The sequence below is a fragment of the Thamnophis sirtalis genome, unplaced genomic scaffold, assembly GCF_051295495.1.
Source record: "Thamnophis sirtalis isolate CommonGarterSnake01/CBP01778 unplaced genomic scaffold, rThaSir2_p1.2 scaffold_3, whole genome shotgun sequence".
Classification (NCBI taxonomy): Eukaryota; Metazoa; Chordata; class Lepidosauria; order Squamata; family Natricidae; genus Thamnophis; species Thamnophis sirtalis.
Window position 1 is genome coordinate 167,418,199 of NW_028261383.1, and position 286,889 is coordinate 167,705,087.

Consider the following 286,889-nt stretch of genomic DNA (forward strand, 5'->3'; position numbering starts at 1 on the left):
TAAATCCATCCCCCAAAATCCAGAGATTGCTGAGATCAGAGTGGGCACCTCAGGGAAAGGCCAGCCTTATCAGCCTCAGGCAGTAAATTTGGAAGTGAGTACAATTAGTTATTTAGCATATTGGGGAGACCTTCTGCCTCCAGCGCTAAAATAATTCGGCAGCTTTAGAGGAATCAGATCATTCACCCTAAACTGGACGGAACTGTATTTGAAATCTGTTGGTAGAAAGCAAATTAATATTGCTTCTAATATCATAGCTCACATGGTGTTTCATTTACTTCTGGCAATTAGGTGCCGATTAGAATAGAAACCTGCCAGTCTTTTTTTATACAGTACAGCTAAGCCCAGCTTCATTATATTTCCATTCAGTTTGGTTGTATAAATTAGCCCTTGAAGATGGATGACTCTGCTTAACTGTTTAAAAAAAGCTTCTACAGGAGGAGGCAGGAGAACAATGTGCCTCATCTAGTCTGGTGTTTTATGATCACTCGAGCAGAGTTAAGCAAGGGTTAAAAGCCGAAAAATTCCTGAAGTAGATGAGGCACGTCGTTCTCCTGCCTCCTCCTGTAGAACGTGTACATAAAAAAGATCAGCATTCTTTGGCTGTTTTAGCAAGTAAAGAGTGATAAGGAGGGTCCTTGAATCCTTATAGAGCACGGGTATCAAATTCAAGGGGGGGTCCTTAGATCTGGCCTGTGGGGCTGGCTTGGAAACAGCAAAGGACCAGCCTGCAGTGCCCCTGCTAGTGAAAATGGAGCTCCTGAGCTCCGTTTTTAGCTGGCAGAGGGTTGCAGGAGGCCGTCCAGGCTGAAAATGGGGCACGGGGTGGGGGTGGGGAGCTCCATTTTCGCTGGCAAAACAAAATAAAAACAAAACAAAAGGAGAAATGTTTCCCCTTTTGCATTTGAGCATCCAAGGAGGGACAGGAAAGGGAAAAGGGGAAGAGGAAAGACAAAGAAAAAGAAAGAAGGTTGGGAAGAGAGCAATGAAGGAAGAACAAGGAAAGAGGGGAAGGAAGAATAAATTGAAATGAAGAGGGAATGAAAAAGAAGAAAAGGAAAGGAAGGAAGGAAGGAAGGAAGGAAGATTATAATGAGAGTGAGGGTCTCAGTGGAGTCCTGCCTTAGCACTTGGCCACCACAGGTGCCCCTGACATGAGTCCTGTGTCACACCCATTGCCACGCTTCCCCAGCCACGCCCCATGCCCTCCCTGGCCCTCTAAGGTCAAGCACAACTCTGATGTGGCCTTCAAAAAATCAAATTTGACCCTCCTGTTATAGAGGGTATAGCATAGCAGGACATGAGCTGCACTGTCAGTAGTCCCTTATACACAAAGGCAATCACAACTCAATAGGAGGCATTTTTGGGGAGCTCTTCAGAATTTGGAAACAGTTATGTGCAAATCAGAGGATCAGGATGGTCCCAGAAAGAAACGGGCTTTTGATGTAAGCTACTCTGAAGTTCTCTGTATCTCATTAACTGATATGGTTTGTAATGCATAAATCAATCACTGAGTTCACACATTGTGCTACACGATGCTATGGCTTCCCCAGATATTAATGCTTTTACAAACTATCACAACACACTTAATATAATAGCATGTCTTAAAAGCACCGAGTCTGGCTAAGAGAGGTTACCGGGGCAAGCATGGAATGGAAACCCGAGACTTTTTTACTAAGCATAAAACCAGAAAACATGAGTAAATCTATATGGCATTTGAGCCTACATATAATTGTGGCTGCAAGAATAACCTATGCGCAATTTTGGAAATCTACTACCATACCATCGGAAGATGTCATAATTAAAAAGATTTATGAATGTGCAGAAATGGACAGAATGACGGGTTGTCTGAGGGACAAAGGAGAAATGGAACATTATCTTAGCTGGAACCTATGGTATACGTGGGCGACAAGGAGAACAGCAGGGACTTAAAACGGGGAAAGTTAAATAGCAGTTGTTAACAATGGGAACTAAAAGTGAACATGGGTATTGTAATAGATCCCTGAACTTTGTAACGAGAAAATGCTGGTTAGAGACTAAACAATGAGGAAGGGAAAAAAAGTTGGGCTGTGAATGACTGTCACCGTGGGAGGGTGGGTGTTGTATGTTTAAAGTTGTATTTGTATGTCTTTTTTTAAAAAAAAAATGTATAACCAATAAAGATTATTTTTTTTAAAAAAGCACAGAGTCTGGAATTTTGTATTGCTATTTCTGGACTCTGTTCTGCTTCTATTTATTTTTTCATCTGTCCTTTCCACTTTTCGGGAGTGTGATTCTTAGCAACGCACTCAAAGGGAGACTGCAACTCTCAGGCCATAAAATGCTGCCCCCCCCCCCCATTGCATGGCTTGGCACTACATTACAGATGAAGAACATGATTGAATCAGATCTCAGCTGACCACAATCCTCCAACACTTGTCAGAACTCACTTGCCTTTCACTACTGCGGGCAATGGGTGGGAGGGGGGAGGGTTTGAAAATCAGGATGTGGTGTGTGCAGTGAGGGAAATCCCCTCAGCCCCTTCCCTGACACCTCCTGGTCAGCTTGTGCAGTTTCTCTGCCTATCTGCCAGAATATGACCAGACAGGGATCCTAACCAGTGTGATGAATAAGAAGTTAAGGTCCTCTTGACTGAGGGGATTAAGGAATAAATAACCTTAATTTCCCTCCTGTGGGACAGCTCTGAAGGAAGAGTCTTCCCAAACCTTCTGGTTCATGGAACTACAACTCTGAGAAGTTTCAGCCAACAATGGGGGTGGGGTAGGGTGTCCAGCACAATGACCTTTGGAAAAGACATCCTAAAAAGCGTGACCCGTCAAAAGCGCAGATGGCAAAAGCGCGATCGACAAAATCGCGCCTTTGACGTCATCACAGCGCGACGAAAAAGATCGAAAAATTCAAATAAAAATTAATAAAAATTAAATTAAAGCAAGCCGATTCACATAAAGGTAAGGGTTAGGTTTAGGGTTAGGGTTAGGGTTAGGGTTAGGGTTAGGTTAAGGGTTAGGGTTAGCTTTAGAGCGTTAGCGTTAGCGTTAGGGTTAGGTTAAGGGTTAGCGTTAGGTTTTTCGTTACTTTAAAGGTTAGGTTTAGGGTTAGGTTTAGGGTTAGGTTAAGAGTTAGGTTTAGGGTTAGGTTTAGGGTTAGGTTTGGGGGGCTTAGGGTAAGGTTTTCGCTTTATTTTTACATTTTTTGAACTTTTTCGTCGCGCTGTGATGACGTCACAGCGCGCTTTTGTCGAGCGCGATTTTGTCCTACGCGCTTTTGTGGTGGAACCCCTAAAAAGCACAGTGTGCCTTTTCTCCCACATTATAAATTCTTCCATTCTTGCACAGATGTCCTCTTGGGCAGTTTTTTCAACCAGCTCTTATATCCATATATCTATGACCATCAGTAAGTGTTGTACCTTATGATTCTTGATGAATGTATGTTTTCATGTCTTTTTATGTACACCGAGAACATATGCACAAAAGACAAATCCCTTGTGTGTCCATTCACACTTGGCCAAATAAAAAATTCTATTCTATTCTATCCATACTTTTAATGCAGACAGGGTATGTATTATTCCTATGCCAAGATCTTACTCCCCTAGAAACATGCATATGCATATCACTTCACAAATTATTGTGGCTGGCGTATTCATTTTCTCTTTGTGTAGGTAGGACAACCATATTAGGCTATCAGTTTTGGGACATCGCTAGAGGGCAGAAAGGAAATACAGAAAACTTGATTCTTTGCTGCCATCTTGTGATCATCCAAATGTTTGTTAGCCCAAATCTGGTACTGTACAATAGTCCAAGACAGGCTCAAAATCAAACAAAATTCCAGATAAATTCTCTCTTTGATGAGGGAGAGAAGCTGGCATATATCTTACAGACAAGCAGGTTCCCAAGGACGAGAAAACCCTTATTTTTATTTCAGAGAATGTGCTTCAGAATTTAAAAATCTGCTTCAATTGCCATCTCTCTCTCTGTTCCTGCTCATCTGATTATTCCTAAAAACAGCTACCGGTATAATACCCAGAGATTAAGCATCTGGAGGTTTTGCTGGAACAAGGATACAATTGTATGGAAAAGTCTGCCTGTATAATGTTAAGTGTCACAGGAGGCTTTTAAAAGCACATTAGAAAAGAGAGGCCATCAGTTGCCAAGAAACAGATGGATAATAAGGCAAGGCGAAGCTTGACAAAACCCACATCAAAAGACTACATCAGTCTTTCCCAATAGACGAATTCCACTGGGACTTCTATAATCTCTTGACTGTCAGTGGTTTTTTTAAATAAAAATAACAATAATTACAAACTGACAAACTAGTGTTTGTTTTGCCTCTGCCACAGACAATTAGTCAAACTGGCTGCAGTCTAAAGCTGAAATCAAATCATCTTTAAAAGACACTTAATTGTGTTGGGTAGCTGTTGTGGCTTTGCTGGAGCCTTTGGAGCTGCTATCAGACTCTTGACAGCGAGGGGTCCTATGAATCAGGCTTGGAGGAGGCGGAGGGCCCTGGACAGGGTTCTGACTCCGAGCAGGGCTCAGAGAGACTAGTTGGTCCCCAGGTAATGACTGAGCCTTGGATCAGTGGGGAGGAGACAAGAGAGGCTGACAAAGAACCCTCCTGTGAGTTGTTTCGGGATGCACGCAGGAGAAGGGCTGACCGGGTAAGGAACAATTGAGGACTCATAGGAGGTGATAACGAGCACCTGTTGCTCATTAGGGTCTCCTCCTGCGGATAAAAATGACTGATGATGCCACGCCCTGGTTGCAGAAGTCAATGTTCTCCGTTCGTGTGCAACCATTGAGAAAAGCATTTGGATAAGTGACTTGATTTATGCAATCCTGTTTTGTATTAGTTTGAGTGAGGACTTTTGCCAGAGCATTTTATCTGTGTTTATTTTGGGCTCGCAGCCAGCAAGAGCCGGGACTGATAAAAACATTCCTTTGCAAGCTTTGTTTGGCTTTAGTTTCTGAACAAACAAGGTGGGGGTCAGAACAGGTAGCAATCCTTCTTCCTAGCTACAATTTGAGGAGCAAAGACTGAACAGAGGCAAGACTCCGAGTTGGGGCTTTCCTGGACCCTAGGATTGAATGGAGAAGCTTTATTCAATGCAGTGAAATCTCTTCCAATGAAACTTGCACAGCCTTCGCAAATGAATGATGCTAAAATCTTCTTTCAGAAGCTTCAGAAAGTTAAGACAGGCAATTGTCAAACCTCTCCACCCTATTTGATTAGATTGGATGTTAAATACCACCAGATAGAAGCCTTGATCAAGACCTGTTATCTATATTAAACAACAAGAAGTTGACACCTAGAAAAATATATCCTCCCATCATCAAATAACATCAATATCTGCCAACAGACAGTTGCCAAAGGTACAGTTACGAAAGCTTATTATAATATTGACAATATAGCATGCTACAAGAAATCTACATGTGATCATATTACAAGAAACCTACATATGATCATGTTACATGCACTGTGCTTTCCTAAACTTTTGAGTGATGTCAATATATGCAGCCTATAGAATATTGGTAATTTCTCAAATAATGTTTACGTTAAAAAAAAAATTCAGATGGTTGATTCTAAAAAAAAACTTGCTGTGATAGGGCAAAGGAAACAGACCAGGGAGAATGTCATTGCAAGCAAGCAGAAGAAAGGAAGGGTGTGGGTGGAGGAAGAACTGTTAAGAGATGAGCCCCAAGATAGAAGTTGCTACTGATCTCTCTCTTATCGGGTAGCTTCTGAGCATTGGGGATTTGGACCTTTGAGCATTAATAACAATTTTCACAGCTTTCAGCCAAACGTAGTGTAGTGAGGTTTCTAAGATGGAGAATGTAGAATTGACAGCCAGAGGCAAAAGAAGCTTCACTTTTGTGGAGATGCTTTAAGTGAGGGATGTCCAAGCTTGGCAACTTTAAGATTCCTGGACTTCAACTCCCAGAATTCCACAGACAGCCTGGTTGGTTGGGGAATTCTGGTAGTTGAAATCCACAAATCTTACAGTTGCCAATGTTGGTCACTCCCGCTTTTAATAGAGTTGTCCCTCTTCCCAATCCATCGGACACAGGGGAAATCTTCAAGTAATCAAATTCTGACACCTCCGTCCCAAACACGACTATCCTTTTCTTTATCTACTTGCACTGAATCACTTTTGCTTCTTGCATTTCCCATGGTGCACATGCTGCAGCCTGCTGGATGTTGTTGAAGCAAAAACCCCATCAGCCACAGCCAGCATAGCCAATTACATCTGGAAAATGTAATTTATCAATATCCTAAAGAACACACAATGTGGAGGGAAGAAGGCGGGGCTTAGCAGTGAGAAGACGGATTTTTCAGGCTATTCCTGAAATTCCTCTATTCCGAAGGAAATTGGACGGTCCATTTCGGACCCAAGCTGTCCCGGAGAGACAGTGAAAGGTAGGAGGAGATCCAGTGACCCCAGAGATGTTTGCAAAGTCACTGGGGGCTTGGAATTTAACCTCCTTTGCCAGTGACTTCTGGATTAGCTGTAAGCTAACCGAAACTGCAGGTTGCCCCTAAGAATGGTGTGAGTGTTTCCAGCTGGTAAGATGATTTTATTACTCAGAGAGACACGGTCCGCATAAAAATTTAAGCTAATTGAAACCAAAGAACAGAAGAATCTAGCGGCGAATTGGATCCTTTTATGGGTTTATGGACGGTGGTTACTCTATTTTTTAAATGTTTTAAATGCTACTTACATGGACAAAGGAAAGATTACTTCAACATCTCCTCTGACCCTCTGCAAGTGGGCTGTAAACTAATTTACTATAATTTGGCTCCCTACAACTTGACACTTTTATTGCTTGGCTGGGTTGGTTTAAGATCAGATAAGATTGTACAGCTCCCAGCTTATTTTTACTTGCAAATACCTTAAAGCCTCTAAAGGGGAAATACTAACTGCGTATGAAGATGGCGTCTATTCAAATTTCAAATGATTCATTTCAAATGATTTTTTCTGCTCTGCAAAAGCTATCTGACACGTATGATAGATTTGAAAGAAAGCTGGATTATTTACTGCTTTTAACATCAAAATATGAAGAAAAAAGTGAGAATGCTGAATGTTTGAATGTTCCTGAAATACAAACGAAAGATGTCAGAGATGAAGATTCTCAATTTGCTGACATTTCGGGCATTTGGTTTACTTTTATTTGTAATAGACATAGTTGAATAATAATTGATAATGATAGTAATGTATATAATGTGGAGTTGATATGATAAATAATAATTGGATATGAGAAGGGAAGGTTAGAAATATTTTTGGACCATATACAAAGGTTATTAATCACAATAATTATCACTATTAAAAAATAAAATAAAACTATATACAGTTAAATGTTAACTAATATGGGGAAAATGTTATGATATACGATATAATTACATAAAGAAAGGAGAATGATAATAAACTATATACATGGAGGATGGAATTTTTGGTATTAAATATTATGGATGTTTAGCTAAAACAGGATGTGAGGATTTGATGTTAATGGAGGATTTTATAAACAAGTAAATGAAATGTTAGCATGTGGTTATGGATTAAATTTTTGGCATAGTTAAGGATGAAGGAAGTTTAAACAACTGTAGTCAACTAAAAGTGGAGGTATGATTATGTCAATATGGTAAACATTTGAATTAAGATATTTGAATTAATATGAATTAATGGAAGAGGTGCACAAAAACATGTTGTAACCAGCTGATATACTTTTTTATAATATATATCTGTGTTTTTTTTTCTTTTTCGTTTTTTTCTTTTGTTTTTTTTCCCTGCCTTGTCTTTTGTTTTTTGTCTTCTTTGTGTTTTGACTTCCCCCCCCCCCACTGGTGTGGGCGTGTGTTGTTTATGTAACAAAATAAAAAATTTAATAATAATAATCAAAAAAAGAACACACAATGTGGAACTATTTTAAATCGTGTTATGTAAATATCCCATATTATCCATTCCTTACATGTAGATTTCCCAAATGTATGTTATTTCTCTTTTAAGAAACAAACTCAGTATTATCATCAGTAGCTTACATTATTTAACTTCTTGGGAGCAGCTGACAGTTCAGACTTTCCCTAACAACATTGTATTGGAATGCAGGAAAAATTTTCACAAATGCGGATTGACATTTTGTGCCAACAAATTAACTTGGTTACTGTCTGCCAACTATGGTAGGTGGGAATAATAACAATTAGTCCAAGATCATTCAGGGAGTATCAGCAAAACACGATTTCTGACCATAATTTTCCTTCCAGGACCATAGCTCGAAGTAACATTTGCTTTCTTGTCATTGTCCTCCCTCCCAATTTCTTCTCAACTTTTGAACACAGGTGGCCGCCTCTAACTAATCTTGACTGATCTCAGAAAATAAAGCAAAGCCAGATGTGGATTTTATTGGGATGGGCGGCCACCAAATAATTCCAGGGCTAGGATGGGTTAGACTAAGCTGCAGAGTACAAAAGAAAAACACATACAAAGGCAACAGTAAATCATTTCCATTTCGCTGCTAGTAAATGAAGTTATCCAGAATTAAGAGGCTCATGTCAAAGGACCTTTTATCTTGTTACCTTGTATTGGCCATTGTTTGAAACAGGAATAAACATGAAATTAGTTAGATAAGCAGAGGAAACTGCCAAGGGCAGAAGGACCAGTTAACATTATGAGGCTTTAAGCTATGAGAAGTTGTAGAGGCTTCATTTGGCAAGAGCCTGTAGAGAATTCTGTTTGCTGGACTTGGCAAGAAGGCCACCAAAAATGCATTATAAACCAGTGATAGGATGGAGAAGGGCTCAGTTTGAATAGAAGTGTGAATGCACACAGAAGCAAAGCTTATCTTAATTAATCGAAAAGGACTGAGTAAGCCACACCTAAAGGCTTCATTTAGGGAGACTTGTATAAATAAAAGCATAAAACTGTAGCAGATGAGAAAGAAAAATCAGAAATTCAAAACACTCTTTCAGTCTGAGTCCTTCAGCTGTAGCTTGTTTAGTTAATGACTAAATCCAACCCTGTCAATAGCTAAGGTTAAAAAAAAAATGACTAATTTTCTCTCTGGGATTCCTCTCCCACACCCCAGCAGTGATCCTAGGAAGATTCAGAAGTGCCTTATAAGGTCTGTTTTCCCAACATAATAACTCATAGTTTCTTATTTGACTAAGCCACTGTATGACACAGGTCCAAGACATGATTCAAAACAGCATCCCAAGCCACAAATACACTGTGCAAATATAAAACCAATTTCACCACTAGTGATTAGCAGCAACTTCCAGAGCACATTTTCTTGGCAATGCCTGGTATTAAATACCTAGTATTAAAACTGAAAACACAGACAGTGCCACCAATCACTTATCTTTCATATACAGGAGGATCTCCAAAATTAACTCCAACAAGTTAACAAGCTTTGGTCAGTGGCATGGTGAAGTTTGAATGTGTGGAATTCAAACTAGGTGGAAAGCAGTGTAGTTTTATGTTAGCAGAATATCTGTCTTACTGTCTTCCAAAAACTTGATAGAAATCAGAATGCTTCACAGGACTGCTGTCAAGACACATCCCAATTTATTCACAGAATTTACAGAAAGCAAAAGAAAAGATGGTGGAACAAAGGAAAGAGAGAGTCTCTTGTAGGAAGGACAGACATCAATGGCCAGAAGGGTGACAAGTAGAGAGATTAGCTGGTCAGGGGAAGGCTGGAGAGATCTTCTGCGCGACCCTTACACATCTTTCTGCGAGACCCTTAAACCGGGCAGCATCTGTGGAATTTCAGCTTGCCATTTGTGAAAATATTCCTGCATTCCAATACAATGTTGTTAGGGAAAGTCTGAACTGTCAGCTGCTCCCAAGAAGTTAAATAGTGTAAGCTACTGATGATAATACTGTGTTTGTTTCTTAAAAGAGAAATAACATACATTTGGTAAATCTACATGTAAGGAATGGATAATATGGGATATTTACATAACACGATTTAAAGTAGATCCACATTGTGTGTTCTTTCGGATATTGATAAATTGCATTTTCCAGATCTCACTTTTGGCCATGCTGGCTGGGGCTGATGGAGTTTTTGCTTCAAGCAGGCTGCAGCATGTGCACCATGGGAAATGTAAGAAGCAAAATGGATTCAGTGCAAGTAGATAAAGAAAAGGATAGTCATGTTTGGGACGGAGGTGTCAGAATTTGATTACTTGAAGATTTCCCCAGTGTCCCATGGATTGGGAAGCGTGCCATTCCCTATTAAATGCATAGATGTCCTGCCTGGAGGGGGGGAAAAAGTTAGCCACATAATTCGTACCTGGTTAGAGAACACTCTCCCTTTTCTAAGGTTAAAAGCTGAGTAAATACACAGTATTCCTCCTCCCTTAGATGCGTCATCCCCACCTGCAGTTAACTGCGCCTGGGGTGGGAAGAAAATCGGGGATGGGAAGCGATCTTCAAGGAAGTAAATGCACCTACAAAACTTGGGATTTCGCAGCCAGAAGCACTCCCAAGCTCCTAGGGCAGTGGTGGGATTCAGCCAGTTCGCACCCCTTTGGGAGTACCGGTTGTTAACTTCCTGAGCAGTTGGTTGGGAGAAATCTTTAGGGCAGAGAACCGGTTGATAAACTTTTTGAATCCCATCACTGTCCCAGGGGGATTCAGAGGAGGCAGCAGAAACCGCCTTCCCCCCCCCCCCCCCGAATCGCGCTCCTTCCAGCAACTACGCCCCCCCCGCCGCCTCTTCCGTGTCTCGGTCTGCTTTTCCAGTGCATTCCCGTCTCCGGCTGTCCTTAAAGGAACAGAGGCTGTTTAAAAATAAAAAAAAAACCCAGCCCGAGCCGTGCCCAGCAGCCACACCTCGCCCACAGGCTTCCCCGCCCTCGCCCAGCTCAACGAACCCGCGCACGACTGGTTCGCAAGAGGAGTCGCGAAAAGAGGGAGAGAGAAAAAGAGAGAGAAGGGGAACTCGACGCTTGACCCCCCCCGTCGTTAAGAGGGGCATCCCGCCGTTGCCATGGAGTCGTCCGGGTCCTCCAAGGGGTGCATGGAGCAGTTTACCAGCTTCATCCGCTCCCAAAGGGGGATGTTACTCTTCGCAGAAATAGTAAGAGAGGGGAAGGGAGAAGGGTGGGCGAGCGAGCCGTGAGGGGCAAGAAGGACGGGGGGGGCAAAGGCGACGGCGGGGCGCCCCTGAGATGGGGGGGGGAACCGAGCGGGTTTGCGGTTGGTGGCATTTCTGTGCGCTTAGCACGTGAAAGTAGCACTTATATGCCGCTTTGCAGCCTTCTCTAAGCGGTTTAGAGTCGGCATATTGACATCCCCCCCACCCCACCCGCAAACAATCTAGGTCCTAAAACCTTCGGTCTTACTTATGTGTGTATGGGGGGATCCACCCCACTTCCACTCCCAGCCCCTTGTGAGGTAACCGAGGAGGAAGCGGTGAAAAGCAAAGCGGCATAAAAGAAGAGGAAGGGAAATCTGCCGTTCGCTCTTCCCTCATAGAACCACCACCCCGAAGAACGCGAGGCCCGAGCTGCCTCGTCAGAGCAGCTGCGTGGCCCCTTCGGCTTCGCCCGCAATGTGGGAGGGCGGGAAGTTTCTTCCAGAGAATCCGGAGAGAATCTCCTTTAAAATGCCCTCAGCGCTCTCCGGGAGCTTTTGCGTTTCGCTTCCTTCTCCCTCAACCCTCCAAAGAACGGGTTTCCATTAAGGGGGAGAAACGAAGCCACAGCAGCTGCGCCGGGCGGGGCCTTTTTAAATTTCTTCTTCTTCTTTTGGGTCAGGAGCCGCTCTTGGCGGCAGGAGAACTGAAGGGGTGTGTGTGGGGGGGAGAAAGCGGTTGCTTTTCGGGCTGTTCTTCCACCCGAAGCCTCCAAGCTCTGCCAAATTTTGTTTACCGCCAGAGCTAAGTTGGGCCTTTGAAAACTCCGGAGCCGAGCGGGAAACGCCCTAGGCGCGAGAGAAGGCGACTTTTTACGAGGGTAGAGTTAAAGAGGGCGGTGCTGGAGGAGGACGGACTTAGGTTATCCGGTTCGGCCTGCGGAGTCCGGGAAAAGGGGGGTGGGGGGATATGTAACTAGTTCAGTGTTTCTCAACCTTGACGACTTTTAAGTCCTGTGGACTTCAACTCCCAGAAGCCCCCAGATGGTTGGGGAATTCTGGGAGTTGAAGTCCACAGGACTTAAAAGTCGCCAAGTTTGAGACACACTGAACTAGAGGGAAGGAGGGGGGCGCAACTGGCCGGAGTGGAGCAAAAAAAAAACCACAGGAACGGGCGTGGAGAGCGATTCCTCTCCCCACCCACCGTAACGCCGCGCCTGGAGAATTCCCTGCATTTCGAGCCCTGCCTTCCCTCTCTCTCTCTCCCCCCCCCACACACACCCCGGTCGTCCGATTTCAATTTGACAAATGTGCAGGGCGTCTCGGGGAATGTGCCTTCCATGCGATTTTTACCAGCAATCCGCACGGAGCAGGCCCGCTTCCTTTCGAGCTGCGTCGGATTAGGCCTCTTCACCACCACCCCTCTTGCAAGTTGCAACCCACCACGTGTCCAAAAGCGTCCGGTTGGGGAAAAGGAGGTGGTGGGGGGGGGGGAGAGATTGCGTTCGCGCGACCGTCCTTCCTAGATGCGCGACGAGTTTTCGGAAAGGGAAATTTTTGCACGAGGAGGGGAGAGAGTTTGCGCAGCGGGCAGTTGAAAGACATCATGGGAAGCCGACCCTCCGGCCGGCCGGTTTTGTGTTTCCCCTGCCCGGCTCTGCTCAGGGCTTTTGGGCGCGGCCGACTCCATCCCCGATCCCCTCGCCTAGTAATGTTGCGCCATGTGCGCGCTCGGCTGAACGAGCCTGACGTTGAGTCACTGTGTCCTGCCCTGCCTTGGGCACAGACAGGCGGAGCCCTGTTGCGCTAAATTGGGCGGGAGAGGCAGCCGTTCGTCGGTTTGGCTTTGCTGCGGGTGCCGGCCTGCCGCCCGGCCCTTGAAGGAAAAACTAAATTCCTGACTGAAGGCTTCATAGATCGCAACCCGCGATTGGTGCCTCTGATTGTAGGCAGTTCTTCGAAGATGTTGCCCTGCCACTTGACACGCTGGCAGAGCCGCCTGTGCGTCCGCGTGTGTTTCCCTAAGCCCAGAACGGATCCACCCACCCAAAACTGTGTCTCCTTAGAAGTGTTACTAAATTTCTGCTTTTTATACAGGTGCTTAAAAGCGCTTACTGGAAGAAGCTGGCGGTAGCGCCGAAAGTAACGTGGTCTTCCTCTCTATAGTTCTTCCAGTGATCTGCTTACTTTTTGTTGCCTGGTTTAGGTTCCAGATGGACTTTGTGCCTGCTTTGAATCTGTTCCTAATGGGAATGGATGCGGCTTATTTTTTATTTACCTAAAGCCATTACATCTGGGTGAAACTGAATTAACCAATTACGTATTGCCTTTTTTTATCCATTGCCTGGCGAATTGCAGCTGAGAATTCCCCAGCGTCCCCTGTTACCATCTGCTCAAGTGGACTCATCTGGAATAATGTTTTTCAAAATCCATAATATGGTCTATGTCGTGTTTATGTATGACAGGAGAGGAACTTGTATGTGTATAAGCTCATGAAAACCCCAGCTACAGAGATAAAAATGTAAGATTTATGGACGTGGTTCACACAACCCATTGACTCAGTAAAGTGATTTGTTCAAAGTTTGACACAAATGCATATTGCCATCATGATTTGCAGCGGCTAAATGTGTACAACATTACTATGAGCCATTGTGGTACATGGCTTAGAATGGTGTGTGAACCTATTTTGGATGATGTGAAAACCCGTCCATTTTTTGCTTGCAGTTACAGGAAGGTAGGGTATCAAATTGGCGGGTGGGTCTACACTGTTATTATTACCATATATGTAGCCCATCCACCTATCCAAGAACTCTGCAGAACAAAGAAACAAAACAATTATATAAAAACAAAGATAGAACCAAAAACTACTAGGCAGACCACACACCCATGGTAGAGGCCCAAACTAACCCTTCCCCCACTGCCTGGGGGAATTTAGGCAACTGTATGATTTCACAGTATAAGATGTGATCCTGTATCTTTGGTAGATGATGTGATTTGAAAGGAATGAGAAGGAATGTTTTCCTCCAGAGAATGTTAAATTGATTATTCTTTACCCAAAGAAGGATGTGGAGAAAAATGGTATTTCAATTCGGCTGACTCAGTGAAAACAGGGCATTTGTGGTTCATTTTCTTTTACTGTATAGAATGGGGGGGAAAAGCTAACTGCTCTTTTTGGCAAGGGAGCCAACCTATAAGAAGATGCATACATATTATAAATGATATCTGGAATTTCAGTTTTTTTTCCAGAAAAGAAATGGTAATATGAATGTGTGAAATGGTGCAGGTATTAACGTTCATTTGTTTGTGTCTTCAATCTCTTGAATATGTTTGTGCATGGTCTCTTATAGGCCTGGTTCATGTATTGCACTGAGCAAATCCATCATTGTTTGACCATGCTAAACCATAACTGTAGTTCACAAATTTCAGTGTCTCTGTTCATATAACATACTAAATCAAAGTCCAATCAACCAAATAATTTGTGAACCAGGCCATATTTCCTTAAGTGAAGTTTGGTCGTAATTGGAAAATTGTATGTACTATTGTTGTACTTGCAATATCTTGCAACTTCAAATCTTACTGAGTTGCGAGGTATAAATTAAGACCAGACTGAAATTTTGAGGGTAACAAAATATGATTCTGCATGTTTATCGATAAATGACTGACTAAAATTTCAACATAGAAATATTATTTGCATCCATGCTCAAGAGTATGAATCATTATGCAATAGAAAAGAACCAACATGAGGAAAGGAATTGACAGGTTGGGGTGGGGACAAAATTGTGCACTCGGGGCAGAGAAAAAGGTGACAAATCAAAAGAGGGTTGCTTGGAACATTCCAAAGTGTAACATTTTATTGCCCAATCCTACTTGGTAAATTATCGTAATTATTATATAGATGAGAGAGGATTCTGAAGTCTTCAAGATGTTGCTGAATTCTAATTTCCAGTGATATATACAGCCAGCTCAATGGTGTGATGTGCTTAGAATTGGCTCCTCAACTTCTGGTGGTGCTTCCTCACCCCTCCAGATACTCAGTGTGCAAGGGTGTGTGCTCCATACTTGTGTGCTGCATCCCTGTCCTTGCCTTAAAGGACATGTGCACACCCAGCTGAATGGGAAAGAATCCTTCCTTTGCCTCTCATAATAGGACCAGACAAGGTGCCTCTTTCCACGGTGGACTTAGCATTTGCTCTGCCTCATCTGTCAGAACAGTTGGGTTGGGTTTTCTTCCAGCCTTGTAGCCTTCATTACATTCATTCATTAATAATTAACTGAAGCAATGATTTCCGGATGAGAAATCAAGCAGGAATCTGGGTCTTAATCCAATTAATTTGTTTTTGACCAAAGCCATCAATTTATAACTATTGAAAAATTAAGCTTCCTGAGAACTACTGAAAAGTGTGCATTTCTCTTTATTCCAAGGGTTCAGAGCACCTATTGAGTGTGTGTGCACCTCAGCTTCCCTCCAATGCTTAAGGCAGAATCCACTGGCTGGGTTCCTACTTTATGCGTTATGTTTACTTTTGGCTTAGCTTAATGTAGCAAGCCAAGCACTCTAGTTTATAAACCAGGCTTTATGGCTTAAAAGATAATGTTTCTTTTCAGTCAAATTTGGCTCTTGGTGACACAACTGACACATATGTGCAGTTTTTCTTGGCAATGTTATATATAAATCAAGCATTATTAAAGCAAACGAAGGCCTAGCATGATTTATAAAAGAAGCTGTAGCTAGAATGCTTGTGCTTACAACAAGTTTATGAAGTCGGTTAGGCTGAGAGATCGAGACTACTAAAGCTTTTTGCTTGATGCAGATACAGACCTGCAAATCTTCTGCAAGTCTGCCCAGTTTACAGTGGTTATCTGTTTGAGAAAGCTAGCGAAGAAATGCACAAATATCACCTGACCAATAAACCAAATTTTATTCTTAAGGAATGGGGTGTCTCTCTATGCCTGCAAGGCTGGGTGTTTTTGCTGTTTGGGAATGACTGATGGGTTTTTGTTTTTTTCCTGGAGCTGGGAATAGCAGGTTTTGACAAGACCTAGAAAAGAAAAAGGGGAAGGGTTTTTTTTCTCCTTGCCTGTACCACACCCTATTATTCCATGAGCTCTTGTACTGTGCAGTTCAAGATGTACAAATCAAGATAATCGAGTTTTTTTTTCAGTCATTTTGTTCATGTGGGATGAGCAAAGCAGCAGCTTTCAGTTCCTAAATGATTCTGTAAGATCATTCTCACCCCCCCCCCAAATACACAAATAAATTCATAAGCATTTATTTGCAATTCAAATCTGAAATAAAAATAGTTTACACACACACACACACCACACGTAGTATAGAAGTATATTGAAATAAGGGAAGGTTAGAAAAATTCCAAATAAGAACAGGGTGATTAAAAGAGGCTGTACCTAAACCACAGAAATTCATTTACTGGTAAGTTGGTGGGGGAGGTTTGCAAAGAATGGAAAAAATGAAATAAAAATTTTCCTATCACATTCACTTTTTATGCATTATCTAATAGCGATATTCTTGGGGGTGGTGTAAAACTCAAATACCAGCAATGCTCAGGTTTTAATCAGACGTTGGGGCTGACTAAAAAACAAAACTCATCAGCATTTTCACATTTTTTTTTTAGGTTTTTTTTTGGAGGGGTGCTATGTGTGTTGAGGTTAATTATGGTGTTTTTTTAAAGAAAAAAAAGCATATTAAAATGTGAAAGGAACAGAAAAAACTGCTACTTTGACAAACCAGTTACCACAGAATATTTTAAAATCCAGACAGATTTAAAATGTCTATGGCTAAACCTTTTAAATACTTTAAAAAAAAACCTCCAACTTGCTGGCTGTAAACTCTTCCTTTTCGTTTATACATATTTAAAGATCCTTTATTTGGCACAGTGGTAGTCAACCTGGTTTCATGGTGGGCGGTAGGGGTTTTGTCCGATACTGAAGCACTTTCCTTTTTTTAATTTAATTGACTTCCCTACTTTATAAATCACCATTACTGTGGAACTGGTGGGCGGTTAGAAAATTTTACTACTAACAGAGATACAAAAGTGGGCGGTAGGTATAAAAAGGTTGACTACCCCTGATCTAGCAATTAGTGAATGATCCTAGTTACATAGAGTTACATATTTTGCAAACATAGATAACATAGTTACAGTTTGCAAACATGTAACTATGTTATCTACAGCTGTTTCTTCTGCTACATTTGACTCAGTTTTCAAGACTCTAAGCTCTTGATTAGGTGGGCAGCTATAATGGGTGGAAGTACATAAAATGATGGTGCCTATCGTATCTTTTCCCAGTGATATATTTCATTCATTCATTCAGAAGATTTACTAGCCACCCATTTTACCACAGACCACTGGGTGCTCACAGACATAAAAACTATATACCTTAAAACATAAATGCATTAAGACCAACCATTAAAATCTCCATTAAAATCTTAAAACGAGGTGGTACTGTAAATTATTGTAATTGCACAGGAAGAGAGGAAATGACACTTGTCGTCATTTTCTGATCTCTCTATCTTTTTGGAATCCAGAAATGAGTCACTGGCCTCCTCCCTATCACCACACCTTGCAAAGTTCAGTTGCAAGGAAATAACTGGGAAAGCCCAGTCTCCTGATTCTTCAAGACAGCGGGAGGGAGGGGAAGGGTTTTACAAATTTCATAGCAGGCAACGAAGCAGCTCTGGCGGAAAATTAACCCAAAATAGAAGCTCACTTTGTTAGCCTTTCAATCGTAGTTTTTCAGATATGCCTCTTTATTTATAATGTGCATCTGGTTTAGGTTTGGCAGTGGGTAAAGTAATGTGGCTTGCTCTTCATTTTCCGTGAGGTAGCCTGGATTCTTGTTTGTTTTTTTTAAGTAACCAATTTGACTTCAAAGACAGTTTGATGAACAAGCAACAGTGCTGAACGTTTCATCGACTGATTTCTACAGCGTACACTGCTGTCAAATATGCCTGTTCCAGATAGTTGGCAAACTAGTTTTCAATCCAGGACAAACATGAATTAAATTATTCAATTAAATTATGCATTCGGTATTTGGGTGGCTTGTTTGTCTTTGACAATGATGTCATAAGATGTAGAATAGAGATATTTATCTAACAGGTAATATTTTTTAGCAATTATGCTGCCCCAAACTATCCGCTGCATCTCATCGCCAATTTTTTTTCTATTTTATTTTTGTGCTTCTAAGGTTACTTTTGCCAACTGTATCCCTACCCTTTTCCACCTCCACAAATTGCCTGAAATGAGTTCTTGTTTCTTTAAAATTTTATTCTTGGCCTGGCATACGTGTGGTAGCACATTCCTGGTTTGTTTAGCAGTTGCCCCAGTGATGACAGGACCCCTGCATGCTTCTGCCTAGCCTCTGGCCAGCATGCTAGGAAATGGATTGAGCTTTTGTCTTCAAGGCTCCCACTTGGCAGATTTAGACACCAAACATGGTTCTCAATTGCTGCAGCTGGCACAGCACTGCAATTGCAGTCCCAATTTGCTTTGGAGCATTTTGGAAGGAGTCCTGTGTAGTATATACATAAACAGAAACATGAATTAATTCAGCCTAAGGGATGCTTATTTTTCTCCCTCATGAGTAGATACAAATAAAACTAGAGAGGACTGTTTTTTTAAAAAAATTAAAAGCAGATTCATATCAAATGATAGTAAGACAAAATAGTATCTCTCTTGGACTGTGTGTGTGTGTGTGTGTGTGTGTGTGTAGGTACCCGCCCTTGATTCCTGGTGACTACCTGGACAAATCCCTGCATTCTTCTTGGCAAGATTTCAGAAGTGATTTCCCCTTGCCAGGGCTAAGAGAGAGGGACATGCCCAAGGTTACCCAGCTGGCTTCATGCCTAAGGTGGAACTCAACCGTCTCCCAATTTTTAGCCAGGTGCTTTAACCACTATGCAGAACTGGCCCATCCTGGAAACTCTAGGCATCCCTGAAATAGGAATAGGTAACTTATAGCCCAGTAGATATACCAGTAATTTAACTTCAACTCCAAGTTACGTATGTGGGTTGGAACTGCTGGGAATTGGTTAGGCAGTATCTGGTGGATCAATGCTACCTATTACTGCATTGCTCACTATATTAAGGAGTGCAGAAATTCTTGCTCCAGGAGTGCAGACAAACTTTGGGCATGCTTCCAAATATGTTGCTGCTAAATTCCAGCTGTCATTGTAAGGATACTACCTACCCTGCCGTTTGTCTAGAGAGAGCCAATTAGCATCTCTTCTCAGTGGGCAGCATTAGCCTGCAATACTGTATTCTAACCACTGTTAGTATTATGTCATAAATGACCACACTCATTCCTGGCCTTTGAAAAGGCACCCGAATATTTTTCAATAGGCTAATTCAGTGATGACTGGATGGCTTCCTAATATTTTGTTTTGAAGTTATTTTAGCTAAAGGTGGAAGCAATGCTTTGGGGAATATTAACAATTAACAATGGTATGACTGTTGTGTGTTTTTAAATTATGTATTGTTATGTTTTGTCTTTTATTTTCTGTCTGTACCCCCCTTCCCTGATTTGAATTGTGAGCCGCCCTGAGTCCCCTTCGGGGGGAAAGGGCGGCATATAAATATAATAAAATCAAATCAATTGATTTTAAGGTACATAAGTATGTACTACAATAGGTTGCATGCATCTATTCATTAAACTTTAGGCAGCTTACAATCTTAGGAGCATCCCAACTCTGTTATATCATAAAACCAAAAGAGGTTACCCATAGTGTGTGTTAATTAAATTGCTATATTTAAATTGCTTTATATTTAATAAAGGACACACAACTGCTGTCCTTTATTAAATATCTTCCTTTCCAGAAGTCCTATTAAAAATGACGCTGGTTTCAATATTATTCTAAGAAGTAAGAGGGCAATAATTAATCCAACCTCATAATATAAACTATTCTATAGTGAAGGGGTTGCTACTGAAAAATACATCTTCTGGACAAATAAATAAAATCACAGTACTGTATTACAAAGAAGTAGGTTACTGTGTGCATGGGAAGTAACCATATTAAATGTCTTAGTTAACAACAGTATAATTTGAATGAAACCAAATATAAAAAATTCCTTGCTCCCCTCTTTATTCTGACTTCATTTATGTTTTGGAGCACAGCCTTTTGCCATGACGCTCCAAGGCCTGTTTGATCTTTGTACACTTCCTTCTGTATTTGCATGAGCAAAGAAGTGCATTAAATTGCAGCCCCCTACTAGGCTGTATCAAAAGAAAAGGTATCAGAAGTGGGTTCCTTCCGGTTGAGACTAGTTTAGCCGAACCAGTAGTGGTTTGCCCGTCTGGGTCGCCAGAACCAGCAGTGACCCGGGCCTGCCACGCCTCCAAATTGGTTTCCAGTTGATGTGGCATGTTTCCCCCCATTTTTTAATGTTCTGCGCATGCGCAGACCTATTTATGGGCAACTGCACACGCAAGCGGAGCATGCCGAGAGCCGAGGTGGCGCAGTGGTTAAATGCAACACTGCAGGCTACTGCAGCTGACTGCAGTTCTGCAGTTCAGCGGTTCAAATCTCACCGGCTCAGGGTTGACTCAGCCTTCCATCCTTCCGAGGTGGGTAAAATGAGGACCCAGACTGTGGGGGCGATATGCTGACTCTGTAAACCGCTTAGAGGGGGATGAAAGACCTATGAAGCGGTATATAAGTCTAACTGCTATTGCTATGCATCTGGCACATGAGTGAAGCAAGAGCGCATGCACAAAATTGCGTGCACACCAAACTGACAGTAATGCTGGCAGCAACCCACCCCTGAAAGGTATGCTTTAGCTATAAGAGGGGGAAACAGGACTGTATTTTACTGATCTAGTAAACTTTATTTCGTGCTACACATTTAGTATCATTTTAGGAAATGTTTTTGGTCACTCTTCCCCTTGCCAAATATATACATCTTGTATATATGTATATATTGCCGTTAAATGAATCCGGTAAAAGAAAAAAGACAGCAATACAATAACCAATTCTTACTTTGAGATTCAGAGGTTTATTTCATGAGCAATTTGGAAGATGAGCAGCCATCATAACATAACATTACTTACATCAATAACCCATTGCAATGAGGTCCAGAGACAATAGCTAGGTCCAGCAAGGAATAGCTACGGCCAGTGGCCATGAGCTGAGACCCAGCTCCTTCTTTTATACCTTCTTCAGATGGCCCCTTAGTGAAATGGAATTTTGACAAAGTTTGTTGCAGAAATCAAACCCAGAAACCACACACAGATAACTGATTCAGCAGGATTAATTAACTTCTCATTATATACATATAACACATGAGATATGTATATAATACCAAGAGTGGTTCTTCCAACGTGGTAGAGAGGAGAAATTGGTTTCCAGTTTAGTTTCAGAGCTCAGCAGATGACTAGTTCAGCAGAGACTCAGAGCTATAGTACAGAAGTTAACCTACACCACGCCCAGACTCATAGCTGTCTCCAGCAAATACTATTTCAGTTTCCAAACAGTCCCCAAACAGTTTCTTAATACTTCATTCCAAAATAGCTTCTGAAACTACCGGGATCTTACTTAGCAAATATAAGTTATAAAATTGCACTAGTATGGCAGATTACAATATTGCTTTATTCTTAGGCAATCATTCTAGCTGACACTTCAAGATAGCTATTCTTTTGAAGCCTACTATGATTGTGAGGCCTATACAGTCTTGGATAAATCACGCCTGGTTGTCCTTTTCCCACAATATGTGTGTACACACACACAAACACATATATGCAGTACTGTGCAAAAGTCTTAGGTGGCTGTTAGATTTGTTATTTTAGCAATTATTTTTCGGTATTGAATGTCATATCTTGAATATCTACTGCAGTTGGTTGATTCCCCTTTCAGAGTGGCGGTGGCTGATGCAAAAGTGTGACTTTATGCCTGTCAAAGTCTGTGGTCTTTGGCATTTTGACTGGCACGATATGATTGAAAGTTGGTCTTATTAGCAAACTTCCAAGAAATCACATTCATACAACATGTAAAATGCTCAAGTACGTCTTGCACAAACCTGGTGTAATAGATCTTTTTGCACTGCAGTCATTCTTTTTGCAGCTAAGAGCCGAGATGGCGCAGTGGTTAAATGCAGCACTGCAGGCTACTTCAGCTGACTGCAGTTCTGCAGTTCGGCTGTTCAAATCTCACCGGCTCAGGGTTGACTCAGCCTTCCATCCTTCCGAGGTGGGTAAAATGAGGACCCGGATTGTTGTTGGGGGCGATATGCTGACTCTGTAAACCGCTTAGACAGGGCTGAAAGCCCTATGAAGCGGTATATAAGTCTAACTACTATTGCTATTGCTATTCTGGCATGAACTACCAGTAGTAGGACACAGAGATGTCAGCAATGGCTGTTCTTAGGGTTCCATTCCATTTACAGTAGGTTTACAGGAGTCAGGTGTCTGCTACTATTAAGTGTAGGGGGAGGGCATACTAAATACTTGCCACTTTGGCCTATGGAAGCTGCTTTTTCTAATTTTTATTGTTTTTGAATGCTGCACACTTATTTCCTGTATTTTTGGTTGTATTCTAATAAGGAGAATGAGACAGCCCACAATTATTGTATATGGTCATTATACCATTGCTACAATGGTATAATAATATACAACAACAAAACTAATGGTGGCCTAAGATTTCTGCACAAGTCTTCTCTCTCTCCCTCCCTCTCCTTCTCCCTGTCTCTCCCCCCTCCAGTGTGTGTTGCCTTTTGAGGCTAAGCATCCATTGAATTGTTAATGTTTTTTCCTAACATTTCTCTGTTAAAGGTAGAGATTTTTGTATGTGTCTAGTTGTAGCTAAGTAAAATCTTCAAGTCAAGTTCAACTCTTCAGAGCTTTATTTTTCATTTATACATGTAATTATTTTGCCAACAATATCTAAAATAGTGGGATATTGCAACCTTCTAGGATGCTTTTCAACTTTCCAGCCCTGAAAATACTGGTAGGATCAAATAATTTAACAACTGGTTCTCTGCCGTCATCTTTGCCCTTCAAACAACCAGTTCACCAAACTGCTCAGAAAGTTAACAACTGGTTCTCCCGAAGTGCGAACTGCTGAATCCCACCACTGCCTGAAACCTTCTGGTGGACTCTCATTCATGGAGAGCCCTTGCTTAGCTTTTTAAAGATCAGCCACGTTTACTGCATTATTTTCTTTCAGTGTTTCTCCTCCCCCCCTTCTGCTCTTTGATAAGTATTTCTCCTCTCCTAGATTGCATGTATCGTCATCATTATCTGCTATGGGGCATCCTCGTCATTTGGCTACACGGGTTTGGCGGTCTTCATACTGATTTACTGCGTTGTCCTGTTTATCATCTTCATGTTAGGATTACACCTCCAATTGGCTTTCATCCACTGGGGATGGACGGTAAGTTTTGGTTCTGTGGTAAGCCCTGGGGTGAGGTGAGGGATTCTTATAAGTATGTATCTCTCTCAATATTATTTATTTAACAATATGTCTAGCACCCATCCCTTGATCCATACAGACTCCGTGCAACATTATTAAAATAATAACACTCAACCATGATGGTCTCCCAAAGCAAGCTATGGAGCAACATCTTTAAAAAGCAGGAAGGAAGGTGCCAAATGTCCTGCTGGAGCAAGGTGATCCATAACTTGGGTCTACCCTCAGGAAGGTCCATATCCCGTGAATCTTGAGGGCAAAGGACCCTCCATAGGTCCCTCCCTGGATATCTCAACTACATGGGCAGATTACATTTTGCAAGACATTATATGATACAACTGATTGCTCAGACTGTGTGAATGCCAGTAAGAATGACCACCTGCGAAGACAGTCGTAACCTGGCATTTGTGTAAAGTGGTCATAGGGAAGCATTTTTGCATTAATTTGCTTGTTGTTTTTATTTTTTTGCATAATGATTCTGTTATGCTGCTGGGGGATTCTGGGAATTGAAGTCCACAAGTCTTAAAGTTGCCAAGTTTGGACACCCCAGGTGTATATGAAGATGAGAATCTGAAGGCACTTATATTGAAGTTTTGGTACAGCATTGTATCAGATCCAGTTGAGGATGTAAGATTACAATCTTACATTTACCTCTCTGCTCAAGGGGTTGTGCTACTATTTAAAAAGGCATCACCCCAAGAACTTTTAATTAGTTTAAGTAGTTGATATATACTATATCGTTTTATAAATTACCAACCACTATTAATATATTATTAATTAGAGCCGAGGTGGCGCAGTGGTTAGGGTGCAGTACTGCAGGCCACTTCAGCTGACTGTTATCTGCAGTTCAGCGATTCAAATCTCACCGGTTCAAATCTCACCGGTTCAAGGTTGACTCAGCCTTCCATCCTTCCGAGGTGGGTGAAATGAGTACCCAGACTGTGGGGGCGATATGCTGACTCTGTAAACCACTTAGAAAGGGCTGAAAGCCCTATGAAGCGGTATATAAGTCTAACTGCTATTGCTATTGCTAATATCCAAATAATATTTCAATATCAACAGCAATCATCAGCCCAATATAAATCGTAAAATAAGAATTGCATTAATTTCCACCTGAGTAATGAAAGACCTTATGTTAAGAGGAATCCATGTTTCAGATGTGGTGCATTCAAACATGATTTCCAAGCGGGATTTAATTCTGAGTAGGCACATATAGTGGTTGGTTTTGTGTTCTGGCTAGATCCGTTTAAAGCCTAACTCAGACTCCACCAAGATTAATCTTTTTCTTGCTTCTCCAAAGACTTTTGTTCGGGCTATCATTGGAGCAGTGGCTTTTCTCATCACAGCCATCATTGTCTTCTTTAGCCACCCAGATGGAGGAGCCATTGCTGGGGCGGTAAGTATCATATCTGCCGGTGGGGCAAATTTGTGGAGGGAGTGGAGAAAGGAAGCTAGAATGGTGACTCGGCAGGAATTTTGAAGATCCAAGAACATGCATTAAACAAGGCGAGGCTTGCTTATTCCGGGATCACATTAGCTGGAGAATGCTGTAGTAGCAAGAGTGGGAGTACCTTTGGGGTACTCCTCCCAAAACTACATTTCCCAGAATCAGCTGCCACTAACCGTGCTGGCTGAGACTGCTGGGAATTGCAGTTCAGCATTTTATGGGGCTCACATATTTTTCACTGCTTCTTTAAAAAAAAAATAGGGCAATTAAAAAAGAACAGAATCTGGCAAGACATAGGAATCAGTTCACATCTTGCATTAAGACCAAACAATGAACACAAAGGTTTATGCCAGTGTTACCAGTGAAGCAGGCTATTATAGCTTCTTTTTTTAGTATATTTTTTTATTCGTGGCACGACATAACTGTGAACGTCAAAAGCGCGCCGACAACACCGCGGCGCTAAAACCGCGATGTCAAAAGCGCGCCCACAACGCGCGCCCACAACAGCGCATCGACAGAAGCGCGATTTAACTTAAGGTAAGGTTTAGGGTTAGGTTTAGGGTTAGGTTTAGGGTAGGTTTAGGGTTAGGTTTAGGGTAGGTTTAGCGTTAGGTTTAGGGTTAGGTTTAGGGTTATTTTTAGGGTTATGTTACAGCGCGCTTCTGTCGGCGCGCTGTTGTCGGCGCGCTGTTGTCGCACGGTTTTCACGGTGCGGTTTTGTCACCGCGCTTTAGTCACACGCGCTTTAGTCTACCGCGGTTTTGTGGTGGAACCTTTTTATTATTGTGGTCATACCATAATACAGCACATTGTTTAAACCCTATCATGTGAGAAGGCCATATTTTGGCAAAATTAAAAGAGTAGTTACTTTAAGGGTGGGGAGGTGGGACTACCTGTACTCAAAGCATTGGAATAAAATGAGACTACAGGTTGTCCGCAATTTACAACCGCACCTGAGCCCAAAGTTTCCATTGCTAGGAAGGTCAACTTGCTTAGCAGTTAAGTGAGTTGTTCCCCATTTCACAACCTTTTTGCACAGCTGTTAAGCAAATTGCTGCAGTTATTAAGATTGTTAAGAGCCGAGGTGGCGCTGTGGTTAGGGTGCAGTACTGCAGGCCACTTCAGCTGACTGCTATCTGCAGTTCGGCGGTTCAAATCTCACCGGCTCAAGGTTGACTCAGCCTTCCATCCTTCCGAGGTGGGTGAAATGAGGACCCAGAGTGTGGGGGCGATATGCTGACTCTGTAAACCGCTTAGAGAGGGCTGAAAGCCCTATGAAGTAGTATATAAGTCTAACTGCTATTGCTATAATCTGGCTTCCTCCATTGATTTTGCTTGTTGGAAGCCAGCTGGGAAGATTAGAAACTGTGATCAGACGAGCCAGAGATGATGTAGCTGTCATACATACATGCCAGTTGCCAACTGCCCAAATTTTGATCATGAGACCATGGGAATGTGGCAATGGTTGCAAGGGTTAAAAATGGTCAGAAGTTACTTAAGTGCCATTGTAACTTTGAACTGTCACTTAACAATGGGTTTTAAATTGAGGACTACCTGTATATTACAAAAAGCAGCTGCTACAATAATACCTACTACAAATACTACAAATTGTCAGCGTTCCAAGTATTTGTATTTATATTTATTATACTTGTATGCTGCCCTATTCCCGGGGGGACTCAGGGGGCAATACAAAAACAAATGAGACAAACAGGATACAAAGACAAATTAAAAACTACACAACAATCAGCAATTCGAGTGGGGCTGGGAACTCATCAGCCCCAGGCCTGCCGGAACAGCCAGGTCTTGACGGCTTTGCGGAAAGCCTGAAGGGTGGTGAGGGTCCGAATCTCCACAGGGAGATCGTTCCAGAGGGCCGGAGCAGCCACAGAAAAGGCCCTCCCCTGGGGGATCGACAGTCGACATTGACTAGCTGATGGTATCCGGAGGAGGCCTAATCTGTGGGATCTGATTGGTCGAAGGGAGGTAATTGGCAGGAGGCGGTCGCTCAAGTATCATGTAGAATTAAATCAGAGTCCAAGGCAAAACAATCCTTAAAGTTCCAATTTAATAAATCAGACATCTTAGCACATCTGTGTAAATCCCAATTCTGGAAATTACATCAGAAATTACATCAGAAGTTTTAACTGGGTTAAAGTTTTAACCCAGTTAAAACTTTATGATCTTGTCCCCACACCCACAAATCCATCACATGGTCCAATCGTCTTCTTCCAAGCTAGCACCTCCACCCAGCTGCTTCTGGTCCAGTGGAAAGGTGTGGAGACAAAAGATGACCTTGGCTTTCTAGAAAAGAATGAAAACAATACATTCCACCATCCTACTCCTTTCTATTCCCCCCTCCCATCGACTATACTAATGAAACAGCATAATGAAATAAGAGAAAGTGTGGCAGGCCAAAATTCTAAAAGGAATATAATTGCAGGTCTGACACAAATACTACTACAAATACCTACTACAAATAATACCTTCTATCTGCAGGTTGTTTCTGGCTCAAGATTTTATCATGCCTCACAATTTTATAGGAAGAAGAATAGAATAGGATAGAATAGAATAGAATAGAATAGAATAAGCTAGAGGTGACCTTGGAGGTCTTCTAGTCCAGCCCCCTGCTCAGGAAGGAAACCCTAAACTATTTCAGACAAATGGTTGTCCAATCTCTTCTTAAAAATGTCCAGTTTTGGAGCACTCACAACTTCTGGAGGCAAGTAGTTCCATTGGTTAATTGTTCTAACTGTCAGGAAATTTCTCCTTAGTTCTAGGTTGCTTCTCTCCTTGATTAGTTCCCATTCATTCCTTCTTGTCCTGCCCTCAGGTGTTTTGGAGAATAGCTTGACTCCCTCGTTTTTGTGGCAACCCCTGAAATATTTGAATACTGCTATCATGTTAGGTCCAGATAACTTCATTTGTTACATATAATTCTCAATTGTTTTCTCATTGCTTAATTAACTCCCAAATGTATTTATTTGGTAGCACGAGTTGTGCATCTAGAAAAACTTTCAACCTACCGGTATTATTGGGGGGCGGGGGGGGCAGAGTCCTGAGTCCCCAAACTAAACTTGCATTGTTTTTCAATAGGTGGCTTCAATTCTGACTGGAATCCTCTTTGCCTACGATGCATATACCATCTTGCCTACTCTCAGGAAATCCCATACAGCAGCTCCTTCCGGTAGGTCTTCTGGGGTGAAGGCATTGGGAAGGTGAACATTTCTAGGTGGCTTCTAGATGTCTTTTCTTTCTTGCATGAATCAGATCCTCAAAAGTTTGCTTTTGGAGACTGTCCCGGTATACCAATTTCCACTGTAGATTTCTGTATTCAGAACTAGGTATACCACTTGTTGCTAAATCCAGTAGTGGAAATGAGATCCTCCCAAAGGGATTGTTTTCTCTTGCTGTTCTTTTTCTTAAACTTGGCTCTAGAACATCTGCGTGATTTAGGATGACTCTGTTGCATTCCAGTGCCCTTTGAGCAATGTGGGTGATTGAGGAGTTCTGCTTCAAGTCCAGTGGTTTTAAGAATACGGAATGGTAGCATTCAGGTAGTCCTTGACTTACAACCATTCAATTAATGATCACTCAAACTTACAACGTTGCAGCATCCCCATTGTCCCCCGATCAAAACCTGGGTGTTTGGCAGCAGGCATGTAATTGTAATGGTTGCAGCATCCTGGGTTCCTATCTATCTATCTATCTATCTATCTATCTATCTATCTATCTATCTATCTATCTATCTATCTATTTATTTATTTGACTTATATACCGCTTCATAGGGCTTTCAGCCCTCTCTAAGTGGTTTACAAATTTTTTAGCAAATTGAGTCAGCAACTTGCCCCCACGGTCCGGGTCCTCATTTCACCCACCTCGGAAGGATGGAAGGCTGAGTCGACCTTGAGCCGGTGAGATTTGAACCGCTGAACTGCAGATCACGGTCAGCTAAAGTGGCCTGCAGTACTGCACCCTAACCACTGCGCCACCTCGGCTCTATGATTGCCATTTGCAACCTTCCCAACTATTTTCCAACAAGCAGCCAATGGGGAAAGCTGGATTCGCTTAATGACCACATCGTTTACTTAACAGCAACAGCGATTCACTTAAGAAGCCTGGCAAAAGAGGTCATAAAATCAGACACAACTCACTTAACAACTGCCTTGCTTAGCAGTGGAAATTCTCATCACAGTTGAAGCCTGTAATTTCCGCAGATGCAGACCTCCAGTGTTATTATTTTGTTAAGAGAATTCAACGGAAGCAATGGAATTCATCATGCATTCAGTATACAATCTTAGGATAGCTATCATGTCTATATGCTAATTATTTATGCCACTTGCATCACTTCTAATTTCAAGTCCCTTTTAATAATAACTTCATTATTAAAGTTAGAAACAGATAATGTAATGAAGAAAAATAAATCAAAAGATAAATCATAACCAATTATTGAGGTTCATTCTCATCCCAACATGTGTGGTGCCATCTCCTTAGGGTTAACATCTCATATAATCCCTGTTGGTCCTCTGGAAGGCCCAACTCTTCAATGCCAGGACATTAATAGGGATGGGTCTGATCTTCTTTTTGGAAGTAGGCTCTTCCCACATGGATGGAGCTACCACAAGGATCCCCTTTGGGATCCCAGATCATAACACCTCCTCAAACCAGGATCCATTCAAACCCTGCCTCCTGGATCTTACCCTATAGTCCAGAGGTGGTATTCAGCAGTTTCTGACCAATCCTGGAGAACCGGTAGCGGAAATTTTGAGTAGTTCAGAAAACCTGTAAATGCCACCTCTGACTGGTCCCGCCCCCATCTATTCTGTGCCTCCCAAGTCCCAGCTGATCAGGAAGGAATGGGGATTTTGCAGTAACCTTCCCCTGCCAAACCCACCATGCCACACCCATCAAGCCATGCCCACAGAACCGGTAGTAAATATTTTTTTTAATCCCACCACTGCTATAGCCCATGCAATTGGTGGCCTTGAGCATAGGTTGAATATAAGAATATGTCCTAAGCCATGAAGAGTTTTGGATTTGGATTTGGATTTTATTGCATTTATATGCCGCCCTATTCCCGGAGGGACTCAGGGCAGCTCACAAATCAAAGGGAGGGAATACAGACAAGGGGAAAAACAACAAACAAGCAACTACAAAAGAATTTAAAAACAATCAACAACCACACAGTTCGAGCGGGGACGGGAACTCGTCAACCCCAGGCCTGTCAGAACAGCCAGGTTTTAAGGGCTTTGCGGAAGGCCTGAAGGATGGTGAGGGTCCGAATCTCCACGGGGAGCTCGTTCCAGAGGGCCGGAGCAGCCACAGAGAAGGCCCTCCTCCGGGTGGTAGCCAATCGGCATTGGCCGGTAGATGGAATTCGGAGGAGGCCTAATCTGTGGGATCTAATAGGTCTTGAACATAAACAATCAGCTCCTTGAATTATACTTGGAACCCGACTGGTGTCTTCCCATAGAAGTAGCAAGTGAACAATGTTGTGCCTTTTATTCCCAGGCTGCTGCATACTGGACCAATTGCAATTCCAAATGGTCTTCAAAAGCAGCCTCATGTAGACCAAACTGTAATAATCCAAATGGGAAGTGATGGGTGTGACTGTCAGCAAAATGCCTTGCGCCCAAAAAGCCTGCAATTGATATGCAAGATGCACAAAGGCTCTCCTAGACATGACTTCCATCCGCTCTTTGAGCAGGAACCATGAGTCCAAGGCAGTGGTGGGTTTCAAAAATTGTTCGAACCTACTCTGTGGGTGTGGCCTCCTTTGTGGGAGTGGCTTGCTGCCCATGTGACTGTATGGGAGTGGCTTGCTGCCCATGTGACCGGATGGGAGTGGCTTGCTGCCCATGTGACCGGATATGAAGATGCTGACGACACTTGTCAGAACCACCTTAAATTACCTCACACAGCACTGGCCTGCATAAGAATATGATGTAAACTTGTTTTTTAAAAGGCAACTTTGGTTTGCGTTAAAACAACTTCAACACACGCAATGTTCTGATTGCACCACAATAGCAATAGCAGTAGACTTATATACCGCTTCATAGGCCTTTCAGGCCTCTCTAAGCGGTTTACAGAGAGTCAGCATATTGCCCCCAACAATCTGGGTCCTCATTTTACCCACCTCGGAAGGATGGAAGGCTGAGTCAACCCTGAGCCGGTGAGATTTGAACCGCTGACCTGCTGATCTAGCAGTAGCCTGCAGTGCTGCATTTAACCACTGCGCCACCTTGGCTCTAGTGGCTCTACCACAAACGCAGTAGTCATCCTTACCTTTCACAGAGGCACTGAGTTTTATAAATATGAGCATGATAGTGTAGAATAATCATATCCAAGGACCAGTGGTGGGTTTCAAAAATTTTTGGAACCTCTTCTGTAGGTGTGGCCTGCTTTCCGGGTCCACTGGTGGAACCTCTTCTAACCGGTTCGGTAGATTTGACGAACCGATTCTACCGAATAGGTGCGAACTGGTAGGAATCAGGGGACTCACAGGTTGCAAACTGGTTGTACGTGGGGCAGTGCAGCCCTATTCAGAGCTAACGATGGACTCCTGCTGAAACCTCCTGCTTCTGAATCAACAGCCATTCCATTTTTGCTAGAGTTAGGTCTAAATCTGGTTCTCCCTTGGTGGAAGCAGAAGAGAACCCCAAATATATATATACTGTTTAGCACAGGAAGGATGTACACATGTGGCTATCATTAATCTATCGATGATGCTTCCACTCAATGAAGTGGGTGGCCTCCGCCAGCAATTTCATGTAGTAAATACTATGGGGGAGAGGATTAAGCACTGCAGCGCTCTACAAAACAAGGCCCATACGTTTGACCTCTCCCTCTGCACCACCGAATGAAATCGCCCGTTCAGGAAGGGAGAAAACAGGACTTGGCCAATCCAGAAAGACATCATAAGTTAGGATATTAAAGGCAGCGGGGAGATCCAGCAGAGCCAAGAAAGTTACTTTCCCACTACGCCAGCCCTGCCACAGATCACCAACCAATGCCAGTGTTCTCCAGCCCAAATCCCAAATGAGAAGAATCTGGGGAATCCATTTCATTTTAAATTACCGGCATTGCATTTTATTTTTAATAGATCTTTTAATGCTAGTGCCTTTTTAATGCAAGGTATTCTTAATATATATTCATTTTAAAAATTATTCCCTGATAGTCAAAGGCAATTCAATTTATATCTTAACAACTGAAGAATATGAATGTGGTAATTATTTTTTTTAAAAAAATATAATACATTGATTTTGTTTTTTTATTTTATTTTCTGTATTTTAAGTTACCTAGACTCTAGGACCAAGGTTATAAATGATAGGAAAGAAATATCTGCATTCATACTGATATTTTTAGTGTCAGCCTGTCTGACAGCGTTTCTATTTTTGCCTCCCTTGATTTTTTTTTTGATGAGACAATGTAATTGTATTGCCATTATCTTTTTAATTTGTAGAATTACAAAACAAAAACAGAACATGTGGAAACTTATAAAACATTTAAAAACTCAGATAAAACAAACCAGCAGCAATAAAGATCAAAAGCTAAATCAAAATGAAATCAAATACAGCAATCAGGTACAATACTAAGTACATCAATGGAAAAATTACTACTGCTCAATTTTTACACGATGAACAAAACCTGAATTGCATAGAATCCCATTGTCCAGTCTTCCGGTTAAAGAGAGAGCCCATTCAAAGGCTGAAATGAGTCATTTCATCAATCCAGCCTTTGGCATCTGTGTCAAAGTGTCTTTCCAGGAGCATATAATAATCTTCATGGCCTCATCTCTGGGCCTTTCAGTGGCACATATTATTCATATTGTATTTATTTGTAAAACGTATACCCTGTTCTTTCACTGTTTTCCTGACAATTGCAAAGCAGGGAGCAATGTTACAGCTTCTTATTTATTCCTAGGGATGGGATGGTGATGAATAGCAATTAATAGCTTCTAGCTAGAATTAGAATCGACGGACAGCAGTTCTCGTCTTCCCTAGCAAGAACAAGTAAATTACAAGAATAACTTTGCTTAATATCTGTCTGTCCTTTATCTGCTTCTTACAGAGCCTACAGAAGGGATTTGAAGAAAACCATCCCTCTTTCACCTCAAGACAAAACACCACACTGGACCCATCTCCTATTGCCTTCTATGGGATCTGTCCCCAAGAGACCACCTCCCCGTATCAATTTGGCAACACCACAATCTTGTTTTCCTTGGGTGCTCCGTAGGACAGATTGTCGCCTGAATTGGCAGGTCCTTTCCTCTCGTCTCCATTTTATGAAACTGTTCCAGCAACGGAAGAGAAGGGCGACTCTGCAATCCTCCAGGAAAATTGAAAAGCCCCAATAAAATGGATTTCATAGGTTTGTGACTATTGGCTGCATCTGATAGAGAGTAATTCCATTTACTCTCTGGTTGAGATGCAAAGAAAATTAAGCCTTTACATTTTTAGTCCTATTAGTAGACAATGACAGCAAAAGTACAAAGGGACCTTCTCTTTTGGGGCCTCTGTTTGCCCTGCAGACTTCAGCTGCTTGCATCCAGATTTTCTAGATAAGAAGCCACTGTTTTGAAATCTATCAAGTAATACTTTTTCAAATTTCGTAACTTTTGAAGAGCTTGCGTTCCACCCAGGGGTAGTATTCACTTACTTTCCCTACCGATTCGCAAATGTGAGCGCACGGCAGGCCTTCGCTTCTGTGGGCCACGTCCACACATGCGTTCAGCCTTCTGCGCATGTGTTCAGCCTTTGCATGCATGCGCACAGCTTGAAAACGTGCCTAAATAGGACAGTATAGAGCCGGGGCGCGTGGACAGATTCACCCACAATTTCCACTACCGGTTCGGGTGAATATCACCTCTGCTTCTGCTCCATGAAAAGCTGTTTGAAATTTCACTAAGCCATCTTAAATTCCCATTTCTGATAAATGGATTTTTTTTTAATAAAGCAAGCACTTAAAAGGCATCCTACCTTAGTAACTTTTTCTACGCCATTTATTTTTCCCCCTAATCTTCTCTCTCTTAGGGAACCCCAGTCTTTAAAAAAAAGGCACTAGGTTACGGAGAAGGGTTATGTGTATGTTCGGTCATTGTGATCAAGTGGAAAAAGTTACGGTTGTTTGGTGATGAGCTACTGAAACTTTCCAGATTAAGGAAAACTTTTCTGAATTACACTTCCAGGGCTTAAGACTCTGGTGCCAGGCAGAGTTCATTACCCTGCCCTATTTTGTAGATATATATTTTATATATAAAGAGGAAGCATAGCAAACTTCTATATAAAATATTCAAATTCATATACTTGATGATGAGGTCATCCATTCAGTCGTGTCCAACTCATGGCATTTCTGTGGGCCAGGTCTCTCCACATTTTCTGACCTTGCACTATTTCTTTTGAGTTTTTCCCTATGCTTTGGCTGGTTGTCAGCTTTGATGGTGTCCAGCCACCATGTTCTTCTGTGGCCTGGTTCCTTTCACCACTAATTCTTCCAAGCATAATTGCTTTCGCCAGCGAATTCCCCCCAACCCCCAATGAGGTGGCCAAAATAAGTGACAGAGTTTTGTGATTTTGCCTTCCAGTGACGCGTCTGAGTTATGCACTCATATACTTATTAAAAGGCCAATTTTTTTCCCAAAGAAGAAAACTTGGCTCACCTTGGTGCTGATTTCTGGGTATTTTTTTATGTAATTATTTTGGTGTAGTACAAAATACAGCCTTGGCTAGGGCCCCAGTGATCTATAAGGAGACACATAAGTGGCCTGATTTTCTTCTGTGGAATGTATATCATTGCCTTAAGCTTAGAACACTTTGTCTGCATTGGTAGGAAAGATAGAAGAGAAAGGAGCATGCCATCTCTTGTCCAGTTTTCTCCTGTTGGATCTTGGGCAGCTTGGCTTTATTTTGTGCTTGCTGGAGAAATAAAATAGTTTTAAGATGCAAATAAACTATATCTGAATTGGTATGAAGTCTGTTTACTTGATGTCCACTGTCATAATTCTTTCGTGCAACCTTGGCTGTAGAGAATGGTTGGTATAATTAAAGGTATCTGTGAAACTTCTCCACCTAGGAAAAGGAGTCTGGCTTAATAAAAATGCTCATCCGTATAAGGTCTAAATTATGTTTTTCTCTACTTCCTCTCGTCTCACATTTAAATAGAAGTGATTCGGCTGTCAATATACACAAAGCAAGTGCTGCATCCACAAAACCACCAAGTACAAAACAAATAGACCAATGAACACTAGAAATACACCGAAGCGAGGTGTAGAGGGAAAGAAGAGGGGGGAATTAAGAGGGAGTGAGAAGGGAATGTAAGGAGGGTGAGATGGTGGGAAGGGGAGAAAGGAATGGCTGAGGGGGAGGGGAAGTAGAAGAGGGGATTGTTGGAAGGGAGAAATGAAAGTTGGAGGGGTAGAAGGAAGGGTGTATGTAGGACAGAAGTGTTATGAGTTGTTTATTGCTTCTTTTTTTTTAACTGCACAGTATTTAAGTGATTGTATAAAGGAAAATGAAAATGTAATAAAAGAATCTTTGTTTAAAACCACCAAGGATTTGATCAGATAAAGACCTTCAGTCAGCAACTAAATAGTTCAAACATATCATCTAAAAGAAGTTCTCTGCATCTTTAGTGTAGTGTAATCGCTATATTTCCAGGTTTTGGGAGTTCTACCAAATAAGCGGCATCTCACAAGTCACAACTTTCATTTATTTAAAATAAAGTTTGTTACCTTCTACCCTGCTGAGTTCAAATGTGTGCAGATTCTGCTACCCAATCTTCCCAAAACCAGCTTCTGTTTTTCACCAAGGGTATCTTTGGCAGACTTGGTAGAAGAGTCAAATCCAAAACATTTTACTTCTGAGTTTTTTTTAGGAAGAGGATAGCTCACAGCATTCTATTTCAGTGATGGATTAGATGGATTGACTAAGTTACAATGAAATAATATATCCTGTTCCCAATTTGTCTAAGGTAGGGCAAGAAGATGAACATAATACTGCGTTGTGTTTCTGCGTGTGCAACGGTCTCCAAATTCTCTTTTAGGCTGACCTCCCCAAGCCCAATCTGATCATGACAGCTGAAAATAAGTTTATTTTTTCTGTTGTGTTGACATCTAGCAGTTAGCAATAGCAGTTAGACTTATATACCACTTCATAGGACTTTCAGCCCTCTCTAAGCGGTTTATAGAGTCAGCATATCGACCCCACAGTCTGGGTCCTCATTTCACCCACCTCGGAAGAATGGAAGGCTGAGTCAACCTTGAGCCGGTGAGATTTGAACCGCCGAACTGCAGATAGCAGTCAGCTGAAGTGGCCTGCAATACTGCACTCTAACCACTGCGCCACCTTGGCGCCACATCTGAAACAAATGAAACCTATGGTGTATGCCCTAAATTTTGCCAGTCCCTAATATGTAAGCCAAGGATAACCAACTAGGTGCCCTATTGATTTCCAGATGATAGGTTCCATAATCCTTATCTACTGATCTGCTTTTGTCCATTTCCACTAAAGGCTGCTGTGATGAGAAAATCACTCCCCTTTGCCCACTGCATTGTAACACCCATATGTTCCTTATGTTATCTTTTCTACTTTGCATATTAATATCAACACACTGTGATGATCCAGTGCAATGCAAAAAAGAAATTTTTTTCCATGAAGTTTATTTCAATTTCATTTAAATTAAAAATCTTAATTAGAAAAAAAAATCATTTTTTTTTAAAAACTGCAAACTTTAGAAATGCACACAGTGCAGAGAGACTAGACATTGGTGGGTGAGGAGGAGGAGAAATCGTAGGTCCAGTTTGATTAGGAAGATACATTGAGGGGCGTACCCCATAGAAGACATCTTCTGCCCACGTTCCCACCTCTAGTGTGGAAAGCTGGGGAACAGTTCAGCCTCACTCAGTGTACACACACACACACACAATCACACACACACACCATCACCACCAAACACCTTGCTACCAAAGGAAGAGAATCCCAAAGCTTGAAACTGCTACCTTGCTAGAGACTTAATATTAGTAATAGCAACTCGAAGGATCAAGGGCCAAAAGGACCACCCAGGAATGGTGCAAATATTCAAAGGTCACAGTTAAAAGGTCAAAACAGAAGTGCAAGAGTTCCCGGGGAAATTGCTGCTGCTCGAAGCTCCCTCTTGGGGGACGGGTGGGGAGTGGGGTGGGGAACGCGGGAAGAGGTTTATACAGGACTTGAACTTTCCAGAGGACAAAGTTAAAGCTGTGTTCAGGAGGTCACAGTTGAGAGGTCAAAAGGCCACCATGGAAAATAAACTACCACAGTTCAAAGAGCACCACAGAGAGACAGAGACAGAGAGAGAGACAGACACACACTTCCAGATTCTTCACACAAGGGTCACGTCTAAAGATCAGAGGTCAGCGTGGGAGGGGGGGGAAAAACAACAACTCAAATCTCCCTGAGGAAAGGTTTCAACAGAAACAGCGGTCATGATGACAGAGGTCACTTTCCGAGGAGAATCCTTGGTTAATAGGCACGGGTCAAGGAGGAAGAAACAACGGCCTACGGCTGCAGAGGCCCCCAGAGAGAGAAAGATCAACATTTCACCATTCAGACAAGCCCCGAAGCCTGACGACTACGGCTGGACGGCAATAGCAAAGCCGGGACAGCTCAGGCCACCACACAGTTCTTGTCCCGGACGACCCGCAGTCTTCGGCGCTGCCGTTTGCGAGCCGATTCACTGGGCGGCGTGACCTCTGGGGAACTGGCTCCAGCACGCAAATGAGGCGGCAGCGGTATAGGCTCCCCTAGGAAGTAGCCTTCTTCCTCCGAGGACGAATCGGAAGACTCAGAAGAGCTGAAGTCCCATCCCCGGGGTGGGTAGCGCCGGTGCCAGGCAGGAAAAGCGCTCTCTGAAGCTGAATAGGAGAGGTTGGCTCCCCTCCGTTCCCCCCTACCCTTCCTCGGCCTCCAGTCTTGGCTCCCCAGGTTGAGCGAGTTATCGGAAGTGGAGCGAGGGTGTCCCCGGATGGCTCCCCCCTTCTGCACCATCGGGGTCTCCAAGGAGGCTTGCTCAGGGGTGCTGGGCTCTCCCGAGATTAAAGGTTCCCGGAAGCTAACCCGGGGTATTCCTCCCCGAGCAAAAGTCCCGGGCTCCCTGCCCTCGCTGAGCCGTGGCCGGGCAGCGGCTTGAATTTTGGAAGTGGAATTGCTGCTCCAGTCGGAGGTTTTGGAAGAGGGCATCCCCAGCTCCGGCATCGAGTGGCGCAAGGGGGAGGTGCGCTGGAAACGTGGCTGGATCTCGGTCCCTGAGGAGAAACAAGATGATTGGGGTGGGTGGGTGTTGAGAGGGCTAGATCTCAAAGCCTCCCCCAACTAACCCTGCGCATCCGCAGCATTCTTGTTCCACTTAGCTCTACCTCACCTGTTCCTGGTTCCTCCTCGTCAGTGGCTGGAGGCAGGCAAGTGGACGTTCCCCGGGAAGCCCGTTCCACTGGCTCCTCACAGCTCTGGCTGTAGCCGGAACCATTGCTGTCTGGATCAGAGAGCTCTTCCATTTCTGTGGGCACCTCCTCGTCCTCATCCCCAGGCGCCCCGCTCCAGCTCCTTCGGATCCTTGGGGCGGAGTCTGACGGTACCGTCTGCCCCGCAAAGGAAACGGAGCGGGTGATGGAGGAGGGTGACGTGCCCTGGGACTGAACTCGGCGCTGCTGCCAGCTGGTCCTCCGAACATCCTGAGGACGGGTGCTTTGCAAGGCAGAGTCACAGGAATCCGAGCCGTTGGGGTCTTCGCCGAGGCTGCAGGCCCGGGAGCAGAAGATCTGGCCCTGTTTGGGCAGGAAAGGCTTCCCCAGCAGGGGTTGCTGGCAGCGGGAGCAGCTGAAACAGGCATCGGTGGCGTGCCAGTGCTGGCCTTCGTAGGTCATCTGACCCTGGTCAATACCTGCAAGGGAGGAACAAGGCCAAAACATTGTTTAAGCACTTTCTTTCAAAACCCACAAAAGCTGGAGGGGCATCTGCTCTTGCCAACGAAGGTGATCTATCCCATCTACAAGATGCTTTGGGGACATATCCTCCCGTATCTAGATTTTGCAAAGGGGATGAAGCAGCTGCTCTTTTGAAATGGTAAAATGCATTCTCTAGTCAAAAGGCTGGAGGCCCAGCACTGAAGCCCTGTGTTCTGGAAAAAGCTTTCTCTTGCCTCACTAAAAGCACTGCCAAAGCTACAGAGGTGGGTTCCTACCAGTTCGCACCAGTTCGGTAGAACCGGTTCGTCAAATCTACCGAAACGATTAGAAAAGGTTCCACCAGTGGACCCGGAAAGCAGGCCACACCTACAGAAGAGGCTCCAAGAATTTTTGAAACCCACCACTGGCACACACACACACACACACACAGACTCACACAGAGAAAGAAAGAGAAAGAGAAAGGAAGAAAGAAAGAAAGAAAAAAGAAAAAAAGAAAGAAAAAGTGAGAGAGAGATGAAAGAAAAAAAGGAAAAAGAGACAGAGAGACAAAAGGAAGGGAGAGAGAGAGAGAGAGAGAGAGAGAGAGAGAGAGAACACATGGCTGGCAAGCCACTCCCACCAGGTCACATGGCTGGCAAGCCACTCCCACAAAGGAGGCCACACCCACAGAGTAGGTTCAAAAAATTTTTTGAAACCCACCACTGCAAAGCTAATACTGGGAACTTAGATTCATTTAGGAAACAGCAGTCAGATATCTTTGCACCCTTGTTAGAAAACCAATGATGGAAGAATGTCTCCCCTCCATGCCCTCCTACTTGGATCCAGTCCTATTATTCGACATAGGCTGCTAATAATTTTGAGTTTGCCAATCGCCAAGAGAGTCTTGGGGACCCCCCCCCCCCCAGGGGCCCTAGGACCAAGAAATGCAGGTAGAATCCAGCCCTCCCATTCTCCAGGCACCAAGTTGGTGCTTACCAATGTGCTCCCCGCAAGCATCGCAATATTCTGCATAGAGGCTTTCGTAACAACGGCAGCAATAGGGGCGACGTTGACGCATGATGTATCGTTGCCCACCTAGGGCCTCCTCACACTCAAAGCAGCAGAAATGGCGCATGTGCCAGTGACGGCCTTCAGCTTCTGTGCACTCATCTGCAAAGATGATCTGTTCAGGGGAAGCAGGCAGATGGGTCCAAGGAGGAGACCATAGGAAAAACAATAATAATAATAAGGGTTAGGAGAAAAATCCTGCAGCAGCAAAATTTGTTCCCATCTTTCAACACACAACGAAAATGTGACAACCTTTCACCAAGTACCCTTGGAACCATAATTTGTTATTTTTATTGTAAGCTGCCTAGAGTCAGATGAGATGGATGAAGGGGTGAGCTGCTACTGGCGCACCTGGTTTCGGGAGAACTTGTAGCGAATGTTATGGCCGGTTCCGAGAACCTCCAAATCCCACCCCTGGCTGGCCCCAACCACCCCTCCCCACCCCTCCCAGGAGTCTCCACGCGGCCATTTTGGATGCGAGGTAAGCGCAGGGCCCGCGTGGAGGCTTGGGGAGGGGGAAAAACGGGTCTCCTGGAAAGCCTCTGGAGCCCACGGGAGGCAGTTTTTGCCCTCCCGGAGGATCCAAAAAAGCATCAGGAGCCTGGGGAAGGTGAAAACACACACACACAGTGCTGTAGTGCAGGAGGCACTAGGCCACGCCCACCATGGCCACACCCATCCAGCAACTGGGCAGAGAACCTATTGCTAAAATTTTTACCCCTGGATGGATGGCTGTATGAATGTGTTAAATAGATGACACACACAGAGAGAGAATTCTAAAAATTATCCTCATCTCATTGATTTGCTTTTCACAAACTGTCCGGCAAATTTGGAAGTGGGGATAAAAGGATAGAGGAATAGAAGTTCAAGAGGCAGAAGGTATCAAGGACTTCCAAATTTTTAAAATTAAATGGCCAAAATCTTGCTTGTGTGCAAGACTGAATGTTCTCACAAGTTTTTAGGCAACATTTCTAGGTCTTTGGAGGTTAGGTCACACAAAATGTTGGAATGAGTTCACCTGAAATGTTTGCCTCTCCCTCCTAGGAAAGCACAGACTAAGAAACGCAGAGAGCTGCTTTCTGGTAGAAGTACTGCATAAGTTTGTGTGATTGCCCTGTTTACGTATGATCTGGGAGAGAAGAGGTTTATATTTAGCATTTTGGTTCCTGCCAAGATCTCTCATGCTTTGTGATTTTCTCCTAGACTAGCTCAGTTGTTTTAATATCAGAACTAGGTTTGAAGAGCCTGAGCATGATAAAGTGGATGGCTCTAAAATCAGAAAGGATTCAATTCCCTACCCCCACTTAACCTACATACGAGAAGGGCAGACTTCTGAATCAATGGTGCCTACATTCCATTAGCGCCTCACAAAAACACATCATGTCTAACATCCCTAAATGAAAATCAAAGTAACTTACAAAAACACTCTGGTAATTCATGAATAATATGTCCTATACAATAAACTAGTTTTGGACCTGTTGTTTCTTCCGTTCATGATAGCAAGTTATATTAAAGGAGAAAATTAATGGTCCATCCTTCATCAAGTAGTCCAAATTTGCTTCTTAAAACAAAGCTATTTCTTGGTTTAGAGGTTGAATCCATATATTTTAAAGCCAAGATGTGCTTTAACCATGGTTTATTGCTGACTATCAAAATAACCATAGCTTATATAGCTCACACTACTCTGCCAACTTACTCAGATACTATTCTTCTGCTCTAAAGGCATTTATTCTAAAAGGCATTTCTAAAGGTGTTTTGTGCCTGTTTATTTGATTAGCCATTCTTCACCCATGAGTCAGTGGGGAAACCTGTCATTTTATGGAATCTTTTTGTGGGTATAGTCTTTGAGTGTATGTTTCTAGGCTTTTCTGTGCATTTGTTAGCATTTTGTGATAAATTACTTTGAACTGGGTGAGGTATATTTTCTCTGTGGTTTTTAGAGGGATTGGTTAGGTTTAGGTTAGGTTTATTAAGATTTATATGCCGCCCTTCTCCCAAGAACTCAGGGCGGCGTAGAACATTAAAAGAAACACATAATACAAAAAAAATTAAATAGAATATCCCAAACCCAATTAAAATTGACAATAACATTTTTAAAAAAAAATTAAAATTAACAGTGATCAATAATTTATTTTGTTTTGTTCAGGCCAGGCTGGCTTGCTGGAAAAGCCAACTTTTTAGGGCGCGTCGGAAGGACCGGAGGTCGGGGATTATACGAAGCTTCGGGGGCAGCTCATTCCAGAGGGAAGGCGCTCCCACAGAGAAGGCTCTCCCCCTGGGGGTCGCTAGCCGACACTGTCTGGCCGATGGCACCCTGAGGAGGCCAACTCTGTGGGATCGCACTGGATGATGGGAGGCTACCGGTAGCAGTAGGTGGTCTCGCAGGTACCCTGGGCCTATTGATGACGATAGCTGTACATTTTTGTGCTGGGAGTGTGTTTTGATTTTGTGAGGTGGATAATTTGCTATGTTCTAATGGGACAAATATATGGTTTGCCTTATGAAAGTTAGATCTTCACCTTTGCCATTTGTTCCAGAAGAAAGGGACACTAAAAGAATGATTGCCAGAAAATTGCAGGGAGTTGGGGGGGGGGTGAGGAAGGGTAAATTATCCAGAGTGATGTTCTTTTTAGTCTCCAAGAGAGACTTCTTAATTTTTCTTACATGATACTTCTATAGATTGGCATGAAATTTGGGTAGATGGTAAACAATAAAGCAGGACAATAGGCAGTCATGGTTAAAATAAGTGAAGAACCAACTTCAAGTCATGGTTTTAAATTATGGCTAATTGTAAAACACTAACACTGTGTATTACTTTAGGTGAATTTGCACACAGACAGACTAAAAGGAGAGCCTTCTCTGTGGCCGCTCCAACCCTCTGGAACGAACTCCCCGTGGAGATTCGAACCCTCACCACCCTCCAGGCCTTCCGCACAGCCCTTAAAACCTGGCTATTCCAACAGGCCTGGGGCTAAAAAGCTTCTACCCCCTTCTCGAATGGTATGACTGTTGTGTTTTTAAATTATGTATTGTTGCGTGTTGTTTTAAATTTTTTGTCTGTATCCCCCTCCCTTAGTTGAGTTGTGAGCCGCCCTGAGTCCCCTTCGGGGGAAAAGGGCGGCATATAAATAAAATAAACTTAACTTAACTTTTAAAAAAAGTACTGTTCTAGGGAAACCAAGCCAAAGTAACATTCGGACAGTTCAATTTAAAGCAGTGTTTTTCAATCTCAGCAACTTTAAGCCACGTGGAAAGTTTCTGAGAGTTTATGCCCGCATATCTGAAAATCACTAGGAACAACAAACATGGCTTTAAAGCACGCATGTATATATTCCCTACCCAACAGAAATGATCCCAGCTGCCCAACTTCCATATTTTCCATTCTGGGAAGACTTCCACAGGCTCACAGCCGCCCTATGCAGAATCTGGCTGAACCTTCTCACCTCATCACAAGCTTCACATCGTGGCTTAAGGCGCTCAGCATGGTGGCGCCCACAGTAGATTTTGCCCTCCTGGTAGAAGTAGATCAGGTCAACGAGAAGCTCCCGACACGTGGTACAGACAAAGCACTGGGGGTGCCAGCAGGCACCATGCCCAGCTCGGCTGGCAAAGACAGCAATGTCCCCTCCACAAATCTGTTTTCCACACTGCCAAGAAAAGAAGAACAAGTCAAAAAAAATTTTTTAACAAGAAACCAAGCAAAATGGATTCAGTTCCTGCATTCCTTTAGGTGAGGTTCCTGCATTCCTTTACACTTTCCAGTTTATAAATATGGAAGGCATTTCAGTTTTTGCTTTTTCCCACAGTGAGACTGTATTTCTGGCGCACATATTTTTTTCAGGCATCCAGGCTCTCCCTGCCCTTAAGTCCGCTGCTCTCCGTGGATGATGTATTTTCCAAGCACTCTAACCACATTAGCATACCAAGGAGAAGAAATTAATCTGGTTGAAGGGAATTCCAAAGATGCTGGTGGTCTCTGACATTTCATTCTATTTGAAAAGGTTCAAGGTTCATTTATTTATATGCCGCCCTATTCCCGGAGGGACTCAGGGCGGGCGCACAAACCCAAGGAGGGGAAGGGAAACACAAGAACTACAACAAAAAATACAGGGAATTTAAAACAACCAACAGCCACACAATTCGAGAGGGGAAGGGAACTCATCGACCCCAGGCCTGCCGACACAGCCAGGTTTTAACGGCTTTTCGGAAAGCCTGAAGGGAGGTGAGGGTCCGAATCTCTGCGGGGAGCACGTTCCAAAGGGCCAGAGCCGCCACAGAGAAGGACCTCCCCCGGGTAGTAGCCAGATGACATTGGCTAGTAGACGGAACCCGGAGGAGGCCTAATCTGTGTGATCTAATGGGTCTTTGGGAGGTAATTGGCAGCAGGCGGTCTCTCAAGTACCCAGGTCCAATACCATGAAGGGCTTTATAAGTGACGACTAGCACCTTGAAGCGTATCCGGAGACCAATCGGTAACCAGTGCAGCTCGCGGAGGGTAGGTGTAACGTGGGTGTACCGAGGTGCACCCACAATCGCTCGCGCGGCTGCATTCTGGACGAGCTGGAGTCTCCGAATGCTCTTCAAGGGCTGCCCCATGTAGAGCGCATTGCAGTAAGCGTGTTGTCACAGGAGGAGCTCTCCTTAACTCACTGAAAGCTTTTGAGATTTCATAAGCAAAAGAGAAAATGAAGAATAAGACTGGAAAATGTCATTTCCCAAATTTGACAGTCCTAATTTTAACAAGACAAGTAAGTATATTCCGAACTGACTTGTTCTGGCTGCTCTGATGTATAATTTGAATTCAGTTTAAAATATACATATATTTCTGGACTTGGATGAATTTAAGGAAAGGTAAATAGAATCATTTAGAAACAATAGATGGGCAGCGCCTTCCTTTTAATTGGAGATATATGCTAATGGAGCCAATGAAACACTAGAGGGCAGTCTTGGTCCACCAGTATATTTCTTTTTCTGGCTACCATCAGTGTTTTTCAACCTTAACAACTTTAAGATGTGTGGCCTTCAAGAATTCTCTAGCCAACCACACCCTGCCTTGGCAGTCCATGCTCAGATCCTGACCTGATACTTGAAATAACCCTATTCTTTAAAAAAAGAAATCTGTGAAAGAGACAAGGCAGAGCCAACCTGGAGACAAAAACATATGAAGAATGATTTCAGGAATTGGGTATGGCCAGTCTAAAGAAAACAAGGACTAGGGGGTGATATAATTGTAGTATTCCAGTGTTTGAGGGGTGCCACAAAGAAGAGAGGGGGGGGAATCAACTTATTTTCCAGAGCACCAAAGGCAAGAAACAATGGATGGAAACTAATCAAGGAGAGAACAACTTGGAATTAAGGAGAAACTTCCCAACAGTGATAACAATTAACCAGTTTGAACCAGCTTGCCTTCAGAAGTTGTGGGTGTTTTGTCACTGGAGGAGACTGAACAGGAACTGGTCTGAAATAGTATGTTCTCCTGCTTGATCAGGGAGTTGGACTAGAACAGTGGTCTCCAACCTTGGCAACTTTAAGACCTGTGGACTTCAACTCCCAGAGTTCCTCAGCCAGCTTTGCCTCTTTTATTATCAACTCTGAAGTAGCATGAAAAAGAATTGTGCTTATTAAAGGGAAAGATGTACTATACAATCCTTCTCTGTAAATTACAGTCTTTGAACCCTGGAGGCCTGTTCCTTTATTTCAGAAGTATCTATCTAGCAAAAGGCCTCCTGGACCGGATTACTCTGCTTTGCTTATTTGGGGATTCCAGAAATGTTGCCTGACTTTGTGGGGCTAAAGTCTTGGTGATCCCAGGCTTCAGTTAATTGCTGGAATTTGGGGGGTTTAGACCAGGGGTCTCCAACCTTGGCAACTTTATGACTTGTGGACTTCAACTGCCAGAATGCTGGCTGAGGAACTCTGGGAGTTGAAGTCCACAAGTCTTAAAGTTGCCAAGGTTGGAGAGACCACTGGACTAGAATACTTCCAAGGTCCCTTCCAGCTCTATTCTCATTGATTGAATCTAGAGTAGTTGACAGACTGAAACCTGGCCTAGCTTCATGCTTTTAGACTTTTCCAAACACTGCTTTCAGTCTGAAATCAGGCCCTAAAAATTAATCCAGAGTGCATCTCTTTACACTGGTATTTATTTTTTGTAGGTTTTTATTTTTCTAAAACCATTCATTCAGTAAAACACTACTGACAACTTAAAGCAGGGCAAGTTCAAGGGTTTTTCTTAGATTTTTTTGCCAACCTGTAGTGCCCTATGCTTAATCTGCAAGCAGGTAGATATGCTAAATCTTAAACTTGGGCTTAATAAACTAACTATGCTGAGATAACATGCTAGGGTTAAAACAAATTGTTTATGCCTCAGCATTGACAGTGGTGGTGTTCTTTTACTACAATAAAGCCATGGCTGGATTTCTACACCCACTGAATCAAAGCTATCCATCCCATGCCACTGCCTACGATTTGCATGTTTATAACAACAGGAATAACTTAAGTGTTTGCCTGCACTAAGAACAGTGGTGGATTCCTACCAGTTCGGACCGGTTCGGCCAAAATGGTAGTGGTTTGGTGGCTTGGGTCACTGGAACTGGCAGCGACCCAGGCCTGCCACTCCCCCAAACTGGTTCTCCTTGTTTTTTGGTTTTGCACATGCACAGAACAATTTTAATCACACTACACACACGAGCAAATCGGCAATAGTGCCTGCCGGAACCCATCCCTGACTAAGAAGTATTCTGTTCTGAAGACCACTCATATCATATCATATCATATCATATGTCGTGTTGTGTTACATTATATTCCTTTTCCAAATGTGTAAGTAGCTGTCTTAAAGTGAGTCACAGCTGTAAATTGATTTCCTGTTGGAAATCACCCCATGGCAGCTGCCATTTGCAGTCAGAGGGGCTGCTTGCTGAAAAGACTCAGGAAGAAGAGTGGACTTTCAGCACAGAATTTGTTCCAGGTTAATGTCCTGTGGCTGCCTTTTTCTTCCAAATAAAAGGGAGCTCTTGTTCTCTTTTTGCCCACCACTAATGATAAAATCTCACGTCCAAACAATTTTTGCCCAACAGCAGATACATTTGCACAGGCAAATTTTTTGAACTTCTATTAATCATTTATTCAGTTTCATAAATATTAACTCAGTTATGTGAATATTGCAAAGACAAAGCCAGCTGTTGTTGTTAGTTGCGAAGTCGTGTCCAACCCATCGCGACCCCATGGGCAACATTCCTCCAGGCCTTCCTGTCCTCTACCATCCCCCAGAGTCCATTCAAGCTCACGCCGACTGCTTCAGTGACTCCATCCAGCCACCTCATTCTCTGTCGTCCCCTTCTTCTTTTGTTCTCAATCGTTCCCAGCATTAGGTTCTTCTCCAGGGAGTCCTTCCTTCTCATTAGGTGGACAAAGTATTTGAGTTTCATCTTCAGGATCTGGCCTTCTAAAGAGCAGTCAGGGTTGATCTCCTCTAGGACTGACCAGTTTGATCACCTTGCAGTCCAAGGGACTCGCAGGAATCTTCTCCAGCACCATAATTTAAAGTCCTCAATTCTTTGGTGCTCAGCCTTTCTTGTGGTCCAACCTTCACAGCCGTACATTGCAACTGGAAAAAACATAGCCTTGACTATACACACTTTTGTTGGCAGGGTGACGTCTCTGCTTTTTAGTATACTGTCTAGATTTGCCATAGCTTTCCTCCCCAGGAGCAAGCGTCTTTTAATTTCTTGGCTGCAGTCCCCATCTGTGGTGATCTTGGAGCCCAGGAAAATAAAATTGGTCACTACCTCCATTTCTTCCCCATCTATTTGCCAGGAATTGAGGGGGGCGGATGCCATGATCTTAGTCTTCTTAATATTGAGTTTCAAGCCAACTTTTGCACTCTCCTTCTTCACCAGCATCAAGAGGCTTTTTAGTTCCTCTCCACTTTCTGCCATTAGAGTGGAATCATCTGCATATCTGAGGTTGTTGATATTTCTCCCGGCAATCTTAATTCCAACTTTTGATTCATCTAGCCCCGCTTTTCTCATGATGTGCTCTCTATATAAGTTAAATAGGCAGGGAGACAGTATACAACCTTGCTGGACTCCTTTCCCAATTTTGAACCAATCAGTGGTTCTGTTTCCAGTTCTCACTGTTGCTTCTAGACCCGCATATGGATTTCTCAAGAGACAAATAAGATGGTCTGGTGTTCTGTCCCCCGCTTCTTCGCTCGTTCACAGACGACAGGCAGACAGACTTAAAAGGAAAGAACTTTATCAGTCCTGGCTTCCACTGGCTGGAAGCCCAAAATTAAACATAAATAAAGTCTCGGGCAAGAAGATAACAGAATGCAAAAACAAAGATCTCTTACAAAGCAAATCACTTCTCCAAGTGTCTCTTTGAATCAGGGTTACAGAAAGCAAATCACTTAACCAAGTGTCTCTCACAAACAAACCACGACCGATGAACGATAAACCACGAACAAACGACGAACGATGAACGTTGACTTCTGCAACCAGGGCGTGGCACCATCAGTCCTTTTATCTCCAGAAGACCACATTAACGAGCTCCAGCTGCATTGTTATTCCTGCATCCCGACTCAACTCACAGCAAACTTCTGCTGAGTCACAACAGTCTGGTACTCCCATCTCTTTAAGAACTTGCCACAATTTTTCTCAATGACGCAGAAGTAGATGTTTTTCTGGAACTCCCTAGCTTTCTCCATGATCCACCGTATGTTGGCAATTTGATCTCTAGTTCCTATGCCTCTTCGAAATCCTGCCTGTACTTCTGGCAGTTCTCGATCCACATACTGCTGGAGCCTAGCTTGTAGGATTTTGAGCATAACTTTACTAGCATGTGGAATGAGTGCAATGGTGCGGTAGTTTGAACATTCTTTGGCATTGGCCTTCTTTGGAATTAGAATGTAAACTGACCTTTTCCAATCCTGAGGCCACTGCTGAGTTTTCCAACTTACAGCCTCTCTACATAGCCTGTAGAGAGACATTGAGGTGTATTGATTGAGGTATCAAGTGAGAAACTGGGAGATTATGAGTTCTAGTCCTGCTTTAGGCGCAAAGCCTTCTGGGTGACTTTGGGCCACTCACTTTCTATCCAGCCTAGGAAGCAGACAAGGGCAAAACATTTATTATTTTTATTGTATTATTTGCTAAATTTATATGCTGCTCATCTCATGGTTTGAGGCGACACTTCCAAAATCTTGCCAAGGAAACTGCAGGGATTTGTCCAACAATCACCAGGAGTCAACACTGACTCAAAGGCACCGAATAGAAAGCATGGAGAAGGCATTCAAAGATGTTGTGATTACAGAATTCACAGAGAGGCAAAAACCTTTTGGTAGGCAAAAAAGAAACAAGAACAAAAATGTCCAGTTTATGCCTATAGTGTGGGTTTGTATGTCACACTAAGCCAAAATCAGACCAAACTGTGGCTCAATGTAATGTGCACACTTCAAACGAGCAGAAACTGTTGCTCATCTAAGGGAGTATTGATCTTAGCCAGAGGCTTCTCCCAGCCCTGCTCTCCCTATTAACCTTTCATCCGGACTTACAAAAACTGGAATCTTTTATACACAAACCATGGTTTAAAATACCCCAAATCTATCCCAACGGCAGAAACTACATCAAATATCTCAACTTATACTTGTGGTAAGATGGGCGGCCAATAAATTTTATAAATAAATAAAATAGAAATGAATTATCAATACAATTATCTCATTGTGAATTAACAACATCTAGAACTAAATCACATCTGGTTAAGCACATGATCTGAAAAACGGCTACAACATCTGGGCTGCAAAGATCCTTAGGGCCTGCTAGCCCTAGAACAAGAATCTAGATAAAATCTGATACTCAAAAGGCTTAGGTACGTGATTGGGAAATCTGCCTTTTTAAGGTTGGTTCTCCATTAGTGACTTAGAGCATCTTCTAGAGCAGGGCTCTCAAACTTGCAGCCCATTGGCTGAAAGCGTCACGCACTGGCCACGCCCACGCCCGTTTGGCAAAGGGAAAAAAAAAGTCCTGATATGTCATGTGACACTGCCATGACGATTTGAGTTTGACACGCCTGTTCTAGCGCATGGTTGTCAAACTCGATCATGTCACGTGACATATTGTGACATATTTTTGCCTTTGCGGAGCTGGGGTGGGCATGGTCTGCGCAGTGACACATCTGGCCCACAGGCCACCAGTTTCACAGGCCTGTTCTAGAGTTATCCAACTACAGTATTCGTCTGCAAAAACAATAATGGTGTTTGCCCCATTTCAACAGCTGGATAATACTGTGAGGATGCTATTGATGTCTACTGAGGAAATTTGGTCTAAACCAGAGGTCTCCGACCTTGGCAACTTTATGACTTGTGGACTTCAACTGCCAGAATTCCTCAGCCAGCATAAAGTTGCCAAGGTTGGAGACCCCTGGTCTAAACACCCCAAATTCCAGCAATTAACTGAAGCCTGGGATCACCAAGACTTTAGCCCCACAAAGCCAGGCAACATTTCTGGAATCCCCAAATAAGCAAAGCAGAGTAATCAGGTCCAGGAGGCCTTTTGCTAGATAGATACTTCTGAAATACAGGAACAGGCCTCCAGGGTTCAAAGACTGTAATTTACAGAGAAGGATTGTATTGTACATCTTTCCCTTTAATAAGCACAATTCTTTTTCATGCTACTTCAGAGTTGATAATAAAAGAGGCTGGTTTATACTTTATTACTTTATAATAAAAGAGGCCGAAGCAGCTTCCTTGACTCACTACTTGTATTATGGGGATTAGTGATACTGCCTCAAGATATACAGGAGTCTCTGAATGAAACTCTGTGAAGCATCAAAAACCTTCAAGGCAACCGAAGCAGCTAGTGGTTCCAACAGCTGCTACAGACACCTGCACTGTGTCCTCTTTCCTCTGGTCACCTTTCTTACAGCAATAGGCGGTTTCTTTGACTTAGAATTCCATTGAGGAGCCATAAAGATGGTGCCACTTCCTTTTCTCCCTCGACTGGACGAAACAGGAGCAAACTGGCAAATGGCAACACACTACAGAGGGGACTAGGATGCTCTTCAGACATTCTTTTAGCCGCTGACCTAAATGCCAACTCGTGCAGCCATTGTAAAGATTTGCACGGCATGTCAATTTTGTTCACAAAATCCCGTATGATTGAAACCAAAACAATAGCAGCAGTGGGCAAGGAACAGAAATCCTTCCAATGCAGACTGCTCTGAGAACCACCAGGAATGGGAAGCCCGTGAGAGGTCTGGAACCTGCCAGGAAGTTCGGTTTCTGATTTAATCAGCCACTCTGAGGTTAATGCCACTTTCAACATAAAAGACTCAAGGAGCCACGATCAGTCAATAGGGGTTTTTACTATGGTTTTAATCTGAACTTTATCACATTAAATGTTGGGAGGATGGTCTGTGTTTTGGACACATCTAAATACCTGAAAGTGAAGGAGGAGGCTAAAATTTGGAAGGGAAATTGACTTCTTTTCCTCTAGAGCTTAGCATATTGGGAAATGTGGTGGAAGCAGAGGTGGGTTCCTACCAGTTCGCACCTATTCGGTAGAACCGGTTCGTCAAATCTACCGAACTGGTTAGAAGAGGTTCCACCAGTGGACCCGGAAAGCAGGCCTCACCTACAGAAGAGGTTCCAAAAATTTTTGAAACCCACCACTCACACACACACACACACACACACACACACACACACACAGAGAGAGAGACAGACAGACAGACAGACACAGAGAGAGAAAAAGAGAAAGGAAGAAATAAATAAATAAATAAAGGAAAAAGAAAGAAAAAGAGTGAGAGAGAGATGAAAGAAAAAGAAAAAAGGGACAGAGAGACAAAAGGAAGGAGAGAGAGAGAGAGAGAGAGAGAGAGAAAGAAAGAAAGAAAGAAAGAAAGAAAGAAAGAAAGAAAGAAAGAAAACACATGGCCGGCAAGCCACTCCCACCAGGTCACATGGCTGGCAAGCCACTCCCACAAAGGAGGCCACACCCACAGAGTAGGTTCCAAAATTTTTTGAAACCCACCACTGGGTGGAAGCAACCAGGTATTGGAGAGAAGTGCTAGGCTCTTTTTCCCCCCATTTCTTATTTTCTCTCTGGCCTCATCCCCCAATCATTTGCTATTTTTCAGATGCTGGGCCTAAAACAGTGTTTCAAGACTCTACTGCCAAAAGTCCAGTTTGAGTCCAATTATTTCTCCCAAGAACTTAAAAAAAACAACAACCATTCTTCTCAAACGGTTTTACATTGATAAGGGTACAAAACGATACCTGTTCACAGATGGCTCCGGTTATGGTGACAGGAAAGAGTCGGACCGTTCCTCGGCCAAGGTTCTCTCGCTTACGCTGCTGTGAGAATAATTTCAGCTCCTTGGCCTCCTCCTCTTCCAGGGAGCTGCAGTACTGAGCCTGGGTGAAGATTTGAAAAGGAAGGCAGGTGTCATAGGCTGCTTCACTCAGTAACCAAGAAAGAAACCATTCAACTCCATTTTGCAGAATTAAGAGTATTTTTACTGGTCATGAGTAGATACTAGCTAAGCCAGTGTTTCTCAACCTTGGCAACTTGAAGACGTCCGGACTTCAACTCCCAGAATTCCCCAGCCAGCGAATGCTGGCTGGGGAATTCTGGGAGTTGAAGTCCGGACGTCTTCAAGTTGCCAAGGTTGAGAAACACTGAGCTAAGTAAAGCAAGGGCGTAATCATAGATATCAATATGTGACCCAACCCGCTCCCCCTGGTAACCTTAATCCATAGTCCAATCAGTACAGGTGTCATGTGGGAGACATCTTCAAAAAACATCATCAGGCTGGTATGCCGGACAGTTGGTCTGGGCGGCAAATCCTTTATCTGCGCATGCGCAGTAGATGGTGAAAACACCTCCCTTTATTCAGTCTCACCAGTGCTGACACTTCCCCACCCACAAACAATGCTCCCTCCTCCCCGTTTCAATGGCAGCCGAAAGCAAGCAGCAAAACAGAGGCTGACAGCAAGATGGTTAAGAAAAGTCAAGATTTTATTTTTTCCTGCTGATGACTCTGGGACAGGGTTTCCATTCCAGGAAGACTCAGCATATGATTTAGATTAGATTAGATTTATTTTATTTGTATGCCGCTCTTCTCCGGGAGGGACTCAGGGCGGCGAACTCAAAGCGGGGAAGGGAAACATAGAACACAATACAAGTAATTAAAATAACCAAGAATCACACACCACACAGGTTGAGAGGGGAGGGGAAGTCATCAACCCCAGGCCTGCCGGCAAAGCCAGGTTTTGACGGCTTTTCGGAAGGCCTGGAGAGAGGTGAGGGTCCGAATCTCTGCGGGGAGTTCGTTCCAGAGGGCCGGAGCTGCCACAGAGAAGGCCCTCCCCCGGGTCGTAGCCAGATGGCATTGGCTGGTAGACGGGACCCGGAGGAGGCCGACCCTGTGCGATCTAATGGGTCTTTGGGAGGTAATTGGCAGCAAGCGGTCTCTCAAGTACCCGGGTCCAATACCATGAAGGGCTTTATAAGTTACGACTAGCACTTTGAAGCGTATCCGGAGACTGATCGGAAGCCAGTGCAGCTCGCGGAGGATAGGTGTAACGTGGGTGTACCGAGGTGCACCCACAATCGCCCTGCTCTCAAAATGAAAAATCTGGAATAAAATTACAAAGGGAGGATAGGTGGGCTGGCTGATGAATACTTAGTGTAATCTCAGCATTCCTCTTGCTGGTGAACGCCAATTCTCCTTATGTCCAGCCAACACAGTCAATCAGTTCTGAAGCAGGATGGCAACTTGCAGTCCATCCACATCTGGAGAGCTGTAGGTTGGCTAACTAGCCCCCCCCCAGCTGAAACAGAGAACCATCCATTTACTGGGCCAAGTCAGACAACACCAGCCTTCAGATTGGAGCAAGAAAGACAATAGATTTAGCCTAATGTTATACAGATCATTGGTTAAAGACATCTGCAGCAAAGAAAAGAGAAAAGAGAGAGATGGGAGAAAGAGAGGAGGATAAAAAGGAGATGGCCCAAGAAACAGAAAAAAAAAATCTGGGTGACCTCTTCAACTCATTGCAAGCATTCAGCCCCGAACATCCTCCTTCTAAGAGAATGAAGATCTCAGCAGGGGGGGAAAAAAAGATTTTACAGCCTTTGATCTGTACAATGCAGACACCAAGGGAACAGATTCACTGCTGGCAAATGAACAATTCTAGCAAGCGAAACCAGCCCAGGTCAGGGTAGCAACTAACTAGCCATAAATCATAGGAACAGACAGCACCAGGCTGCCCGATCAGGCCCCAAGGGAATCTGGTAGCCCAGAAGATAAAAGAAATCAATTAAATCTTACCCAGGGAAAAAATGTATATTTCACATCAGTCTATAACTGAGAAATGGTGGCTGCCCACAAGTATGGGGAAACCATTAGCTTACTGGCCTTGTGTAAGCAAATCAATTCCTACCCCCTAGGAGGCAAGGAATGTCCAGGGAGAACTCACACAGACTTGGGACTCTGGAGGTTGATCAGAAGGCTACATCAAAGAGGGCCCCTTCTCAAGGAAGCTCTGAGCCTAATGATTAATCTACCTCCTTGAAAGTTTAAAGAGGGTGGAGAAAGGAGGTTTAGCACAGAAATCCTTCATCTGTTTACAGTTTGAAACTGGCAACCCTCTACCAGGGTTTTTTTTTTCCTTCAAAATCCTGAGATGCCTGAGGACAGAAGTTTATTTGAACAATCCGTACTCCCACACCCTTTCTTCACGGCATTCTACGTGAGCATATTTTTCTCCACTGTCTTTTGTCCACTTGTCAACAGTCCAATAGCTGGAAGGAGACCTGAAATAGATCTTGGCATGATATTTTTAACTAATTCGTTTTGGTTTAAAAAATGGTGACCTACCCAAGAACAAGAGATACCAAGTTATATTTCAGGAGTCCTTCTGTGTAAAGGACCCAAGGCAATTAATCACCCAAGCTCTTCTTTTAAAAGATAGAGACTATTTCATTTCTCACAGTTAAAGTCATTATTGGGAACAATGCTTGGCCCTTTCAATCTGGAACCCTTTCAAAGTGCAGAAAACGTAGGAAAAAAGGTTCCACCACAAAACCGCGGTAGACTAAAGCGCGCTCGACGAAAGCGCGTACGTGATGTCATCACAGCGTGACGAAAACAGCACGCTGTGAGCTGTAAACTTAAAATTAACGCGTAAATCTAAACCTAACCCCCCCAAACCTAACCCTAAACCTAACCCTAAGCCTAACCCTTAACCTAACCCTAAACCTAACCCTAAACCTAACCTTTAACCTAACGCTAAACCTAACGCTAACCCTTAACCTAACCCTAAACCTAACCCTAATGCTTAACGTAACCCTAAACCTAACCCTAACCCTTAACCTAACCCTAACCCTAACCCTAACCCTTACCTTTATGTGAATCGGCTTGCTTTAATTTTATTTTAATTTTATTTTAATTTATTTTTAATTTAATTTGTCGCGCTGCTGATGACGTCACGTACGCGCTTTAATCAGGCGCGCTTTAGTGGACCGCGGTTTTGTCGTGCCACGGGAAAAAAATGCAGCATTTTAATGTTTTTAATTTCAAAAACATCACGTTTCTAATTCTTATTGAAATCATTGATCAAAACATAGTGAAAACTGCAGAATTTGTTGTTGTTGGCGGTGTTTCAATGGAACTTCCCCATTCCTTTACATACTGCAAAAGCAGAATAACAATGACAAATAACAATACCAACCTCATTCAAGTAATCATAATATTACATCAGTACAGTATCTCCTGGTGAGACATTTTGAAAAGGCACATATAGTAGATAGTTATGGACTGCTATCCTAATGGGCATCACAAATTACAAGAATAATTATGAATTCTTTTGGGGGGGGTGATTATTGGTCTCTGCCACCTGTGGTAGTTTAAGCCCAATTATTTAGACTGCAAACAGAGATCAGGACTGTGTAAACTATCCTCAGAGCAGATAACCAGTGACTGACAACCCAGCAGGTGAGAAGGCAAAGAAACTAATCTAGCAAAATACACAAGATTGATCTTGAGGAAATTCCTTTCTGAGTCAGAGGGTGGCAATCATTTTAACCCTTTAGGCTTCCCATTGTGTCCACACATCAAGAACAACCAGGAACTCTGAAAACACACTCCTTTTCTAAACTGATGATTGGAGATTGGGGAAGGTGAATTGGGAACTAAAGGTGGTAGAAAACAATTTCCAGAGGACATAATAGTGTTCTGAAGAAAATAGCAGAAGACTGCAATGGAATGAAGAGCCAGTGAGTAGACTAGGTCTTCAATAATTCCTCTCTGGAACAAGAAGATTTGAAATTGCCCACAAGTGTTCCAAGCAGCTGCTTCTTGTGATGTGGATTTCTGGAAGATTTAGAGTTCTGGGAGATGAGGGAAGAGCCATCTTTTTTCAAACTGAAGCCAGCATCTTTGACAGGACACGGAGTTTTTTTGCAAAAACTATAAATGTCGGGAATCCCATTTCTAAACATTGAAAGATGCAGGAATACTGTCCTTTTTGTTGCTAGTGTGCTGGTTAAGCAGAATGGGACAACTCACCACAACTAACTCACCATAGCTAACTTGTCACAGAATAACTCGCCAACAAGATCATTCTTGTTGAAGTTCTTGCTTCCTCACAATTAATGGAACAGTCTTGAACTTTTGCATCTGGCTACACATATCAAGTATAGAACTCTTAAGAAAACAGCTTTCTATAGGAAATAATCTCTTAACGCCGTCATCCCCACATCTCCATTTCTTCCTTCCTATTTAATAATAATAATAATAATAATAATAATAATAATAATAATAACAGCAACAATTCTGTTGTTGCGAATAATAATAATCGTCTGATGATGCCAAATGCAGACTTTGCAAAGAAGCTGATGAAACTGTTGATCACATACTCAGCTGCTGAAAAAAATATCACGCAGACTGATTATAAATTGCGGCACAATTCAGTAGCACAAATGATCCATTGGAATTTGTGCAAAAATTATAATATTAAAACAGCAACAAACTGGTGGGAACATCAGCCTGAAAAAGTCACCGAAAATCAGATGGTCAAGATCTTGTGGGATTTCTGTATACAAACGGACAAAATACTGGCACATAATACACCAGACATCACACTGGTTGAGAAAAATAAGGTCACAATCATAGACATCGCAATACCAGGTGATAGCAGGGTCGCCGAGAAGGAACATGAAAAAATCGCAAGATACCAGGACTTAAAAATCGAAATTCAATGACTATGGCACAAACCAGCAGTGATAATTCCAGTGGTAATTGGCACACTGGGTGCTATACCAAAAGCACTGGAATTATATTTAAAACAGTTAAAAATTGACAAAATCACCATCAGTCAAATGCAAATAGCCGCACTGCTTGGATCTGCATGCATATTACGAAAATACGTTACGACGTCCTAGGCCCCTGGGTGGGGCCCGACTAGTAACCAATGCCAAATCCGGCAAAACAACTGGCCGCTGTGATACAATTGAATAATAACCCCTCCTCACCTCACTGTCATGAGGTGGAAGCTGGTGCAGGAGCTGACGAATGCGGTACCGTTCTCCAGGGCTGTTGACATAAGGGACTTTGTCTTCTGGGAGGCAGCTGAAGAACTGATAGACCTGGGGGTAGAAAGCACCATTTGTGAATTTTGAAGGAGGAAATTAGAGAAGAGAGCCAAGAACAGAGCTCACAGTGGTTGCGTCTAGGACTCAGTGGTTCTTGCAAAAAAATTCTCCATCTTCTCTAGAGATCTCCCAGGAAGCATACACAAAACTTAATCCCTCAAACAAGTTAGGTCATCCCGGTTAGGCCTCAAAATGCTGACAGTATGCTCTGGGTATATGCAGTAATTTTCTGGAAGCAAAAGTGTCCCTTGCAAGTATATTATTATAAACATCAGATGCCTTTTTGAAGAAAGGGCTCCATAGTTATACAAATTATTCTACCCGTAAGAATAGGATACAGGATCAAGGCCATTAACTTAGGGGCAGGTGGCATGTTTGGTTTATAGAAAGTTCCAAATTCAAATGTCTAGATTTACCAGATATAAGAGGCTCAAGTAGCAGTGCTGAAGAAAAAAAATGGACATCACAAACACCCTTAGATGATGGGCAAACTGTGATTGAATGGGGCCTGATTCCCACTACCCTTTTTCTTTGATAGTTCCCAGAACTTTTCCAACTATGACTGCCCCAAGTCAGTACTTTTCCTGGTCTTCTGAGATATATTTGACCTTAAAACAGGTTTCTGTTAACCCAAGTGTTCTTAGCTCATCCCACGTTTTATGGCCCAAACTCAGAAAGCATCATCGTCTTACCCAGTGCAGCCCTTTGTGCCCTCTGGAACAGGAAATTGAGTCCCCCACCAATCAAAATATTTTATCCCTGAGGAACAGCAAGCAATAAAACCTTTCCCTTTGCTACAAGATCAAGCTGTTTTCCTATTATATCATTTAAAGATAAAGATACCCCAATCTGATCTACTGAATTCAACAAGGAACTTCCCCCTCCGATTTCCTTTACCCATAATAATAAACCAGTGATACAAACATTCACACACACAACACAAAATTTCCATTTTGCGATTTAAATTCAGTTCTGTCCAGCATGTTGGGAAGAAGGCAGAAGATTTTTATTTTAATAAGTGCAATCCAAACGAATCTTTAAGACAACAGTGATATCCATTCAGCTGCACTGGAGTGAAATAGTTCTTCATAACATTGCTACTATAGATTCATCAAACAAATAAATATTATTCCCAGACTCAACTCTCAGCTCGGTGGATTTTTCCAGAAAAACCCTTTCTTGTGGTCTAATAAACTGGCCTTACAGGGTTCTCTGGATATTTTACAGGCTAAAAAGGATAAATACTTTCTGTAATGAAAAGTCTGATAAGAAACAGCAGAAAGTACTATAAATGATTCTCTTCAATCAGTTTAAAACAAGACTTTACTAATCAGATTACAAGCAGCCTGGCTTTACTGGAACGATGAGGTGACATAATACACACACATACACCCAAAAAGGTAGCTCCTGCTTTGTAATTAAACTAATTCTATCCCATTTAAACTTCCTGCCTGCCTTCTTTAGAAAAACACCCATTTTATCAAGGTCAGCATCAATACAGCCACATACCTTTAAAAAAAAATCATGATATGTACCCCTGCATGAAGATTTCAGTGAGATTCAATACCCAGAAATTAGGTCAGTTAATCCAATAAGATACTAAAATCTTGCTGAGATTTCCTTCCCCCTTTTAGAAGAATGTAATCATAGGGTTAGAAGGTCTTTAATCCAACCACCTGCTCAAGCAGGAGACTCTATACCATTCTGGACAAGTGGCTGCCCAATCACTTCTTGAAAACCTCCAGTTTTATACCAAGAAAAGTTAATAACACTCCAACACTAAGAGAGCAATAGGTCACATAGCCCTTTAAAAGTGATTATTATCAACTGAAAAAAGTGGAGGAAGAAAGACAGTAAATAACTGGGGATTTGAGCAAGGAGCAAGAATGAGAAGTTAGAAATGGTACGTTGGGGGGGTGGGGAGCATACTATTGAATCTTTCATGCCCAAAGGTGTAGTAAGTAAGGCCTGGAAGGATTCAGTAGTAAAGCCTCCCCAAAAAACATTTTCTTCCTTCCATTATTTGCTGTCTTTCAAAGAAAGTAAACCAAGATGTTCAAAAATACGAATCTATACCGTGTTTTCCCGAAAATACGACATGTCCTGAAACTAAGGCCATGCCAGATTTTCACGGTGAAGGCCAGGATGCAAGGAGGACTTGGGTCCTTGTGGCCGCAGGCAAGCAGGTGGTGGGACGGAGAGGGTGGGGCTGGTGGGCTTCCTGCTTCCTGCACCTGAAAAATAATAAGCCCTCCCCCTCTAATAAGCCCAAGGCCATATTTCGTGGGTCAAAAAAAATATAAGACCCTGTCTTATTTTCGGGGAAACACGGTACTATTGACTGCAGTATTGTGGAACGGTCATGCCTTCTGCCACAGAACACTGGGAGATGTAGTTCAAGGCAAAATTAACAAAGCAGGATATGTGTAACAAATGTTCCGAACAACTCCCAGAAATCTTTGGAAAAAGCTAGGACAACTGAACTGGCACTAAACATGGGGGGCTAACCAAATGACACCAGGGAGAGGGGGGAGCTAGAAACAGATTGCACCAAAAATACATGTAACCTTCTCCTGATTTGCTGCAGGTTGCATAGAGTCTCAAAAAGATAGAACCCATAGCATCACCTGTTCAGGCTTGAGCCCTGGAGGTATCCAGGCGTATTCCTCGGAAGCACAGCCAGAATCATCATCTGAGATGGAGTGACGCTGGAAGTCAGAAATGAGGCGGCACATCATCCTTTCCAAGTCGACAGGGGCCATGCGTACCGCATGCTCTTCCCGGGGACACTTGCAGTGCTGGCAGATCTTCCTACACGGGAAGGAAAATGCTTATAGTGACCTAAGTCTTGGAAGAGCCGAGAGAAGCTGCAAGAAACAAAAGATCTCACAGAATTCTGTTACCTGCCAAAGATTCTTTTAAAAAAATAAGCACAGTTCCTCAAGACTTTCCCTATAAATACTCTGATTGGACCCTGACCAATATTAAATGGGTCCCATCAACCTCTATTTAGATATATTCATTCTTAATTACAGACCCAGAAATCTAGAATGAATGATTAACTTAATAACTAGCTGGCAAACCACAAGGTCACATTCAACCAGTTTTAAGGTAGAAAACAAGATAGTGTGAGTAATCTAAAAATGAAATGAACCCAAAATATAGTAATAAACATATAGCTGATTTTATTAAAAAACTAAACTTTTATAAACCAATAGCTTATATTTTATTATTCTTGCTTGCTACCCCATCCCTTAAACTAAATTCTGAAATTTCTACAACTGAATAGCAATGTAATCTATAAAACTAAATTGATTTTTGTACATATTGTGCTTATTTGCACTCTGACTACAAATAAGGATCAGTCCAGTTCCCTAAACTTTATAACAAGGACAAGAAGAAGAATGCAACAGACTGTGTTCAACCTTCACAATGGGGTTATCACCAGTTCAAAAGAGATTGTAGTATAGTTGGTGATTGGTGAAGCAATTCTCAAGCTTCCCTTCCCAGAGACTGGCTGGCAGAAGCCAGGGGAAAAGGCAACCAGTGGTGAAGCAAGATAATTGAGGTGAATGGTGAAATGCAGAGGGACAATTCAGGCTATAACCTGGAGACGTTGTATAGTGAAGAAGAAGGAGATGTATAGTGAATAATGGATAGAATAAAAATATTCTTCGATTGCACTATTTTTCTGCTTCCATGCAGATTTTTATTCAGAAAAGATAATGGTCAGTATTTTTTGGGGGGGTGGGGGAGTGGTGGGTTTCAAAATTTTTTTGAACCTACTCTGTGGGTGTGGCCTCCTTTGTGGGAGTGGCTTGCTGGCCATGTGACCTGGTGGGAGTGGCTTGCCGGCCATGTGTTTTCTCTCTCTCTCTCTGTCTCTCTCTTTCCTTCCTTTTGTCTCTCTGTCCCCTTTTCCTTTTTTTCTTTCATCTCTCTCTCACTTTTTCTTTCTTTTTTCTTTTTTCTTTATTTCTTTCTTCCTTTCTTTCTCTTTCTCTGTGTGAGTCTGTGTGTGTCTGTCTGTCTGTCTGTCTGTGTGGTGGGTTTCAAAAAATTTTGGAACCTCTTCTGTAGGTGTGGCCTGCTTTCTGGTGGAACCTCTTCTAACCGGTTTGGTAGATTTGACGAACTGGTAGGAACCCACCTGGGGGGGGGGGGGAATTGAATCCAGAAAAGTTATGTTCAAAAGAGAAAAATGAGATGAATGTGAAAAGAGCAATGAGAAACAAATGAAAATTATACACGAATGCTGGGGAAAAAAGCATGGCACTATAATAACTAGAGAACAAAAGATGCAGGGCTGAGACAATGTTTTAATTCATTTATCTGAAATTCTACTTGGATAGCATCACAGCAACATCTGCAGGACCCCATGGCTTTTATCAGTCTAATCCCTCTCCCCACACCCAAACACAAAACACTTAAAAAGAAAAAAAACAATAGGATGAGTGAAAATAGTACAAGCCGAAAAGGCAGATGTCAGAATGAATTAAAGGGGGTGAGGAGCATCTCAGGCAGCCCTAAGCATGTTTATTCAGAAGTCAGCTTCTGACTGCATGTGCACAATTGTGTATTCTTTAACAATTCTTCCAAAACCCGGTCTCTTCTAGATATATTAGACTAGAAGTCTTATGAATAAGATATATAGGAGGATGAAGGCAATAGTCTAACCTTGCAAGGGTTCCCAGTTACAGAAAGGTGTAGTGTGTATTGTTTGTGCAAATTAAATATGGGTTTTCATATTTGGCTCCCCATCGGTCTCCGAACACACTTCAAGATGCTGGTCATCACCTTTAAAGCTCTACATGGCCTAGGGCCTGGATATCTGCGAGACCGCCTCCTGCCACATACCTCCCAACGGCCAATAAGATCTCACAGGCTGGGCCTCCTCCGGGTGCTGTCGACCGGACAATGCCGGCTGACGACCCCTTGGGGGAGGGCCTTCTCTGTAGCTGCTCCGACCCTGTGGAACGATCTACCCGCAGAGATCCAGACCTTTCCCACTCTCTCGGAATTCCGAAAAGCCACTAAAACCTGGCTATTCCGGCAGGCCTGGGGCTGTTGATCTCAGGAATGAGGTCCAGCCCCACTTAGGCTGAATGTATGGTGTGTTGCTTTTTAAATCTGTTCCTCTTTCCCTATTTTTTAAAAACTTTTTACCTCTTAATCTTGTACTTTGTAAGCCGCCCAGAGTCCTTCGGGATTGGGCAGCATATAAATTTATTAAATTTACAATTTTTATTTCAAAACGAGAGAAAAAGGTTTTTCTAAAGCAGCTAAAACCAGATTTTTTCAACTTGGTGCCTATAATTGAGCCGAGGTGGCACAGTGGTTAGAGTGCAGTACTGCAGGCTACTTCAGCTGACTGCTAGTACGGCAGTTCGGCTGTTCAAATCTCACCGGCTCAGGGTTGACTCAGCCTTCCATCCTTCCGAGGTGGGTAAAATGAGGACCCGGATTGTTGTTGGGGGCAATATGCTGACTCTGTAAACCGCTTAGAGAGGGCTGAAAGCCCTATGAAGCGGTATATAAGTCTAACTGCTATTGCTATTGCTAATTGACCTTGCCACCTGAGAATACTGAAAACTGTTGGATGCCAGATTTAGGAAGACTGAGTGAGAAAACCACAGTGAACCTAAACAATGAATGCAAACAACGTATGGCAGCCCAGTAAACCAGGGAGGGCCGGGATGGAGAAACCACATGGAGCATGGAGGAGGGGGACTAGGTAGAGCAAAGGAGGGACAATACATTCTCCTACCTCCATCCATGCACTAGGAAGCCTGGGCACTGCTCCCCACACGCCTGACACGGTTGGCCCCGGTCAGGGTCCTCCAGTTCAGGCAGCTGATATAAGACAGAAAGGCAAGAAATCAACCACCAAAACTGCAACGGCATCCATGTCACAATTCCCAACGTTCCCACCCTACAGTTCCTATTTCACTGCAAAGCCCGCTTCCACCTGCCAGCGTGATCACTATACATTCTATCACTATACATTAGGGAGCCGAGGTGGCGCAGTGGTTAAATGCAGCACTGCTGGCCACTTCAGCTGACTGCAGTTCTGCAGTTCGGCTGTTCAAATCTCACCGGCTCAGGGTTGACTCAGCCTTCCATCCTTCCGAGGTGGGTGAAATGAGGACCCGGATTGTTGTTGGGGGCAATATGCTGACTCTGTAAACCGCTTAGAGAGGGCTAAAAGCCCTATGAAGCGGCATATAAGTCTAACTGCTATTGCTATTGCTATTCACTAGCAGGAATCTTCCGCAAGGCCCACTTTTCAGTATCTATCTAACCGGGGGGGGGGGGGGGGTACCCATTGATACTCTCCGACCCCAACCATTCCAGTTGTCTCTACCCACCGATGGGGATGCATCAGTACTGTCAATCCAAATGCTTGTACAACTAGTCCCAGCAGGTTCCCAATAACATTGTTCACCAATTTTGCATTTGAAATGAACTGCCTATATTTTTAGGTTGGCTTTTACTACAGAACATGTACAGGTAGTCCTTACAACCATTCATTTAGAACAGTGTTTCTCAACCTTGGCAACTTGAAGACGTCCGGACTTCAACTCCCAGAATTCCCCAGCCAGCGTTCGCTGGCTGGGGAATTCTGGGAGTTGAAGTCCGGACATCTTCAAGTTGCCAAGGTTGAGAAACACTGATTTAGAAGATATAGCGGCACTGAAAAAAATGACTTATGACTGTTAACAACCGGTGTAACATCCCCGTGATCACATGATCACAATTCGGACGCTTGGCAACTGGCATGTATTTATGACCAGTTGCAGTGTCCCGGGGTCATGGGATCATGAACTTCTGACAAGAAAAGTCAATGTGGAAGCCAGATTTACTTTGCAACCACAATTTAGCAACTGCAGTGGCTCACTTAACTGTAGCAAGAAAGGTTGTAAAATGAGGCAACATTCCCTTAACAACTGTCTTGCTTAGCAAAGGGGGTCAATTGTGGTCGCAAGTCAAGGATCACCTATGCTGTACCTGGGAGGCAGAACTGAATTTGGGTAGAGGAATAAGAGAATTCTGTTTCCAAAACTCACTTCCCAGAAAAAGGAACAGGGGTGGCCTGAAGCCAGCTTTCAAAACCTCTGTCTGAAGCAGAGGGGATATGTTTTTTTAATAAGGGCTCTTGAGACCTTGGACCAGCCCCGCTCTCTGAGCCGTAGGAAGCTGGCAAAGGCAAACCGTTTCCAAAAAGCCTGGCCAAGGAAACTGCAAGGGCTTCTTCAGACAGTCAGCAGAAGTAGTGTGTGTGTGTGTGTGTGTGTGTGTGTGTGACTCTCTTTCACCATGCCAGCTGTGGGAAGCCAGTGAAGTCATGTGTGTGTGTGTGTGTGAGAGAGAGAGAGAGAGAGAGAGAGAGAGAGAGAGAGTCAGTCTCTTCCTCCATGCCAGCTGTGGGAAGCCAGTGAAGTCAAGTGTGTGTGTGTGTGTGTGTGTGTGTGTGTGAGAGAGAGAGAGAGAGAGAGTCAGTCTCTTCCTCCATGCCAGCTGTGGGAAGCCAGTGAAGTCAAGAGTGTGTGTGTGTGTGTGTGTGTGTGTGTGTGTCTTCCTCCATGCCAGCTGTGGGAAGCCAGTGAAGTCAAGAGTGAGTGAGTGAATGTGTGTGTGTGTGTCAGTCTCTTCTTCCATGCCAGCTGTGGGAAGCCAGTGAAGTTGTGTGTGTGTGTGTGTGTGTGTGTGTGTGTGTGTGTGAGAGAGAGAGAGAGAGAGAGAGAGAGAGAGAGAGAGAGAGAGAGAGAGAGAGGGTCTCTTCCACCATGCCAGCTGTGGGAAGCCACTGAAGTGTCTCTGTCTCCCTCCCTCCCTCCCTCTCTCTCTATTCCTCCATGCCAGCTGTGGGAAGCCAGTGAAACTGCTAAGCAAGGAGCTTTTGCGGGTGAAACTCTGCCTCCTGCACAGCCCTAGAGAGAAGGGAACGTTAAGGAAGCCGTAAGGGACGAGCAGGGAATTGTGGGGAAAAGGCAACCCACACAGGCCGCGACCTGCTCCGTGTAATTCAGCGAGGCAGGGAAAGGCCAGACGTTGGCTTCCTGCCACTACAGGTGACTGACAAAAGTCGGCAGCCGAAGCGAGAGGCGCCTTGGGAAGCTTTGGCGCGGGACGGAGAAGAGCGGAGGAGCGCAGAGGCCACGCGAGCGCGACGAGGAGGAGAGTTTAATCGGCTGCGAAATTAGTTTTCCCGGACGTTTTTTTTCCTTTTTGGGGGGTTGCTTTCCGTCCATCTTGGCTCCTTCGTTTACGGATTTCATCAGGCCAACGCGCGATGAAGGAAGGGGGAGCGAGCGGGAAGCGATGCCTTCGGAAGGGAGAGGGAGAAGGTGCCGGGAACCGCTCCCACTTCCCCCTCCAGGCAAACTCCACTGAAGCCCCGCCTGAACCGGGCATGAAAAAAATAGGTTTCGAGTATTTTATTCCCGGCTTTATTCCACCCTTAGGCCAAGAGAATGCCAGAAATAGTGAAATCAAGGGGAAAGGGGTTTAAAAAAAGGTGATCTCTAGACCGTCCGTCATCCACTTTTCCCTTTGAAAGCCTCAAATTACCAGCTTTAACTCACTACTGGCGCTTCATCTTATTTTCTTACTTTTCTGTAGAATGGCAGTGTATATCTTACCAGTTTTAAAAATAATTGAAAAGAGAATCTGTAGGCTAGGCTCTCTGCCTGGCTAACAGTTCATCCTCCCAGTTGCCCAAATTGAAGGGGAGAAAGTGACTTGTTAATTTTTTTAAAAAAAAATTCTGACATAAGGATTTAGAAGGGGAAAAAAACCCTATATATTTCCTGTTCCTGATAGGATATACCCCTCACGATTGCATTCTGCACGCGTCCCAAAGCCCCTTATTATAGTTGTTATTAATTCCATCCGACGACCTTAGAATTCTTAAAAATAAATCTTGTTTGAGAAGTGCATTCTGCAAATGCTCAAATATTTGCATTTTCTATCAAGAAAAGCAGACAACCAACATCAGACACCATTTCTCAACAGAACCAGGCAACCATTGTGTTAAGAGTGCTCACAATCCCTAAGCAACATAATTCCTTTCCTCTCACATCTGTTAACTGATATCTACCCAGCCGTTTGCAGCTTAGGAAGGATTTCAAGGGGGAAGGATATAGTTCATCAGATGATGCTTTGATAAATCTGCCAGGGCAGACATAATATGAAACCTTTATCTCCCTTCCCCCTCCAGACTGGGGATTCACCATTATGTGACTCCTTTTTATTCCACTAATGTAACTATTTGTGTTTCTATATTCTTCTCCATAATAGCCCAACACAACCCAAAAAGCTTTCTGTTAGAAGAAAAGGTAAAATACCACTGATCCCCAATTACAGCTTTTCAGAAAATTGGCTCAGAGTCCTACAAAAATATTTTTCACTCATGCCCTTTCTTTCTTAGCAATAGCAATAGCAATAGTTAGACTTATATACCGCTTCATAGGGCTTTCAGCCCTCTCTAAGCGGTTTACAGAGTCAGCATATTGCCCCCAACAACAATCCGGGTCCTCATGTTACCCACCTCTGAAGGATGGAAGGCTGAGTCAACCCTGAGCCGGTGAGATTTGAACAGCCGAACTGCAGAACTGCAGTCAGCTGAAGTAGCCTGCAGTGCTGCATTTAACCACTGCGCCATCTCGGCTTACTTACACAATTTGGATCCCCATTACACCTTAATATTTGGTCTTACCCGCTTCCAAGGCACTGCTCCAAAACTCACACTGAAACTTCATTTAAAGATTTTTTTAAAAACCAGATAACGCAAGAGAGAGAAATGACGGAGAGAAAACTCTGTCTACATTACTTCAAAGATGCTCACCATTTTTGTTCAGCTGCCCCCAGCACCTACTGTGTCCAACAAGAAATATGGACTTAACTTGGATTGCCCTTAAAGAGGAAACCCAGGGCAGAGAGAGAATTAACCGTTTTATCTCTAAAAGAAGCAAAAGTGGCAAAGTCCAGAAATATCTGTCTACACCCCCCCGCCCTCACATCAGCCCATACATCAAATGAAGGACTCTCTCCGGTCAAGTGTCTACAGTGAGCTCAAACAAGAGTGTCCAATTATAGGATTCTCCACTGAAGCATCCTACCAGCATCCCACTGGAGCAAGATAACCACCCAAGGAAAGCATGCAAGAGAGGAGGAATGAAAGCAAGATGCTGGAAGAGAAGTTGTGAGCCGCCAAAGTTTGCATCACACACCAGAAGTTAGCCTACAAAGCCCATTGCCCTTCACCATCCAGCACAAACTCCTGAATGTTAGCTTGAAAGCTCTCTCCAGCAAAGATCTCCATACCATCAACTAACTACTCTAAGCTACCAAAAAGTTACCTGTTCTCTTATTCAGGTCGGACCATGCTCATTTGCCTCTCCTTATGCCTGGAAGTGCCTCCGTGAACACCTGTTACTACCTCTCCCTCTTTCAAACCCCACCTCTTTTATGAAGCCTTTGGCTTAACTCCTAGGTTCTCATTGAGCGGAAGCTAAAATATCTCTAATAACAATTTAGACATGTTATTACACTGTTAAGTTGCCTCTCCCTATCCTTTTATTGTGCCTCCTACGAATACTAAAATTAATGGTATATGCTCCTCCAGCAAAGGACCTAGATGCAGAAATTTTTTGCTTGTGATTCATGTATTAAGTTCCCATCCCACATTTCCTTCGGGAGCTTAAGTTGGTGCACATTATGCTCCTTCCACCCATTTTTCCTCACCGTTCTGTAGACAAGTTGGACTGAGAGAGAATGACTATCGCAAATCACCAAGGAGTTTCTATAGTTGAGAGTGGGGTTCAATTTCGAACTCCAGTGCCAGTCCAACCACTGGCTCTGGAACATCACTACCCTTTATGACACGTTATCAAAACCTTCCACCTTCAAGAGGAAAAGTGTCACTGAAAGACTCCATAGGCTCTTATTAATGAACTTAGCACATGGATGTTATGGGCAACTGGACATTGGGTATTGCTCACAGGGGTAAAGGATAGGGATATGCAAGGACCATTTACATGGAAAGAATGTATAACAACCTTCATGTGAGCAAACTTCATGCTTGTATCATTCACCTTTTTCTTAAGAATTTCTACACTTCATGATTGTATCATTCACCTTTTTCTTAAAGATTTATACACTTCATGCTTGTATCATTCACCTTTTTCTTAAGAATTTATACACTTCATGCTTGTATCATTCACCTTTTTCTTAAAGATTTATACACTTCATGCTTGTATCATTCACCTTTTTCTTAAAGATTTATACACTTCATGCTTGTATCATTCACCTTTTTCTTAAGAATTTCTACACTTCATGCTTGTATCATTCACCTTTTTCTTAAGAATTTCTACACTTCATGCTTGTATCATTCACCTTTTTCTTAAACATTTATACACCATGCTTGTATCATTCACCTTTTTCTTAAGAATTTCTACACTTCATGCTTGTATCATTCACCTTTTTCTTAAGAATTTATACACTTCATGCTTGTATCATTCACCTTTTTCTTAAGAATTTATACACTTCATGCTTGTATCATTCACCTTTTTCTTAAACATTTCTACAGTCTTTTCTACTTGTTTTTAATTTATTAAGAAAGTCCAGTTCAGGATCTCAAAGCAAGAGCTAAGGAATGCTATGGCTTCCACATATTGAATGGTGGCCTTCCCACAATTCCTCCTCCTCCTCTCACTCCTTCAACCCCCCCCCCCTCATTATTTCTTCTGAAATAAAGCAAGTTTAATTAACAGGGTTGGATTTAAGAGCATAAGGAAGATTTTACAAGTCACCAACCTAATCCAGATGTTTTGGGTTATGACTTCCATGATAGGTTTTGTGTGGATTCAAGTTGTGTGTTGACAAAACCCCTGAGAACAGACGACTACGCTGTGTTTTGCAAAAACTCTATGATCCAACAGGCATCCCAAACCATCCTTTTCATGCCACCTACCTCGGATTTACAAAAACACCCTGCAAAGACAATGGGACTCCAAAGCACAGCCGCAGCTAATGGCAACTGCCTTTGGAAAAACTAGCATTGTGTTCCCTTTGGGTGGCCCTCCAGTGGATATCGTGTCTCACTGTGTCTTTCCTGCTTTAATGCTTAATTGGCATCACCCACTTTAGAGCTTGCACGGGGCACCTTTCTAGGCATCTCCTCTTATTAGGATGCAGTGGGGGTAGCTGAAATTCTCTTGCCCTTCCTTCCAAGGGTCTGGGGTATTTCTGGTGAAATAACAGACGTCTAGCGCCCACCTTCCTCCTAAGAGCTGCTGAGGAGGTATTCGTCCCCACCCGCTGCCTGTCGCCAGCCCTGAGGCCGAGCCACCTGCCCTCTTTTGCCCTGTAATCCGAGCACCTTCACCCTCTTGGGGGGATGTGGGGGGGAATCCCTTTTATCCGGAGGATTCCGTGGAAACCTTGGCGTGAGAAAAATCCCTTCGGTCTCTTTACAACGCAGCCCTGCTCTCCCCCACCCGCCCGCCCCATGACGTCTCCTTTGGGGAGAGAGAGAATTAAATTAATTGCACCCCGCTGGGACCAACCCCCGCCGCCTCCTCTTCTCCCCGCCCATCCATGAGCAGCGCCTCGCGCCGTTTCTGATCCCGTCCTCCGACCTGCCTCCCTCCCTCCCTTCCCTCCCTTCCCTCCCCCAACCCCGAACTCCGAATGGGCCGCGGCTGCCTCCGCGGAGGCTGGCTGGAGATGGCTTTGGGGATTGATGGGGGGGGGGGTGTCCCATGATTCCCAACCCATCCCTTCTCCCATTGACGGGGACTCACGGCTCGGGTGGATCGTCGGCGCCGCGATCCGCGGTTGAACATGGCCCGTCTTCAGCGCCCGGGCGCAAGGGGGGAAACCTGGAGATAGGTGAGCCGCCCGGGCGCTGCTCCGGCTGTGGCCGCGTTTCCCTTCCCCAAGGGAGGAGCCGCCGTCTCCGGATCCCTCCCCGCCTCCAGCCACCCAATCCCGCCCCTTCGCCTTCTCTTACGCGAGCTTCCTTTCCATCCTCCTCCTCCTCCTCCTCTCTGGATCATTCCCTCCCTGCGCGCTCCCGGCTCTTGTGCTCCTACCGGCTTCCCCGCTACGTTTGTCCTGGGCCCTAACAACCGCAAGGGTCGAGGCTCGTCGAGGTGGCTTACTTGCATTGAGGGACCGTATGTGCGTACGAGCCACTAAGGGTGCTTAGAAGGATCAGGTCCCCGGGATGCAAGCGCGGACCCTCGGCTGACCGCACAAGCAGGTGGCTTCCTTCGCCCTGCGCCCCGGAGCGCTTCTTTGTCAAGCAAACGAGCTGGCTGCTTCCCTTCCCCACTCGCCTGGCCTTCCCGCTGTCACTTCCCATCCATTTAAGCTCTTGCCAGTCTTTTCTCCGTGCCTGCTGTCACTTTTTATTATCTAGCTAACCCCGCTTTTTTTCCTTCCCCTGGCATCCCTGCCACTTTCTTTTTTTCTTATCATGCTCCGGGTCCTTGGAGGCAATTTCCCTCTTTCTCAATTGTTGTCATTTCCCCCTCTTCTCACTTCCACAGCTCTACTCTTCAGGATAGACAAATGAAAGAAAAAAAGAAGGAAGGAAGGAAGGAAGGAAAAAGAAAGAAAGAAAGAATGAATGAAAGAAAGAAAGAATAGCAGTTAGCAATAGCAGTTAGGCTTATATACCGCTTCATAGGGCTTTCAGCCCTCTCTAAGCGGTTTACAAAGTCAGCATATTGCCCCCAACAACAATCTGGGTCCTCATTTTACCCACCTCGGAAGGATGGAAGGCTGAGTCAACCCTGAGCCGGTGAGATTTGAACAGCCGAACTGCAGAACTGCAGTCAGCTGAAGAAGCCTACAGTGCTGCATTTAACCACTGCGCCACCTCGGCTCTACCTTAGTTACATGAGAGTTCCCAGAAGACTTTGTCTACAGATTCTACACAGTAGCCCAAAAGACTGACTCACTCACTCACTCACTCTCTCACTCACTCTCTCTCTCTCTCTCTCTCTCTCTCTCTCTCTCTCTCTCTCTCTCTCTCTCTCTCTCCCTCCCTCCCTCCCTCCCTCCCTCCCTCCCTCTCTTTCTCTTTCTCTCTCTCTCTCTCCCTCTCTCTCTCTCTCTCTCTCTCTACCTGCCCAGTTCAGTCCTGACACAATTCGACTGCTATAAGCTTTCGCAAACTAGAGGATAATAAAGTCAGCCCGAGAGGCTTAACATTACAGTACCTGAGCCATTGCTCTTCACTATACAAGGAAGATAATTTTCCAATCTCCTTGATGTTTACTTAGTTGTCTACTAAGTAGTGAGAAAGATCTCCAGGCAACTGTGATCACACCGAGAGACATAAAAACCTCCTGTAGCCTGCCCTTCCTTATCAAAAGTAGCATCAGCTGGAAAGTTATCACTGTAAATTGTCTCCTGAAGAAGAAGAAAAATAAGTATATGCTTCTACCCCATATTTTAAAGAAAATTAAAACAGGAAACACACCTAGATTTGCTAAGCAATCTATATATTGTTATATTTAAAAAAAACACACCAGGAATTTAATGTTCCATTACAATTTAGAGACTTGCTGAAATGCCCACTTATTTCTGCAAGGTAGATGGATAGGTAATAATCTGATATCGTTCTTAATTTCAAAAAATATTCTTACTAACCACAGATTTGGAGAGGGCAGACTTGAGTCCAAATCCTAGCAGGTGTTTCTCCGAGGTTGATGTGCCTCAAAGGGTTGTTATAAGGTTACTATTTACGCCATCTGAATTCCTTGGAGGAGGATCAAGGAAATAATTCTATAATAAAGGAGAGAAGCTGTGCCACAGCCCAATACAGAATTGAAAACAGACTTTAAAAACCACTTAAACCCCGTCAATTGGAGTAACTCCCAAATAAAGCCATAAGCATTTGCAGCTTAATTTCGTAACCAAGTGGCCTGAAAGCGGAACACAAGATTTGCAGGCTGATTTGATTAGAGCCATCCAATTTAAACCGAGGTGGACGATCTTTTGATGGGCAGAACCCGTACAAAAATCTTTGGTGGGGGTGAGGGTTGCAGGAAAATAATAATGCAACATGGTGAGTTTGTTGCACCCACTTAGAGACAGCTGAGTTTTGAAGGGTTTTCCTGAGAATGGGCTCTCGATTTTTAATATTATGTTAATCTTCTCATCTGCTTCAAAATGACCCCTCCGGTGTTTGATCCTTGTAATCTGAAAAGGGTCCAGGATTAGAAAAGAAAGGGTTATACTGGATGGTTCCACCACAAAACCGCGGTAGACTAAAGCGCGCTCGACGAAAGCGCGTACCTGACGTCATCACAGCGTGACGAAAACATCACGCTGTGAGCGGTAAAGTTAAAATTAACGCGAAAACCTTACCCTAACCCCCCCAAACCTAACCCTAACCCTAACCCTAAACCTAACCCTTAACCTAACCCTAAACCTAACCCTAAACCTAACCCTTAACCTAACGCTAAACCTAACGCTAACCCTTAACCTAACCCTAAACCTAACCCTAACGCTTAACGTAACCCTAAACCTAACCCTAACCCTAAACCTAAACCTAACCCTTACCTTTACGTGAATCAGCTTGCTTTAAAAGCGCTTTTTAAAGCGCCCTTTTTTCTCCGCGGTCGTATTTGTCGCGCTGCTGATGACGTCAGGTACGCGCTTTAATCGGGCGCGCTCTAGTGGACCGCGGTTTTGTCGTGCCACGATACTGGATGGGTTATACTTGGAGCCACAAGATCACCCTCCCCTTATTTATTTCTTCCCTTTAGAGACGACTTTAATCATTCTGTCTGTCAGCAATTTCTTCTTTTCCAGCCCACTATAAGTTAACCTCCCCCATTAACACTGCAGGGCAAGGAAGCAGAACCACAGGAAAACATTTCCTCTTAACATTTTTGGCCAAGAGAATGCAGAGTGATTGCATGTCTAGTCTTTGAGGTTTGTTTATGTTCATTTTACATTGCTATAAGAAAAGGAAGTTTGGGGGAAACATGATTTCCCCCCCCCCCACTCCTCCAAATTTTGCATAAAGGCCAATTCTCTCCAACAAAACTTCAAATGAGTTTGGTATAAGATAAGTGGATGCAAAATTTTGATCAAGTTGGAGATGGAAAGTACCCTGGGAAAAACTCTACAAGTCAAAGATGGACTCTTTCTTAAGCATGATGCTTTCATTCTGCAACGTTATTATTAGCTGAATATATACATATACTATAGAAACAATCATATATGAAAGATTTATCCTTATTTACCCATTCCAGTATAAAAGATTTCCATACAGATGCCTACTAGGGTTATAGCAAATCTATCTCTAAGATGAGACAGTTAAGGTAGAACCAAATTTTGTTAAAGATGTACAGGTAACTATAGCCCAGGATAAGAGGATAGGTGAATATAGGTTTTGAGTTGACTTGAGTTTCTTCCTAGCTAAATTAGAATAAACCTGAAAGTTTTATAAGACTGCCTTTAAAAAAAAGATAATAAGCATATAAAGAAAGGTTTTAAACATCTTCTAACAGGCTGTGGAGAGAAGTTCTTTTCCTAAAAAAAAAAAAAACTAGGAAAATTTTAGAAGCAAACTGGAGGACCAGAGAAAAATTGACCAAAATTATCTGGCCTGCTAATTCTTCATCACAAACTCTTTTCTGAAATATTCCTCTGTCCCTGCCCCACCCTGTCTCCAACTACCTCTCTTTTAGCTATGGAATGAGTAAGGTGAAAATAAAGGCACCCTCTAAACCAGCACAGTTTCTGCTGAGTGCACAAATTCCTCTCTCTAATTCTCTTGGCAACAGTATGGAAGCAGTTTGTACCCAGCCTTCTTCTAAAATATCATTTCTATTTTTCAGTTTATTCAAGAGGTCTAAAAATGTCCTGGTCATCTGTCATCCAATTACTAACCAGGTACACACCAGCTTTAGATCTATTCCAAATAAATGATTACAAACGGCATTCACAGAAGAAAATTTTGTCAGTTAGAAAAAGGTCAAACAACCAACTTCTCGTGATTATGTTTCCCTGATTTCAAAACCTCATGGGAATTCTTGCCCACATTTCATATACAAAAACTAAGAACATCATATTCAGATGCAGGCTTAAGGACCTAAGGTTGAGGTTTAGAGTCATGGGATAAACCTACGGATTGGTTCTATAACCATAAGGGCATAAGAGGTCATTAGACTGGGTTTTCAAAGGGGAAAAATATTCCGTTTATACCTGCCCTTTTCACCAAACAAGACTGCTACTGAAAGGAATTTAAGGGTTCAGCGACAAAAGGGCGACCGACAAAACCACGCCCGACTAAACCATGGTGACAAAACCGTGAGTTCTAAACCGCGCCGACGAATGAGCGCTGAATCGCGCCGACAACAGCGCGGCGACAGAAGAGCGCTGTGAACCTAAACCTAACCCTAACACTAACGCTAACCCTAACTCTAAACCTAACGCTAACCCTAACGCTAATCCTAATGCTAACCCTAACCCTAAACGTAATGCTAACCCTAACCCTAAACCTAACGCTAACCCTAACCCTAAACGTAACGCTAATCCTAACCCTAAACCTAACCCTAAACGTAACCCTAAACCTAACCCTAAACCTGACCCTAATCCTGACCCTAAACCTAACCCTAAAACTAACCCTAAACCTAACCCTAAACTTAACCCTAAACCTAACCCTTAACCTAATCCTTACCTTAACTTAAATCGCCCTTAAATTGCCCTTCTGTCGACGCACTGTTGTCGGCGCATTGATGACGTTGCGGTTTTAGCAACGCGGTTTTGTCAGCGCGGTTTTGTCATGCGCGCTTTTGTCAGGTCACGGAATTTAAGTCGTTAATAAAAGGGCCTTTAAAACTTTTAAAACAGAATCCATATTCATGTCATGAAAGCAGAGCTGGAAAAACCTTTTATGACACTGAAGACATTTGGAAAAATGGAAACAAACAGCTGTGATGCAAAGGACTTGCTATCCACAAAATTTTCCATAGAGGTCATGACCAAACCCGATAGACCATTTTCCAGCTAGCCTCCTGCCATGCCCTCTAATCCTCTAGAACAGGGGTGTCAAATTCATGTCGTCACGGCGGCATCACGTGTCATATTGTGACTTTTCTCCCCTTTGCTAACCCGGGCATGGGCGTGGCCAGCGCATGACCCATCTGGACCGCGAGTTTGACAGCCTTGCTTCAGATTGTATTCTACCATTCCTCCCTTCCTTTTTTTGATCAAAACGCATTGGGCCTGTAGCCACCCATTTTTATTTCCTAGGAATACCTGTGGAACGTAAATGGACCCCAGAAGCATTCTTGCAATAATGTTGCTTAGAGATTTGTGTTCTCCTATTTGAAATGTTAATTTCTAATATAATAAAGGAACTTTAAAAAACAGATATTCCAGACAACCTGGAAAACAGGAACATGCTGGCCATTCTGTTGTTAAAGTTTTAAAGGCCCTTTTATTAATATGGATTGGGGTTTTTTAAATTATCCAGTCTTCGATGTTTAGAGATGGGGGTGGGGAAGGATGTGAGTAGATATATCTACTAGAGTGCCTGCATTCAGCCCTTCAGTGAGTTTAAAAACAGCAGATACTACTATATCAACCAAGGTGGCGCAGTGGTTAAATGTAGCACTGCAGGCTACTGCTAGATCAGCAGGTCAGCGGTTCAAATCTCACCGGCTCAGGGTTGACTCAGCCTTCCATCCTTCCGAGGTGGGTAAAATGAGGACCCAGATTGTTGGGGGCAATATGCTGACTCTCTGTAAAACCGCTTAGAGAGGCCTGAAAGGCCTATGAAGCGGTATATAAGTCTACTGCTATTGCTATTGCTATATCAGTTATAGTAGCAGAGGTGGGTTGCTCCCGGTTCATTCGAACCGGTAGTGGAATTCAGGCCTGGGTCGCAGAATCGGCGGTGACCCAGGCCTGCCACACCCCCGAACCGGTTGCCTCTCAACCGCTGGGCCGCTACCATTTTGGTTTTTAGTGACTGCGCATGCACAGTTCACTGTAAATTGTTCTGTGCATGCACGAAAAACAATTTACAACCGGTAGTAAAACCAGCAGCAGCCCACCCCTGTATAGTGGCATTTCCGAAACGTGGCAGCTTGAAGATGTGTGGACTTCAACAACAGGTTGCTATGGTTGAGAAACACTGGGTTGGTTTACAAAGGGCTTGTACAAGCATCAACTTTAGATAGACAGCTTTAGATAGACATGTGGGGCACTAATTAGTATCAGCCCAGTATATAAGCCTGAGGAGATCCCAGGATGTCATTTGATGAAGTTGAGAGGGAAGGAGAAAAGTAGTTAAGAGGCTAGACATGCACTTATTCTTGATATTAAAAAGGAAAACTGCAGGCACATATTACAAGAGTCCCACCAGAGTCTGATTCACATTAGTAGTCATCACTTGTTGACGATAGCAAGCCAGGATTGACATGTATAATTAAGGTAGGCTTCATCACCTGTGAATCACCACAGAACATGTCATGGCATCAAGAGTGAATTCTAAACATTGTGACCTTCAGGTTATTGAATATAGGAAGGATTCCTAGTAAGAAAAGTCCCCTATGATTTGCTCCCTCTTTCCAAAAGTTTTACTCAAAAGGCCATATCGGACCTCAGACAGAGGAGCAGACAAGGACAGGAAGAGTTAGCTAGCTCCCACAATGGCACCACCGCAGGTTCCTGGATAAGAGTTATTGTGAAGCTGGAGACTAAGCCAACCACGGAAAAACCTACACCATTTCTTTGGCTTCATATAGTTGCGTTTACCTGATACAAACATACCCACTTCATCCCAGATGCTGGTTGGTGCTTATGGGAAGCTGAATTTCACTCCATCGGGAAAGCTTGAGAAAAGCTGGCTTAGAAGAATGACTAGAAAGAGGGCCCACTAGCGTTATCTAAAATTATCCACACTAAAATATCAGCATATCTCACGGATCACTCAGACGAGAAATATAAACTGGAGTGGAGAAGATGGATCGATTATATTCAAAATAAATATGGGATTAAGAAATTCCAGATAGCCTATGACTGAAGAAGCAAGGAATGATATAATTTGTTTAGAGTTAGCTTAACAAAAGAGGAGTTAAAGTACAAATGAAGGATGATGCTAAAGTTTTTTTTAAGTTTACTTTAGAATATGATTGTTAAAGATTTATACCCTGTATTTGCTCTGGGAAGTCGGGGGCGGGGGGGGGGGAGATGGGTTCAGGTGGGGAGGGTGGGGGAGGGGAGGTAAATACTTGTAAAAGCTTTTTAAAATTTTCAATAAATAAAATTATCCACACTGCAAAGAAAGCAGAGGAGTTTCCATCTCTTTTCAAAAACTAGAATATGGAATCCCCCAACAGAATATGAGCAGGAGGGGACTACTGCACTCATGGTCCGCTTTCCTTATCTCTGCCTTCAGCTGCTGGGTGGGGAAAGGCAGCTCCCAAGCCAAGTGGGCTTGGAGCACAAAATAACATTCAGAAGTTGTTCGACTTCAGTGCAGGTCAACAGGTAGGAAAAAGGTTAATTGTACGGGTTTGGGGAAATTGGGGTTACTTTCTAAGGATTCCTGAATAGTGAGGCAGAAAAAATGGGAGGGATGACAGCTATTAAGTTCTTCTCTAGCTCATTCCATCTTGTCCTCTTTTTCTAAGTGAAGTTCATCTTCTTTCCCCCCCCCCCCCCTCATTTCCTCTTCTCCATTCCAACATCATGGAAAGATCATTCAGGGGAATTTCTCTCTATTCACTTCCTCTAATTTCTAGTCCGTGGCTGAAGGAACATGCCAGTGGCTTGGCTGGGCATGTGGGATTGATCTTAAGGCTGCCAACTAGCTTAAATACAAGCAGCTGATCTGTTCCTGAGATCTGATTTCCAGAAAGTAATAGAAGAAACTTGGTGCTGTTGTGGGATAGATATCAACTAGTAGGTTGTTGATATCACAGGTCTTGAACTTTTTCAGGCAAAACAAAACAAAACACCCTTGTATTGGAAAAACTAATTGACAGTGACATTATTGACCAACCTATTTTAATTCAGTTTTTACTACCAAAGAAGTTACGCAGCATCTTCTCCCTTTATGAACAAGCTGAGTATTATGAAACAGGAGCAGGTTGTAATAAATCAACGTCTTCTCTTCTTGTCTTTGCTAATGAAAAACAAACTAAGGAGCCATTCAGAAAAATAGTGATCAGCGTTAGTATCTCTTTTCCAGCCATTTTCACGCCTGCTTTCCAGTTTCCTTTTTCCCTGACATAAGAAAAGACGGGCATATTCATTTATGTAAACAGAAAAGAAGAAGGGAAAGGAAAATTATGAGAATTATGGGAACAGTTACTCAATTCCTTTGGACTGCAAGTTTCCTTGTCAGTTGGGATCTCAGGAAAGGGTTCTGTATATCTTTTGTGTAATTGCTTGATATTTGGGGTTAGAATTCAAGGAACCTTCTTCTTCTGCCCGCCAGTAAAACTTATTAACTGATGCTAAAACAATTTATTTTAACATAATGCCTCTGTAAGTTCACACGGTATTTTGTGCAAAAAATATGATTTGCTTCTTCGTGGTTTAATTTATTTTATGAACTCAGCTAGTATGATTTATAAACCATCGTTCATAGTTCAACCCAACCCTACTTTATTCAATAAGAAAAAAAAATTAAGCAAATTGCTGCTCAACATACATCAATCCGTTTGGATTTTTAAAGCTATTTGTCAAGTCTCCCCTGAACACTATCATTTGGGAGATTTGCAGAAGGGAGAGTTTAAAAAAAATATTTATTTCATTATTAAAATATGGTTTGGATCAGTCAAGTTCCATTTCTAATCTGAGTCAGGAATGATATATTCATTGTGAGTTTATTTTTAGTTGGCACAGCTCACTTGGCTGTGGTGTCTTACCAGCAACTGTAATTGGTTGCATTCTATCAATTCAGAATGCAAGTCAAGGTATCATATTTGCATTGGGTTGCCCAATGCGTAAGAGATTGCGAGACAGAGACAGGGAGATTATCTTGATGTGCTCTTCAGTGGGCAAAAATTAAATGCATGTAAAGATTTTTCTCATTGTGAAGCGTAACTATTGACATCTGCACACTCAATGGCTGCAAATGGCACGGCTACCATAACCCGTTGAAAAAAAAATTGCATATCTCTCTTAAACGTACATAAAAATTAAGACATGCAAAGCGATGTTTTAACTGAAGAGGGAAATGTTTGAAAAAGAAATGTTTACTCCTTCTCCCCTCCATGCAGGTGGTATTTTGCTGGGAATGTAGAAATCTGAGCTTTTTTAGCGACGTTGTTTAACCCAAACAGATGTTCTTTATTAAAAGGAAAAAGCATTTCAGTAATTTGCTTCGGTTATGTTTTTTTTTCCTCTGCTCCCACCAAGTATTACAGGTTTCTTTAATCTGAAGCGGCACCAGATCCTGGGGTTCCTTAGAGGGATGCAATTTCTGATCTGGCTCCAGATCAAGGAGGGAACGAGCAGATGATGGGTGCTGCTCTTCTTAAAAGCCCAGCATCCAGCTCTTCTTGCTGCGTCCTTTATTTCTAATCATCACAACTGGGCTGGGGTGTGTCTTCTTTAAGCCAGATAAAATGAAAGGAGCTTATCACTGCCCAACATATTCATGTGCCCTTCTTGTGAAAGAACATGTAAAAGCAGAGGTGGCCTATCACTGTGGCAAGCTAGGCGATTAAAATTAAAATGAGCTTTAATTTATTTAATGTAGTTGTTGGTTTAAATTTGGTTAGGTGTCAGGGTTTGAGACTGTTTAAAAAAATATAGCGATAGTCTAATCACATGCATGTTTCAATTAGGTTAGTAACTGCAGGGAAATAGTTGAAGTCTACAAAAAATTCCACTGCAATGTAAGAAAATCCAGTAGCCTCAATACCAGTTTAGTATTCGATGGATGGAAATGTACTATCAATTCATATTATCTTTGCAATTATTTATTTACTCCCCTAGGAAGCCTATCTTCTAACTTATTTTAGAAAGAAACTCCCCATTCCAACTCTTTTTTCCCCTTCACAAACAACAGACATGATGTCATGAGCTCAGTGGCCATTCCTCAACTAACTTACAGTGTCTTCTCAAGTGAGTCAACCACCATTGTGCTAAAATAACAGTATTGAGGAGGCTTTATGTCACTTCAACAATGGTTGGATGACGTGATGAAGACACTGTAAGTCACTAGTGAGGAGATGTTGAGGACCACCAAGACTCAAATTCCATTTCTCACTCTGCTATGGAGCTTTACGCCAATTTTTCTCTCTTAGTCCAACCTCCACAGATCATTATGGAGCTAAAAAGGAAGAACGCTTGAATATTCAGAGAATAGTTGGAATATACCTACAAATTTTATCTCTTCGCACGCCCCTATATTTTTCTTAGAAATGTTACTGTGTTTCCTTGAAAATAAGACAGGGTCGAGCATGGTCACCTTATGGCTGCTGCTGTGTTGCAATATTTTTGGGGAGGGCTTATTATCAGGGGAGGTCTTATTTTGGGGAAAACAGGGTAGAACTCTTAAGAACATTCTGTGGAGTCCCTGAGTCATATCCAGAATCACTTAAGGAAAAAAGCTGGAATTATAGAAATGCAGTCCACCATGTGATATTTTCTTCTCAAAGGACCTCTGATGCCAACATCGGATAACTAGTAAAAAAGAAATTCACTTGACAAAAAGATAAATAGGTTACAAAAGTTGTGCGCGTCACACAGGGTAGTTCATGATCAGTGTTTCCACATATTATTTACTAATATATATTCCTTTTCAGGATCCTTTTATGCATGTTTGTTCTCTGCCTCAAAATTATATTCTTAGCATCATTTCCACCGGGATCAAAAATATTATTCGTATAAAAATACAAACGTTTGCTCTATCTCCTACTATTGTTTGTCATCCAAGTCCATGTTTGTTTATATGAAAAGTCACAGTTCCATGGGGTTGCTTGCTAGGTTTTCGCTACTTAAAAAAAAAGTCAGAAATTCTATAAGATATACAGACATATCAGTCTGTTGCACAGAACAGATCAAAGTCTTCCGCTGGAAAATTGGTCCCTCCACACCCTCTCTTACCTTGATGTGCTTCTTTTTGTCCCGAGGGCTAAGCAGACTTTCAGTTCTACAGTGATCCCTGCCGTTTAGGTGTGTTTCCAGGAAGATTAAAGAGAGTGTTTGGTTGTTCTACATGGCAAAATGTGGAAACAGCCATTGTTCCTCTTCCTAACTCTAAACTGGCTTCCAGTCAGTTGTGTAGCTGGCCAGAGGACCATCAAAGGACATGACTTTAAGAGAATATTTTTCTTTTAATAGCAGTTAGACTTATATACCGCTTCATAGGGCTTTCAGCCCTCTCTAAGCGGTTTACAGAGTCGGCTATTGCCCCCACAATCTGGGTCCTCATTTTACCCACCTCGGAAGGATGGAAGGCTGAGTCAACCCTGAGCCGGTGGGATTTGAACCGCCGAACTGCAGAACTAGCAGTCAGCTGAAGTAGCCCGCAGTACTGCACCCTAACCACTGCGCCACCTCGACTCTTAAGTACTTTTTCTTTTAAGTACTTACTCCAAAGTACAACTAGGTTACCATAACTGCACTGCCACATCTATTGGCTCAGTAGATGACAGCAAAGAGTTGGAAGACTCTGCCTCTTTGCTGCCACCTAGTGATCATCCATGACTTTTCAGCACATAATAAGGTGAAACCTGCTGGGGCATAGTGTAGTTAGTACAATACCCCAAAAGGAAGTTAACTTTGAATTCAAAATGCTTCAAAATGCCCTGAAATAAAGCCATCCCCTTTGTATTTTCTATTTCTTTACTATATTTGGCAACCTGCTGTATATAAATACATACCATATTATAGTAAACATAAGGATTAAATATTGGAAAATCATCCTTTCAGGTAAATTTCACAAACTGAGTATTGTATTGTATTGTATTTATTTGTCTTGTATGCCGCCCACTCCCGAAGGACTCTGGGCGGCTCACAATAGACAAGGGAAGGGGGAAGACTAGATAAAGACAACACTTTAAAAACAAAAACAAAACCACAACATTCACAATTTCCGTGGGGCTGGATGTTTCAGAGGCCCCCCGGCCTGCTGGAGCAACCAGGACTTGGTGGCTTTGCGGAAAGCCGGGAGGGTCGTAAGGGTCCGGATCTCGACAGGGAGATCATTCCAGAGGGCTGGAGCTGCAACAGAGAAGGCTCTCCCCCGGGGGGTCCCCAGCCGACATTGGCTGGCGGATGGGATCCGGAGGAGACCTAACCTGTGAGATCTGATCGGTCTATGGGAGGTAATCGGCAGGAGGCGGTCTCTCAGGTACCCAGGTCCGATGCCATGTAGGGAGTATGTTCATCAGCTGAGGAGCAGACCTCCTCTGCCAGCAGGTTAAATTGACTTTCTCTGCTGGTAGGAAGATAAGTGCGACTATTGATCAATGCATCCGGACCAAACCAATTCCATTGAACTAAACTATCAGTGAGAAAAGTTTTTCAATTGATTAGCAAATTATTTATTGTAAACTTGCACATGTGCCCGGCTACCTAGTTGTGAATGGTCTGCTATAATTGGCACCTGTGATTCTGTGACCTTAAGATAGTTTTCACACACACACACACACACACACACACACATGTACACACACACTCCAAAGATATGCCTCCTATCAAGCCCTACACAAAAAACGACAGCTCTATTGGACAGTCTCATTAAACTCGTTTTTGTGATCATCTCTCCTTTTCCTCAGTTTAGAAATGCAGGTTGTCCTCAACGTATGATCAAACCGAACCCAACCTTTTGGCTGCTAAGCAAAACAGTTCTTAAGTGAGTTTGCCCCATTTTATGACCTTTCTTGCCATCCTTGTTAAGTGAATCCCTGAAATTGTTACGTTAGTAATAAGTGAATCTGACTTCCCCATTGTCTTCGCTTGCCAGAAGGTCGCAAAAGGTGATTCCCCCAGGGACCCTGCAACCATCATATAAATATGAGCCAATTGCCAAACGACTGGATTTTGATCACATGACCCCCATGGACACTGCAGTGGTCATAAGTGTGAAAAATGGTCATCAGTGACTTTTTTCCAGTGCTGTTGTAACTTTGAAGAGTTACTAAATGAGCTGTTGTAAGTTGGGGTCTACTTGTGTGAGCAATAACATTGTCTTTGAAGTCCAGTCCATAATTCACATTGTGTAATGTTACTCAGTTTGACCCTCTTTTCTGATAAGGCTTTCTGTTCTTTTTCTTTTTTTCCTGATCATAGCAATAGCAGTTAGACTTATATACCCTCAGCCCTCTCTAAGCGGTTTACAGAGTCAGCATATCGCCCCCAACAACAATCCGGGTCCTCATTTCACCCACCTTGGAAGGATGGAAGGCTGAGTCAACCCTGAGCCGGTGAGATTTGAACCGCTGAACGGCTGAACTAGCAGTCAGCTGAAATGGCCTGCAGTACTGCACTCTACCCACTGCGCCACCTCGGCTCTTACTACCCCTTGGGAAGTTGGAAGATTATTCTCTTTGAAAGAGGGAAACTTTCTTCCATACCTGCTTAGCCGCTTGTCTTGTTTTATACATTTGTCCAAAGGGGAAAATATACTGCACCTGCTGCACTATTACCAAAGGGACACGAAACCTGTCCTGGAACACAACAGTTGATCTCGCTACCTCTCCTTTTCTAGAATTATATGTCTTAAGGATTATTATTATTTTTTGAGTAGGACAAAATAATTATCCCTGGCATTCATTTCTGAGTAAACCTGGATGGTGTAAATTTCTACAGACTTTTTAAGGGTTTTTTTTGGATCCTAATGTTTTTCCTTTCCCTGAATTCTGATGGGTATTTTCCAGATGCCAGCCTAATTTTAAATAGGTTTTCTTAGAACTGGTACAAGATCCGAGGTGGCACAGTGGTTAGGGTGCAGTACTGCAGGCCACTTCAGCTGACTGCTATCTGCAATTCAGCGGTTCTAATCTCACCGGCTCAAGGTTGACTCAGCCTTCCATCCTTCTGAGGTTGGTAAAATGACCCAGATTGTAAGGGGCAATAGGCTGACTCTATAAACTGCTTAGAGAGGGCTGTGAAGCGGTATATAAATCTAAGTATTAGTGTTATTGCTATTGATTGATTGATTCATTGGTTGATTGACTGACTGATTGATTGATTCATTGATTAATTGACTGATTGAGTCATAAGAGCCGAGGTGGCGCAGTGGTTAGAGTGCAGTACTGCAGGCCACTTCAGCTGACTGCTATCTGCAGTTCAGCGGTTCAAATCTCATCGGTTCAAGGTTGACTCAGCCTTCCATCCTTCCGAGGTGGGTGAAATGAGGACCCAGACTGTGGGGGCAATATGCTGACTCTGTAAATCGCTTAGAGAGGGCTGAAAGCCCTATGAAGCTGTATATAAGTCTAACTGCTATTGCTATTGCTATCCGGCTTCCAACAGGAGTCGGGGTGGCTCAACAACAGCCATGACTATGAAACCAAAATAATTATTTGATTCTTTTGATGCCTTCCTCTCTCAAATTTCCTTGGGTCTTAATTAAAAATTAATTTCTTTTGGATGAAGAAAGCAAGAAAAAAAACATTTCAATATTACTTCCAAGACAAAGCAGTGTCCCTCTAGGTTAATTCAATCTGTAACTCACTCACCTATTTGTTGTGTGGATATTTTGAATTACTGTTTCCAACATTCATGATTTATGGATCATGCTTGCTGGAACCAATGCGAGCTATTGTCTACAACAGGGGTGTCAAACTCCCAGCCCGCAGGCTGGATGTGTCACACATTGGCCAGATGTGTCATGCAAAGGGGGGGGGGAGTCATGATATGTCACATGATGACGCCTTGACAACACAAATTTGAAAATCCTGGTCTACAATATCCAGAGAACATAGGTTGCCTACTTCTAAGTAGATCAACGACTCTCTTATCTAGCATTTTACATTAAATTCTTTCTTTCCTCCCATCCTTTAAAAAAAATATCTTACTTCTGGATTTGGGGTGGGAGCAGAAAAAGCTTGATGTAAAATGTAAGCTAAGCAAGTCATTTCTCTACTTAGAAGTAGGCAAGCCAATGTTCTCTGGTTATTGTAGATAACAGCTCCCATTGGTTCCAGCAATCATGATTCATGGCCTTCTCGTAAAAAAATGAACCAATCCCACTTGCCTGAAATTAACTTATTTCTATAGTGGGACATTTTGTTCCCTTCCTTCTTAAGTTTAGACTTTATCCTATTGTTAAAAAGAGTACGGTAGGAATAGAGGAAAGGTTATGTAAAGACATGCGCAGAAAAATGTCATGATCTCAGTAACTGGTTACCTCTTAACCTATGAGTTCACCTGATTAGCAGAACCAAATGTAGGAACAGAGGAAAGGTTACGTACAGATATGCGCAGCAAAATGCCATGATCTCAGTGACCGATTACCTCATCTGTTTATGAGAACCAGGTAGTACCAGGGACCATCTGGATATGTGAAGCCTCTACTCTGGCTGGGATGGACTTAGATATTGACAAGTAAAATGTACCAATAAGATGCTGTTGCTACCTCTGCTTTTGCTTTGCTTGTTAAAACTGTATAAAAGCCAAATAAACTCTGCGTAAGGCAGACAGACATTTTGGACACCACCTGCTATGATGGATTTCTGAGACCAAAACCCTGGTGCCAAAACCCGGGACAAATCTGGTGCCGAAACCGGGGACAAAGGCACCCTATGAGGGAGCAGCTGCCAACATATTTACCTCCCGTCTGGAACAGACCCCCAAGATGCACCAATTGTCCTACGGGACCCCTCAGAGGTCAGTATGGGTTGCAGGCTGTCTCTACACCAGCAACAATACGTGACAGAACTTAGATTCTTGTTACAGAAGTCAGGTGTTACAGCACCTGAGGCATGCATAAGGGAGCTGGTGGAAAAGATAGGGACACATTGTCTTTGGTATCCCAAACGTGGGATGCTTCGTTTACGTGACTGGGGAAAAATAGGGCAAACTTTACATCTTGAACCCAGGGCTCCAGTAAAGATATTACAGCTATGGTTTCAGTGCCGTCAAGCAGTGGAAAACTTTGGCTCTAAAGGTTTGGCAGGACAACAGTTGACCACAAAACCTCCACCTAAATATGATCAAATAAAAATTATTCCCCCAAAACCATCTTTAATTGGACTTTGAGCTCCTCGTGGAGAGGTTAATACTTCTGCTTCTCCACGGTCAGAGGAACAATTAGCAAAAGAGGGGGAGGATATAAAAGATATGTTTTCTATCTGTTCACCTAATTTGATTTCACAAGATCATGAAGTAATTGGCTTAAATCCCCCTCGGCTCCCCTGATCAGGAAGAGTTTGGTTTTTCTGTGCCTTTTTCTGGCAAGCCTCAGCAAGCCTTCTCTAATATCAGGCAGAAGGTTACTGAGCTGTATCCTGATTTTATTAACAATTTGCAGGATGCTTTAAGACAACAGATAAGACAATTCTGAGGCATCAGATGGAGTTGTTGATGAAATTAGCACTTTACTTCCAAATGCCGAAGGGCAATTATTGGTCTTGGGAACAATCCTGAGTTGGCAGATATGATTAAAGCATGTCAAGATATAGGAACAGCCTCTTGTCAAACTAATAAATTGGCGGCTGCTTTATTGCAAGGCAGCAAGCCTCAAGGAAAGTTTTACAACTATGGTCATTTCAAAAAGGAATGTCAAAATCCAGGAGGGGGGGTTATGTCTGCAGCCTCCTGCAGCCCTTTCCATCAAGGGTCAAAACCAAAAGCAAAATGTCCAAAGTTATTTCGTTGGTTGATTTACACATTTACTTAGTCCTTCTTTGTGTCAGATTTATATTGCGGAATGGAATCCTTTCCGTAAACGTTATCCATCGGCTTTGTTAAATCATTATATGGATGATATTTTAATCGGAGCACCCAAAGATACAACCTAATTGGCTTTCAGAAATACAACTTCATGAAATGTTGCAATCTTTTCTTGCTCCGGTTTTTCATTGTTTAACTGTACACGAAGATATTTTGCTAATTAATTTATGGCAGTTGTTAGAGACCCTTACTTGGGTTTGTCCATATTTTTCTTTGCTGGCACATTTATTTAGTTCTGTATTTGGTTTATTGACCAAAGGAAAACAGTCCTCAACGATCTCATTGTGATTTTTTTTTTTTGCAGCCCTTGTTGCCCACAGTTGAAAAGATTAATGAGATTTTGAGCATTTAGTTTGTGGATCGTGTAAATTGTTAGTTAACTTTTTTGATGTTTTTTACTAGTAAACTGCCTATAGGAATGTTATCTGTATTGGAAGACAAAAAGACCCCATTTCAAAATGTTTTGCCATTTTTTTCTAGGCAGTTGTTGAATTAATAACCTTGGGTTTGTCACAGAAATTGGACTGATTTGATTAATATTATTTTTCCTATTCCAAAATCTGATTTCTAATTTTATTTTCAGAATAATTTATCTCTTCAGAGTGCTTTAACTGACTATGGTTTGGTTTGGTTTATTAGATTTATATGCTGCCCTTCTCCCAAGGACTCAGTACAACATTAAAAGAAACACATAATACAAAAGTTAAAAAAAATTAAATAGAATATCCCAAACAAACCCAATTAGAATTAACAATAAGATTTTTTTTTTAAAAATCAAATTAAAATTAACAGTGATCAATAAGTTATTTTCTTTTGTTCAGGCCAGGCTGGCTTGCTGGAAAAGCCAACTTTTTAGGGTGCGTCGGAAGGACCGGAGGTCGGAGATTATACGAAGCTCTGGGGGCAGCTCATTCCAGAGGGAAGGGGCTCCCACTATGTGGGCTGTATTTCATATCATTTGCCTAAAGATCCTCGGCTTGCTTTTTTAATGACTTTTTCTTTTCCTGTTTGTCCATTGCTTTCGTTTCCTTCGCTTTTGCAAGCTTTTTTCAGGTGGAGGGTGAATGGGAGGAGCGGTTGCTTATAAGGACAGTCCTCTCCGCAACATTTAGAATTAGCTGCTGCTATTTTAGCTTTCCAAATCTTTTCTTAACAAGCTTTTAAACTAAATTTCTGTGTGTCAACTTATTTTTGATTTTCCAGGTGCTTACATCACACCCAGGATTGACTTAATGTCATGGCTTTCTTTTTCACTTTGTAGCAACCATTATAAGACTGAAAGCATTTATATTTTGTTTCTCATATACGTAGTCATTTGTCTTTTTCCGAACCTCTCTCTGAAGGTTCCATTTAATAGCAATAGCAATAGCAATAGCAGTAGACTTATATACCGCTTCATAGGGCTTTCAGCCCTCTCTAAGCGGTTTACAGAGTCAGCATATTGCCCCCAACAACAATCCGGGTCCTCATTTTACCCACCTCGGAAGGATGGAAGGCTGAGTCAACCCTGAGCCGGTGAGATTTGAACTGCTGAACTGCTGATCTAGCAGTCAGCTGAAGTAGCCTGCAGTGCTGCATTTAACCACCGCGCCACCTCGGCTCTGTTGTTGTTGTTCATGTTTTATCTACTCTCTTTTCAGATCCATTTTTAATCACTCTTTTTTTTCATCAGAATGCCAGAGGGCTGGCACGAACTTGCCATATTCCACTCGACCAAGCCAAACAGATTGTTTCATCTTCCCCCAATATTCTGGGGCATCCCCCTCAGGGGGGACACGGACGTTAATCCCCATGGTTTGGCTAATCAACTATGGCAAATGGATGTCACCTATGTTCCCTCTCTGGCTCCCTGGAAATATATTCATGTTTCTATTGTTACCTATTCAGGAGTGTTTTGGGCCATACCTCAACGAGGAGAAAGAGTTAATCATGTTATTTCTTATTCTTTTTTCAGCCATTACTGCCTTGGGTAAACCTTTCTCTTTAAGAACTGACAATGGCCCGGCCTATTTTTTATTGGCCTTTTTGCAATTTTGTACAACTTGGAACATTGTTCTAATTCATGGACTTCCTTACAATTCCACAGGTCAAGCCATGGTGGAACGTGGTAATTGGTCCTTTAAGCACTGTCTTCCCAAACAAATAAAAAAGGAGGGCTCTCAGGTACCCAATTTGGCGTACCCCAATTTGGCACGGGTAACACAACAGGTTTAAAAAAAAGGTTTTGCCTCCCCCTCTAGGGGGACAATGATATGCTGGGCTTGCTTCTACAGGATCTTTGTGGATTCTAGCACATAGTGTTCATCCAGATAAGGATATCATGGTACCAGTCCCCAAATCCAGTTCTAGAGACTTTAAGATGTGAGGACTTCAGCTCCCAGAATCCCCCAGCCAGGCTGGCTGAGGAATTCTGGGAATGGAGGTGGGCCCACGCATCTAAAAGTTGCCAAGATTGAGAAACACTGCTCTAGATGCACCAGTCCAATGCCTCTGGCAGGCAACAGATTGAGAAAAGGTGCCATTGCTCTACCATGCTACGTTAGAATGATGTTCTTTATTACCAGTCCTTATATATTCCATCTTTTCCTTTTTCTTTCTTTCTCTTGTGTAGCACAAAGCTGGTTGGCAACATGGCCTCAATTCTGCAGTGCTGTCCTTTCCTGACCCGGGATCCATCTCTCTTCCTACGGAAACTGGGCCCACTGCTGGTCAGCAGTGCTCAACGCTGCCCTGTGATGGTGGCCCGCACTTTCTATAGTTCTGTCCCTGACCTGCAGGGTGAAAAAGACACCTGTGGAAACGCTGGTGAGATGATGGGGTGGAGCTCAGAGAAAAGATACTGAAAAGGAAAGAGAAACTGATGTCATATCAGATCCATAAGAGTTCAAACGAAACCACACATTTCATGCTAGGAGCTCCCAAGTGGGCTCTTGTAGAGGTGTTCTAGATTTTTTAGATCAAGCCAGTCTCTTGGTAACAAACCTATAATTTTGTGGGTATAAAGTGTTTGTACTCCCTGCATTATTTGATTACATGTAAAAGGGTTGAAATCTCTGTGTGAAAGCACCTAGAACCCTTTAGAGTGGCTCCTTTTTGAAATTGTTCTTTTGTACTTCAAGACATGATGTCATCATTTCACAGTCACTAATTAGCTCAGAGGCAACTTGTAATTCTTCTAATTTTTACTTCCTGGCTGAATATTACTTGGATACATTTAGAAATTTAATGTGTATTTCAGTCTGTAGAAAAGGAAGTGGAAACTGCATCTTTTCTTCCCTGGGCATAAAAAAGGTTTGCCTTGACAAAGCGATCATATTAAAATGAGAGCATAACCTGCCAGAAATATAAGCTAGAATCCTGTTCCTGCTGCTTGGTTTTCCTATATTCAGATGGAAAAAATTCTTTCCCAGGTTTGTATGGATGGAAGAATCTCTGATTATGTGATGGACGGGTCATAGATTTAGTCCTAACTTTGCCCATGACCATTAAAAAGATTAGGTGTTGAAAGTGGGTTCAAACAACCAACCAAGTCAATTGAGGGATCTGAAATCAGGCATGCTGGTTATATTTTCATGACCGATAGAGGGTATTTGCATGAAACACACCTCACATGTAACATTCCTCATCTCCCATTGTAAAAATTGTTAACAGATGATGAGAAAAACCTTTCTCTGACTGAACCCCTGGAGACTCAATTCCAGAACCCAGCCTTCCTTACCCCGGCTTGTGCCCTCTAGACATCCTGGGATAGAACTTCTCAAATTTACGGACAATGCGACCAATACCAAGAATTTTGGAAATTGGCTTCTCATTTTGGAAGACATCAGTTTAGCGAAACAGGAGACCTAGTGGACTGAATGGACAAAGAATTAAGTCCAAAAGTCCTTGGAAAAAGTTGAAGTGGTGGAGAATCTGGAAGCTACTAAATGTCAAGTGCAAAGAACCAGGAGCATCTGCTGAGTTCAAGTTGTTTATTATTATTATTATTATTCGCAACAACAGAATTGTATCACAGCGGCCAGTTGTTTTGCCCATTTTGGCATTGATTACTAGTTGGGCCCCACCCAGGGGCCTAGGACGACATAATGTATTTTCATAATATGCGTGCAGATCCAAGCAGTGCGGCTTTTTGCATTTGACTGATGGTGATTTTGTCAATTTTTAACTGTTTTAAATGTAATTCCAGTGCTTTTGGAATAGCACCCAGTGTGCCGATTACCACTGGAATTACATTATCACTGCTGGTTTGTGCCATAGTCGTTGAATTTTGATTTTTAAGTCCTGGTATTTCACGATTTTTTCATATTCCTTCTCATCGATCCTGCTATCACCTAGTATTGCAATGTCTATGATTGTAACCTTGTTTTTCTCAACCAGTGTGATGTCTGGTGTATTATGCGCCAGTATTTTGTCCGTTTGTATGCGAAAATCCCACAAGATCTTGACCATCTGATTTTCGGTGACATTTTCAGGCTGATGTTCCCACCAGTTTGTTGCTGTTTTAATATTTTAATTTTTGCACAAATTCCAATGGATCATTTGTGCTACTGAATTGATTATTATTATTATCATCATCATCATCATCATCATCATCATCATCATCATCAAATGATCAAAGCTAAATTGGCACTAGATAAGTGTCAACCAAATTCATGGTGGGAGGGACTGCACATGGGTCTCTTGTGGATGTGCAATGATTCCAAACAGATGATACATTTAACCCTGCCTTCCAGTTCAGCCTTCTCATCTCCTACGCTAAATTCGCTAAAAGCCATGCCTATGGGGAATCCCATTCAAGAATATCTCTATCAGCCTCTCTCTCTGGAGGCTCAAAATCACGATGGATTTTCTTTTGTGCACCCTCTAGTTTCGATTCCCCGCTCAGCGCCCCAGCCTCTCCCTGCCACCCAGTGCCCCTTCATGGAATCCGAGCGCCAGAGTGGCCAAAGCTCTTTTGTGCAAGAAGCAAAACCTGAACTCCAGGAAGATGTCAGGCCTTTCAAATCAGGTAAGGAAAGAGTCCAACCTCCTTGGGATCAACGGTGGCGGGAAAGATGAGACACCCTCCCCTCCCGTTCTTCCTCTGACCTGTCTGCATCCCCCTCCCTCTAGGAGTGCTGACGTCCTTGATCCGAGAAGTGCACTCCAGCCTCAAAAAGAAGTTGCTGGACTCTAACAAAGTGTCTCACCTCATCCAGGACAACATGCCAGGTTGGGGAATTGGATCCTGACAACTTCTCCCATCGGGTGGTGGGGTGGGTGGGAGTTGCTCAGAGGGTCTGTGATATCTTCCAGCTTCCCTTGGGTATTAGGGTCAGCCGTGCAGATTAACTGATTCCGTCTGAAGACTTAATTGTGTCAAGCTTAACTGTCTGAGGTCTGCTTCCTCCTCTCTCCCAAGTGAAAACTGGAGGTATAAATGACATTGACTGTTTATTTATATCATCTGTTAACTGTGCCACTTTTTAGGATGACAAAGTGGGGACGCTTTTAGGGCTATTCCCAAGCACTTCTCTGGGTACTTTATCCAGAGGATCGTCTCGCAACCAGGCTGTCATCCCAGCCCATCACCACACCAGTCTCTGATTTTCAATTTCTCTTCTCTATAAAGCCCCTAAAGAGGAAAGACTTGGGATTTGTTGATCCAATTTTTTTTAAAGGAAAAACACTTAACTCACCTTTTTTCATTACCTTTCTACAGTTAGTCTGCCAGTGGCTTACACAGCTTCAGCAGAATGAGACACTTTACCCAGGCAAAAACCAAATAAACAGCTGCCTCTGAGAGCAAAGATGTTTTCCCTGTCTCTATATTGGGGTTGATTTCACATTTCGGTTACAATCCATGCCCAGTGCAGAATAATTGCTTGGATCCTTGGCCTTCTGAGGTCTGACGGAAAGATGGCACGCTGAGGATTGAACTCCAGAGAGACGCATTAGGCACCTTCTCTGTTGAGCTCCTTGAGTGCATAGGAACCCTTAATTATTCAGTAATTATAAGTAGCCTTCATTTAGCAATTACAACTGGGACTGGCAACCTGATCGTTAAATAAAGCAGTCGCTGAATAAAACTGCAACTGCACATGGATCTTCCTTCAGCTTTCTTTTGCTATGCAAGGTCGAAACTCAAGGACTGGTGGCAGAATTACCTTTTCATTATTGTCATAACTATGAACTGTCACTAAATGATATGATCACTAAATGTGGGCTACCTGTATATTAAAATAAGGCTTTTATTACTGAAAGCTTACTAAAACGATTGCAACTTTGCAAATGAGCAGCCTGCACACTCTTTTCTCCATACTCTGAGCTGGGCAGGCTATAAGAAACATGAAATAAACAATATAACAAGTACCAGTATATTTTCTTAAACTAGATTTGGGGTTTCAAACCAACCCCCTTCCTCCACGTAATTGCTTCTTTGCTTTTTTGTTTGTTTCTTAGTTATTGCTTTTTCATTCTATTTGAACTGTTGTTCTCAGCGTGATGTTTTTGGCAATGATTGTTCTACCATCAAAAAGCTCGGTGGAAGCTATCCAAATGCCCTGCATGAATAAGCTTTATGTGGCTTTACATAGCAAGTCTAAATATTTGGCATTATTTATTCTCCCGGAGCTGGTTTCCAGAGTTTCAGGCACGGTTTGCTGGTTGGTTGGTTTTTATATTACCAGTTCTATGTTCAGGTTGAAATGGTAGGGATTAAGACTTTGACCTTCTGGATGCACATGGCATGCTCGTTGTATCTGGGCTGCAAAAAATCTTGCCTGAATTTTCTGTATCTCTTTGCTGCCATCTGGTGAGTATCTGTATTCACTCTGTTGGAAGAAAGGTCCATCTGGGATTAGTTCCAAGTGGGGAGAAAGACACTGGAAACATAGATAGATAGATAGATAGATAGATATTTTATTTGTATGCCGCCCTTTTCCCTGGGGGGACTCAGGGCGGCTCACAGTTCAGGGGGAGGGAGGACAAACCATGTTAAACACATAAAACAATACATCGTTAAAAGCACAACATTCATACAATTCGGGTGGGGTCAATATCTTTAACCCCAGGCCTGTCGGGACAGCCAGGTTTTAAGGGCTGTGCGGAAGGTCTGGAGGGTGGTGAGGGTACGAATCTCCACGGGGAGTTCGTTCCATAGGGTCGGAGCTGCCACCGAGAAGGCTCTCCTCCGCGTGGTTGCCAGTCGACATTGACCGGCTGATGGAAGTCGGAGGAGGCCTAATCTATGTGATCTAATTGGTCGAGTGGAGGTAATTGGCAGTAGGCGGTCTCTCAAGTACCCAGATCCAATACCATGCAGGGCTTTGTAGGTGATAAGTAGCACCTTGAAGCGTACCCGGAGATCGACAGGTAGCCAGTGCAGCTCGCAGAGGATAGGTGTTGTGTGGGTGAAACGAGGTGCACCCACGATCGCTCGCGCGGCCGCATTCTGGACTAGCTAACATGAAGTCTTCTTGGAAAGATGGTTTATTGGTGGGCGATACCACATGGTTTGAGGTCCTGGGCAAAACAAAAGGGAGGAGATGCTGAGAGTGCGTGGATTTTATGCTCTCTCTGGGCTTTTGAATTTGAGCTTGTACTCTGATTGGTTGTCAGGCTCCCATGGGGCCATGCAGGGGTAACTTTGTAGGTTTGAGTCCCAGGCTTGGTTGAGCCTTGCTGGGTGATGGTGTAATGAAGGGCAATTAAATGGCTCTGCCTGAAGGAGGTAGAATAGACTGGCCCAAGCCTTAATGGCCCATTAACGAAGGTGTGTGTGTGTGAATTTCTGCCTCCCTTTTAGGGGAAATATTCTGCCCTTTTAATATTTCCTAAAATATTTCATTTTCCTAGGAGAGAGTGCTAACTTCCTACAACGCCATTGATATTCTGGATTTTGCTGGGCCCACTGTAAAGTTCCATTATAGGAAGTAGCAGAAGACCTCTGCATGTGTTTGCAGAGAACAGAATTTCTGCTAACTTTGGTCTCCTGCTTCATCTCTCCCCTCTCTCATGTGCTCAAATGGCATCTCCCATCTTATTGAATTTGCATGGTTGGGAATTCCAGTTGGAGGGCACCACGCAGGAAAAGATTGTTAAAGCGTCCCAACCTGCCTCTCCTCTATTAAATGTTAGGTGCTGCCCTGATACCTATTGGCCTTAATCATTGAACTGCAAAATGTTAATTATTCAGGTTTCACCCCACCATAATAGAAGGTTAACCCAGGCTGAACGGAACAGGGAGAGCCAGTTTGGTGTAGCGGTTAAGGTGCCGTCCTAGGAACCAGGAGACTGAGTTCTAGTCCCACTTTAGCCACGAAAGGCCGGCTGGGTGACTTTGGATCAATCTCTCAGCCCAGCCCAGCCCAGCCCAGCCCAGAGTTGTTGGTGTGGGTAAAATAGGAGGAGGAAGGAATACTAGATATATTCACTGCAGAGGTGGGTTCCTACCAGTTGCACCTATTCAGTAGAACCGGTTCGACAAATCTATCGAACCGGTTAGAAGAGGTTCCACCAGTGGACCCGGAAAGCAGGCCACACCTACAGAAGAGGTTCCAAATATTTTTTGAAACCCACCACTGCCACACACACACACACACACACAGACAGACACACAGACAGACAGACAGACAGACACACACACAGAGAGAAAGAGAAACAAACAAAGAAAGAAAGAAAGAAAGAAAGAAAGAAAGAAAGAAAGAAAGAAGAAAGAAAAAGAGTGAGAGAGAGATGAAAGAAAAAAGAAAAAAGGGACAGAGACAAAAGGAAGGAAAGAGAGAGAGAGAGAGAGAGAGAGAGAGAGAGAGAGAACACATGGCCTGCAAGCCACTCCCACCAGGTCACATGGCCAGCAAGCCACTCCCACAAAGGAGGCCACACCCACAGAGTAGGTTCCAAAAAAAATTGAAACCCACCACTGATTCACTGCCTTGAGTTACTTATAAAAGTAATAAAGGCAGGCACATTTATTTATTTATTATTAAAATTTATATGCCGCCCAATCCCGAAGGACTCCGGGCGGCTTACAAAAGAAGAAAAAGAGAAAGAAAAAATAAATAAAAAGAAGACAGTTTAAAAACACAAAGCCACATGCATTCATTCTAACCGGGGCTGGACCTCAACAGTGAGGTCAACAGCCCCAGGCCTGCCGGAACAGCCAAGTTTTAACAGCTTTCCTGAAGGCCATGAGAGTGGGTATGGTCCGGATCTCTGGGGGTAGCTGATTCCAAAGAGTCGGAGCAGCCACAGAGAAGGCTCTCCTCCGGGGGGCCTGCCAGCCGACACTGTCTGGCTGACGGCATCTGAAGGAGGCCCAATCTGTGGGATCTTACTGGCAAATAAACAAACAAACAGCCCCTTCCTGCATGCTGTTTTTTAACTGTAAAGTCACCATTGAGAGACAATGAGTGAAGGTTAGGCAGAAATTAACGCCTATTGTTTCCTAACAGACAGCCCTGTGTTTCGCTACGATGCGTTCTTTGAAGAAAAGATCCAAGCGAAGAAACAAGATCATACCTATCGGATCTTCAAGACTGTGAATCGCCGGGCAGATGCCTATCCGTTCGCTGAGGACTTCTCTACCTCTGAGGTTGAAGCGCGAGAGGTATCCGTCTGGTGCAGCAATGACTACCTCGGAATGAGTCGCCACCCTCGGGTGCTGCAAGCCATACGGTGAGTGGCAGGCAATATTCCCTGCACTGCCGTTTTCCACGCCTCCCAAACAATTCTAATTTCCCCCCTTGTATGTCCAGCTTTTCTCCACTGGAGGAATTCTACTTCCCACCATTCCCAGCCAACATGCATAATGGGGATGATGGGGAAACTGAGGAGGGCCTGAGGCTTTTCTTGATATTTATGAGCAACTCTACAGTGGAGGGGGGACTCCTGGCTTTGCCACTCTATAGAGAGCAACTCTATAGTGGGGGGACGACCCTTGCTTTGCCACTCTGTATAAAGCAACTCTATAGTGGAAGGTGGGCCCTCACTTGGCCACTCTATGGAGAGCAACTCTATAGTGGGGGGAATACCCTCGCTTTGCCACTCTATATAAAGCAACTCTATAGTGGAGGGGGGGAACCCCTCACTTTGCCACTCTATAGAGAGCAACTCTACAGTGGGGGGGGGACCCTCGCTTTGCCACTCTATATAGAGCAACTCTATAGTGGAAGGTGGATCCTTCTGCAGTGGAGGGGAGGACCCCTCACTTTGCCACTCTATAGAGAGCAACTCTATAGTGGAAGGTGGGCCCTCACTTGGCCACTCTATGGAGAGCAACTCTATAGTGGGGGGGGGGACCCCTGCTTTGCCACTCCATATAGAGCAACTCTATAGTGGAAGGTGGATCCTCACTTTGCCACTCTATAGACAGCAACTCTATAGTGGAAGGTGGATCCTCACTTTGCCACTCTATGGAGAGCAACTCTATAGTGGAGGGGAGGACCCTCGCTTTGCCACTGACAATAAGATTTAAGTTTTTAAGTCTTTAAGAAGATGTTGGATAGCCATTTGTCTGAAACGGTATCGGGTTTCCTGCCTAGGCAGGCGGTTGGACTAGAAGACCTCCAAGGTCCCTTCCAACTCTGCTATTGTATTGTATTATTTGGGGTGGGGTGGTAGATTTCTCAATTTATGTTAGCGTTATTCTGTCAAAGACCTCCCTGGTCTAAAGGAAAAAAGAAATATGGGCATGTCATGAAGCTTTTCTGGAACTACCTGAATCATACTTTGCTCCAGCTTTAGCTTAGATAAGATCAGCAGAGCCATCAGCCATTGATGGGAAGATTCAGGTAGTTCTAGAAAGTCAATGGTTGGGAGCCAGATCCCCTTAATCACGGCGTGATTCATTTAACAACTGCAGTGATTCTCTTAACAATCTTGGCAAAGAAGATTGTAAAGCTAGGTGTGACTTACCCAATGTTAGCTACCTTGCTTACCAACAGAAATTCTGGTCCCAACTGTGGTCACAAGTCAAGGACTACCTACATCCAGAACCCAGCAAGGCTGCCTCTAGCAAAAGCTTTCCTCTCGGAAACCTGAAAGCCGGGTGTTAGAACTGGCGGTAGATGATCTCTGTCATTTTCTGAGCAAAGTCCCAATTTCCTCTTCTAACCCACAGCGATACTCTGCAGCGTTATGGAGCAGGAGCAGGAGGTACCAGGAACATTTCCGGCACTAGCCGATTCCACGTGGCTCTGGAGGAGGAATTGGCCAGCTTGCACAACAAAGATGCCGCTCTGCTATTTACCTCCTGTTTTGTGGCCAATGACTCTACCCTCTTCACGCTTGCCCGCATGATGCCAGGTAACCAGGCAGTACAGGAGACCCAGGATCAGCCTGAAGTGAAGACCTCCGTCCTCCCTAAATTGTGGGAAGAGGAGAGAATGGGGAGTTACTCTTGGCTTGGTTTCTCTCCCGTAGGGTGTGAAATCTACTCCGATGCTGGGAATCATGCATCCATGATCCTGGGCATCCGAAACAGCGGCGTTCCAAAGTATGTGTTTCGGCATAATGATCCAGACCATTTGGAGGAGCTTCTTCGCAAGGCCAAACCCAGCACCCCAAAGATTGTTGCCTTTGAAACTGTGCATTCGATGGACGGTAATTGCCCCCCTTTAGGTTTCGCTACATGGTGTCCCTAATAACGTCATAAAACACCATCATACATCAGAAAGGCGTTTCTAGGTGTAAGCTGACCAAAAGTGTTTCCTTCTTCCTGGGCCAGCCCAGATTCCTTGGCCAGTTGAAGAAGGGACAACTAACAGCATTTTCAGGGAAAAACGGCTAAGATTATAACGGGTCACTACGGAAATGACTAGATGAACAATAAACAACAATAAACAGGGACCCCAGTCAAAAGACTTGCAGGACAAGAGGTGAGCTAACAAATTCTGGAAGCATAGGCACCCACTAGGCTAATACTGCAAAATGGACTGCACAAAGGGCAGTCCGGGAGTTGCACACACACAAAAAAAGTGGGTTGGAAGCTCTCGCCATTCAGGTAATCCAGTGTCTTCAATAATCCTTTGTCCGCAGGTGCCATCTGCCCCCTGGAAGAGATGTGCGATGTGGCCCACCGCTATGGGGCCATCACTTTTGTGGATGAGGTCCATGCTGTGGGACTCTATGGGGCCCAGGGAGCCGGCATTGGGGAACGTGACGGAGTGATGGGCAAAATAGACATCGTGTCTGGCACTCTGGGTGAGTTGGGAAAGCAAAGACCCGGAGAGGAACCAGAAAGAAAGGGGGTCATAAATACTCTAAGGCAGTGGCCCCCAATCTTTTGGGCACCAGGGACCGATTCCGTGGGGGAAAGGTTTTTCCGCGAACCGGAGGGGGAGCGGTTTTGCATGCTGCCTGCATACTGTGGATGGGGCTTTGCTTGTTTGCGTGGTTGCTGACATGCCACGGACTGGTGCCGGTAGATAGACTGGGGGGGTTGGGGACTCCTGCTCTCAAGGAACCCTACTGACCATTAAAAAGCTGACCATCCCAAGAACCAAAGGTGGTGAGTTCTGCTGGCTGCTGCAAGATTTCAGCCTCTGATTTTTTTCTCCTTATCGTTCATAAGAAGGAAAAAATGCAAGACATACAGTATGTTCAGCTTGCACACTGTATACAAGTTTCAGATCCAGCTTCCCAGAAGTCATGGTCCTATTTTTTAATTGCATTAGCTCAGTCATGCTTCTTAACGCTAAATACACTTAATAGCATAAGACACGCTTGTCATTAAAGATACATCTTTCTTTTCCCTCCCTTTCTCCTTCAGGAAAGGCCTTCGGCTGCGTGGGTGGCTATGTTGCAAGCACCACGTCCCTCATTGACACGGTGCGCTCCTATGCAGCCGGATTCATTTTCACCACTTCGCTGCCCCCCATGGTGTTGGCTGGGGCCCTGGAATCTGTTCGGATCCTGAAGAGTCCCGAGGGGCAGGTGCTGCGCCGTGCCCACCAGCGCAACGTCAAGCACATGCGCCAGTTGCTCATGGATGCCGGGCTGCCTGTGGTCAGCTGCCCAAGTCACATCATACCCATACGGGTAGGGACGCCCCGGGATGGTGGAAGGGAGAAGCTAGGGCTGTAGTAGCAAAACAGACACAGGAGTACAGTCCTCAAGGCTTAAATTCTACTGACGCCACTTTGCCATGTCCTTAATATACACAGCCCTTTATAGAATACTTAAGAAAATGGAATGAATGAACAGGACTGAGTGGCTGCAGAATCGTGTCCATCATAGGAGGGGACCCCTGGATACCCTAAATTTTCTATGGCCAACTTTCCAGAGGGATGAAACAGCCGGATACCCTTCCTCAGTGTGTCTGATTCATTCTTCTTCCTCAGGTTGGAGATGCAGCCGTGAATACCCAGCTTTGTGATCTGCTCCTCTCAGAGTACAACATCTACGTCCAGGCCATCAATTATCCTACTGTGCCCCGGGGGGAGGAACTGCTGCGGCTGGCCCCCTCGCCTCACCACACCCCACCCATGATGGACTACTTTGTGGGTGAGTCTCCAGTGCCATGAGCACTAAGGCTCCAGCTTTATCTTACCCAAATCATCTCATTCTATAAATCAAATACTAGTAAAAGGCAGGATTAGAACTCTCAGAATCTCTGTGGAAACAAGGCACTTAAGTGAAAATCAAGTTATGATTCTATTCATTACACACCCAGTGCAGTGACCACTGAAGATGTCATAAACAGAACTGAACCCTAACCCCGGGACGTATTTTTACAAACTGAATCTGGTCTGCATAAACAATAGCTAGAATTAACTGCAATTTCATCATGTATTGTATATAATGAAAATTGATGCAAATTATTCCGATCTCCCAGTTAGAATTTTAGCACCAGGCTTGTGACAAAGTATCACTTCACAGCAAACAAAATTCAAATTGGATTTGGATTTGGATTTATTACATTTATATGCCACCCTTTTCCCCGAAGGGGACTCAGGGCGGCTCACAATTCAAGTCAGGGAAGGAGGTACAGACAGGGGATAAAAAAGACGAACATAACAATATACAATTTAAAAGCACACAACAGCCATACCATTCGAGGAGGGGGGGAAAAGCTCTTTAGCCCCAGGCCTGTCGGAACAGCCAGGTTTTAAGGGCTATGCGGAAGGCCTGGAGGGTGGTGAGGGTTCGAATCTCCACGGGGAGCTCGTTCCAGAGAGTCGGAGCAGCCACAGAGAAGGCTCTCCTCCGGGTAGTCGCCAGTCGGCATTGGCCGGCGGATGGAATTCGGAGGAGGCCTAATCTGTGGGATCTAATCGGTCTAGTGGAGGTAATTCAAATCTAGTACCATAGCAGAAATACAGTAGGAAAACCTACAGTATATATTATGTAAATGTTGCACCTAGTTCTGATTTATAGTTCTAAGCAGATGCATGTGTTCTGACCCCCTCCTCCGTCCAGTAACGAAAGCCGAGACATGCTTAATGAGAATGTCCTTTAATAACAAGACCAGAATCTCAGTGGCTGAAAGCCAAGTAAACAAACAGATAAGGACCTTGGCAGCAAGGCCGACAAACCTTGGCAGCAATTCAGACAAACTCTGGCAGCAATCCAGCCTGCCAAGTTAGTTTCTCTTTAGTCAAAGCGTTGACTTCTGCAAGAAGGGTGTGGCACCAGCAGTCTTTTTTATAGTCTGGAGAGGAGCTTAATGACCATCAGCTGAGCGTAATTACCTCCTGTAATTACGTAGTTGTTCTTGACACGAGTGGCTCTTCGATGGCGTGCATCCTGGAACAACTCACTGCTGGTTTCTGGATCACTCTCCCTTGTCTCCTCCTCACTGATCCAAGGTTCAGGCGCCACCTGGTGGCCAGCCAGTCTCTCTGCGCCCTGCTCAGAGTCGGAACCCTGTCCAGGGTCCTCTACATCCTCCAGAGTCGACTCATAGGGCCCCTCGCTGTCGGAGTCTGGTGGCAGCTCCAATGGCTCCTGCTGGGCCACAACATGCATGTATATCCTTTTGAGGATGCTTCATTTGGTGTGCCTAGTGTGTGACCTGCTTTTTCCACCCATTAATTTTTTCCACCCATTAATTTTTTCCACCCATTAACCACCAAATGCAGAAAAGGGCTTGTAAAAATTGTACTTCTGAAAGTCCAAAACTGGTCTTGTTGTTATCTCTAGTCCAGTCTTATAAAAGGCTGACAGTGAATAGGATCCTGGCCTTCTGATCACCAGAATCCTCTTTATTTCCCCTTGGGAAGATTTTACTTTATAGATATGCAGGTTGGCCAATAGTTATACACCTAAGGTGAGTAAGTACTGACACCAAGTGGCCAGTGGAGAATTTTTTATTTTTTATTTTTATTGAAAATTTTGAAAAAAAAAACTTTTACAAATGTTTACCTCCCTCCCCCTACCCTCCCCACCCAACCCCCCCAGTCTCCCCCCCCCCCCCGCGGCTTCCCAGAACCAATACAGGGTATAAATCTTTAACAAAGATATTCTAAGATAAACTTTTTAAAAAGTTAGTATCATCTTTCATTTGAGCTTTAACTCCTCTTTGCTAGGCTAGCTCTAAACAGATTACATCATTCCTTGTTTCTTCAGTCATAAACTATCTGGAATTTCTTAGTCCCATATTTATTTTGAGTATAGTCAATCCATCTTCTCCACTCCAGTTTATATCTCTCATTTGAATGGTCCTTGAGATATGCTGATATTTTAGCCATCTCAGCTAGGTTTGTTACTTTCAATGTCCATTCTTGAATAGTAGGCAAATCTTCCTTCTTCCAGTATTGCGCCACCAACAGTCTTGCTGCGGCTATTAAATGCAAAATCAGGTTCATCTCTACAACTGTACAATCAGTAATTATACCTAACAAAAATAACTGAGGGGTAAACTTTATCCTTTTTTGTTTTTAACTCCACACAATCCTACTGTAAATATGGTAGCTGATAGTATTTATGGGGAGTGTTGAAAAGTTCCTTGGAGACTGAAAGATCTCTGTAAATATTAACTCGTGTTTTATAAAATAAAATTGCCTGGATTTTTCAACGTTTTTAATCATTAGAAGCAAATTCAAAAGCAGGATGAAATAAGAGCCGAGACTTACTCTCTTCTGATGCAGGCAATGGCAAAGCCACAGTTCTGTCTATAAACAGAACGTAAGCAGAAGCTTTCAATTCAGAGATTTGACTCTTTTCTCACACGATGGACTTTAAAAAGGACAGGGATTTCCTCTCATTTTTTGGTAATACCAGAAAACCGCGGACGACAAAATCGTGGTCGACAAAAGCGCGTATGTGACGTCATAACAGCGCGACAAAAAAGATCGAAAAATGTAAAAAATAAAGCGAAAACCTTACCCTAACCCTCCCAAACCTAACCCTAAACCTAACCCTAACCGTTAACGTAACGAAAAACGTAACGCTAACCCTTAACCTAACGCTAAACGTAACGCTAATGCTCTAAAGCTAACCCTAACCCTTAACCTAACCCTAACCCTAACCCTAACCCTTACCTTTGTGTGAATCGACTTGCTGTAATTTAATTTTTATTAATTTTTATTTCAATTTTTCGATCTTTTTCATCGCGCTGTGATGACGTCAAATGCGCGATTTTGTCGATCGCGCTTTTGTGGTCCGCGGTTTTGACGGGTCACGCATTTTTTAGCTTCCACTTCAGAGCCTTGGCCCTTCATTTTCTTACTACTAGCTCCAGAGACCACCCTATAGCTCCTGTTGGAAGAAATGTCCATCTGGGTACAGTTCCAATTGGGAAGAAAGACACTGGAAACATGGAGACTGCTTGGAAAGATGGTTTAATGGTGGACAGGACCACATGGGTAGCTGACCACATGGAGTGGAGAGTGAGATATATTTATACCCTCTCTCAAGATTTTGAACTTTAACTTCCTCTTCCTGTGGCAAGGAATGTATCCCGGTTGCCAGACTCCCATGGGGCCATGCAGGGGTAACTTTGTAGGTTGTCTTTAGTTCCAGGCTTGGTTGAATCTTGCTGGGTGATATAATCTTCTCAGGTGTCACGTGGTGAGATGGGTAAAGGGCTAATCCTATTATGTCCTGAGCAGTGGTGGGATTCAAATAATTTACCAACCAGTTCTCGGCCCTAATGACCAGCTGGGTAGGCGGGGCTCAGTGGTCATGTGATCATGTGGGCGTGGCCAAGTCACTGTCACTCAGCTCGATGGGCGCTTCACGTTAATTGTTACAATGGTAATAAGGGTTAACCGGAGAGGCAGTTTCTGTAAGCAGGCCAATAAAGATTAGGCTAGAAACAACACCAGAATGTTTCCTTCCTACCTTCCTTACAGGATTAGCCCTGTAAAGTGGGAAAAAAACAAAAGATTTCTTCCAACAACTGGTTCTCCGAACTGCTTAGAAAGTTACCAACCGGTTCTCCCAAGTAGGTGCAAACCGGCTGAATCCCACCACTCCTCCTGAGGGTGAAAGTCTTTTGTGTTGTAGATAAGCTGGCCCAGCGTCTCTGGGGCTATTAACAAAGATGGGGGGCTGCTTTCCAAGAGCATATTTTTCCTTTTTTCATCCAGGGAGGTATAATATTCTGCCTTTTTAATATTTTCTAGAATATTTCATTCTTCTAGGAGAGGGGTGGGTGCATTCAATAGCAATGCAAGAATAGTCTGTTATTTTAACCTGCTTTCTTCTCTTCCAGAAAAACTGCTGGCTGCGTGGCAGGAGGTGGGCCTACCCCTGCAGGTCTCAACCTCTCCCGAGTGCCACTTCTGCCACCGCCCACTTCATTTTGCCCTCATGAGTGAGTGGGAGCGGGATTACTTCGGAAACATGGGCCCCCGCTACGTCACCCTTTGTGCCTAAGGAGTGCCTCTCGGGCCACAGAGCTTGCTGCCCGGGGATGGGAAGAGCGAGGGCCGTGCTTCGTACCAAGGCTGCCCAGCAGAAAAGAGATTGCCTGAATACAATAAAGCTCTGAAACGGCCTTTTCTGCAGATTTCATAGAGTGTTGAGAATTTGGGATGAAGAAATCCCTCTAGCTGGCAGCCTTTTGCATCCCAAGGAGTCTCAGTGGCACTGACTTCACACCAAGCCCTGGTAGAATGTAAGTCATAGCTGGCTGAGTACAACACACTAAGTTGTAACTCAGTTTTCCAAGGAACAAAGTGAAAGGCTCACACAGATTACACTCTTATTTGCCACATCAGTGGTTCTCAACCTGTGGGTCGGGACCCCTTTGGGGGTCGAATGACCCTTTCACAGGGGTCGCCTAAGACCATCGGAAAACACATATTTTCAATAGTCTTTAGGAACCGAGCACCAATTTGATGGTAGAGCCGAGGTGGCGCAGTGGTTAAATGCAGCACTGCAGGCTACTTCAGCTGACTGCAGTTCTGCAGTTCCGCTGTTCAAATCTCACCGGCTCAGGGTTGACTCAGCCTTCCATCCTTCCGAGGTGGGTAAAATGAGGACCCGGATTGTTGTTGGGGGCAATATGCTGACTCTGTAAACCGCTTAGAGAGGGCTGAAAGTCCTATGAAGCGGTATATAAGTCTAACTATTGCTATTGCTATGGTTGGGGGGGTCACCACAACATGAGGAACTGTATTAAAGGGTCGCGGCCTTGGGAAGGTTGAGAACCACTGTTCCACATGATTGTTTACCAATTATGCCAATTAATAGGAACATCCAAAAATGAAAAGCCTACATAGGATCAGCAGATAACGAATTCTGGAGAAAATAGAGCAGAAAGAAAGGGGAATTCTAGTGGAATTATTTCAATCATCTGCGAAAGTAGGCAGAATTGAATTGATTGCATTTATATGACGCCCTTTTCCCCGAAGGGGACTCAGGGCGGCTCACAATCCAAGTCAGGGAAGGGGATACAGATAAGGGATAAAAAAGACGAACAAAACAATACACAATTTAAAAGCACACAACAACCATACCATTCGAGAGGGGGGGCAAAAGCTCTTTAGCCCCAGTCCTGTTGGAACAGCCAGGTTTTAAGGGCTTTGCGGAAGGCCTGGAGGGTGGTGAGGGTTCGAATCACCATGGGGAGCTCATTCCAGAGGGTCGGAGCAGCCACAGAGAAGGCTCTCCTCCGGGTAGTCGCCAGCCGGCATTGGCCGGCGGATGGAATTCGGAGGAGGCCTAGTCTGTGGGATCTAATCGGTCTATTGGAGGTAATTGGCAGCAGGCGGTCTCTCAAGTACCCAGAACTTTGTTTTCAAAACTAAAATCGACCCTCCTGAGTTTTGACCATGATTTACTTGGCCCTTCTACTTGAAATTCTCCAACCACATTAAAAGAGCGATTTAGAAGCATTCACACAAGCTCCAACTACAGCTGTGAGGTTTCCTAGCCTCACCTCCTCTCTTTTCAGAGAAGAACGCCCCCGATTTACAGAGAAAACACAGAAGGGTGTTTGGGTCTTTGTTTTGACCAAAGATCTTTATTTTAACAAATGTTTTTTTTTATAAAAAATTGGGTTTTCTACAAAGGAGAGTCATTTCTCAGCAATGACAAAGATTCAAATTTTTAATGGGACAACAGCGAAAAGAGGACTGAGATCAAAGGTTGCCTGGATCCTTTTAGAAATCCCTGTGATATAAAAGAGACGTGTTGAGCAGGACAAAATCTGCGTTGTTGACCTCGTGCAGCCACTTGGAAGTTACTCATCCCAAGTCAGAGTGGCCTGCCCAGGCAGTTCAAATGGAGTACATAGCACCCAAAACACAAATCAGATTCGGCCTCTACTCAGGAAGTGCCTTAGCTGGCCCACAGGAAGTAGTCACACCGTGCACGGGGATCCGAGGGTTTCCCCAGAGGCCGGGCACAGACGAAGAAGCGCCGTCCACAATTTGGTCCTTGTTTCTTCACTGTCCGCAACACACAGGGCTCCTTGTGGCCCTTGCAGTAAGGTGGCTGTGCAGGGCCAGGTAGCAGCGACTTCCACAACAGAGACTGGTTTTGCGTAGAGGGAGGTGTGTTTTTCTCACAATTCATAGCTGCCTTGCTGGTCACACCCTTGGAGGGTGCTTTCTTTGGACTCTTGACAGGCGTCTGGGTTACCCCCGAGACTTTCTCTACCCCACATTTATCAGCTATCCTTTCAATGCTCTCCATAGGAGGCTGTTTCCCAGAATCTTCTGCTTCCGCCCTCTGGACCACATTCAAAACTGACTGGCCCCTTCCATCATCTACAGACTCAGCACCCAAGTTCCCGGCTTTGAAGAAGCTACGCAAATCCCCTTGCCCTTCCTGTGCTGGGCCGGTCCGCCTTTTCTTCAAATCCCCCATGGCGGTTCTCTCTGCTTTGCTCCGTTTCTGCGCCTTCCCAGGCAGTTGGGTCTGTTCCACTTTGACCAGAAACCGGCTGAGCTTCTGTTGGGTGCCAGCAAACTCAGGCAGGAAGCGGGTACAGAGCGGGGGACACCGTGGGGCAGCTAAGCAGGTACTTTTCAGCACAGCCTGGACAGGACAGTGGTCAGAGCCCAACACCTCTGGCATAATCTGGGCATCGGTCAGTTCCAACAATGCCAGAGCACGATCAGCCAGGATGTAGTCAATGCGGGTACCGTAGTTCACATGCCGGGATCCTGTTACGTTACACCAGCAAGTGTAGGCTTCATCCTGATTCGGGTTCAGAAAGCGGAAAGTATCAACAAAGAGATTCTCCTTCTCAGAATCTCTGCCAGGCTCCCAGAGGAAGCCGTCCAGCCAGCGACGCCCAGGATGCTCCTGGAAGGATTCCTGCAGTCAGAAGAGAAGCATTAGGGATACGTTATAAGGCCATCAGGCTAGTTTAATGAGAGTAAAGTGCTTTCCGTGTAGCATCAAACGGGTGCAAGATTTTGGACCAGCCCAGCACAGAAGACCTGGACTTCAAAATGGGTAGAATCCTGATCCAAATAGGGGTAGGCCCTATTTGGATTGGGAGGCACTTCAAATAGTCACTCACGCCCTCGTCACCTCAAGACTAGACTACTGTAATGCGCTCTTCATGGGGCTGCCCCTGAAAAGCGTTCGGAGACTACAATTAGTCCAGAACGCAGCCGCGCGAGCGATATTGGGTGTACCAAGATACACCCACGTTACACCTATCCTCCACGAGCTGCACTGGCTTCCTGTTGGTCTCCGAATGCAATTCAAGGTGCTGGTTATTACCTTTAAAGCCCTACATGGCTTAGGACCTGGATACCTAGCAATAGCAATAGCAGTAGACTTATATACCGCTTCATAGGCCTTTCAGGCCTCTCTAAGCGGTTTACAGAGAGTCAGCATATTGCCCCCAACAATCTGGGTCCTCATTTTACCCACCTCGGAAGGATGGAAGGCTGAGTCAACCCTGAGCCGGTGAGATTTGAACCGCTGACCTGCTGATCTAGCAGTAGCCTGCAGTGCTGCATTTAACCACTGCGCCATCTTGGCTCTGTGAGACCGCCTACTGCCGCATACCTCCCAACGGCCGGTAAGATCGCACAGGGCGGGCCTCCTTCAGGTGCCGTCAGCCAGGCAATGTCGGCTGGCGTCTCCTCAGAGGAGGGCCTTCTCTGTAGCTGCTCCGACCCTATGGAATGAACTACCCCCAGAGATCCGGACCTCACCCACTCTCATGGCCTTCCGAAAGGCTGTTAAAACCTGGCTATTCCAGCAGGCCTGGGGCTGTTGACCTCATTACTGAGGTCCAGCCCCGATCGGATTGGGTGCATGGTGATTTTTTAAACTGTTTTCTTTGTCTTTTTTAATTCTTTATTTTTTTGATAATTTACTTCTTTTCTGTAAGCCGCCCGGAGTCCTCCAGGATTGGGCTGCCTATAAATCCATTAAATACAATACAATACAATGGTTCCACCACAAAACCGCGGTAGACTAAAGCGCGCTCGACGAAACCGCGTACGTGACGTCATCACAGCGCGACGAAAACATCACGCTGTGAGCGGGAAACTTAAAATTAACCCGTAAATCTAAACCTAACCCCCCCAAACCTAACCCTAAACCTAACCCTAAGCCTAACCCTTAACCTAACCCTAAACCTAACCCTTAACCTAACGCTAAACCTAACGCTAACCCTTAACCTAACCCTAAACCTAACCCTAACGCTTAACGTAACCCAAACCTAACCCTAACCCTTACCTTTATGTGAATCGGCTTGCTTTAAAAGCGCTTTTTAAAGCGCCCTTTTTTCTCTGCGGTTGTATTTGTCGCGCTGCTGATGACGTCACGTACGCGCTTTAATCGGGCGCGCTTTAGTGGACCGCGGTTTTGACAGGTCACGCAATACAATAGAATCATATCTCACATATGGTGGCTCTGGTTGCAAATCTGGCCATATTTTAAGGTTCACAAGACCAGAGCTTCCATCTCCTCCCCAACCCAGGAAACTGAGCTGCTGGGTTTCAGTAATCATGGACTACTGGAGTCTCAGGGACTGCAAAAAAGGGCCTGGAAAGCCATATGCAAGCCTGGGGCTACATTGCCCTCCCCTGCTTTGTAACAACCTTGTACTATAGATCAGCATTACTTTATTTACTGTACATCCCGATTTTATTACTTCCTTTGAATAACTCAAGGTGGTAAACATTTTCCCCACAACCACCACCCTTTTCAGGTGAGTTGGGCTGAGAAAGTTACTGGTGCAAAGTCACCCAGCTGTTTTCGTGCCTAAGGTGGGACTGGAACTCACGGCCTGTTGTGGTCCGTCAGCGGCCAGCAGAGCTGGCAGCAGATTCGGACAGTGAGGAAGTTGGGGAGGAACATGGGTCAGTCCTGGAGTCTGGGGAAGGCTCTGATGAGGGCTCTGCGTCAGAGGCAGAGAGGGGGACAGGGCCGTCTGACAGTTATCAGCTGCCTTCAGAGTCACACATCTGTGAAGCAGATGAACAGCTGGAGCCTGTTCCCAGTGTGTGCATGCGCAGAGTTGCCAGATGAAGGGAACAAGGGTCCCTTGGGAGTAAAGCCACAGGTGGACGGTGAATGCTCCTATCATAGGGAATAAAAGAGGAGCGAAAGGGGAGGGGTGTTTGCAGGAGACAATTAGTTCGTTCCTACATTCTTGCCAAGTATTGCGGCGTCTGAAAGATATCAGCCTGGCCACTCTCCAAGCCTGATAAAGGTCAGTAATTGTGGAACTATCTTGAAAGACTGTGGGCCGGGACTTTTCTGGAAAGGAATTCACTGTAAATTAAATAAAAGGGGTTTATCGGGAAGAGGACTCGGCTTCGTGGTGCTGGGGAACCCTAAGTCAGAACCCGGCCTTCACTTACCAAGTCTCCTGGATCACAGTGATCGATGGGCCTGTGTGCAGTATTGATGTCTCCCAGGATGATCACATGGCTAGAGGAAGAGAGGGAACGTGTAAAATCTTCAAGTTCAAAAACTGCAGCTCCCTTTTAGAGACTGTTACAGAGGTGGGTTCCTACCAGTTCGCACCTATTCGGTAGAACCGGTTCGTCAAATCTACCGAACCGGTTAGAAGAGGTTCCACCAGTGGACCCGGAAAGCAGGCCACACCTACAGAAGAGGTTCCAAACTTTTTTGAAACCCACCACTGGTCCTTGGATATGATTATTCTACACTATCATGCTCCTATTTATAAAACTCAGTGCCTCTGTGAAAGGTAAGGATGACTACTGCGTTTGTGGTGCAATCAGAACATTGCGTGTGTTGAAGTTGTTTTAACGCAAACCAAAGACGCCTTTTAAAAAACAAGTTTACATCATATTCTTACGCATGCCAGTGCTGTGTGTGAGGTAATTTAAGGTGGTTCTGACAAGTGTCGTCGGCATCTTCATATCCGGTCGCATGGGCGGCAAGCCACTCCCATCCGGTCACATGGGCGGCAAGCCACTCCCACAAAGGAGCCAAACCCACAGAGTAGGTTTGAACAATTTTTGAAACCCACCACTGGACTGTTAGTACACATATAAAGCACAGCCGCTGATGTCTCAGAAGCAGGCAGCTGCAGCATTGGGAAATATCAGCAAGGAGAAATTTGGTTCCGAGTAGAAGTTTGGAATAAATCTTTGGAGTAAAACATTGAACATCCACTTAAACCAAGTGGCCTCTTCGGTCTGTGTCGTAAAGGGTCAGATTAGCGATTGGCTTTCCTAGGCTTCAAATACATCTGTTTTCTACAATTTTTCACCCAGCATTACTGTTGCTGAAGATAAAACACTAAACATGGAACTTCCCATTTACAAAGCAGGCCATGACCTCCACTCCCTCACCTTGAATACATTTACACAGACCAAAAACATATCCGGCCAAACAAGCAAACAAATATATCCGAAAAGAGCTCCGACATGTTTCCCAAGTTCTTAACAAAACACTCCAAGCAAACCTCCCCAGAATTGTGTTCCACCTAGCCACCAACTTTCCTTCTCTCTCTCTCTCTCTCTCTCTCTCTCTCTCTCTCTCTCTCTCTCTCTCTCTTTCTCTCTCTCTCTCTCTCACACACACACACACACACACACACACACACACACACGATAGTGCTCAGTGCATAACACACACAGTTTTTGCTCCAGAATTTCCTTAAAACGTAGGCGATTTGCTCACACCACTAAGATCTCAGGATTTACAAATCTGAATAGCAATAGCAATAGCAGTTAGACTTATATACCGCTTCATAGGGCTTTCAGCCCTCTCTAAGCGGTTTACAGAGTCAGCATATCGCCCCCAACAATCCGGGTCCTCATTTTACCCACCTCGGAAGGATGGAAGGCTGAGTCAACCTTGAGCTGTTGAGATTAGAACCGCTGAACTGCAGATAACAGTCAGCTGAAGTGGCCTGCAGTACTGCACCCTAACCACTGCGCCACCTCGGCTCTGAACAATCTGTAATGCACGAATCCCACTAAGCAAGTTGCATAAAATTCAGAACAGATCTGGGATGAAATAGGCTTTGTCTCGAATGTCAAACTCATATAATATGTCTCTTGCTCAACTTATTCAGTCAAAATAAAAAAAGCAGCTTGAATACTACTTTAAAAAAGAAAGAAGTCAAAGGGATATTTACAGGACTTACTAATAGGAACAAATATTTATTAGATTCTTAGATTTAGCAAACTTTACAGGTTTCCCTGCAAGATAGTTCAAGAGGTTTCCTCTCACTGCAGGAAGTCGAAAGGATGTTGCTTAGCCTAGCTGAACGCAATAATCATAACAGCTGAATCAAGGATTTCACAGCATACCTACCCTCCAGCTCTAAGAAGAGCTTCAGCCCGGGCTTGCAAGAGGCGGTAGAATTGCAACTTGAAGTCTCCACGTTCTGGCTTTTCAGGGTCAGCGCGAGGGCAATACACATTGATGACAGTCAGCAGAGTTTCCCGCTGTTCTGAAGTGCTACCGATACAGAGAAAGTGTAGTTAGTCCTGCCCATCTCCCCTCCGGTTCCACCACAAATCCGCGAAGCCCTTATCCGCGGAGCCATAAGCGCGAAGACTAATTTGCGCCGTTCGAAGCGCTAAGGAAAAACGCGACCCTACCGCGATGACATAATCGCGGAGGGCAAATCTGCGCATTCCCAAGCACTCAGTACCCTAAACCTAACCCTAACCCTAACCCTAAAACAAACCCCTAAACCTAATCCTAACCCTTACCTTAATTGAAATCAGCTTTCTGCCGCGGCACCGTTTTAAAGCGCCCTTCTGTTGCCGCGCTGTTGTCGCGGCGGTGATGACGTCGCGGCTTTAGCGACGCGATTTTATCACCGCTATTTTGACGAGCGCGGTTTTGTCCTGCCACGCTCCCCTCCATGACCTCCAATAATGCTCAGCCAACCGCACCTATTATGAAGAATCTAACCATTTTCAGCGCATATTCCAACCCCGTTTTCTGCTACTGGGGGAATATATCAAAAGGACTAATACTTAGCATTTATACACCTCCTTTATGCAGCTTCACATCTATTTTTTTTAATTGAAAATTTTAGAAAAGAAAATCTTTTACAAATATTTACCTCCCTCCTCCTCCCCTCCCCTCCCAAATCCCCCCCCCAACCTCCCCCCACCTGCCGCCGACTTCCCAGAACCAATACAGGGTATAAATCTTTAACAAAGATATTCTAAGATAAACTTAAGAAAAAAGTTAGTATCATCTTTCATTTGAGCTTTAACTCCTCTTTGCTAGGCTAGCTCTAAACAGATTATGTCATTCCTTGTTTCTTCAGTCATAAACTATCTGGAATTTCTTAGTCCCATATTTATTTTGAGTATAGTCAATCCATCTTCTCCACTCCAGTTTCTGTCTCTCATTTGAGTGGTCCTTGAGATATGCTGATATTTTAGCCATCTCTGCTAGGTTTGTTACTTTTAATGTCCATGTGACATTAAAAGTATGCAGCTTCACATCTTAAATACAAGCATCCTGCCGATCCAATCCCCAACACATTTTGTCTATCATTCTATTTTCAAAGGGTCAACTGGGAAATCCTCAGAAAAGATGTTCCCAACAGGTTCCACCACAAAACCGCGAAGCCCTTATCCGCACCAACGTAAGTGCGGAGGGCAAATCCGCGCCGTCCGAAGCACTAAGTAAAAACGCAACCCTACCGCAATGACATAACCGCGGAGGGCAAATCCGCGCCTTCCGAAGCACTCAGCACCCTAAACCTAACCCTAAACCTAACCCTAAAGCAAACCCCTAAACCTAATCCTAACCCTTACCTTAATTTAAATCGGCTTTCTGCCGCCGCGCTGTTTTAAAGCGCCCTTCTGCCGCCGCGCTGTTGTTGCGGCGGTGATGACGTCGCGGTGATGACGTCGCGGCTTTAGCAACGCGGTTTAATCACCGCTATGTTGATGAGCGTGGTTTTGTTGTGCCACGGTTCCCAACACACTGCAATGACTGTATGGGCCCTCTTCTCCTTTTGTTTTAAGCCACTATTTACTAATGTAATAGTGGCTATTACATAAACAGGAGTAATTCTGATTAGGTGATCCTGTCAATTGAATAATTACGATGATAATGTGAGATATGTTTCAGCCAGTTCAGTCTAGTAGTTAAGGCACCAGGAGACTGTGACTTCCAGTCCTGCCTTAAACATGAAACCCAGCTGGGTGACTTTGGGCCAGTCATGCTCTCTCAGCCCAACTCACCACACAGGGTTGTTATTGGAAAGAAAACAGGGGAGGGAAGGAATATTGTGTGTGTTTACCCCCTGAGCTGTTTATAAAAATAATAAAGGCGGGACGTCAACAAAATATTTGTCATATGTCATACAGAGGTTGATGTACTTGTCTGGGTTTGTTATTTATTTCCCGTAATGTATTTCTATGTATTTTGTTAAATTTATATATATTTTTGTGAGTTGCCCAGTCAGCCTGAAGTCAAGTGGCAGCAAAGTTGAAGGAAGGAAGTAAATAAATATCATCACTATTATTATGAATGATGTCATTGCAACAACTTCTCTCCACTGGCACTCCTCAGCAAAAAGTATTGCAAATTCAACTTGCCTTTGAAACTGAAGGTAAAATGTTATTATACAGTAATTGCAGTAGCTAGAACAGCCTTAATCTCCACGAATACATCTCTAATTCTTCTACCATGAGCAACATATAGGCTCATTCCAGTGAGTTAATTATAGCTTTAGCAAGGCAGATTTGCTTGTCTGTGCCTTCGATGACCATCTAAAAGAATTCCGCACTATTAACCAAATCATATCTGGAGAGATGGGAGCCGTTTACTTTGCACGCGTATTGTTGAGTTTAGACTGGGGTCGAGAGTTTCTGAGTTCCTTAACAACGGCAGCAAGATTGTTGGTGGCGCAGTACTGGAAGAAGGAAGAATTGCCTACTATTCAAGAATGGACATTAAAAGCAACGAACTTAGCAGAGATGGCTAAAATATCAGCATACCTTAAGGACCATTCAGATTAGGAATACAAGTTGGAATGGAGAAGATGGACGGATTATATTCAACAATAATATGGGACTAAGAAATTTCAGCTTATGAATGAATGAACAAAGAATGTTAAAATTTATCTAAAGTTAGTTTTACAAAAGGGGAGTTAAAAAATAAGCGAAGGTACAATGCTAAAGTTAGTTAGTGTATGATTGTTAAATGTTTATACCCTGTATTTGCTCTGTGGGATTGGGGGGGAGGGAGGGAAGGGGAAAGGTATGTAATTGTAAAACTTATTAAAACTTTTTAATAAAAAAAAAAAAGTTTCTGAGTTCCTGTTCACATTTCGTGGAGCTGCCGTATTTATCTGTAAATCCTGTGAAATACTGGGATTAACCAGACATACTACACCCAGGTTGCATACCAACTGACTCTCTGCTACCATCTAGCGGCTATCTGAATTTGTGCAGGCTGTTTTCTGGCCTAGAGGTAACTCCCAAATGCCTGGTTTACAAATCAAATTGAGAAAATGATTCAGAATATGCATGAGCCTACTTATCATGCCTGTCAGCACTTCCTTAAATCAAACACATCAATTGGGGGGGGGGGGGATTCCCAAAAAGTCTTGCTGCGTGAGCCCAGAAAAAGTTAGCCTCTTAAAGCAGTCACCAATAGATGCCACAGGAACACACGCCCCAAACATTATCTTCCCCCTTTGAATAGCAGTTGGCAATAGCAGTTAGACTTATATACTGCTTCATAGGGCTTTCAGCCCTCTCTAAGCGGTTTACAGAGTCAGCATATCGCCCCCACAGTCTGGGTCCTCATTTCACCCACCTTGGAAGGATGGAAGGCTGAGTTGACCTTGAGCCGGTGAGATTTGAACCGCCGAACTGCAGATAGCAGTCAGCTGAAGTAGCCTGCAGTACTGCACTCTACCCACTGCGCCACCTCGGCTCCAGAACAAAACACTTATTAATTACTTCTCTGTTCATCTCCATATTAGATGAGTTGTCAGCTTCTAGGAACTTTGCTAACTCAACCTCAACAACAGGTATTCCTTCCCCCGCCTTTGTGATTGCTATCTTTACCATATGCGGTGACGGGTTATGACCGCCCGGCCTTCACTGTCCAGGGCCTTGAGCTCATCAACTGTGAAGTCCTCTGTGCTTCCATAACAACCGACTGCTCCACTGTGCTTGGTGAACAGCCCAGACAAGCCCTCTTCAGCTGCTTCTGGGGTGGCACTAGCTTTACAGAAGGTTGCAACGCCTAGAAACGCAGGAGATTTAAAAGGTCATCTTGCATCGGAAAGGGCTAAAAGGCTATCGACTTAATTACAGGCCCAACGTTTTCACTAACTGCAGAAATCCTGAATAGCAACCTATATGTTCAAAGCTATAATACAACCTTCCCCGATTTTAGAGTGGCCTCTGATTTGGTTTGGTTTAGTTGGTTTATTGGATTTATATGCCGCCCTTCTCCCAAGGACTCAGGGCGGCGTACAACATTAAAAAAAACAACACATATTACAAAAGTTAAAAAAAATTAAATAGAATGTCCAAAACAAACCCAATTAAGATTAACAATAACATTTTTTAAAAACAAATTTGATTAAAATGAACAATAATCAATAATTTGTTTTGTTTTGTTCAGGCCAGGCTGGCTTGCTGGAAAAGCCAACTTTTTAGGGCGCGTCGGAAGGACTGGAGGTCGGGGATTACACGAAGCTCCGGGGGCAGCTCATTCCAGAGGGAAGGCGCTCCCACACAGAAGGCTCTCCCCCTGGGGGTCGCTAGCCGACACTGTCTGGCCGAGGGCACCCTGAGGAGGCCAACTCGGTGGGATCGCACTGGACGGTGGGAGGCTACCGGTGGCAGTAGGTGGTCTCGCAGGTATCCTGGGCCTAAGCCATGGAGCGCTTTAAAGGTCATAATTAGTACCTTGAATCGCACCCGGAAGACAACCGGCAACCAGTGCAGGCCGCCTAAAAGGGGTGTAACATGGGAGCACCTAGGTGCCCCCATGATAACCCGCGCAGCCGCATTCTGGAACAGTTGAAGCCTCTGGGTGCTCTTCAAGGGCAGCCCCATGTAGAGAGCGTTACAGTAGTCCAGGCTAGAAAGGACGAGGGCATGAGTGACTGTGCACAGAGCATCCCGATCCAGGAATTTCCCAGCGTAATGTTTGGCATAAGCTTCAAACTTCTTTATTAAAAAACAGCCTCTTGTGTTTATCTCATATGATAAGGACAAGGTGCAGCCCTCAGGGACATTTAAACCAAGGAGATTCCTGCTAAGAGAAGAGCTCAGCATGGATTTATTCTGGCACCATCATTATTTAGTTATTACATCAATCCTTTAATTGTCATGCTGAGCAACTCCTATCAACCCACCAAAATGGAAAACAAGCATAAAACAATCCTATTACATCCTGACACAGTAAATTGGAAGCAGAATGAAAACAAGACCTCCAAAAGTTCTCTAAGCTTAGTTTTCCATCATAAATTGGTATGCTAAAGGATGTCAATGAACAAACGGTAGCTAAAAGATGAAAGAAAGAATATACAAAAATATTGTATAGTAGAGATGTCAACATCCTAGATAACTTAGCTTAGATACACTCTATTTACAAGAACTGATAGTACTAGAAGTTGAAGCTAGTTCAGTGCTCCAATCCTTATCAAGTTGGAAAACTACAAGAACTGATGGAATACCCGTTAAAATATAGCAAGCAACAGAAGTTTATTAAATTATGCCAACAAATCTGGAGAATAATACAGTGGCCACAGATTAGAAGAGATCAATCTACGTTTCAATGCCAAAAAGGGCATTTTATGTTCTGACCTAGGCTTCCCCAGCAGCATAAAGCCGGATAAACCCCTTTTATTTAATTTACAGTGAATTCCTTTCCAGAAAAGTCCCGGCCCACAGTCTTTCAAGATAGTTCACAATTACCAACCTTTATCAGGCTTGGAGAGTGGCCAGGCCGATATCTTTGAGACACCACAATACTTGACAAGAATGCAGGAATGAACTAATTGTCTCCTGCAAACACCCCTCCGCTCCTTTTATTCCATATGAGAGGGGCCATTCACCATCCACCTGTGGCTTTACTCCCAAGTCAACCCTTGTTCCTTAGCTGTTCCCTTTGTCTGGCAGCTCTGCGCATGCGCACACCGGGAACAGGCTCCAGCTGTTCGTCTGCCTCACTGATGTCTGACTCTGAAGGCAGCTGATAACTGTCAGACGGCCCTGGCCCCATCTCTACTTCTGATGCAGAGCACTCGTCAGAACCTTCCCCAGACTCCAGGACTGGCCCATGTTCTTCCCCCACCTCCTCACTGTTCAAATTTGCTGCCAGCTCCTCTGGCCGCTGGCCGGCAGCAACAGTGAATGCAAGAAAGTGTGCAAACCATAATACAATTTTACATACCAACAAAATAACACAGAACACTACATTAGAATACTACACTGAAAAAATATGCCACGTGTTCAGTCTGGCTTTAGAAACATGAGATATTTTCAATCATGCCTTTGAATCATACTTATTTCTTTACTATTACAGAGAACGACACTGTTTAAGACACAGCAACAGGAATCGAGAAATTAATCCAGGAATCAACTGGACTTGTACGGACCCATCAGTACCTGAATATCCACTGCGAGTGCGACTGAAACTGAAGTAGGAGTTATAGCCCTCCACTATAGCCAATGGTTCCTCCAACAGGTCACCTGAGAACAAAGCGGAATTTTAGTGAGGAAAAAGATCAGTCTGGAGCAGCTTTTATTTATTTATTTATTAGACTTATATACCGCTTTATAGGGCTTTCAGCCCTCTCTAAGCGGTTTACAATTTTTTTTAGTAAATTGAGTCAGCAACTTGCCCCCACATCCGGGTCCTCATTTCACCCATCTCGGAAGGATGGAAGGCTGAGTCAACCTTGAGCTGGTGAGATTAGAACCGCTGAACTGCAGAACGTCAGCTGAAGTAGCCTGCAGTGCTGCACTCTAACCACTGCGCCACCTCAGCTCTTTTTGCTAGCGATCCTCTTTTTAATTTTCTTTTCATCCTCCCCAACATTATATATCCAGAAATATTGACATTTTAAACAATTCATTATATTACTCTCGTAATCAGATTAAGATATCCTAATGAGGAAAGTATATGTTTATTTTTTGATAACTACACAAGGCACTTTCAACATGTTCTTCCCTTTGAGTGGAAGAAAAGCAGGAGGAGGCAAGTTTATCTAGGCTTGCAACATTATCAATTATTATTACAGCAATAAATTACTACCGTACACACCATGGACAGGGAGCTACAATCTTATATTTCCTTAAAGACACAGCCTCATTCATTGTTTACATTAAGTTCCCATTTCATTTTTTAAAATTGTCTGCATGTTTAAAAAGTACCCACTGAAGATTCATTTCATTCATTCATTTATTGAATTTCTATGCCGCCCAATCCTGGAGGACTCCGGGCGGCTTACAGAATGAAAAAAGAATTTAAAAGAATTATTAAAACAATGGGACACAACAAGTTAAAAAGGAACACAACAGACACCCAATCAGACGGGGCTGGACCACCATCAAGGGGTCATACTGAGAGGTCTCTGCACACTTGCTCTTTTTGGTTTTTTCCAAATGTATGCGTTGACTAGAACAGTGTTTCTCAACCTTGGCAACTTGAAGACGTCTGGACTTCAACTCCCAGAATTCCCCAGCCAGCGAATGCTGGCTGGGGAATTCTGGGAGTTGAAGTCCAGACGTCTTCAAGTTGCCAAGGTTGAGAAACACTGGACTAGAAGAAGGGAGAATGGAGGATGTATTAGCCAAATTCATTTTTAAAAATCTATTTTTATTAATGTGCAAACAGTAAACACAAATCGCATAGAAAAGTAGCTGCTGATATACAAAAAGAGGAAAAACAACAAATTTTAGGCAACTACTACATTGCAAGTTATATTTTCCCCTCCCATTCAGTGGTGGGTTCCGGATCCCACTGCAACTGGTACAGCCCGGCGTCCTCCACATGCATGCGCGCAGCACGCATGGATAGCGTGCGCATGCATCCTTACCTCCACGACGCCTCCGTGACACTCCAGCTGCTCGGCAGAGCGTCACGTAGGTGTCGTACGCTCCATGTGTGGAAGAGCTCAAATACAGGTAAGGAACTCAGGTGGGCAGGTGGGCCCTCCAGAGCACCATACCGAAATGGTACTCGGTGCTCCCAGCAGGCACCATCACTGCTCCCATTGTACCCGAAATGATAGTTTCAATCAATATATTTATAAGTGTTAGGAATTATTCCTGAATTCTATTAAATTTCTGGTTCCTAATTGCCAAATCTGTGGTTTTGATCCAGCAACACTCTCATGGCCTTCAGAAAAGCCGTTAAAACATGGCTATTCCGGCAGGCCTGGGGCTGTTGACCGCATTGTTGAGGTCCAGCCCCGATCAAAACTAATATACGTGTGTTGATTTTAACCTGTTTTTATTTTTATTTTTACTCTTTTTATTATTTCTTTTTTTCTTCTTTGTAAGCCTCCGGGATTGGGCAGCCTATAAATCGTATGGATATATATTTATTCAGATATTTATTTATTTATTTATATTTATTTATGTGTGTGTGTGTATATGTGTGTATATATATATATATGTTTGTGTGTGTGTGTGTGTGTATACACACACACACACACACACACTTATATAAATATAAATAAATAAATATCTGAATTAGCCAAATAAGTAAATAAATAAATAAACAAATAAACAAAAATAAAAATCTGAATTAGCCAAACAAATCTCAGGTTTGGGGACGGGAGCTGGAAAGTTAGATACTTTGTCTGCCATCTCCAATTCCCAACTACAGTTAGTCCTTGAGTTACGACCACCATTGAGCCCAACATGTATGTTGCTAAGTGAGAAATTTGTTCAGTGAACTTTGCTCCATTTTACTATTCTTGCCACAGTTGTTATTAAATGAATCACTGCAGTTGTTAAAGTTAGTAACACCCTCAATCTGGCTCTCCCCGCCCGCATTGGCTTTGCTTGTTAGAAGGTTGCAAAAGAGGATCACACAGGGACACTGCAACATGAGTCACTTGTCAAGCATCCGAATATAAATCATATGACCATGGGGATGCTGCACAGGTCATAAGCCTGAAAAATGATCTTGTCACTTTTTTCAATGCCGTTGTAACCTTCAAACGAACTGTTGTAAACCGAGGACTACCTGTACTGACCATGGTGTCTGAAGCTGACCCATTTGGGGCAGTCTCTCCTTCTCCTCCCGATTCTTATATGCTTCGATTTTAGACAGGAGGTTGAGAGCCCCGTCCGGCCAGAGAGCAAGTGGTCAAAGCTGCAAATAAAAAAAACCTATACAAAAATACGGGGAAAACACACACACACACACATACACACACACACAACCTGCCAGCTTCAACCCCGGTTTTGCATTTTAGCACTTGTCAATCTCTGCCTTGCACGGATGCACGTGGGGATGCTGGGACTCACGGGTTATCTTAGTCTCCTGCAAGCAAATAAGATCCGCTCCCAAAGAATCCAGGAGCTTCCTCAACCCTGCCGACCCCGCTCCTGCACGGAGCCCATTCACGTTCCAAGTCACCAGCCTCATCCCAGCCAAGCGGGGCGGCTCGAACCCAGGCAGGGAAGGCAAACCCTCCGCCGAACGTCACTTCCTGCCGCCAAGCTAGAGAGTTTTATTTTTTAAAAATAAAATGGGGCGTTCACTTCCGGTTCTATTTAGACTTCGTGATCTGCGGGGCGGAAGTGGGGGGGATGAATTCGAATGCTATTTCGAACAGGATAGATAGATAGATAGATAGATAGATAGATAGATAGATAGATAGATAGATAGATAGATAGATAGATAGATAGATAGATAGATAGATAGATAGATAGATAGATAGATAGATGATAGATAGATAGATAGATAGATAGATAGATAGATAGATAGATGATAGATAGATAGATAGATAGATGATAGATAGATAGATAGATAGATAGATAGATAGATAGATGATAGATAGATAGATAGATGATTGATAGATAGATAGATAGATAGATAGATAGATGATAGATAGATAGATAGATAGATAGATAGATAGATAGATAGATGATAGATAGATAGATAGATAGATGATAGATAGATAGATAGATAGATAGATGATAGATAGATAGATAGATAGATAGATAGATAGATGATAGATAGATAGATAGATAGATGATAGATAGATAGATAGATAGATAGATAGATAGATAGATAGATAGATATGTTTCATTTGTGCTGATAAATAAATCAGGCTAGCTGATGAGAGCTAAATAGCTTGAAATAGATCTATACTAGTCTCCCTTTATTTATTTATCAGCATAAATGGAACACAAATGTAACAAAGGCAACAGTAAAAATAATGGCTTTCTGTCTGGATGGTCTCTTGTGATGATACATATGTTGCATTTGTGCTGATAAATATATACACACACACAGACAGACACATATATCTACAAGAGAGGATTCAAGATTTAGGATACACTTTACAAACATATGACATTATTGACTAATCAATTATAGCTGCTAAAAATGATTGGCCATCAGAATTTTGTTCTTTGTAATTGACTTGCATTTTTAACCTGTTCGTGGACGTTTGGAGACTTAAGGTCTGCTGCCTTTGAGAGAAAATTTAATCTCCTTTCACAGCTAATTGTTTCTTAATTTGGCTTGCAAACACAAAATCCGATACAGTAAAATTAATTTTGCAAAATCTGAAGCAAATGGGAGCTGGGAAGGGAAGGGTAGGATGCCAAGTGATACCCCCATGAAAGACAGGTGATTTTTTTTAAAATCGAATTTTGCAAAAAAGCCAGAGAGTTTTTGGAAGGGAAAGTTCAAGATCTTTATACTTCCACTTTACAAGCTTCATAATAACTTTATAGTCTTGAAGGTCATGCAGACAAACTATGGGTTATATAATCGACCAAACTAAAGCAGGAAGAATTGTCTTGCAAATGGAAAGTGAGTGAATTTGGCATTTGGAATCAATTCTTGTCTAAATGGCTAAATTGGCAGATCTAGCAATTTGTCAAAAAAATGACAGCAGTTTTATTAGTTTTATTCATGGTGGAGAGTCACACAAGTACTTGAGATATGCAAGGTTATACATAATCCCTATGGTTATTATTAATTTTACTGTGGAATCCGTTTATTAATTATGCATATTTAATTTTTATCCCATTTTTCCTTCTAAAATTTTATACCCAAAACCCCAACTCTTTAAACTTGTAAAGTATGCGGGGCTGGAGAAGAGCGTCTGACCAAAAACTCACCCAGGAACTTTCGGCTCTGATAATTATCCAAATCCACAAATGTTACACTGCTTATTATTATTGTGTCCTACACTTGCCTAAAAATTGTAATGATTTTAATGGGATTTGGATGCAAAGATCGTCTTCTGTGCTCCTACCCATCTGGGTTAGACAACAATTTTACCCTATGATCTGGTGCTGCTGTCTCCTTCCATCTTTAAGGCTAATATTAGTACTGACCTTTTCTGCAAAGCGTTTTTTTTTTTTTTTGAAAGACTGCCTCCAGCTCGGCAACAATTATTAATGACACCATGACTGGAAACCTGACCCCTAAAGAAAGTTCTTGATCTAGTGACAAGGCAATCCTTCCAATGCCATGGCTTCTAGAAAACAAACAGGGTTGATCAGCTATGGAGGGAAAACCGGTCAAAATCCCAGGTAGGAGTTTTTTTATTGATACAGTTGGTGACTAGAAAATTAGGGGGGCAATAGAAGTTGTACTTTAAGGAGTGTTGCAGAAAATGACAGGCTTCAGACTTCTCAGGATACAGGAAAAGTTTATTTGGCAGCCAGGTTCAGAAAGCTAGCCCATGGCTTAGCATTGCAAGTTCTGAACAACCTTCATTATCGAAGCAGGCATTCTTGTACATTCTCAAAAGCATTGCAACACGGAAATACTTAACACATTTCTTAGTGGTTACCTTGAGGAGAAAGCCTTATAAGGAGATGGGGCCTTACTTCTCCTTTTGTTTATGGAGTGCGTGTCATTAACGAACTTTAATTGAACCTTGGACTTTTGACATAGAGACATCTTGTGGTTAGGCACTGGCTTCCTGTTTCTTTTGCAAGCTCCAACTCTGTCTATGTGGCTTTTAATATAGAGGTAAAGGGGCTCTAAGAGGCTGTCCAGCCTGACCCAGTAGGTTTCACACTTAATGTCTAAATCTCACTTTACGTCTGCTTTAAAAGGACAGGCAGAATGTCGTCTTAGAATCCAATACTCAACGACCCCATTTGTGGCTTCTTGTTGTCGGGCATAGGTTTATGATTTAGACTGGGAAGTACCCAAGATTGGGCTGCACAGAATAGTACCCTTCTCTCCCCCCCCCCCCCCCCCCGTCCATCAGCTCAGCCTAATCAAAGACTTCCCAGCTTGTATTATACTTCCTGGCCTAGAATGTTGGCAGGTAGAAGGTGGAGGCATTGATGCCCAGGATTTTCTCTGCGATATACAGCTTGGATTGAAGTTGTTGGTGAAAGGGCTGTCTATGTTAAATGGGAGTAGACATATTGAGCAACTTGCTGCAAAGCTAATCTACTTGCATAAGAAGGCATACAAATGTAGCCAAACAGTTTTGATAAATTGAGTTTTATTCATTTTTATCTTTAAAAGGATCTTTACCTAATTTATTCCACGTCGCTTAACTTACCTAATTTTGGTCTCTACCTCCCTGTAGTAAAAGTCCACTTTAATTTGGCATGTTTCCCCTTGTTATAATCATCAGGTTTATTGTAGATGCCAGATTTCTTCCAGGGCTTCACAGTGGTGTATACAGAATCCCTCTTCCTTCTTTCCCACAACAGCCCTACAGGGCAGTTTGGGCTGAAAGAAAGTGATAGAGCCAAAGTCACCCAGTGGCTGTGGATAGATATGAATGTGGCTTTCTGATCCCAGTCCTACAACTTAAAACACTATCCCTGTGATTACGTGTGCCAGAGGTGCCCTCTCTGTGGGCACACACCCCATCACTAGCTACTCTTCTGGTTTCTGGTGTATACTGGCCAGCTGGTCTTTAGAGATGCCAGAATGCCCGAAAATGGCCAAAAACCAGGCCGTTTTTGAGCCATTTTGGGGGTCATTTTCAGGCCAGTTTTCAGGTTGTTTTTCTGACTGTTTTCAGGCTGTTTCTTGGGCTGTTTTTGGTCCCCCCAAACAGCCAGAAAACAGCCTCAAAACAGCCAAAACAATGGCCAAAGAACAGGCATGCACACCGGCTAGTTGGTCTTTGAGTTTCTGACACTTTAGTGCGTGTATATGCACAGGTGTTCTAATTTGGGCACTTGGTGGTGAAAAGGTTCACCATCACTGGATTATCCCATTGTGGGTCATCTAACATAGTCACTGATCTTCTAATATAATTATTTTTTTGAAAGGTCTGCAGCATGATGTTAGTTTTCCTTCTTATAAAATGGGTATGGTAGTTATTATTGAATTATAACTTCTGATTTTGTATTATAGTCAGTGGATTATTTCATTATCTCCTATCTTTCATCAGTCCCAGGGCAGTCACGGAGCATTAATATAAATATATCAACAGATAAAAATCTTGATTTAAAAAAATGCATTGGATTCTGCTTACTCCAGCATGTCACTCTTCTGATGTATATTCAAACAATTTATTAAAGATGTCTATATGTAAAAAATATCCTAATAGAAGAAAGTGGTTTTCATCTGATAGTGATCAACCGGTGCTAACTACTGCCTCGTGCTGAAAGAAAGGACATATAAGCATCCGGATTACACCAAGATTTTAAATGCTAAATTTCCTGATTCATTTGATGATGGCAAAGACGTTTGCAAGCTAATCACAGGCAGAAAAAAAACTCAGAGAAATGGTGAATTGGTTCTTTAGGTAATCAGGTCTTTATCTGTTCAGAATCCGAACCAGGAATTTGAATTATCAACCAGGCTCAAGATATCATCCTCCTAGAAAGTCTTATGCACTAATTCCAGTCTTTTGAATCAGATTTATAAAGAATCAGTTTTCATCGAACCATTTTCTTTGTTTTGAGAAATATTATTTTGTGACTCGTTGGCCCAAGCACCTTCTCAGTTTATGATGAAGGAAAAGTTGACTTTTAATCCAGGAACATTTTAAAACTTGGCTCATTTCATATCCCATTCTTAAAGTGAAAAAGAATAACATCATTGCACTTTTGTTGGTTTGGGGGAATTTTATTATTTGGGGGTGGGTGGTTTCTCCCCCCCCCCAAAAAAAAACCCTACTGTTTAAGTACTGTTAAATATTAATGAGTATCTTGGAGGATGAGTGGATTTGATCTCCCTTCTCAGCTCTTGCTTATCTTATTCAGTATTGCCCGGGGAATGCCAGCAAACCAACATACATCCTCATAGTGGTAGTTTAAACTGTATGTGCTAGACCAGTGATGGCAAACCTTTCATACACTATTTTAGTTTTAGTTTTTTTAGTTTTAAAGTTTATTTATAGGGCGCCCTTTTCCCTGGGGGGACTCAGGGCGGCTTACAACTCATAGGGAAGGGAATACAAACAGTGACACATAAGAACAATACATAATTATAATAGAACACAACATTCATACCATTCGGGTGGGGGTGAGTTACAACTTTAACCCCAGGCCTGACGGGATAGCCAGATCTTGAGGGCTGTGCGGAAGGTCTGGAGGGTGGTGAGGGTACGAATCTCCACGGGGAGATCGTTCCAAAGGGTCGGAGCTATTACCGAGAAGACTCTCCTCCGCGTAGTTGCCAGTCTGCACTGACTGGCAGATGGAACTCGGAGGAGGCCTAATCTATGTGATCTAATTGGTCGCGAGGAGGTAATTGGCAGAAGGCGGTCTCTCAAGTATCCAGATCCACTACCATGGAGGGCTTTATGGGTGGTAAGCAGCACCTTGAAGCGCACCCGGAGATCGACAGGTAGCCAGCGCAGCTCGCGGAGGATAGGTGTTATGTGGGTGAACCGAGGTGCACCCACAATCGCTCGCGCGGCCGCATTCTGAACTAGCTGAAGTCGCCGGATGCTCTTCAAGGGCAGCCCCATGTAGAGCACGTTGCAGTATTGCCCAAACTGCAAACAGGAAGGTGCATGCATGGACATGCGCAGCAGAGACCCGAAGACCAGATGGCTGGTGGGAGGTGGGGATCCCAAAACCCACAGCGCAGCAAGAGGTAAGATCTTTTTCTTTCATGAGCTTCTGTTTCGTCATTTGCAGGGAAACAGAAGGTCACGAAAGAAACGCTATGGAGATCTGACCTGGGGCAATGGCACATGTGCCAGCAGAGAGGGCTCTGCGCGCCACCTCTGGCACACATGCCATTGCTTTGCCATCCCGGTGCTAGACCTACTGAAGGTAATCTGAAAGTTATAGTAATCCCATAAAACACAAGTTTTGAATATCACTGTTTAGAATTCTTAGGTCCACTGCTAGCCTGAAGCTCTCTTTTCTTCAGGAATTCTAGTTTGTGGGCTAATTTCTTAGTATGGATCAAAGCCATACCCAGGGCAGATTGGGCCCTTGGCACCAGTTTCAGTAGTAGTCCAGGATCGTTTCTTCCAGCCATAATCTCTGGCAAGCTCTGCACTAGGTCTTGAAGCCAGAGAACGAACAAATGGTGATCTGAAAGTAAAGTGAGCTAATGATTTGCACTGAAAACAAAATAATGGGGCTTTGGAACTCTCCATGGTTATAACCATGTTACAGAGAGCTCAAAGGTGCAATAGCAATAGCAATAGCAGTAGACTTATATACCGCTTCATAGGCCTTTCAGGCCTCTCTAAGCGATTTACAGAGAGTCAGCATATTGCCCCCAACAATCTGGGTCCTCATTTTACCCACCTCGGAAGGATGGAAGGCTGAGTCAACCCTGAGCCGATGAGATTTGAACCGCTGAACTGCTGATCTAGCAGTAGCCTGCAGTGCTGCATTTAACCACTGCGCCACCTTGGCTCTTAAAGTGCAAATTCTTGTATTTCTCTGCTTTCATTTATTAGAAATCCTTAAGTTTTAGTTCGGGTGGCTGTAAAGACAAAAGATAAAAAAGCAATCAAGAAAGATGACAAATGTATTGAAAACTGAGAAGATTTCACTTTATAGGTGGGAAGAATTAGAATTCTTCATTTAAGATTAAGCATCATCCAAGCCTTTTGCCTCTGACCCTTTTTTTGATTCTTATTCACTTAACTTCTTACTTAAAATATAGGGGTATCACATGGATACAGCATGCCAAATAAATAAATATAATAACGGTGCATACTGACACGGGATCGCAACTAAATCCAGTTGCAGGATTTAATTTAGAGAAGCTGAACGTTCTAGAGAACTGGAAGTAAGAAATAAGACCGGGGGTCTCTGAGGTTGAAAGAAAGACCCTCATGATCAGGGGTGGGATTCTACTGGTTCAGACCACTTCAGGCGAACTGGTAGCTCTGATGATCAGCTGGGAGCGAACCAGTTCACTCTGACGATCAGGTCTGCCCATCTGCCTGCCCCTGTGCTTAACTGACCTATATTTCAATTCAATTTCAATTCAATTTATTGGCATTTCTATGCCGCCCACTCCCATTGGGAGTCTGGGTGGCTTACAGGCAAAACAAACATATTTAAAAATTTAAGAAAAAAATACAAGTGTTAAAAATATCAACAACATGCATACAGTTGTAGTGGGGCTGGATACTAATCAACAGCCCCAGGCCTGCTGGAACAGCCAGGTCTTCGTGGCTTTATGGAAGGCCGGAAGAGTGGTGAGGGTCCGGATCTCTATGGGGAGATTGTTCCATAGAGCCGGAGCAGCAACAGAGAAGGCCCTTCCCCGGGGACCCGCCAACCGACATTGACTGGCCGACGGCACCCGGAGGAGGCCCAACCTGTGCGATCTTGTTGGTCGTTGGGAGGTAAGTGGCAGGAGGCGGTCTCTCAGGTAGCCAGGTCCTAAACCATGAAGGGCTTTAAAAGTAACGACTAGCACCTTGAAACGTGTCTGGAGACCAATGGGGAGCCAGTGCAGCTCACGGAGGATAGGTGTAACATGGGTGTATCTAGGTACACCCAATATCGCTCGCGCGGCTGCGTTCTGGACCAATATCTTCTCAGCTGATTTGCGTGGCAGAGTGGATTGCTGCACCTCAGCTGTGTTACTCCCCAGCAGTAATGTGGAAGGTAAGTTTTCTTAAAACGGTGCACACACATGAAGCGCACGATCATCGAACTAGTTGTTGAACCGGCAGGTTGTTAAACCGCCACTGCCCTTAATGTCAGATGAAAAAAACAAAAAATCTGGATTACAAAGGCTAAGAAATGAAACAGGGAATCTCTCTCAATGCCTGTGTGTCATCACTTTCTTCAGTGGTGATTCAAAATGATATCAGGACCTTTCTCTCCCGAATAGAGCAAAGTATATTTGTCCAGAAGTGAGCTGCCAGTTATCTGTAGTGTATACAAAGGTGGGAGTTCAACGACCTCGCCGTCCCACACCGAACCTATCTTTCATGCATATGCAAACACAGGATCCTCAGCCAGAGCTGAGCCTTCAGGAAGAGCCAGACAGTCCAGTTCTGCAAGCTAGGAAGACGGTTGTCAGGATGTCTGGAGAGTTTGGGGAGCTCACACAGACTCCCCTCCAGAAAGTATGGATTCCCCGCACCAGCAGGCGCCTGCAGCAACGCAGGGGATGTGAGTTGGGATGAAAAAGCGGGTCAGCTCTTTCCCCTGAGGAAAAGCTAGCGCTCTTCACGGGCGGCAGGAGGTTAGAGAAGGGAAGGGCAAGGCAGGGCAGAACAAAACCTTTGGAAGTCATGTTTTTGCAGGGATAGTAAATGGGAGCTATATGAAGATGAGGGCTAAAGCAATCAGTGGCTAGTGCTAAGGACAGAAGTGTTTACTGTGTTTACTGTTTATTAAATTTATAGGCCGCCCAATCCCGGAGGACTCTGGGCGGCTTACAGAAACAAAAATTAAGAAAGATTAAAAACAGATAAAACAGGACAAATTTAAAAAAGACACAACATGCACCCAGTCTAAGCGGGGCTGGACCTCAATCCAGAGGTCAACAGCCCCAGGCCTGCCGGAATAGCCAGGTTTTAATAGCTTTTCGGAAGGCCATGAGAGTGGGTAGGGTCCGGATCTCTGGGGGTAGCTCATTCCATAGGGCCGGAGTGGCAACAGAGAAGGCCCTACTCCGAGGCGTCGCCAGCCGGCATTGTCCAGCTGATGGCACCTGGAGAAGGCCCATCCTGTGCGATCTTATCGGTCTTAGGGAGGTGTGCGGCAGAAGACGGTCTCGTAGATATCTGGGTCCTAGGCCATGTAGGGGGCCATAGTGGGAAGGACACCACTCTGTCTGTGACACCCCCTTTTTTATTTCTCTTTCTAATACGCCTTCCCCCTCTCTCTCACTCTCAAGCAGGAAGCATGATCTCTTGTAGAGGAGTTTTGATATTAGCTAGAGAGCTGTGTGCAACTTTAAGGAGTCATAAATACTCTCTTAAGGCCCCCCTTGCTCAGGGCAATAATCCTTTACGATGAGGGAATATCTTGAACATCTTCAAGTCTGGTCTCTGAGCTCAATCTTCCTGAGAGGGAGAAACACTAATCTTTCCAATCATTTGTTCCCCAGCTTATAGGTCCATGTATGGACTTCCAACTTCCAGAATTCACAATAATGATCATGCTGGCCAGAAAATCCTGCAAATTAATAACTATGAATCCAGAGATCACCAAGATGGAAAAGATCTGGGTTAACTGTTACCTGTCCCACCATAGTCGGATGTGCTATACAGGTTTTACTGAAAGACTCTTATTGGTTGCTTTAGGATTCAGAGTTTTAATGCTAAACCAGAAAAGGTTTGGGTGTATTAGAACAGTGTTTCTCAACCTTAGCAACTTGAAGATGTCTGGACTTCAACTCTCAGAATTCCCCAGCCAGCATTCGCTGGCTGGGGAATTCTGGGAGTTGAAGTCCAGACATCTTCAAGTTGCCAAGGTTGAGAAACACTGTATTAGAACACTATTTCTCTCTGCTTTGTGGGTTCCTGAATCTCATCACAAAATTAGGCTCAATCTCTTACTCCTTTTTCCATTTTTCTTCAGCCTCAGTGCCACAGTTCACCAATTCACCAACTATGGTGATCATGGTAGGATTGCCAGCACGGGGAAAAACTTACATCTCTAAAAAGCTCACTCGGTACCTGAACTGGATTGGGATCCCCACTAAAGGTATGGAAGGGAATAAATGATTCATTCGAGGTGAATGGAATCAAAGGGGAGAGGGAGAGCCTCTCAAGCCAACACAGAAGGACTTACTTAAAAATACCGAGCCATCTTAGTCTCCATCTCCCTAGTGTTCAATGTTGGACAGTATCGCCGTGAAGCCGTCCAGACATACAAGAATTATGAGTTCTTCCGCCCAGACAATGAGGAAGCTATGCAGATCCGGAGGTGAGGAGCTTATTCAGATCTGATTGGTACAGTGGAGAAGTCGGGGAAGGTTGTTTCCTACCGCAATGCCCACCATAGTCTGCCAGGATGCCTTCCCATGTCCTAGTTCGGCTTAACTTGGGGAGAGGGGCAGCAAGGAGCCAAGGTGGCACAGTGGTTAAATGCAGCACTGCAGGCTACTTCAGCTGACTGCAGTTCAGCAGTTCGGCTGTTCAAATCCCACCAGGCTCAAGGTTGACTCAGCCTTCCATCCTTCCGAGGTGGGTGAAATGAGGACCCAGATTGTTGTTGGGGGCAATATGCTGACTCTGTAAACCGCTTAGAGAGGGCTGAAAGCCCTATGAAGTGGTATATAAGTCTAACTATTGCTACTATTGCAAATAAGAAACTTTCAAATACAACCCTTAATTTTTGTTTTCTGAAAGATGTTTCTGTGGCCTACATGGGATCCAAGAGCATTCTTGGAAATAGCATTTCATTTTCCAATATTCTACCTTCCCATTTAATGTTCTTGTAAAAAAAAAAAATAGAACCTTTAAAACAATGGGACATAGAGTCTGGTGCCCAATTGAATTGAGCCAAGGTGGCGCAGTGGTTAAATGCAGCACTGCAGGCTACTGCTAGATCAGCAGTTCAGCGGTTCAAATCTCACCGGCTCAGGGTTGACTCAGCCTTCCATCCTTCCGAGGTGGGTAAAATGAGGACCCAGATTGTTGGGGGCAATATGCTGACTCTCTGTAAACCGCTTAGAGAGGGCTGAAAGCCCTATGAAGCGGTATATAAGTCTACTGCTATTGCTATTGCTATTGAATTGTCTCCTCACATTGGCTCCCTGCACGACATTTGGGGACCAGGAGATATTGGTCTCGGCAAGACCACATTTTTGTAAACATGACTGAAATAATAGCAATAGCACTACTGTGTATACCACTTCAGTGCTTTACATCCCACTTGAAGCGGTTTACAGAGTCCGCATATTGTCCCCAACAATCTGGGTCCTCATTTTACCGACCTTGGAAGGATAGAAGGCTGAGTCAACCTTGAGCCTGATGAGATTCAAACTGCCAAATTGCAGTCAGGTAGCAGTTAGCAGAAATAGCCTGCAGTACTGCATTCTGTCCACTGCGCCACCACAGCTCTAATAATGCCCAGGAAACCTTCCATACATCTTAATGTGCTACTGAAAAAACTAATCGTTGATATTACATTACAAAGATGCTGAAAAGGGGAGGGCTCTAGAGCAGTGTTTCTCAACCTTGGTGACTTGAGATCCTGTGGACTTCAACTCCCAGAATCCCCCAGCTGGCTGGGGAATTCTGGGAGTTGAAGTCCACAGGACTTCAAGTCACTAAGGTTGAGAAACACTGCTCTAGAGGATGAGCCTCACTACCTCTTGAATTTAATAAAAAAAAACATGGCTGCTAATACAAAGATAATGTTTCAAAGATTCAACATGTGAAACATAATTTGATTGATTGATGATGTGCTATCTTGGGCACATAGATTGGTTTCCTCCGTGACCATCTGACCGTAACCTCAGGTCTTCCAACTGTGTAACTGAAGCCATCCACCTTGATTATGGCCATTCGTTCCATCTCTTTCCTTCTACCTTTTCCTTCACATAACATTTACAGTAGGATCATTTGAGCCTGGCCATTGTGCCTTGAGTGAGAACTTTATTTGATGGCCCATTTGTTTGTTCCCTTGGCTGTCCACAGTATTTTCAGCAGTCTTCTCCAATACCACCAATTCTCTTTCTAGCCTATCTCCTCAAACTTCAAGGAGGTAGCTTGGTTATCTAGAGAGGCAAAGTCTAGATAACCAAGCTACCTCCTTGAACAAACAAATGGGCCATCAAATAAAGTTCTCACTCAAGGCACAAATGGCCAGGCTCAAATGATCCTACCGTAAATGTTATATGTATATCCTTATATTTGGTTTTGGTTTTTGGTTTTTGTTATTGTGGGGATGGGTTGATTGTTATTTACCATATTTGTTTTGGTGCTGCCACAGCAATGGATCATCGTGTGTGATCTCTTCCTTGCTATCTCTTTTTAGGCAGTGTGCGTTAGCAGCTCTTCGGGATGTCCAAATCTACCTGAGTATGGAAGAGGGACAAGTGGCGGTAAGATGGCAAAAGCCCATGTAGATCTAATCCTACGGTCACCTCTTTCAGGCTACGTGCCAATTCAGTTGCCTTGTTCTTCTCCATTACCTAGGTTTTCGATGCCACTAACACCACACAGGAACGCCGTTCCCTTATCTTGCAGTTTGCCAAGGAGAATGGCTACAAAGTAAGCCGGGGGGGGGGGGAATAAAGAGCCCATAAGAACAATGAGGGTGTGTGTGTGTGACCTAGCGCTGCGTGCACATTTGCAAAGCCTTGGGTGCCAAACCATTAGGGATCCTCAAAGTTGTAATTTTAAAAAACGATAGAAGGAAGGAATTAAGTATATGACTGCGGTTCCACCACAAAACCGCGTTCGACTAAAGCGCGCTCGACGAAACCACGTAGCTGACGTCATCAACAGGGCGACAACAGCGCGGAGACAGAAGCACACTGTAAACGCTAAACCTAAAATTAACCCCTAAACCTATACCTAACCCCCCTAAACCTAATCCTAAACCTAACCCTAAACCTAACCCTTAACCTAACCCTAAACCTAACCCTTAACCTAACCCTAAACCTAATCCTAACCCTTAACCTAACCCTAAACCTAACCCTAACCCTAACCCTTAACCTAATCCTAAACCTAACCCTAACCCTAAACCTAACCCTTACCTTAAGTTGAATCAGCTTGCTTTCAAAGCGCTATTTAAAGCGCCCTTCTTTCTCCGCGCTCGCTGTTGTCGCCCTGTTGATGACGTCAGCGACGCAGTTTAATCGGGCGCGGCTTAGTCGAGCGTGGTTTTGTCGTGCCACGTATGACTGCAAAGTGATCAAATTAATGTTTAATCAAATCAATGTTAGTTCTTGTCCTGATCTCACCTTGTAGTTTAGAAGTCTGGACTTTGTGATCCCGTTAGCTGCGCTCTTTGCCACAAGGCAAATTCAGATTTGAAAATACAGACCGAATTAAGCAAACTGGGTTTTTGTTTTTTTTCTTTTATTTACTTAACGTTGTTTAATGTTTAGTGGAGCAGTAGAGAATATCTTAACGGCTTTACAAGCCATTAATATATTTCAAAACAAGGAACATCAGTAATGTTTTTATTCTAGAATACCTACTAAGACAATGCAGTTCAGTTCTTAAAGCAAATTAATCAGTCCTAATTGTCAGTTAGGTGAGACTTGAGTCACAGTTTTGGCTGTGATTAGGTGAAGATGATATTTTAAAAATAATTTTATTCAGAATTGTTTTTAAAGAAAGAAGGCAATGCAAATTAAATTCAGAAAGGGAAAGAAAAATAAAGAAAGAATAAAAAGTGCAAGAAAAAAGAAAAAGGAAAGAGGAAAAAATAAGAATAAGAAAGGAAAGGAAATATTTCAAGAAGTGACTTCTGATCTTCATTACAATAAGTACAAACACCATTTATTCTTCATCCCTATAAGATTACATGTATCTCTTCTTCCCATGGTCTATCCTCTCTCTAGACACAAATCCATAAATCATTAACATTTCAGTCCTGGTCTCAGCCAAAGTCCATAAAAGGTTTCAAGAATTGTATAAAAACATGTCTTTCTGCTCCTTCCATTTGTTTCTAGGAATATTGATCTTTAATTCATTCAGATGTTATCAGAGGATTCATACTCTCTTCAGTTTTTCTTTTTCCCCATCTCGAAAGCTACTGTCATCTCTGTTTTATAATCCATATATTTTTCATTTTCCGGTATTTCAATAACTTCTTTATAGTGTAATATTGCTGCCTCAGATGACACTTGTTTTAGCTCTTTGTCCTATAGATCTTCCAAGATATTCTCTTTCATAACTATCATTTCCTTTTAAATATCTTTTTGGACATAATCTAGCCATAGAAGCAGACATCACTGCTGACACTGTTGCTCTCAGTTTCTGTCCCGATTCTTCAAACATCTCCTGGAGTATTTCAAATGGTGTACTATGATCTGTCATTTTGTCTCAACGCTGATGAAAGACAAGTCTGCCACTTCGTTTTCCTTGTATGCCTAGAATATTTAGCCCCTTCTAGTATCCAATTTCTGAAAACATAAAGCCTCAGATTTTTATTATGATTTAAGGTAAGCTAAATCATTTAGTTCCCATGAAGGCGCTCTTTATTTATATAATTATTTTCAAAACCTTATAACAAAACCCCTAGCATTTCAAAGTTGCCTGTTCCCTTAATTCATTTATAACTTTTGCTGAATTAAATTGAATTGAATTTTGAATTAAAGTCTTCTTTAGCGTTGGCCGTTAATTTCAAATCCTTTACATTCTTAAGCTTATAGGTTTTTTTTAAAATTCCAAAATAAATGTAAGCTCATCAGGTTTGCTCCCCATTTTTAGTTAGGGAAGAAAAGACAAAAAAACATCCTTCCCCCCAATATGGGACAGATACTTCGGTTTGCCTCCAGCCCTAGTAACTTGGAATTCACAAAAATAAAGTGACCTTTTAAATCACGGATTATGTTAAAATGTCAATATGAGATGTCACATCTGGAAGGTACTGTGGTAAGTTATCATCCAGCCCTCTCCCAGAAAAATGAAATATCCTAGGATATATAGAAAAGGCAGAATATTTCTCTGGATGTGAAAAGAAAGAAATATGCTTTAAAAGACAGAATAGTTGCCTGTAGCATCCTGCCCATCCACACTTTGTCAATAGGCCATTGAGAAGGCCAGGCTAGCCCACTTTACATAATAAAGACTTCTCCACTGCAGCTGTAGGGGGAAGGGATATTACTCAACTCTCCACATGGCATCTGAGAACTCATCTATGGATTCAAAACAGCCTAGAGAGTAGCCCCCTGCATGGCACCATGGGAGTCTGACAACCAATCAGAATACATTTCTTACACAGGAACAGGAAACAGAGAGGTGGGACGAAACAGGGTATAAAAACCCTAGCAAGCCCCTTCCTCAGCCTTTCTCTTCTTCTCCACCAACATTGAAGCATGTGATCACCTTTTCTTTTCAGGGCTCAGGCCATGTGGCCCTCTCTACCAATAAACCATCTTTCCAAGCAGCCTCCATGTCTCCAGTGTCTTTTCCCCCACTTGGAGCTGAACCCAGAAGGACATTTCTTTCAACAGTACCCAGCATGGCTGTTGTTTTTTCTTAACTAGATTTGCAGGTTGCTAGTAGATTAGGCATCTAATCGCCATGTACATTCACTTGCTTTTCTCCCCAATACCACCATGTCTCACACTTCCAGTAGATTCTGAAGGCTTATAAAAAATACAACTGCAAAATGTGTATAAACAAAGAAAATGCTTCTGTTAAGAGCAACTATGGCAATTTCATATCCTTTCCACTGTTAAATTAATTGTTTTCATCAGTTGTAATAGCTGATTGGTGGCTGACTGTATAATCTTCTTTTTCTCTTCCATGACCCCTCCATCTGCCACTGGAGGTTTTCTTCATTGAATCCATCTGTGATGATCCGGATATCATTCAGGAAAATATCAAGGTAAAACTCCTTTCTGTGCCTTCTGTCCATTGGTGGGATTCAAATAATTTAACAACTGGTTCTCTGACCTAATGACCAGCTAGGTAGGCGGGGATCAGTGTCATGTGACCATGTGACCATAGCCAACGCAACGTCACTCAGGCCGATGGGCGCTTCGCCTTAGCTGTTACAATGTAATAGGAGTTAATGGGAGAGGCAGTTTCTATAAGCAGGGCAATAAGGATTAGGCTCGAAACAACATCAGAATGTTTCTTTCCTGCCTTCTTTACAGGATTAGCCTTGGAAAGTGGAAAAAAACAAAATGAGATTTCTTCCAACAATCGGTTCTCCGAACTGTTTAGAAAGTTAACAACCGGTTCTCCCGAATAGGTGCGAACCGGCTGAATCCCACCACTGCTTCTGTCAGATATTTTGGTAATGTTTAAAGTCTGGAAGAACGCTAAAGCCAGATATAAAATTTATATCTGTCTATGTTCAGGGGCTTTCATTTGCATAGTTCAAAGGGATGGGACTTGGCCATCTTAAAATCCATTCAGGTTTGGTACAAGGGTGTTGTGTGGTATTCAAAAGTAAAGTGACAACCAGCTATTAACGACTGATAATGGGACTCCTTTGGGGAGGGGTTTAGTGCTACTGGAATAGTGCTACTGTGAAATAGCAGTACTGTACTCCAGAAAAGTGTTAAATTGTTGGTAAAAAGCAGCTTCAAACAACAGCTGATAAGTGCATGAAGAAGAGAGTTGACTCAAGGACCACTCAAATGAGAGATATAAACTGGAGTGGAGAAGATGGATTGACTATATTCAAAATAAATACGGAACTAAGAAATTCCAGATAGTTTATGACTGAAGAAGCAAGGAATGATATAATCTGTTTAGAGTTAGCCTAACAAAAGAGGAATTTAAGCTCAAATGAAAGATGATACTAACTTTCTTTAAGTTTATTTTACAACATCTTTGTTAAAGATTTATACCCTGTATTTGTTCTGGGAAGTCGGGGGGGGGGAGGGGAAGATTGGGGGGAGTTGGGTTCGGGTGGGGAGGGTGGGGGAGGGGAGGTAAATATTTTTAAAAGCCTTTTTTTTCAAAAACTTTCAATAAAAAAGAGAGTTGTGAAGCACCACGAGAGAAAGCTAGATAGTGAATAACTGCATGCATGCATTCATTCTAGCTGCCCACTCCAACAGATTCTGAGTGGCTGACAAAAACCAAGTACAAGATAAAACAATTGAAAACATAAACAACACAACAGCCTTGGAAAACTGTACAGTAGCCACATCCTCCTTCCCCCAAATATTAAGTCCTGGACTAAGACCTAAGCCAGGTTTTAAGTGCACTTAGAAACACCCATTGAGCAGCATCCATATCTCTGGGGGAATGCTGTTCCAGAGGGTGTGACTGTGAGGGAAAAGGCACACTTCCTAGGCCCCATAGGTTGGCAGCATTTAATATAAGGGACGTGAAGTGCATCCACTCTATCCAAATGTATTGGAAAGGCAGAAACAGTGAGAGGGAGCATGGCACGACAAAACCGCGGTCCACTAAAGCGCGCCCGATTAAAGCGCGTACCTGACGTCATCAGCAGCGCGACAAATACCACCACGGAGAAAAAAAGGGTGCTTTAAAAAGCGCTTTTAAAGCAAGCCGATTCACGAAAAGGTAAGGGTTAGGGTTAGGGTTAGGTTAAGGGTTAGGGTTAGGTTTAGGGTTACGTTAAGCGTTAGGGTTAGGGTTAGGGTTAGGTTAAGGGTTAGCGTTAGGTTTAGCGTTAGGTTAAGGGTTAGGTTTAGGGTTAGGTTTAGGGTTAGGTTAAGGGTTAGGTTTAGGGTTAGGTTTAGGTTTAGGGTTAGGTTTGGGGGGGTTAGGGTAAGGTTTTTGCGTTAATTTTAACTTTACCGCTCACAGCGTGATGTTTTCGTCATGCTGTGATGACGTCAGGTACGCGCTTTCGTCGAGCGCGCTTTAGTCTACCGCGGTTTTGTGGTGGAACCGAGAGGGAGGTGGTCCCTCAGGTAACCAAGCCATGAAGGTAAAAACCAGCACCTTGAATTGCACCCAGAAACCAACTGGCAGCCAATGCAGTGGTGACATGTGGCCACAATGAGAGGTTACTGCTCATGCTGCTGCATTTTGAAGCAGCTGTTGCTTCCGAAGGGTCTTCAAGGGCAGCCCTATAGAACACATTGAAGCAGTCCAGTTTGCAGGGCCCCCTGGTTGAAGAAAGCAATATATACGATATACCTGTGGAAAGGCCTTCTTGGCCAAAGCTGCCATCTGCTCTTTGAGCAGTAGCTGTGAATCCAGGACTCCCTCAAGTTGTACACAAGTCTTGATGGGAAAATCAGGTTCCATCCAAGATAAGGATGTGAATGTTCCCAACCGAGGAGGACTCAATAGCCACATCCACTTCGTCTTGTAAGCGTTGAGTCAAAGTCTCAGTGTCCCTCCCATCCAGATCCAAACAGTTTCCCAAAAGCGGATCAGTACCTTGACAGATTTCCTTGTACAGTCTGGGGTAGAGATGTAAAACTGAGGACACCACCTTCCTCCCTGGCTTTCTAGACTCATACTAATCTGGATAATAACAAAGATTGTGACCCGACAAATGCGTGCACGACAAAACCGCAGCGAGAAAACAGTGAGGTCAAAATCGCGCCCAGAACAGCGCACCCACAACAGCGCGCCGACAAAAGCGCGATTAGGGTTAAGGTAAGGGTTAGGGTTAGGGTTGAGGTTAGGGTTATTACCTTGTTTTCGCGTTGTTTGTTGATGGCGCGCTTTTGTGGGCGCGCTGTTGGCGCGATTTCAACCTCGCTGTTTTCTCACCGCGGTTTTGTTGGCGCGCTTTTGTCGTGTGCACATTTGTCGGTGAACCAACAAAGACCACCAGGCTGATTGGGTGTCTCTCTCTCTCTCTCTCTCTCGATCATGTTTTCTATCCCCGTCCTTCTTGCCTGGTGTACCAACCACCCACAGCAAGTGAAGCTAACCAGTCCTGATTATAAGGACTGTAACCGGGATGAAGTGGTGGAGGATTTCCTCAAGAGGATTGATTGTTACCAGAAAACCTACCAGCCATTAGGTGATGAGTTGGACAGGTAAGGAGGGAATGTCTCTGCTACTGTGTGATGGGGGTGGGGCATTTGTACACCCAAGGCCGTCTGCGTTGCAGGGCATTTGAATTTTCAGTGGCTGGCAAAACATGGCATCAAAAAGATATCAAGCCTCAAGTCCCCCCCCACCTCTCCCCCCCCCCAAAAAAAATTGCACTGCTCTTGATAGTATAAAAAGGTTTTGGGAAAAACTTTGTGCCTTCCACTAAAGTAAAAGAAGTGGACTGCCAGGAATTGTGTTGCTGGTTCAATTTTGAGTATCTATAATTTCAACAAGACACTCCTGGATATCCACATGAAGTTGTTTAGGGGTTAGTAGAGTGGAGAAATGATAGGTGGGGAAGGAAAGCATCTGCTGCTGCTTCTTATACAATATGCATACACCATTCCAAATATGACAATGCATTTGAATGTAATGAACATAGATTAAATATATTCTGTAACTGGCACCAGATTTTAATGGTCGGTTTTATCTTTCATACTTGTGGAAATGGGTAAAATGTATATATTAGGTACTGATAGTAGGAACTTCCACATTGCCAGCCTCATTTCAACCTCCAGATCTGTCTCAAAACAGATCACAATCAGAAACCGTCCACAATCACTTTCACCTCTGCCTCTCGTGATACACAGGGAACACCAGGAGCCACTCTGAGTACAGTATATTCTCTTTTCTTCCAGATAGCAAATTATGTTACCTAATCCATGTCATATTATCAGAAGAATCCGAGCGAGGGAAGGCACCTAAATAATTACACTTGTGTGCCATCATGTTGTAAGCTACACCCCTTTTGTAAGCATGTTGTGGCATCTCTCTCTCTCTCTCTCTCCCTCCCTCCCTCCCTCTCTCTCTCTCTCTCAGTCTCTGTCTCTCTCTGTCTCTCCTCTCTCTCTCTCTCTCTCTCAGTCTCTGTCTCTCTCTGTCTCTCTCTGTCTCTCTCTCTCTCTCTCTCTCTCTCACACACACACACACACACACACACACACACACACACAACCGCCTATGGTCAGGGCGGCTCCGCGGGCCAGATCTAAGAGCCCCGTGGGCCGTATCTGGCCCCCGGACCTTGAGTTTGACACCCCTGCTGTAATGCTTCTGCTCTGAACTACCATCACTTGTACAGTTAGAGATGTTCCTTCTCCTCCCAGCCTATAAAAGGGAAAGTACTTTCCAGTATTTTGCCCTTCCTATTTGTCCATAAATATGTAAACAAATACCCTGAGATCCTCTCAAGGTTATCTAGCCACCATTCCTCTGTCATAATTAAAAGTCGCTGTTGGTTAGGAAGCTGAAACAATAGCATGTTGACATTTTTACAGGTAAGCACTTTTTCCAAAAAAGGTTTTGGGAAAAACTTTGTGCCTTCCACTAAAGTAAAAGAAGTGTGCTGCCAAGAATTGTGTTGCCGGTTTAATTTTGAGTATATAATTTCAACAAGAGACTCCTGGATATCCACATGAAGTTGTTTAGGGGTTAGTAGAGTGGAGAAATGATAGGTGGGGAAGGAAAGCATCTGCTTCTTCTTCTTATACAATATGCATACACAATTCCAAATATGACAATGCATTTGAATGTAATGAACATAGATTAAATATATTCTGTAACTGGCACCAGATTTTAATGGTCGGTTTTATCTTTCACTTTTTCCAAAACAGCTGTGAGTGTGTTTTGCGTGTTGAAACAGCAACTGAGTTAGCAGGAAGAGAATAATTAGGTTCTAAACAATGCAGACGGGGAAAAGGCAGGATTTGGAACAGATTGGGAATTTTCTATGAAGGGTGGGGATAAGAAAATAATAATGGGGAAAGGGTGGGGAAGAGAAAGTATGGAGAATAAAGAGCTGGGAGGCAAGTTGAGGCATGAGTTTCTACCTGGAACTAAATTAAACTTTTAGAAAAATTGTGGTTATTCAGTTACAAGCATTGCAACAGTTAACAATAAATTGGACCACATCAGAAATAAATTATGCAGTTTCCCAACCAGAGTTGACGTGTGATCACTAGAGGCAGAGGTGAATCTTAAAATACCATTCTTTTTTTTTAAACTAAAGAATACAAAACAAGTACTTTATTTTTATATTTAACCCACCCATCTTCAAGTGACTTTTCCGGTAAAACAATATCCACGTTTCCAATTGTTAATCTGTTAGCAAAGGTTAGGAAGTTTTTAAGAAGCCTGACATTCTCACAGCACTTTCTAGCTATCTAATCGTTGCATCTCTATAATTCTATTTTATTCATATATCTAGTACTGGTATGTACGAGAGATACAGTCTACTGTATATAGTATTCCGAAATTAATTTTTGCTTGTTTAATTTTGTGATGAATATTCTACCTCCATTCTTCTTAATCAAAAGATGGCATTTGTTTGAGACTATGCTATACGGGACATCCTTAAAAAAACCCACTTAATTCTATGATAAATTGAACCCATCTTGTATTTTACAGGTAATTCTCAACTTACCACCACAATTGAGCCCAAAATTTATGTTGCTAAGTGAGAAATTTGTTAAGTGAGTTTTGCCCCATTTTTTGACTTTTCTTGCCACAGTTGTTAAATGAATCACTGCCATTGTTAAGTTAGTAACACCTTTGTTAAGTGAATCTGGCTCCCCACCCCCACCCCCTTGGCTTTCCTTGTCTGAAGACAGTTGTCATAAATATGGAGCAATTGTCAAGCATGTAAATCATATGACTGCGGGGATGCTGCAACAGTCGTAAGTGTGGAAAACAATCATGTCACTTTTTCAGTGCCATTGTAACTTCAAACGTTCAGTAACCGAACAGTTGTAAGTCAAGGAGTACCTGTGTTCTGGTAATACAGCCTTTTCCAATCTAATGCCATGTGACTATGTTTCCCAAAATTCTAAGCCCAACACATTTGGAGATAGGGTTAGGGAAAGTTGGTATAATTTTGGCAAAGATTTAATACCAGTACTGAAAATTGGTAGTAAAATATTGGACGTTAGAAACTAATCAGAAGCAAATTACACTGGCTAAAAATGCCACGTTTTTAAAAAACTAATATTTAAAGAAAAGCAGAAACGTTGAGTGCTTAATCCATGAGAGTGGTGAATTGGTTACCCCACAAAGCTGTTGAGCTAAACTCCCAGAAAGCCCGTGATAGATGATAAAGATCAGGGGTAAAATCCAGCAGGTCCTGACAGCTTCTGGAGAACCGGTAGCGGAAATTTTGAGTAGTTCGGAGAACAGGGAAATGCCACCTCTGGCTGGCCCCAGAGTGGGGTGGGAATGGAGATTTTGTAACATCCTTCACAGTGGTGGGTTTCAAAAAATTTTCGAACCTACTCTGTGGGTGTGGCCTCCTTTGTGGGAGTGGCTTGCCGGCCATGTGACCTGGTGGGAGTGGCTTGCCGGCCATGTGTTCTCTCTCTCTCTCTCTCTCTTTCCTTCCTTTTGTCTCTCTGTCCCTTTTTCCTTTTCTTCTTTCATCTCTCTCTCACTTTTTCTTTCTTTTTTCTTTCTTTCTTTCTTCTTTCTTTCTTTCTTTCTCTTTCTTTTTCTCTATGTGAGTCTGTCTGTCTGTCTGTGTGTGTGTGTGTGTGTGTGTGTGTGTGTGTGTGTGTGTCAGTGGTGGGTTTCAAAAATTTTTGGAACCTCTTCTGTAGGTGTGGCCTGCTTTCCGGGTCCACTAGTGGAACGTCTTCCGGTTTGGTAGATTTGATGAACCGGTTCTATCGAACTGGTGCGAACTGGTAGGAACCCACCTCTGATCCTTCCCCTGGAGTGAGATGAGAATTGAGATTTTGCAGTATCTTTCCCCGGCCACGCCCACCAAACCACACCCACCAAGCCACGCCACCCCCACCAAGCCACACCCACAGAACCGGTAGTAAAACAATTTGAATGTCACCACTGATGAAGATGATGGAGAGTCATAATTCAAACATCTGGGAAAGCCAGAGTTTTTTCAGTCCTGATTATAACTAACGAGTGGATTAGCTTCTACAGATCCATCCAAAAGAATGGCTCCTCAAATGTGACTTGGTTATTCTTCTTATTATAGTTCCCTGTCCTACATTAAGATCTTCAATGTTGGCAGTCGGTATCTAGTGAACAGGGTTCAGGACCACATACAGAGTCGCACTGTTTATTACTTGATGAATATCCACGTGACACCCCGCTCCATCTACCTCAGTCGGCACGGGGAGAGCGAGCTTAACCTCCGGGGGTGCATTGGGGGCGACTCTGGGCTATCTGAGCGTGGCAAACAGGTATACTTATCACATTGTTATATCTTGGTATGTTGTTGCATTTAAACTGTTTCAAGTCAGGCCAAGCAGCATAAAAAGTATTAGCAGTGGATGAATTCAGCAGTTCGATATAGTGATCAAAGCGCCAGGCTAGCACTCCCAGAAATAGCCTTGTGAGTTCCATTTCTTTCTTAGGCATATAAAGCCATCTGGGTGACTTTGGGTCAATCTCTCTCTCCCCCAGTCCTAGGAAAATGGCAAAAGCAAAAAACTTCTGAAAGTCTTCCTAGGAAAACTGTAAGGCCTAGTCCAGGCAGTTGTCTGGAGTCAAATCAAATCAAATCAAGTTTATTACAGTCAAAGACCAGAGCCCAGAACAGATAAAAACACTCAATGAATATCCAGTTAAAAATTCTAGAACAAAAGTAATAAATAACAGATGAAATCTATATTAAAATCACCATTTGGCATCCAATCTGTCAGATACACATGGCCTAATTATACTATAATTAACAATACATAAACTGTGAGGCCTGTAGTCATTAAATACTAAAACGCAAAGAAATAATAATGCAAAAGGGTTTGCCACATTAGTTGTGTAAAAATAACTAAAGTTGGATTGATCACATTTCCAAGAATCCCCAGTGCTGCTGCACAAAATCTACCCACCTGTGCTCTAGTTAAAATCTGTTTATCCTTAAGCAGCCACTGGAGATAAGCAGTATCGGAAGGGCCAGGATACTGACCAACTATTGGGAGGATATGGTGTTTTTTTTTACTATCTCTATAAAAGGAGCATCAAAGGAGTATGTGTCCAATGGTCTCCACCTCTTCTGAGCCACAGGAGCAAGGCACATACAATTCAGCAGAATAAAATGGGCTAAAGCTAATTTTGTTTGTTAAATCCCTCTGAAAATATTTAGGGAGCAGCTACATAAGAATCTTTGGAATAAATATATCCCCAAAATTCAAGCATTGGATCTTTCATGGGGGTTTGCATAAATTATGAACCATTAAAATCAACCTGGTTGTAAACCACCATTAACAATTATAAACTGGAGGCTTTCATCTCAAAGCACTCGATTCCTCACAAATCTAAAATCCTCTACATCCTTTTATCTGTTTTCCATGGAGTTTCTAGAAGCTTTTTAAAGAGAATTATGAACTCACACCCATGAAGGAGACTGGATGTTCTGTATGTTGGCAGCTGTTCATTTGATGACAGCTGTGATATTTAAAGAAAGTTAATCCTGGTAAGGTTTTTCCACCCAGGTGTCCATTAGAAATGCTTAGATCCAGGAGCTCCATATTAAGCTCATAGTCTTCAGAATGAACATTGGGCTGGTGTTCCTACTTTAAAATACCAAGTAGTGTGGATTCTTAGAAAAGAAAGGCAGAAGCTGAGAGTCCTGTTTTTGGCTTAGGGCAAATGTGCCGAGTTCCTTGGGTGATTCATATCTATGTTTTTTTCCACTCTCCCTTTCTTTGTCAGTATGCCTGTGCCTTGGCCAACTTCATCCGTTCCCAGTATATCAATGACCTCAAAGTCTGGACAAGCCACATGAAACGCACAATCCAAACAGCAGAAGCATTGGATGTGCCCTATGAACAGTGGAAAGCATTGAACGAGATTGATGCGGTGAGAAGCTATCCTTAACACATCCTGGCTCTTAAACTGGGGGGGGGGGTAGCCCTGAGGGTTCCACATTTCTCTCACTCTCATTTACCGCAAATTGCCTTCTATGACCAAGAGAGGCCCAACTCTCAAGACCAGAGAGTTCCTTCTTTAGCCTCCTCCTGAGGAAAGCACGGGAGGGAAACCTGATCCCTTGCTTCTTCATAAACTTTCTCGAAGCTGACTTTTCTTCTCAGTGTCCAAAGCTCAGGGATTCCAAATCCTGCATTTGTTTCAGGGTGTCTGTGAGGAGATGACTTATGAAGAAATCCAGACCAGTTATCCACTAGAATTTGCCCTGCGAGACCAGGACAAATACCGCTACCGCTATCCTAAAGGAGAAGTAAGAACTGTGCAATCTGGGTGCAACATGGGTGGATTTAGGTAGCATGTTACAAAAGGAGGAAATGGGCAAATCTAACATGCTCCCAGGGACAGAGGAGGATGGGAAAATAATGATCACTAATCAAAGGAAAACGGCTAAATTTGGAGTCACCCTTAAGCAGGACAGAAATTCGAATTTAAATCAGGACCAACAGAGAGGCCTCTCCAAATTTCTTCCTTCAGTCTTATGAAGATTTGGTGCAACGCCTGGAGCCGGTCATCATGGAGCTGGAACGGCAAGAGAATGTGCTGGTGATTTGCCACCAAGCTGTCATGCGCTGCCTCCTTGCCTACTTCCTGGACAAAAGTGCAGGTACCACGTCCATTTTTCCACATTGCAAGACTTTCCTCTCCCCCTTCCTGAGTTGCAGTTTTTTTTGCAGTTAGACTTATATACCGCTTTATAGGGCTTTCAGCCCTCTCTAAGCGGTTTACAGAGTCGGCATATTGCCCCCACAATCTGGGTCCTCATTTTACCCACCTCGGAAGGATGGAAGGCTGAGTCAACCTTGAGCCGGTGAGATTTGAACCGCTGAACTGCTGATCTAGCAGTCAGCTGAAATGGCTGCAGTACTGCACCCTAACCACTGCGCCACCTCGGCTCCATTTAGTCTTCTCAGCTGAGAGCCTGGGAGGCAGATTGTGGCAAAACCCTGTGTGTATGATCCTTCCTGTATATATGGCATTTTCTCTTCCCCGTAACACTTGCCAGTGGAGAAAAAAAGTTAAGTCTTCTCTTTTACATTGCAAGAGGAAGTTGCATTTGCAAATTGGATGGATTATTCTTATGCACCAGTTCTTCCTCTTCTTAGACTCTCTGTGTAGTTCTGGAGATGACTTTTGTTTCATTTGCCATCCTTCTTTTTCAGAGGAATTGCCATACCTCAAGTGCCCATTGCACACCGTTCTGAAGCTCACGCCTGTGGCATATGGTAAGTCCCTTCCTCTTCGGCAAAGATCCATTGGGACAGCAAAAAAACAGAAGTCTGTTTCAGGGGAGGATGCAGAGCGAGCTAATGATTAGACACTGAAGATGAATTGATTGCAAAACAAAATATAATATACTCATATTGCTACCTACTGTACGTAAGCTGATCCAATGGTGTTTGGAAGTAAATTGTTCTCTAATGCTAATAAGCTTCCTCCCATTTTGTGGCTATGTACAGTCACTGATACGTTCCTTTTCCTAATTGTATGAATATTGCGGGGTTCCACCACAAAGCCCTTATCCGCGGAGACATAAGTGCGAAGACTAATTCGCGCCGTTCGAAGCGCTAAGGAAAAACGCGACCCTACCGCGATGACATAATCGCCTAGGGCAAATCCGCGCATTCCCAAGCACTCAGTACCCTAAACCTAACCCTAACCCTAACCCTAACCCTAAAACTAACCCTAAACCTAACCCTAAACCTAACCCTAAAACAAACCCCTAAACCTAATCCTAACCCTTACCTTAATTGAAATCGGCTTTCTGCCGCGGCACCGTTTTAAAGCGCCCTTCTGTTGCCGCGCTGTTGTCGCGGCAGTGATGACGCGCGGTGATGACGTCGCGGCTTTAGCAACGCGCTTATGTCTCCGCGGATAAGGGCTTCACGGTTTTGTCGTGCCACGTACTGCGGAACATGCAGGAAGAAAAAGCAAGAATTGCTGGCCTGCACAATCTTTTCCAATTTATTGACTCTGATATGCTTTGTCATTGCTACTTCCTTGATCTCGTTGACTTCTCTGTTCTAAGCTACAGTCCGAGTATTTTGGCTGTCCTACTAGACAAATCCAATCCTGCTTAGCTTCTCTAAGATCAGCTAAGGCAGGGGTGCCAAACTGGATTTCTTCTATCAGCATTGCAACTCTCCTCCGTGGGCTGGTAGAGGGGATGTGGGGGGAGGAGCAGGGGGGAGCCAGGATGGACGCCTCCTGCTGGCCAAAACGGGATGCAGGGACCCCATGTGACCCCTTTTCTGCCCCTTTTCTGCCTGAATGGCCTCCTGTAGCACTTTACCAGCCAAAACGGAGCACAGGGGGGCACGGCCCCCACGCACCTCATTTTTGCCCTCTATGACCTCCTGCAGCCCTCTGCCGGCCAAAAAACGGGCCACATGGAGGCTCCATGAGGCCCCCGCGTGGTCCATTTTCAGCCTCCCCAACCTCCAGCAGCAATCTGCTGGCCAAAAATGGGCTGCACGGGGGGGCTCTAAACATGTCCTTGAACAAAGCTACTCATCTCCCTCTCATCTATATTTATCTCTGTATGCTGCACAACATTGCGCTTCTGTGAACAATCAGTAGCCTATTGACAACAAATGCCATACTGGAGTTCCAGCCTTTTTAATTCTGCTCAATTAAAAGGAAAAAAAACAAAAAACAGGCGGTTCCAAATCAGTTATTCATGCCAACCGAGGCAAGTTGTGACTCTTTTCAGAGAAGGGAGTTTGTGCAGGCCTAGCATGTCATCCTGAAGCCGATAACGCCACTGGCAGTGAATGAGTGTTTGGAACTCCCACCTACCGTCAGTAATTGGGGGTTCATTTTTTGGGGGGGGGACAGGCTGCGAGGTGGAATCCATTTTTCTCAATATCGAGGCTGTGAATACACACCGGGAACGCCCCACGGTAAGGACGACTCCTGTCACATGGGAGATTTTACGTGAAAACCTCTAGAAAGAGGGTTGTGAAGGAAGCTGTGATTGGCAAAGGGCTTGTGTGATCTGAAGCTTTTCCCCCATCGTGTGTTCCTGGTTATTGACTTGACAGGTGCTCCTGTTCAAGATCATTGTGTTCAGAGTTGCATCTCTGTGTGTGTGTGTGTGTGTGTGTAATATTTTCCTCTTATCTTCACTCCCCGCCCCCAAAACACCCTTAGCACTTTTCCTACAAAGCTAGCCAGGCCCCCTTGTATCGGCACTACCGCGCTGTGCCAATGGCTAGCCCTGAGCCCACCAAACAACCCTGCTGGAAAGATCTGGGGCGCTCTCCTCCCTCTTGCCTGTTTGACCCTCAGGTAAAAGAATCCTCTCTTCGCCTGACTCCCTAACCTAATTCTGCCACATCGCACTTTAATCACTGTGCTTTGCCATGCTATCTCAATGCTTTTCCTAACCTGCCCTTGAGAAATTCCTTTTTGAAGCCCAAAGACACGATTTCACGGTGCCAAATTATTCCCCAAGAAAATCATATGTAGATGACAAGAACTAGTCCAATTTTCGAGCCAAGGTGGCGCAGTGGTTAAATGCAGCACTGCAGGCTACTGCTAGATCAGCAGGTCAGCGGTTCAAATCTCACCGGCTCAGGGTTGACTCAGCCTTCCATCCTTCCGAGGTGGGTAAAATGAGGACCCAGATTGTTGGGGGCAATATGCTGACTCTCTGTAAACCGCTTAGAGAGGCCTGAAAGGCCTATGAAGCGGTATATAAGTCTACTGCTATTGCTATTGCTATTTCTGCCATGGGTCTATACTGAAAGAAGTGGTAGAATTACTCTTCTCTGCCCAAGGGCAGAGGTGAGAAACGGAGCCAAAATACACTGGCTATAATTCTAACACTCAGGATAGTTGACATTACTGATATAAATGGATGTAGATAGATTTCAATTCTTCACATTATTTCCTTTTTAGGTCATAGTGGTGCTTTAAAGTTTTTCTTCCCTTTGTCTTCTTGCAGAATGTTGATGTGTCACGAGATCCTACCGAAGCCCTAGACACCGTGCCGGACCATTATTAAACTTAAAAGACTAAAAAGAAAAATAAACTTACTTTATTGACGAGATTCTATTACTAATATAGATACACAGTGCCATCTAGAGAAACATGAACTGGAATGCAAGTTCTGAACTACTTGATATCATTTTATACACGTAGACATATCTCGTCCAAAATGTCTTTGGAGATTCTCAAGTCATGATTGTCCCAAAGTCTGCAATTTTTCTGGAAATCCGTTCATATTCCCGCACAATTCGAAGGATGTTCATCCCAAAGTCATCCAGGTCATGGTTGTTCCAAAGATGCTTTGTCAAGAGGCAACTGGACTTTCTGGTTTTTCTTTGAAGGCCCTTTGAATGGTACAGGAGTATCAACGGATTTCCAGAAAAAATGCAGATTACAGGATGACCAGCTGTCTGCAAGGTGTATAAATCCTTCCATTTCCCACCATCCAATCAGAGCAAAACGTCTTCAAAGAAAAACCAGAAAGTCCAGTTGCTTCTTGAAAAAAAAATCACCTCTGGGATCTCATCCAAAGGCAACTCAAGGTATAGATTTGCCAACCTAAATTGAATAATTGAGTCCCATCCATCGAATTCTTTAAACAAAGAATAAACCAACGATAAAAAACACAGAGCATAATCCTAGCAAATATAAACACTTTTAAAGCCTCATTTCTTTAGAGAGAATTAAATAAGCACTTATGTTCAGTAGAGGATCCAATGAAAACTTTGCCCTGATTATATGCCTTATTTTTATTCTGATGAATGAATACAGGACTTTACAATATATGTCAACTGAAAGGAAGCGGAAAGTAATGCAGAAAATATAGCAAAGAAAAATGATTGCAAAAATATTTTTATTTCCAGTAGATATTCTATTATCTTATTAGCAGAAAATACTATTGCTAATGCTTGAATAATTATCAAGTTTTAGAGAAGAATTTTATCTTCATCACCAATAATGGTCCAATCTATTCTGGAATCTTTCCTCCACAAACAGGGAATTTATTAAGCGCGGAGCACTTTACATGAAATGTGGCTCTTGTAATCCTACCAAAAATAGTAACAGAAAACAGGCAGTCGTTCTAGCAGTTCCAGGGAGGAGTTTTTGACAATTCCTTATAATTCAACACCATAATATTTATCATTTTCCCACTGCATTCGCTTCTGCTTCCGCTTCATTGTACTGGCTCATCCAAGATTTGGGATTCTGATTTTGTATCTAATCAAGGAAAATCAAAGGAGTCCAATTAGGAAAATAGAAATAAATATATATACCAAATTCTCTGCAATACCCTCCCTGAAGTTATCACTCTAGTAAGGAAAATCGAAATTGTATGGACATGATTTAGGCTGTACAGCTTTGCCTGCCTGCTCATTTACCATATTTTTTGGACTATAAGACGCACCGGTGTATAAGATTTCGAAGAGATAAATAAGAAAAAAAAAAGTTTTTGTCTTTCCTGGCCCCCAGAAGCACTCTGCAGGCTTCAGCAGGGCTGGCGTAAGGCAAAAACACCTCCGTTTTTCACCTACAGGGACATTTTTTCCTTCCCCCACCCCTGGTGAAGTGCTTCTAGGGGGTGGGGGAAGGCAAAAACATCATTTTGATGAAAAACAGCCTGTTTTTCACAAAAATGGGATGCGGGGGCGGGACTTTGGGAGGCCAAAAATGGCTGTATTCGGTGTATATGACGCACCAACATTTCCACGCTCTTTTAGGGGGGGGGGGAAAGGTGTGTCTTATACTCCGAAAAATACGATATTTTATTTATAACATTTTCTCAGAGAGCAAAAGGTGGTATATATGGGGTTTCTCTTCTAACTTTACCAACCAAGCAACAATTGTGCGAGTTAGGCAAAGTTGAAAGAGAATAATATCAAGAAGGAACTTAAAACCAGATCTCCAAGGCCCACATTTTAACCACAGAACGACATTGTCTCTTATCAGAATACTACAGGATCTGTTAACAGTTATACATTTTAATGCCCTAAGATGTGTTTCAAGCAAGCATGACTGCCTTTCCTTCAGAAAGGAAAATTTAGGTGTTAAAAGTGAGTAGTTAGAAAATTGCCAATTTCCTGCAAAATCCATAATTCCCATCATTCAGTACTTTGGTCCTGTTTGTGATAAAATATTTTTAAAGGATGAAAAGGACAGTTCCATGTCAAAATGTATAATTGTACACACCCAGTTATTGATCCAACATATTGTAATTCTACAAACTTAGTTATCCTTAATGTAAAAGTTGAATATTTACTTGTATCCCATGTTTATTATTTTTTTACAAACAACTCAAGGTGGTGAACATATCCAACATAATTTCCTCTTATTTTTTCTACACCCCCCCCCCTGTGAAGTAAGTTGACTGATCCAAGGTCAGCCAGCTAATTTTCATGGCTAAGGTAGGATTAGAACTCATAATCTCCCATAAACCAAATGTCACAAAATCCAATCCTTTCCCCTGCCTATTCAGTACCTTGGCAACAAACTGTAGGATCTGTTTCTTGGAAGTCTCTTTAAAAGCCCGTGGTCCCCACCTGAACTCAAACTCAGGAGGATCTGTGTGTGGGAGACGTGTATATTCCAGATATCTAGGAAGTGAGAATTATGCGATCAGTGGAAAAAAAAAACCTTTGTAAGCACCAAACAGATTATTTAGTAGAATAACTGCTTCAGCTCAAAGATATCATTCCTGCCTTTTGGAAGAAAATAGTTTGAGATTTCCCATTAGCCTGTATCCTAATTAATAATCCTATCCTAATCCCCTTTCTTAAAAGATCCAGATATTAGCCATTAAAAGGCAAGCAAAACATTCTGAATTCCCATCTGCCATTTACTGAAACCAATATGATCAATTTCTCTTCCAGTACTAAGGATAGCAAAGGCTTTGTAACCCCTAACTCACTTTTGCCTCACAAATTCCTCTGTCACCAGCTTTTTCACATCGCCAAAGACTTTGTGTTTTCCCCTGGGGAAAAAAAAAAGAATGTTATTGTCTCAGATCAAAGGAGATTTTCTTCCTCGAGTCATCCAACCACACTGAAATATTTGAATTTATCTCTCAATGCTGTCTCAGAGCAGCCAATATTACCCAGAACAGTCAACATGTAATCTCCTCAGCATTTCCCAAACAGCAGCTGCATGAAGACAAAAGAGAACAGTAAGCATATGAAACTAACTAAGAAACGGGGTAAATTAAGTAGGAGTGAAACCTACATTCTTTGATCACGTTGCCTTTCATGAAGATAAGACTAAGTATTACTATAAGAAGGCCCATCTTGGGAGTGTTCTCATCACTGAAAAAAAAAAAAAAACAGAACAAAACAGATTCCACTTTTTAATCTGGAAGTGAACACTGGGGATTTGCAATGTAAAAGAAACCTTTTTTACCCAGTGAGAAACACATTTTTAAAGCCAAACTTTTAGCATTTCAGTCCAGGAACTAATGAAAGATCTGTGGATTGCTCAAAGCATAGGGTAACACGGAGGAACTCCATTTCCCAAAGCATGGAGGACACATGGGTTCTCCTTAGGCATAGGGCCACCAGCTGAAATCTCACTGGGGGATACACTTCCCAAAACATTTGATGAGGCACCCCGTGAAATTCGGTTATTACAATTCGAGACACTTTTCAATATGTCAGAAAGGGAGAATGGTTAAACACATGACTAATAATAATATATTTAATTAATTTAGTACACTTAATTCAATGTATACTTAAATATAAACAAAATGAAATTTAGATTCTGCCATACCACTTAAAGACTAAGTGGCCCAGCAAAAGTTTTTGATCTCTACCACCTTTGGATCTCAAAATGCAAGAATATAGAAACCATCAGAAAAAAGCAATACTATTGCTCATTTCAAAAAACATGAAGAGATTTTTGACATGTTTTACAAGGTTTTATACAAAATTAAGCCAACACAGAAGCACAGAAACAGAGGCATTACATTCCCTCTTTTCCTTACTCATTCACATTCTCTGCTTCCAAAGGAGGAAATTTACTGATCAGGATGTAGGAATGGTACTTTGGGTCAATTTCCACAACTCCCAATCCAAATACCTGACAAAACAGGAAAGATAAATAAGAATAGAGCTCTCTTCCTCATTCACTATTATTGTCTCTTCTTTTTAAATGAGAGAAAACTCATACACAAACATAACCAACTTATATGTTTAATAAATAATTAATAAAATCTATCATTTCCATTAGTTATATAAGTCATGTTGTTCATTATAAACGTTCAGACTTTAGATTGTTGATGAAGAGTTCAGCCTGGGGGGGGGGGGCGGAGCTGCAGCTGGTGCATCTGGAGCGTGTTTGCAGTAGTGCCTCCTTATCAATTTTTGGATTCTTTTTTATTTAATTAACATTTTTTGGTGGAGATAACAGTGTAGAACATAATACAAATAAAAACTTTTGTTGCTGCTGAAGAATTAAATAAGCATGGGAAAAAGAAACGCCATGGCACCAGCCCAGGATCTCTCCCTCCAGTGAAGACAGCAAAACAACCAAGAATTGAGGAGCTCTTTGTTGGCAAGAGATCTGTAAGTAAAACTAACCCCCCCATCTCCAACAATTTGGAGAGAATAGAACAGGACCGGCAAAAAGATTTGGCAAATCAGCGTTTACTAGACTTTGCCGATCCGGGGGGGGGGGGGGGGGATGAAAGCCAGCTCTTCTCACAAACAACTAGCCCAATAATTTCCTTTACGGAGTCTAAGGTAAAGACTAAAAAGGCAAAGAACAACCAGATAATTCAGAGTATGGAGAGTTTACCCTGGGAAAATTCAACTGAGTTTATGGCAAAGCAATGCCTTCTCACAGCACAAACGGTGGTTTCAATATTTGAACAATTAATTGCCATCCAACATGATATAGAGACATTGAAAAAAGATTTAGCTGTTTTTCTTAAAGTACAACAGTGGTTCCCAAACATGGCAACTTTAAGACTTGTGGACTTCAACTCCCAGAATTCTCCAGCCAGCTCTGCTCTGTGGGAGTTGAAGTCCACAAGTCTTAAAGTTGCCAAGTTTGAGAACCACTGAAGTACAATATTGGGCGCCAAGTACTCCCACTAAAGTTTTGGCAGAAGATTTGATTAACTCCCATTCGCAGGATAAGGAAAAGGAAATAGAGCAAAGAGCCAGAGAAACAGTTAAAGAGACGGAAAGATTAGATTGTTGACGAAGAGTTCAGCCTGAATTAGTATCCCCAACTAGATTAACCAAAATTTTAAAAATAGAAATATAATAAATTTACAATCTATTGAAATTTCTCCATTTATTCAGGTTAAACCAGAAATGCCAGTCATTTTGATGACAAGGGCCAAACATTTTGCCCAAATTATGAGGCTAGATTTCTCATCGCTTGTGGTCAATTCAGCATTTTGGTTTCATTATATCCTACAATGACTTTTTCTACATACTCCTGTACTCCTTGAAAATTGATAAACAATTGAAATATCAGCTTTCATGGATCATAGTCAATGCAATAGTGAGTCTTTAGGATGAACAGATTTTTTGTGCTGCAGGATTCTCACTCTGAAAACTTTTATTGCCAAGTTTTTAGATTAGCTTCTTCTGTAAGATTTATAGATTGATCAAATATGCTCAAATCATCAATTGATTCCTTACTCGTTGAAGAGTCTGATTGGCTTGTCTGAGGATCTCAGGGAAGATATCTTTACAGTCTTTGATGACATATTTCAGAATATCTGTAAAAAGACAAATAATGTTGATCTATAAGTTCCTAGAGAACTGGAATGTGAAGAGACTGATTTCATCTATGGGATTTCATGGGCTTCTAGTTGGCAACTAGAACTTTGGACTAGATGCACTTTCTTATGTTCTTTTGATGAACGCTACCTATACATACAACATTCTGTGTAATGTTGGACCTACTCAAAATAAACACAAATAACAATGAAGTTTATGGCATACATTCTGACAGAAACTTTTAAAAACCCAAATAATTTCTAGTTTAGCACTCAAAAAGTAAATGTTCTTTACTTAGCATTACTAATTGTCATATATTTACTATCCTGCTCGGTGGCTCTCAAAAGACCTTCCCCCCCCCTCCAAAAAAAACCTGCATTAAAGTTGGGGGAAAGAGGCTCACCAAAATAATAAAATCCTCCCATTCTTTGAAAAACCCAATCTTAGAACAGAAATTATTGAAAACAGAGCACATGCTCTGTTTTCCAACCCTGGAAACTGAATCCAAGTCCCTCCTGATGAAATAAAATAAAAATAAATCCATACTTACCTGTCCGTTTAATAGGGATTTTCTTCTGATCTTTGATCAGAAGGAATTGCACCAGTTCATTTACCTAGACAGAGAATATAACATACGTTGCAGCAGACTCACAGTATTAATCTAAGTTTCCTATAAATATTGTCTTCAGTTGTGGGGCATGCTTCAGTGTCCCTAGCCATTCTGTAACTTTAAAAAAATCTCTAGGTCAGGGAAGCTGCTACAATGTAGATAACTGTTACAGATCATAAAATGTGTACTTATTTATTTTAAAACAGAACATGCATCTTTGGTTATAGCCAGTCATAACAAGAAGCCCTCAAAAATGCATAAAAAGTGCCTCACTTTTTGTTCCACTTCAGAGGGGGAGTGTTGCTCCAAATTACGTTGCGCCTGAGTTAACGTCTGAGTCTGACTTAAAGTGAATTCTTCATCAACTTCCATATGCCGAACCTGGAAAAAAGCGAATGGGTAATCCCTAATTGATTCGTTTTATTACTGGGCCTTTGCATTTCCATTATTAAACACATGTTCCTATATTTACCTGCAAGTAAATCTCATGGAAAACAGTAGAATTTACTGTAGAATTTAACCACTGCGCCGAGGTGGCGCAGTGGTTAAATGCAGCACTGCAGTTCAGCAGTTTGGCTGTTCAAATCCCACCAGGCTCAAGGTTGACTCAGCCTTCTATCCTTCCGAGGTGGGTAAAATGAGGACCCAGATTGTTGTTGGGGGCAATATGCTGACTCTGTAAACCGCTTAGAGAGGGCTGAAAGCCCTATGAAGCGGTATATAAGCCTAACTATTGCTATTGCTATTGCTACTTAGAAATATTTGAATTTGAATTTGAATTTGAATTTATTAAAATTTATAGGCCGCCCTTTTCCCTGAGGGGACTCAGGGCGGCTTACAATCACAAGGGGCACGACATCACTGAAGTATGCACGACATCACTGAAGTAGACTGTTTCACAAGGGGAGACTTAATAACAATAAGATATAAAACAGTAAACAGACCAGTCGGTACGAAACACTAAGCTAGATTTGCCAAGAACTTCCTTCAGAGGCTCATTCAAGCACCACTTGCACTATTTGTCTTACTGCATGAAAAATGGCAAGCAACAACATGAATATGCTATATTTCCCCCATTTCCATTTGAACCAGGCACAGGCACGGCAGACCACAGATTCCTACTGCAACATGTGAAAAAAGGCCTGGCTGTTTATATTAATAAAATAAGGGTTGAAGAACATGTATTCATGCAATTCAAGGGGTCACAAATATTTTGTACTCTTCTAATCACTTCCGAGTATGGGAAAGATGACATTAAAATGAGCTATTTTTGAAATATCACATTATGTGTCCTGGTCCCCTTTTCTAACAGTAAAAAAAAAATATGTACGTCTTTTACATCACCTACTCTGAACCTTAGTTATAAGCTAGCCTTCTTCCAACCACCTGCTGCCAATTACCTCCACTAGACCGATTAGATCCCACAGATTAGGCCTCCTCCGAATTCCATCCGCCGGCCAGTGTCGACTGGCGACTACCCGGAGGAGAGCCTTCTCTGTGGCTGCTCCGACCCTCTGGAACGAACTCCCCGTGGAGATTCGAACCCTCACCACCCTCCAGGCCTTCCGCATAGCCCTTAAAACCTGGCTGTTCCGACAGGCCTGGGGCTAAAGAGCTGTTGCCCCCGTCTCGAATGGTATGACTGTCGTGTGTTTTAAATTATGCATTGTTATGTGTCGTTTTTTAATTTTTTGTCTGTATCCCCCTTCCCTGGTTTGAGTTGTGAGCCGCCCTGAGTCCCCTTCGGGGGGGGAAAAGGGCAGCATATAAATATAATAAACAAACAAAACAAAACAAACAACAGGTGTATCCTACACTTAACTGGCATACCTTTGAAGAGCCAGCTCCTCTGCTGTTGCGGCCACTATGCCTGTGCTGCTGAGACATGGTTTTGAAAAGACACCTGAATGGAACAAGAGAATAAAATTATTACAGTTCAGATCCAGCCTCTGAAGGTGCAGCAAAAGTCCTTAACATTTGTCAGTTGCCTATATACAGGTGACCAGCAAGTAACTTCTTCTACCTGTAAATAAATGGTAGGTTTCCAAGATCTTAAAACTAGCAGAACTTCCCCTCTCTAGTTACGCAAAAATATACAGTATCAAACACTTGAAATCCAACAAGTTATTCTGGTGGGAAAACCCAGCACTGGACGAACTAAATTTCTACACAGGGACGGTTCTGTGCCAGCCCAAATAGTCCCCATATTCTCGTGGCTCCCATATTCCCAGTTTTTTAGGTGTCCTTCGCCTTTAGCCGACCCATAGCAAGTAGCAATTCAAAAGATAAGTGTTTATAAAGTGCCACTCTGGCCTTCCAACCCAGAAAGACGACCTGGTTCTGCTCGCACTAGCAACACCGCCAGGCACGAAGGTTAACTCTCGACACACTTACTCAGCCCGCCCTTCCCCTCTCGTTAGAAAAGCCACCAGCCTCTCCGGTTCCGTCCGCGGCCTCACAGCACATGCGCCTCTTTTTCCGCCCGGCCGGTAGAACTCTGCTTACAGCGCACGCGCGTCACTGTGATCCTTGCCTCTACTTTGTCGAGCGTCGCTTAGCAACGCTGGCGGGTAACGAGCGTTGATCCGTACATCCTTCTCCAATAGGAGGGGGCGGGGGCTGCTTGCGGAGGCCACCGGAACTCCCAAACTCCGGAGATAGCAGCAAAGGGAGATAAAAGCCGCAGGATTTTTGCTGCTATCTAGTGTTGACAGGATATTTGAATACCCAGAATAGGGCGGCCCCCGTCTTAGGTTTGTTGAAGACGGCAACATTTAAGGGTTCCCAGTCCGCGGTCCCCCCGTTATTATAAACCGGGAATTCTGGGAGTTGTAGTTCATTGTAGAGGAAATGCTGGCTCGGGAAAAATAGAAGTGCATATTTCATCCAATCATCAGAGATCATTTTTTTTAATATAAATTTTTATTTTTATTACACAGACAACACATACAACAATAAAAAACAAAACAAAACAAAACAAGGCATCATCACATACAGCATGTCGTTTGGTTAAAGGTGTTTTAACATCCATATTCTCGAATAACATCAGATTTTTCATCTAGTATAACTAAATACCTCACTTTCATTGTACAGTATATGTTCAATTACAATTAGTATTATTTTTTTCCAATAAATCATAATTCCCTTACATTCTTAATTGTCTATTTGATAACAGTATACCTTTATATAATCCCCATGTGAAAGAAATTTTTTTTAACCAACCATTTTATTTATATATCACTATTTTCAATTATGCATAGTTCCACCAATCAACTATCAGGTATGCTTATGTTCATTACATTCAAACAGAAATCTTATTCCTTCATTTTTCAACAAAATATTCTAAATAGTCGCTACATATATATATATATATATATATATATATATATATATATATATATATATATATATATATATATATATATATATATATATATATATATATATATATATATATATATATATATATATACACACACACCAATTTTCAATTACTCCCTTAATTATTTATCAATAACAAGATATCATTGTAATATGTTCTTAAGGTTATACATTATATCACCAATCCTCTCTCAAGTATACATAAAATCATTGTTAGAGATCGTTGTTGTTGTTAGTTGCGAAGTCGTGCCCGACTCATCGTTAACTCCATGGACAACGTTCCTCCAGGCCTTCCTGTCCTCTACCATCCTCTGGAGTCCATTCAAGCTCACGCCGACTGCTTCGGTGACTCCATCCAGCCCACCTCATTCTCTGTCATCCCCTTCTTCTTCTTTTGCCTTCAATCGTTCACAGCATTAGGCTCTTCTCCAGTGAGATCATTAGGGCATCTTAAAGACCTTCATTATAGTGAAGGGAAATTGTAATAAGAATATAAAATACTGGTATACTAGAATGCGTAAAAATTTGTTATTCTGCGAACCTTTGTATTTGTAATGAAGGAGTCTATGAATCAATTTGCTTCTGCTTATATTATTGTATATAATGTCAGAAATTAGTTGTTTTCTTAGCAAACTGTAACCTTAATACTGGACTGCAAATGTTATCTCACCGCTGTGTCTCGCTTCTATTCTTGGCTTCAAAGCTAGGGACATTCTTGAAAACATAGAAGAAACTGTTACACGGGCTGCATAGATAAAAGAACCAAACTAGGGAGTTTTCCTGGCTCATAAATCCTTAAAGCAATCTACCGAAAAAACAACTTGGGAAAGGGGGCAGTCACCTCTTAGACAAGGCTATAGGAATCCTCCACAGATAAGGCAGACAGAGTGAGGAGCTTGAACAAAAGACCACTTTAAAGATCACATTGATAACGAATCTTTGTCTCTGATTGGATAAACTTTGTTTCTATCTGCCTAAAATGTATATAATACTCTGAGCCACTCTTGCAGGGTGTGGCTATTCCTCACATGCATTTGTTTGTATGCTTTGGATATAGTTTTGTCACCTAGCTTTTGCTATGGCCATAAATAAAAGATGATACTTTTTGCAAGCCTCGTCTCATTCTCTCTCTTTGGCATTGTTGAAAGAAATGTCCTTCTGGGTTCAGCTCCAAGTGGGGAAGAAGACACTGGAGACATGGAGGCTGCTTGGAAAGATGGTTTATTGTTGGACAGGGCCACATGGCTTGAGCCCTGAACAGAAAAGGTGATCACATGCTTCAATGTTGGTGGAGAAGAAGAGAAGGGCTGAGGGAGGGGCTTGCTAGGCTTTTTATACCCTGTTTAGTCCCACCTCTCTGTTTCCTGTTCCTGTGTAAGAAATGTATTCTGATTGGTTGTCAGACTCCTGTGGTGCCATGCAGGGGGCTACTCTCTAGCTGTTTTGAATCCATAGATGAGTTCTCAGATGCCATGTGGAGAGTTGAGTAATATCCCTCCCCCCTACAGCTGCAGCAGAGAAGTCTTTATTATGTAAAGTGGGCTAGCCTGGCCTTCTTAATGGCCCATTAACTGGGGATGGGCAGAAAGCTACAGGCAACTATTCTGTCTTTTAAAACATGCTTCTTTTCACAACCAGAGAAACATTCTGCCTTTTCAATATTTCCTAGGATATTTCATTTTTCTGGGAGAGGGCTGGGTGATAACTTCCCACAGCATCTCAGTGGCTCGGGCAAAACTGCTGGAACCTTACAGTAACGCACATATGTAAACATTTTTTTTCTTGTAACACATATGATATTTTATAACTTTGTTTCCTGTAACTAGCTTCCTGTTGTATTAGGCCTCTGGCAATTGTCAAACACATGTTCCTGCCATTTGATCTGAAGATGTGATCAAATCTTCCTGCCAACCTTCTTCCTGCAATCTAGGGCTTAGAACGTATCTCAGGTTGGAGTTGCCCCAGCTGCCCTAGAACCTACATCTTTGATCTGTGTAAGTTCCCTTCTCTGCAACAGGAGGGGGGGGGGGGCAATTGGCCAATTGTGAGAACAAAGGAAGAGATACCACTGATAACACGAATGAGGAGGCTGCTATCTTTTGGTAATAAGAAACACACAAACCTAACTAGGAGACCAGAATTGAGGATTTAACCGATGTTTTATAGACCCGAATTGAGAATTTTACTGATGTTTTATAATTTTTCCAACAGTATAAAAGGAAGGGCCATTTCCTCTCTTAGGTGTGGCATTTCCTCACATATCTTCTTGTGTATGTCTGGAACTGTACCCAGCTTTCTAAATTTTGATCAAAGATTAAATGCTGATTCTTTCTCAAGCCTCTGTTTAAGTTCTTATTTTGGCTCTCTTTGTGGGCTTAAACATATTCTGGGACCTTACAATAGCATGAACATAGGGTGGATTTCAAGAAATTTATCAGATCCATTGAGCATTGTTTCAATCATAGCCCCAGCACTGTGATCAGGAATAATGGAAGATGCTATGCAAATAATGAATGGAAAAGGATCGTAGTTTATTTTCCACAGAAAAAGCACTAGCTTTCCATAGCCATTGCCTCATGAAATGGGCAACTTGTTGCAAATAGTTGCATATAAATAAAACTAAACTGCAATCTTAACATGTGGTATATTTCAGCAAGCTTAAAAATCCAATGGTTGAAAAAAAAATCTTCATTGAAGCAAGGCTTTCTTTTACTAAGGAAAGTCCGAGTTTTAGGAATACCTTCCTTTTGGCTTATATAACCCTCTTGCTAACCTGTTGCTAAATTGTTAAATTGTAAATAATGCAGATATTGTTATTGTGGCTGGAGATAACTCTCAAGCAATTCTTCAATTTGCCAGTCCCACAAGTAATAAATACTGTACATTTTGAAGTCAAATGTCCAGGTTCTGATCTTCCTCTGTAACTTTTCACTGTATTTAAATAAGTTGAACCTTTATAGGACCATACTCACTCTTAAATTAATTCACCATTCCTCAGATCTCACATTAGGTAAGCAGAGCATGAAGTTTCCCATTTTAAGCAGGGGTTTTGGCATCACCTCCTGGTAGGAGCTAGAAACTACTGGTGTTTATGTTGATAGAGATACTAAATAAGTTGAACCTTTATAGGACCATACTCACTCTTAAATTAATTCACCATTCCTCAGATCTCACATTAGGTAAGCAGAGCATGAAGTTTCCCATTTTAAGCAGAGTTTTTGGCATCCCCTCCTGGTAGGAGCTAGAAACTACTGGTGTTTATGTTGATAGAGATACTAAATAAGTTGAACCTTTATAGTACCATACTCACTCTTAAATTAATTCACCATTCCTCAGATCTCACATTAGGTAAGCAGAGCACGAAGTTTCCCATTTTAAGCAGAGTTTTTGGCACCCCCTCCTGGTAGGAGCTAGAAACTACTGGTGTTTAGGTTGATAGAGTCGAGATACTGTTCAACTACTGATTTCTGCACATATTTAAAAAGTAATGTGGCAGTTCCTAGTAACAACACAGAAACAGATCATGGTGGACTGTGATGTGGTTTTCATTTAAAAACCTCAGGCTCTGTATTGTATATTAAGGTGTTACCTAGTGCTACTTGGTTTCCAGGGCCCGCATTGGCGGAACAGTGAAGAATGTGGCCTTTGGCAGAGAGATTAGAAGCTAGTGACTCTGAAAAAAAAAAGAATGAAAGAAGTCACTGTTTGAGGTGGGGAAACCAAAATAGTTTAAAGGAAATGGCAGTTTAACAAACCAACCAATCAGCCTTAAAAGGGTAATAATTGCTAGAGTATTCTCGCAGATAAAATCAGTTGCTGTGTTCATTTTTCATTCTAACCCACTTTTAAACAAATGGATTTTCCCCCTCTTGATTGTTGTTCTTTTCCTGTTTTTGCCTGCTTTTTAACCCCATTTCAACAGTTAACTGTTTGTGATGTTTGATTATGTTTAAGAAAGAAACAGCAAGCTATATTTTTGCTAACTGAACTGAGTGGCATACATGCTTATTCTAAACTGGATACATGAATTCACAGGAAGCATGCTGAGTGCTAACTAAATTGAATAATGCTCAGTTATTTTTGAGAACAAATACACATCTAGAAAATATTGAAGTTGCACAAAAAGACACACATGGAGCAAATACAGAATGCCATTGCAGGCAAAATGAATATCGGAAAGAATAGCTCTCACACCCTCAATATGAAAAGATGCAGAAATCAATCAGGCATGGTTGTACAAGTGTCATTGCACAAGTGTCTAATAGTCTTTTATTAGAAAGGATATAAGTTTGCTAATCCCATCACCATGGAGTGAATTATGCAGTAATTCTAGTAGAAATTGAACAAAGAAGCAAGCAACGAAACCTTACAATACAAATCAAGGCATTAAGATGTTCTGGTTCGACTGTTCACAAAGACAAATGGTACTGTTGGAAGAAAAATCCAGATCCACTGTTAAATCCAGGGACCAATCTACTGGGTTATTCTCTGACCGGAAGCAGCAGGGAAGATCTGAGTTACACCAAAGGTGTATTATTCCTTATCCCACCCCAGTTTTAACACCCCCCTATTTTCTAGGTTAACATTTTTCTTTTATTTCCTAGGCGAAGTAGCTATAGGATCTGAACGAGTATCTTTCCCGCATAGAAAGATGATTACTGGAATAAATCTATGATTGCTTGCTTAATGCCACTGAATCATCCTAAGATCTATTTTCAGGTGACTATGGAAGATCCATGTCATGATACACAAAATATCATTGGTGAGGTTGTGTCTTCTAATATAAATGATTCTAGATAAAAACATGTTTAAACAATGGTAACCAAATGAGAATTATGGTACAGAGATAGTAAAATATATAACTTTTCTTTCTTGATTTAAAAGGTACAACACGATTTGAATGAAGTATATGTAAGGACTGTGGAAGCAACGCACGGAATATATTTGTAACCAACTGATACGCTTTCAACAAGATGTAACGAAAGATGATTTTTTTTTCTTATTTTTCTCTCTGTTTAACTAAAACAATAAAAAAAATTCTCAAAAAAATATCATTGGTGAGGAAGTAAATGAAAGGAGGACAGAGAAAGACAGAGAGAGAGAGAGACAGAAAGACAGAGACAGAGACAGAGACAGAGAGAAAGAAAGATTTCCTAACATTTAGTTCAGCAATTAGTTTATTATATGCTGCAGCAACACTATAAAACTTAACATGTCTTTTGTGCTAGCTTAGTGCAGTTATTTGTATTTCCAAGAATGATATGGATGCAGTCCCTCTGAATGTTACCCAGTTTTTCCATAGACCCGACACTAACTCTTTGCCCCTTAGTCTGAGCAACAACATCTTGCCAAGATATTCTAAGTTTAAAAAGCTAAATCACTTGGATTTTTCTTTCCAATCATTCAACTGCATTGTTGCTCTTGGAAGTGAGATTTTTCAAAATTATTCTGGTGATTATTTTTTTAAGCACATCAGCAATTCGATCTCGACCAGCTCAAGGTTGACTCATCCTTCCATCCTTCCAAGATTGGTAAAAAGAGGACCCAGATCGGTGAGGGCAATATGATGACTCTGTGAACCAGTTAGAGAACTGTTAAGCACTGTGAAGTGGTATATAAGTCTAAGTGCAATTGCTATGTCAATAATAAATCTCCTCCTCCTTGCCTTGGCAATCAAAGAGGATTGATTTTTTTATTTATTTCACAGGCACACATGCATAGGGAAGGAAAACGGAAGGGGAGCCTTTTTTCCCCTGAGCTAAGTGTCACATCTTCCTGAATAGATTTTTTTCCCCCAAATAAAAACTATAGATTATATGAACTGGAAAGATACAGGACATTTATATAATCTGCTTGTGCACAATTGGGATGGGATGTTTGTGGCTCTCATCTGGTTTTAAGATTTGGCACAATTACTTCAAAAGGAAGCACAGCAGACATTTGAGTAGAAACTTGGTCAATTATTATATGAAATAAGCTTTAGTCTTAAATAAACCTTTCCGTTCCCTCCAAATATGTGAGTCCACAATTTCCTGAATTCCCCATGGTTTCAGGTGTATTGAGTGGAAATTACTGGTGTAACTTTGATCTTGAAGTATTTCATGCAATGAAAATTCTCCTATTAAATACTTTTTAAAATGGCTGTATAATTCATAGAATAGTCAGCTAATTTTATATCCTTAGCTAGGGAAAAAGGAAGAAAGAAAAGAATTGGCATCTTGCATAATTCACATGATACAAAATCCAGCAGGAAATTATCTTGCACAGCCCTCATTCAGGTGACAGAACAGTTGTACCTAAATGAATGATCACATATTTTCCATACAGAAGATTCTAAGTATAAGGCTACCCTATCTGAGCTTCCAAAATTCAAACAATCATAGGATGAAAGAAATAGTGATAGGCATCTTTGACTCAGAGGTGGGTTCCTACCAGTTCGCACCTATTCGGTAGAACCGGTTCATCAAATCTACCGAACCAGTTAGAAGAGGTTCCACCAGTGGACCTGGAAAGCAGGCCACACCTACAGAAGAGGTTCCAAAAATTTTTGAAACCCACGACTGCTTTTGCTCATCTGATTTTTTTTACAGCCTATCTATCCATCATCTTCCTAGTCTAGAGAAGACAAAATCACTCATCTTGCTACGAATGTGCTAATTTATTTACTTGAGCTTTGTTCCTGAATCCTATTATGAAATTTTCATTGCAGACAACAGCTTCTTCAATTGTCAGAAAATACAGGAATATGTAGTAGGAGGATTCACTAAGAGATCTGATATTCATAATTTTGATTTCTTTTTCTTTAAGCATTCATGTGTGCAGAACAACAGGGAAGGATTACTATGGGGGAAGAAAAGTTTGAAGTGGCCAAGGAAAGTATGTGGCAATTGAAATACATAATAAACTTCCCACTGGTATGAAAATATTTCTTGGAAAAAATCCCTTTCAATAAGCTACATAAACACACAATGGGGAGACCTTTTGTAACTGGCGGTTTGGAGGGAAACTGCAAAACTAAAAGAGGACCACAATACCAAGGAAGGTTTGCTTCTAAAACAGTTAAGATGCCGAAGATCAATTATACGGGAACACTTTTTTTCCAAGGTAACAAACCGTCTCAAAGAGAATTGAACAAAACTTCTACAAACTGGTTAGAAAATGGAGGCAAGAGGATGTGCCTGAACTGGAACCATTTCTGTACCAACGTACGTGACTAGATGGAGTGACTGAGCACTATCAAACACCCAAGTGGGTCTACAGGGTAGAGTTAGGTTGCTATTAGTTCTTTTGAAATGTTCCTGGGAAGACATATGAAAATCTCCATTTTAGGAAAGATAAATCTGCCTGCTCTTAGATTCAAAAGAATCCATTATGAATTTCAAATATTTGCAGCAATTCTGTATACGTCTTGTTGGTCTAATGAAAGAATGCGGTCCCCCCCCTCACGGTCAACACCATTATCTATTTTTAGCAACCTATGCAATATGTGTAGAGCAGTGCTTCTCAAACCTTGGCCCACCTGAAGATGCGTGGACTTCAACTCCCAGAATTCCCCAGCCAGCTGGCTGGGGAATTCTGGGAGCTGAAGTCCACGCATCTTCAGGTGGGCCAAGGTTGAGAAGCACTGGGGCAGAGGGAGAAAGAATGGATGTGAGAGTAAAAAAGAAAGAGAGAGGGGGCACTCTAGCTTAATTTATGACATATTATGGCTGAGTTTGCTAGTTAGGGCAAGTTAGTTTACTAAAGGACAATACAGGAGTACAGATCATAGTTTACGAAGCTTGTAAGCTGTGCTTGTAAGCTGCCCAGAATTATCCTGTGGTAAGATGGGCAGCCAATAAATTTAATAAATAAATAAACAGTCTAACCAAATACAGTACAAAGCAAGAATATATTTAAAGCAGTCAATGAGAATTTTACAAACACTGGCAGAAGAATATTAAGGAGGCATCGAGGCAGAAGTGAAGGAATCATTTGTAAGAAATAAGCAGCTTTTAGAGGGGGGGGGAAGGATTTGAGTCCTTGAGACTTGCAAGCCAACGTGTTTGTTTATCCTACAGTTTGGGCAGTAGAAAGAGAAATATTTTTCTTTTACCACTGTGAAGGAGATGTCTTTTCTGAGAAGTAGGAGGATTAAACCAGGACCGAAAGAAGCTAAACTGGGTAGGTTCACTAAGATCCCACAAGTCAGGAAATCTCTCCCTTCCTGGTTTGTACAAACAAACATACATGTACATATTGAAGTAGAGAATTTTCTGTTCTCGAAAGAGTCCTTGGCATATTTTTTTACTTCTCCTGTCAAAGGACTATGCAACAGGTACACTTTGGGACCAGTCCTGATAACTTTGCAAATGACCTTGCCTACCTCCACCTATTTATGCAACATATTTGTGGATTTGTGAAGTCCTCACCAAGTGTGGAAAACAGGACAGACACAGGCTCTTCAGAAGATTTTATTTTCATTTCATCTTATGGGGTAGCAAGAGAAACTGGCCACCCTCCAGTCTTGGATGCATGGACAATCAAGGCTTGTATCAGGATGAATGCTACATTTATAGATCCTTTGCACACACACAAAAAAAAGCCAAGGAGAAACCTGAGGTTCAAAAGTACGAAGGAAAGAGATGCCAAGGAGGCGTTCTCATCCGGAGTGCCTTCCACAAAGACGAAGCAAAACTTTCCTGCCAGCCATGGACCAGCTCCGGAGATCTCTCTTCTTTCTCCTTCAGATTCTTGCACCTTTAAGCATTGTGGGACATCCTCTTCCAATGCAGGGACCTTCCCATGAGGTAAGTCCAGGCAAAGGGGTGAACACACGTGAGCCCCAAAGGATGCCTTGATGTTGCTGTCCTGTTTTTGTAGCATTTTTCCCATATCTTTTTGTTTTGTTTACCAAATGGAAAATGATGGTGGAGGGAATAAGGTCCCTGGAGGCAGCAATGCTCAATGTTTCTTCAACCACTGTGAAATCCTGAGTTTTGCTCCTAACGCTGTAGAAAGCGATGGGAACAAATGGCTGGAGAAAAGAGAAATCTAGCCGTGTTCTGCAATAACTTGCCAAGGATTCCACAGTAAAGCATTGAGGGGAAATAGCAGGTGGATGTCTCTTTGCAGAACTTGGGCAAAGCACAGAGGAAACATTTGAGCTACAGAGAACGCTTCGTGAGCACCAGGGAAAGACAGACAGCTCCTCAACAAAGTGAGCATAGTTATGCATGATACAGGAATAATAAGAGCCTTTCCATTCAGCTGGATAGAGCATTCTGAATGACTTAAAAACTTGTTTTTCCCCCCAGCAGAAGCAAATAAATCCTTGACTTATTTAACAAGATCAAAAAGATGCCACTTTTAACAAAGCCATTTCATAGATTCCGAAATGTTTTCACTCCTGTTTCTATTTCTTCTGCTGGAAAGCCTTTCACTTTAGATCTCCAGTCCACCCACGAATATCGTATGAAGCTACACACTAGGCAAGCTATGGACTGTTGAAGATGGGGGCTGCTAACTTCAATGGAACAATACCACCCATAGAAGCAGTCTATTATGGGCTGCTTGGGCCATCCCTGATTAAACTGGATCTTCATTGTTGCTAATAGGAAAGAGAGACCCAATTCTGCTGAGTTCCAAGCAGTCACTGCTGTGATGGTTTGGTTCGGTTCCAGTCCATGGCAGCTGCAGCTCACTGCCATCCAAAGTTTAAAGGACTCAAGCCCACAGCAGGTGCAGTCCTTGAATAGCAATATTTGGTACTACTGTAAACCCATTTGAACTTTAAAAAGCAAAGAATATAATGAAACAGAATGGCATGGTATTGAAAAAAGATCACGTACTAATATTCTTGCATCTCACATCATTTACCTAACTTGCTCCCCTGAAAAAACGTTGTGGCTGAATTCATAATTTTGATATGTGATTTTTCTGATATAAGTCAGCAAAACAACACAGATGTAATAACTCTGTGGAAAACATATAAGCACATGGTAAATTTTGAATTTCTTAATGTAGGAAAAGGAAGAAATTTATTATCCACTGTATGTATGTATGTATGTATGTATGTATGTATGTATGTATGTACAGAGTTTATTCTATCTATCTATCTATCTATCTATCTATCTATCTATCTATCTATCTATCTATCTATCTATCATCTATCTATCTATCTATATCTATATCTATATCTATATCTATATCTATATCTATATCTATATCTATATCTATATCTATATCTATATCTATATCTATATCTATATCTATATCATCTATATCTATATCTATATCTATATCTATATCTATATCTATGTTGTATTTGTGCTGATAAATAAATAAAGGGAGACTAGTATAGATCTATTTCAAGCTATTTAGCTCTCATCAGCTAGCCATACCCTTACTGGGATTCGAACCTGTGGTATGGCTAGCTGATGAGAGCTAAATAGCTTGAAATAGATCTATACTAGTCTCCCTTTATCTATTTATCAGCACAAATACAACACAAATGTAACAAAGGCAACAGTAAAAATATCGGGTTTCTGTCTGGATGGTCTCTTGTGACGAGCCGATGGACAGAGAATGGAAGTAGTGAACTTCCTCCCATATTTGGGCATACCGGGGGTTGTAACTCTAAATAGATATCTATATCTATATCTATATCTATATCTATATCTATATCTATATCTATCTCTATATCTATCTCTATCTCTATCTCTATCATCTCTATCTCTATCTATCTCTATCTCTATCTCTATCTCTATCTCTCTCTATCTCTATCTCTATCTCTATCTCTATCTCTATCTCTATCTCTATCTCTATCTCTATCTCTATCTCTATCTCTATCTATCTATCTATCTATCTATCTATCTATCATCTATCATCTATCATCTCTCTCTCTCTCTCTCTCTCTATCTATCTATCTATCTATCTATCTCTATCTCTATATCTATTATATCTATATCTATCTATCTATCTATCTATCTATCTATCTATCTATCTATCTATCTATCTATCTATCTATCTAATTATATATCCATATCTATGTCTATGTCTGTCTGTCTATCATCTATCTATCTATCTATCTATCTATCTATCTATCTATCATCTATCTATCTATCTATCTATCTATCTATCTATCATCTATCTATCTATCATTTGATTTCTATAGCTATCCATCTCAGCAAACAATTCTGGGCAACTTTTGATTTTTCAAATGATTTCCCCCGCCATAATTCAAGGCAAAGGATGGTTTTGGCTCTGCATGACCCTATGTTTTAAAGAAGTAAGAGGACAGAACAACCGTACCACATATGTACGTAGGAAAGTTTTCAAAAGCAGATAGTTCCCATCCCCGGAAAACACTCTGGATTTTTACATTTGTAATAAATGGATGTATTATAAATTGTTTTCCCCCCGTTTTTAAGACTGATTTAAGCCTTAATGGAAAGTAATAGTGTTAAATGCTTTCAATATTTCTAGTTCCCTCACATCCCTGTTTATATCCAGTTCGATGTCATGTGTTCCACACACAAAACCCCATTTCCGTCAAAACAAGAATGAAATGAGAGAAGCAAATGTTAATGCAATGGGAGTATTTACAGAGTAATCCCATTGGAATCACTAAGAAGGGCCAGGGACATAGCTCAGTAAGAAATCCCCTCTCTTGCATAATGAATTTCCCAAGTTCAAATCCATCCTACTCTTTTAAAGATTTTTAAATGTCCTTCTTGAATTCGTGGCCAACAGCTGCCTCACTGTGTTGGCCATATTATTATTATTTATTAAATTTAATTTAATATGCACAAGCTGATACAACATAAGGCAGATTTCTATTCTCGTCGGGTAAGCTTGTCACAGAAATGGTTCCAGAAATACAGAACATAATCTAACATGAGGATAATTACTACTCTCACAGAAAAATCTGCAGACCGTGGACAAACCTGGATCCTAAAGATCCCTAACACTGAATAGATTATTTCTTTCTGAAGCATCTTGATGATGAGATAGCAAATTATGATTGTCTAAAACTTTTCTACTAAAATCCTCAACTACTAAATGGCAGCAGAGAGTTAGATGGTGTTGAATCTCTTGAATGCAATCTAATTACTGCAGTCCTCCATATATGCTATGCTTAGCCAGACTGAACAGTCCATATTACAAAATCTCCACATATTTCAGCATGGCCCAGTTGAGATGAATTGTGTAAGTCAGTTGGAGTTTCATTGCAAGCAAATGTTAAGTGAGAGCAATGCAAACTATCTCTATATAAAAACATTACCATTCCTGAAAATCATGCTCTATAAATTGGCAGACTGTAATCGGAAAGAACTAACATTTTTCTTTATCTTGTTTTATTATTCTCTTTTTGGAGGGATTAAATTCCGGCTTTCCCAATTTCTAATCCGCCATCTGGAAGTTCTCATGAAAGCATAACAAAAGCTAGACAGCAACAAAGCCATATCCAGCCTATTCTATTTTTCTATCCAGCATTCTATTTTTCACAACAGCCAATGATATTCTGGCTGAAAAACATAAGATATGGAAGCCCGACTGAGAACTATTACTCTCTTTATAAAATTTTCTTTAAAAAAAAAAACTTGTAACAATTGGCACATTATTCCATGTTTGGATTTAATTTGGGCTAACAGACCTTGTTTGCAAGAATTTGGATAGCCGCTAGATGTTAGCAAAGAGTTACAGCAGCCTCTTTGATGCCACCTATAATTCTCTGGATTTTTGCAGCCATTATCATGATAATTAATTATCAGCCACGCTTTCAAAAGCCATTGGAACTGGCTTCTGATGCTTCTGAACATGGTTAGGGCAGCTTAGGACAGCAATGTTTTAAATTATGTCTTTATGGTCCTAGAAACAACAAAAAAGAGGGGGAAAGGCAGAGGGAGGGAGGGAAGGAAGGAAGGAAGAAAAGAAGGAAGGAAGGACAGAAGGAAAGAAGGAAGGAAGGATGGAAGGATGGATGCTGGGTATGGTAAGAAGCATCAAGAGAGAACTAAAAAGAAGAGAAACGAAAGGGTATGTATTACCACCTTTGGCCTCTGGAAATCACTCAGCAGTATCTATCAATTTGGAATATTTCAAAGCCATTTTATGTGAAAGAAAACCACTATTTTGTTTTCTTCTACAGAGGCCTGTACGTCAAGTGAAAGCACCCCAAAGCAAGGTAGGCAATCTGCTGATTTACCAGTTGATTTATTAATGATTTTTCATCACAATCTAATCTGGAAGGTAGGAGGGATTTTACTGCTGTTTCATCAAAATCTAGGGAGAGTCCTTTAGCCTGTGCTTCAGGGGTGGGTTCCTACCAGTTTGCACCTATTCGGTAGAACCGGTTCGTCAAATCTACCGAACCGATTAGAAGAGGTTCCACCAGTGGACCCGGAAAGCAGGCCACACCTACAGAAGAGGTTCCAAACTTTTTTGAAACCCACCACTGGTCCTTGGATATGATTATTCTACACTATCATGCTCATATTTATAAAACTCAGGGCCTCTGTGAAAGGTAAGGATGACTACTGTGTTTGTGGTGCAATCAGAACATTGCGTGTGTTGAAGTTGTTTTAACGCAAACCAAAGATGCCCTTTAAAAAACAAGTTTACATCCTATTCTTATGCAGGCCAGTGTTGTGTGTGAGGTAATTTAAGGTGGTTCTGACAAGTGTCGTCGGCATCTTCATATCCGGTCACATGGGTGGCAAGCCACTCCCATCTGGTCACATGGGCGGCAATCCACTCCCACAAAGGAGGCCACACCCACAGAGTAGGTTCAAACAATTTTTGAAACTCACCACTGCTGTGCTTATAAACATGCTAAAATTGGAGCTTTACAGAGCAACCCTATACATATTCCTTTAGGTACTTAGTGAGGCATGCTGCCCAGCTTCCTCATCCACTGTAAACCGGTAGTAGCATGAATATCAGCTGGATATTACGCAGAAAACAAGGACTTTTTGCGAGGGGGAATAGAATTGGCATCTACCAGTGATACAATTCAACCACGCATTTTTTATCTTTAGTTCAATTAATTAAACACATGCCTATGCAGAATATACATACCTGCTTTTCCCACAAAATAGGCAGGTCAAATCAACTTCTTGGCAGTTTTGGCAACACCCAGAATCACACTAACTGGGTTATTCTATGGGAATACAAGGTAACACATTCCCCCAGGAAGAGCCCAGCATTTCAGCAGGTCTTGTGCCATATAACACAAGGCTTTATTTCATATTATTTTTTCGGCCCTGGTCAGGCTGGTGGGTAGTAGGATACTTGGCCTGGTGCAGTGGTGAGATTCAAATAATTTAAGAACTGGTTCTCTGCCCTAATGACCAGCTGAGTAGGCATGGCTCGATGGCCATGTGAACATGTGGGCGTGGCCAATTCAACGTCACTCAGGTCGATGGGCGCTTCGCCTTAGCTGTTACAGTGTAATAAGGGTTAACCGGAGAGGCAGTTTCTGTAAGCAGGGCAATAAAGATTAGGCTAGAAACAACACCAGAATGTTTCCTTCCTGCCTTCCTTACAAGATTAGCCCTGTAAAATGGGGGGGGGGGGGAAAGATTTCTTCCAACAACCGGTTCTCTGAACTGCTTAGAAAGTTAACAACCGGTTCTCCTGGACAGGTGCGAACTGGCTGAATCCCACCACTGGCCTGGTGTCTACAACTAATCAGATTTAGAAGTTACGCTCTTTGCTGCACAGCCTGGCCACTGAATTCTAAGAGAGAGAGAGACTTGCTTTTTCCACCCATTCTTTCTCTAGGTCTTTTTCTTAGAGGATCTATGTAAGCAAAACGGCTTAACCGTTTTAGCAATTACACGGGTTCTCTTCATATAACTAAGCAGGGTAATTTTAACTCTGTGTATGTCCCACAATGCACAAGCACTGCTCTCATTGACCCAATTAAGCATGTTGTGGGAGCAGAGCATGTGTGTGTGTGAATGTTCCTTTGTTTAAGTAGATTTCTCAAGAGGATAAGAAAGAATAAAGAAAAATGGAAATCATTAGAGTTATCTGTCCCTCCGTGTTTGGGAAGACTTAACTGCTCAATCTGTGAGTATCCAATTTTGAAAGTGAACTTGATCATCGGTCATCAATTCAGATATTGATCAGTCCATTTTCACCACAATTCTAGGTGCTTTCTTCATCCACATTACATTTTAGACCAAACTCTGGGTGTCTGCCAATCAAGAATTAAAACAATATCAGTAATAAAAATATAAAAACATATTAAAGGTAAAGGTTCCCCTTGCACATATGTGCTAGTCACTCCCGACTCTAGGGGGCGGTGTTCATCTCCATTTCAAAGCTGAAGAGCCAGCGCTGTCTGAAGATGTCTCCGTGGTCATGTGTGACTAAATGTTGAGTGCACTCAGAACGTTGTTACCTTCCCATTAAAAAAGGTGGTTCCTATTTTTCTATTTGCATTTTTACATGCTTTTGAACTGCTAGGTTGGCAGAAGCTGGGACAAGTAACGGGAGCTCACTCGGTTATGCAGCGCAAGGGATTTGAACTGCCAACCTTTCTGATTGACAAGCTCAGCGTCTTAGCCTCTGAGCACTATTCAAACCATAAACATTAAAAACAAAAACCAAGTTATGCTTCCAAAATGCATCCTATACAGTACATCTCATCCTATACCAGCACCTGGGCTTAAAACCAGATCTTCAGGGCTTTTCAGAAAGCCTGGTCTTCAAAACGATTTAGAGAATTGCTCTCAGATTTCATGCTGAAGGCCAAATGGATGTTTTGGATCATTTTCTGAGTATCTTTGTGGTTTCGCTCCTCAGCTCCTAATTTCCAGCTTCTTTGTGCGCTCGACGATTGTGTCCCGCTATGCCTCCACACGAGTCTGGATTTCCATGAGCAACTCACATCCTGAGGCCAAAGAAGCTGTCTTTGACTTGGATCTGCCCCGCTCTGCCTTCATCTCCAACTTTACCATGTGAGTCTAGGCCAGGGAATCACATTTCTATATTCTTTGAACGGAGATGCTGTCATTCTGTGAAATAACAAAAGCATCAGCTCGGTGGGAAAGTATCTGCTTTGGGAACTGAAAAAGCCAGGCTATACATCCAACTGTTCAAAATAAATTATCTGGTAACAAATGATAGGGAATTGAATTCCATGACAACTTTTACTATTCAGAACAGTGGTAGGTTGCTAACGGGTTTACTACCAGTTCGCTTGTGCTCGCGCAACGCTTGTGCGCATGCACAGAAGCGTCCGGATGGGTGGGCGGAGCCTCCCACTGCCACCACTACCGGTTCGGTTGAACTGGGCCGAACCGGGAGCAACTCACCTCTGATTCAGAAGAAGGAAATGCTGTGTTAAATGAACAAGTAGTAAACCATCTTCATATGTTGAATAGACTCAGCCAAGGCCCATTCAGTGGGCATTTTTATTCATGTTCTGTACAGAACATAATCTGCAGATACAATAACCTCTACTGCAAATAGCAATAGCACTTAGATGTATATACCGCTTCACAGTGCTTTACACTTTACACAGTGCCTACACTGTGGTTCTAAGTGATTTACCGAGTCAGCCTATTGCTCCCAACAGTCTGGGTTCAAATAGTACATACATTGAATTCCTGCTGTTCCAGTGAATCTTGCCTGAACGATTTGTTCAGTGAGTTACAGTGAGGAATACAGCTATTGTATTTGAATGGTTTTAAAAAAAACTCTTGATAGATGGGAGCAAAGAGTGAGCTCTGTGCACATATTTTTGTGACCTAGTGATTCATAATTTTGAAGCTCATGCATGGCAGTCCTAATGAGCAATCTCTTGGGGGAAAAAAAATCCTAAAAACCAAAAAGCAGAGGAGGAAGGCAGTAGGAGAGCCCTGACAATTATAGTTGTATAAATAAGCAGTCGGTTGATTGGTTCCACCACAAAACCGCGGTAGACAAAAGCGCGTACGTGACGTCATCACAGCGCGACGAAAACATCGCGCTGTGAGCGGTAAATTTAAAATGAAAGCGAAAACCTTACCCTAACCCCCCCAAACCTAACCCTAAATCTAACCCTAAACCTAACCCTTAACCTAACCCTAAACCTAACCCTAAACCTAACCCTTAACCTAACGCTAACCCTTAACCTAACGCTAACCCTAACCCTAACCCTAACCCTTACCTTTATGTGAATCGGCTTGCTTTAATTTTATTTTAATTTCAATTTAATTTATTTTTAATTTTTTTCGTCGCGCTGCTGATGACGTCAGGTACGCGCTTTCGTCGAGCGCGCTTTTGTCTACCGCGGTTTTGATGGGTCACGGGTTGATTAGCAGAGAGCAAAGCTTACTGTTCACAAAACGTTAGCAAGCAGTATCACCTTACTACCATCCACAGATGAAACCTAAAACTGGGAGTGTTTAAGAACAGCCCCTTAATCATCCATCTGTGCAATTGGTGGTTTAACTCTCCCCCTGGAAGAGGCAAGAGTTTACAATGCTACGCAACAATTGAACACGTTATTTGCATGGGTAATTAGAGGGGAGAAATCAAAATCTGGTAGGTGCAGTGTTGTGATCAAAGCCCCAACAGGGAGTGTGACTTCACTGCTTATAGAAAAGAGATGGGCTCCTATTACAGTGCTGTATCTGCTGTCTTGCAGGTGCTTGTCGGTCCATCCCATGGATGGCACTGGTAATACAGATAGTCCCTGACTTACAATCATTCATTTAGTGACTGTTCAAAGTTACAACGGCACCTAAAAAGTGACTTAGGATCATTTTTTAGACTTACAATCATTGCGGTGTCCCCATGGTCACATGATCAAAAGTCGGATGCTCGGCAACTGACTCCTATTTATGACGGTTGCAGTGTCCTGGGGTCATGTGATCAGGTTTTGCGACCTTCTGACAAGCAAAGTCAACGGAGAAGCCAGGTTCACTTAACAACAGTGTTACTAACTTAACAAGTCAGAGGTGGGTTCCTACCAGTTCGCACCTATTCGGTAGAACCGGTTCGTCAAATCTACCGAACCGGTTAGAAGAGGTTCCACCAGTGGACCCGGAAAGCAGGCCACACCTACAGAAGAGGTTCCAAAAATTTTTGAAACCCACCACTGGTCCTTGGATATGATTATTCTACACTATCATGCTCCTATTTATAAAACTCAGTGCCTCTGTGAAAGGTAAGGATGACTCCTGCGTTTGTGGTGCAATCAGAACATTGCGTGTGTTGAAGTTGTTTTAACGCAAACCAAAGATGCCTTTTAAAAAACAAGTTTACATCCTATTCTTATGCATGCCAGTGCTGTGTGTGAGGTAATTTAAGGTGGTTCTGACAAGTGTCGTCGGCATCTTCATATCCGGTCACATGGGCGGCAAGCCACTCCCATTCGGTCACATGGGCGGCAAGCCACTCCCACAAAGGAGGCCACACCCACAGAGTAGGTTCGAACAATTTTTGAAACCCACCACTGTAACAAGTGCAATGATTCACTGAACAACTGGAGCAAGAGAGGTCGTAAAATGCGGCAAAACTCATTTAACAACTGTCTCGCTTAGCAGCAGAAAGTTTGGACTCGATTGTGGTCATACGTCGAGGACTACCTACTGCATAATGTAACATCGCAACACCAGTATCAAGGGCAGAGCTGGCATTGTAATGTGCATGACATCATTTAGACTCACTGTAGTTAGGAACAGATTCCTGTGAGTATTATATACACGCTGTACTATACGGGGAGTATTTAAGACACCGATTCAAAATCATATTGAATCTGGAAGGAGCAGGGAATGCACATGGATATGTTCTGACCTAGGATTCACCAAATCACAAAGCAGACTCCTTGTCCTGACAAAACCCTTTTTTATTAAGCTAGTGTGAATTCCTCTCATTCACATCCAGCAAAGGTCCTGGCAAACAGTCTTTCAAAGGTGAATTTACAACCACAGACCTTATCAGGCTTGGAGAGCTGCCAGGCCCATATTTTCCAAACGCAATGCTGTGCAAGAAAATACTTGGCAAGGAGTCTCGGAGAGTCACGAACAAATCTTTACGCTAATTAAGCGAACTAATTGTCTCCCCTTTCGCTCCTCTCTTATTCCCTATGGGAGGGGCCGTTCACCATCCACCTGTGCCTTTACTCCCGAGTCAACCCTTGTTCCTTAGCTGTTCCCTTCTCCTGGCAGCTCTGCACATGCGCACATTAGGAACAGGCTCCAGCTGTTCTTCTGCCCCACTGATCTCCGATTCCGAAGGCAGCTGATAACTGTCAGATGGCCCTGGCCCCGTCTCTGCCTCCAATGCAGAGCCCTCATCAGAGCCTTCCGCAGACTCCAGGACTGGCCCATGTTCCTCCCCAACCTCCTCATTGTCTGAATCTGCCCCCAGCTTTGCTGGCCACTGTTAGGCCACAACAGAACATTTATCATGCGTAGGTGCATCAATCAGGCTGAGGACAATGTATTTTTATATATATTTAAAGAATTGACCCCCCCCCCCAAAATCCAACAACAATTAAGAAGAGCAAAAGTTTTGGTAAAAATGGCAAAGTTGCTTGGTGCCATTTTTTACTCTTCTGGGTACCCACTAGGAAGATAGGCACAGCTGAGGCTATGGAAAGTTGTTTTCCTTCACTATCATGGCAAGCAAGACTGATTCCTAACCACAATGGATGGATTTGCAGAGGGGAGGGGGAGAGGGAGGGGGGCTGCTAGGACTGGGCTACAAAATCCAGATGACTGGGAGGTGCTAAATACCATTTTGTGATCCAAAAATCCATATCCTTAATCCTGACATATGGGAAACTCAGTGTCGTTTTTATTGCAAAGTTTTTTTAAAAAAAATCTTAGTGGTTCATTTAAACTCACAAAGTTGGGGTGCTATTTGGGGAGGGAGAGTGTTACCAGCATGCCAGCAGTAAGTCTGCCCTATTATTGCAGATCCAAGTCCATGTGACTGTTTTATATAAACATCCACCTTTGTCTCATCATTATAAAAACATGTGCTCCAGCAATGCATTTGGGCTTTGCGGTTGAATCTTGAAGATATCCAGGAACACGCCGTGAAACTCATTTTCCCTGCTTCCAAAAGAATCCTTCCTGCCTTAGTTTCCTTTTCGAGGCTGAAATAAAAAATGGCATCACCTCTCTGCTCTTTAAAGCACTATGAACCAGAGCTGGTGGTCTCATAAGCTAAAAATGGACACCGGGTCTCTGGCCCCAGAGCGTGGGGAGGGCATTTTTAAGAAACTAGAACAAGCAGAGGCAGAAGGCAGCAGCAATGTGGGCATCCTGGCTGTAGTTATAATAAAAAAGCTATAACTTTTTAAAATTATTTCTTGGGATGTTCTCTGTGCTCAGGGCGATAGTGGAGAGGAGATTTGAGGGCAGATGTTTCTTGTTCTGTTCCAGAGGTGGGTTCCTACCAGTTCGCACCAGTTTGGTAGAACCGGTTCATCAAATCTACCAAGCCGGTTAGAAGAGGTTTCACCAGTGGACCCGGAAAGCAGGCCACACCTACAGAAGAGGTTCCAAAAAATTTTGAAACCCACCACTGACACAGACAGACAGACAGACAGACAGACAGACAGACTCACACAGAGAAAGAGAAAGAAAGGAAGAAAGAAAGAAAGAAAAAAAGAAAAAAAGAAAGAAAAAGTGAGAGATGAAAGAAAAAAAGGAAAAAGGGACAGAGACAAAAGAAAGGAAAGAGAGAGAGAGAGAGAGAGAGAGAGAGAGAGAGAGAGAGAGAGAGAGAGAGAGAGAGAGAGAGAGAGAGAGAAAACACATGGCCGGCAAGCCACTCCCACCAGGTCACATGGCCGGCAAGCCACTCCCACAAAGGAGGCCACACCCAGAGTAGGTTCGAAATTTTTTGAAACCCACCACTGACACACACACACACACACACACACACACACAGACAGACAGACAGACAGACAGACTCACACAGAGAGAGAAAGAGAAAGAAAGGAAGAAATAAAGAAAGAAAGAAAAAGAAAAAAAGAAAAAAGTGAGAGATGAAAGAATAAAAGGAAAAAGGGACAGAGAGACAAAAGGAAGGAAAGAGAGAGAGAGAGAGAGAGAGAGAGAGAGAGAGAGAGAGAGAGAGAGAGAGAGAGAGAGAGAACACATGGCCGGCAAGCCACTCCCACCAGGTCACATGGCTGGCAAGCCACTCCCACAAAGGAGGCCACACCCAGAGTAGGTTCGAAATTTTTTGAAACCCACCACTCACACACACACACACACACACACACACAGACACAGACAGACAGACAGACAGACTCACACAGAGAGAGAAAGAGAAAGAAAGGAAGAAAGAAAGAAAGAAAGAAAAAGAAAAAAAAGAAAAAAGTGAGAGATGAAAGAATAAAAGGAAAAAGGGACAGAGAGACAAAAGGAAGGAAAGAGAGAGAGAGAGAGAGAGAGAGAGAGAGAGAGAGAGAACACATGGCTGGCAAGCCACTCCCCACCAGGTCACATGGCCGGCAAGCCACTCCCACAAAGGAGGCCACACCCACAGAGTAGGTTCGAATTTTTTTTTGAAACCCACCACTGTTCTGTTCCAATGTACTAGAACCATGAACGAGAAGATCTATGTGGCTGAAGTGAAGGAAAAGCACCAAGCTAAGAAGATGTATGAGGAAGCCCGCAGGCAGGGACGGACAGCAGCTCATGTTGGCACCAAGTAAGAGCCTCCCGAAGAATTCGGCCTCTTCTTGTCTCAGGCCTTCCTCCAAAGATCGCCACTAAGGTGGGGTGGAGGGAAAAATTATATGAACATGGGAGGAAGATGGGCAGCTTTGTCCCAGGGAGATGGATGGTGTGGAATGAGTTGCTCTGCCAGCCGGCAAACGGCATCCTGAACAACACGTTTCACTATCTCCTAGGGATCGAGAAATAGAAAAATTCAGAGTGTCCACCAGTGTGGAAGCAGGAGGAAAGGTGGCCTTTGAGCTGACCTACGAAGAATTGCTTCAGAGACACTTGGGGAAGTATCAGCATGCTATCAGCGTCCGTCCCCAGCAGATGGTGAGGAACCTCACAGTGGAAGTGAGCATCTCTGAGAGAACCGGCATCGACCATGTCCAGGTCTTGCCCCTTCGCACAAGTCGACTGATGACCAATACTCTTCAAGGTATGAGTTCGTCCTTCTCCTCAGTTGTGGTCCAGAATCTCAAAGAAATAAACTTGCATTTCAACTTTGAAGAGCAGCAAAGTTTCACAATAGGTGGCCCTTAAAAAGCTAAGCAGCTTTGGACCTGAACCATCAGGAAAATCCCAGGCTCATGGGTTAAACTAGGAAAAGTTAGAAATTATCCTGAAGAAGGGAAGAGGGTGGCAAGTTATTCTGTATCATTGCAGAGCAAGCTACATGGTATTGTTGTCCGTATAGTCATCAGGAGCACCCTTAATGTCTCACTTTCAATTATTCTGCTGTAGCTCAGTACAGTCCCGCCTCTTATGGATACCTTCCCAGGTTTAGATAAAGATTTGACTACCTACCAGCTTGCAAACCCTCCTAACCCCATTCATAATAACTGCAGCATTCACTTTAGTTGCAACATTTGAACTTCACCTGTGTTGCTTAAGCTTTTATGTCCCCATCTCCTCGTTTGGAAGGATCTCAGGAAGTAGACAGGCATCCCTGAGAGTTTATGTTCTGCTCAAGCGTCATGAGAAGGGAAGGTGTTATCTGTGATCTTGGCTGCTGTCCTATCCATTCCAAGACCTGGGGAATAATCCACACTTGCTCGTGTCTTTTTGACTTCTCTGTTGATTAGCAATAGCAATAGCAGTTAGACTTATATACCGCTTCATAGGGCTTTCAGCCCTCTCTAAGCGGTTTACAGAGTCAGCATATTGCCCCCACAGTCTGGGTCCTCATTTCACCCACCTCGAAAGGATGGAAGGCTGAGTCAACCTTGAGCCGGTGAAATTAGAACCGCTGAACTGCAGATAACAGTCAGCTGAAGTGGCCTGCAGTACTGCACCCTAACCACTGCGCCACCTCGGCTCTCAGTGAGTAGCTGCGGAAGGTCTGAAGTGACTTGAGTTAAAAGCCTTGAGTGAAATGAAACCAAGGCAGGCCAAGTCACCTCTACATCAATTAATCCCTGCATGTCTGAGGCAGTGGTTGGTTCTGGGCAGTATGGCCCGGTACAGCCATATCGGGAGCAGCTGAGAGCAGCGGCCACCATACCAGAACAGTGTTTCAGTGGGCCCACCCGCCACCTGCCCACCTGTGTTCCTTACCTCTATTTGAGGGAAATGGGCCACTTGTGCATGCGCGCACAGCGTATAGTGCCTGCGTGACCTTGCCAAGCAGCTGGGGCGTCACAGGGTGGTGGCGTGCACATGTTTGTGCAGTGCACGTGCCTGTGGTGGAAGCCCGGCCCCATCGCTCCGTACTGGTTGCGACGGGATCCGGAACCCACCACTGGTTTGAGGCAACCCTTGACCCCACTGATAAATCTGCTGTTCTGTCTTCTCAGGTGAAGCCGATATGCCACTGTCAACTCGAGTGGAGAAAGGACGGCACTGTGCTTGGATTGTCTTCACCCCAACCCTGCAGGAACAGGAAGCCTTCTCCAGCTCAGGAATCGTGGGTGATTTTGTGGTGCAGTATGACGTGGCCATGCCAGATGTCGCAGGAGACGTACAGGTTAGGGGAGAGGCTACACGAGCATATAATAAGTTTATACGTTTATAAGTTTAAGTTTAATAACATTTATATGCCGCCCGATCCCGTAGGACTCCGGGCGGCTTACAATACAAAAATAATCAAAAAAGAAAATAAAGTAAGATACAGGGAAGAAAAATAGATATAAAATACAACACATCATACACTCCATTCTAAATGCGGCTGGACCGTATTTTGGGGTCAACAGCCCCAGGCCTGCTGGAACAGCCAGGTTTTAATGGCTTTCCGGAAGGCCGAGAGAGTGGGAAGGGTCCGGATCTCTGCGGGTAGATCATTCCACAGGGCCGGGGCAGCTACAGAGAAAGACCTCCCCCGAGTAGTCGCCGACCGGTATTGCCCGGTTGACGGTACCCAAAGGAGGCCCAGCCTGTGGGATCTTATGGGTCATTGGGAGGTATGTGGCAGGAGGTGGTCCCGCAGATATCCAGGTCCCAAGCCATGTAGGGCTTTAAAGGTAACGACCAGCACCTTAAAGCGCATTCGGAGACCGATGGGAAGCCAGTGTAGCTCGCAGAGGATAGGTGTGACATGGGTGCACCTAGGTACACCCGATATCGCTCGTGCGGCCGCATTCTGGACCAATAATAAATGGAAAATTATATAATTATAGAATAAATAGAATAAAAGGAATACTCTGGGTATCAGGATTGTCTTAAAAAGTGGAAGCAAGATAGGATGACCTAGAGCAATCCAAGAAGAGCATTGTGGGGACGTAAGAACTGCCCCACTGGAGCAAACTCTGTGTCCATTTAGGTCAGGGGGGGTGAAAGTGGCGGCCTGCAGGCCAGATGTGTCATATGCTGGCCAGGCCCACCCCAGCTCCTTGAAGGGGACAAAAATGTTGCTTTATGTCAGGTGACAGCAACGTGATGCGGCGAGTGATGCTAGTCATTACTTATAAAGCCCTTCATGGCATCGGACCTGGGTACCTGAGAGACCGCCTCCTGCCAATTACCTCCCAAAGACCAATTCGATCACACAGGCTTGGCCTCCTCCGGATTCCATCTGCCAGCCAATGCCAGCTGGCGACCCCCCGGGGGAGAGCCTTCTCTGTTGCAGCTCCGGCCCTCTGGAACGAGCTCCCCGTGGAAATCCGGACTCTTACTACCCTCCTGGCCTTCCGTAAAGCTACTAAGTCCTGGCTGTTCCAGCAGGCTGGTGGCTGTTGCAGTATCCAGCCCCACTTCATCTGTGAATGTTGTCGTATTTTAAATTGTTGTATTGTCTTGTATTGTCTTATTTATCCCCTTTCCCTGTTTTATTGTAAGCCGCCCGGAGTCCTTCGGGAGTGGGCGGCATACAAAACCAATAAATGTAAATGTAATGTATGTAAATGAGTTTGACACCTGTAATTGAGGCCAATGTTCCAGGATCAGATACCGTATCCCTGGAAGCTCAGAGATAGGCAGAATAAAGTTATTTTCCAATAAAAGAGGAAACTTGCAATCTGTAGAAATTACCGTCGGCAAATACACCATCTCTATATAAATCTGGATGGAGAACCTGAGAGCTGTGGGTAGACTTTGAAACTTTTTTTTCCTGCTCCTGATACTCAGCAACATTAAGCTACTGAACTCTAGCAACAAAACCCACCAAATATTGGTGCTGAGATATATATATATATTTGTCAATCAAAGTAGAGGCAGAGGAAGGCTCAAACGAGTTAGCTGTAAGGATTAGGAACCTGATTTTCATTTTCCCCGCCCCAAAGATTACATTCTTTTTTTTTATTGAAAATTTTGAAAAAAAAACTTTTACAAATATTTATCTCCCTCCCCTTCCCCTCCCCCCCCAAACCCCACCCCACCCCAACTTTCCCCCCACCCCCAGCTTCCCAGAACCAATACAGGGTATAAATCTTTAACAGAGATATTCTAAGATAAACTTTAAAAAAAAAGTTAGTATCATCTATCATTTGAGCTTTAACTCCTCTTTGCTAGGCTAGCTCTAAACAGATTATATCATTCCTTGTTTCTTCAGTCATAAACTATCTGGAATTTCTTAGTCCCATATTTATTTTGAGTATAGTCAATCCATCTTCTCCACTCCAGTTTATATCTCTCATTTGAATGGTCCTTGAGATATGCTGATATTTTAGCCATCTCTGCTAGGTTTGTTACTTTCAATGTCCATTCTTGAATAGTAGGCAAATCTTCCTTCTTCCAGTATTGCGCCACCAAAAGTCTTGCTGCGGTTATTAAATGCAAAATCAGGTTCATCTCTATAACTGTACAATCAGTAATTATACCTAAATAAAAAATAACTGAGGGGTAAACTTTATCCTTTTTTTAAGAACATTTTGCATAATCCACCATATTTTTATCCAAAATGCTTTAACCTTTTTACAAGTCCCACCATATATGATAGTATGTAGCATCAGCATAATCACATCTCCAGCATTTAGGTTGTAAATTTCAAGATTACATTCTTGAAAAGCTCTACTCTGGATGCCAGAGTCTGTAGATGTATATGTCGAAATGGGTTTCTGCAGTTGTGGACATTCAGAATGCAATATTGTGGTTAATACCGAACTGCAGATAAGGAAACCTACAATTTAGTTATTGCATATAGAGAATTGAGAACAATGTTGAAGACACACTGAAGAGAACTGAGGGTGTGTATATATGAGAAAGGCCAGTCAAATAAATAACAACTGAACAGGGGGACGTATAAGATAGAAAAAAATGGATGTTTCGCTTTGAGCTGTGTAAATTTATAAGCCAAATATGGATTGACAAAAATTATGACCCTTTAAATCACTTTTTCCAGTCACGGCATTTCCAATGCCTGTAACCTCCAAGGCATCAGGAGGACCCAACTTTGCCTAATTTATTGGCCAAAGATGTTCCTTTGTCTCAGCAAATCCTGCCTGTCCTGTCCATTGCCACCCCACCAGCAAGGACATCTCCCCCTGTCATTTCTACACTTTGGTTCCTTCTTCTTTCTCTCGCAGATCTACAATGGCTACTTTGCTCACTACTTTGCCCCAAGGGGGATACCCCTTTTGCAGAAGGATGTGGTCTTTGTTATTGACATCAGTGGCTCCATGTATGGCACCAAGCTGAAACAGGTGAGCAGACCCAAGTTGCAGAAGGGGTAAAGCCCAGAGGCCGGCAAATGAAGGATGGGGAGAGAATAGAGAGAGAGTTAAGAAAGAGGGAGTAGATTGGTTGTTCAGTGACCAATCAAACTTGAATGGCGATCGGGGGTGGGTTCCTGCCAGTTCGAACCTCTTCTATAGAAGAGGTTCCACAAATCTACAGAGCTGTTTAGAACCAGTTCCAGCTATCTCCCCCCCCCACCCATCCACACATCATCAAGATGAAGAGCGAGAGGAGGAATTTTCTGAGTTGAAGTCCACACGTCTTAAATCTGTCAAGTTTGAACACCCCTGGGGTTTTTTTCCTAAAGGGTTAGGGGTGCAAGGGTCTTGTAACTTGACAGCTTTAAGACTTGCGTGCTTCAATGCCAGAGTTCCTGAGCCAACATGACTGGAGGAGGAATTCTGGGAGTTGAAGTCCACAAGTCTTCAAGCTGTAAGTTTGAACACCCCTGGGGTTTTTTTTTCTAAAGGGTTAGGGGTGCAAGGGTCTTGTAACTTGACAGCTTTAAGACTTGCGTGCTTCAATGCCAGAGTTCCTGAGCCAACATGACTGGAGGAGGAATTCTGGGAGTTGAAGTCCACAAGTCTTCAAGCTGTAAGTTTGAACACCCCTGGGTTTTTTTTTTCTAAAGGGTTAGGGGTACAAAGGTCTTGTAACTTGACAGCTTTAAGACCTGCATGCTTCAAATGCCAGAGTTTCTGAGCCAACATTTTAGTTGCTAAGCAAGAGCGTTGTTAAGTGAGTTTCACCACATTTTACAAGTTGGCCACGCCCACCCAGTCACATGCCTGCCAAGCCACTCCCACCTGGTCACATGGCCAACAAACCACTCCCATAAAACAGGCCACACCTACAGACGAGGTTCTAAAAATTTTTGAAACCCATCACTGATGGCGATGCCCATGGTGTGGGAAAGATTGTAACTTGACATGTAAGTGGAGTAAATGGTGAAGAAAATGAATTAACAAATGAAAAATAAAATAAAGAAAACTAGCTATATTACATGTTTGTAAATCTAGCAGCAAGAGAAAGGATCCAAATGAAGATGGCCTGATCTTGTGAAGGGCAGGTAGATAAAGGAGACAGTTTGTAGCTCAGGGTTGAAATGAGAGGTTCTTGGTGCTCTCTGACCTTGCTTATTTTCTTGCAGACTAACCAAACTAGGTAACCTCATCAGTGCTAGTCCTTAATGAAACCGCTGTGTTAGGAATATAATTCTAACGGTTGGGTTGGCAATATATAAATCATGTAACAACGTTGTACCTGTTTCTTTAAAGCATACTGTAAAATGTGATTGGTTGCTGTTTTCCTCAATCGGCCATAAGAGGGAGCCAGAATGCCTGTTAGCTCTCTCTCTGTTTGTTAGATGCTGGGCTGATCTGATCTGAGTGCCGTGAGCTATTGTAAGTTTTGCAACTGTTAGCAAACTTTGAATACTGAACTGATTATATGATACTGGACTATGTTATTTGGATTATCCCTTAACTGAAAGACATTGATGACTGACTGAATTATCCGTGTATGACTTGGACTGTTTGATGGACTCTGATACCTCTATTTCCACGAAAGTAAAAGCCTATTTAAACTCCAGTGTCTCTGTATGCTGGTTTGTGTGTTCTCCAACACAACTCTCACAACGCTGAACATACTCGCTCTCCCAACGAGGAGCTTACTTAACACTCTGCAAGAAAACAAGCAAGTTTAGAGAGCACCAAGGACAACCCAGTGCAGGTAGATGGCGACATTTAAGGAGGTGGGAGTTTAATTTAATAAAAGATGAAAATTTATGTCAGAAAGTATAAATCACCATCATTTAGTTTAAAAAGAGCCGAGGTGGTCCAGTGGTTAAATGCAGCACTGCAGGCGACTTCAGCTGACTGCAGTTCTGCAGTTCGGCTGTTCAAATCTCACCGGCTCAGGGCTGACTCAGCCTTCCATCCTTCCGAGGTGGGTAAAATGAGGACCCGGATTGTTGTTGGGGGCAATATGCTGACTCTGTAAACTGCTTAGAGAGGGCTGAAAGCCCTATGAAGCGGTATATAAGTCTAACTGCTATTGCTATTGCTATTTAGTTTGCTATGGATGGGGGTTGATGCTGGTTATTATAATATAGTGTATTTGAGCTCCAATAAATGATGCAAATGGAAGAATGGTTGATTAAGCAACATGCTGAATGTCACAGAAGTGTTGGAATTATGTAAAGGGATTCTTGGTGGAAACATGAAATGAAATCGGTCATTGAAGAGAAAGTAGAGACTAAATTAGCTAATACTACTTTCAGCATTTCTGCTAATGGCAAACACCATAGCAGTCAGATGAAGCCAGTTGCAGGTAACAAAAGCTTATTTTTAAATAATATTTGTTAATCAGGGAAGTGCTCCCAGACTCCTCCTGATTTCTGATAAATGCAATCTGAACCCAAGTAATTTTATGCAAAATATAATTTTTAATTTTAGAGCCTACTTTACAACCTTTTGTCCATTATCCACTCTCTAGGACTCGGGACTCAGGTTTGACGAAAAATATACTCAGGAAGCTTAGCTAACTATGTTATTTTACATTGCTTGGAATAATATCATTTCATTTGTAAACACCTACATTAAAAATGAGTGGGGAAGGCACATTTCCATTTGCTCAATACCAATAATGGGCATCAATTGATGTGATTCAAAGGTCAGATTTCTGCTAATAAGGTCATCCAGCTCCACCTCTAATTTTTCTTGGTTTTACAGATCAAGAAAGCTATGCATGTCATACTAAGTGATCTGCATCCAGACGATCATTTCAACATCGTTACTTTTTCTGACGTGGTGAATGTGTGGAAGCCAAGTCAATCCATCCAAGCCACTTCTCAGAATATCCGGAGGGCCAAAGATTATGTCAGCAAAATGGAAGCAGACGGATGTAAGTGTTCGCCCGGAGAACTGTGAGAGACAGGGCAGGAGAGAGACATAGAAGGCGTCCTAAAAATAATGGCAAGAAGAGCCATTCGTTCATGTGGGAAAATTATCAAGTTTTTACAATTTTGAGTCCATCGTTAAAGGTTGCTGCTAAAAATCCTTTTCTAAAATTCGATTGTTCTCCTGGAAGATCAGATCCAGGAACTTCTGTTTATAGCTACCTGGATCAATCCATGAATTTAGTCTATGGAGGGGTGGAGGGGGAGAGACCTGTGTGTGTCTAGATATTGCTAATATTGCTGTAGGCTAGGCCCAGTGGTGGGATTCAGCCGAGGTGGCGCAGTGGTTAAATGCAGCACTGCAGGCTACTTCAGTTCGGCTGTTGAAATCTCACCGGCTCAGGGTTGACTCAGCCTTCCATCCTTCCGAGGTGGGTAAAATGAGAACCCAGATTGTTGTTGGGGGCGATATGCTGACTCTGTAAACCACTTAGAGAGGGCTGAAAGCCCTATGAAGCGGTATATAAGTCTAACTGCTATTGCTATTGCTATTGTTCATACTTATTCGGGAGAACCGGTTCTTAACTTTCTAAGAGGCTCAGAGAACCGGTTGTTGGAAGAAATTTCTTTTTGTTTCCCCCCCACTTTACAGGGCTAATCCTGTAAGGAAGGCAGGAAGGAAACATTCTGGTGTTGTTTCTAGCCTAATCTTTATTGACCTTCTTACAGAAACTGCCTCTCCGGTTAACCCTTATTACATTGTAACAGCTAAGGCGGAGCGCCCATCGACCTGAGCAACCTTGAGTTGGCCACGCCCACCCAGTCACATGACCACCGAGCCCCACCTACCCAGATGGTCATTAGGGCAGAGAACCGGTTGTTAAATTATTTGAATCCCACCACTGGCTAGGCCTTTCAGCCTGTTCAATAAGCGACCTTTTCAGTTGAAAAGTATCTGAGGAAACTGAGGAAGTCCCTATCCTGATGTGGTCAAAACTTTTCCTCCGAGGTGTCTTTGTTTCTGAGTCTCTCATTTCCTCCACTTAGGGACTGACATCAACGCAGCATTGCTTGCAGCTGCCTCCGTCTTCAATCAGAGTTCTTCAGTGGATGGAAAGGTGGAGAAGAAGCCGAGAATCCCACTGATCATCTTCCTGACCGACGGTGAACCCACTTCAGGAGTAACAGCCGGCAGTCGCATTCTGGCCAATGCTCAGCAGGCTCTGAAGGGCACCATCTCACTCTTTGGTCTGGCCTTCGGGGACGATGCTGACTATGGGCTGCTGAGACGGCTCTCGCTAGAGAACCGTGGGGTGGCCCGGCGTATCTACGAGGATACTGATGCTACTTTGCAGCTCAAGGGTTTCTATGATGAAATAGCCAGCCCTCTGCTGTACGACGTGGAGCTGTCCTATCTCGATGGGGTTGCAGAAGGCCTCACGCAGAACCTCTTCCCCAACTATTTCCAGGGTTCTGAGCTGGTTGTGGTTGGCCGAGTGAAGCCAGGAGCATCAAAACTGCAGGTGCGCACCACAGGGCAAGGCCAGGAAGGCCCGTTGAGCCTGGAAAATGACATTTCAACCAATACCACTGAATCCGCTCCGTTTGGCTGCCTTGGTGAGATCAACAAGATCGGTCACTTTGTACAAAGGCTCTGGGCCTACTTCACCATTCAAGATCTGCTACAAGCCCGGTTCCGAGCCAATGACACCACTGCCCGGCATCTCCTGACAGAAAAAGCTACCAATTTGTCAATCAAATACAACTTTGTCACCCCCGTCACCTCCTTGGTAGTGGTGAGGCCAGAAGAAGCCAGAGATAGAAACCAGCCTGTGAAAACTACAATTCCTCCAGGGTTGACTAGAGCTCTAAAAGCCTCTCCGCAACCATTGGCTGTATCTGTTTTGCCCAGACTTTCTAAGGCAGCTAAATCTGTTCATGGAGTTACTGAAGCCCCTGCTGTAACGAAAGCTTTCAAGGAAACGATGGGGACAGGAACTGTTCCAGTGACAGCACCTAGGCTCTTTAAAGCAGCCAGAGCTACATCTTCACCAGATACCACTGTGCCCATCATCACCACTCCACCTGTCTATCCCACCATAGTACCTACCGCCACCGGACACCCCAAATCAGCCAAAGTCACAACGATTCTGGGGAGAACAACCCTCTCTTCGAGTCCCTTAGCGAGCAATAGATCTACTAAACCCCCAAGAGCTACCACCACTCCTAAGTCAACCAGGTCGCCTGTAACCCTCCCCAAGATCAGTCCTACCAGAGCAGCGAGGCTCAAACCCACTATTCAGCCACATCCTGCACTGGTGACCAGAGGAACAGCCATGACAAAGGTTGTGGCAAGGGTCCCCCACACTGTGGTCAAGGCACCGACTGCTTTGTATCCTTCTGCTGGCCCGAAGATTCTAGAGAGCAACTCCAGTCGTTGGGAACAGCCCAAGATGACCCCATGGCCAGTCACCGAGTACCACCCGTACACCAAGTGGCAAGCAAGTACTTCCAGGATGGAGACAGGGAAACTTCCCAGGAGCAAGGCAGACACCAAGGATGGGGTAACCTCAAAGTTGCACCTTGATAGGCCCCAGGAGAAGAGCACAGTCTCTTGGGCCGCATCCCACACCACTCAGGCAGCAGAATCAAATGGAGCCACTCTGGTTCCTGACCCCTCCACACCTGCCTCTGACGTCAGCCTCCTCCTGCTGCCTGGGGAGGCTGAATTACACTCAACCACCATCCAGAACACAGAATATGTGGAGTCCTTGAATCCTCCAGCTGTATACAGCTTTTTGATACCCAACAGACTTGGAGGTAAGTGCAAGGAACCTGGGACACTGCTGGGATCTGGGGCCTCTTCCTCCTAGGCCACTTACGTGCCTTCCTCTCTTTTCGGTTACATCTGAAGAGATTGGTTTAACTGCATGGGTTTTAAGTCCATCTCTGTTGTTGCTGCTGCTGATCTCACAAGCGATGAGAGAACTGCAATAAGGGTGAATTGTGCCTAGCAGATTAAGAACTCGTCTTTGTTATTAATCCATAAATTTAGACAACCAAATTAACGAAGGAAGATCTTGTAAAAAAATGAAGCTGGGATTTAAATAAGCAAATGAGGTTCTCAGATACGGGCTCTGCTTGTATTAAAATCAGATAGCTCAAATATTGTTCTAAGTGGGAGGATCTTACTTTGAGCTGGAAAAAAAAACAGCTGTAGATTCCGGCACGGTGATGATTCAGCCTCGGCTGCCCCCCCCCTCTCTTCGCAGACATAAAAGCTGCAAAGATCAAAAAAGGCACTTTGCCAGCTGGATCTCTCTCCTTCCCTTCTTGCCTGAAGGATAAGGTATCTGTCAGATGTCTAGACAGATAACGCGACCAGGAACTCGGGAGCAGCTTTGTTAAGCTGCTACCATCAGCAAGGTCCCGCCCAGGAAGTCCATTAATCCATAAATTTGACGAATCTCTAGTTCTGCTAGCCATGGGGGGGGAGCCTAATCCATGCCCCCTTTTACACCTGTTGTGGTACTCCAGCCCTGCCTCCTTATTCCCAAGATCAACTGCCCTCTCCCCTCTCTTCCCATTAATCTGTGTATTGTATGCCCCCGGCCACGCATGCAACACTCTGGAATTGCACTAGATCAGTGATGCCTAACCTTTCCGTTGCCAAGGGCTGAATGTGTGCACATACGCGCACCTCTCACATAATGCAATGCATGTGCCACTGGTGTGTCCTACCCCCACACAGGTGCACTCGACCTCCCCATGCACTCTTCCCTCATCCATGCACATGTGACCGCCCCATGCTCCCCACACACATGCACGCCCCTCGTGCATGTGTGCATACCCCCTGCAAGTGCACGTGATTCCCCGCATGCACTCTGTCACCTACATGCACGTGCGTCTCCCACATGCACTCCACCCCCCAAGCATGCATGGCAGAGACCCGAAAACCAGCTGATCAGTGGGGGGGCGCATGCGCATGGACGGTGGAGCTGAGCTGGGGCAACTGCTCGCATGCCCACAGGGAGGGCTCTGCATGCCACCTGTGCCATGTGTGCCATAGGATCGCCATCACGGCTCTAGATCCTCTTTGATGACTGGATGTTGTGTTCTCTATGTGTTCAATTCTTATTTCTCTCCTTCTCAGAAAACTTGGATTATGGAGACTATCCAGGTAATTCTCCCATCCCAGAAACTGTCTTTGGGGACCTGGCCCAGTGAGCTCATGCTATTTCCTATCTTTAAAGATCTTCCCAGATGTTCATCTTGGAGAGCACATGTCTTTATTAAGCCCACATTAAACCGCACATATGCTGCAATGTACGGAATGTGTTCCAGTTCAGATTTCTGACTTGTTCTATTCCTTTCTCCTGCTGTTTTTCATTTCCTTCATGGCCCTGAGTAGTCATAAAATGATTAGAGAAGTGCACTACGATACTGATTCCGGCCACATTCTTAAATGTGATAGCTTATTGTGTCGCCTCCTTAGAATGTTTTCTTCCCCTCTCCGAAAGACTTTATTTTTTACAGCCTCTGGGATTCCCCTGAGCCTACTGGCCCCAACCACATGTGTATGTGTGAAGCCAATTTAGGTACACAAGGACCCACCTCCAGAAAACGAGTTTTCTTTAACAAAGAGAACCACCACTGATCATTCAATGTTCTTAAGGAGCGGAATGCCTGATTGTTCAGTGACTCCTTGAATCAAACACACTTTGCACAAAAGAACAAACAAATGGCTGAAAAACAAAGGACAAATGAGAACATGGATTTGCATAAAATACACATATACTAATCTGTTGTGGCCCAGCAGGAGCCGTTGGAGCTGCCGACAGACTCCAATAGTGAGGGACCCTATGAGTCGGCTGTGGAAGATGTGGAGGACCCTGGGCAGGGTTCAGACTCCGAGCAGGGACCAGAGAGGCTGGTTGGCCACCAGGAGGCGCCTGAGGCATGGAGCAGCAGTGAAAGCCAAAGGGAGTTTGTCCCTGACGTCAGGCCCTGGAGCAGTGGGGAGGAGCAAAGGGAGTTGGTCCCGGATGCCAGGCAGAGAAGGGCAGAGAAGCGCAGGCAGCAATTACAAAGACATAGGAGATAATCAGGCCCAGGTGGTTGTGATTTGGCTCCTCCCAGAAGAGTATATAAGAAAAGACTTTGGGAGGAGACCTTTTGCAGGACACACCATTTTACTAAGCTGGAGAAGCTCTTGTGTGTATCTCTTATCTGAGGGAGTCTGGGTTGCTGCCACAGTCTTGTCTGTGAGTAATTACTGTGAATAAAGCATGGCTAATGTTAACCTTGTGTCGGTGTGACTCACCGTACAGAGGGGAGTCAGAACACTAATCTATACGTAGGCGTGAAAATGTTAAAATTCTTGCTGTGTGAAATACAAATTCATATCTATATTTTTACATCAGGCATTAAGTGTAGTCCTCTAAGAGAGTAGAAGTTAGAAACTGAATTTACAAAGCGCCTGGATTCTCTACACCCAACTTCTGATCAGTCACAACTCCCAGAAGCCTGTTTCTTAGCCTGACCAGTGCTACCATCTGGTGACATTAACAACACCTGGAGTGCCAAATTCTGGGTACCCAGGTTTAAAGATATTCCTTTTCCGTCAAAGCCCTGTCTACCTTCATTCCTCCTTCTTTCAAGGTGGATGGGCTTGAATGCTCCTCCCATACTTTGTCTCCATAAAGCATTTCATGAAGGACAGGGCATCTTAACACTTTCATTGCAAAGCATACTGAGGATGGGGGGGTGGGGGGGAATCCAGGAAGGGATTAAGTCCATTTATGGCTGACTCACAACCTCAATCCAATCCAGAAGTCAGGAGGGTCTCCTCTTTTTAATTAGGCTTTGGAAAAGAGAAACTGGGTGTCCTTTATAAAGTAAGATTCATGGCCATTGAAGATGAGAGACTGTGTATTGGCAATCCCTCATCAAGCTGCGGTTTTGTTATTTAAAAGAGTAAATATGGGATGGAATTGAGATAGACAGTACTGTGGTATTTTATGTTGAAGGGGATGCAAGTTTTCTTTGCCAGGAACTATTGCTACAAAACTCTAAAGTCGCTTATGATAAAGTGAAAACAAGGCATACTTTGCTAATTCTTTAAACAGGAGAAAGCTTAACGCTCAGAGCAGATAGAATTTGTGATCTGGCCAATGAGAGGTGGTGTCCTTTGAAGAGCACTTTGAATAAGTAAGCATTATCTATGTGCGTTCCATGCGCCCCTTCTGGGTTTCGCCATGCTAGCCACATGACCACGCAGACGTCTTCGGACAGCGCTGGATCTTCGGCTTTGAAAAGGAGATGAGCACTGCCCCCTAGAGTTGGGAACAACTAGCACATATGTGCGAGGGGAACCTTTACATTTGCCTTGTGTCAATGACTCTCTTCAGTTTAAATGGCTCAAATTATCTGCCATGAAGCAGGGATGGTGGTGGGCAGTGCAGGACTGCTGCTGAGAGAACCTTGTGAGTATCAAAATACTCTGAAAATTAACTCTCTTTTTTTCTGCAGATTTTTTTGAAGAGTCGGACAGTGAATCAGGTACTTTCCTGGACAATGTGCACTTTCCAAACGATTCCCCGGAAGGTGAACTGAGGAAGGTTTGCGCTTTTAGAAAGCATGAAAGAAGGGAACTGGTGCAGAGCATGGCTTCCAAAATATTTCCTCTCTCCATTATCTGGAGTGGTGCATTTGTATTTCTTTTCTTCATGTCCTCGTCTGGGTGTCTGTGCTGAGAAGCACGAATAGATGTTCTTATCTGAATCACATGACCAGGAGGAGGAGTCTTAGAACAGAGCAGTCAGCCTCATTCAAATGCATTGCCCACCTTCAAATGCACTTGAGGAAACTTCCAGATTTTTTGTTGGGGTGGGTGTGCGCGTCAGTCCTCAGCCAGATCCAACTCAGTCTTAAAGTTGATAATTATTTTGCCAGCTTCTTCCTTCCAAGCCAATTTTGATTCCATTCTGTCCAGTTCTCACAAAGCTTTCCTGTTGATGGGCCACAGTCTTGAATCCCTTTGCATAATTTCTTTCCAACATGTTAGGCTACGGGGGGGGGGGGGGGGGAATGAAAAGTCATATCCTATAAGTAAGTAAGTAAGTCCATGTATATTAGTGCATCATCAGTGGAATGACTTGCCTCCGGAAGTTGTGGGTTGTTCAACACTGGAGGTTTTAAAGAGATTTTGTTTAGGGTCTCCTGCTTGAGCAGCGGGCTGGGCTACCAGACCTCCAAGGTCCCTTCCAACTCTGTTATTCTATTGTTGTTGGTGGTGTGTGTGTGTGTGTGTGTGTGTGTTTGGGTGTAACCCGCTCCCTGGTTTATTTTAAAACTCACTGGATAATTTTTTTCAAAGGATAGAGCATATTGGAACTAGAAGAGATTGAAATTGAAACTGAATTGAGATTGATTGGGGGATAATGGAATGGGGCTTGGTGTACACATAACCTGAAATATTTCTCTAATGTGCAGTGGATTTCATCTTTATCTCTTTTCAGACTCCCTGGGAGTGTCGCCCAAGTCTGGCCTCTTCACTTTCTCCTCTTGGGGTAACAAGCTATTCCTAGCTATGAAGAATTCACAGGGTCCCCATGTTTTAAAATGCCTTTTTTAATGGACATCCTTTGCTTCTTCCTTGCAGTGGATGGAGACCCGCACTTTGTAATAAAGTTGCCACGTTCACTGGGGAGTCTATGCTTCACCCTGGATGGACGCTCAGGAGATATTCTGCGGCTGGTGAGCGACCCTAACACAGGTAAGAGCTGTGATCAGAACCTATCCCAGGCAATCCCAGAGGGCTAAAGGTGAAGACAGATGGGACCATAAGCTTCTTTTCAGGAACAACGTCGGGTGCAGTGGTGGGATCCTGACGGTTTAACAACCGGTTTGGTGATTGTGTGTTGCGCGCGTGCGCGGTTTTACCAAAACTTACCTTCCACGTTACTTCTTGGGGAGTAACACAGCTGAGGCATGGTAATCCACTCTGCTGCGCTAATCAGTTAAGAGGATATAGGTAACTAAAACACAAGGGCAGGTGGGAGGGAGGTTCCACCTAATCGTTGGAGCAAACCGATTCACTCTCAGCTGATCTGGTCCAAACCGGCTGAATCCCACCCCTGGTCTGGTGCTTGTGACCATATGCAGAAACGTTGTTCCCAAATCAAACAATGAAGCTACAGTGTGAAATGTATCAGAATAACAGAACTAAATAACAGAATAACAGAGTTAGAAGGGGCCTTGGGTGGGGGGAGGGGTGTCTTCTGTTCCAACTCAAGCAGGCAAGTTGCTCAAGCAGGCAACTCTATAACATTTTGGATAAATGGTTGCCCAACCTCCTTAAAAACCTCCATTGTCGGCACTCCACAATCCTGGAGGCAATTTTTTTTCCGTTGATTAATTGTTCTATCAGGAAAACGTCCTTTTAAAAGGATCGAGGGTTTCTAGGCATTATTCCTCTCTAAAATGAAGCTGTTTTAAATATTTTTAATGATAGCAAGAGTTAAATAATAGCAGTTGGGGATGAAGGCGTCCATGGGGGAAAGAGGTGGTTTTTGAGACTGCAGAGCAGAGGTGGGTTCCTACCAGTTTGCTAGAACCGGTTCATCAAATCTACCGAACCGGTTCGTCAAATCTACCGAACCGGTTCGTCAAATCTACCGAACCGGTTAGAAGAGGTTCCACCAGTGGACCCAGAAAGCAGGCCACACCTACAGAAGAGGTTCCAAAATTTTTTGAAATCCACCACTGGTCCTTGGATATGATTATTCTACACTATCATGCTCATATTTATAAAACTCAGTGCCTCTGTGAAAGGTAAGGATGACTACTGCGTTTGTGGTGCAATCAGAACATTGCGTGCGTTGAAGTTGTTTTAACGCAAACCAAAGATGCCTTTTAAAAAACAAGTTTACATCATATTCTTATGCATGCCAGTGCTGTGTGTGAGGTAATTTAAGGTAGGTTCTGACAAGTGTCGTCGGTATCTTCATATCCGGTCACATGGGTGGCAAGCCACTCCCATCCGGTCACATGGGCGGCAAGCCACTCCCACAAAGGAGGCCACACCCACCGAGTAGGTTCGAACAATTTTTGAAACCCACCACTGCTGCAGAGGCAGAGAGAGGAGGTTCAGCAACAGGGGATCTGCTTCCATTTTGTTGGGGAGCCAAAGGAGAAAGCAAGAGATTGATGGTTGCCTTTCTTTGCCTTCAGGTTTGACTGTTAACGGACACCTAATGGGAGCCCCTTCAAGGCCAGGCCACGAAGAACGTCCCCGCACCTACTTGGATGTCATCGCCATAGCAGTGGAGCGCCCACATTCCAGCTATGCGGTTAATATAACCCAGAAGGGTGTGATCCTATATGGCGAGGAAGTGCTGGTCTTGCCCTTAACTCAGCGGGCCGCAATCAGTAAGCCCCCTCTGGCCATTTCCATCTGGCCTGAGGCCAATATCACTGTCCAGATTGGCTCCACGGTTGAATTTCTTGTTCTGCTGCATCGCTATATTCATCCCACAGTCCTGCAGTTGGATCATCTTGGCTTCTATATTGTGAAGGGCCAAGGCCTATCAGCATCAGCAGGCGGCTTGCTAGGTAAGCTGTTTTACGAGGAGGGTGACTATCATGTTTTCTAGTTCGAAGCCTTCATCTCTTTATGTTCTGCCCTGAGTACCCCCCTTGCCACTTTCCAGAGTACTGTAAATGGAATGGGTTCACCGACAAATGCGCGCTGACAAAACTGCGCCGACAAAACCGCGACGTCAAAATCGCGCCCACAAAAGCGCACCGACAAATGCGCACCGACAAAAGCGTGCCATCAACAAACAACATAGTGGGACGTGAAGACAACGTTATAACCCTAACCCTAATCGTGCTTTTGTCGCTGTGCTTTTGTGATTTTGACGTCGCGGTTTTGTCAGCGCGGTTTTGTTGGCACGCATTTGTCTAGCGCGCATTTGTTGGGTCACAAATGGAATGTATTCTTAAGGAACACACAAGTAATTCTAAAAAAAATAAAACAAGATGCCATCTGGTCCTACATATTAAAAGTACAGTCCATGCTTTGTTTCCCTGTGAGAGCTGGCAGCTCGCTGATGAAATCCAGAACTACAATGACATGCTGGCTGGGAACTCTGGGTACTTGTAGTCTTAAAAAAATCTTGAGATCGCCGGTGTCTTTGAAGGTGCAAATAAGAGTCAAATGACGTGCAACTCCTTTGTTAAATTAATGTAGTTTTTGCAATGCCAATTTTCTCTTCCCCAGGCCAGTTCCAGAATAGCAACATCAGCCTTTCCCCAGATCCATCTCAAGGGGGCAAAGTTGCCTGGATGCAAAGCGGCGCAAACAAAGTACTCCTCACTGAAGTCTCCAAGGTGCTGAAGGATTCAGTCCAGAGGGCTCACGAAACCAAGTGCTGGCTGGTGAAGCGCAAGGATGTGGAAGAGTTGCTAGGAGCCTCCTACTGCTCCTACCTTGCCTCCAACCTGTTGGAAATATGAGCTGCCCTCTTCTATTCTCTGTCTAGAAAAGCTGGACCAGCAGGCTACCAGAATACAGGGGTTCCACCACAAAACCGCGCTCGACTAAACCGCGCCCGACTAAACCGCGTCGCTGACGTCATCAACAGGGCGACAACAGCACGGAGACAGAAGCACGCTGTAAACCCTAAACCTAAACTTAACACCTAAACCTAACCCCCCTAAACCTAATCTTAAACCTAACCCTAAACCTAACCCTTAACCTAACCCTAAACCTTATCCTAACCCTTAACCTAACCCTAAAGCTAACCCTAAACCTAACCCTTACCTTAAGTTGAATCGGCTTGCTTTCAAAGCGCTATTTAAAGCGCCCTTCTTTCTCCGCGCTGGCTGTTGTCGCCCTGTTGATGACGTCAGTGACGCGGTTTAATCGGGCGTGGTTTAGTCGAGCGCAGTTTTGACGGGTCACGGAATACAGGACCATTCCCCTGTTTCTCCTTCACCATTTTGGTCGCCCATGATGGGGAGAAGAGGGAGAAATCCAAGTTCTCCTTCCGGACCTTTGCTGTAGGTCCTTGGAAATGGAACAGATATCGCACTATAATCTAAAGGAGACCGGTTTGCCCCTATGCTGTAGGCCCAATCTATCCCCATGCTGTACTCTGCTGATATAATGCAGAAAAGGACATTGTGCTTAGCTGCAAATATGTCTTCTGGGCAGCAGAGGGAGGGATCTTGAATGTGTTTATTCTTTATTTTCTCCCTGAAAGGCCAAGAGAGCCTTTTGGCGCAGTGGTTAAATGCAGCACTGCAGTTCAGCAGTTTGGCTGTTCAAATCCCACCAGGCTCAAGGTTGACTCAGCCTTCCATCCTTCCGAGGTGGGTAAAATGAGGACCCAGATTGTTGTTGGGGGCAATATGCTGACTCTGTAAACCGCTTAGAGGGCTGAAAGCGCTATGAAGCGGTATATAAGCCTAACTATTGCTTACCTTGGAAAGGCTCAATCGTTCCCCCCTTCCCCCCAAAAAACATCATACCCTTAATTGAAATTGTTAAGAACAAAGAAAGGATGAGGGTTTCTGTGGGCCTCAAATGCTGGACTGAGTGTTGTGTGAGATCCACTCCAACCCTTCCATACTGTCCTTGTCTGGCTATGCTCCATGATTAAAAGCCATAGAGGGAAAGGCCCAGGTGCCCTTTTCAATCAGCGGAGGAATATATACCAACCACACTGTAGTATTTCAGCTCAAATCATATTGACCAAATGTGTGTGTGTGTGTGAGATAAACTGCTGTTCAAAGGCACAACAGAAGGGAAATGATTTAGGCATCTGACTTGCTGGCTCAACAAAGAGCAGCAGCCTTCCAAAGTCCTTCCAACAGCAGGAAAATACAGATGTTACAAGCCACTTTGGGAGCCACTTTTTAACCAGGCTCAATATATTCTGGACATGTTATTAGTTATTCAACAATCCAGTTTATTCCATATTAGCCTTTTTCCTTTGGAGTGTTTTGGCTTTGGACAGGTGAATCGTAGTATGAAGAGTGAGCACTCGTGGTCTTCCTTGTGGCAGGTTTGTCTGAACAAGAAACATCCTGGGGAACAGCTGGGAAGAGCAGCCTATTCAAAATACTTCCATCACCAAGAGAGAAAAATTACCAGCTTTGCTCAGTTGGATAGAGGAGAAATTGTAGGTGGGTTGCTTTTTATCATTTCGGAGTGGCTCCCACTATTTCATTTGTAGGTTTAATCAGACCCCATGTATTCAAAATTCTTACGTTCTTGAGTCTAGAAGTAGAAATAGGAGGGTTGGCAGCTGGATTCGCTGCCTCCTGTTCCTTTATGCGACTTGGGAGTCTTTCACAATTTTGCTCCCAGAAATCTCCCCATTGATAAAGGAACTCAAGTTGCTCACCTAGAGTCCTATGCAGGGAAAGTGCATGGTTTTGTTTTTTTAAAAAAGAACGGAATAAAAGCTATTACCGTAATGCACCTGTCAAATGTTTTTGCACTGAAGGGCCTTAGCAGAAGCATATACATTTTTTAGCATGCAGCCAGCCAAGAGGCAGAATCAAATAAATCACACCAATAATCTGACGGGCGTGAATCTAGCCTCTGACCAGGGATTTTCCTTCCATCAGCCTTTGTAATCCATACAGAAAGAATCTTACATTATGGCGGAGAGCAGAGAGGCTCTCTCTATTTCTCCTTGCAGAAGGTTGGATGGTATTCTTCGTGATGCTCCTGAATTATATGTATATTTCTTTTCCTTGTTTTGCTTGTCTGCAGTAAGAAACACCACCACCACCCCGTTTTGCAGCCGAGAACTATTCCTTCCCTCCCCCACACCCCCAAAGTTCCTGGGTCCCTGCAGCACTCAAGATTTATCGTCCTTGTAATTATTGCGTGATCAGACTCTCTTTTCATGTGTTAATGTGTATTTTACAATTCTTACAATAAAAACAAAAATTGCTGCCCAAGATATTATTGTAAACCTGCAGCTGAAGCAAATATAGGAGAATAATTTAAGGAAAAGTAAAAAAGGCAATGACCCTTAACTGGGAGAACGAGCCTTTCCGATTTGCTTGATAAAATTAACTTTCGGGTATTAATTTTGTGCATCGAAAAAAAATCAGCAGACCAATTAATAATGCCAATTCTGAACAAAAGGTGGCTTGTGACACTTTGCAGGGAGAAATCCCACGTGAGATCCCTGTGAGGCACACTTCAGGAATAGTACCAAGGAGTGTCAGTTTAAAATAATTAAATGGGCGAACGTTCAATTTGGTGATTTGATGCTATAGCAATTTAGGATCACATTTTCCCCCCAATTGGCAAAAAAAACTGCCCCCCCCCAAAGAAAAAGGTTTAGATAGCATTCCTGAAATAATTGCCCCAGTGGTGACTCCTTTCAGCACAGCCCTCTTTAAAACAAAAAGCTGTGCATAATGCCCCCCCCCCCCTAAAAACTATATGTAGAATGTATGCCTTGGTCAGGGTGCTGCACCCCCTGTAGTAACTCTTGTGCAAGAAACTGCTATATCTGTATTTCGGTATCAGGCTCTCCAGAAAAACAAATTTTGTGGGCAAGTTCTCCCAGATTCCAGTGAAAGCATTAGTTCTTAGAAGAACAGAATCAGAAAAATATATCTCAGGCATATGCTACAATAAACTGAAGGTTTTCTTTTATTCTAACCCCTGGAAAAAAATTATATATATAATTTTATATAATTGTATATAAATTATATATATATATATAATTTTCTCCCCCTTAAACACACATTTCTAGAGCGAGGCCTAAAAAATAGAATTCAAAACATTTACACAAAGCTTGCTGGAGTCTGGTGTAAAAATATGATACACAGCTGTATTCACTGAGCTGTGCTGCTGGGTAGAAACATCTGTTAAGTCTTACTTAGGGGGCATGACGCCCTCCCTGCCGCCATAGAAGGGGGAGGAGAAGGAGAAAGAGAAGGGAGGAGAGACTGCCTTATGCCAAGAATGTAAATAATAATAATTTTTTAAAAAAGCCCTGGAATTAACAAAACGAGAGATCTGCAGCAGGAACAGCTGTGAAGCCTCCTGGAAAACTTCACATCGGGAGCAGGAAGAATCTGCTAGTATTTCACATGGAATCTCTTGGTTGGCAGCCCTATCTGGCAAGAGACGCTGGCCTGAACGGTTTCCAACTACCGATTGGAGAGAGCTGGGATGTTCACCCATTTAAGATACATTTGCATGTACAGATAGGCAAATTAGGGAGGAGGCCGCTCACGTAGCCTTCTACCTCAACTGTCTTCTTGTACACGCTGCAAAACACATTAGACCCCCCTTCCCTTTTGCATTCTGGAGACACAGATCTCTTGTGAGGCTCTCTATTTTGGATGGATAACGCAAAGTATGATGAATGAATGATTCCCTGCTGCCAAATGACTGGAAGTTTCAAAATTCTCTCAACGGAGAGGGAGTTATTTCCAGTATCTGCCAACTCCATCCACAAATCCCTGATGGCTGAAGAACAGGGAAGCATCCAGTTCCCTTAGTCAAACAAATGGTTCCTCTCCTGCCCTTCCAGGCTTGGAAGGATCTTTCTAGAATAGCGTTATCTCAAGCGGAGCAATTTTAAGATGGGTGAACTTCAAGAATTCTCCAGCCAAAAGTAGGGCCAGCTGGAGAATTCTGGAAGTTGAAGTCCACCAGGGGTGGGTTTCAACCGGTTCGCGGTGGTCCCCATGGACCGGTTGGTCAGTGAACCCGGAAGTAAGTAACTTCCGGGAACGACGAAGAGCCCACCCGCCCGCCCTCCTTACCGATCTTTGAAGGTTTCTGTGCTTCCACACAGGCGCATGGCACATACAGCGCCTGTGCGATTCTCCGCGAACAGCTGGAGTATCGCGCAAGCGCTAAGATGCACGCGTGAACTGCGCGCGTGCACGAGGACGCCGCCATCCCCGGTTGGAACGGGATGAGCAACCCATCACTGAAGTCCACTCATCTCGAAAGTTGAGGAACGCTGTTCTTGAAGACTGCAAAGAAACCCTCTGCTTGCGTAAAAACAACAACAAGCAGCTACTTTCTGCTGGGAAAAGCATTTTTAAAAAGTAATGAAAAGAAAAGAAAAAAAGAAGAAGAAGAAGCGCTCCTTGGCATGCCAGGGTCTGCCAACAGCAACAAAAGATACAAAGGGCATTTGAAGCTGCTAGGAGGAAAAGACAAGGTGTGACTTGACAGAGGGAAGGGAACATTCGAAAAGAGGTATCAGCCCCAGAACGAAACAAAAAAAAAAAAAGGAAGTGCAGTGGGTCGAGGTAGGGATGGAGAATCAGCGGGCACAACGAAGCCCCCGCTTCCTACGTTGTCTGTCTCTTCAGGGAAACCGGTACGGTTCGCCTCTGTGTTCAGGTGCCGCCAATCGAGAAAGCTCCCAACAGTAGCACAGGCAGCTCAGACTTGGCTCTGATCCATGTGAGGGAAGGAGAGGTAGAGTAGCGCAGGCCTTGTCCGCACGCCCAAGGTCCTGTTAGCCCTCCAAAGACACCGGGCGGTGCCTCCAAATGGGTCTCTGTGCCTCACCCAACTTCTGCTGCCCAAGAGCTGGGCATGTGGTCTGGAGCTGACATGGGGATGCACTCAGAGGAGTAGCTTGCCATTGCGATGGATCTTCAGGATGCGTCCCAGTCGCTGCTTGGCTGTCGCTAAGCCCTTCTTGGGGCGTTTTCCTGAAGGGGAAGAAAAAAAAAAGAGAGTTATCATTCTAACTAGACAACCATTTTAGAGATATTTCGTTACCAGATTATTTCTTAGTGCCTTCACCCATGACAGAACTTCTAATGTACTTGAAAAGTTATAAATTCAGGGAAATATTCAGAGAGGTAGCTGCCTTGAAAGTAGCCCATGTTGAACTGCACGGCAAAGGTCCCCAACCCCTGGGCCGTGGCCCACTACCAGGACATGGCCTGGTACGAGTGGTAGGCTGACACTCAACGGCCCACTGCTTGTGCGGGCTGGTTCGCCCTCCCGCCCTGCTGGGCCGCCAAGCCATAAAGGTTGGGGATCACTGCTGTATAGCACAGTGAAGCATCATAAATCCACCAGAAAGGTTTTATGACATTTTGTATGTCATAAAATGTTTTATAAAATTTGCCAAATTTCAATTCCACAGAAATCGCACGTTGAGGATTTTGGATGCATTCTGTAAAACGGTCCATTTGAGGTACCTTGGTTCAAAAAAATTTGCCCCAGGAGGCAGTGTTTTGTCTAGTTAAAGGTTACAGAGACAAGAGCTTTAAAAGTATAGAGATTTAGGAGGAGCCTACGTCGCTACGAAATGGTCACCCGATCTCAATGCTCCGATATCGCCACCAATACTTTTATCGCTGGGTGATCCAATCGGACCTAAACCGTCCCGTAGAGACAGTGAACAGGAAGACTACGTTCTGCTGATCACAGGGACATCGCTAAGTCCCTGATTGATCCAGGAGAAGGTCTTTTAGCTGGCGTTAAAAGCTCAGCCCCCAGGTTGATGAAGTAGGTACGGCTCCAAAACGGAAGTGAAAGTGTTTACAGCTGGTGAGGAATTTTTATCCGTTTTAAAAGAGACCCTATAAAAAACTTAAAGCTAATTTAAATCTAAGAATAAAAGAAATAAGTGTCGGAATTAAGCTTTGGATGGTTTTGGTCAGTGTGTTATCTTAATTTTTAAACGTTATTTTTGTGGATGGAATTTATGCAAACCGTTTGAAATGAATGGATCAAGTTTTCTTCTTCTATAATTTTTACTATTATTTTCACAACCTACGGACTAAATTTCTCCTTATTCATCACTACCTGTGTCTTTTACTCTTTCTTCTCTATTTCATATAAGAATTTGACTTTTTTTAAACTTGGAATATTAAAAGATACAAAAAGAACATAGAGAATTGCAAGAATTGTAACAACAAAGGGAGAGATAACACTGCTACTCGAGGACTGGAAACTTGTGTACTGAAAACAAAATACTTTTACTTTCACTACTGATTATACTGGAACTTTAAAGATTCACAGTTTGTTTATAGAAAGTGATAAGAAGTAAAGCACCATTTGTTTATACAAATGTTCCTTTGAAGTATATCCTTAACCAGAGATCTCATGGTGAACCTAGGTGTAACCTTGTAAAAATCTTCCAAGTCAGAGCAGCAGTGTTTTAACAGCTGGAAACAATGGCTTATTTTCAACAACAGAGAGAAACTGTCAGCTTGCAAGAAATGTTTGCAATACAGAAACTATCAAATACATTTGAGAAAATGTTTGAAAAATTAGAGCACCTAACAGAAAAATATGATGAAAAGGATGGAGATGCATATCAAATGGGAAAAATAGAAGGTAGAGTCTCAAGCAATAAAGAAAAATGACTACAAAGAAATCAAATCTGCTGACATCTATGGTGAATGGTTTCTGTCTGGAAATGGAAAAAGGGGAATATGGAAAGGGGAACCAGATGGATGGGTACCCTACCCTAGATGGCAAGACACAGAAGAAGAAAAAATAAAATAACTTGTGGACTTAAAGGGAGAAATTTTATTAGTAACATCATTGATAATAACACTGACAATTAAAGACAAGCTGATTAAGGAAAAAGAAGAAGGGCATCGAAATTACATGAGAGAATCAATAAACAAGGAGTTGCAAAGAAGAGTCCATACAAACTTGATTAAGGAGACGATTAGAGGACTGATGCCACAAATGGCAGAAGACATGAGACTGTTTCGCTACTGGAAAGATACAGGCTGATAGATGAAAGTGTTTAATCTAAAACTAGTTGGACTTAATGAAATTTAGTGACAATAGATATGGTTAAATAAACAATTGAAAATGATTATAATGTATACATATGTTTTGGTATAACAAGTAGTAATTGGATATGAATATTGAATGGTACCTATGAAAGGAATATGAGAAATGGTTTGGTTACATATAAAGATTAATAAAAAAGAACTAAATTATGATAATGGATATAGTCAAATAAAGGAAAGATAATGATAACAATGTATATATAGGTATGGGTACAACATGGGGAAATGGGATATAAATTGTAAGCAGTGATTTGGAAAGGAAGATTAGAAACCTTTGTTACTAAATATTATTGATGTTTAGCTAGAATAGGCCACAAGGAATAGTGTTATTGGGATACTAGAAATAGCAAATGAGATGCCAGTATGTGGTTGTGTTTTGAGTTTTGGTATGTTTTATGATGAAGGATGTTTAAACAATTATAGTCAAACGAGAATGGGGGTATGATGATGGTAATATGTACAAATATATTTGATTTAAAATACTAAAATTAATATGAATCATGGGTGACTCTGAAAGAAACGCACAATTTTTTTTTGTAACCAACTGATACACTTTCTACAGTATGTGAAGAAAGAGGATTTTTTGTGTTGTGTCTGTTTTGAAAACTAAAAATAAAAAACTTTTAATAAAAAAAGTATAGAGATTTACTCGAGTCATAAAACCAGTTTATTTCCCTTCTGAAGAAAGTCTCTGCTGATGTGAATGAAACTCACCAAGTTTTCTCCAGCTACAGAATGAATCTAAGACGAACATTAAAAATGGCATTTTGTTTCTTTCATCTGCTTGCTTTCCACTTGGGAGCCAGAAATCCCCCCACAAGGGAACAAGAATCTAATTTTCTCTCACAACGGTCAGCAGAGTGGGGAACCATGAACTCCATCCATATTATGGATCACACAGAATGTGTCTGGATCTTGCCAGGATCCAGGGGTTCCTACCTGCCTCAATTCACACCTGCCTCGGTTTCCTTACTCAGACAGTACTTTATTCTTATAAGGAAGTCCAGAATGTTCACAATCCTATATAATTAATGACAACTTCAAAAGTGCTACACAATGCACTAGTATTATCCCATGTGAGATATTCAAGGTGAGGTATTATTTGAACTGATAACTTCCTTTGAATGCAGCACAGCTGGTAATAGATAATACCACTAAGAGTGTTCAGTATTTGATTGCCCAGAATGCATCCTATGAATGACTAGTCCAAGCCATATTCTTCCACTATCCCTCTCTTCCATCGGCAAGAACACCTTATGGCAGATCCTAGACAATTAGAACTCTTCTTTAAACAACGTCAATAGGATTGGCCCTTCCCTTTTGAAGTCCAAGCTTACCCTGTGCTGCTTGAGGACCTGGTGAGCCAGCTGAGGGGCGCCGCTGGGACAAGAAGACCCCTGGGGCCATAGGCGTGGAGCCCCGGTTCACCTGGGCCATTCCAAAGACATTAGGCCGAGCGGTGTATTCATGATCCACCAGGCTGCCAGCAAACTGCTCCTGTTTTGTTTCCGGGGGAGGGGTGGGCACAGGGGCCTCCAGCTCAGGATCTGGTTCCTGGGGGACAGGGGGTGGAGGTGGCACATCTGGCTCCACTTCTGCTTCTATCAGTTCTGGCTCTGGCTCTGGCTCTGGTTCCGGCTCTGGCTCCGGTTCTGGACTAGGAGCTTTTGGAGATGGCGGCTTCTTTTTTACCACGAATTTCCGCCGCTGCGACTTCTGATGTTCCTTAAAAGGAAGAGAAAAGAGGCACAAATCCTTTATGCAGAGCATAAAGGCCAGCACTGCTAGGGATCCCTGTTGCTCCTGCCTGGGTGGATCCTGGAAATGTCTTGAAAGGATTCTTACACATTTGAATTCCCATTCGAGAACACTGAATGAACTAGCTATCCTAAATTCAACACACACACACACACACACACTTTAACAACTTATGCAATGATGCTATCCTATGAAATATGTTGCTCTGGCTCTTTTAGAATAAATTTTGCTGTATTTTTGTTCATTGTTTATTGATTGCTGATCCCAGGGTGGCTTTTTCTATTTCCTGCATATGTTGAACTGTGCTTTGGGACCATTCAGTCTTTTGAGTGTGATGGCATAGAAAGGGAATAAACACATAAACAATCAGTCACCACACTGAGTGCGCTGAACAATATATGGAGAAAAGCCAATATATAGAAAGCAGCACACTAACCTTAACTATGAGTATGCTTTCTATTGAACAACAATAGCAATAGCAGTTAGACTTATATACCGCTTCATAGGGCTTTCAGCCCTCTCTAAGCGGTTTACAGAGTCAGCATATCGCCCCCAACAATCCGGGTCCTCATTTCACCCACCTCGGAAGGATGGAAGGCTGAGTCAACCTTGAGCCGGTGAGATTAGAACTGCCGAACTGCAGATAACAGTCAGCTGAAGTGGCCTGCAGTACTGCACCCTAACCACTGCGCCACCTCGGCTCTTCCAATTCTATCTTCCTGAAACACCCCAAGCTTTCCCCACGGATGAAGCCGATGTTCTACTGAAGAAGAAGGCCACCCTCCCGAGGAAGATTCTGTTTGGGCCTCGCAACCTGCTCCTTCTATCCATAAACCAGCCTAGCCATTTACCTGCTGAGCTAGTTTAGCTGCTGCAGCTGCCAGCCCGGTCTCGACAGATGCCACTCTGGTTCCTTCACGGACTGGGCGGTCTTGCTTGGGTAGAGTTGGGGTCACCCGGGCTGTGAAGAGGGAAAGTTCACATGAAGAATTTTTCCATTCCGCCTTCCCCCAACCTTGATGGTTTCAACTTAGGTGGAAAGGTAACGCCCAGGTTGCCGTTTGGGCTGAGGAATTCTGGGAGCTGCAGTTCCCAAGATCTGAAGCACCCCAAGGTTAGGAGAGGCTGCTCTACTTGCTCCCACTTGGTACATATAAAACATATCCTTTTGCCCTGCAAACCCATAAACTCAAGAATAAGATAATGGAAGCTTCGTTTACTGGAAATCCACAAAATCTGGGCCACAAATCTGTAATTAAGGCCTCAGAGCCCTCACGGATGCAGTGCTCACTCTGAAAGGTTTACTTATCACAGGCAAAACCCAAAGGAAAAAAGAAAAACAATCTACATTTGTAAATTGAGCTAAGCCGGGTATACTATGGAGCCAAGTGAGGGCAGGTGTATCATAATTAGCAAAGCTAGGTTGCAGAGTTCAGTGTTGATGTTGTTTAAATGAAATCCTTTTAAAAATCCCTTTCCAATATACCGTATATACTCGAGTATAGGCCGACCCGAATATAAGCCGAGGCACCTAATTTTACCACAAAAAACTGGAAAAGTTATTGACTCGAGTATAAGCCTAGGGTGGGAAATGCAGCAGCTACCGGTAAATTTCAAAAATAAAAATAGATACCAATAATGTTTTTGAATATTTATTTCAAAGAAAAACAGTAAACTAGCGGTGTATTCAATGAAATACTTCACTCACCTCATGATGCTGATGTCCCGCTGTGATGATGATGTCCCGTGCAGCCGCGGGAGCGATGTCCCGCCTCCTATGACACACGGCACAGTGATTCCTATCATTGGATCACTGTACCAGAGGAGGTGGGACATCGCTATGTGGCTGCTTGCCATAACAAGGAGGAGGTGGGACATCGTTGCAGAGCGGCAGGAGGGGGAGGAAGGGGAATCGTAAGACAGCCCTGCATTACATTAGAATGTGAGGAGGGGGGATGGTGCGCTGCGCGCTGCGCGGCAAACTGACACAGAGGGAGGGGAAACTCTCTTTGGATAACACCATTGCTGGACGAGTGGGGGTACCTACAGTGTATAGGAGGCTCTCTCCTTCCCTTAACCATCTCAGACTTTTTTTTTGGACTCTCCCAGAACTATTCGCACTTTACTCTAATTAACTTCTAGCGCAATTATAATTTTCTCCCTTTTCTTTCATCTTTTTCTTCCTCCTTTGTATGGGTTATGCATGAGGTATGCTTGACATGAGTGAATGTCCCACTTTTTATGACTATATTGCTGTAAATTTGTGTTTTTAACTTTTTACGTGGGGACCGTTTGGGGGAGTGGATGAGTATGCGTGATTCGGAGGACCTGTCGGGAATTGCGGGGGCCACGGGGGTGGTTGAGGGGACCAGAGATACGGGAGAGGGTCGGGGTATTGCGGTCGTAACAGGGAGGGGCAGATACGGCGGGGACTTTAGGGCAGGCCATTACCGGGGAAGGAGGGTTCGCTACATTACAGAGATCCCTTCTTCCGGCCCTAGGAGTCCCACTCCAAGACCAGATGGCGCAAGTAGTCAGGACCCTGGTCTCAGGCTGTTGTCGCTAAATGCCAGGTCTGTTGTACATAAAGCACCTCTCGTCCGGGACTTAATTTTAGACGAGAGGGCAGACCTGGCATGTATTACTGAGACCTGGCTGGGCCCAGAGGGAGGAGTCCCCCTTGTAGAACTGTGCCCAGAAGGATTTCAGGTGCTACATCAGCCGAGAGCTCAGGGAAGGGGTGGAGGTGTGGCCGCCGTTATCCGGGAGTCGTTAGCTCCTCGTAGGGTCCCTGCTCCGGAGATTGTCGGGTGTGAGTCTTTGCTGTTAAAGTTGGACCTCAAGGGTCAAGTGGGTCTGCTGCTAACGTACCTGCCTCCCAACAGCGTTGCAGCAGCCCTCCCCTCGCTCCTCGAGTCGGTAGCCGAGCTGGCAATTGAGTTCCCTAGGTTGATGGTCCTGGGGGACTTTAATTTGCCGTCGCTCGGTGAAAACTCTGATGGGGCGCAGGAGTTCATGGCTTCCATGACAGCCATGGGCTTGACCCAAGTAATTCGAGGCCCAACCCATTCAGCGGGACACATGCTTGACCTTGTATTTCTCTCGGAGCAGTGGATGTGTGATCTTGGTCTGAGGGGGAGTGACATCATACCCCTGTCGTGGTCAGACCATTGCCTACTGAGGCTCGACTTCCGGAGGCCAAACCCCCACTGTAGGGAGGAGGAACCGACCAGGTGGTTCCGCCCCAGGCGTCTTATGGAGCCAGCAAAGTTCCAGACAGAACTTGGGGTTATTCCTGACATTTTCGCCCACAGTCCGGCGGAGACTCTGGCTGCTGCGTGGCACTCGGCAGCGTCAGAGGCCCTCGACCGGATTGCGCCACTGCGGCTCCTCCGAGGCAGCGGATCCCGGAGACCTCCTTGGTTCACCGAGGAGCTCCGGGAGATGAAGCGCCGGAGGAGATGCCTAGAGCACCGTTGGAGGTCCGATAAGTCCGCATCGAACCGAGCAATGGTAACCACCTGCACCAGGGAATATACTAGGGCACTTAGGGCAGCTAAAAGATCACACATAGCCTCCCTGGTCGCATCCGCTGAGTCCCGCCCAGCCGCCCTGTTTAGGATAACCCGCTCCCTATTGAACAGAAGGGAGACGGGGGAACCCTTGCAGGGCAGAGCTGAAGAATATGCCCAATTCTTAGCGGACAAAATTGCTCGGTTTCGGGCGGACTTGGACTCCACACTTGCAGTTCCAGCCGAGGCACAGGGGGACCAAGTAGAACAGCTCTGGGTTGAGTTTCAGGAAGTTACCCCCGGGGATGTGGACAAGGCCATGAGAGCTGTAAGTTCCTCCACCTGTGCTCTGGATCCGTGTCCCTCATGGCTGGTTTCTAACTGCAGTGAGGTGACACGAGGCTGGATCCAGGCGGTTGTAACCGCCTCCCTTCGGGAGGGGAACTTCCCCGCCGCACTGAAAGCGGCGGTGGTGAGACCCCTCCTGAAGAAACCATCCTTGGATCCAGCTGCCCTTAACAACTATCGCCCGGTCTCCAACCTCCCCTTTCTGGGGAAGGTTGTTGAGAAGGTGGTGGCCTTTCAGCTCCAACGGTCCTTGGAGGAAGCAAACTATCTAGACCCCTTCCAGTCAGGCTTCAGACCCGGTTACAGCACAGAAACCGCTTTGGTCGCATTGATGGATGATCTTTGGAGAGCCAGAGATGAGGGACATCCCTCCATCCTGGTCCTCCTTGACCTCTCAGCGGCTTTCGATACCATCGACCATGGTATCCTTCTGCGACGACTGCGGGAGGTGGGAGTGGGAGGCACCGTATTACGGTGGTTCTCCTCCTACCTCTCGGACAGGTCGCAGTCGGTGTTAGTGGGAGGGCAGAGATCGTCCCCAAGGCCCCTAAAATATGGGGTGCCGCAGGGTTCGGTCTTATCCCCCCTACTATTCAACATCTACATGAAACCGCTGGGGGAGATCATCCGCAGGCACGGGATCAGATACCATCAATATGCGGACGATACTCAATTGTATCTGTCCGCCCCGTGCCAAATCAATGAAGCGGTTGACGTGATGGGCCGGGGGCTTGAAGCCGTTATGGACTGGATGAGGATTAACAAGCTTGTGCTCAACCCGGAAAAGACCGAGTGGCTGTTGTGTTTTCCTCCCAAAGATTTGACCAATAATCCAACACTCAGGCTGGGGGGTCAAATTTTACACCCCTCAGGGTTCGCAACTTGGGAGTCCTCCTGGATCCACAGCTGTCATTCGACCACCATATAGCGGCTGTGACCAGGGGGGCATTCGCCCAGGTACGTCTGGTGCGCCAGTTGCGACCCTACCTGAATCGGGAGGCCCTCACAACAGTCACTCGGGCCCTTGTGACCTCTAGGCTGGAATACTGCAACGTGCTCTACATGGGGCTGCCCTTGAGGAGCATCCGGCGACTTCAGCTAGTGCAGAACGCAGCCGCGCGAGTGATTGCGGGTGTACCTCGATTCACCCGCATTACACCTATCCTCCGCGAGCTGCGCTGGCTACCTGTCGATCTCCGGATGCGCTTCAAGGTGCTATTGATCACCCATAAAGCCCTACATGGCAGTGGATCTGGATACTTGAGAGACCGCCTTCTGCCAATTACCTCCCTACGACCTATAAGATCTCATAGATTAGGCCTCCTCCGTATTCCATCGGCCAGCCAGTGTCGGCTGGCAACCACAAGGAGGAGGGCCTTCTCAGCAGTGGCCCCGACCCTTTGGAACGAGCTCCCCGTAGAGATCCGTACTCTCTCCACCGTCCAGGCCTTCCGCATAGCCTTGAAGAACTGGCTCGCCCGTCAGGCCTGGGGATAAGGACTGTTACCCCGCCCGAATGTAGTATGCATGTTGTTTGCTATTTTATTATGTGTTGTAATCTCAATGTCGTATTCCCCCTTCCCTTGGTTTTCACATTCACGAGTGTCACCCAGCGGCATGGCCCCGCCCCTTTTTCTCCTCCATTTCGGGCAAATTTTTCACTGACTCGAGTATAAGCCGAGGCGGCTTTTTTCAGCCCAAAAAGTGGGCTGAAAAACTAGGCTTATACTCGAGTATATACAGTACTCAAGAAGGTTTGTCTCAAATTTTTACTATTACAATGAAAGCCCACCCCTCCAACTCCCATTCCAGGTATCAAGCGAACCAGAAAGATCTCCACATTCAGAATTGTGGCTCCCAGGCATTTCTACAAACTGTAATAAGGCAAAGCTGCAATTCAGGTGCAGTTTTTGGTTTAAGCAGAGAAAACTCACTGCTCCAACCAATAGTCTTTCCATACATCACAGAAACAAAAAGTAAGTTCTATGACCATTCTTCTTGGGCCATCCGTCATTGGATGTTGGCGATCATGGGGGTGATCCTATTTTTACCAACAGCTGCACGAAAAAGTGCTGTTGAGTTTTGTCCAAACCAGCCTCTTAAGATTTTGAAGCCATGATGTTATTCTTCTACATGGATCTCACTTGCCTTCTATGTCCATACCATTGTGCTTTGTATGTTTCCAAGAATTACGACCTAGTTCACTCTGTAAATTATTGGCGCCTGGGATAGTCAATGATCAGCGCTTGCACAATGAAATCCCATCCTCAAGTATAGTATGAAAGTCCTCAGCAATTCTCCTTGCGTTAGAATCCTCATTACATTTTTCATCTCAAACACTTTCAGGTATATTTTCGTGTGGAAAAGGATTAGAAATTTGCTTTTTAGAAGAACTATTCCCAGGGAATTGTGTTTGGGTATCCCTTTGAATAGAATCATATTAAATGCACACCATCTGTTACAGGTGATGGATGGTTACCTTTAGGACTCCACGGAGCATCATCCGTGCATTTTTTCTTCTTTGGCAGTGACTTCAAGGCTGGGTCATCCTCGTCTGATTCCAAGGAGGGGTAAACTACAGAGAGAGGAACGCAGTTGGGCATGAATTGTAAATTTTTCAGGTCTGAATATATGGGAGGCGCAAACAAGAAACTGTGATTGGGGTACATGAAGGGAAGCTAGATTTCTCTGAAGACAAATGCTTTATCGCCATAACCATAAGTATTTCTCTGCTCAATTTTTATCAACCGGATATCTTTTCACGTATTATAGAATAAGTAGCTCCTTTTCACAAAACATGAAACTTTCTGATGCAATAATTTTTAAACCAAGATAAGGGGACACGTTCGGTACTTGCAGAAAACCAAAAGGCTTTGGTTATAATTTTGAGTAGCAAAGTCTGTAAAAACAGGAGGATGAATTAAGTTGGCTAAAGCAGCTTCTCCCCATGCAGAAGGACAAAGACTCCTCTCTGCAAGAGGAAGTCCAGAAATCAAACAAGACCAAATTCTCTACAAGGTCTTGAATTCCAAGCCAGAGTGACACCTCCAACAGTTTACAAGATAGCAATAGCAGTTAGACTTATATACCGCTTCATAGGGCTTTCAGCCCTCTCTAAGCGGTTTACAGAGTCAGCATATTGCCCCCCAACAACAATCCGGGTCCTCATTTTACCCACCTCGGAAGGATGGAAGGCTGAGTCAACCCTGAGCCGGTGAGATTTGAACAGCCGAACTGCAGAACTGCAGTCAGCTGAAGTAGCCTGCAGTGCTGCATTTAACCACTGCGATGGTCTGCTCCTCGTTCTAGACACTTTGCCTGTCCATTCAACTTCTTGCACAGCTCTAAAAGCCATCAGGATTGCTGCCAAGGCCAGAAATGCCCACTCGTTTGTATTTTTCCCTGCTTGGGAAAGGAAACTCAGCACAACTACAGCAGTTTCCAGCTAGACAAATCCAAATAGCTCTACAAAAACTGGCATGTTCCTAAACCAGTGGCTAGTATTGAAATGTCATCTATCCAGTTCAGTGGCATAATACACTGCTGAGGTAGGAGCAAGAAAACCATTAGAAAGAGAACAGTTTGGCATGAGAGATGGGAAGCTGGTTGGGAGAGGCTCTGCACAATCTAAGCACTGCAGGCCAATTCTCCAGCCTTCCCCGATTTGATGTCCTTCAGATGTGTTGAAGTTTCCACTCAAACTGTGCTAGCCTCACACCTCCGGAGACCACTAAACCAAGGACAACAGGACAGTGGAGTTTTTACATGGGAGGACCTATATAGGGAACAGTGAAAGAATTGCAATAGACTTCCAGAGTTCCACCTTTGCAAGTGTTGTACAGGTGGAGTAGGTGTATATTAAGATCCATACTTTGCAATGCCCAGCACTCTTGCAGGCCAATCCCGATTCACCCACGTAACACCTATCCTCCGGGAGCTGCACTGGCTGCCTGTTGGTCTCCGGGTGCGCTTCAAGGTGCTAGTTGTCACCTACAAAGCCCTTCATGGTATTGGATCTGGGTACTTGAGAGACCGCCTACTGCCAATTACCTCCACTAGACCAATAAGATCTCATAGACTAGGCCTCCTCCGAATTCCATCTGCTGGCCAGTGCCGACTGGCAACTACCCGGAGGAGGGCCTTCTCGGTGGCTGCTCCGACCCTCTGGAACGAACTCCCCGTGGAGATTCGTACCCTCACCACCCTCCAGGCCTTCCGCATAGCCTTAAAAACCTGGCTGTTCCGACAGGCCTGGGGCTAAAGACTAAAGCCCCACTCGAATGGTATGACTGTTGTGCTTTTAATGGTGTATGATCTTCATGTTATGTTTTGTAACTTGTCTGTTCCTCCCTTCCCTTGAATTGTGAGCCGCCCTGAGTCCCCCCAGGGAAAAGGGCGGCATACAAATAAAGTAAAATCAGTAAAATCAAATCAATCAATCAATCGATTTCAAGCAGCCTTTTAACTTTTCTGCCCCAAAAGCCCCATTTTTCTTGTCGAACCTTCCAACAGAATAGTAAATCTCTTTCCATTCCTTACTGTATTCAGAATCCTTAAAACAGGCTCCCAGGCTCTCCTGCTCATCCATGCTGGCCTCTTCCTCGCTGTCAGTGCTGTGATGAGCGGGCCGTTTGATGGGTCTCTTTCCTGAGCGCTGTGTGCCGGAGGCTCCCGCAGAGCCACGTTCATGCCCAGCTGCCAACCAGGCCTGCAAGCTGGAGGCCCCTCCCGAGGAGGACGACTGGAGGTTGGCCATGCACAACATGCCTTGGATGGCTTCCTGAGTACTGGGAGATGCAGGAGCATCACTGCGGAGACAATAGAAGTGAGTCCTTATTGTATCAGCACTGGGACACAACATACATGATTTTATCCAACAGACCTGTGAACAACAACACTTCTCAGCACCCTTCGACAGGTCATACTCACTGCACTGACAAAACAGCAATAGCAATAGCACTTAGGTTTATATTCCACCTCATAGTGCTTTTACAGCCCTCTCTAAGCGGTTTACAGAGTCAGTCTATTGTCCTCAACAATCTGGGTTCTCATTTTACCCACCCCGGAAGGAAGGCTGAGTCAACCTTGAGCTTTGTCAGGATCGAATGCCTGGCGGGGGACAGAGTTAGCCTGCAATACTGCAATCTAACCACTGTACCATCATGGCTCAAATATTACCTCGGAATATGCTTTCATGATTTCTCTTGCAACTTGGGCATTCGTATGAATGCTTCCTATAGAGGCTAAAAAAAGAAGAGGAATTGTGATCTAACCAATCTGGATGGTAGAAGGTGAAATCTACTTAAACAGACATAAAGCTGTTTAAAGAAAGAAAGAAAGATCTGAAACTCGTCCATTCTAAATCCCTAAGTCATCAAAGCCCTCTCAGGTATAATGAACGGAAAACGTGAAAGGGTTTCATGTTGGTTTCAACATATGGCAAATTGTTGACGGAGCAGCAGGTCTCTGTCAACTGGTGATCAAAAAGACTCACCTGGCGCACCCCCCTCCTTGCTTCCTCCCTTGAGTCTGGTGGAGGGGGAAACCTATGAAATCCACTGCCTGAGGGGCCTATAGGTGTATTTCCTGCACCTGCATGTGCCTGAGGTAAAATCCTAACAGTTTGAGGTGGAAAAGGTGCCTTCCCAAAGGGACAGTTGGAAGGGAACTCTCTGGCTCCTCACTCTGAAGCAAAAACAGAAGCCCCACAAGACTCGGTTACCTCCTCACCAGAAAACTCATTTGCTGATGAGAGGGGCAGAGAGCCTACTTGAAATGTTAAAAATATTGTTATTTTAAGCATTAAAAAGCGGTTTGCCAGGGCTAAAAAAAAAAAAAAAAGGTCCACTACTAATTGTTAAAATCAAGCTGTGCTGTACATGGCTCTGGTGCCTCCTCCACAGCAGGCCAAACAAAACAGGCAAGGCTTTGGGGTTTGCTGGAAATAGCAGAGTTCCAAAAGGCCCCATGGTCTGGCCTGCCACACACTCATCCCAGGAAACAGAATCAAGGGCTTTTGAAGGATTTCAAGCCACTCCCCACACACCTCCTCAGGCCCCCGTCCAGAGGTGGGTTCCTAACAGTTTGCACCTATTCGGTAGAACCGGTTCGTCAAATCTACCAGACCGGTTAGAAGAGGTTCCACCAGTGGACCCGGAAAGCAGGCCACACCTACAGAAAAGGTTCCAAAATTTTTTGAAACCCACCACTGGTCCTTGGATATGATTATTCTACACTATCATGCTCCTATTTATAAAACTCAGTGCCTCTGTGAAAGGTAAGGATGACTACTGCGTTTGTGGTGCAATCAGAACATTGCGTGTGTTGAAGTTGTTTTAACGCAAACCAAAGATGCCTTTTAAAAAAGAAGTTTACATCCTATTCTTATGCAGGCCAGGGCTGTGTGTGAGGTAATTTAAGGTGGTTCCGACAAGTGTCGTCGGCATCTTCATATCCAGTCACATGGGCAGCAAGCCACTCCCATCCAGTCACATGGGCGGCAAGCCACTCCCACAAAGGAGGCCACACCCACAGAGTAGGTTCGAACAATTTTTGAAACCCACCAACCCCCGTCTCACCTCAGCTCATCATAGTCAGCACCGCCAACCTGCCGACTGGCTTTGAGCAGGTCCAGGATCCCACCAGCACTACTGCTGCCTTCCAATTGGTCATCACCAGAAGCATCCTCCTCCTCCTCTTCGGTGGTGTAGTCCTCCTGCAGACAAAATAAATCCAGTTTTAACAGGAGGCCCATTTGCTAGGCTAATGGGTATCCTACCTAGCTGCTCCAGCAGCACAATAGTTCAAAGGCTAGCAGAAAATGAGCATCGTTTGAGGACAATGTGCAGCTCAAGAGCACCAACATTTCTATTGGACCCGTGATTATAGCAATAGCAGTTAGACTTATATACCGCTTCATAGGGCTTTCAGCCCTCTCTAAGCGGTTTACAGAGTCAGCATATTGCCCCCAATAACAATCCGGGTCCTCATTTTACCCACCTCGGAAGGATGGAAGGCTGAGTCAACCCTGAGCCGGTGAGATTTGAACAGCCGAACTGCAGAACTGCAGTCAGCTGAAGTAGCCTGCAGTGCTGCATTTAACCACTGCGCCACCTCGGCTCTCATTCCTTACTGCAGTGACTCCTTAGACAGAGGGAGAGTGTCACGTTTAAAACTGTACATGATTATTGAACTCCCCGCAGGGATTCGGACCCTCACCTCTCTCCAGGCCTTCCGAAAAGCTGTCAAAACCTGGCTTTGCCGGCAGGCCTGGGGGTGATGAGTTCCCTCCCCTCTCGACATGTATGGTTGTGCGACTGTTGTCTACCTTTATTATTTGTATTTTGTCTTTTTATGTTCCCCTTTTTCCCCCTTGAATTGTTCGCCGCCCTGAGTCCTCCCGGAGAAGGGCAGCATACAAATAATACAATACAATACAATACAATATTCCTCAGGGAAAAAGCTGGACCTTTACCGATATGACCAACAAAATAAATGTTTCTTAAAATGCCATTACCATTTCTACTTGAATTGGTTTCACTTAGCTACTGTAGCTGTTGGGATTATTTTATATTATCGCTCTAGGACTTATCAGGCGACAGGACCTGGCTGATCTTGTAACCTTTGAGTATGAAACTGCACAGATGTCCTCAAATGGGTGTAAGTCAAAAAGAATATTCCAGAAGGCAGCAATGGTGAAAACTATGTCCATATTGCTGCCAAGAAAATATCATGGGTATCATCATCGTTATTATCTTTCATCCTTGTTTGTGTATAGCTCAAAGTGACGAATGTGCCTAGTTCTCGTGCCTCCTATTTTCCCACAACAATCTTGTGAGGTGGGATCTAGCCATCTGGGCACCACAGAAACTATAGTACAGTTTGGTGGAGTCTAACAGAGTAATAACTCTGTCCTTAAGACTGACTGGTGAGTCAGGGCTAAACAAAATGACTCCAGGATGCAGGGAAGATATTCAGCACTTGGTAACTTTTTCAAGCTTTTAAAAATGCATCCTGAGCCAAAACTGCTAGAAGTGCCTCACGTCACAATGAACCCCCCACTCCTAGAAGGTGACCCTACCCAGTTGTCACAACTCCACAATCCTGATCGTGTGTAGCCAGACTTACTTCAATGTCAAATTCTACTTCCCCTGGCTCTCGCACTTTATTTGGGTCGGAACAGGGTTTGGCTCGTGGCAGTTTCCGAGGAAATTCTGGAATTGGAAGAACATAGATGTTAAAATATGTCACTGGAAACCGAGGAAAGGCTGGCAAATCACACAAGCTGTGAATCAAACAGAAATGTATTAATTCTCCAAAAAGAGACATATGTGGCTCTTGTGACTCAGATAATGGTGGTATCTGTATAGATACCCACCAGCCTAGGAATCAGCCCTGAAAACTGTGGTTTAGATAACAGTTACCCTACACACTCATCTACATAGGAATCTGCCTTGTAAAATCATGGTGGGACTTACTGCCAAGAAAACATATATAGGACTCACTTGCCATTTTATAAATCAATAATAATGATAAACAATTAGGGACACAACCTAAGCTTTGGAAGTCAACAAGTGCCCCCATAAACCATCTGAAGTAGGTATAGAAACTATATAACCTCTTTTAATGAAAGTAGAAGGTCAAAGATGAAATAAGAGAATGGAATTTAGGCAACCACTACTGAAGTTGAAGAGAAGAAAAGAATCATTCATAAAAGAAAACAGAACAGCAAAGTCACATTTTAAATTGTAATCACACTCCAAAAATTATGCTTAAAAACCAAGACGACAGCACGGAATACAGAATTTAGCTTCTCTAAAACTCCAGCTTTAGTTTTTGTAAAATAAATTTCATGGATTGGTGACAGTGTTAACCACAGAACAATAAGGTGTGTTGGTGGTTAATAGTTGTTGCCATTACAATGAAGTGCCTGAAAGCACATAAGCAATTCGTAATGAAGATGCCGATAGCTCTTAGCAGACAGACATTTGGAAGGAAGGCTTGGAGCGGAGATGAAGGAGACAGCCAAAAGCATGACCAGAGTTGGCATGAGTGAACATGGAAGAGGTATTTGTCCAGAGGTGGGTTCCTACCAGTTCGCACCTATTTGGTAGAACCGGTTCGTCAAATCTACTGAACCAGTTAGAAGAGGTTCCACCAGTGGACCCGGAAAGAAGGCCACACCTACAGAAGAGGTTCCAAATTTTTTTGAAACCCACCACTGGTCCTTGGATAGGATTATTCTACACTATCATGCTCCTATTTATAAAACTCAGTGCCTCTGTGAAAGGTAAGGATGACTACTGCGTCTGTGGTGCAATCAGAACATTGCGTGTGTTGAAGTTGTTTTAACGCAAACCAAAGATGCCTTTAAAAAAACAAGTTTACATCATATTCTTATGCATGCCAGTGCTGTGTGTGAGGTAATTTAAAGTGGTTCTGACAAGTGTCGTCGGCATCTTCATATCCGGTCACATGGGTGGCAAGCCACTCCCATCCGGTCACATGGGCGGCAAGCCACTCCCACAAAGGAGGCCACACCCACATAGGTTCGAACAATTTTTGAAACCCACCACTGTATTTGCCCAACCCAAGAGAAATGCATCCACCCTAGAGAGCCACCAAGCATGGATGGAAGGGGCCACATACTGGAAAGCTTCTTGTGCAGCAGCAGATTCCTCCTTTCCCTGCGTGGCGTTTCGTCGATCTGCAGATCCTCCTCAGAGTCTATATCTGGGGCTTCTGCATCAGAGGGGCTGGGTGGGGCTCTCATATGTGCTCCTTTGTGGCTCCGGATGCGCTCCGAGGCTTTGATTTTCCTGTCCAAAGGGGGGGTGGGGGAATGGGAGGAGGAGAAATACCAGAACTGACGAGGCTGACCTGATCTGATGATCTACTCACTGGAAGTTATTATGCAGCCCATAACATATTCTCTGTTCTCCTTTTTGGATCAGCCCTACAAAGGTAGGGAAAAGGGTTACTATTTTTCTTAAACACTGAGATGTCTTCTTGGTAAGTAAGAGTCACCTTTCTGAAGCTATGATGTTGGGTTTAGCCTACGTATTCGCCATGCGTTTAGCCTACGCATGGGGAATACAAATCTCTGCTCTGCCTTCATGCATAGGGTGGTCACCATTCAGATTCACCTTTAATTTTTTACAGTCAATTAAAGCAATATACCAACAGCAAACAGCACAAATCATAGTCAATGGAAGTTTAACAGACTCTTTTCAAATTGGAAAAGGTACAAGAAAGGTCCTTTGTCCCCATTATTGTTTATTATAACTTTGGAAGATTCACCTTTCTCTCAGCCCTGAAGGGTTGCTGGGTAGGAACGATATAACAACAAAAATACACTCAAGGTAACAAAAGGTTCCTCCAGAGGGTAACATAGAAGCACGAGGTTTAACCTTAGTCCAGTGCCATGTTGGGCTACTCTACATTCTTCTTACCAGCAACTCATCTTTAAATGTGGACCATCTCTTGCAACAAACTTGGGCTGTAACCACCTGCCAATCTGCTCACTTCTAGGTTCTCAAATCCTGGCCTTAAGCCCACCCCCACCCCCACTCCCCACCCCTGCTGACAGCAAAGGGGATTTTGGCATGGTTCTTTCTTCTCAGCATGGCCCATCTGCTCACCAACATGGCTTACGAAGGAGGAGCTGCTTGAAAAGCAGAAGTGGAAAGCTCCATCTTGCCCAATGTCTATGTCATACCCTGCTGACCCAGAGTGTTCGGTTGGAATGAGGCCGGCGGCGTCCTCGCGCACGCGTGCGGCGTCCTAGCGCACGCATGCGGCGCGCGTACTAGCGTCTGCGCGATGCTCCAGCTGCTTCTGGAGGATCGTGCAGGCGCTGTATGCGTTCTACGCATGCGTGGAAGCGCAGAATTTGTAAAAACCGGGTAAGGAGCGGGTGCGGGTGTGCGGGCGCGCGCGCGCGGGGGGGGGGGCTTCGCCGTTCCCGGAAGTTACTTACTTCCGGGTTCGGCGACCAACCGGATCGCAGGGACCGGTGCGAACCGGTTGAAACCCACCCCTGGTGTGCACACACTGGAGGGCAGTTCTGGAGGGCTGCCAAGGGCCGATTCAGCTGCTGGCTGCCTATCTCTTTCATGCTGAAAAAAAAATGGCTCTCAGGTGGCTAGGAATCTGAACAGATCAGCATTACCGAAATATCACAGGTTACCAATCTAGGTCACCTTCTTTGTTTCTGTCCTTCCCCTCCCCCAAAAAATCCCATCTCCAGAGGCTAACCTGGTGCCTCGACCATTGGCCACCACCACGGACAGCTCTTCCTCTGTCAGATCAGGCTCTCCATCTGTATCATCCAGGCTGGAACTTGGCAAGTCAAACTGGGCAAGGAAAACAAAGAGTGTTGGCCGGTATATGCTGAGACCACGGGAGGCAAGAGAGGGGCAGGGACAGATCGTAAGCCACTAAGAAGCCCAGGTGCTGCCCAACCAGGTCCCAAGAGACCGCCTCCTGCCAATTACCTCCCTTCGACCTATTAGTTCGCACAGATTGGGCCTCCTCCGAGTTCCATCTGCCAGTCAGTGCCGACTGGCGACTACGCGGAGGAGAGCCTTCTCAGTAGCAGCTCCGACCCTTTGGATCTCCCCGTGGAGATTCGCACCCTCACCACCGTCCAGACCTTCCGCACAGCCCTCAAGATCTGGCTATCCCGTCAGGCCTGGGGATAAAGATTCTAATCCGCCCCACCCGAATGTTGAATGAATGTTGTGTTTTATTATTTTATTTCTATTTTTACTCACGTATTGTCTTATGTTTTGTCTTGCACTCCCCCTCCTATGAATTGTAAGCCGCCCTGAGTCCCCTTAGGGAAAAGGGCGGCCTATAAATAATAAATAAAATCTAAAAATCTAAATCTAAATCCCCCCCTATGGGACCACCTCCACTCCACCTTTTCTCCCACTTAGCGTGCACAGCAACACCCCTGGCACCTCACCTCCTCCTGGCCGGGACTCTCTGCACGTTTCAAGCTCTGCTGCCTCTTGTACTTGCGCAGCAACTCCAGCTCCAGGGCTTTGACGGATGCAGCATCCTTTCGGCTGCCTTTCTTGCCCGGCTCCTTGGGACTCTGATCTCCCTTTTTGGCAGCTGCTGCACCAGGCTGGGCGACTCTCTGCAGGCCAAAAGGGCTGCCAGTCTTCCCAATGTTCTGCTGGAATATATCCTGGAGGAGTGAGAGCACAAACGCCCCCAAGGAAGCATCACAAACCCCTGCTGGGGTTCAGCAACACAGCAGCACAGCTGCAATTTTCCTGGGGGTGGGGTGGGGTGGGGGGGTTGGGGAGGGGCAGGGCTTGCTAAGATAAAGTCCAGCTCCTTCCCAGACACCAATGAACAAATACTGCCAACTGATAAGAGAGACGGAAAAGGGCTCGCTGAGATTAAAAGCAGAAGGCAAAAAAAGGGAGTTCTTAAGATCGCTTGCTTCGGGTTTTTCTATAAAGAACCTGCAACTTTATGGAGCGAAAACATACACTCTGTTCTCAAGCCCAGTCACAAGAGTATCAACTGTGCAAGCTCAGAATTTGTCACAACGTGTCGCTTAGACTCTTAGCGGATTCCTCTGCACAGATTTTCTTGTTGAGTAGGGCAAGTAGGGTAGCTGTTTAGAAAAAAACAAAGGCTGTGGATGTCTGCCGCTTTGGGACTGAGAGCACAAACTTTCAAACCCTCTCAGACAAGTTGAAGGGCCAGAATATTTATTCTGCGGTGTGGTATAAACAGCCAGGCTACAGACTATGCCGTGGCTGCTCTGAGCACACCGGGGACCTAAAGCCACTAACACTTCAGACTGCTGTGCCAGGGGCTAATGTGAGGTGCCCCTATTTCCTACAGCAGTGGTCTTCAACCTTGGCAACTTTAAGACTTGTGGACTTCAACTCCCAGAGTTCCTCAGCCAGCAAAGCTGGCTGAGGAACTCTGGGAGTTGAAGTCCACAAGTCTTAAAGTTGCCAAGGTTGAAGACCACTGTCCTACAGGACACTTAACATGCAGATAAGCAAAACCCGAACTAAGCATTTCCCAAGGTTTGTCCTTGGCTGCTGTTCCTTGCCTGAATGCAGTTTGGGAATGGCTTTGCAGAAGAGATTCCTGCCGGCCAGAAAGATGGCCATTAGAGGCTACAACTTTCAATTTCAAGGGACAAAGTGAGATCGATAAACAGCCTGCAAAATACCTTCATAAACGTTCCATTTTGCATTATTAAGCAACAGAGCCATACAAGTATATTTTCTTGGTAGAAAACGAGTGGTTTTAAGCATTAGAACTGCAGGATACAATATTCTTGGCTAATAGCCTGTTAAACAAGACACTGATCTCTCCACAAAACCCAAAGCAGGGTCTTCTTAGGCTTAGTTGTAAGATGTGCACCACCAGATATGTTTCGGCACTTTGCTTCTCACAGAGAGATGCTTTCAACCGAAGAGTAGAAAAACCAACGAGCCTCTTGATACTCACTTCCACCAGTCGGATCTCCTTGGCCAGGTCTTTGATGAGTTGTGCTGGACGAACTGTCCCAGGAATTTCTTCTTCATGCTCACTCAAGGCCTGGGAAGAATAATATCTAGTCTACTTTTCTCTGCAAAATTGAAACATCGCTGAAGAGCACAAAGGCTTTCTCCAATCTACGCCAATAGCGGGATGGTCCAGCTATTCCATCTCTCAGCCTGGGGAGTGAAATTATACGCCCCTCAGAGAGGGCTCGCAATTTGGGAGTCCTCCTGGATCCGCAGCTGACTCTAGAACATCATCTGTCTGCTGTGACCAGGGGGGGCTTTGCCCAGGTTCGCCTGGTGCACCAATTGCGACCCTATCTGGACCGGGAGGCCCTTCGGATAGTCACTCACACCCTCGTCACCTCAAGACTGGATTACTGTAACGCGCTCAACATGGGGTTGCCCTTGAAGAGTGTTCGAAGACTTCAGCTAGTCCAGAATGCAGCCGCGCGAGCGATTGTGGGTGCACCTCGGTACACCCACGTTACACCTATCCTTCGCGAGCTGCACTGGCTTCCCATTGGTCTCCGGACACGCTTCAAGGTGCTAGTCGTTACTTTTAAAGCCCTACATGGTATCGGACCTGGTTACCTTAGAGACCGCCTCCTGCCAGTCACCTCCCAAAGACCTATTAGATCCCACAGACTAGGCCTCCTCCAGATTCCATCTGCCGGCCAATGTCGGCTGGCGACTCCCCGGGGGAGGGCCTTCTCTGTGGCTGCTCCGGCCCTATGGAACGATCTCCCCGTTGAGATCCGGGCCCTTACTACCCTTCCGACCTTCCGCAAAGCAACTAAGTCGTGGTTGTTCCGGCAGGCCTGAGGCTGTTGAATTATCCAGCCCCATCCGATGTTATGACTGTTGCTGAATTTTTAATTGTTGTTTTTATTTTTGTACCCCCTTCCCTTCTTATTGTTAGCCGCCCTGAGTCTCCCGGGAGTAGGGCGGCATACAAGCTAAATAAACCTAAACCTACTGCTTTCTAGACATGCTGAACTATGACTCTTAGGATTCCCTGGCTGGATGACTGAGGTCGTCAGCCTATAACCTATAACTGAGCCACTCTGGACTGCTCCTGGGACAGAATATTCTCCACTAAATCAGTCTCCCATTCCAAGAAATGTCTTACAGATAGTCCTCGAATTATGACCATAATGGAGTTACAAGTCATAATGGCTGTAAAGCAGGTTGGTCACATGAATGACCCAATTCCATATTTTTTTGTGGCAGTTGCTAAATGAATGCAGTGGTCATAAGTGTGAGCACCACAGTTGTTCAATAAACCCACTGTTTGCTATGGCACGGTTTTGCCAACCCCCCCTCCCCGAAATGCCAGGTTTTGGCAAAACATTATAAAAAATAGTCAATGATCATGGGACAATGCAAACGGCAGTAAATATGGCCATGTTTCCCAGCTCCCAAAGTAGCTGTCATATAATTGGGATTGTGGGGGGGAGGAACTGTCAGAACTTCGGATCCAAGTTCTACGTCCCCTTTTCCAGGACCTTCTGGGTCCTGATTGTTACCCAGCCCAAGTATGAGTTATTCTCTCAATCATTTACCTCCTTTTTAGTCCAGGAGCGAAATGCAGTATTGAGGGCTTTGGCCCCGTGAGCCAAATAGGCAGCTGGGTGCCTACGGTTTTCTCGAAGGCCTGCCAGGAGAAAGAGAAAGAGAGAGAGAGAGGGAGAGAGCATCAGTAGTGGCCATTCTCATGAGCCACAGGGAGAAAGGGGGATACTAAAAACAGGCAAGCTCAAAACTCACCTCGGAAGATATCCAGGAGATGTTTGCCAACGTACCAGCAGATCGTTTCAAAGTTGGGGAATTTGAAGAGATCAGCTGTGCTGAGACGCTTTTCAATCTCGTAAGCCCTAGGTAGGAAGGGAGGGAGGAAGGAAGGGAGGGAGAGAAGGGATGCAACATCTTCCATAAAGAGGACATTGCTTCTGTAAATTATGCTAATTTGCTGGACTCCTCTCCTCGGATGGTTTAGTCAACAGCTACCAATCAAGAGCCATAAGAAGCTATCTAGGCACTAAACACTCATTCCGCTGACTTACTCCTGGGTTCCAGTCAGCACTTCATTAGGCAACTAGGATTACATGAGGCATTCTCCATTAACTTTGCTTCTCAGAAGCCAGCTGGGAAAGTTGCCCAAGATGATCACATGGTTGGTACACAGCAACTGTCATAAATATATGCCAGTTTGCCAAGCGCCCGAATTCTGATCACATGACCATGGGGGATGCCACAATGGTCATAAGTGTAAAAACCAGTCATAAGTCACTGTTTTCAGTGCCATCGTAACTTTGTGCGGCCATTAAACACATGGTTGTAAAGTCGAGGTCTATGTGTATTTAATTCTTCAACCAATATTGAGTTTGGTATGCTTCCAGGTGTTTATACTCTTACATCCAGGATCCTCTGAAGAAATGATGCTATGCCAGGCCAGATCATTGCGTTCTCTGCTTTAGTGTCATCCACATCTCTGCTTTAGTGTCATCCACATTAGTAAGCAATACATGCTCTACATGGGGCAGCCCTTGAAGAGCATTCGGAGACTTCAGCTTGTCCAGAATGCAGCCGCGCGAGCGATCGTGGGTGCACCTCGGTTCACCCACGTAACACCTATCCTCTGCGAGCTGCACTAGCTGCCTATTGGTCTTCGGATACGCTTCAAGGCGCTAGTCGTCACTTATAAAGCCCTTCATGGTATTGGACCTGGGTACTTGAGAGACCGCCTGCTGCCAATTACCTCCAATAGACCGATTAGATCCCACAGATTAGGCCTCCTCCGAATTCCATCCGCCGGCCAATGCCGACTGGCGACTACCCGGAGGAGAGCCTTCTCTGTGGCTGCTCCGACCCTCTGGAACGAGCTCCCCGTGGGGATTCAAACTCTCACCACTCTCCAGGCCTTCCGCAAAGCCCTTAAAACTTGGCTGTTCCGACAAGCCTGGGGCTAAAGAGCTTTTGCCCCCCCTCTCGAATGGTATGGTTGTTGTGTGCTTTTAAATTGTGTATTGTTCTGTTCGTCTTTTTTATCCCTTATCTGTACCCCCTTCCCTTGACTTGGATTGTGAGCCGCCCTGAGTCCCCTTTGGGGAAAAAGGCGGCATATAAATGCAATAAATTCAATTCAATTCAATTCAATAACTCACTTAAGGGTTTTCAGAAGGAAATTTTCCCAGACTAGCTCGGAGAAGTGGAAAGATGAATTTGGGACCTCCACCCTCTACTCCCGAGTTTTGGCTTTTCCCTTGATAGTTTCCCCAGATGCTCAATGGTGGCCAATTGCTCCCATCCAAGCTTACTTGAGCTGCATCTCAATGTTGAGACTGTGTAGAAAATTGCCTCCAAAGGCCAGGCAGTCCACGGGGGTCAGCACAGCATGGATCCACCCTGGAAGGACAAGAGGTGGTAAGATGGTAAATAGCTTCTCAAGAACATTGACCGACTGGGAAAGAGGAAAAACAGCTGTTTCTGGCCTGAAATGCCAAAGGGGAAAAAGGGCTTAAAGCAGGGTGAAATTCAAATTTTTTACTACTGGTTCTGTGGGGGTGGCTTGGTGGGCATGGCAGGGGAAGGGTACTGCAAAATCTCCCTTCCCTCCCCACTCCAAGGGAAGGATAGTGCAAAATCCCCATTCCCACCCTACTCTGGGGCAAGCCAGAAGTGGTATTTGCCAGTTCTCCGAACTACTCAAAATTTCTGCTACCAGTTCTCAAGAACCTGTCAGAACCTGCTGAATTTCACCCCTGGCTTAAGGCATTAGCTACTCTACGTGACCCGGCTATTATCTTCCATGCTTTCTACCCATCCGGTAACACTGGGCAGAGTCAGTAGTTTGGGTCTCCCCAAGCAATGCCATCCAATGCCAATCAGAGAGCAGGGCTTCTTGGTCATGTGTCCTACCCCGTGGGAGGATATCCTTGCTGAGATCCATGTCTCTCCCTCCCAGGCCTTGTAATATGGAGCTTGATGATGGTGTTTTTGTTTGTGCAAATGCACAGGATTTTCCTGTTTTTGTCTCTTTTTATTTATTCTTTTTCCCCCTTGCTTTAACCCACCCATAGTAATTTTGGAGTCAGGTGGCCTGTAAAACTCAAAGAAATAAACAAGCCAGCATTCAACCTTTACCTATAAATAGCCCTTTCCCTAAGTGATCAACACATTGTCACACAAAATGGAAGCTACGGGAAAAGAAACAGCCCAGAAAAGAGAAAATCAAATGCCCAAGAACCACAATAGGAGGAATGACGCCGACTGGGAATGATATATGGGTCAACTCGTAAAGCATTCATGGTCAACCTGGCTTTAGGGGGCCCTTACCTGTCGGTATGAAGAGGGTCTGGCCCTGGCGGACAGGACAGCGATAGCACCTATCCACTTGGTCCCCAAAGAACATTTCATTCTGATTGGAGGAGCTGCTCCATGCCTCAAAGAGGGTCAGGTTGGCCGCAGTGGGACGTACCAGGTAGAAGATCTTCTCTCCCTGTGGGGAAGGATACACAATAAATTTCCCCACTAAGTCTCCTCCGTCTTTTTCCCAAATGATAAAGAGCCGAAGAAACAAGGTGCACATAAATAAGGGGAAGATTGATGCAATAAAGCACAGAGACATTGGGTACTTCGACACTAATCTTTACATGGGGGGGGGGGGGACATGTCTCATGGACAATTAGACTGTTCCAAGGCCAGAAAAAATGCTCTTAGCCTCACATTTCAGAGGCAGCATTTGAAGAGTAACAGAATTACAAACACCTTCCTTGTCTGAGTCCGCTTGGGCTGTCCCACAGATAATCTTACCCAATAATTTTACCAAGTTTTCTCTGCATGATTCTTTTTTTTTTTTTTTACAAATGTTGGCACAATTTCTTCTTCTTCTTCTTTACATTATAACTTTCAAGACCAGATATCCTTCATACATGAAGGAAATCAAAGACCACAGTGCATGCCAAGGTTAACGGAAGGTCTGGGCCAAGAACAATTCTAAAGAAGAGGTGTGTTAAGTAAGACCATCTGCATAACTTTCTATATTTTACACAGTTCATAATGAAGGACGTGATGATATACAGTGTGCTAACGTTCGGTTTTCTGGCTGCTGAAGATCTTTACTTTGTTTCTAGGCTACAGCTGCAAATTTGACTAGTTTGCAAATGACAGCAGAGATTTTCCAGGTGCTGAATTCTGCAATTATCATCCAAATGTGTCTTTTGGTGGCATAAACACATTTTTGCAATTATAAGCCAACATTTCATGGCCTAGTCCAGATAGAATCCAAAAATAAATCCTCCACTCTTCCCCAAACTGTGCAGGATTTTAAACTACCATCATCCCCAGAAACCTTTCTTAAAACATACATGTGCCTTCAAGTCAGTGTTGATTCCTGGCGATTGCCTGAACTAGTCCCTGCTATATTTTTTTTTGCCAAGACTTCAGAAGTGGCTTGCCCATGCTTTCTTCTTAGGGCCAAGAGAGAGTGGCTGGCCCAAAGTACCCAGCTGGCTTTGTGCCTAAGACAGGTCTGAACTCATCACTTCCCAATTTCTAGTCTGACGCTTTAACCACTACACCAACTGGGCTCTCATCTTAAATCATGAGAAATGGATACATTAAAACCATTTCATCCCTTCTTCTATGGACTCAGTACATTTTCTTCATGCCGACACCTCCACAAAATGCCTCTGGGCCCTTTTAACAAGAATCCTTGTCAGAAACTAATGAGAAAAATAATAATAATACTGTCACTATGAAGCCATGAAAGGCAGCTACAGTTGCAAGAAAAAGTATGTGAACCCCTTGGGATTACATAGAGTTTTGCATGAATTGGTCATAAAATGTGCTCTGAACTTCATCTAAGTCACAACAATACCTCATCCCCACTGTAAAACATGGCGGAGGGAGCATCATGGTTTGGGGCTGCTTTGCTGCCTCAGGGCCTGGACGGATTGTTGTCATTGATGGGAAAATGAATCCCAGAGTTTATCAAGACATTTTGCAGGAAAACATACGACCATCTGTCCGCCAACTGAAGCTCCGCAGAGGATGGGTGATGCAACAGGACAATGACCCAAAGCATACAAGTAAGTCAACACAAAAATGGCTTCAACAGCACAGAATACGCCTTCTGGAGTGGCCCAGTCATAGTCCTGACCTCAACCCGATTGAAATGCTGTGGCATGATCTTAAGAGAGCGATTCACACCAGACATCCGAAGAATATTGCTGCACTGAAACAGTTTTGTGAAAGAGGAGTGGTCCAAAATTACTCCAGATCATTGTGCAGGTCTGATCTGCAACTACAAGAAACGTTTGGTTGAGGTTATTGCTGCCAAAGGAGGGTCAACCTGTTATTAAGTCCAAGGGTTCACATACTTTTTCCTCCCTGCACTGTGAATGTTTACATGTTATGTGCAATTAAACCATGGCAACATCTAATGTTTGTGTAGTATTATTTTCAGCAGACTGTGTTTTTCTATTGTTGTGACTTAGATGAAGTTCAGAGCACATTTTATGACCAATTCATGCAAAACTCCACGTAATCCCAAGGGGTTCACATACTTTTTCTTGCAACTGTACATCCCAACAACCTGGACCACCTGTGGCAAGAATGAATGCAATATTCTGTACTGAGGCCACGAAATACTGGAAAAGGATTAAAAAATGGCTAAAAGAGGTTACCGGGGCAAGCATGGAATGGAGACCCGAGAACCTTCTACTAAGCATTAAACCAGAAACATGAGCAGTTCAACATGGCATTTGAGCCTACATATAATTGTGGCCGCAAGAATAACTTATGCACAATTTTGGAAATCCACTACCATACCGTCGGAAGATGCTATAATTAAAAAGATCTATGAATGTGCAGAAATGGACAGAATGACGGGTTGGCTGAGGGACAAAGGAGAAACGGAACATTACCTTAGCTGGAACTTATGGTATATGTGGGCGACAAGGAGAACAGCAGGGACTTAAAATGGGGAAAGTCAAAAGTGAACATGGGTATTGTAATAGATCCCTGAATTTTGTAATGAGAAGATGTGGCTTAGAGACCTAACAATCAGGAAGGAAAGAAAAAAGTTGGGCTGTGAATGACTGTCACCGCGGGGGGGGAGGGGGAAGGGGGGGTTGTATGTTTAAAATTGTATTTGTATTTGTATGTTTTACTCTTAAAAAAATGTATAACTAATAAAGATTACTTAAAAAAAAAGAAAGAATGCAATGAATACGAGAAAACCTTGAAAACAAAGATGCCGTGGGAAGACCATTCAAACATCCACCAAGGCATTCTGCCAGTTCTGAAGCTTTGCATAAGGATCCTCCTTCTATCCCATATACCGGATTCTTACCCGTAGGACATGGTACCAGACAGAGGTGCCCCCAAAGTCAATGTGGAAGTCCGTGTAGCTGTCCCGCACCCCCATCAGGCAGTACTTTTGTACGCTGGGACGCTCAAAGACGGACTCTCCTGGCCACAGGTTCTCCACCCAGGACAACTTGCGCACAATCTTTGGTGTCTCCACCAAATTAGACAACCTGAAAAATGGGAAAGGTAAATCAACAACCTCATCTCCTTCCAAACAACCCCTGAGAACGCTTTTGGGTGGCTAGTGGAGAGACTACCTACTGATGCTTAAACCCATGGTTTGTTCCTCCCCCTTCCCCCCCAATTGCCTCTAGGAAAATATGGCAGGAAAAATAGCAATAGCAGTTAGACTTATATACCGCTTCATAGGGCTTTCAGCCCTCTCTAAGCGGTTTACAGAGTCAGCATATCGCCCCCAACAACAATCCGGGTCCTCATTTTACCCACCTCGGAAGGATGGAAGGCTGAGTCAACCCTGAGCCGGGGAGATTTGAACAGCCGAACTGCTGAACTGCAGTCAGCTGAAGTAGCCTGCAGTGCTGCATTTAACCACTACGTCACATTCCCATCCTCATTTGTGAGAAAGGGAATAATTACAACTCAGTGCCTTCCAAATAACGATAAAAGTAGTGCTTGAGTTGTAACTGTAACAGAGCTTGCTCATTATTTTGTCAGCCGTAGCCGTTGTAAAACGGGTCAGTCACATGACCGACCTGCTTTTATGCTCTTTTGCAGTGGTCCTTAAGCGAACCCAGTGGTTGGCTGTGTGAACGTGGCAGTTCGTTCAGCGAACCCATTATTTACCGTGGCACGGTTTGAACTGTCTGACGCTGCAACTGAGCACCCAGACTGCAGTCGTATGACCCTAGGGGAGGGAGGGGAGGGGCTCCTGACCATCAGGGATTCGGATTTAGGTCATAAGTCCCCTTTTCCAGGCAAGTCACAACTCTGAACAGTCGTTAAGTGACCAGTTGTAAATCAAGGACTACCTGTGATTGATTTCTCAGAATATTCGGCCTGTATTACCCTTCACCCCCCCGACCCATTTGAAGGATGGAACAGAATGGAGGACTTCTTTGTATCCCCTTCAGCTAAATAAAACCATTCCTGGGGGAAATAATATATCTTGATGCCAAAACACAGAATCTTGTAGATCTAGGCTCTCCCAACGCGGGTGGGGATGGCGCATAGAACAAAAATAACTGGACTGTTTTTACAGGCTCATGCACCCTTTCTTGCAACCTTCCCTGCAATTTTTTACCTGGTTTCTGAGAATTCCAGACTGATGACATTGAGCACTTTCTCTCGGCGGCTGCTGCAGTAGTAGCCGACAAAGTCACCCAGGCGCATCTTGAGGTCAGCTTGGCGTGTCACATCAATGACATCGATCTCCTTGTCTGCACCTGTTAAGAAAGAGATACACCTCCTGTTGAGCAAGTCAGTTAGGAGGTGGCAGCAGCAGCAGCAGCAGCAGCCATATTTCCCTGAGTCACACCCCTGAAATACACTGTGGGGCAGGCAACAAACTCATCAGAAGCTTAGTGATGCAAGCATCTCCCTCTAGTGGTCCTTTCCTCCAGCACCTTGGTCAGCAACTGCTGCTTATACTCAAGGGCCAGAATGCCATTTTGTCAAAGGTTGCTAAGCTACTTAGTACACACATACTTATCTACTCTTACTTTCAAAATTCAGCTAAGGATTTTCTCTTTCCAAACCCTGCCTTCATGCAAATGCTCGGGTTCTACATAATAGCAATAGCAATAGCAGTAGACTTATATACCGCTTCATAGGCCTTTCAGGCCTCTCTAAGCGGTTTACAGAGAGTCAGCATATTGCCCCCAACAATCTGGGTCCTCATTTTACCCACCTCGGAAGGATGGAAGGCTGAGTCAACCCTGAGCCGGTGAGATTTGAACCGCTGACCTGCTGATCTAGCAGTAGCCTGCAGTGCTGCATTTAACCACTGCGCCACCTAGGATGCTGCACGTGGATTGCCTATTAGCATAAGCCATTCTTAGGGAGGGAGGGAGAGCCAGCCATCCACAAAAGCAACAGCGGAAGCTACGTTCACTTTGAACAATAGCATTTCAGCTGGCAACAGGGGAAGAAGGATTTCCTTATGCATTTAAGAATATGCTACACACCGCGTCTCCTTTAGGGAAGGCAGGCAGGCTGATGTCATCTATCATTCTCTGAACTGTAACTCACACTTGCTTGCCCTTTGCTGGGACTGATAAAAGTTGAAGTCCAAAGCATCGGGAGGGCACTAAGTTGCCTTAATCTACCATAAGTTGTACTGGGTTTGAGGAATAATTAAGAAACAATGATGCCTTATACTGCATACTTTTTTGATTCCCTGCATCAAAACAAGGAAGCTCAGGGAATATTCCCAACAGTTTTGGATAACTGCATGCTCCGGAAGAAGATAAGATGGTAAGTGAACTGAATTTGTGAAGAAATCTCAGCAGTAATGTCTTTTGTCTGGTTTTGACATAGCAGCTGTGTGAACCCAGGCACTATAACTTATTCAACAAGCTATCATTAGAACAAACTATAACTCAAAGTAATGTCTGAACTAAGCCAATGTGGGATTATGAAAAACTTCTGCAGAGGTTCAAGGAGGCCTTAGCCTACAGCTACACAATCACTGCTATTGGTTGAAAGCCTCTTACTCATCTCCTATGAAAGAGAGAATAATAGTTAGGAACTCAGGCAAGGCTCAGGCAAGGCTAACCGGCATCTGCTTTCTTTGAGCAAAGTGTGGGTAAGCAATCTGGCAAAATACCAGCAACTCTCCAAGCAAAGGGGCCCGTATAGCATTTTCTCAGGCCTGGATTTATTGAGCCCGTAATTACAACTTGGGAGTTAAGGCTGTGGAACTTACAACTGTCCAGATATTGTCGAAATAGATACAACTTCTAGCATTATTGAGTAGCTGAATTAAACTTGAGCATCAGCTCAGTAATTATAACCACCACATGCCTGGATTTGATGATTGCTGTTAGCCAACAGCAGCCGAAAACAAATAAATACAAGAAGACATTTAATTCCTATGCTGACATTCTGACAGATTAATTTTGGGTCTTTTGTCTTTTTTGCACTGTAAGCATCATAAGCCACAAATTCCTGTGGAAAAGTGAAGCAAGGAAGCTATAAAGAATATGTTCTTAATTCAGTTTAATCTCTTATGATGAAAGAAACATTCATTTCCTTGTCAATCTTTCCAAGATCTCTGTGCTCTCAGTCAGAATAGCAAAGGGTAGGAACAGATTTTCTTCTAGTGGACAAGAAAAGAAGGATAGCTTGACCTTTCTACATCTGCAGAAAATACAAATCTTTATATCTGCAGATAATAGAAAGAAAAGTGAAAAGAAACGAGAGCTGAAGATTTGAGGAGGCCTCAGGAATATCTCTCGTGGGATGCAACGAGTCTGTTACACTGCACTGATCACTTGGATCTTAAGGATATTATAGAGCTGGAAAAACTGCAGAAAAAAAACAGCCCCAATATTTAGGGGGAATGGAATACCTACCCCCCCAGAAAGATTACCAAGATTAAGTCTCTAATTTGGAATAATTCCCTTTTTACGATCCTTTAGTAGATAGTTAGGGCAACTGGATGGAGCTGAACGTTTACTGGCTGGATACCCTTCTTGACACCTATGTGGAGTTTGCAGCAGGTGTGCATCCGTCCGTCCGTCCGTGCGTGTGTGCCTTAGGAGAGAAACATCTGCCACTATCTAGGATTGAACTCTCAGCCTTCTGAGTAGATGGCAAGCATCTTCACCAGTAAGGCATCACACCATTCCAAATCTCTAACTTGGAATGAAGGAGGGTAAATGGATACTGTATAGCAGAACGAAAGATCTTGCACAGCGCAGGTAACATGGACATATTTTTTCCTTGCCTCTCTCTAGGATATTCCCCTAAAGACTAAGAGAAGGAGACACATTTTTACACAGATATTAGTTAAACTATGATTCACTTATCAGCAGTTTGAACTGCTCTGAAAGGGGATTGAGCAAATTTAGAAGGATCAGTGGTTATGAATACTGATGAACAACCAATTTTGTTGTATTTAAGTACAATGACAATAAAGATTATACTTGTACTTTAATGGTTGCCTCCTAAATATTAGTCACCATACCAGTGGTGGGTTTCAAAACTTGTTCGAACCTACTCTGTGGGTGTGGCCTCCTTTGTGGGAGTGGCTTGCTGCCCATGTGACCGGATGGGAGTGGCTTGCCACCCATGTGAACGGATATGAAGATGCCGACGACACTTGTCAGAACCACCTTAAATTACCTCACACACAGCACTGGCATGCATAAGAATATGATGTAAACTTGTTTTTTAAAAGGCATCTTTGGTTTGCGTTAAAACAACTTCAACACACGCAATGTTCTGATTGCATCACAAACGCAGTAGTCATCCTTACCTTTCACAGAGGCACTGAGTTTTATAAATAGGAGCATGATAGTGTAGAATAATCATATCCAAGGACCAGTGGTGGGTTTCAAAAAATTTTGGAACCTCTTCTGTAGGTGTGGCCTGCTTTCCGGGTCCACTGGTGGAACCCCTTCTAACCGGTTCAGTAGATTTGACGAACCGGTTCTACCGAATAGGTGCGAACTGGTAGGAACCCACCTCTGCACCATACCTTAAATACTAATTGTTGGGATATGACAGTAGAAGGGATTATTGTCCTCCAGTGCAGACTTATGACTTTTCCAAATGCATCCAACCTTACTTGGGTATCCATACATCTATGATAAAACAGATGTGCTTGCAAACCCAACAGTATGACTGCAACAAGCGGTGGTTCAATCAAACATACAGTTCTCTCCCTTCCTTAAGCTTTAGTTTTTCTGCAAACTGAAGAATATTTGTTGAGATGCAGTGACTGAGAAGAACCACATCTTTGGCCATAGTTCAAGTGGATACATTCCTCATTAGTGTTGATAATTGAGGGATGAGCTTAATTTAAGCAGCCAATGATGACAAACAGTGTGGCTTTGTTTCATCAATCTCTGATAAGAGGTCATTTGACCTCTGCATAAAAAGTGAATGACTAATACTAATGCCAGATAATATTTTTCCTTATATAAAAAAAATACACTCCCTTTAGCAAAAAATGACCTTTTGCTTTCTCTGCAGCCTATGGTACTAGCTGTAGCCTGCAAAATAGTAGGTGGTAGATATTTTGGACTTCAATTTCTTCAATAGCAGTAGACTTATATACCGCTTCATAGGGCTTTCAGCCCTCTCTAAGCGGTTTACAGAGAGTCAGCATATTGCCCCCAACAATCTGGGTCCTCATTTTACCCACCTCGGAAGGATGGAAGGCTGAGTCAACCCTGAGCCGGTGGGATTTGAACCGGTGAACTGCTGATCACAGCCTGCAGTGCTGCATTTAACCACTGCGCCACCTTGGCTCTTCAACTTAACTAGTGAGAAAAATACTGTAGGAACTGCCTGGCAAAGCATGTAGAGAGCCTCATGCTGCTGGCCCTTGCAAGAGAGCTCTCCCTCAGGTAACCAGTGGACGTTTGCCTGCCAATCAAGCTGCTCTCCTAGCACTCACCAACATAATGCTCCACATCACGCACAGTGAATGATGGTGGAGGAAGAGTCATGCCCAGGCCATCCTTCTTCAGGACCAGGAGAGGCACGCTGAAGCTGTTCTCTTCAAGGAACTCCACAGTCAGTTGTGTTCCACTTGGCTTTAGGATCACATCATCCGCACTGAGGAAGCAGGAGGGACAGTCAAACCAAGGACACACACTGCTGTTTTCTATAGCACACTTTCTCAAGTTGGTATCCTCCATACATTAAAACTACAACTCCCAGAATTCCCTGTTCAAAACGGCCTCAGTTGAAAGAACATTGGCACAGTAATCCTCTGCAATGGGTTTGTGTAATACACACATTCTCTGTATGTTACGCTTGTAAACCTGATAAACTTTGGCTGCCTTGTACTTCATGACTGTTATAAAGTATATAATTTGACTCTATTTTTATTTTTATATCTAATCTCCTACGACTCTAGGTTCCAATGCAGTTCTAAATTTTTTAAAAACTTATTTACTTTTTACTTACTTACTTACACATTTATTTTTATTTAAACCTTTATTTATTTATATTTATTTAAACATTTATTTATTTATTTAAACATTTATTTATTTAAACATTTATTTATTTAAACATTTATTTAAACATTTATTTAAACATTTATTTATTTAAACATTTATTTATTTAAATATTTACTTAAAACATTATTTAAAACTATGCTTCATTATTTGAGGTCTTGGAGCAGCATTCAGCACACATTAAAACACATCTTTTACAAACAGCCTTTCCTTTTATTTAAACTGGACATTTGCATGGAGGAAGAAACAGAATTATTTTGATTCCTTTTCTTTCAGCAGTTGTTTGGCTATGTCTTTGGAGATCTCTGTGCAGCTGCTTGTAAGGTGTGGCAGCTGCAAAGAGTCTCCCCATAGAGACAGCTATTCTGGTGGTGAAGGAAACAATGACAATAAATAGCAGTGCTATCCAGATAGGAAACAAGGGGAATAATAATAATAATAACAACAACAACAACAACAATAATAGTAGTAGTAGTAGACATCGCAATACCAGGTGATAGCAGGGTCGCTGAGAAGGAACATGAAAAAATCGCAAAATACCAGGATTTAAAAAATCGCAAAATACCAGGATTTAAAAATTCAACGACTATGGCACAACCAGCAGTGGTAATTCCAGTGGTAATTGGCACACTGGGTGCTATTCCAAAAGCACTGGAATTATATTTAAAACAGTTAAAAATTGACAAAATCACCATCAGTCAAATGCAAAAAGCCGCACTGCTTGGATCTGCACGAATATTACGAAAATACGTTACAACGTCCTAGGCCCCTGGGTGGGACCCGACTAGTAACCAATGCCAAATCCGGCGAAACAACTGGCCGCTGTGATACAATTGTATAATAATAGTAGTAGTAGTAATTGTTATAATCCCAATTGTAATTGGAGCCCTTGGAGCAATACCTAAAGGGCTACCTCGTTATTTGGAAATTTTAAATTTATCAGAATTCAACATTCTGATTCTACAAAAAACCACCCTACTTGGAACAGCATATATCTTCCGACGTTACCTTAACAGTTCCTAGGTCCTAGGTTAGAACTCGAGCTGTTGAGCTACCAACCAGCCCCAAAGGCTGTGAATCTCACCAAAGATTAACCAAATAATAACAACAACAACAACAACAACAACTCCGCCATTGCCGGTCCCAAGCCCGGATGAGAAAGGAGGAGGGTTGGGGTCAGGTTGGCAACTGGCCCCATTAAAAAAAACCCGCCAACCCATACAATATGGTGAAAGAAACGAATAAAAATTTTATACCGCAACGGTCGTCGTGCGGTTTAACAAGGGCCGCGGCGGATGTTGGGGTCCCTGGACATCCGTCGACAAGTGGGCTACAAGTGGAGCAGCCAACAAAACGACAAAAATATAGTGCAGATGAAAACCGTGCCATAATGGCCTGTTACTACAACTCAGAGCCAGAAAAAAGAGGTTATTTAAAGAGAATGTATGAATTATGGAAACAACAATATCCAGATTCAAATGTTAGTGAATGACTAGCAAATCAAAGGCGATTTATTATACGGAATAAAGTGTTTAGTGAAGTTGTACTTGAGGAAATTCAGGCAAATTGCAAAACCAAAAAAAAACAATATCACAAGCGGAAATAACTGATATTCAAGACACAACTAAAGACATTATAGTAGAACTCCCAGAAGAAGCTCTCGGGGAGGAAATAACACCACCACCACTAGAACCAGTTATCACTGAACCAACTGATGAACTAACTCAAAAACAAAAAGAATTGAAGGATAAGATCATGGAGCATTTTCTACTTAATGAGGAAAGGCAACGTTTACCATCACTAAAAACTATGCCTAAGAAAATTTTGGCCCCTATCATGAAAATGGTTAATGCAGTGTTTTCAACAATTGAATCGGGATCCATCTTGGAAATAAACCAGTTAATGTACAGCGCAGCTGTAATAGTCACTAATGAACTAGGCATTAAAATCAAAGTACCTAGTCACACAACAGAAAAAGCATCAAAGCCAAAGTGGAAAATCCGATTAGAACAAAAAGTCAAAAAATTAAGGGCAGATGCTAGTAACTTAAAGAACATGCATGAGCAACGGCTTAAAAACAACAAAATCATAGATCGGCTAATCAGAAGATATAGATTGGATACAAGAAACATCAATGAAGCTGTAGAGATTGTAAAACAGCAGATAACAGCAACAGCTAGAAAAACTGAAAGATATGAGGCACGAATCATCCAATATAAACAAAATCAGCAATTTCGATCAGACCAACGGCGTTTTTATCAAAGTCTTAATGTGAATGGTGACACCAAAAGTGAAAAACCAGAAAAGCAGGCCACAGTTGAATTCTGGAAAGAATTGTGGGAAAATGCAAAGGACTACAATAAGGAGGCAAAGTGGATACATGACTTTGAGAAAAGCATTGGCAACAAACAAATGCAAGTATTAGAAATAACAACTGAGATGGTCAAAAATCGAGTAAAAAAGGTAAAGAATTGGACATCACTTGGAAAGGACCGAGTACATGGTTTCTGGCTCAAATATCTGACCAGTTTACATGCAATATTGGCCAGGCAACTGAATGAAATTTTACAAAAGGGCCAAATTGATGAATGGTTGACAACTGGAAAAACATACTTGATTCAGAAAGATGCAACTAAAGGAACAACACCTGAAAACTACAGACCAATAACATGCTTGCCAACAACCTTCAAATTACTCACAGGCATTATTGCAGATAACATGATGGATTATTTGGAAACAAACAACATCCTGCCAGTAGAGCAAAAAGGCAACAAAAGAAGGAGCAGGGGCACAAAAGATCAGCTCCTAATTGATAAAATGATATTAGAAAATTGTAAGAACAGAAAAACGAACTTGAATATGGTCTGGATTGATTACAAAAAGGCATTTGACTCACTGCCACATAGTTGGATCATAAAATGCTTAGAAACAACTGGCATTAGCAAAAATATTACATCCTTTACTGAAAAGGCAATGAAACAATGGAGAACTGAGTTGGCAGTGGGGAATGAGATCTATGGAATGGTTAATATCAAGCGAGGAATTTTCCAGGGTGATTCACTTTCACCTCTTCTCTTCATCATTGCAAGGATCCCACTATCAGTAATCCTAAAAAAAATGAAATTAGGCTACCAAACAGCCAAAGAAGCTGAAAAAAATTCGCATTTACTATATATGGATGATTTGAAACTCTATGGAAAGTCAGAAATAGAAATCCAATCATTGACAAACACAGTCCGAGTATTCAGCACTGATATTTCAATGCAGTTTGGCATGGAAAAATGCACCACTGTATCCATAAAAAGGGGCAAAATCACTACATGTGAGGGAATTGAAATGCCCAATGGCCAACTAATTAAATGCAGCGGAAATGAAGCCTACAAATACTTAGGCATTCTGCAGTTGGATAACATCAAGCATGGAGAAGTAAAAACTATTGTCAGGCGAGAGTACACCAACAGAGTTAGGAAAATTTTGAAATCTAAATTGAATGGTGGAAATACAATCAAGGCCATAAATACCTGGGCAATACCAGTTATAAGATACACAGCTGGTATAGTTAACTGGACACAAGCTGATTTGGACATTTTGGACCGAAAAACCAGGAAACTAATGACAATGCACTACAGTTTACATCCACGTGGTGATACTGATACACTATACCTGCTCCGAAAATCAGGTGGCAGAGGATTATTACAAGTGAAGCAAATAGTTGAAGAAGAAAAACATGCACTGGCTGATTATTTAAAAGAAAGTCAAGAACATCTATTAATCGAAGTAAAGAACAAAAATCTATTGAAGGTCCAACAGACGAAACAAGAATACAGAAAAGATGTGATAAAATCAAGAATGGAGAGTTGGCAGAACAAAGCATTGCATGGCCAATTTCTGGAAAAAATAAAAGATAAAGTGGACAGTGAAAAAACTTGGTTATGGTTAACAGCAGGTACATTAAAGAAAGAAACAGAGTCACTAATCCTGGCTGCGCAAGAACAAGCTATCCGCACAAATGCCATTAAGGCCAAAATCGAAAAATCCTCTGATGATGCCAAATGCAGACTGATGAAACTGTTGATCACATACTCAGCTGCTGTAAAAAAATCGCGCAGACTGATTATAAATTGCAGCACAATTCAGTAGCACAAATGATCCATTGGAATTTGTGCAAAAATTATAATATTAAAACAGCAACAAACTGGTGGGAACATCAGCCTGAAAAAGTCACCGAAAATCAGATGGTCAAGATCTTGTGGGATTTCTGTATACAAACGGACAAAATACTGGCACATAATACACCAGACATCACACTGGTTGAGAAAAATAAGGTTACAATCATAGACATTGCAATACCAGGCGATAGCAGGGTTGACGAGAAGGAATATGAAAAAGTCACGAAATACCAGGACTTAAAAATCTAAATTCAACGACTATGGCACAAACCAGCAGTGGTAATTCCAGTGGTAATTGGCTCACTGGGTGCTATTCCAAAAGCGTGACCCGTCAAAAGCGCGGACGACAAAAGCGCGATCGACAAAATCGCGCCTTTGACGTCATCACAGCGCGACGAAAAAGATCGAAAAATTCAAATAAAAATTAATAAAAATTAAATTAAAGCAAGCCGATTCACATAAAGGTAAGGGTTAGGGTTAGGGTTAGGGTTAGGGTAAGGGTAAGGGTTAGGGTTAGCTTTAGAGCGTTAGCGTTAGCGTTAGGGTTAGGATAAGGGTTAGCGTTACGTTTTTCGTTACTTTAACGGTTAGGTTTAGGGTTAGGTTTAGGGTTAGGTTAAGAGTTAGGGTTAGGGTTAGGTTTAGGGTTAGGTTTGGGGGGGTTAGGGGAAGGTTTTAGCTTTATTTTTACATTTTTTCGATCTTTTTCGTCGCGCTGTGATGACGTCACAGCGCGCTTTTGTCGAGCGCGATTTTGTCCTACGCGCTTTTGTGGTGGAACCTTCCAAAAGCACTGGAATTACATTTAAAACAGTTAAAAATTGACAAAATCACCATCAGTCAAATGCAAAAAGCCGCACTGCTTGGATCTGCATGCATATTACGAAAATACATTACGACGTCCTAGGCCCCTGGGTGGGGCCCGACTAGTAATCAATGCCAAATCTGGCGAAACAACTGGCCGCTGTGATACAATTGTGTTGTTGCTAATAATAATAATTTCTTTATTGTCACTGCACAACATATGTACAATGAGATTGGTTGAGCTCCCTCAGTACACCCCCCAACACAATACAATTCACAGTGAAGACACACACAAACACATTTATCTTCACTGTGAATTGTATTGTGTGTATGTGTGTATATATGTATGTGTGTGTGTATCCATAAATCATACTAATAAACACCCAGTCCCATTACACCAGTGTGAATATGTTACATGTTGTGCCGACCATAACTACTTAGTTATGATGTTACTTCTCATTTTACCCAAGAGCAACCTGTTCTCCAAATTCTATCAAAATGGGCTATTATCCAAACCTATAGTTTAAATATTTTCCCTACAAATAAAAACAAACAAACATTACTCTTGAACCTTTTTCAATAAATACCTTTATATAAAGCAGCAGCACAAAATCTTGAAAAAACCAAAATGTACTGAAGAAACAGAAGTATTTAATTGCTTCACCAAAGTTAAAGCAGCCTTGACATTATCACTGGGCAATTCCATCCTGCCCAACTGTTGCTATCCGAAAGACCATAGATAAGTAAACCTTGGGAAGGCATTTCAGAAGTTGCAGAACTACAGCTCCCAGCATCCTTCTAAAGGAGAACTAATAGTGAAAGCTCCTGGAAGTTATAGTTCATTAAATATGGCTCATTCATGAGCAGAGGAATTCTTTTTGAACAAGTTTTACAATAAAATTGTCCGGAGGAACTGAAAGAAAGGTTTCGATTTAGCTAGAAATCAACCAGTCATTCCACAGTGTGGCTATTTGAAATGTCCTTTTTTTTCTGTAATGGCTAATCCATCAAGCATGATCTCACCTAGGAAATATCCTGCTGCGAAGTTCTTTGATAAATTGACTGCTGCCGGTCTTCACTGTCTTGCCAACCTCTTTGTTCACAGAGGATTCGGACTGTTTTGGATTTCCTCGGCGCCGTTTCACTGAGGGAGAGAAGAAATCAAAATATAGACAAGCATATAGTCAATTCAACGACAGCAGTGCAGAGATGATGATGATGATGATGTCCCATCTCTCTTTTGCTCAACTCAAGGCAGCCAACGTAATGCTCCTTCCTCCTATGAAGAAACTGGCAAGACTAGTGATGAAGTAAGCCTGCCCAATATCAACAATCATCTTTCAGAACCTCAAAATATGATTTAGAGATACCTACAAACATTAAAAACCTTGTAGTCTTGCGGATTGCAAACCACAAGGTTGAAAAATGCCATCAATATCGACTGGAATTTCAGAAATCAAAAGTGTTACTGAAAATATTTACACATTGGGGCTGAGCTAACAAATTGCCTAGATCAATGAAAAACAGATTGTGCAATGTATGTTTATTATTTATTTGATTATATAATTAGAATAAATAAAAAGCACACAAATTAATTATGCACCTAGACCTAGAGCCAGATGACACACATTTGTTCAATGTCTCTATCTGAGGTAGAAATGGCTGAACAGACTTTTAATAGCTGTAGATGTAAGTAGAACCCTGTAGCTATTACTCGTCATAAACGTCCTGGACCTGTCACTCATTGTAAAATAATATAAACAGTAGAACAGCAGCCCATAAAGGTAAGGGAACTGGGCTGGGCATGCAGGAAGAGCTGTGCAAACTTGTCAAAAAGATTCTCTTCAGTTTCCTTTAGCTGGCAGGCCTTGTGAGCTTCAAGTGGTTTTTTGACGTTCTTATTCACAAGAATGTGTATAATGCACCATATATTGGGGCATTGGTGATGAAATAGCAACCACGCAGTCATTATTATGTTTGTTTACATGGTTATTTTGAGAGACCGCCTACTGCCAATTACCTCCACCAGACCGATTAGATCCCACAGACTAGGCCTCCTCCGAATTCCATCCACTAGCCAGTGTTGACTGGCGACTACCCGGAGGAGAGCCTTCTCTGTGGCTGCTCCGACCCTCTGGAACGAACTCCCCGTGGAGATTCGCACCCTCACCACCCTCCAGGCCTTCCGCAAAGCCCTTAAAACCTGGCTGTTCCGACAGGCCTGGGGCTAAAGAACCGTGCCCCTATCTCGAATGGTATGATTGTTGTGCTTTTTAAATTATGTATTGTTTTGGGTTGTTGTCAAATTGTCTGTATCCCCCCTTCCCTTGTTTGAGTTGTGAGCTGCCCTGAGTCCCCCTCGGGGGGAAAGGGCGGCATACAAATGAAATAAACAAACAAACAACAAACATATTTTATCTCCTTGGAAGCGTAAAATATAAAAGGACAATAACTTACTGACAGATGGTCCATGAAGTAGTTCACAGTTGGGGCAGTGATACAAGTCAATGTCGGCTGCTGCATCCTCTTCTACTCCAACGCAACTTGAAGAGAGAAAGAAAATTGCTTGCTTTGCTCTACACAGTTTTTAAAAAGTTAGACCCAAATGTCCTTTCTCCAAATGCCTCACCTGGATGGCCCCATTGTTCCCCATCTTTGCTCCCTTTTTCCTTTTGTTCCTTACCCTGCTGTTTGTTTAGAGCAGGAAAGCAAATCATATCTGAGGCAAGAATTGGAAGAATCCAGTATCTCTTGCATTCCCAATTATCCCAATTACTTTTAAAAATTGCAAGATAGTTTATTCATTTTTTGATTGTTATAAGGTTGAGTATATACTGTATGCAGCTTTAAGCAACTATCCTTGTGACAGTGTCATTTTGATTTTTCTTCTTTACTTTCACGTCTTTTAACTGTTATTTCCTACGAAGCAATGGATGAACTGGGATTCTTTTTCTTTGAAATATGTTAAAAAGTATTTAAGCCTATTCCATGATAAGGCTGATAATACAACAAATTGCCACTGCCATCAGTGCAAAATCCAAGCTGGAATAAATGTGTTTACTCGCCTGGATGGCAGTCCTGCAGAGATCCAGGAAGCTATAGCAACTCTGAATCACAGGTGGTGTAGGTGAATTCTGAATGCCGGTTCTACAGGCCTAGTGCTCCTAGCCTAAAGCTAGGGCCAGTGCCTGGGGAAGACCCTGGAGGGAATGATTCCACACTTTGCTTGATGGGGGATTTGTCTCTGATCCAGTCCAAGAAACATTTTCATATCTGAACCAGCATAATTCAATAGCCACGTTTTGGGCTTGAAACAAAGCATCAAGCAGTCCCCTATAAAGCATAACTACTCTCCAAATCCACTTTGTTTGAACATCCTACTATCATTCAGCAATAATTTAAACAAAAAAGTCCTCTTCAGCGTAAAAGTATTACACAAATTTGTCTGAGGTTAAAAAAAAAATACAGGAAGTGGTGTGGAGTTAAAAACACAACAAAAATAGGCTGAAAGCTGTAGTGTCCTTTACGTTTTGATTCTGCTCAGCCTTGAGGAGGTTATTCCAGACACGATGAATGCCTGTTTACCTGAGAGAATGTATTTATTTCACCATCTCTCAGTGCACCCAACTCGAAACACTTCGGTTGCGTGAAGAAAGTAAGTGGCAATGCAAACTTACTTCAGTCTAAGTTGACTGGCGTTAGTAAAGCTTAAGGCAATGATAACGAAGGATTATGGGATACGATTCCCTTATTTCTTGATTCTTTACAAGGCTGGTTAATTGGGAATCCAACTTTCGTCACTTACCTTTGGTTGCACTCATCTTAAGTTATGTACCCAAGTTCTGTTGCCGGGTAAAAAAACATCTGTATGAATCATGCCATGAGCACCTTTGTCTAGATTTAATCCTCCAACTTTCTCAAAATTTGTTGCCTCAGACTACAATGAATGCCTCAGCATACAGATGTAGAGATAGGGTACCATTAATTACTAGGAACAAGGGTTTTGTTTTTTTTAAACAATGCCTCACTGAATTTTTTGCAGGTGAATTTCAATCACAAATACACAAATCTTAGTCTAAACAATCCTTGAAAGCAACCGCCCGCTAAGACTTAAGTGTTGCCATAGGTTGCCCATGCCCTGGAAATCGTCCCATTTACATTAGTACCCAAAGAGAAAACAGCATGCCCAAGACCAGCAAACAGCCATTTCCACTCCGTTTGATTGCTCACCTGCCATGGAACCAGTCCTGGCAAGCATCACACTCGATCATGAAGCGGGTGACATCGTAGGGCAGGCGACAGAGACAATACACCGGGACAGAGGCCATGGTGGAGGGAAGGGGGGCTGCTCCAAGTTCAAGCCAAGGAAGACCCTCAGGAATCCAAAGGCTATCAAACTGTCCCTAAGGCAAGCCGGGGAGGCTTCTCATGCTCAGGCCTGAAGGAAAAAGTCCTGTCCCAGCTGGGGTTAAGTGAGGATGGAATAAAATTCATTCACGCAAAAAACAACACAAAACGCACCCACGTCCCAGGCACCAACTTTTGTGCAAAAAATGCAGTTGTGAGCCTGAAGTCCGGCCGGCTTTTTTGGGGGGGCCCCGAAACAAACAAAAAAACAACAAAACCAGCAAGGAAAAACAACTGGTGAAATCCTCCGCAGATCGCCTTTCCGAAGCCGTTTCGGACAGACCTCACGTTTTTTTAGGGGATTTCCCTAAGAACCCGAAATCCTCCGAAACATCCCCCCCCGCTCCCCCAAAAAAGCTCGCAGCGCCTTCTCCCCGCTCCGTTCAGAAGTTTGCGGGCTCCTTTTTCCCCTTCCCAGGGAAGGGGAAAGTGGGGTCCCCCCCCACGACCGGCCTCCCAAATTGAGGGGAGTCCCCTCCGTGCGGCCGGCAGAGCCCGCTCCCCTTCTTTCTTGGTCCCCGGGGGAGGGTGAAGAAAAGACCCTCGGCTCTTCCTTCAAGCCCAACAAAGCGCGCTAAGGCTCCCTCGCTCTCCAAGGACGACCTCCGTACTCCCTTCTCCCCGAAAGAGCGAAATCATTGTTTCCCTCCCTTCCTCTCCCCACGATGCCCATCCGAGCTCCCCCTTTACTCCCACGATCTTGTCTGGGGGGGTGGGATGGGGGGGGGTCTCCCTCTTTCAAATCAAAAGGTTTCCCCCTTCGCTCCCCTTTCTTCTTGCCCCGGAGCCGAAGGCGGGCGCGAGACTCTGCCGATTTCTCTGCAACGCCAGATCCCGGCACCTTCTCCCCGGCGGAAGCGCCAACGCCAGGACGGGGATCCGAGGCCTTCCCGAAGCAAAGGAATTCCTCTAGGCTTTTCGGCCGCTGAAAGGGCCTCCGCGAGGCCTAAGGTCCTGGGGTTTTCTTTTCCAGCCTTCCCGATAAAGTTTTATTCAAAACAAGGGAAGGGAGAGGAAGGGAATAGAGGAGGGGCTGGCGGCCATCTTAGGAGAGGCAAAGCGCGGGCGCGCGGGGAAGCCATCTTGAGAGTGGCGCTGGAGCCCCCTCCCCAGGCAAGCAACGTCCAACGACGATTGCGGCAGCCATTTAGGGAAGCGGGTCGAAGGAGAGCGTTCCACCATAGAGACAAACGGAGCGGCGGATAGAGCGCCCTCCGCCTCCACGAAAGAAGGCGGGATATCCGGGTTATTTCTGACAGGGCGGGTAACACCGGAAGCGATGGGAGATCCGGGTTGTATCGGAGAGCTGAGGCGATTGTCCCACCCGGAGCTCGTTTCCTGCCATGAGAATAGCCGCCTAACCGTCTGCGTGTCCGCCCTATATTTTCAAACTTCAGCCCTTTTGTGGGGAAATGCCGAGTTTATTTCGTGGCGTTTATGCTGCATGGGACAGCTATATGTATGAAACTGCCTCTGCAGTACAGGTAGTCCTCGACTTACAACAATTCATTTAGTGACCGTTAAGAGTTACAACGGCAGTGAAAAAAGCAACGCGACCGTTTTTCACACTTGCGACCGTTGCAGCTTCCCCATGATCGTGTGACCAAAATTCAAAAGTGTGCTGATTGATTCGAGTTATGACGGTTGCAGTGTCCTGGAGGGGGTCACCTGATCCCCTTTTGGGACTTTCTGATAAAAGTCAAGGGGGAAGCCAGATTTGCTTCACAACCACGACACTGACTTAATAACTGCAATGATTCACTTAACTGTGGCAAGAAAGGTCGTGAAATGGAGTAAATTCACTTAATGTTTCACTTAGCAGCAGAAAGGTTCAGCTCCATTGTGGTCGTAAGTTGAGGACTACCTGTACAAGCTGAAATAGAACATGTGGTGGAGCTTGGGATGTGTGTGTGTGATGTTTATAATCTGCAGTTTTTTTAGTCGGTCTGGGCGTTAACATGACTGCCTAAACTGTTCCTAGAAGTTTTCTTGGCAACATTTTCAGAAGTGGTTTGTCATTGGCCTTCCATTCTTCCTAGGGCTGGTAATTCTTCATTGGCCTCAAACTTAGTCTCTAGTTTGGTTTGGTTTGGTTTTATTTGTATTTGTAGGCCGCCCTTTTCCCTGAGGGGACTCAGGGCGGCTCACAGAAAACCAAGGGAGGGGGGAATACAACATTGAGATTACAACACATAATAAAATAGCAAACAACATGCATACTACATTCGGGCGGGGTAACAGTCCTTATCCCCAGGCCTGACGGGCGAGCCAGTTCTTCAAGGCTATGCGGAAGGCCTGGACGGTGGAGAGAGTACGAATCTCTACGGGGAGCTCGTTCCAAAGGGTCGGGGCCACTGCTGAGAAGGCCCTCCTCCTTGTGGTTGCCAGCCGACACTGGCTGGCCGATGGAATACGGAGGAGGCCTAATCTATGAGATCTTATAGGTCGTAGGGAGGTAATTGGCAGAAGGCGGTCTCTCAAGTATCCAGATCCACTGCCATGTAGGGCTTTATGGGTGATCAATAGCACCTTGAAGCGCATCCGGAGATCGACAGGTAGCCAGCGCAGCTCGCGGAGGATAGGTGTAATGCGGGTGAATCGAGGTACACCCGCAATCACTCGCGCGGCTGCGTTCTGCACTAACTGAAGTCGCCGGATGCTCCTCAAGGGCAGCCCCATGTAGAGCACGTTGCAGTATTCCAGCCTAGAGGTCACAAGGGCCCGAGTGACTGTTGTGAGGGCCTCCCGATTCAGGTAGGGTCGCAACTGGCGCACCAGGCGTACCTGGGCGAATGCCCCCCTGGTCACAGCCGCTATATGGTGGTCGAATGACAGCTGTGGATCCAGGAGGACTCCCAAGTTGCGAACCCTCTCTGAGGGGTGTAAAATTTGACCCCCCAGCCTGAGTGTTGGATTATTGGTCAGATCTTTGGGAGGAAAACACAACAGCCACTCGGTCTTTTCCAGGTTGAGCACAAGCTTGTTAATCCTCATCCAGTCCATAACGGCTTCAAGCCCCCGGTCCATCACGTCCACCGCTTCATTGATTTGGCACGGGGCGGACAGATACAATTGAGTATCGTCCGCATATTGATGGTATCTGATCCCGTGCCTGCGGATGATCTCCCCCAGCGGTTTCATGTAGATGTTGAATAGTAGGGGGGATAAGACCGAACCCTGCGGCACCCCATATTTTAGGGGCCTTGGGGACGATCTCTGCCCTCCCACTAACACCGACTGCGACCTGTCCGAGAGGTAGGAGGAGAACCACCGTAATACGGTGCCTCCCACTCCCACCTCCCGCAGTCGTCGCAGAAGGATACCATGGTCAATGGTATCGAAAGCCGCTGAGAGGTCAAGGAGGACCAGGATGGAGGGATGTCCTTCATCTCTGGCCCTCCAAAGATCATCCATCAATGCGACCAAAGCGGTTTCTGTGCTGTAACCGGGTCTGAAGCCTGACTGGAAGGGGTCTAGATAGTTTGCTTCCTCCAAGGACCGTTGGAGCTGAAAGGCCACCACCTTCTCAACAACCTTCCCCAAAAAGGGGAGGTTGGAGACCGGGCGATAGTTGTTAAGGGCAGCTGGATCCAAGGATGGTTTCTTCAGGAGGGGTCTCACCACCGCCGCTTTCAGTGCGGCGGGGAAGTTCCCCTCCCGAAGGGAGGCGGTTACAACCGCCTGGATCCAGCCTCGTGTCACCTCACTGCAGTTAGAAACCAGCCATGAGGGACACGGATCCAAAGCACAGGTGGAGGAACTTACAGCTCTCATGGCCTTGTCCACATCCCCGGGGGTAACTTGGAGCCTTGGTACCTAAGCCAAACTGACTCTTGTGTTACATTTATTTAGGGTAAAAGGCAGAATGGGGTTGATGGACAGCCCAAGAATTAAATTTAGGATTTTGTGTAATTTGAAAGTAAAAATGCTTGTAAAAAAACCGGCCAGTCTCCAATCTTTGTTTTTCAGGGAAGGTGGTCCCACAGCAGCTTCGGAAGATCCTCAGTGAAGTAGACTTATGTGGACCCCTTTCAGTCTCGATTCAGGCCTGGTTACAGGACCAAAATGGCATTGGGGGCACATTTGGATGGGGGAAGGGGTAGTTTGCCCATCCTTGCTCTTTCTTGACTTCTCAGCAACTTTCAATACCTTTAAGCATGATAGTTTTCTGGATGGGCTCCAGGGGTTGGGTGTGGTCAGCACTGTATTATGGTGGTTCTCTTCCTTCAGGACCAGTTCCAATCCGTGTGTTGTGGGGGGCACATTTGATCACTGATTTGAAGAGTGCCTCAGGGTTCTATGCTTTCTCCACGTCTTCCACTGAGGAACAATGAACGTGTACATGAAGCCACTGGGCGATGTTAACCATCAGCACAAGATGAGGTACCATTCATGGTATAGCTACCCAGCTTTCTCTCTCTCCCAGGCTTCCCTTTTTAGAGAGGTTTATAAAGAAAATATTGGTGCTCCAGTTTCAATGTACCCAAGAGAAAGTGGATTATTTAAACCCTTTTTAAATCAAGGTTTAGGCAATGGTACCGGATAGAAATTACCTGAGTCACACTGATGGATGGTTTGTGTTGCACCTTCAGGTCATTTTCAGACTTTTGAAAGAATGAATGTGCTGGTTCAACAAGAATTCAAGTTTATATTGCATTCATTAAGATTAAGGAACTAGATGGGAGATGAATGGCAAAAACAAATCTACAAAGAACACTAATCAGTTCTTTTCAATCAAAACACGCACTTCCTCATACACATAGAACAATCAATCAAACTGCAAAGCATAACATGCACAATTTTCTATAAAAGCAAGGGGGTTGCGGTATTTTTGCTAGATTTCTGAGGATTTCTGAGGATTGGAACACTTGCACAAATCCTACATCTGAGTTAGAATTGGGTCCTAGAATTATGTACTTCTCCACTTTTTATTTAGGATTAGATTTCAAGAGAGTATCCCTCTTTTCTAGCCAAACCATTTATCCTATCTGTATCCAGTAACCATCACAACACTCTAGCTAATTAAAGGATGAGAATAGTTAAACCATAACAATCATTTTCCAAGAGAGTAGAAAAGTATAGGCCTAGTTAGAACATAAATTAGGTATTTGTGGTAGTGTCTTTTGAACTGCACAGTTATGTCAAGGAATAGTAGGCACAGGTAAATCTACAGTGTCATTATTATATGTTGCAGGCCCGGATCTGTTTTTAAATTTCATTTTTTTGTTCTACTGTTCCTTAAGATTTAAGATATTTTCTCATAAGTTACTCTGAGCTCTCATTCCTTTTCCTGGAACTGTAATTCCATGCATGATATCGAATAACTGTTAGCACTTATATACACCTTCAATTGGGGAAAAAGTCTAAGCATAGAAGTTGCAACAATTGAACTCATACCTCCGTAATTTAAACAAACGTCTTCTTTTCCACTTTCCCCAAGTAGGCTCCCACTATAGTACACATTTGGATACCGTTATATAACACCTTGCTTGAATTTACCATATCCATATGCTGATCATTGTTTTATGACGTTACAAATAAAACCTCATTTTCAGTTTATATATATTTGGTACATATTTAGAAGACCCCAGGCAATGGACCTTTTCTGCTATCGCACCCATGTTGTGTAATATTCCATCAGAAATGACATCAGTTTCATCTGAGTTTTTGAAGGTCCCTCAAGACCTGGTTATGTAAGCAGGCCTAGGGACCTGGGTGAACTAGTGAGGTGGCTCCATTACTATTAACATCCCCTCATTTATTTTATTTTGTTTCTTTTTCTTCTGAATAAAAGTATTGCTTTTATAGTTCTAATCTTTTTACAATTATTTTTAAATAAGTATAATTATTTTAGTAATGATTGTTTTATATGTATTGTTTTATTGGATGTTGTACACTGCTGAGAGTCACATTCTGTGATATGGACAGCCATATAAATTTGATAAATTAATGTTATGTAGTTCGTAGAATACAAACTATGATGTTCAATGATTGAGAGAAGTAACATCTACTGAAATTTGGCTACTGGCACTCTTAATTATTACTTTTTTATGAAATGGATTTCTTCTTTGCATGTTACAATTTGGAGTATTTCCCTCAAGCAGCTTCTGCAGAGTTGCAGCTCATACCTAGTAGTGACTTGAAATGATGACCTCAATAAACAGAGTGTAAAGCAAAAGAGACACCACTTTTTCTTTACTAAAAGAATAGACTTTATTAAGCACTGTAAGTCTTTCTCCATCATCAACAGATGAACAGCGCACCAAGATTCCACCAGCAAAAAACATTCCCAAAAGACACCCAAGCTTTCTGATCACAAACCTACTGCAAATTTCCCCTGATTTAGAGCAACCTGTCCAAACTTACACTGATTAAAAAACCCAACAACCTATGGAGTATGTTGTGGGGTGCAAGGATTGGGGAGATGGGAATTTGATTATCAAGATTGGGGTGGGGACAGTAAAGATAACATTTATCCATCCACTAAGAACAGGTGTTAATTAGCATAAAAAGAAATATTTTTAAAAGGTAGAAGGGAATAATGTATTGATCATTAACTTCCCATATAAATAAAGCATGAAACTTGCAATTGACGGGATCACTAACAAGAAAAATCAGATTTACTCTGTTCAGCAAAATTATTGATTTGTATTTTTTAAGCTAAAATCTTAGGCTAAACATTTTGAAAAGGCAATTGTGGAGAGAGATATATCTGGTAAAAATGCAATGTCAAGGTTACTCAAGGAAAGTATGAGGGAAAAGACTGGCTTAAAATAACAACTGAGTTTGTTTTTACTTTTAAAAATCTCACTAGGCATTTAGTTACTATCAACAAAGCATCTACCAAAATACAAGAGCAATGGTTATAATCAGAAAAGGTGTACATCCCATCTGAAAGGGTAATATTATAGACAGATATGGTGCTTGTGGGAAGAAAGGGTTGATTTTTCAAAATTGAGGACAAAAATCTAATCTGAAAAATAACTAGAAAATGAGCAACAGCGTCTGACTTTAAGCAATGACCAGTAAATAGCAGTTAAAATGGTAAGATTCGTAACAGGTGTGTTCATTAGGTTTCCTTTAAACATTAAAGGTGGACTTTAAAACAGAAATCAGCACAGGTAAAACCAAAAAGCAGAAGAGGTTTTTGGGAGGGGAGAGAATGGGAAGAATAAAAAATTAAAAATAGAAGTACATGCATATTTAGCAAAGTACATGTTGTAAGTTAGCTACTATAATGATTCAACCTTGGTAGTAAAATTCTGCTAACTACATTAAAAATAAAAAAGAACACATTGTAGTTTGTGTAGGATTTGTGTCGCCTAATCTTAACCATGCTTACTTAGAAGAAGAGACCATAGTACAATGGGGCTTTTCATCCAAGTAGCTACAGTTAAGGTTTACACTAAGTTACATTTGAAGTTGAGTGATGGGGGGGAGGGGGAATGGTGGTTCTCTGGCCCAAATGGCTAGTTAGTGGCACTGTGTCCTCTTCACAGGCTCAAGTGTATCTATGTATAGTTTGTGGATCGGGACACCCCCATTCCCCTCCACAAGAATCATGTCCCTGTTGTAATGTTCGTCTGTCACTCCCCCAGGGATCTAAGGGTTCACTTATTTTTTTCTGAATCCAAGAAAGGGTGGAATTCTAAACCACACCAGAAAAAGTTAAAAGCTGTCCCTCCCTGAAAAGGCTCCCTAGTCTTTTCAAAGTATATATTATACTGAAAGTATATTTGGAATATTCCATTTTCTTAAGAGTTCCAGCCAAGTTAACTGGTAGCAAAAGCTTAGGAATTGCTAGCCACAGTCACAATTTTTAGTACTGCCTCAGAATGGGATCAATGACTCCTAAGAGAAAGGCAAGCAATCTTGGTCAACAGGTTGGTTTTAAACTTTCCCTCCCTCCCTGGTGACAAAAATATGAAGGAAGCATGCTAAAACCCCATGTCTATGATTTGATGGGTCAAATCCTTACAAAGGTTGTTGGACTCCAGGAAATATGCTTTAGAAATTCAGAACTGCAACCAAATACAGCAAGCTTAAAAAGATTAATTTTATATTTCTACCCTAAAAGATGTCTTCCTATATTTTAAAGGATGCAGTCTGAACTCAGAAAAACACTTTGTCACATTAGTAATTTAAGATTCACTGGATGATGGGTAGGGAAGAATCAGATTACTTCCATGAATTTTCAACATCACAATATGCTAACTCAGCAATTAATGACAATAAACATGAAAACATAGGTGCAGTTAATGGGCCTGAATTCACTGGGATAAATACTTGACAATCTATACCACACAAAGATCCAGTTCTAGAGGGAATCTAGATCAGGATCCCATGGCAAGGAACTCTGAAGTTCAATTTCCATAATCTCTACTTTAAGGATTATGGGAGTTGAAGTCCATCTTAAATGAAGGGCACTGAAATGGGGGATACCAGACAAAAGGGTTACAGAAATAAATAAAAAAAGAATGGCCTAGATTCACAAATACTTGAGAAAACCTTTGGGTCAGTTAGTTACAACATTTCCCTAGAAATCAACCTCAATGAACTGGAGATTTGCAATTAATTGCAACCATTTAGTTTCCAGCTATCTATAAGTTTTTTTCAGATACAAAAAAATATTCCTTTTCTTTTCATAAAACTTCCATATTATCTATCATGACTATTTTAAAACTTCTAAGTTTCACAGATTATCTTGCACTAAGTTTCCAGCTTTCTAGAAGTGCAAGGATAGGAAAAATAGATGCTTTGTATATTCAGATTTTTACTTCCGTACTTCTCTAGGGTCACAAACAGGCTAAGCTTACAATACCTATTTTTACCAAATGATCAGCAGTGGTAAACACCCACCTGTAGTGACATATTTGAAATGAAACATTCTTCCAGATTTTTAAATTTGGATACAAGGGTTTGAGGGCTACATATTTAGCATCTTTGAAATCTGAACCCTTGGTTCCAAAGCAATACTTTAGATTTCTGATTTCACAAGAAGATCTCAATGTTAGAAACTGTTATTTAAAAACACTGGTTTGAAAGTTTGTCATTTCAAGGTTTCAATTCAAATTAATTTTAATATTACTATTTAAGGCACAGTGTAACCTGTATAACATTTGATTTCTGATCCCTCAAAATTTTTAGTAACTACCGTAAGTACATCTACTAGTTTAGGGAAAGAGGGAATTTGCATTCCTTTGCCCCCAAATAAAGACAATAACAATATGAAAATCTTACCTGTTGTTTTTCAAAGCACAACCCAATCTACCACTATGCTCCTGCTGTAATTCTAATCCAACCTTTTTCAATCTGGTTTCCTCCCCCGACATGTGTTAGACTTCAGATCTCCCACTTCCCTAGCCAGTGGACTGGGGCAGGCTATTCTGATCAAAAGAGAAGAGGGTCCCTAGGAGAAAGACTCATTCTGCAAAAGTAGAACCTCAAATGATATTAATCAGTTCTATCCTAAAACTTAGGGTTAAACTTCTTTAATTCTCTCAAAGAAAGGCTCAATTACAAAATCTTTCTCCAGTTGGAATGACTTCATTGTAACATAATATTCCTATTTTAGCTCTGCAGGCACGAACCGTATCAGTCTGACCTGATTTGGGAGAAACTGCAGTAATTAAAACAGTACATTTTTGCAACAACATATGCAAATCCACTTGCTTAAAAAGCATTCGTCAAATTATTGCTTTTCACTGTGGACTTAAGAAGGTCATGTCATCTGGCTCTCATATGGTGGAGCAATGGGCATCAAAGCAGAGACGCTTTTTAAGAAATGGTCACGTAAGGGAAAGCGTTAACTTAATGCAAGTAAAAGATGCCTTGACCAAAAATACATTCAGAAATCTAAATATATCAATGAAGAAGAGTGATTCTTTGGATCCAGAAAGGAGAAACAAAATCAGTAATTTTATCCATCTCTTTGGCTCTGATACAACACTGGACTTTGAATTGCATGTTTTCATTATCCCTCTTACAGCCCCCAGGGAAGCACTTTGCATTTTTATTGAATATTTTAAAGCTGCATGATACCTTCTATTGTTTCGGATCAGCAGACAGTAAGCAACTCAAAATAAAATCAGGCCTCAATCATCTACATGTTTTAAAAGTATTCAGGATGTTTATCAAGGGAAATTTAATAACATTATTTCAAACCTCATTTTCTACTAGCTTACTCCAGATCAAACCTAAGTAAAATTTAATCTTCAAACATTGAATTTTGTCATGGGTTATAAAATGATCAAATGCATATCTCCACAACCATTTTCTAAAATGTTAAAAAAAAAAATCTACCAAATTAAATTTGGGCATCATTTTCAAGATCTGAGATTTCATCCAGGCACCTACATTTCTATACAATATCTTTGCTAACATGAACAATTAGGATTTTTTTTTTAAAAAAAAATCAAAATTACTTTTATATTCAATCCCACATTCCACACTCCCATAGAAGCACAGTACTGAACTCTTTGATATTTTTCTATAACTTGCAAAATGAACTAGTTTTCAACTGAGACTTATTAATTTCTGCAACCCAAACGGACCATAAAACCACATGAATTCTATAGAGTTTCAGAAATGGGGATTGGACCAGAACATTTTGGGTTTTTTTTATCTTAGCAATATAGTTGATCAAACTCTGATCCCATTCCTCTTCTGAAGCATTGGAGTTAGAAAATTAAGATGACAGAAAACTGAGGCAGCCTTATCTACCCCTAAACTGCGAGATACTGTATCAAATTATCTGTACACTAACAAACCTACATAATTGACTAACATAGGCAAGCAGATCTGTAGCTCTGGGATTAGACGTCAGAACTGTCAAAAGATTTGGCTGTACAGACATTTCTGCTACTCTTACGATAGAATCTTGCCTCCATGAATACTGTCAAACCAAAATTGACACAAAGGAAGATGTCAAGCTGTTCATTCCAAATTGAAGAGTTAAACAACCAGCATCAGGAAATAATGTGATGGTTAAATGAAAGTCTTTATCTTTCCCATCCTTCATCTTGGGAATAGAAGGGCACTTCCTTGTTAGGCCCAGATTAGAGTACATTTCACAATGTAGAGTCACAGTCTCTTCAAATTAGTTGTTTCAACTGAGACGGGGGTAGCTAGGATATCACCAGAAAAAGCATATTTCCCCCAATCTTCTTTGATGTGTGATTTAAAGTTCTGTTTGTTCTGCTATCATAACAAAGAAACAAAAGCATGAATCTTAAGGTCATTGTAGAAAAATTCATACCTGGATTTCACATTTAGCAAAAGATAATAGCTGCAAATATAATTATTAATTTATGTTGGATCTTCCATGCAAGAAGTAGAGATGTACATCTCCCTTCCAAATGCCATTCAATGCCCGATGCGGGATTGGGATTAATATTCTGCCATTATAACTCTAGATATAAGATGCTACCTAGATACTAAGCCTAAAAGAACTGTATTCTAAATGGTACATTGGGATTTATTTATTTATTCATTTTGCTTACTGGACAACAGGGTTTTATTTGGGGATTTCTTGCAAAAGAAAGTTGAACATTTAAGATGTTATTTAGGGACTGCAACAGGATGTAATATGAAAGAACCAAGGGAACAGGAAAAGAAGGGATAACTGATTAAAAAGATAAATCTCCCAAATATAAAAAAAATTATCCAGACAATCTAGATGATTAGTACTCAATGGAATCCACTGATGGAATGTGAGTCATTCCTGAATGAAAGTTGGATTGACTCTTCAAGGCAATTTTTGCATTGGACAACTAGCTTTAATCAGCAAAGGTTAGAAACAAAACAATCAAGATTTTAAAAGACTTGATTACTAGTTCCATTAATTCTGCAAATAAATATTTTTTTTTTAAAAAGGAAAAGATTTTATTTTTGTTTTGGGGACGGAAAGCTGATAAGATGCTCTCCAAATGTATGATTCTTAGTAGTAGTGCTATCTTTAAACAAGATGATTCTCTTTGTTAACCGTTGAGCCAGTACTTCACAATACGAAAGACATCCATTTGCCAGTTATTCACAATTTATCCAGCAGAACAAAAACTTTCTCTTTTCCATGTTTAGAACGCCAACCCAATCAGAATTACTAGTTTTTGCAGCTGAAAAGTGTGCTGCTTCGACTATTAAAAAAATCTGTTTTTTCCCCCCAAAATTTACCTACCAGAAATACTTTTTAAAAATCAAGTTCTTAATACTCAAAACTCTGTATCACAAACTACTTTAAATAGCAGCTCTTTGTTTTCTAAAATAGAGTCTACTTCCCATACTCCCCCAGCTACAACTATGATAGTTTTCAAACAAAAATGCTCTCCCACCCTTTAGACTGCTCTAGCTATTTTCCCAAAGGTAAAAGCAACTTTTTCCTTTGGCTGTTGTCAAGTTCTTGCCTTTAAGGGATAAAGAGATCTTTTTCGGGTGCTCCTTCCCTTCTGGCAACCATGGATCATTTCCAAAGCTCCTGCTCTTAGAGCAATATAAGAAATTTCCCATCTCAATGAGCTTGAGTCAACAGCTGCAGAGCAAAAATAGCCAACTGGTTATAGATCGATTCCAAAAATTGTCTGAAGCAAACAGTTTAAATCTTTTGATGAGAGTGATCTGGCAGCTCAACTGGGAGGAGGAAGATCAGGGCTTCCTGCTTTGAGATCTGGTAGGTGGATAACTCCGTGACCCGTCAAAACCGCGTTCCACAAAAGCGCGGTCGACGAAAGCACGTATGTGACGTCATCACAGCGCGACGAAAAAGATCGAAGAATTGAAATAAAAATTAAATTACAGCAAGCCGATTCACATAAAGGTAAGGGTTAGGTTTAGGGTTAGGTTAAGGGTTAGGGTTAGGTTTAGAGCGTTAGCGTTACGTTTAGCGTTAGGTTAAGGGTTAGCGTTAGGTTTTTCGTTAGGTTAAGGGTTAGGTTTAGGGTTAGGTTAAGGGTTAGGTTTGGGGGGGTTAGGGTAAGGTTTTCGCTTTATTTTTACATTTTTCGATCTTTTTCGTCGCGCTGTGATGACATCACATACGCGCTTTCATCGACCACGCTTTTGTCTACCGCGGTTTTGTGGTGGAACCGGATAACTCACCCAAGGCAATGGAGCCAGCAGTAGAAATAAGATACCCTGCTCTGTTTCAGGTTTTAAACCCATTTTAACTACTCTTTTATACATTTGCAGAAAACAAGGCAAATAAATTTGTTAAAAATTTGGATGATACCCTTCCTCACTTTTTAACACAATTCTGCAGTAATTGAAATTTAAGAAAATATTTCTTATGAACATATAAATTCAATTTAGTTATCATGACTTGTTGCCCAATAATACATTGAATCACTCACTAAAGGATGTCGTGGCTACCAACATTTATCTTGTGGCAATTAATTTCATAGAATTACTCTGTACTATTAAGAATACTTTTCTGATTTTGGTTTGAAGTGGAACCAGCCATTGTTCCAAGCAGCGGTTTAATCATGTGCCCTTCTGCTGGAGGAACAGAAAGGGAAACATTCAGCCAATGGATACTGATAGCAGAAGAGAAATTAAAAATCAAAACACATTTTAGATTACTCAAGTCATCTGACTCAAGTGCCGTAGAAGTTGTAAGAAACTAGAAGGAAATATGCACTGCAGAAGTGCATGTATGTTTGCAGCTGGAAAACTGGTTTAAAAATTCTTTCCAACAGAATGTTCAGCCTGTTCTATTTCTGACCCCAAATTACTTTGAACTGCCTGCTCTATATAAACATTCTGCATTTGAAATCTGCTTCAGTACGCAACATTTCGAATGGATTTACCAAGTTTCCAATATTCAAGGCTTTCAGATTCTACAAGATCATCTGCAAGGATAGGTGTAATTCAAATTAAACAACCCAAAAGGATAGGGAAATGGGAGAGAAAAGTGTGTATATAATGGAGTTTAGCTACACTACCGAAAACCTTGACTAACTGTTTTCAGCAAGTCTTTGGAAAAAATTTTCCCATTATCATCAGCATAAGAATTGATAGCAGATTGTGCGAAGCCTGAGGGGGTGGGCAGGGTGATTTCTAAAAGGCCCGATTCATCCTAGATTCATCCTAGATTCTAGATCGTGTACTGAACTTGTAGGATTCCCTTGGAAGAGAAGAATAAAGAATTACCAGCTGAGCAACTGCAATAACCCCAACCCCAACGCCCCCAATGTCACCTTTTTAATGACAACAAGAGCTAGAATCCCTCGCACCCACTCCGTTTCTGGGTAGGATGGATATCATTGGCAGCCTCACCCCACGACTTCCCCATTTGGATGGCTACCCACCCCACACCTTTACAGCCCCAGCTATCTTCAGCCATTTGCTCACAGTCCTGGAATTGTAACAGTAAGTGCTTGTCTGTTTTAAGGATAAGAAGTGTTCTGTCTGGTATCAGGAGGCCTGCCTCATTCTACTGCCGCAACCTGAGGATAGGACCCAATTGCTGGCAACTGGCGAAGCAGACCTTGAATTCATTAAACACGTAGCGTTTTGGAACGCAAGTTGTCTCCCGGGAACATTTTTACCCCTTCCGGGTTTGTAGCATTCATATTTATATATAGCTCTATTCATGTTATATATAAATATAATCTCTCTCTCTCTCTCTTTCATATATAATAAAAAGCACACGCCAACCGCTATATGCATCTTGTGCATAATTTGCAGTGGTGGTACTATACTCTTTCTCTCTTAAAAATCATTGTCTCTCATACACACCCCTTAATTCATACCAACATCACCATCCCTCAAAGCAATACTGCTATTTGGCCTGATGGTGGGGGAGTTGGCAAGAAATTAAACAAGGCAGGCAGGAAAAATCTGCCCCATTTTAAAGTAAAACCTTCCTGGCTTTTTCTTCCTTTAAAAATATCCCCCTTCCCAAAATCCAGAATTCATAATTCTTGCCCCCTAAAAAGTCTTCCCCCCTATAAAATTAAAAAACAAAAATAAATTCAAATAAACTTAAAAAAATTGCCGCCTTTATGGATCCGATTGGCACAGTGGCAAAATTGAGGGGCGGAATGCAAAAAAGCTGATGTTATCCTCCAAAACAGGGGCAAAAGTCCCAGCAGGCTGCTTGACCTCACAATATTACACAATACTACACAATATCTGCTGTAGTGGAGCAATTCGATTAATCAGCCAAATGTGGTAATGTGAGCTATCAAGACAGCAATCTCCCTGTCCCTGTCCCTGCCTAGCTAATAATTCTATTCCAGCACTTGATTGCATTTACATTCTAGCCAATGTGTTGGAAGGGCTGAATTTCCCCATCCTATCCTTGGCAGGTCAAAACCTTGTCATCCCATCCACCCATCCCATTTGCCAGCCAATTGGACCCACAGCGGCATCTATTCACTCCTCTTTCTGCAGAACCGGGAAGGGAAGCTTGTTCTCCGGGCATCGTTCAGAGTCCCCACCCATCGTCCCAAAAAAGGGGCTTTTGTTATTGCATGAGTCAGTGTCTCTTGCTAAGGCACAAGGTGATGTGGCTGAAGGGCATGCTCCAACAGTGGGATCTTCGCTGGCTCTGGAGGGGGGGCCTCCATCCCCATTAAACTGGGACTGGGGTCGGCTGCAGCTGCCGCCGCCGTTGCTGCCGAACTCGGACGTCTTTGCAGTTCCGTCGGTCAAGCTCTGTCGAACACAAAGGAAAGGCTTTAGGAAAAGATCAGGAAGCAGAAGACTCAAAGCCTGCCATGAAACACAGCTGGAAGAGCTGAAATCTCCAAACGTCATTACGATCTTTGTTTTTTTTACATTGCACATCTGTATGCAGTCCATTTCTGAATCGTGACCCGACTTAAGCGCGAACGTCATAAGCGCGCCGACAAAACTACGGCGCTAAAACTGTGATGTCAAAAGTGCGCCGACAACAGCGCGCCGACAGAAGCGCGATTTAAGTTAAGGTAAGGGTTAGGGTTACGTTACAGCGCGCTTTTGACGGCGCGCTTCAGGGCTAATTGCACGGTTTTGTCGGCGCGGTTTTGTCACCGCGGTTTAGTCAGGCGCGCTTTTGTTGTTCACGCATTTGTGGTGGAACCTTTCTGAATAGCTTCAGGCAGTTTACAAAATACATACTGCATATATATTTCAAGGGATTTGCAATCTTGCATTATTTTGGCTGCATTATTTGTTACGCCTTAACAACATCAGCGTTCTGATAAGACTCGTCCTAAGGACTCGCCAAAGGTCGGCTGCATTTGTACATTTTCAAAAGTCATTCCTTCTTTAAGGGCCTGCTGCACAGTGGCTGAGATGGAGAGAACTCAGGATGGATCAATCAGCAAAAGAGGAAAACTCTTTACAATGAAATTTACAATAGAGTGAATTTCCACTTAGGGAGACATACTTGCTTGTTTACTTTCTTGTTCCCTTTGGGGATTTTTCCAGAGCAATCACGGCCACGGCTGTAGGAAAAGAGAAAAAAAAGCTGAAAGTTCAAGTTCACAGGTAGAAGAGATTTTTTTGTTTGTTTGTTTGTTTGTTTGCTGTGCACTGTTTTATCACTTAGGGACTATTGGATTGGATTGGATTTATTACATTTATATGCCGCCCTTTTCCCCGAAGGGGACTCAGGGCGGCTCACAATTCAGTCAGGGAAGGGGGTACAGACAGGGGGATAAAAAGACGAACATAACAATACAAAATTTAAAAAACACACAACAACCATACCATTCGAGAAGGGGGGCAAAGCTCTTTAGCCCCCCAGGCCTGTCGGAACAGCCAGGTTTTAAGGGCTTTGCGGAAGGCCTGGAGGGTGGTGAGGGTTCGAATCTCCACGGGGAGCTCGTTCCAGAGAGTCGGAGCAGCCACAGAGAAGGCTCTCCTCCGGGTAGTCGCCAGTCGGCATTGGCCGGCGGATGGAATTCGGAGGAGGCCTAATCTGTGGGATCTAATCGGTCAATTGGAGGTAATTGGCAGCAGGCCAATTAGCGTTTTATGAACAAGATCAAAATAATTAAAACATCCAACAGTGTTTAGGATAATTTAATCTCTTCACAATAAATAAATACATTTCCTGTGCTAAAAAAAAACAACAACACAGCGACTTCTAAAGAGCCTTTCACTCAGAATATATATGAATTGTGGTCAGACGAAGATGCTTTTCACGTTAACAATTTTCAGGAAGCAATTGAGAGACGGAAAAAAGTTTGTCAAGATCATGGTCTTTATGATGCGCATGGATGTATTTATCAGAGTCTCAGAAGGCTGACGTTACATACAAATATTAAACATGAACAGCTATATTTATTTCTTTTGGGTTTTTCCCCCCCTTTCCATTGGTTATCATCCATCAGATGGGAAACAGGGTCAGCTGAAAGTTGAAACTGCCATTTAGCCTACCTTGAACTGTTTCCATCAAATCTGGTCACGATAGGAAAAATGTATCTTTAAGAAATAATGCTTTAATTTGCTGTTTTCCCTTCCCATCTCCACTCTTTCTTCTTTTAGCTCTGACGAAGTAATAATAATCCCACAGCAAAATATCCAGGCAAGCATTTGTAGCCTGGAGTTAAGATACCCTAGCACAGTGGTCTCCAACTTTGGCAACTTTAAGACCTGTGGACTTCAACTCCCAGAGTTCCTCAGCCAGCAAAGCTGGCTGAGGAACTCTGGGAGTTGAAGTCCACAGGTCTTAAACTTGCCAAGGCTGGAGACCACTGCCCTAGCATTTCTACAGGTTACAATGAACGGAGGGAGAATCTGGCAGCAGCCAATCAAAGCTGTCCTCTCGTGCTACTTACCCTTTCCCTGGGCCTCCAACTGACACCACCTGCATGCCAAAGGAGCCCTGTCCCCGAGAAGGTTTGCTCCCAGCCCACTGCCCCACCACCATCCCAGCAATTTCCAATTTGCCTCCTTGTGGTGGGATTGGATGGAGTCCTGGAGAGGAAAGGCATAGTCAGTAAGAGGAAAGAAAGGACAGGGCGATATGGGATTAGCTTCATCCACAGATCTAAATCAAATTTATCATTGGAAAAGACAGGAGGAGGAGGAAAGCCTGTGCACACGTTGTTTTTATTGATCAGCTGTACATTAGGTTGCATCCTTTCAGCATTAAAAATACAAATATGAGCTGGAAGTCATAAGAGAATTAGCATTTAATATTCCCAAGAATTCCATGCCAAGATGGCACTGTATTAATGAAGTCTCTTACATTGGGACTATTACGTTCGTTGTTTAGAACTTTGACTCTACACTAGGAATAGGAATACATAGGAATCACATACAGTGGTGGGTTTCAAAAATTTTTCCAACCTACTCTGTGGGTGTGGCCTCCTTTGTGGGAGTGGCTTGCCGGCCATGTGACTTGGTAGGAGTGGCTTGCCGGCCATGTGTTTTCTCTCTCTCTCTCTCTCTCTCTCCTTCCTTTTGTCTCTCTGTCCCTTTTTCCTTTTTTTCTTTCCTTTTTTTCTTTCATTTCTTTCATTTCATTCTTTCTTTCTTCCTTCCTTCCTTTTCCTTTCCCTTCCCCTTCCTTTCCCTCCCTTTCCCCTTCCCTTCCTTCCTTCCTTCCTTCCTTCCTTCCTTCCTTCCTTCCTTCCTTCCTTCCTTCCTTCCTCTGTGTGAGTCAGTGGTGGGTTTCAAAAAATTTTGGAACCTCTTCTGTAGGTGTGGCCTGCTTTCCGGGTCCACTGGTGGAACCTCTTCTAACCGGTTCGGTAGATTTGACGAACCGGTTCTACCGAACAGGTGCGAACTGGTAGGAACCCACCTCTGATTGGTACTATTAAATTCGTTGTTTAGAACTTTGACTCTACACTCAAAATATAGGAATCACATATATATATATATGAATGAAGGGTCTAGTGGAAGCATCTGGACCTCAGTCTCTTACCTGTGAAGCCTCTAGTCCTCCCAGGGGCTGGTTGCTGCATTGATCCAATAGTGCGAGGGTAAAGAGGCACTGGATAAAAAGGTGCTGCCATAGAGGGCACGAAGGGTGGAGGTGGGAGAAGAGGTGGAGGAGCCTGGCGGTTGAGGTTGATGCCTTCCAGAATACTCTGCCTCATCTTCTCTACTTTAGACACCTGCTCGGTCTGAACCAAGACCAAATAGAAACAGAACACACAGAATAGGCATCCAGTAGAATTCTGGGAAGATCTCCATATTCTTACGGTCTTTATATAATATCCTCCAAGGTCAGGAAAGCGCAACTGATGAGAAATCTAAGGCATGTTCCTTTGGCACAACGTGGGCCAAGTGCCCATGGCAAAAATCACACCATAAATTGACAGTAATTGGGATAAGGAAGATAGATCCAGATAATAGCAGATGCTGCGACACGCTCACTCAAATCAGCAAGAGCTGAACACCATTTTTTTTTATTTATTAAATTTATTTGCCACCCGTCTTGCCTTGGAGCTGCTCTAGGCAGCCTACAACAATGAAAGAAAAAAAAAGATGATAAAAATGTAAAAACAGCAACAGTAAAGGAATGAAACAATAAAAATAATGAAAGTAGAAAATATGAAATGAAAAAGATGGGAGGGGGAAAGCAGGAAGTGCAGAGGTGGGGTCAGCAAGTTAGTCTAGTAACCACCTCCAGTAATTAACACCACCCCCCAATTGGGATGCCCCCACTCAGGGCAAACAGCAGGGGCAGTTTTTCAGGGGATACACCCCAGGGGATAGGAAGTTCCAGAGGGCTGGTGCTACTGCAAAGAAGGCTCTTCTTCTGGATTTTGTGAGTCAGAGTTCCTTGACCGACAGGATCCTCAGCAGGCCTTCTCTGCCGGCCACAGGTTAGTTTGATCATCCTGTACAATTCACTCTCTAAAGCTAAGATCAGTCAGATAGCTGGGCTATCAGTTTGCTCCAAGGCTTATTTAGGGCAGTAAACCAAGGAGAATGATAGCGCTGCACTTTTCCTGCTGTCTTTGTGTACAGCCTAATAAAAACAAAGCGCACATTCAGCTATTGATGAAGGAGACAAAACTGAAAGGCAAAGTTATCTGGAATATCAGCAATTTGTAAAGCTGTTTTTCTTTTCTTTTTTAAAAAAAAATCATTTTATAAAAGCTATTTGAGAGCAACATCTCTATCTTTGCTCAAATGGCTTCGCTGTTGATTTCTAAGAGAGAAGAACCCTCTAAGGAGCCGAGGTGGCGCAGTGGTTAGGGTGCAGTACTGCAGGCCACTTCAACTGACTGTTATCTGCAGTTCAACGGTTCTAATCTCACCGGCTCAAGGTTGACTCAGCCTTCCATCCTTCCGAGGTGGGTGAAATGAGGACCCAGATTGTCAGGGGCAATATGCTGACTCTGTAAACTGCTTAGAGAGGGCTGAAAGCCCTATGAAGAGGTATATAATGGGGCTGCTCTACATGGGGCTGCCCTTGAAAAATGTTCGGAGACTACAATTGGTCCAGAATGCAGCCACGCGAGCGATACTGGGTGTACCTAGATACACCCATGTTATACCTATCCTCCGTGAGCTGCACTGGCTCCCTATTGGTCTCCGGACACACTTCAAGGTGCTGGTTATTACCTTTAAAGCCCTACATGGCCTAGGACCTGGATATCTCCGTGACTGCCTCCTGCAACATACCTCCCAGCGCCCAATAAGATCGCACAGGGTGGGCCTTCTCCGGGTACCATCGACTGCACAATGTTGTCTGGTGGCTCCTCGGAAGAGGGCCTTCTCTGTAGCTGCCCCGGCCCTATGGAACGAACTGCCCCCTGAAATCCGGACCCTCCCCACTCTCTCGGCCTTCCGAAAGTCTGTTAAGACCTGGCTGTTCTGGCAGGCCTGGGACTGCTGATCTTTGATTGACCTTCAGCCCCACCAAGATCGAGTGCATGTTGTGTCCTGTTTTTAATTTGTTCTGTTTTATATTTTAAATTTTTAATATCTTCTTTTTTAAAGCTGTCTTTTATGTAAGCCGCCCGGAGTCCTCCGGGATTGGGCGGCATACAAATCTATTAAAATTGACAAATTAAATTGACAAATATAAGTCTAACTGCTATTGCTATTGCTATTGCTAACATAGAGGCAGCATTAGTACCCTCTCTTGCACCTCAGAACACCTACAAATGAAAACCAGAAACAAGTGCTGCCACAACTTCGTAAATCAGGAGCAGAAGCAACTCCTTGCTGCAGGATGCTTACCTGGCCATCGCAGAGGTCTATCAGAGGTGCCTTCTCTCGTGCAGCTTTAATCAGTTTGCTTTGAAAGAGTTTCCCATCAAAGTAGATCCATGGGCAGCAATGCTCCCAGGGCACAGGCTGCCCACAAGCATCATTGGCCAAAAGGGCCGTGTCCACTCCACTCATAAACAGAGCAGCCAACTGAACTCCTCGGGGATCCAGTTTCTCAATCTGCAAGGAAAGCAACATCCCTTTACTCCTTCCCCCTCTGTTGTCTGGCCTTCATGACCACGATCCAGTTTACGTGTCTTTATAAGGCAGGATACGGCGATACTACTATTTCCGTATTAAAGACAGCAGTGTTATCAATAGCAATAGCAGTAGACTTATATACCGCTTCATAGGGCTTTCAGCCCTCTCTAAGCGGTTTACAGAGAGTCAGCATATTGCCCCCAACAATCTGGGTCCTCATTTTACCCACCTCGGAAGGATGGAAGGCTGAGTCAACCCTGAGCCGGTGAGATTTGAACCGCTGAACTGCTGATCTAGCAGTAGCCTGCAGTGCTGCATTTAACCACTGCGCCACCTTGGCTCTACCTTGGCACAACCCATGCCTCTGTTCCCTATAATCATATTGAACCCTGGGGGTGCAGTGATTAGAGTGCAGTACTGCAGGCTACCTCTGCTGCTGCCTGCAATTTGGCAGTTCGAATCTCACCAGGTTCAAGGTGAACTCAGCCTTCCATCCTTCCAAGCTCAGTAAAATGAGGACCGAGATTTTTGGGAGCAATATGCTGATTTTGTAAACCGCTTAGAGTGGGCTGTAAAGTGATATATAAATCTAAGAACTATTACTATGGCTATGTTATTATAACAGAAAAGTATAAACCTCCAATTGAGCATTTATTTCACATTAGCAAGTTTGTCTATAATGGCCAACATCCATCCCAGAGACATTTAAGTATTTATGTCATGCGGAAGACAAACTACAATACACCACAGTGGCTATGGGTTACCCTGCTTACTTGCTCCAATCATAAGGTCTACTGGCGTGAAGCACATTTCACCTCCAGGGAATGTTCAGCCAAGACGGGGGAAGAAAACAGCATTTACTTCAAGAAAAACCCTCTTAAGGCCGAGGTCACGTCTGTTCAATATTTCCACCCTTTTCAGCATCGCCCAGACAACACCTGGGGCCATTTAGTTCCTCTGCGCTGAACATGAACTTCGGAAGCCCTTTCATCTTAGTACTTCTCCTTCTTTAAAACTGGCCTAACTACCCACCTCTAATGAGGCCATGCCTCATTTTGAGAGAGAAAGTGATCTAATACACCTGTTTAGAATATGCACAAGGGATCATCCAGTTTCATGGAGTCCCTTACAACCTTTATCTTAGAATTAATGAGTAGGCTTTCTTCCAGGACCAATGGCACAGTACTGACCTTCAAGCAGAACTTTTAAGGAAAGCAGGACTGACGACAGTCGAAGAAAGAAGGAAGGGGTCAAGGGATGTTTTTACTTCTACTAAAAATGTTACAGCATTTGTCATGTAGCATCTCAAAATGCTGTCCTTGCTACAGCTCTCTCTGTCTCCTTTAAGCAACTGCGCATCAAATGTAAGAATTCCAATATCATTTATGCAGATTTGTATTTCAGTTCAATGACAAAAAGAGTACCCTGCAATATAGGAGAACTACAACCTCTTCCTTGTCCCCCACACCTTGGTTCTCGATGTGCGAGGAACTGTTCTTTAAAGACAAGCATTTCATCGTATGAGCAAATTTACCTGCTCTTAATCAGAACAACTGGATTAGTAAGATGAAGTTTGAATAGGAACCTGGGAGGGTTGAGATACCAAAGCAACATGGTAGCCACAACAAAGGTAGGTTCCTACCAGTTCGCACCAGTTCAGTAGAACCGGTTCGTCAAATCTACCGAACTGGTTAGAAGAGGTTCCACCAGTGGACCCAGAAAGCAGGCCACACCTACAGAAGAGGTTCCAAAATTTTTTGAAACCCAACACTGACACACACACACACACACACACACACACACACAGAGAGAGAGAGGGAGAGAGAGAGAGAGAGAGAGAGGGAGAGAGGGAGAGAGAGAGAGACAGAGAGAGAGAGAGAGAGACTCACACAGAGAAAGAGAAAGAACGGAAGAAATAAAGAAAAAAGAAAAAAGAAAGAAAAAGTGTGAGAGAGAGATGAAAGGAAAAAGGAAAAAGGGACAGAGAGACAAAAGGGAGGGAGAGAGAGAGAGAGAATGAGAGAGAGAGAGAATGAGAGAGAGAGAGCACATGGCCGGCAAGCCACTCCCACCAGGTCACATGGCCGGCAAGCCACTCCCACAAAGGAGGCCACACCCACAGAGTAGGTTTGAAATTTTTTTGAAACCCACCACTGAGCCACAAGTAATGGAAGAAATGAGCAAGGGGCAGCGGAGATGCACAAACAAACAGCTAATTCTATGCCTGCGAAAATGTAAGAGGAATTTATCTTTCATTAGCAAGAATGAGACTTGGGCATAGCTCTCACCTCATCTTCTCTCTTCTTTCCTATTCCCACTCCCAGGACTAATACAGGAGTGATAAATAACACCAACCTTCAATTCTTGAAGCTGATCTGGTTCATATAGCTGAGGAGACACAGCCTGGGCCAAGAAAGCATCCAATTCATGTCTGTGGAGGATCCGGCCTCCAGGCCACTGTATCATGTATCTTGAAAAAAGAATAATTCAAATAAAAGTACGAAATATATTATTAAGCAAGAATCAAAATTTAAAATACTTTTTTTTACTTTTGGATACTGCTGGGCCTTGGAGAAAATTATAATTGTTTTTTTTTTTAATGTTGAAATCTAGTATTTCAAGACAAAAAAAAACAACGCATGAGTAGACAGATACGCTTAGCAAAAGTTATAAGCCGTAAAGCTAAAGAACTAAATGAAGTTTCACTCGTCAATGGTCACCATTTGCAGAACAAAGATCCCGAATGTGTATCTCAGTAAATCGTCTGGATATTATTTGTCACCATGTTTAAAATCAGGAAATGATTCTAGATTGACTTGTAAGATTTGATAGTTTTATCTTCAACTAACATACAGCAAGAAATCACTAAGCTAACATAAATATAACAATAAGCTTTCAATAAATTTATCTGATAGGTTTATATCCCAATATTTGCTCAGGATGGGATACATACTACTTCGTCCTTCCATTTTACCCAACAAAAGTCCTATGAGGTGAGTTGGGCTGAGACACTATGATTCACCAAAAGTCACTCATTAAGTATCTGTGGCTCAGGAGGGACTAGAGCATGGATTCTTCCACTGCCAGTTCGGTTCCACCACAAAACCGCGGTCGACTAAAGCGCGCTCGACGAAACCGCGTACCTGACGTCATCACAGCGCAACGAAAAAAGCACGCTGTGAGCGCTAAAGCTAAAATTAACCCCTAAACCTAAACCTAACCCCCCGAAACCTAACCCGAAACCTAACCCTAAACCTAACCCTTAACCTAACGCTAAACCTAACGCTAACCCTTAACCTAACCCTAACGCTTAACCTAACCCTAAACCTAACCCTAACCCTTAACCTAACCCTAAACCTAACCCTTACCTTAACGTGAATCGGCTTGCTTTCAAAGCGCTTTTTAAAGCGCCCTTTTTTCTCCGCGGTCGCTGTTGTCGCGCTGCTGATGGCGTCAGCGATGCGCTTTAATCGGGCGCGCTTTAGTGGACCGCGGTTTTGTCATGCCACGGCCAGTTCAACATCTGGACCTCTGCATAATGCTTACTCCTTTATATTTTCAGATATTGTCAATCTAATTCTTAACCTACTACCTCCAATCCACAACCAATTCCTGGATTCAATAGCACAGATCTCTCACAGTTCTTCTTCACAGCCATATCCCGATGGTACTAACCCCAGCACACAATGTTACTTGCCACTCTTTTAACTTCTCTCTTCAGATATGCTCCACTCACCGTAATACACAACACATGAGCAGTAGGTGTGTCGGTACATTGGCAGGGTTGAGCATGCCAGGGGTGTCTGATTTCATACAAGCCAGAAATGCTCTCATACGCCGGTTCTTGTCTTCCACTGCTTTGCCCAACCACAGCTTCTTGAGATTGGGACAGGTCCACTCCCGAAAAGCAAGAGCTGAGACCAACTCTGGAGTTTGGGGTGATTTCCCTTTGTACGCTGACCATTCCTTAACGATAACAGGATGAGCTATGTAGGGATAAATATCTGATTAGAATAAATCACTTCCCCAGTTCGTATAATAAGAAGAAACAAAACTCAAGATATTTTAGGCCAAGGGGCTAAGACGCTGAGCTTGTTGATCAGAAAGGTCGGCAGTTCAGCGATTCAAATCCCTAACACCGCGTAACGGAGTGAGCTCCCGTTACTTGTCCCAGCTTCTGCCAACCAAGCAGTTCGAAAGCATATAAAAATGCAAGTGGAAAAATAGGAACCACTATGGTGGGAAGATAACAGCGTTCCATGCGCCTTCGGCGTTGAGTCATGACAGCCACATGACAACGGAGGTCTTCGGACAGCGCTGGCTCTTTGGCTTTGAAACAGAGATGAGCACCGCCCCCTAGAGTCGGGAACGACTAGCACATATGTGGAAGGGGAACCTTTACCTTTATATTTCAATGAATGTACACTTACAGCAAAAACATATTTCAAGCTCAAAATGTGAAACAGTGATAAGATTCGATTGTACATTTCAAGGTAGTAGAGCATATAGCTTTTCTTTGCATTATATCAATTCTGATCCAGTATGCCAAGGAGTAGGTTGTTGAAAAAGTATGTATGCTTCAAAAGACCAAGACACTAAGGGGAATACTTGAACATCCTATTTTTCTCACAGACTATGCTGATCTGGCAATTTTAGGGCAATCTGAGATGTTACCAGAAGTAAAATATCCATAACACCATGATTTACACACTGTTCTTATTTTAAATTTAATTTTTCTTATAATTTATTCATGTTTGTTATAGCCACCCCAATTCAATGAACTTTGGGCAGCATACACAACCAAAAAACCATAAAAGCAATTAAAACATAGACCCACATAGCTTACACTAAAACTATCTTAAAAACAACACATATCACAACAAATGCTGAAGTATGTATGTATGTATGTATGTATGTATCTCTCTGTGTGTGTATGCACGCACGCATTAACCCCTCTAGATTTCTTCTATACCCATAATGCCAGGTTGGCATGAATTAAAGGAAAAATGTAAAGTTCTGGCATTTCTTGAAATGAAATGTTTTGAAAAATCCCATTTGTTAGCCATTTTAGCCCTCATCATTACCACTACTGCTGATTGTTGCCACTTGTAGATTTGGGCTACCATATTAGTCTCTGCTGTGCAAAAATACTTTTGGCTGCCAAGAAAAGGAAGACATCCCATTTCAGGGCTGAATACAGGAGTATCATTCAAGCTGAACATCTGAACAAAGGGGAAATCCCTATTTCTTCATCTATTTCAATTGACGTGAAGTAATAGCAAGTACTAAATTAGAATGTGTACAACCTTCTTAGGTTTAGATGGAAATAAGAGGCCAAACTGTTGTATATTGATGGAGCTCGATTCCCCAAACATAGGATCACCTCATCCAATAACTTATGTTTGAATAACAGAATAATAGAGTTGGAAGGGACCTTGGAGATCTTATAGTCCAACCCCCTGCTCAAGCAGGAAACCCTATAAAATGTAAGCACAATAAAACCCAAAAATTAATAGTCATGGCATCAAACAGTAATCCTAGCACCTGTCTTTCAAGTTGGCCCAAAACGGTCACCATGAAACAGTGCATTCAATTCCATTATTGCAAGTCAAGAAAGATATCATAGTTAGACTGAAAGCAAAACTGATATCCACCAGAGTCTATAAGGACACAATTTCTTTATCAAGCATCAAAGATGGAGAGCGAAGTATCAGAGACTATTGAATGGTGAGTTCAACGTATGCAAATGGTACTAAGGGATTGGAAGCCATAAGACTAAAACACACCTATGGAAGTTGAACAAGGTAATTATAAAATGCTGTATAGTGAGGAAGAGGGAGGAAAAACATTTTCCTCATAGTATAAATATTATGAAGTATGTCTTTATATAAGGATACACAGTTGATTTATGCCATATAACCAAGTACCGTATTTTTCGGAGTATAAGACGCACCTTTCCCCCTCAAAATAGAGGCTGAAAATCTGGGTGCGTCATACACTTAATACAGCATTTTTTGCCTCCTGAAACTCCACCCCCTTCATCAAAATGGCCATGCAGAGCCTGTAGAAGGCTTTCAGAGAGCTCTGGGGGTTGGGAAAGGCAGAAATGAGTGAAAAAGGGCCATTTTTTGCTCAATTTCACCAGCCCCCCCAGGAGTACTCTATAAGCCTCCTAAAGGCTATGCATGCAATTTTTTTTGACAAATTTTTTTTGCTTGTATTTTTTTGGGGGGGGCAACCCCCAGGAGCACTTTGCAAGCTCCCTAAAGGCTAATCATGCCTTTTTTGGTGAAAGAAACAGGCCTTTTTCGCAAAAAAAAAGGGTGGCTTTTGGGAGGTTTGCTGAGTGCAAAAACTTTTTTTTTTAAAAATTGGCTCTTCAAAACTTTGGTGCGTCTTATACTCCAGTGTGTCTTATACTCCGAAAGATACGGTAATCACAATTGGAGTAAATGGCTCCATAAAAGGGAGAAGACATTATGAAACAAGACTGCCGGGGCATGAATTCCACAGCTATGTAGTAGGATTACAGACCATCGCAGAGTGCTGCCTACACAATTATAAATAAGTTGCAGAAAAAAGCTGGCTTGGCATTAGTCCCTGCCTGGGGGATGCAAATCAAAAGAAAGGAGATAGGAGACAAAATAAGATGAGATTCATGTTTGGGGCTAAATAAGTCGGCTAGGAAAGCAAAACATGAATAAATGTGAAGATCAGCCATGGTACTACCAAAATATACAGGAGGAGGCAGAACCTGGTCCCTGAGCCATTCATGATGAAATAACTGAAGAGAAGGCAAGAGCCGAGGTGGCGCAGTGGTTAGGGTGCAGTACTGCAGGCCACTTCAGCTGACTGTTATCTGCAGCTCAGCGGTTCTAATCTCACCGGCTCAAGGTTGACTCAGCCTTCCATCCTTCTGAGGTGGGTGAAATGAGGACCCAGACTGGGGGGCAATATGCTGACTCTGTAAACCGCTTAGAGAGGGCTGAAAGCCCTATGAAGCGGTATATAAGTCTAACTGCTATTGCTAAGGTAGGATGTGCAGCAAACAAACAAAAGCTCTTTCTGTTGTGAACTTAAAACAAAGCCCACTCAAAAAGCTTTGTTAACATGTTTCAAATAGTCTGTGTTCTGGCAAAAAAAACAACAACCTCAAAATGTTTGGCCATAAAATACAATGGGAATTCATTAGCCCCCTTGTTTTCTGTTCTAGAACCACAAAGGCAATCCATTCTGATTCTAGTAAAGTATCCAACGTATTAAAAATGGCTTTAAAAAAAAACCCATAACAAACAAGAGCCAACAGCAAGCATACTTTGTGACTTGTTGGTCAAAGCATCTCAGAAGGTCTAGCAAAGATGCAATAGCAACAAATTCATTTCAACCCAATCTATACAAGCATACAAGACTCTTGTCTCTCTGTCTCTCTCCCTCCCTCTTACACACACACACACAGAGACAAATTGGCTTCAGAACTGCACATACAGTATATAGGTTTATAGGAAAACTGCTGAATTAGGAAGTTTTGCCTTCAGAATACTCTCTGGAAAGTCAACACAGAAAGCAACAGAGCACTTCCATTTGGTAACTAGAAAGCCCGACAACACAACAATACTATTTGAAACGTAGATACTCAATTTACACATATGCATATGGGTAATCTGTCTGGAAAAAAAAGGACAATGCATAGGGACGAGGCTACATGACATCCCACAAACTCCACCATCCCATTTAGAAACACAGGAGCCTTACTCCAACACCACCACCCCCCACAAAAACAGGCAGCACTAGACACTTAACTGACTCCCAGTTCTCATCTTCTCAGCTGCCTTGCGAAAACCGGAGTAGGAACACAGAGGTGGGTTCCTACCAGTTCGCACCTATTCGGTAGAACCGGTTCGTCAAATCTACCGAACCGGGTAGAAGAGGTTCCCCCAGTGGACCCGGAAAGCAGGCCACACCTACAGAAGAGGTTCCAAATTTTTTTGAAACCCACCACTGGTCCTTGGATATGATTATTCTACACTATCAGGCTCATATTTATAAGACTCAGTGCCTCTGTGAAAGGTAAGGATGACTACTGCGTTTGTGGTGCAATCAGAACATTGCGTGTGTTGAAGTTGTTTTAATGCAAACCAAAGATGCCTTTTAAAAAACAAGTTGACATCATATTCTTATGCATGCCAGTGCTGTGTGTGAGGTAATTTGAGGTGGTTCTGACAAGTGTCGTCGGCATCTTCATATCCGGTCACATGGGTGGCAAGCCACTCCCACAAAAGAGGCCACACCCACAGAGTAGGTTCGAACAAGTTTTGAAACCCACCACTGTAGGAACAGGATCTGTACCTGTAGTCTTATTAACCAAGCAAATCCCACCATGACAGGGCGCATCCTTCTGAACTAGCTAATGTAGGTTCTGGGAATCTTGTCTGCCATATTTTAACACCAAGCTCTAGAGCAGTGTTTCTCAACCTTGGCAACTTGAAGATGTCTGGACTTCAAGTCCCAGAATTCCCCAGCCAGCATTCGCTGGCTGGGGAATTCTGGGACTTGAAGTCCAGACATCTTCAAGTTGCCAAGGTTGAGAAACACTGCTCTAGAAACAGTGATCTGATTTAGCAATCATACTAAAGCACGTGAGGTTTACTTCATTTGGCTTCGTAAGCGGTAAACAAGAATGCAGCCCCTATATTTTAATTAACAAACTGTGGCTAAGTGAAATCGCTATAATTTAGCCCTAAATGAGAACTCGGAAAGTACACACATGTACAAAAGTCTGGAGAAGTTACCTACTTTCCACGGGAATGCGCTTGCGCACAGCCAGGCGTTCCATCCGCCGTTGTGTCTCAGCCACACTGAAGAGGACGCCGTATACATACTGCCGTGAGGCCCGAAAAAGGACAACTGCTGGCGGCAGTTCAGTGTTACATTCATCCTCGATGCACACAGGGATTTTGATCTCACCCTGGAATGAAATGAGAATCCTGGATCACTGATTCTTAACCGCCCCCACTGTTCTCAAAACCCCCTAGGCCTCATGCAAGCAAACCAATTAATACAATCACAAAGGCTGACTTGCCCATCTCACCTTGGTAAGGACGTGGTAGATGAAAGGGTACATAAGCCCCCGTCGATGCCTATGTTCAGCCACTCGAAGTACTTCTGGAGCAATAGGAGGCAACGGCGGGGTGGTTATGTCCATGTGGTTGCGGGTTGCCATAGAGAGCAATGAAGGGATGTGGGATTCGGGTCCACTCAAGGTCCTTTCTGAGTTGCCAGTGTTCCCAGGTGATTGTCCCCAGCCTTGATTCATTATCTTTTCACCTGGAGGATCCTCCCAGCCAGACTTGCGAGACACAGTTTCAGAAACGTGGCTGGAGGAAGAAAAGGAAATACTGTCATCCTTGAATGGGATTAAAACCAAGGGATTTTGTTTCTTCCAAATGCGTGATGGTACAACTATTCAAAAGTCTCTCCTTTCCCAGGACAAGGATAGCATGTCTGAGATCTGCTAGCTCTTCCCACTTTCCTCCATAAACTATCACCATCACCTCAGGGTTTGCTAAGAAAGTCACAAGGGTTCACCGACAAATGCGCGCTCGACAAAAGCGTGCCGACGAAACCGCGGCGAGAAAACCGTGAGTTCTAAATCACGCCGATGAATGAGCGCAGAAGCGCGCTGACAACAGCGCACCGACAAAAGCGCGCTTTCAACAAACAAGTAAAAGCAACCTAGTAACCCTAACCCTGAACCTAACCCTGAACCTAACTCTAAACCTAACCCTAAACCTAACCCTGAACCTAACCCTGAACCTAACCCTAAACCTAACCCTGAACATAACCCTTACCTTAACTTAAATCGCGCTTTTGTGGGCGCGGTTTTGTCAGCGCGTTGTGGGTGCGTTTATGACGTCGCGGCTTTCTCGCCGCGGTTTCATCGCCGCGGTTTTGTCGTGCGCACATTTGTCGGGTCACGAGTCACAAGACTGCAATGTGTTACACTCACTTGGAATTGGCTCCGTTGTGCTCTTCTCCATCAGAAGAGGAAGAGGGTGAAGATCCAGGCCCAGATGATGGGGAAGGTTTGGAACCCAGGTGATGATTAGGAAACTTGGCAGGACAGTTGTCATATGATACAGGCCAGTTGTTGAAGTGACCAGCCTTCAAGGCAGGATCTTCATGGAAGGGCATTGCGTCCGCCAAGCCATGAGGTGAGAAGAGAAAACTGGAGCCAGGACCCGGAAGGAAAGATGAGGAGGCAGCAATGCCACCATGTGGAGCAGGTGGCTGGTACTGCATCTTTGGCCCCATTTGGGGTGCGAACTGGAGATGGGAGCAAAGAAGGGGGAAAAGGAATGGCTACTTATTCAAACCTAGGGAGTAGTGATAGCCCAGTAGCAGAGAAACTAAGCAAAGACCCTTAGCACTCAGAAGGTTTTGGATTAATTCTCTGGCATTAGTAATTAAAATAGGAACAAAGAGAAGACAAGAGAAAATATCTGCCTGAAGTCTTGCAGAACTGCTGTGAGCCATAATAGTTAAGTACTGGACTAGCGGGATCAATGATCTAAATCAGTATTTCTCAACCTTGGCGGACTTCAACTCCCAGAATCCCCCAGCCAGCTGGCTGGGGGATTCTGGGAGTTGAAGTCCCCAGGACTTAAAGTCGCCAAGGTCGAGAAACACTGATCTAAATCAAGACAAAAAAGCCTCCAATATACAGATAGGCCTTGGGATACGATGGCAATTGGGACCAGAATTTCCATTGCTAAGTGATGTGATTGTAAAGTGTGATCTCATGTGACCTCATTGTTTATCAACAACAATCCAAAACTGCAAGTATGGGGTTTTTTTGGGGGGGAGGGGGGAGACTTATTAGAGCATTATGGAAACATCCCTTCCAGCTTTTCCATTTGCTTGTAGGAAATTGGCAGGGAAAATCACCAATTGCAATCACATGACACGACACTGCAAATCATCATAAGTGCGAGTTGGTTGTTAAGTATCCAGATCGCAGTCACATGACGATGGGGTGGGGAGAGGAGGGGAACTGGGATGACCAGCAGTCCAAAGGCTGGCTGTAACCACCATTCATTCAGCACCGTCGTAATTTTGAACGGTCACTGAACTGAACCCATTAACTGAATACTATTTGTGATTCTGAAATTATTCTGCACTAGAAATTATTCTGTACCTATTACATTGTGTAAACTCCTGAGAACATTTATAAATATTTAAATGCTTACCTCACACCAGAAACAGACAGAAAATGTACCCCCTCCCCAAGGAAAGAAAAAAAATCTTAAATTCCAGTCATATGTTTCAAATATCATGCGTTTACTATACACCAACGCCGCATGCACCTCCATGATATGGTTGGATCGGTACAGGGGACTCTTTGGAAAATGGTAGCAAAAGAAGTTATCTACAGATGCACAATAATTCACTAATTTTCTCACTACATTCAGATAATGCAGTTCTCCTGTTGTAAGTTCCTTGTGTAGGTGTGTGTCCCCCATGGCCCAGTTCATACTAGGGCTTGCAGAGTCACGCTGAATCACACAGGAGAAAACAAACTCCTAGAACGCCATAACATCCTGATAGTGCATAACATAACATTCTGATATGGGCCCTACCATTGACGTCCAGGATTTAACCATATATAGACTGAGCAGTAGATTAGAAATTGTACTTTTACAGGCTGTTTTTATTCACCTGCTATTGCTCCTCCTGCCTTTGTCCTATCTCAATAAAAGGGGCTCTCAGACCCCAATCTGGGTCGCTCCATCCCGAGAAAGGTTGTCGCCTGTCTTTTCTCAACATTGGCCTCATGGGCGAACCACGGGAACGTTACATTCTCCTTAGTTGAGTTATATGCTTGTGGCCCACGAGTGAGGCAAATTGACGTAGTAGCATTTTAAATCTCTCTTCAGACCCAACTGCAAGGGGGATGCAATTTTCTGAATGATTCTTTTTATTTGTAGCTTATATGACATAAGCTAGAGCAGTGTTTCTCAACCTTGGCAACTGGAAGATGTCTGGACTTCAACTCCCAGAATTCCCCAGCCAGCGAATGCTGGCTGGGGAATTCTGGGAGTTGAAGTCCGGACATCTTCCAGTTGCCAAGGTTGAGAAACACTGAGCTAGAGGGAACAGTTTAACCTAAGCTCCTCCTTGATGCATTAATATCTTCTATGCAGTGGGCCTTATAAAGAAAAAGAGCATTCAAAAATGATCTTTCCCACATACCTGCTATCTGAAGGATGCAGGCCAAGATCAGGTATCTCAATTTGTGTAGTATACATTACATCTCCCTGTTGTAGCTTGGGCTTGCAAGGACCAACAGGGCTTTCTCTAACCCAGTGAACATGGACATGCTAAACGGATGCAGTGATGGAAATCTCAAATTAAATTTAACATCTGCCTAATGTGATTCTGAGTACTTACCATAGCCTTCCCAGAAGGAAGTGATACCATTGGATTGCGATTCAGAGGTGGTGCCCCTCCAAAGTGGTTAGGCCCAAATGCTGGGACTGAAACAAAGAATTGGATCCTTGTTATACTTTAAAAAAAATAGCCCAACATGACTATCAGGATACCTTGAGTGGAGACGTCTGCCAATGCAGAAGTCAATTAAATTGGTGCGTAGATTAAAAGAAAAAACACTTCAGACAGAAGTTATGCATGGGAAATCATATCTTCATTGTCTGAAGCATAATCAGTCTTGCCTTTTTCCATTTTCTGTTTTTTTTAGAGTTGGTATGTTCCATGGACAATTCTTTATACTGGGGCAATTTTACCCCCAAAAGCCTGAGCTTCAGATTCTTGGAATAGAGGAGAGGATAACCTGAAGTCACAGAGAGCAACAGCAGGATACAATTCTACTGGCTGTTCCACATGAAACTGAAATTAGAGTGAATAAGGGTGTTTGTCCATCATTACTATTTATCTCTGGAAAAAAAAATCCTTGAAGAGCTTGGAAGTGCAGGATTAGAACATTATTTGGGAACTGTTTTAGGAGAGTGGCTCTCACACACTTGACCGTGTTTCCTAGCAAAGGATGGTGTCAGAAACAGGACAGAAGCCGGATACAATGGCAACAATATGGACTAAAAAGGCAACTTCCAGCCACTGAATCCAACAGTAAATATCTAAGGGAGCATAAACTAGTGGTTAATCACAAAACCCTTTGTTGATTTTTAATAGATGACCGAATTCTTTAAGCTACTGGGGTCATTATAAAGAATACTGGATGAAGGGGCATTTGGGCCAATTATGTCTTAGTTGCTTAAATATATTTCTTGTAACAACCTTTTTGCATTGTGAAATTAAACATATAATAATGGACAGTAAGGACAGCTATTAAGAATAGTGTACTATGATCTCTGAATGCAGGATCCAGGAGAGGCCCAGTAAGATTACCAGCATCTGGCTTGGAAAGGTGCTTTTGTGCCTTTTAGTAAACCGTGAGACAAAGAACAAACAGAACTTCCAACTTGTTATGGCATTGTTTTGAAGAAAGCATCCCAAACCTCTTCAAGCCATGTAGTTATTAAAAGGCACGAAAGCTCTCTTCGGGCCAAGAGAAGGTAATTTCAGAGTTAAATCCAGACCTGACCTCTCCCAGCAGAGGATGCTGTAAGGTATCAGGCAGGGCCTCACCTTCTTGGCCAGCGGGAGAAAACACGCTTGAGAGAGAGGTGAAGTTGACCAGCGTCGCCTGGATACTCACGAACATACGGGGACTGGCCGGCTGGTGTAGGAGGTGCTTTCATGGCCACTGAATAATATTCTACTGCTTTCTTGAAGCGTTCAATTTTATCTTCAGTCCTGGACTGGGGAGGAATGAGAAAGAAATGATGGAAATGACAGGGGGGAAAATGTGTGCAGCAACAACAGCCTAGAATTCAGCAGGGAAATCCTACTATAGTTAGCTATACACTGTACGCTACCGCCTCGATTCCTAACGAAATCACAAAATAAGATTTATATTAATTACAGAGCAGAAAGGAAAGAACCTTGGGAAACTAGAAACTCATTAGATTCCATAAAAAACAAAAACACCGAAGTTGTCTGGCATCGCATTGGCTTCTATTTCCTCTCTTTCTCTTTGCAACTTTCATACCATATCAAAATTACTAAGCCTGATTACTGGTCTATATCCATCTCCACGATTCCCATCTCACCTGGGAGTGTTTGAAGACATCTCTCCCTATTACATCCAAGCCAGAGGGGCTTTTGATGGCACCGACATATTCAGATACAGCCTTGATGACCACGTCACAGGGCGGGAGGACCAACTGGTGGGCACGTACCTAGAACCAACAAGAAGCACGCACCTAGACAAAAGTTTCAGCGACGACAAAAGGGCAGCAGCGTATAACAATGGTCTAAAGGCCTGAACAACTACCATTAGTATAATTAGTGTGAAGAACAGAATAGGAATACCTACAAGAGCCGAGGTGGCGCAGTGGTTAAATGCAGCACTGCAAGCTATAAGCTGACTGCAGTTCGGCTGTTCAAATCTCACCGGCTCAGGGTTGACTCAGCCTTCCATCCTTCCGAGGTGGGTAAAATGAGGACCCGGATTGTTGTTGGGGGCAATATGCTGACTCTGTAAACTGCTTAGAGAGGGCTGAAAGACCTATGAAGCGGTATATAAGTCTAACTGCTATTGCTATACCGTTTCATCAGTGGATGATCAGGAAATATTGATATCATAGACTAACTCTCTCTATGGATTCCTTATGTCTGCTGACTTCTACTGGAAACCTCAGCTCAACTCCTTACAGGAGCCAGGATTTCACTTCAGGGTATCAAGGCATTTATGTAAACATGTAATGTTCCAGAAGAATACTCTCTCAGTGAGATACAGTGATCTTGCTTATTAATAAAGTGTTAAAATGTTGATTTAGAAACTGTAAAAACATAATGAAATGCCTTCTCCCAATGCCAGGCCTAACATTTTTAGGGTTGCAGAACTGGTCTTCTCGGTGATGGCTTCCTCTTTTCAAACCAAAAGCTGTCAGGAACCCTTCCCTTCCTAACCAAAATAATCTGGCTAATGCCTTTCTGTCAAATCAAACTTTTTGGCCAAATGTCAGCCATGTATTTGATCTTATTGTTGTGATTCTTTAAATTGCTTCAAATCCTCCCTATATTTGTACTGTGCCATTATAATCAAATCTTCACAGTAGAAAATGATGTCAACTACGGTATTTTTAAATGAGGAAAGACACTGCAGTTAACAGTCACGCAGGGGTACATTAGGCTGCTTGCAGCATCAGACATGAATTGGCTGTTTGTTAAAATTCCGTGACCCGTCAAAACCGCGGTCCACTAAAGCGCGCCCGACGAAAGCGCGTACGTGACGTCATCATCAGCGTGACAAATAAAATTAAAAATAAATTAAATTAAAATTAAAATAAAATTAAAGCAAGCCGATTCACATAACGGTAAGGGTTAGGTTTAGGGTTAGGTTTAGGGTTACGTTAAGGGTTAGGGTTAGGTTTAGGGTTAGGTTAAGGGTTAGCGTTAGGTTTAGGGTTAGGTTAAGGGTTAGGCTTAGGGTTAGGTTTAGGGTTAGGTTTGGGGGGGTTAGGGTAAGGTTTTCACGTTAATTTTAAATTTACCACTCACAGCGTGCCGTTTTTATCGCGCTGTGATGACGTCACGTACGCGCTTTCGTCGAGCACGCTTTAGTCTACCGCGGATTTGTGGTGGAACCTAAAATTCATTCTCAGTGACCAACGCAGGTAGTCCTTAACTTACAACCATTCCTTTAGTCACCCTTTGAAGTTACAATAAAGCTGAAAAAAGTGACC

The 286,889-nt window shown here is 43.4% G+C and overlaps 9 protein-coding genes across 17 annotated transcripts in view; 4 read left to right on the forward strand and 5 right to left on the reverse strand.

The window, feature by feature from the left end:
- Nucleotides 1-10,846: 10,846 nt before the first annotated feature.
- PLP2 (proteolipid protein 2) lies at nt 10,847-34,890 on the forward strand. The gene is made up of 5 exons (XM_087710799.1): nt 10,847-11,072; nt 23,289-23,444; nt 24,781-24,876; nt 28,021-28,111; nt 32,995-34,890. The coding sequence occupies exons 1-5, from the start codon at nt 10,983-10,985 to the stop codon at nt 33,012-33,014; spliced, it is 453 nt and encodes a 150-aa protein (XP_087566925.1). The 5' UTR covers nt 10,847-10,982; the 3' UTR covers nt 33,015-34,890.
- A 1,393-nt stretch (nt 34,891-36,283) lies between these two features.
- Nucleotides 36,284-70,571, reverse strand: PRICKLE3 (prickle planar cell polarity protein 3). 3 transcript variants are annotated; one of them, XM_087710800.1, is made up of 9 exons: nt 70,371-70,571; nt 63,332-63,417; nt 60,192-60,375; nt 57,445-57,558; nt 52,185-52,322; nt 43,354-43,557; nt 39,839-40,025; nt 38,320-38,838; nt 36,284-38,203 (listed from the first exon to the last, which is right to left on the reverse strand). In XM_087710800.1, exons 1-9 carry the CDS (start codon nt 70,410-70,412, stop codon nt 37,566-37,568), a joined length of 2,112 nt encoding a protein of 703 aa, XP_087566926.1. In that variant the 5' UTR covers nt 70,413-70,571; the 3' UTR covers nt 36,284-37,565. The 3 variants fall into 3 exon arrangements, with proteins under 3 accessions (XP_087566926.1, XP_087566927.1, XP_087566928.1); XM_087710801.1 differs by lacking the exon at nt 70,371-70,571 and adding an exon at nt 67,926-67,980; XM_087710802.1 differs by lacking the exon at nt 63,332-63,417 and having other exon boundaries at nt 70,371-70,447.
- A 7,397-nt stretch (nt 70,572-77,968) lies between these two features.
- On the forward strand, nt 77,969-105,383 carry ALAS2 (5'-aminolevulinate synthase 2). The gene is made up of 11 exons (XM_087710803.1): nt 77,969-78,090; nt 90,071-90,264; nt 92,327-92,467; nt 92,572-92,670; nt 96,894-97,116; nt 98,561-98,745; nt 98,863-99,042; nt 99,478-99,642; nt 100,211-100,479; nt 100,782-100,944; nt 105,098-105,383. Exons 1-11 carry the CDS (start codon nt 77,969-77,971, stop codon nt 105,259-105,261), a joined length of 1,905 nt encoding a protein of 634 aa, XP_087566929.1. The 3' UTR covers nt 105,262-105,383.
- A 1,158-nt stretch (nt 105,384-106,541) lies between these two features.
- On the reverse strand, nt 106,542-121,924 carry APEX2 (apurinic/apyrimidinic endodeoxyribonuclease 2). Its single transcript, XM_087710804.1, has 6 exons — nt 121,770-121,924; nt 118,896-118,979; nt 116,337-116,517; nt 112,600-112,746; nt 110,667-110,736; nt 106,542-108,153 (listed from the first exon to the last, which is right to left on the reverse strand). Exons 1-6 carry the CDS (start codon nt 121,888-121,890, stop codon nt 107,170-107,172), a joined length of 1,587 nt encoding a protein of 528 aa, XP_087566930.1. The 5' UTR covers nt 121,891-121,924; the 3' UTR covers nt 106,542-107,169.
- A 1,934-nt stretch (nt 121,925-123,858) lies between these two features.
- Nucleotides 123,859-150,504, forward strand: PFKFB1 (6-phosphofructo-2-kinase/fructose-2,6-biphosphatase 1). Of its 3 annotated transcripts, none has more exons than XM_087710806.1 (15): nt 123,859-124,016; nt 131,427-131,552; nt 131,678-131,774; nt 133,833-133,899; nt 133,994-134,068; nt 137,307-137,363; nt 140,339-140,460; nt 144,504-144,711; nt 146,183-146,329; nt 146,604-146,708; nt 146,933-147,062; nt 147,619-147,681; nt 149,294-149,358; nt 149,609-149,746; nt 150,405-150,504. In XM_087710806.1, exons 1-15 carry the CDS (start codon nt 123,989-123,991, stop codon nt 150,462-150,464), a joined length of 1,488 nt encoding a protein of 495 aa, XP_087566932.1. In that variant the 5' UTR covers nt 123,859-123,988; the 3' UTR covers nt 150,465-150,504. The 3 variants fall into 3 exon arrangements, with proteins under 3 accessions (XP_087566932.1, XP_087566931.1, XP_087566933.1); XM_087710805.1 differs by lacking the exon at nt 123,859-124,016 and adding an exon at nt 129,884-130,010; XM_087710807.1 differs by lacking the exons at nt 123,859-124,016; nt 149,609-149,746 and adding an exon at nt 129,884-130,010.
- A 779-nt stretch (nt 150,505-151,283) lies between these two features.
- LOC106552707 (non-structural maintenance of chromosomes element 3 homolog) lies at nt 151,284-159,353 on the reverse strand. 3 transcript variants are annotated; one of them, XM_087710809.1, is made up of 11 exons: nt 159,312-159,353; nt 158,609-158,681; nt 157,052-157,159; nt 156,719-156,782; nt 156,088-156,167; nt 154,419-154,513; nt 153,665-153,744; nt 153,540-153,585; nt 153,354-153,416; nt 152,925-153,039; nt 151,284-151,666 (listed from the first exon to the last, which is right to left on the reverse strand). In XM_087710809.1, the coding sequence occupies exons 2-11, from the start codon at nt 158,663-158,665 to the stop codon at nt 151,589-151,591; spliced, it is 786 nt and encodes a 261-aa protein (XP_087566935.1). In that variant the 5' UTR covers nt 158,666-158,681; nt 159,312-159,353; the 3' UTR covers nt 151,284-151,588. The 3 variants fall into 3 exon arrangements, with proteins under 3 accessions (XP_087566935.1, XP_013926523.2, XP_087566934.1); XM_014071048.2 differs by lacking the exon at nt 159,312-159,353 and adding an exon at nt 159,173-159,310; XM_087710808.1 differs by lacking the exon at nt 159,312-159,353 and adding an exon at nt 159,113-159,176.
- Nucleotides 159,354-168,109: 8,756 nt separating this feature from the next.
- On the forward strand, nt 168,110-200,576 carry ITIH6 (inter-alpha-trypsin inhibitor heavy chain family member 6). Of its 2 annotated transcripts, XM_087710811.1 has the most exons (15): nt 168,110-168,948; nt 173,292-173,327; nt 175,955-176,109; nt 181,700-181,810; nt 182,013-182,260; nt 183,618-183,787; nt 186,780-186,896; nt 189,663-189,834; nt 190,877-192,649; nt 193,983-194,009; nt 196,361-196,390; nt 197,350-197,400; nt 197,493-197,606; nt 199,064-199,444; nt 200,115-200,576. In XM_087710811.1, exons 1-15 carry the CDS (start codon nt 168,784-168,786, stop codon nt 200,348-200,350), a joined length of 3,786 nt encoding a protein of 1,261 aa, XP_087566937.1. In that variant the 5' UTR covers nt 168,110-168,783; the 3' UTR covers nt 200,351-200,576. The 2 variants fall into 2 exon arrangements, with proteins under 2 accessions (XP_087566937.1, XP_087566936.1); XM_087710810.1 differs by lacking the exon at nt 168,110-168,948 and having other exon boundaries at nt 173,117-173,327.
- Nucleotides 200,577-204,646: 4,070 nt separating this feature from the next.
- PHF8 (PHD finger protein 8) lies at nt 204,647-250,748 on the reverse strand. Of its 2 annotated transcripts, none has more exons than XM_087710813.1 (21): nt 249,529-250,748; nt 247,756-247,841; nt 246,322-246,442; nt 239,761-239,921; nt 235,438-235,579; nt 234,160-234,346; nt 231,141-231,303; nt 230,123-230,210; nt 228,573-228,679; nt 228,368-228,459; nt 226,768-226,857; nt 225,248-225,475; nt 224,536-224,633; nt 222,928-223,097; nt 221,407-221,492; nt 219,858-219,994; nt 217,819-218,087; nt 215,759-215,854; nt 210,271-210,380; nt 208,999-209,377; nt 204,647-205,549 (listed from the first exon to the last, which is right to left on the reverse strand). In XM_087710813.1, exons 1-21 carry the CDS (start codon nt 249,624-249,626, stop codon nt 205,461-205,463), a joined length of 2,997 nt encoding a protein of 998 aa, XP_087566939.1. In that variant the 5' UTR covers nt 249,627-250,748; the 3' UTR covers nt 204,647-205,460. The 2 variants fall into 2 exon arrangements, with proteins under 2 accessions (XP_087566939.1, XP_087566938.1); XM_087710812.1 differs by having other exon boundaries at nt 208,999-209,386; nt 249,529-250,747.
- A 12,044-nt stretch (nt 250,749-262,792) lies between these two features.
- The window catches only part of FAM120C (family with sequence similarity 120 member C), a 35,053-nt gene continuing 10,956 nt past the window's right edge, over nt 262,793-286,889 (reverse strand). The window contains exons 4-16 of the mRNA XM_087710834.1: nt 285,252-285,380; nt 284,798-284,900; nt 283,513-283,598; nt 281,072-281,388; nt 280,154-280,439; nt 279,859-280,030; nt 274,802-275,051; nt 273,421-273,535; nt 270,835-271,044; nt 268,562-268,763; nt 267,468-267,606; nt 266,072-266,129; nt 262,793-265,356 (exon numbers count right to left, since the gene is read on the reverse strand). Coding sequence (XP_087566960.1) covers nt 265,075-265,356; nt 266,072-266,129; nt 267,468-267,606; nt 268,562-268,763; nt 270,835-271,044; nt 273,421-273,535; nt 274,802-275,051; nt 279,859-280,030; nt 280,154-280,439; nt 281,072-281,388; nt 283,513-283,598; nt 284,798-284,900; nt 285,252-285,380 — 2,349 coding nt within the window. The 3' untranslated portion in view covers nt 262,793-265,074. The remainder of the gene's footprint in view (nt 265,357-266,071; nt 266,130-267,467; nt 267,607-268,561; nt 268,764-270,834; nt 271,045-273,420; nt 273,536-274,801; nt 275,052-279,858; nt 280,031-280,153; nt 280,440-281,071; nt 281,389-283,512; nt 283,599-284,797; nt 284,901-285,251; nt 285,381-286,889) is intronic.

Excerpts from the sequence above, each read along its gene's own strand:
- PHF8 (XM_087710812.1), bottom strand. The coding sequence starts at position 249,626 with ATGGCCTCTGTCCCGGTGTATTGTCTCTGTCGCCTGCCCTACGATGTC. Across the intron at positions 228,460-228,572 it reads TCTCCTGGATATCTTCCGAG|GCCTTCGAGAAAACCGTAGG; the intron begins GTGAGTTTTGAG and ends TTCTCCTGGCAG. Across the intron at positions 218,088-219,857 it reads GCTGACTATGATGAGCTGAG|TGATGCTCCTGCATCTCCCA; the intron begins GTGAGACGGGGG and ends TTGTCTCCGCAG.
- ALAS2 (XM_087710803.1), top strand. The coding sequence starts at position 77,969 with ATGGTCCGCTTTCCTTATCTCTGCCTTCAGCTGCTGGGTGGGGAAAGG. Across the intron at positions 90,265-92,326 it reads AGACACCTGTGGAAACGCTG|TTTCGATTCCCCGCTCAGCG; the intron begins GTGAGATGATGG and ends TGCACCCTCTAG. Across the intron at positions 98,746-98,862 it reads GCTTGCCCGCATGATGCCAG|GGTGTGAAATCTACTCCGAT; the intron begins GTAACCAGGCAG and ends TCTCTCCCGTAG.
- PFKFB1 (XM_087710805.1), top strand. The coding sequence starts at position 129,920 with ATGTCTGGAGAGTTTGGGGAGCTCACACAGACTCCCCTCCAGAAAGTA. Across the intron at positions 144,712-146,182 it reads TATCTGAGCGTGGCAAACAG|TATGCCTGTGCCTTGGCCAA; the intron begins GTATACTTATCA and ends TTTCTTTGTCAG. Across the intron at positions 149,359-149,608 it reads CACACCGGGAACGCCCCACG|CACTTTTCCTACAAAGCTAG; the intron begins GTAAGGACGACT and ends AAACACCCTTAG.
- PLP2 (XM_087710799.1), top strand. The coding sequence starts at position 10,983 with ATGGAGTCGTCCGGGTCCTCCAAGGGGTGCATGGAGCAGTTTACCAGC. Across the intron at positions 23,445-24,780 it reads TCATCCACTGGGGATGGACG|ACTTTTGTTCGGGCTATCAT; the intron begins GTAAGTTTTGGT and ends GCTTCTCCAAAG. Across the intron at positions 28,112-32,994 it reads CCATACAGCAGCTCCTTCCG|AGCCTACAGAAGGGATTTGA; the intron begins GTAGGTCTTCTG and ends TGCTTCTTACAG.
- PRICKLE3 (XM_087710800.1), bottom strand. The coding sequence starts at position 70,412 with ATGTTCAACCGCGGATCGCGGCGCCGACGATCCACCCGAGCC. Across the intron at positions 43,558-52,184 it reads CCGGAGCCATCTGTGAACAG|TGTGGAAAACAGATTTGTGG; the intron begins GTATCGTTTTGT and ends TTTTCTTGGCAG. Across the intron at positions 38,204-38,319 it reads CGAGGAGGAACCAGGAACAG|GGACCGAGATCCAGCCACGT; the intron begins GTGAGGTAGAGC and ends GTTTCTCCTCAG.
- ITIH6 (XM_087710810.1), top strand. The coding sequence starts at position 173,124 with ATGCTGGGTATGGTAAGAAGCATCAAGAGAGAACTAAAAAGAAGAGAA. Across the intron at positions 183,788-186,779 it reads ATGTCGCAGGAGACGTACAG|ATCTACAATGGCTACTTTGC; the intron begins GTTAGGGGAGAG and ends TTTCTCTCGCAG. Across the intron at positions 196,391-197,349 it reads AGAGTCGGACAGTGAATCAG|ACTCCCTGGGAGTGTCGCCC; the intron begins GTACTTTCCTGG and ends ATCTCTTTTCAG.
- APEX2 (XM_087710804.1), bottom strand. The coding sequence starts at position 121,890 with ATGAGGCTGGTGACTTGGAACGTGAATGGGCTCCGTGCAGGAGCGGGG. Across the intron at positions 116,518-118,895 it reads CACTCGCAGTGGATATTCAG|GCGTTGCAACCTTCTGTAAA; the intron begins GTACTGATGGGT and ends CTGCGTTTCTAG. Across the intron at positions 110,737-112,599 it reads GCTCTTCTTAGAGCTGGAGG|CCATGTGATCATCCTGGGAG; the intron begins GTAGGTATGCTG and ends CTCTTCCTCTAG.
- LOC106552707 (XM_087710809.1), bottom strand. The coding sequence starts at position 158,665 with ATGTCTCAGCAGCACAGGCATAGTGGCCGCAACAGCAGAGGAGCTGGC. Across the intron at positions 157,160-158,608 it reads GAGGAGCTGGCTCTTCAAAG|GTTCGGCATATGGAAGTTGA; the intron begins GTATGCCAGTTA and ends GCTTTTTTCCAG. Across the intron at positions 156,783-157,051 it reads CCTCTGAAGTGGAACAAAAA|GTAAATGAACTGGTGCAATT; the intron begins GTGAGGCACTTT and ends TTCTCTGTCTAG.